This window comes from Poecilia mexicana, unplaced genomic scaffold, assembly GCF_051168715.1.
Source record: "Poecilia mexicana isolate PSO_F unplaced genomic scaffold, ASM5116871v1 scaffold_8, whole genome shotgun sequence".
Classification (NCBI taxonomy): Eukaryota; Metazoa; Chordata; class Actinopteri; order Cyprinodontiformes; family Poeciliidae; genus Poecilia; species Poecilia mexicana.
Window position 1 is genome coordinate 7,844,000 of NW_028263377.1, and position 270,197 is coordinate 8,114,196.

Consider the following 270,197-nt stretch of genomic DNA (forward strand, 5'->3'; position numbering starts at 1 on the left):
GATAAGAAAGACACCAGATTGTAGATATTAGCTTCTGTAGGAGTTCTAGGACGGTTTTCACTGTGTGTTAATGCATAATATGCATAATGTATCATCTAGACTCATACAAAAGATGCTAGGAGAGTTATCCACTGCAGCGAGGATATTTAAAGCTTATATTATATGAACAGAACCCCACTCAAAAATTTCAGAATCGTCCAATAAGAATTTTGACAAAAAGTCACTGATATAAAGTAAAGCAACCTAAAAAACCCAGAATTTTTACAAAGCTTTAACTGATTTTTTTTTTTACTAGGTTTTGCACTGCCTTACTTTTATGTGACAATAAGTTTAATTACTGTTACAAAAAACTTTTGCATGTTAGATTGTCAGAACAAGCTTTAAACATGAAATGATTGGTGGCGCACCACTTCCTTTGACAGTTTCCCATTTAAATGTCCATTGTAAATAAATGTGCATTTAATAACCACTAAATATAAGCATAATGGACATTTTAAAGTTTCAAAAATATCATTAACATAACTGCAATTTGGGGTGTAAACAACATGATGACAGCAGGAGAGTAATTTTTTTCATACAAGATATTAATTTTACATGAACCTTGTGACAAACATCCTGTGGTAAAGTTGGGAAACCAGTAAGACTATTTATTTTTGTGAGTGAGCAGGTTAACTATTGTTTAATATGTTAATGGATAGAGGATGTACAACAAATTGTGTGCATCAGAGGTCCAGATATGCATCCTGTCACTGCAGCAGGTACTTCCTTTAAAGGTGTCAGAAGGCCACCACATTTAAATCTGATGTTGGCGCAGGAAAGATGCCATTACCTTTCAAAAATACAAATTTAAAAGAAGGTTTCCAGTTGAATTTGGGGATGAAGATACCGTGAGAGTTATCTGCTCCAAATAAGACATTACCTCCTCGTAGCCTTTTCACATAAGCTACTTAAAAAATCCCGGAGTATCCCTTTAAGCCTCCGTCTTGATAGAGACTGTGAAAAGTGACTAATTCGTTTGAACATGCTGTCCAAATCCTGGATTTTTTTTTTTTGCCGTTATATTCAGTGGGACTCAAGGACAAAATCCTCAGGCGACACTTTGTTCTGACCCAGAGAACAACTGCTGACAAGTGAGGAAAGAAAACGTTACCTGGACAACCTCTTTGACCACACAACAGCCAGACATGGGGGCGCTTGATAACTCACACACACACACACACACACATCTACACACACACACACACACACACACACACACACACACACACACACACACACACTCACATTCACACAGTCTGTGGCACAGTGGTGGGTGGACGAAAAAAAAAAGAAAAAAAAGAGGGCCAACAAAAGCTCCAAACTCAAACCCTGGTTTGTATCTTAAGGTTTAAATATTAAATGTAGCTTGAAATGCGATTCATATTATAGTGTTTGGACTGGATGTTGCTGGATATAAAAATCTGCGACTAAAATATAAAGAACCTGGGATGCCATCCAGATTTGTGCCAGTTTTTAGCTTGATTGGCCCTGACCCGTGACTAGTGTAGAGGAAGCCAAAAAATAAAATCTTTATTCCAGTAAGTGAACACACCATTTCTAAAGAAGATGATGTGGTGGTAACAGCTCTGTGCAGTGTGAAAGGAACGCTGTTTACCTTTTGGTAATGCCTTTTGTCTAGTTAATGCTATCTTTACTAAGAGTTAATTGTCTTCTGTGAGGAATGAAATGCAGTTCACCTTTTGATGTCTTTTTTTTAGTAATGCTAACTTTCCTAAAAGCTAATTTGTCTTCTGTGTGGAGTGAAATGATGTTTAGCTTTTACTGATGCCTTTTTTAGTAATGCTAAATTTGCTAAAAGAGTTATTTTGTGTGGAATGAAATGCAGGTAAAGCTTGTTTTTATTAATGCTAACCTCGCTAATGCAGATAAATGTTTTTAAAGAAAACCTGAAACTAGCTAGAAGCCGTATCGGCTGGGAAGATTCTGATCAATGCATCTCTGCCTTTTACTAGAGCATTCTTAAGCCCGGATCAAGATGGATGCGAAGAACAGAAAGTTGACATGTTTTGTCATTTATGTTGTTATTTTTGCTTCTGAATTATATGAATAATTACAAACAGATTATTTTTACAGGAGAAAAGCAGCAGGGACACAATCACTTCTTATACGAAAGCTCTGTGATTACGCCTCTGTGTGTGTGCGTATGTGTGTGTGTAACTTGTTTGGTTCGGTCCCACCTCCACCTTCCAGCCATGACTTACAGGAAAAGTCCCGGGTGAGCAGAGTGATTTCCCTCCCCATTCAAAAATCCCCTTCATGCTTTGATTAGCAGATATTTTTTATCTAGATGTCGTCTATTGGAGCACATTTCTGATTTGAAATTAGATATTTGTTTTGCATTTTTCTTCATCCACAAAAGTTCCTTTGAAAGTTTTGCTGCTATGCATTACACAGGGCATGTATTACCTCTGAAACAAAGGAAAAATCAAAACCAGACATCTAATTTTCGCATTAACTAAGACAACAAAAGTACAAACATTTGTAAATAAATAATATTAATTTAAAAAAATAACAAAAAGCTCTTGCTTTGGTGCACAGACGGTTTCATGCCAGTTCTGCATTTTATACATCCACTCCTTAATAAGTTATGACTCCCAAAAATTCCTGGAACCTTTTTCGGACTAAATATGAAAGCTGACGTTGACCCGTCCTCACTGGCAGACAGCCCAAGTGTTTAGTGATGGTCGTGATTCTGATGTGATGGATGCAACGTAACACCAGCCCTTAGACAAATGACGCTGCCCTCCTCAATTACAAGACAGCATGAAGTGGCTCTCCATAATGAATTGATAAGATTACGAGGTTATAAATTCATTCTGGCTTGCTGCCAGAAATCTCTTCAATGCAAAGAGGAGGAAAGGATAAAAACTTGTAAATATTCAGCTGTTTTAAAAAAAACCTCATCGTAACAAGACCATTAACAGTTTGTGGGCGTCCCAGCTTTAATGCACATAAGTGCCCCGCTTGGTCAATTATTCTCTCTGAGGATAAGGTTTTATGAACTTACAATCCACTCCTTAATACCCCTTAGTATAGGATTCTGTGCAATAAACAAGACAAAGCATTGCCTTCTAAGCTGATGTTAGACTTTGTTCGAGCCTCTCCTTTCTTAAGGTAATTGCGGTAAGTGCTGGGTGCCTCAAAACATCTTCGTGGTGCTGAATGGTTTGCAAACTGGCAGAAAAAGCTGAATTGTGATTCGAGCAGGCCAAGTTTGCATGGTGGTACATGTAGTCGTACCGACACATGCACCGTTGCACGGAGAAGCAATGGGTAGATGGATGCTTTTACATTGCTTATCAGTTAAATGCATGTTAGCTTAGTATGCATGAAGAAAGTACCAAAAACCCATGAAAAGTCCTAATTGGCATTTAATACCTCAGTGGATTCATGTAGTCACTTAAGGAATACATCACCACTCTGGATATTGTATGTTTTGTTTTGTTTCTGTTAAGCAAAAAAAGACAATAATTAGATTAGGATACCATGTAAAGCCATCCACACCAAAGCAATGCAGGAATAACTGGTCCTTGTTTTTAAATCAGTAGATCACAGAGTATTAAGTTCACTGTCGTATAACAGCGGTAAAGTTCAAGCAGTTCAAATAGCAAGTGCAGTGACTGCAGAGCAGCTCATTTATGGCAAGACAGTTTGTGTATTAATCTGACATCTTTGAGAATGCGTGTCATTTTGCTTATTTGTGGTTTTCCGTAAAACAAGCCCGATGGGAGAAAGTGCCTAAGATTTTGAAGTCCGTTTACTTTTTGTTTTCACCTTTACAGGAGTTATTGTGTACAATCAATCAGACTTTCTCAATATGCAAAGCTTTCATTGCTGTATGTAGAAGCTCTCAGTTTCAAGGAAGGATTCTGTTTCTGTCTTTTTCTTTGAGTGTTGTTTTGTGTCAAAAGAAACACCAGGTTATAGCATGAACTTGAGTTCCCTTGATTTTGTACTGCTTTTCATAACCAAGAGCCAAAAGACAAAGGTTGATACCAAAATCAGGCATTTTTGCATTTGGATAAAAATTTTAACTTTCGTCTACTTTGAATTCGGTCGATCTCAACAGTCCAAAAGATTTTTTCAGCTGCTTTTTCTCAATCTTGCTGTCACGCTTGATCACATTTGTGCATCTAAATACATCAATAATTGTTACTGTGTGATGTTCTGTATTTATAAAGGTCCCGATTGTTAGTTTGGTTTGTTTGACAATTCGTTACCATTCCATTTTCTCTCAGCGTCCATCATACAGGTAAAAACTGAGCAATCTCTTTTGATTGCCTGCGCTTCGACATCGACAGCTGTAAAAGTAACAGGCTCTTCTTTGATGAGATTTTAGTTGCTTGGGGGGGTGAAGAGAGAGGGACTCGTCTTGCATGAATTGAATTCAACGAGATGGCCACTTTGATATTAAATATTGATCCCCATAGATTAACTATAATGTAGATATGCAGCCTGCGATCGCAGCAGCCACTCCTGGCAGAGCTTAGGCCGGAAAGCTGTGCGAGTCCTCCACAAGACGGGCCGAAGATGCTCCCAAAGGAAACGGTGCATTGTGTTGGGAAGAACACGCCGTGGCCAGGGCCCCAGACTCCCTCGGCTAATTTACTGGGCAGAGGCAGTCGCGATGTGAGCCATTTTGTCATCATTTTGTGAAACGCAGCAGCTGTTGGATGGGTACAGTTGCCCGCAGCTGTTTGATGATGATGTGGCTGGTTCTGCCACCGAGAGACAGACACATGGATGATGTACGATTAACTTGCTGGTTCTTACTGGGTCCATCATGCCAGGGGCTCCACGCCATAAGCGGACACAGCTCTGTCTGACTATAGGTTGACTTTGTTTGCTTGAGCATCTGCGGATGACGGAAACGATCCTGCAGCTACCGTCAGATGTTTGCTTTTGGGTATCGGGTATCTTACAGACACAAAGACACCGAGATACTCGAGACTGAAAAATGTGTTTTGACAACACTCGGAGAGATAAGAGGCAGGTCTCTGGAATCTCACTCTGGGACATATTTTTCTATTTACACCTCCTCTACTACGCAGAAGGGACGCTTAATCCTCTCCGTGATTTGTGGCTTCACTGCCAAAATCCCCTCACTCTGTTCTTCTTCTTCTTCTCCTCCTTTCTTGCATTTTTCCTCTCCTTTTTTCATCTCTTACAGGCCATCACTTCAGATGCTTTTATGTGGAGTCAGTCAGTTGAGAGGTAAGGTTTGGGACAGAAAAGAGCCCAGTGCATTGAAATCCCCCCAAACCTTCAGTAACAGTCCTGTAATCACTTTTAATGTGCTTTATTGTCATCTTTTTCACAGATTAGACCCACAATAATCTGTCCTCCTCCCTCCATCTCATTCCAAGCTGTTATTTTTGGCACCAGGATATTCTGCTTTTTTGGATTAGTAGGTGTGCAAGTGTTTTTTTTTCCCCCTCTCTCTCTCAGGCTAAGTGAGTTTATGTGTGTAACTGAACGATACAAAAAGACTACTTTATCTGCCACTATTTTCCAAGAAATATTTCCAGGTTGATTTTTGGACAGATTTGTTTCAAAGTAGAAGATAGTGTGACTCCAAACCCGGTATTTGCCGCATTACATGGAAGTCTGTATTGTAGAGGTGTAACTCGACCTTATGCCAGGAGATCTTGTGATGATACTGTCACAAAATCACCGTCAAAGTGAAGACTATGACTTTGTTCAGTCCTGGTTTTGTTGTACGTCGTCTTCGTAGTCAGAGGTCGGATTGTCTGACTTCCCAGAAAAACAACAACAGGAGGATTTAAGTTCAGAAATCCTCCCAGGAAAGTCAGATTTCATCCAACAAACCGGGGGTCAGTATGCAATATGATCCCTCTATACAATGCAGAGTACATTCCCGACTTGAGGTATAAAACTTAGCACAGCATCCCAATAGACCAGTGACACAAATGGTGAAATATCTATTGCTGAACATTTCCTGTGTGTTAGAATGCAAAAAATAGAGGAAAAAATTGACACTCATGTATTAACCTCATGCTGCACTATGCAGACCCTCTCTCTGCACTGATGAAGTTTCATCATGCTGAACGGCCAGAGATGCTCCATTCGACCTACTATGACTCTTTCTGGTTATTCAACAAATAATTTGACCGATTGGGTGCAGACTGTTTAATTTCCAGAGCATTAGGCATGGGAAAAAAATAAAACCATGAACAATTCAAAGATGTGACCAAAGCTGATGCTCAGAAACGCTTTTCATTTCCACACACTTAAACCCACATAGCCAACGGCAAGATCACAGCAGCTTTAAGTACACAAGTACACATTTTATCAATGAAGCAAAAAGCAAACTTCGCATATAGGAAATCCACATTATGTTTGCTTTGCCCTGTATTATTGTTTAAAAAAATGATAACTGCACAAATTCAAGAAAGCCCCGTGAATACATTAAACAGAAAAAAGGTTATGTAAATTAACCCGCGTTTAATCTTTTGTATACCCCTCTAATTCATATCAACCTTGGAAAACACACAAAAAGAGCTATCTCACTGTTACCACCCAGGGCCGAATACTGACTGATGACTTTCATTTTCAGCTATCGGCCATGTTGCTAATTTTACATATTTTTTAATTAACTCCCGAGTACTCTTGGAGAAGACTCACTCTGATTAGAAGCTGCGGAAGGGTTAAGGTTTTTACCCTTTTAGACGTCAGCACAGCTATTCCCCTGGTTTTTTAATACAAGCACCCACACGGCCACTTTTCGTCTGCAACCTTTTTTCGTGTAATTTTTTTTTTCTCCCTTGATCGTTACAATTTTCTTGCCTACCCAAAGCTGTCATGACTCTTTCACTCTCTCTCTCTCTCTCTTTCTTGCAGCCTTCCCCGGGCCGCTGTGTCAAGCGCTGCTCTGCTGGAGGATGATGATGAGACTCCCCACAGGGATAATGACATCTAAGAGTGTCTCTCCAACGGATGTCCCCCGGATTTAATGCCATCCAACGCTTAGCCCAAGAGAGATGTGCGCCCCCGAGACAGCGGCACAACACAGAGGCGCGCGCGGACAGCCGGTTCTGCCAGCTCGACAGGCAGCGGTTCGTTGAAATACACAAAGAGACAGTTAGTCAGACTGGCCGGCTAACCGGCAGACATCTGGCAGGAATAGAAGCAGACAGGAGCAAACACACTGACACAGGTGAACAACTGCATGAGGTGGGTGGCATCACAGTAAGACCAGTCTCCACAAAGCTAAGACAGCTTTTCTAATCCACCACTAGTATAGATATCTACTGCTGTGTATACAAAACTACCTTGATGAGGCTATACATCCTGTCAGCTAACTCACTCAGCCTATGATGTAAAAGATCTGTTAAAAATAGCTTTTTCTTAGAGGCAAACACCGCGTAGTCAGGGCATATAACTGCCTGAAGTGTAGTACAATGAAGATTTTAGATCATTTTAATTTTTTACGGTGGCAACTTGCATCGAGTCTGTGTTGCTCTGACAATTGATAGCATGAAATGCAATTACTGAAAAATAAATTAAACTTAACCCCGTCACTAAAAACCCATACGCATCATGCTCAGCCCTCAAGCAAAACGACTTGCTGGCATTATTTCAATGATCTCAGGAGAAACCGGTAACGAGGACGGGACAGCCGCTACCGCTGTCGTTTTGATCGAATCAGAGACACAGAATGATCACTTTAAAAAGGAGCGCTGCTTAAAATCATTCTTCTTTTGTCAGCCGTGGTTACCTCCAAAGAAACGTGCTGTCATCAGTACTTTCCATCAAAACGGGTAAAGATATTGCTGCTATTAATATTGCACCCGAATCCAATAGTTATTTAATCAGCAGGAACTTTAAGGACAGAGTTTCAGCTGAGGACCAGCCAGTGCCAGAACTACGCCCTAAAGAGGATTCAAATGGGGGATCGGCTTGCCCCCCAGTGCACAGACTGCTCCGAAATGGAGGCATACAGGTCAAGATTTTGATCAATGGAATGGTTTCAAGAAGGGCAGCACAGAGACACTTGGGTGATTTCACATCATTTGTGTTTAGTCCGCTTTGATCAAACTCTTGTTCGTTTAGGAAGGTGTTGATATTCAGTCGAACTCTGCTGAGGACCAAAACAACAAACTCTGGCCTGACTAAAAACCTCGGTCTCATTTAACTCTGGCACGGTTCAAATGCAAACTAAACTAAAATGGCTGTCACAGCCGGGAACAATGTGAAAATCATTCCTAGAACAGTTACTGGTGCACCAAATGCAAAGTGTTCACTTATCCATATTTATGGATGCAAATAAACCCAAACGGTGGCAGTAAATAAGGGGAGCATGTGTAAAAAAAAAAAAAAAAAAAAGATCTGATGCCAGCTCAGGTCGGGAGACCTCCAGAGCCTTTCTGTGCCTGTCGCCATGGCTACCCGGCGGACTCCATTTGCAGAGAAACAGTCGGCAGGGTGAATCGCTCCAGTACCTTCAATTAGCAACCCATTATCATTCATGAGTTTGTTTGTGCAAGGCTGTGAGATTGAATTCCTGTTAGCCCTTTTCTCCCTGCACACTCGCCCCGGCTGAAATGACGGCGGAGGACACAGCCGCGGATCCGGCTGCAGCTGCAGCGTTGAGTTCCAGCACAGAGCTCTCGGTTCATCCTCCTTTCTCCCTGCCACGGCGTCAGTTGTAACACGCAAGACATTCGATGTTCATAATTCATCAAAAAGGCTTTTTAAAGCTGCAGTATGTAACTTATGGAAAATATTTTTTTGCGTATTTGTTGGAGCTGTAACCATGTTGTGACAATATTGTATTAGAGACAAAAATTGAGCTCCTCTGCTTTCTTCAGTGCTAAACTAGAAACTTTTTTTTTTTACATATTGGGTAAAACTGTCACCAAACATCGATCTCCTCCTCCTCCCTGAACTACTATTGTCGTCTGAAGAACTGCACCGCTCCTGACCAAAACCAACCAATCAGAGCCAGAAGGCGGGCCTTAGTGCTGTCAATCACAATATCTTTTGGCATTTGATCTCTGGTACACTGCAGCTAGCATAGCCGGTTGTCAATACCAGGCTAGTTAGCATAGCCACCAATGATGTTAGATAAACAGTTTCTCCGAGTTGTTTCTCTGTCATTAGCATATTTAGCAGCGAGTACATGAGGATGATTGACAGATTGACAGTTTTACCCAATATGTAAAAAAAAAAAAAAAAAAAATCTCTATAATAGTTACACTGAGCAGCTTTAAGGAAGTTTTAACCCGTGAGAAGAGCTTTTGAGAGTAGCCATCTTACATATCAATTTGATCGCTATTTATTATTTTCCAACAATATACTGTTGCTATTATCATTGGCCCTCTGACAGTCAGAAGAGCAGCTCTTTCCGCCTGCTAAATCTGCACGAGAAGCAGAAAGGCGGCCGACATGTTGTGCACTTACTTCTCATCCTGCATTGCCAGAGGGCAGCAAAATCTCTATCGTTATGATCGCAATACTAACCGTTCTCTCTCTGATAGGACCAACAACAACAACATATTTCACTCTCGATGCAACACAATTAAAGCAGTGGCAATAAACGCAAGACAACGCTCTGGCCTCACAGCTGCCTCCGGTGCTGTTTTTGCCCTCGTGGCTGTTTCATGGGATATAATGGTGTTGACCCCAGTGGCGCCAGACCCTCCATATCAAGTTATTATATTTATGCAACAGCTAAGCTCCTGAACTATTTCACAACGCCGTCAGCCCCGAGTAGCTGCGCGTGGACAAGGGTTGCCGTGGACGTTCTCAATTTATTGTTGAAAATTGAGTTGCAAGCAACAAGAGAGAACCTGAGAAGGAGGCATGGGAGGAGGAGCAGACTAAACTGAGACAGAGAGAGAGGAAGAGGAAGGAGAGGAGGAGAAGAAGAAGTGAGCCCTGTATATTTTATTCAGTGGCAGCGGAGTACAATTCATAATCAGGCCAGACTGATTCACAGTTTTAATTAAAAAGTAGCCTTATAGTGCCGGTGGTAACATCTTGATTTATGTAGACCCAACTGCAGGCTTCCATCACCATCGAGAGTGAGTTCACTGGGGGAGAGGGTGGGCAGGGAGGTGCTAACGCTGAGGGAGGGGAGGCATCTCATTCCTCACAGCAAGGTGGTAGGCTCTGTGGGTGTCTCTGTGTGAGAGCGTCAGACCGGCTATGTGCAGGTCTGTCTGTGTATGAGCCTGACTGATACTACTGCAGTGGAATAATGAAATGGGTTTCCTCCGTTCATGCATTTCTTTGTCTAATGTAGATGTCATCAAGCAAATGTTTTTATATCACGCTAATCTGAGTTATCCTTGTCTAGTAAAATCTATCCGAGCCAACCTGGCACTATTAAAAGATGATAACTGTCTCCTTTAATTCTTGACTTGATTATTAGCCATATTTGTTGTTCATTTGCACACTGAGGCAGATTCTTTCTGTCTGGTAGAGTCAAGTAATCACTTATCGGCACCTGTCTGACTTCCAAAAGCAACACAAGTTAAAAATAGATAATAAATCAAGGCATTGGTGTCTGTCAGTCTGGAAAGCCTTTTTGAGGCTTTGGGATTAGTGGTGCACCAATTTGAAAATCTGGGCCAATGTTGATACCCGATATTAATAACCGATATGAATATCACTTTCCTAAAATTATGTCCCAAGAAATTTTTTGCCCAAGAAAAGAGATATTATTTTTTTGGTCAAAATCACTTGCAAAAAATGACCATTATTTTCGGAAGATGACACATATTTTTTTTTTTTTGTTTACTTTTTTTAATTTGGATGGCATCTTTGCTCCTTTTTTATTTGAAACAACTTGTTCCGTTTACTCAGCCATCTAATATTAAAATTCGCTCGAGGATGTGAAGCACTAAAGTGACAAAAGAGGCTAAAATGCCTTTTAACATCATTTTACCAGACTCCGGTTGTCAGGAAGGTATAAGGTTCCCCAGGGCCTGCTGCCCTTTATGTTTAGAGGTCTCTGTCCCAGCGCACCTGATTCAAATGATTGCATTACTGCCTCACTGTGCTGCTAAGTGCTGCAGAAGCCTGTTAATCGCCCATTTAAAGCACGTGTGTCAAACTCCAGTCCTTAAAGGGAAATGCCCTATTTGTTGGAGATTTGTCCCGACCCCAACACATCTGATTTAGATAATTGAATTACCTCCTAAACATTTCATCAGGTCGTGTTAAAGGCTCACCGAACCAGGTCAGGTGTGCTGAAGCAGGAGCACATCGAAAACATGTAAGGCATTAACTGGACAGCCCTACACTTCTGGTGTTATGTAAAACTCTATTTATAAAGCATTTTCTAGTTATATTCTCCAACCAAATTTAGTACAGACAGCCAAAGACGGTTTTTTACTTGTTATGATGCTAACCTATTTAGAAACTATACAAGATCAACTTAATCAAGCTTATTCTCTTGACTTCTGTCTGCTGCTCATTTCCACTTCAAAACAATGTGAAAATCTGGGTGAAAAGTGAAAACATTGTGTATAATGAGACTGACAAGCATTTGGGGAGAAAACAATACATAATCAAGGCTAATTTTTAAATTTTAAAAGCTAAATGTGTACAGCATCAATGGGCTAAAAAGTTTAGGTTAATCTTATTCTAAATAAAGATAAAGACTTCCCAATGTTAAGGAGCCATAAAAAGATATTTGTAGACATTCAGCATCTAGTCATAAAAAAGAACATTAATTGTGAACGGAGTCCTTGTTTGTAAACATGTTAGCTTGAGAGCTACAGTACAGCTAGCGATAGCTTCAAAATATAGTGACGTTACCATTATGTAATAATTTTTATTGTAGAAGGTGAATTCTTTATGTTTTAGCACAGACACAACTTAAGTCTCAGGTATCATCAGACATTATATAACAAGTTTGATAAAAACCAAGACACAAAGGGAGTTCATGTAATGAACGATGGAGGATGTGTCAGAGAGGTAAAGATGGCTTTTAAAAACTGGGAAAGTGAACGAGTGGGAGGACGAGAGCCGGCTGTGACAAATGAGGAGAATGCAGACTAATAAACAAAGACATGGACACAGAGGGAATAAAACACAAGATGATGAAACATCAACATAGCATTCTTAACCAAGACACGAAAAGCAGAACACAAGAAGTACCAGGAAACACCAAGGAAAGAGTTGGTGACAATAATCATCAAACAACCATCCACACACACACACACACACACACACACACACACACGCACACACACACACACACACACACACACACACACACACACACACAGAGGATTTCAGACGGACCAGTTTACCCGACAGTCATGTTTTTGCAGAAAGACGCCTGGTGGGGATTCAAACCCAAGACCTTCTTGCTGCAAAGCAACAGTGCTACCAACTGTGACCAATCAAAATGTAGAAAAAAACTTACAAAAAGTGAGAACCAAACAATACAAAGACCTGTGGATCATCACAGCAGCTGTTTCCATTCACCGTACAGAATAGCACACTTTGAAAATAAAACACAAATTTTGAGAAAAAAACAACAAAAACACCAGTTTTCAATAAAAGCTTTTAGTGCTAATATGAGGAGGTTTTTAGGCTGTATCGAAATTGGTTTCTTTTTCAAAAGTGCAAAGAAAGAACTTTATTCACATCACAAGAGTCAAATAAGCAACAACTGGACATTGCCATTGGTGCAAACCACGAAGAAAACAACAGGAAGTAGTTTGAGGATGATGGTGCCGCATGTTTTTTAATGACTTGTGTGATTTAATGGCGTTACTCAACGGAAACACTGCAATTGTTAATTTGTGTTTTTGTTCTACATTAAGATCGACACGGTTTTGTGCACATCTGTAATGGAAACGGAGTGAGTATCCACCGTGATTAAAGTTCCTTCAGCAAACACTCACACACTGCCAGCGAAAAGCCAAAGACAAAATTTACAGATGATTTTCTGTGGGTCGTGACCTTTACTCATCAAGATGGCTGCAGAGTTGAAGTGGAATTACTGGGGAGGTATGGAGTGCTCTGAATTTAAACAAAAAACAAAAAACAGATCCAGTTAATTAATAATTAGCATCTCCCAGTGCATTCTGAACACTTATTTTGATTAGCTTATGTTTGTAGAAATTGATGTTTATTGAAATATTCATAGCTTTTTACGATGCTTACACTACATTTCCAAGACTGGTTCAACTTTGGTCACCTTTTCATCTTATTTCTACACAAACATCCAGACTGACCAGCTTAAAGTTATTAATCTCCTGTCCCTCAGGTTTTTAACTTAATGAACAAAATAAGTTGGCTAAATGGATCGCATGAGAGGATGTAGTAGATAGACAGGTGGTGGTGGTGTAGAAAGAAGCTAGCGCCGCAAATTTAACCAGGGCTGATGAAATTTGCTTTGGTCTGACAGTAATGTTACGTTTATGTCAGGCCCTCCGTTTAAATCACTACTGAAACTGAATCCCTTGATATGGGCAGATTTTAATTAAAAGGCAGTGAGGAAAAAAGGAGAGATAAGTGCAGGAAAGAAGAGAGGAAGAGACGGGACATGAGAAGAAAAAAACGACAGAGAGCGGAGGAGTTCTGAAGTGAGATGGAAAGCAGGAGAGAAGACGAGAACGATGGGAAGAAAAGAACGGCGAGAGAGAGTGATTACATGAGCAAGATAAGTGGCAACGTGTTCTGCAGAGAAGAGAAAACAGAACATCTCTGTCTCTGCAATATTGTCCTTCCTCTGCACTTATTTTCAACGGCTTACAGGGCCTTCACAGTGTGCGCGCGTGTGTCTCTGCCTCTGCTCTTTCTCATCCTTGGTCACTCACACAGATTGATTTTATTTTTAAGGGCTAGTTCCATCACAATCATGACAGAAACCAAAGTGCGCACATGTTAAAACCGCTGAATCACATGCAAACGTGCGCCAGAGCGCACCCCGACCCTCCTCCCGCGACAAAATTCACGGCTCCATCACTGTGAATGATGCGCACACACACTGTGAAATAATCCATTTACGTCGCCTGAAGTTAGGTAATGAACACTGTCTATCAGCTTTAATCATTCAAGCATGTCCATAGCGTCTCCTCAGACGCACAAATGATCCATCACTGTGTCAAACAAAAAAAAAAAAAAGCAAAGCAGAAAAACTGCAGCACATCATCCAGTGCTTCATTATAAAAACACAAAATCCTTTGGTCTAGTTTCTAGTGCAACTATTTTAGTACACTTGAAATAAGACAAAACTAACTAGCAGATTCTTCAGCAATAACAGTAGCTTAAGGGTTTCATATCCTGTGGGATGCAGACATCTTACAAGATGCAGACAAGAGGGCCATCAACCACCTGCACTTCACATTGCTTGATGCACTTAAGAGGGGCTGGAGTAAAATATGGAGTTCATGAGACCTTATGCCAGCATTCAAACACAAACTGATACAGGAGTATAAACTTCAAAATGGCTGACTGTAAGGACAAAGACACACTTTGTGAGGTATGACTTATTTTTTATATACATACTGATGTGAGAGGATTTGCTTTTGTAAAATGTTGTTCTTTAAGAGTGGTTTAATATATATATTTAAAAAACATATTATTTACATTTAAACAGCTTAGATAACAAGACGTGAATTGTCTGTATCCTGGGGGTACGAAAGAGGAATAGTTACACTCAAATTTTCTTTTATTTTGAGTCATTAAATTTAAAATTTAATTTCCCTGTTAAAGGAGAGTTTTACCAATCCACTATCACTACATGCATGCTCATGAATGATTGGGTCGAATTGAATTTGTTTTGTTAACTAATTTGAGACATTCGTTAATTGCTGCTATATAAGTTGAATTGATACTGATTTGTGGTATTTCTTTTATTTATTATTTGAAAAGAAAAAAAGGGAAAACATACACAAACAAGGTAGATTCATTGCTTACGACATTTTAAAATGTGTTTCATAATTTATTTCAAACATACAAAGGTGTAATTTTTTATATCCCAAACCCTACATTTCAAAGTAAAGGTCCTATTTTTTTTTTTAAATCATAAAAATTTGTTATTTTAGCTTAGATACATCAGCAAATGCTAATGAAATAATTTTCAAATATATAAATATGTGTCTTCCCATTTAAGGGTTAAGGTAAATAATTCCTTAATATTGATTTTTTTAAAAGTACAAGCTATCAGTGAAATATGTTTTTCCTATATTATAAGTTAAAATGTCTTGTTTCAATGGCAGATTATTTCATTTATAACTAGTATTTTTAAATTAATATTAGGGAATTATTACATTAAAACAAGTTTGTGTGTGGTGCTAAAAAGTTACTTGCAATTTAGTTTTGTCTTATTTCAAGTTTACTAAAATATTTCCACTAGAAACTAGTCCAGAAATACTCTAAGATTTTGCCCATACACACTTCCTGTGAATAAATCTCAGACACTACAGAATAGTAACTTTCTGTACTTATATTTAATGAAGGAACTAAAAGAGATCTTGCATATGCCGACTCATTATTGCAAGACTTTAATTCGACAAGAGGGTATAATCCAAGTTTTTTTTGTTGTTGTTTCTAACTGGTTGTTAGTGCCGACTCTTTTACAAACAGATGACTTTCCAGATTGTTCTGCATCACACACCATCTGGTTTGTTGATTGTTTTCATGCAGTCAGAGGTGGCACAAATGGGTACCTCCTTTTGTTAATAGGGCATAATATTTCACAAGCTTGGCGCACAGAGAGAGAGAGAGAGAGAGAGAGAGAGAGAGAGAGAGAGAGAGAGAGAGAAGAGAGATTTGAGCAGTTATGCTTTGAATAATCTCTTTATATCATCCAGAGTGCTGGACCTTGTTTTAGGATCTTTTCTATTCAGCTCAATCAGCAAAATAATTTCAGGTCTAAAGGAAGAAGGCTGATGTTTTGTGAACCTTGTTGTTATAGTTGTGCTTATGTTTATGACGGTAGGAGTGAAAACTCTTACCTGGCATCATTCCCAAACAATAGTTTGGCACATACACAGCCTCCAAAAGTCTGAAATGTTCCTTTAATGGTTTTCCAACTCTGGATAAATATGGAAAGAATGAAAACTAAAATGTTAGAGTTTGCAGACCATCATTCTGTGATCTGAAGGATAAGGAAACGTTAATCTTATCCGGTCCTTTTGGGTTTGAAATATGTTACTTTTATTTTTTAAAAATGACATTTTATGACTGATAAAACAGTTGTTTTTACAAACAGAATTAAGGAATCAACGATACAAAACAGTGGTTGAAAGACTGAATAGTAACGTCCAACTTTTTCAAATCTAGTATCCACCTGAAAGATAAGCCAACTTGAAGAGTCACTTTCTGGTGTCTGTGTTTAGGGCACTTTGTGGCCTGTTGCACTAAAATCATGATTTTAGACTGGAGTACCTGGAGGGAACCCAGACATGCACAAGGAGACTTGCAAATACCATGCAGAAAAAGGTCATGGTGCAACATGGCAACAGTGCAAACAATTGCACAAACATGGGGCTTGTGTTCCTCCATGACTAAAATAAGTAAATAAAACCATATTAGTTGAATGTTACAAAAAATAACTGGCAGAAGAAGACACTTTGAAGCTAAAACTGTAAATTTGTGAAATGTTTACTTTAAAATGACTTTTAAGGTCAATTAGAAGTTTCTAGAAACTCAAAAGTAGAAACTGAATAACTCAATGTCTCAAGCCATATTTGTGTCACTGGTATCAAATTTTCACTGCACTGAAAGCGAAATTTATACTGAAGGTTTTAACACGTCTGTTCAAACGGTGACGCTCATCAGTAATATCTTCCAGTCGGGATGCTCTCTCTCGTCGCTTCATATTGCACACACTCTTGCTTTTTTCGAGGATTCGGAGCAATAGAGAAGGTGCCATCTCTTGTCACCCTGAGGGTTTCCTTGCATTATAAAGGACATCAGACTCCTGGGTGGCAGTTACAGATTATGTCAAAGGGTAGTTTTGTCATGACTGACAATGTTATTCCAGTGGGCCTGGACAGAAATATATTATCCAGGTGTCAGACCTGAATGTGCCCATACAGGCAGGAAAGATGCCGCTCCTTCTTTTCAGGCTACGTCTAAAGACACTATTAGAATATTGTATGCAGCTTCAGCATGTGATGTTCTTCACAACAAGTCTGCGTTGTTTGTACTTTGCACATTGGTGGTGTGTTGTAGTCAATGAAACGTGCGTTTGTTACCTCTTGAATTTGTGCTTTCATCTTCCTTTAGACGTATATTTTATTCCCACCGCATTGTGACCAAAACTGCATCACGTATTAGTGGTGCAGCCAAAAGCCTTAGAAAGATAAATAGGCGCATTATGCGAGAGCCCTGAAGCAGAAACAGCTTGAATCTTGAGATAAGCTGTCGGTTTTCACTATTAATATGAATGTCCCAGAGACCTATACCAGCCTGGGACAATTTGAAGCAGATAATCCAGCTCCAGCTTTTATCATAGATGAATTTAATAGAACATATAGATGACTCAGCGGCCCGGCGCATGCATCGAGCAACGTCTCTCCTGGATCGGCCAATGTGTGTGTGTGTGTGTTGTTTTTTTCTTTTTTTTATCTTTAGTTTCTACAGAAACACACACTCTCACACACACATTCTTAATAAGGTTGCCATCAAGGTCTGGCCGTGTGTGCATGTTCTAATTATCTCATCTTTTAAAGGTGGCACATTGTTGGACTGGGGTTTAATTTCACACCCGATCCACCTCTAGCCTTGCTTTTTATTTACACTCCACCTCCAGCAAAACATCTCACACTCACACACGTAAGTAGTACACCTACTCCCGGGACTCCACTCTCCTAAAGTAGCCTTGTACCCTCACCATCACCCCCAATGAGTCATACCGCTCACTATGTGCCGTCCCATACCGATGAGCTCACTGACAAGCTACCGTTCTGCATACCGCCTGTGTTAGAAAACAAGAGCACAGGAAAACTCACTTTCCAGCCAAAACACAAAGACTCCAATTAGACAGCGTCCTCTGCGAATCAGACAAACCGCAGTCAGATTGCATTAACGTCACATCAACTACCGATTAATCATTGTTCCAAGAAGAGCTGCGTTCAACTACCTGAGAGAATGAAGTCGCAACTAATTACAGCTCAGATCCGGGAGGGATGCAGCATCCAAGCTTAGCATTTAAAGTCACAAAACCAGTGGGTTATGCTAATGCTAGTGCTAGCAACATGAGACTGAATTTCTCTCAAACACTAAAACTCTGTGCTAAGGGTGGGCGATTTGGATTTAAAGGTTTATCACGATATTTTGTGGTACTATTGTGATAATGATAAAAGTGACAGTAAGAAATATTTGTCACTTCTTCTTTAGTTAACTTGAGGCGTGGCTGTGACTGCATAACACTGCAATCAGCTACACAAACACAGCTCTTTAAAAGCTTTATGATGCGCTACTTGAGGACACCAGTCACAAAGATTTGCACCAACAACTGGAATCTATGGTGACAATGACAAATCAAAATTTTAATTTATTGCAATGATACAATTAATGTCTGTACTACGTGATAATCAGATGTCTTAGACAAAATCTTTTGTCGAATGAATCTCTGGTTGTGAGCTTTACTCAGAGATCTAGAGTCAATTAGTGTTGCAGACGCTCTATTGTAGAGATTATACGAATAGAGACGACCAAAATCAAATATCAATCATTGAACTAGACGGATATCTCTACAAAAACCACCAACAAAGTAAATCATTTTAGACAAATCGTTTACTTTGAGTACAACATGAACAGGCAGGAACGGCCAAAACAGACAACAGTGAAGTACCAATTCAACACAGATTGGTCTAATCCTCTCTTTAGAGATTCAACCATTACTGCTACAAATTACACAAATAAATAAAGACATGAATCTTTAGCAAATGAAAGCACCTGTGTGCATATTTTCAGGGGGGAAAAAAGTATTTTTAAGACTTGAGTTTAAAAAAAAAAAAAGGAACAACTATTCTGAGAAAATAAATTAAGATGGCAAACTTTTGGCCAACATTATGTTTCTTTGTGATCTTTGGCAGAAAAAGCAGATAGAAACAAACTTCCGGTGCGGATGAAACTGCCGGTGGCGATTTTCCAACTGAGCAATCTTATACTTTTTTCAATAGTTGTGATACTCCACGCCGGCTCGCAGAAATCGATGTGAGATGCAAACAGGAACAATCGACTGAGCACACAGACCAAGTTAAATAGCTGCAGGAGCGCCGCATTGTGTTCAGGTGCATTTTGTTTAATCAGTCAGACTTTGACAAACCCATTATGTTTGTGTGCTTTAGAATAGCCCATGTGACATCTCCTCTCCTTCCTTTTGTCTATGAGCCCCCATTTTTTTTCCCCACCATTTTCCCGCTCCTCTCTCCTCTCCTCTCCCTGTAGCCCGTCTCCCACATATCACAGCTTCTGACAGTATGTGAATGGGGTCCCTCAGGGAGGTATTAGCTCCCTATTGGGAGTTCTTCTGCTACACTCCTAGCGGCCATTTTCTCCCTCCCCACTCTTTGACACAACATAATCAATAACTTTTAATACAGACTCCTGGCAATGCGCTGCTGCAGGAGGTTTTGGGCCAGGTTGAGGTTGAGAGACTGAAGTGGGGGCAGATCATGCTGTGGTGAGCCCACAGATACAGGGTGAACATTAGCCTTGACATTTCAGTCGAAGCGGAGCTGAGAGACGCCGCCTGACATTCGGCTCCGCTAACAGAAGAAAGCGCATTCAGCGACGGTTTAGGGTCACTGCCGCTGCCTCACCTTTTTATCTTTGCAGCTTCAGAGGCAGTCTGTTAAAGATTTAAGAGTGGCAAGAAGACAGATGATACACTGCCGTCTAGTCTCTTATAGCCAGGCAGGGGATGTAACTGACTTCTGTACAACACTGTAGCAGTGGGGGTCTTTTGTTCCTGCTATACAGTGAATTATAGTCTGGCACAGCTTATGTAACCGGGGTATAAAAGTGAAGCTGCGCCGGAGAAAAAAAAGAGATTTAAATAGAATTAATTAGTTGCAGCTTCTGTACAACAACGTAATCAGGCCTAATTGTCCAGTATTAATAACCCAGCAGGACACCAGAGTCACCGTTCCAGAATAGTACTGGATTCAAGGAGGCACCTTTGAGGAAATAATTCAGGATTTGTGAAAAGGGGGATCTAACACTGGTTTGTCCTGGAGGCAGAAGGCGATGGGTAGTTCGAGAAAAATGATAAACGATCCCTTTAAGCTCTGTTTAGAGCAATTTCTGAAGAAATCAAACCATGTCCGATTCGGACAAGAGAGTTTCCTGAAGAGCTTCAAGTCAGAGAGGCTGATATAGAAGTGTAGAAGAACTATTACAGATTTTACACTGCCTTTCCTTTCTAATTCTGAACAGAAAGATCTATATGTTACATTCTGATGGAGGTCGTTGGGGGTGCACCGCCTCCTACGTCTCACTCCTGTGTAAGTAAATAATCAACATATAAGTGCAACGGCGCACCAGTCACTGTGCTTGGCGCTGATTGGCCCCCAAGAGTGGAGACCTGGAAGACTGTAGATGGTTGTCCAGCTGTTTTACATGTTGGATGTTAGTTATGCAGTCGCGCTAAAACAATTTCCACTGTGTAGACTAATGCATATGAAGGAATACATTATGTTTGAACTATTAAAACAGGCAGTCATTAAGTTTTTTAGAGGTGTTTTTAGTGTTAAATCCCCTGACTAGCATTTTGAGCAAAGATCTTGGCTGAATAACTTGTAGCAAAAGAGGTCAAATAGTTCGTAAAGTAAGAATTTGGTAACTAGTGCTTACTCAAATTTTAATAAGTGAATGTTTTATATTTTTGCTTTTTTAGCAAACATGAAAACATGACATTTTTAGAAAGTTACACTTTTAAGTAAAATATTAACCGCTTATAAGGTTTTAACAGAATCTTGCCGTAAAAATAACAGCCTATCCCTGCAGAGCAAGAAACCCAGAACATTAGTTTAAGTGGCATTATCTAGACTACAGATTACAGCACACGTATGTAAAAGTGTGTTTGCTTTGCAATCATGCGTTGCCTCACCTCCACAGCAAAACAATCAACACTCTGCACCGATACTCCTCGAGGCGCAAGTACAAGTGTTTCCTGTCAATCACGGCTGCATAAAGATGCTGACCCCTTGCATTCGTGGGGCAAAAACAAATCGTTCACCTGCCTCTGCAGCCCAACCTCTGGGTGAGAACGGAAGACGGCAAGAGCTCAGAAAAAATGATGGAGCGCACTTAAAGTGAGGAGTTGGGAGAACGTGAACAAAAAAAAAAAGCAGAATCTTGCAACATCAGCACACACAGTCACACATATGAATAAAAGAAGGGAAATGTGAATAAAAACAAACACTGGGAAGAAAAAAAGACGCTTTCATTTCAGTTAATTGCAGCTTGTTCCAATCAAGCTTTACAAGACTGTCTCTTTAGTTTACTTGCATTTACAACAAAAACCTAAAACAAAAACAAAACTCGCTCCTTCGCATGTCGACACCGACGCCAAATCAGGCAGAGCAACAAAAAATGATCAGTTCTTTGCAGCTCAGTTCACATAATCAAGAACTCATTTAGGCACCAGATCTATCCAACAACTGGAGCACAAACATCGACAGCACCTGAAGCCTCCTACTCGCAGCGGCGTCTGAGCATGTGCCAGAAAACAACAGATGCCACCAAAGCAAATGTTGGAAGTGCAGCGCTGGGCTAATGATGGGATCTGCAGGCCGTTTTCCAGGTGACTTATGTCGCTGCGTCTCAGCCGGGGGGCGGGGGGATGAGCGAAGCCCCATCGATCCGGTGTTTTGCAACTCCATCGATCCTACCACACGGATCCTAGCAGTCATGTATATAGGTCAAGCCAAAGCATGTGGGTTCGAGTTTAATTAATGCTAACGAGCAATGGACTAAAATAAACAACCGACTGGGACCTCCTCCATCTTACTGGATGTCAAGATTGTTCTGTGAGGAAACGGAACATCGCAGACGCCCGACATGCTCGGTATGACTGGTGTTCATTAAACTGAGGCAGGCCTGAATGTTTTAGGAAAATAAGAACTGTTCAATTAATGAGATTTGCCCACACACTGCTGCAGGGGGGAAAAAAACAACTTTGGATTATTTGGAGGATATGCAGCAGAACAAACATATCAAAGGTCATCAAGTCAAAATGGTTCGATTGTTTACACGGCATCCAAAGAGACTGGAAATATGTATCCATATGTTTAGAAATAAATGCAAAACCGTGATGTGTGCCACAAATGTGACTTTCTTTCCTCCCTCTTAACTTGCTGATTATCCCCCCCCTCCCAGTGCTCTAATTAAAGACGAATCATTCCATTTAAAAAAGCTGAAAATATAAAAGAAAAGTCAAAACTGTTTTTTCTGTGACACCACAGTAGAGGAGAAACCGGAAGATGCTCATTTATCTCACTACTGCACCCTAATGCAGAAATGTGTCAGCAGAGAGAGAGAGAGAGAGAGAGAGAGAGAGAGAGAGAGAGGGCGTCCCTGGAAAACACAACAACAACATATCTTTCACACATCAAAGATCGCAGCCTGGGTATATTTCACCAGTTTATTATCTCTGACTGATGACATGGCTTCCCACAGGCTGAATAGGAGACTCGTGTTGAATGGATTTGACTGAAAAATGATTGAAAAGCCTCACTGCAGTTAATTAATGGCACTGGGCTGTGCTGATATAATGAGAGGGCCGGAATCCTATTAAGCTTAAGGTACACAAGGGTTGGAGATAAAAGCTCTTAGAGGGGAAAAAACTCATGAGCCATTATTATTCTAATATGTTCTCATTTATTTTAACCCGTCGTTTTTTTCTAGAAAAACTACCAGCTTCATGGACTTCAATAACACTTTTAATAATTAGAAGAAAATTAGTAGTCTGTAAGAGTAAATGTGACTGAATTAAAAAAAAAAAGGTTTTGTCGGCTCTAATGGCTTTTTGTCTGACCGGGCCGAGACTTGGACCTGTGACGGCCGCGTCAAAGGCTGCAATCACACTGTGGCCTGAAGTGACCCGATTATGATTTTTTATTTTTTTTGTCAAATTGGATTTTCTTGGCCTGGTCGTTCACACTTCCAAATAAATGCGACGCGTATTTGTTCTCTGGTGTGAACGGGCAAACGACTCAAAAGTGTCCTGCATGCGCAGTAGAGGGCGCAATAACGTCAGTGTGTGTGCTCAGCGTTCTGCCATCAGTCTCTGCTGAACAATGCAGTCGTTTATAACGACTCCATGAAATGGACATGTATCAGTTTTGTTAGTACTTTAATTTTTAAAGAGGTAATAAAACCCATGTGTTTCTGTACGAATTCAGATTCAGTTTGTCTAAAGTTACATTAGGAACAACATCTGTGTGTGCAACACACCAACTATCATTAGTATCATTTGTACTTGGCATACATTATACTAGTGTCATTATTACTGTTAATTCTAACCTTGCAGGAGTAACAAAGTAAAAATAAATAAATAAATCATCTGGATTCTGAAATGCAGAGTTGTACTTAAATTTTAAGTACCATTTTATTTTAACTATTTGAAAGAAACATCAGTTGATAAACACTAAATTTAACATCTTATATTTCCCCAGAGGCAGCAGTCATCAACAGCAAGAGATGAATCATTACAGAAATAGTTTTTCCACGTGTAGCAACATTCACTTTGCAATATTCAGTGTTATTTAAAATACATGTACGTTTGTCTGTCATGCCAGTTTGGTGGTCTGCTTAGCTCGCATATGCCTTGGGCCGGCCCTGGCAGTGACCTTAATTACTTTTTCATCATTGCAAAACAAAGATATGAACAAGACACGACATCTATATTTTAATGTTTTCTGACGTAAGGCAGTAGTAGGAAAAGCGTCGCGTCAGCAGCAGCAGCAGCTGAAGCCGCGGTGTGACTTTCAGCTGACGACGTAGCGGCCGACGCCGAGGCACTTCATTACAAAGCTGCTCCGCCGCTGGCCGAGGCAGCTACTTAAAGTAATGGGAGAAACTGTGTCCTGGCACTGCTCTCTCTCTCTCACACACTGCCTGCATACTTCATTACCCCCACCGCCACGAGTTCCTGCTCTTCCCACAATCGCTGGCTCCCATCTCTTACTAAAAAACAAAGAAAATTCATTTCTTCTTCCTGCACCTTTGAAACAAGACTCGTGCCTCTGTTAACGTCACCGCTGATTAATGGCGTGTGAGAGGAGAAGCAGGGACCCGGAGGGAGGGGGAAGAGGCTGGGTTAGAAAAGGTGCAGGGTGTTAGATAAGTAGTCGGCGAACAACTTACATGGAGAGTTTAACAAAGCTTCACGTTGGAGAAGAAGAGAGAAGAAAATGACGAAATGGCCTCTCATGAGAACTTGTTGCAAATGTGTTTGCCCTTTGTAATCCAACATCATGACAAATGTGCCTTCTTTTATCTTATCACACAAAACATGCAGTTGCCCCGTTTCATCCATGTTGTACACAACTTTTGACACAAACTTCAACATGTCTTACTGGGGTTTTATGTGGTTTAATTATGAAGCAAAACGCTTTGGTTGGTGGAAAACTAACATTACAACCAAACAAGGCGACATGGTTGCCATGGGAATGCTTTTCTTCAGCAGGGACAGGGAAGGTGAATCAAGATAAAGGGAGCCCTATAATGGAAGACAACATGTTGGAGGCTCCTAAAGAGCTCAGACTGAGGTTCACCGTCCAGCAACTCTTAACATGCAACCATAGCAACAATGGGATTACAGTCAAAATTCAGAACGAAAGCCAGTTAAGAATCTGTGGCGAGACTTAAAAACTGATGTTCACTTAGCTTAAAGTTACAGCATATAATTTTAATAAAGAATATGTTTTTCACGTATTTAGTAAAACAGTCACCATCTCGTGGTGTCCGACAGATAATCTGTGAAAAAATCGATCTCCTCCAAGTCCTCCTTGAGCTACTGTTACCATCTGAAGAAATACACTACTCCTGACCAAAACACAACCAATCAGAGCCAGGAGGTGGGTCTTAGCGCTGTCAATCAAACTCATGTACTCGCTGCTCAATGTGCTAAATGAGGAGAAACAGCTTAGCGTTACAGGACAACCTTTTATCCGCCGTCATCAGCGGCCATGCTAACTAGCCTGAGCAAAGGGGGAAAAGGGAAGAGCAGCGCCAAATGAGATTCTGATTGACAGCGCTAAGACCCGCCTCCTGGCTCTGATTGGAAGCTGCTAACTAGCATTGGGAGCACTGGAAGAAGGCAGAGGAGATGCTATAAAAATTACATAAAGCAGCTTTAAGGTATTTTGCAAAGAAAAACAGGCAGAAGTGTAGTTTCTAAAGGTGTAAAGCTAAAGATATAGTGAAAAATACAATGCAAGCCAAGTTTTTAAGATAGCAGTTTGGAAAAGAAATACATTCTCCCTCTGCTTCACAGTTTTGTACCCTTTTAAGTTGGTCTGCTACATAAAATCCAAATGTGACACATTGAAGTTTGCCATTCACATTTGTCAAAATGTGAAAAAGTTCAAGGGAAATGACGACTTTTGCAAGACAAAAGTCGTCACGAATATATCCATTATGAGTTAATGTCTCAATACATTCACACTTAGACCACGAAATCACATCCAACTAATCCTTTAATTGTCTGATCAATGACTGTAGAGCTATGGAAACGAGGCCGACAGTCGATCTGGCCTGGGGTCAGGCCAAACGTCCGCCGGCCGATGCGCACCATTGATCAAGGCGCGCCACTCTACAAACTAAGGATTAAACCATTTATCTGCAGGCTCTACCTTGAACCCTTATCCTGACCCTCAAGCAAACCTGGCATGAGACACAAAGCAAAAAAAAAAAAACAAAAAGCCTCTGAGGAGTTTCAGAACATCCATCACGGAGCTTAAAGGAAAGGCGCACAGGTTTCTGGGAAGCTGAAGACGCACAAACACACCACGCAGCAGAGATAAGATGGGTTGTTACAGCACATCCACGGGGACGAGAAAACGGTGGAAGGAGGCCCCATGCATCAATATTGTCTTACCTCGTGTTTTGCCAGCCAAAGTCTCATCCCAGCTTCTCAGAAGTAGCATGGTGATGCGGCCTGGGACTCCTCTCTCCCTTTCATAGCCTCAGACTGAGGGAGGCTGGGGGGGAAAAATCAACACGAACCAAAAGACAAGATGAGTATCAACCGGGAGCAGCTTCTGGATTTTTAAAAAAAACGTTCAGATTTATTGATTTTTGCTTAATAACGCTGACTGAATAAAGGCAACGCGGCGACTATTGTTAACAGAGTACGGGCTTTTTATTTTTGAAAAGTAATGACCATGGTTTATAAAGAAAACTCTTCTTTTTTATTCTGCTTTTTGTGTTTGCTTTAACCAGCTTTGCAATGTTTTCGTCGCCGGTATAAATGGGAGTTCAGATGAAGCAAATCAAGACGTTCACCAATCACTAGGTTCAAGAATGAGGCACAACTGCTTCGTTCTTCTATTCTCTCCCCCTCCCCCAAATTCAACCTTTTTTTATTTTATTTTTTGCGTTTTGACCGTAAACAAGGAACAAATCACAAAGAACTTACAGCCGTTTTAGGTAAAATCCTCAGACGGTCAAAGGAGCAAAGCATCAATGTTGAGGTAATTGCACTCCACTGGAGCGGCGTCACTTCTCTTCCTCGGAAAAAAGATGCTCGGAGAGTCTTGTTTTTCTTACGTCTGCCACTCTGTTATTGCAAAGGGAACAAGGAGGACAGAGGGTTAGGAGCAGGCCACGCTCATTTGAGACTCTAATAAGGCTGCGATGTGCTTTGGCATGGTGTGCAGTCTCCGATCGGCTCTCCTCAGGACGAATAAATCTGGTTAAATGGGTGGAGCGAGTTAAAGTGTACAACTGAGAAGTTAAATGTCCGAGTTAGTTGAACTGGGTTCCTGTGCAGCTTTGACCAGGTTTGAGTGTCGTGATTTTTCTAAAGCTGGATATGTGTGGGAAAATAAAATATGAGTATGGAAAAATATGAGCTTAATTGTATTCTTTTATTTCAGTATCTCCGAGTTTAATAACCTAGAGACTAATCTTTTTGTTGTTATATATATTTAGATCTTCATGGTTATTTATGTGCTTTTATCCAACTCACTGATTATTTCTGATTACAGCAAAACAAAAACATTAAAAAGGGAGTTTTGACTGTTTTGGGTTTTCTTTTGCCTCCAAGTACTTTATAGTGGCTGCAAGGTTCATGAACTGATACTAAAAGTGAAATTGAAATAGTTTCTCATTTTGTGACACAAATGTATCACTTGTCACAAATTGTAACTAAAAAAGATCTGTATTTCATCTAAGATAACTCTAACTTTTTTCTTTCTTTTTTTTTTTTTTTTAAATATTGCAGATTTCACCTTCTTAAAGTTTGACCTGAAAGTCAAAAGAAAAATCTGGAAGATAACCGTATGCTGTTTTATACTTTGTGGTGAAAAAAACAAAACACAAAATAAAGCCAAACTAAGAGAATGGTTTGTACTGAAATATTCATTATGTCATAAAAACTGATGACCAAAATAAAAAAAAAAATCATAAGTATGAAGTTTTGAACTGTAAATCTTGCAGGATCTCTGGTTTCAGAATCATTTTAAATTAGTATCTCCAAAAGGCGGTAAAAGTTAGCGGGAAAAGAAAACTAAAAGAAAGAAAGAATCTAATAAAGCCGATACACATCTCATATTTAACAAACAAAAGTACAAGAGCGTCTCAATCTTAGAGGCGTGTTTGAGCCATACTTTAGGTGAATAAATGATTAAGTGAAAAATGTTAATGAATAATGAACCAGTCTCTGCGGGGTAACAGATTGTTCTTTTCATATTTAATAGATTGATGGGCCTCACACACACAACACAGACGAAAACACACAGGATCGCAAACACGTCGCCTCACAACGAGCGCGGCTGTTCTAAAGCGTATTAAAGCAGAACGTTTTTCAGCGGCCACTTGAAGCTCAGAGGCATTTGTCGAACCTTTGTTCTTAGCTCGGTCCTAATCTTGTAAAGAGGCCTAACTGCATTTCTGTGCACTCTGTGTACATCATTTCTCATGGACAGCGTCTCTGTCGATGCGAGTCCTCTTAATCAGCTCAGATGAATTATTGAACAGCCTTTTTATATCAGATCATGACCCATATTCTGTTTTCTTGACGTGAATATACAGCCAATAAAATCCAGATGGACATTTCCTTCCCCCCCCCTCCCTCTTTTTGGAGTTGTCCCACACAGGTTAGCAGCTCTGTAACGGGTGAACGGGATTGAGACGCGAGCGGCCCCGTTTTACGAGCTTCAGACGGAGCTCTGCGGACTGATTTTCTCATTTAGAACAAGATGATGGATGGGGTCGTCTCGCAGCGCCGCACATAAAGTGAATCCGAGGTGTTGGGGGTTTGAAGCTCGCTCTCCGCCGACGGTTCTGCCGCGCACTGTCAGAAGCGGCGGTGAATTAGGATCCTGTGATCCCTCGATGGCACAGAGTGGAAGTCAGTGGAATACAAAACACCTAAGCGGAGGGGTTACCGCTGGCTCTGCCGAGGCGGGCGCCGCGCTCGGAGCCACAAACAGGAGTTGCTTTGTTGTCTCATTAAGCAGCAGAGAGGCAGAGTGAAAATCAGTAGGAAGAGGGGATAGGATTATGAATCTCCTTAGCCCCTGCTGTCTTCTCTCCATCCTGTTTATCAATGAAGACTGCAAACGCGGCGCCTTTAAAATCTCTCAAAGGGAGAGTTCGGGATTGTTCAAGGTTAAAGGTTGGAAGCAGTTCATATTTTGCCTGCAGACAGTAACTCTCTCGCATCTGCATTTTGCATAAATTCAGAGGAGTTTTTTTTTTTTTTTTTTTGCCCCAGATGCTGAGGCTAGCTTCTTTCTAGCCAACAGTTAGCTGGTCTAACTGAGGCCAAGACTAAAGTGGAGTTTTATCGCTGCAACAAACTCCAATTTCAACAACGTTGTTGCAGTCTTTGCAGATATAGTTTCAAAACCTTCAAACTTGGAACTGGACTGTTATTCACAGTTGAAAGGAAGCTAGGACATGGTGCGCCACCAATGACTTTCCCTGTGAAACACTAGTTCAAAACTGAACATGTTAAGCTTTTCTTGGCAAAAGAAAAGTAAAATATGCAGAGTAGAAATCAATACAGTAAGGTTTGCTTGAACTGCTTTGACCTTTTTAAGATAGAAGTTTGCTTTGATGTTGCTCTCTCAATGATCTGTTGGGTTTAGTTGTGAACTTTTTCAGGTTCACTCCTACTAAATCAAAATAGTCTAGATCAGCAAAAACTATACGACCCTTTCAGAAAGCACAGCTTTCCACACTTTGCTAGTACAGATTAAAGAAGTGTTTGCTTTAAAGTTAAATGTCAAGTCCAGATGACTCAAAAGTGCTTTTTGTTACATTCAGTCATCCATTGATGCACACATTTACACGCTGAAGCCACAAGCAAAACAGACTGACATGGGGTTTGAACCTGCTACAGGTACATTACAAGACACATAGTAAACCTTTATAGGAACTGACTGAATACGTGTTTTTAACAGGATGTTTTAACTTTATGCAGAATAAAGAATAAACCCCATACTGTGATCTACTGATAAAAAACAAAAACAAGCTTCAACAATTGGAAAAAAAATAAAAAAAGAACTGTTCATATACTTCTAATGGGGAACTTCCATGCAGATAATGAATGAAAGTTCAGGGGGAAAAACAACATGAAAAACATTTTCCATCTTTGTTTCTAAAATCTCCGGTAAGATCAACAGAATGTTTTGACAAACTTATTGAGACTCACTTTGGGCTACATCTGAACCTACAGGTGTTGACCCCCTCGTCTGGGAATAAAACTAATCAGTTTTATGCTAAATTAAGAGACTAGAAGAAAACTATATAAACGCTTCAAACCTTTTAGCAAAACCACACTAAAATAATTCCTATCATTTTCATCTAACAGATGTATCAGAGTGGCTTAGTTGTTGGAATACCATGGATTTATTGTTTAGACATTCATCCGTCATTTGAAATAAAGTCCAAACAATTACTGTAGTGTCAAATTAGCAGCTAGCATCTTTGTTTTCTATAAATCAAGACTAGTTTTTGACCTGGAAACTAAACCTTGTCCCTCTCAGATTAGCATTTAGCTGTTTGCTAGTCAACTATGGGCCAAATCTAAACATCTTATAAAAATCCAATCTCAAACTTCATAAGGGTTCATGCAAATGCAATTGGTTTACAGTTTTAGTTTTCATGACATTTGGATTCGATGGTTATGTACACCAGAAATGGAGGAAGGAGGTCGTGCATCATCAACGATCTTCCCTATGAAACATGCTTCGAGAAAGGACAGTGTTGTGCTTTTCAGCATCAGCGTAACAATTTGGTAGCAAAGTATTGTGGGGTAGAAATCTACAAAAAAGTATTTGCAATAATATCCGACTTGTTCCTTTTTAGATTGAAACTTTTAAAAGTGGTACAAGTCTGCTTAGTCTAAGTCCCTGTCAGAAATGGTGTTAGCTTAAGTGTCTGACAAGAACCAATCTGGATTTAAACAAAATAAAGATACTAATACTCGTAAAGACATTACTATCCCTTTGATCTGATCTGCGATTAGAAACAATTAGAAGATGTCTCGTCTTCAATTGTGAGGAACTGAAAATTCCTGGAAGTCCAGCTTAGTGGCAAACGATTTATTGTTGTAATACTCGTTAAATGTTATTCATTTGAAACTGGAGAAAACATTTACTCTCGACAGCGAGACATCAAGCTAAATGATGTAATTTGATACGTATGAGCGCGATTACAATTCACAGAGAAAACATGCTCCATCCATGGTGTCCAACTCTCTAAAGCTGTATTTATGTCAGCTTACTTCACACCATCGTTGTGCTCTATAGAACTGGTGGATCAGCTAAAGCAGGCATACGAAATGCCCGTTTCCAGCTAAGCTATAAATCTATAAAGTCCACATCAACATCCATTTTGACTCCACCATTGTCAAGACCGCACGACAAACATTACGCTTGACCATAAAAGACTACCACAGACGGTCTCTGTAGTCATTACGGCGGCGGGCCACGTGTCAGGACGCAGAGCTCGCGCCCGAGTCGTCCGCTTTGCAGCGTGGCAGCGGCGACGACAGCTCTGACAGACTACCTGAGCCTAAGTACCCATCTGCGGAAAGGCTACGGAGGGTCACATGTGTGCCAGGGAGCAGCTAGCAGAATGGCTAATAGACCCTGAGTTTATGAGAGCAGGTCCCAGGTGGGTTTACAGGTGACGCCACAACCTTGACTGAGCGGAAGCACTCGCACAAACGCACGCACACACACACAAACACACACTTGCGTTGTCAATCCAAATCACGCTGTCAGACAAATGATTGGGAAGTTAATCAGAGAAACAGGGTCAATCACCGCTGCACTTGTGATAGATGGATGGACAATGGGGTCTGTGTGCGTCTGCGACAGGAGAGAGGGAGATGAATGAAATGGGTTTTAATGTGTATTGTGTTGCAGAGAGTAGGAATTTGACTCTGAAGTAACATCATTATCACGTCCGTGCTGCTAAAGCAATTTGGGTTTTGTTGGAATAACGTCAGATAAGAAAAATTGCTCTCAGGAAGAGGAAGTGTGCTTTTTTTCCTTCATGTAGATTACTTTATTGATCTACAAACACAACATCTTCCCGCACCGAGTTGCAGTTTTTTTTCTCTCCTTCTTGTCCAGAACAAGTAGCTGCACAGAGCAAGGATTTGAGATGGAAATTATTTTGACGTTTGAAGTTAATTTTTTACATGGCCAGACACTCATTACTCTTTCATTTTGATTCTCATGAATTAAAAAAGGAGAACGAAAGGCTGAATTAGTGGAGGAAAAGTAATAAAGAAAGATGAGGAGGTGAAGTTTGAGAGCTATTAATGATGTCAATAATCCACCAGCATTTAGCACTTAGACTGTGACAGGTTTGTAGACACACACACACACACACACACACACACGCATGGATATGGAAAAACGTCGACTTGAAGACAAAATCAGCTCTTCACCATCCAAAAAGCAGCAACTGAATGTGTGGATCCAGATAAAACATACTCACCTACTCGATTCTAAACAATGAAATATGTTAAATGTGTTGAGTTTTTGTAGGATGGAGAACTTAAAACCAAGGTCAACCGACAAAGATGTTGCTTCAGTCTTTAATCCATAGTTGTGAAATCCACTTAAGATTTAAAAGCCGAGAGACAGATCAGCTTCGGTCCTTTGAAAATTGTACAAAAAAAAAAACTAAAAAGAGGAAAAAAAATAAAAATCAAATAGAATACATAAAAGTCCAGAATTTTATTTGTTTTACTTTTAAATATATATTTTTTTGGTCATTCAAAATCTAATCCAGGATTAAAGGGTAATTCCACAGAAAAAGAAAAAAAAAAACGTCTATATCCAAAGTCCCACTTTTCCGACGACTTCATTCAGTTTTAAATCTCCTTCAGAAACAGAATGGAAATATTAAAGAACGTTTAAAAAAAAAACTGAAAATGAGATGAGTTGTGTGATCTTCCTTCAATGTATGTGTATTTTTTGCCATTTGTGTGTATGCCTGTGTGCTTTTTGCTATGCCTTATTAGTCCAGATTGTTCTGTTGCCTTGCAGTCAAAAAGATTTTTAGCTCTGTTGTAATTAAAATAATAAAGTTTAATTTACAAAACAAAATTACAAAAATCTTTCTTCTTGATTCTTTTTCCACAGCGAAGAAAAATTAAACAAGAAATAAATCAATAAGTGGGATCAGCGTGTAAGAGATGTGAATGGATGTTAGCAAAGGAGGAGAAATGAGGAAAGTAGGTAAATGTGAAGCCAAAAAAAGTAAAAATAAAAACTCCTTCGGGAAGATTGTTTTTTTTTTGTTTGTTTTTTTTAAAGCCAATTATTTTCCTAGTCCATTCTTTTTAGGTGCTTGTGTGTGTCTGTCTGCAGGAATGGGAGTGAGTTCAGTTTGGGAAAGATACGAGACAGAAAGAGGGAGGAGGCAGAGGGGAGGAGAGAGGAAAAGAGGGCATCGAAAACGGAGCCAGAGGACTGTGCAAACACAGATGACGCCCCAGCAGAACAGGCTTTGAAGCGACTGAGTGAAACGGGCCCTTCCTGCTCGGTCTGACCTTCACCTGATCAAACGGGAGGGGGACCCTGTAAAACGCGACGCTTTTCAGCAGATGAAGAAGTTTGGTGTGAGTTTTCGTGTGTGTGCGCGTGTGAGAGAGACGGGAAAACAAAAAAGGAACAAACATGTAGACGTGATGAAGCCGCTTTAATGGATACAAGACACTTTTTAAAACGTGACAAAGCAGGCGAATGCTTCACGTCCGTGATGATGGCTGGAGAAGGTTCTTGCACGATGAGTCACTTTAAGGAGAGGGGTTAAAAAAAAGAAATGATGTCAGAAAACAAGGATGAAAGAAGGAAGAGTGACGTCAGGAGGGCAGGAATCAGCTGAGAGCGGGATGGGAGGAGAGCCATGGATCTGCTAAATGTATGTGTGTGTGTGTGTGTGTGTGTGTGTGTGTGTGTGTGTGTGTGTGTGTGTGTGTATCATTGTCAAGGTGTGCTACAAACACAAAACGCCTCGCACACACAGGAAGGAAACAAAGACAGACACTAAACACTAATCAGACCTACCTATGGTCAGAGTTAGGGATCAGCCAGATAAGATGCATAAGGGGGAAAAAAGAAGGGGGGAAATAGGTATAAAAGTGAAAAAGGCATAAATAGAAAAGACAACAAAAGCTAATTAAAATGACTCTATTAGAGCTGCTTAAAGGAAATAAATAAAACGACAGGTGGAGTCAAAAAAAAGAAAAAGTAGCCAAAGTTACGGGTGGAGGGGGAGGAGGATGAGGCAGGGAGGAAGGAAGGGAGGGAGGAAGGGAGCGTGGGCTGCACAGGGAGGGAAAGCAATGGAAAGGGAAGGAAGAATGGATGGAGGGGATAAAAGAGGATAAAGAGGGGGGAACAAAAATCCCCCTCCTCTGTCTCTTTCTCCTTTTCTCTGTCTTTCTGCTTCTCTCTCTCTCTCCCTCTCCCTCCTTGTCTGGCTCATAAATGGACGAAATTGTTGACCAGGTAAATGGCAAAATAGATGAGGAGGCAGAGGACCGAAAGAGCGAGCAAATGAAAAGGCAAAGCACCTCCCAGCAGCGCAATGAGGAAAAAAAAGAACAAAAAACGAAAGATAAAAGCAAATACTCCGGTGGCCTCCGTTGTCTCCAGTCTGAGAGTGGACGGGGGGGGATTGGCTGGTGCCAGTTGTTCCCCTTCCCCAGCTTGTCTTCCGCTTTCTTCTCTCTCTCTCTCCCCTGCCAAAAAGCACTTCCCATCCAGATGACGGAAAACCGGGCACAGATGTCCTCTTCGCTTTTTTTTTTTTTTCCTCTCAACTCTGCTCAGACGCCGCACGCCCCACGCGCAGGCGAGACATTGTTGCAGTGGCAATGGACGGCGTTACCAATATTGCTCGGTGTGAGAAAGAAAAAAAGAAAAAGGAAAAAAAAAAGAGGCATTGTTGGGGGGGAGAGGTTTGGGGAGGGGAAGTTGATGCTGCTGCTGCTAGTCAAGCACAGCCTACCTCATGAGGAAAGATACTGAGCTGGAATTGCTCTGTCTCTCCCCCCCCTCCTCTCCTCTCCTCGCTTGCCCATCCCTGCAAAAAAAAAAAAGATAGGAGGAAGGGAGGTGTGCCCACTCGCTGCATTAGTATTCATTGAAAGAGAGAGTGTGTGTGTGTGTGAGAGAGAGAGTGTGATATGGGGAAGGTAAAAGGGGGCCTTCCAATAAATGTCGAAGAACCAAACCAGTGTGAAACTAATGAGAGACTGGCTCCCCCTAGAGTCCATCATCAATACACAAGTTTTGGGAAAAAATTCATGTTCAAGAACGTTCATCAGTAGAAAAATTTAAAAGTGTTTTGTGCATTCGGATTGTTCGGTGCTGGCAGCATCATGCTGTGGTGAGAAATGAACGTCGATGTCTGACCAAGCTTGAAGGGAAAAGCTCAGATCTACATGGTGGGCCGTAAGTTTCCATATACAGGAGAATGTAAAATGTATATTTCTTTTATATTTCAGATACCAAAATGATGTGTTTGACAAAAGAGCAAAGAACTGAAATTATACTGAAGGCTGGATCAGGAAGCGGTCGTTAGTAAAAGCATGAGCCAATGACTAGTTACAGCTATTACTGCTAACTTTTTTATACGGTGGCTGATGACAAGTGTATTAGATCTATATTTCAGATTTTTTTTTTTACCATTATTAGAAAATCATGTATCATTTTCTTTCCACTCCAAAACTATTCACTACGTTCTGTTGGGCTATCAAGTAAAATCCTAATAAAATACATCTATATTTCACATGTAACATAATGTGAAAAAGAACAAGAAGTGTCAATACGTTTGCAAGGAACTGTATGATTGCCTGACGTCATGGTGACGTTCAAAACGATTTACTGCTCGGTGTAAAAAGAACTCATGTAATTAGTTTTCTCTCCCTCTACTTTTCGGGTTTCGACGCACTCCGTCTTGTTGAACTGGAAAGCATTAAAGGACTTCTGCTTCGTGTCTGCATGGCTGTGAAAACAAACTGTCTCGTTTGCATTTCGCCCTCAGCCAAACCCAGTGTTGCCATGCCGATAAATTCATCTCCATGCTGGTAATGGCTCTCAACAGACCGCTGTGCTTTGTTTTTCTTTCAGTTTCTGACTTTTTTTTTTAAGCAAATGATCATGTAACATGGCACACATCGGAAACCACAAGCCTGCCTGCATGCCTGTATCATTCTTATTTTCCAATTCGTTTTTGTAACTGCATGTTGCCATACTGTGGCTTTTAACTTTGGCCAAAATAACAACGTGCCAACTAATGTGTTTTTTTAATACAGATGTAACAAATGGAGGTTTTATCTGTTTTTAAATTTTATCATTGCATTGAATTTTCAGAAAAGAAGGATACTAAAAGTACCAGTGTCAGTGTTTTAGTTCTAATTTTCTTGTCATTGGATGCCTTTTGTTTCCTTTAAACAACATTTTACACAAATATGAACAACCCACATGAGAAAATGTATCCTCTTTTTGCATGTTTTTCTTTATTTCAACACCTAAAATTTCAGATAAAATGTTGGCTGTTTAAGGATGAGCATCATAGTAGATATCAAAAATTGCGATTTGTCTCATGTAACATCTATGGCTGCACAGCTAATTATGAGTAAAGCTATCAAAGAAACAAATTACTTGTTGCAGAAGCCAGAGTGCCGTTGTGTTCATTATATGTGAGATGCCGCCATCTTGTGGTTTGCAGACAGAATGGCAGCGCTGGGTTTGATTGGGAATGTCTGGCTGCCTTGAGCTGCTCGACTTCGGTACATCGTGGAGAGATGGCGATGGCGTCGCTGTCATCTCCTCTAAGAGTCTGTAGAGGAATATTGAAAGAGTTACGTACCATTCAAGGACCGAGTTACAAACAGTCGCTGGCTTATAACTATGTTATAGATCAGTTTCGCAAGAACAAGGTGAGTTTAGCCCCAGCTTAGCAAAATGCTAATATTAGCTAGGCTGCTACAAGCATCCTTCAGTCTTATAACATATGCCTAATATGTCGTATTAAGCATTTGCTAGTTGTCAAAACAGTAAATTATATGCTCTTGAATCGTTTACAAGCAAGGCTATAGAAGGAAAACAGAACCTGACACGCACAGGCGGTTGCCGTCAAGTAATAAAACATTTTAAAAAAGCAAGGTGAGTTGTTATGAAGGGCATGCTAACATTAGCCAACTGCAGTCCTCGAGCGCCACAGTCCTGTAACTTCTTCGATGTGTCCCTTGTCGTACGAACTTGAATTAAATGACCAAACTGCCTCGCTATCGAGGCAATATTAGCTATGTTAATTAGCTAATATTGGAGCCAGGTGTGTTGAAGCAGAGACGTGTAAAAGTTGCAGGACACTGGTCCTTGAGGACTGGAGTTTGAGACCACTAGCTACCCGTTGAATTAACTTTATTAATGACTGCCGTGCAACTTTATAGATAGGTTATTTGCTTGTTAATTCAGTTATAACAATTTGCTGTAGATAATGGAGAGAAAAATATAAAATACAAAATTTTGCTCAGGACATTTGATTTAATGTAAAACTTTAAGGACACCTTAATAGTAATAATAATGCATAATAAAGCAAGGTTTCCCCCAGAAAACTTGCTAAGCCCGTTGGTTAGGGCGCTCAGCAGTCATTCATCCAGTGACCTGCCGGGTTTTTTAGTTAAAAAATGTTTACAGTTGACAGGAAATTTGAACATGTCACTTGATAATTATGTGTTTGGAAGATCAATAACTGAACACCAACTATAAAGTCTTAAAAAATGCAAAAAAAAAAACTTAAATAAATGAGCAATGCTAATTCTTGTGGGGGTACAAGTAACGCCCGGTGGCCCACCAGGCTTATAATACACTGGGAGAAACCCTGAATAAAGGAATGTGTTTATCCGCAGTAAAAAGTAGATACCTCCTCAGTAGATACCTGTTTTTGTGCCGTTTAATGTTAAATAAAATGATGATTTGATAGTTTATTACAAAATAATAGCTTTAAGCTTGTAATTACATGTTTATCTCTGTTTTTACCGCTGCTCTATTTCACATGTGACTTTCAAAAATCACTCCACATTGTCCAGAATGCATCAGTGTGTGTGTGCTGTTTGCCATGTAGGCTTAGAGCTTGCATTATTAACGCTTGGGAGAACATGGCTCAGCAGGAATACTGAATGCATGTCTTGTCACTGAAGCAAAACAGCTTAAAGCAACTCTTCTAGTCACGTCAAACTGTGCACTGCTCTCTAGGCTCTACAGTGTACATTAAAGTGTCTAAATGGACCGTACTCTGTGCTATTGTGCTTACAGTGGTAGATGGATGTCAGAAAGTTCTTCATTGCTCTTCCCTTATTTGCCTGAAGTGTATTCGCTCAGTTATTCGTACACTTGAAGTTTTTGCATTTTCAGAACTTCATGAATACCAACTCGGGTCACAAGTCAGACCATTCTTATGGTTTCATCCCATGCGTCTTTCTTTAAAGTGATGGAAATTACTGTCATTTAATCGTTTTTCCTTATCGCAGGTTACAGGGGAAAGGTACTGCAGAGCCCAGCAGGAGGCGCACCACGCCTCGCTCACATACCTGTGTTTGCTGACGTCCACCAGGAACCACCTGGCCCTCCATAACCTCTACCATGGCAAGGGAGAGCGCAGCCCAGAAGAAGTGGCGGGCCTGGTGGGGCTCAGGCTGCCCACGCAGCCAGGAGGGAAAGGCTGGGAGAAGTAGGGACAGTGGAAAGTCAGCCGGCAGGAGAAAATCAGGAAACTCTCCTGGAATTACGTCTAAATGGACAGTGGATGGATCGGCTGCCTTTGTGTAATTTAAACTCCAGAGTTTGCTGGTTGTGGCATTGTGGACTGAGGGAACTTGTTCTTCATTCTCCTGAGCAACAGTTGTTTGAAACGAGGGGGAAAAAATGTGAATTGATGAAATAAAAAATAAAAGTCAGCTAAAATATAAAACTTGTTAAAACCTTTGTACTCAACAGCAGCACCTCAAAAACACTGAATATCCCATTATGTGGCATATGTCATTTAAAGTTAATCCTATAAACGGTGATTAATACTTGACTGTGTAAATAAAACTTTTGTTTTTTTGAAGTTGTGTGTTAATGTGTGCATGAACAAACAGGCTAAAATAAATGACCATCAATATTTAGCTAATTGTCCAATTTATTATTTGGCTTTCAATGTCAATATCTCAATGACAAAATTGAGTTTTAGGATATGACCTCAAACTTTTTTTTTGACAACAAAAATAAAAATATGCATATTTCATTCATTCAGAAAATGCAGTTTCTTATTTGTAGCCAATATGTCCCTTCAAAAGTATTTATCTAAAACTTCTTTTTGAACTATCTTGTACATGTAAACGTGTATCCATGCATTACGGAGAAAAATGTTTCTTAGGTTTCAGAAGACAGTTAAAAAAAACCGTCTTGGTAGTTATTTTGGACTTAAACGTAAAGAATTTTCTAAAAACTGATGGAAAACACTGAAAATGATGTGTAGAAGCTTGAGGTGGGAAAACTAGAATCCTCACCAGCTAGCTAAAACTGTTTTATTTGTATGTTAGTATTCCCTTACATGTAGCTTTATACTTGCTTCCAAGAAAAATAAAGGAGCAGATAATGAAATTACATTTAAAACAAGAAATGCTAAAATGGTAATTCAACACTAATAAATAGTGAATACCTAATAAAGTAATTGTTGACCTTCTAGAAAAACCTACAAAAACAGTTTGTGTTCATCTCTGCTTTTTGGAGAGTTGGCTCCAAACCCAAGTACAATGAAGCATGGTGGTGGCTGCATCATGCTTCTTTTTTCTAGCAGGGACAGGAAAGATTAGTGGAGCTGATTCAAAGATGGACAGTGAAGACACAGCCAGAGCTGTAATGGAAGGGTTTAGCTCAGAACATGTGTGTTGGAATGGTCCAGTCAAAGTCCAAAATTAGAAAAGGCATACCCAAAAAGATCTGCAGCTGTAAATAAATGTAAAGGCCTGAACTTATTTGATTTCTGTCACTGTAAACTGTATTTTATGTCAGGGCACTTTGTGATTAATTGCTCTGATGTTATTGAAAGAGTATATTTTAAAATCAAAATTGTATTTTTTTCCCCCAAGAAGCCCTCATTTGCAAATAGTTATAGCATGCAAAAATAAAAAAATATATAAATTTTTGCCACACACTTTTAGAGGCAGTGGCATGTTTTTACATGGGCCATATGGGCAGTTGTTCAGGGCGGCATAACAGATAGGGAGGCTGAGAATGAGACAATATAACGTAACATTTACAGTCTGTTTTTATGGATGTGCAGGAAGAGTTTCACCCCTGTGCCAACTCTAAGAATGCATAGTCTATATTGCTGAAACTCCAGAATCAACCAGGTTGCCATTCATGATGCAGGAAGTGCCTCTGTTCCCAGACCTGCTCTCTCAAAAATCATCCCTCCCCTCCCCAACCACCATCACATAATTCCACCCTTTTCCCCCTTTTTTTTTTTTTTTTTTTGCTCTTAGTGTGCAGCGGTGACTAACGTTGCCTTCAGTGTGAATTAAAATAGACTAACCCTGCAGCAAAGCAAGCTCACAGTGGCACAGGGGAGGGAGAGAGAGCAAGACGTGCGCTGCTCGTGTACAAACCCCAAACTTAACATGCGCAAACGCAGTCGGGCAAATCAAACGCACAAATGCGTAGTGACAAACAAACTGTAGTGTCAAAATTGATTTCGCGATTTGCGCGTCTGGTCCTGCCATCCTGGAACAGAAACCGGGTGACCAAAAGTGGCGCTGAGAGGTGAAAGTGGTGCGAGTAAAAAAAACAAAAAACAACGTTTTAATCAAGTCGGCGCAACTTTAACTATTCCGGGGAGAAAAAAATGAGTCACGTTAGGTGGTGGTGATGCGCGTCGAGCTTGGAGGAGGAGAGCGGGAGGCGGGGACAGCGCGGAGGCTGCTTCGGTTATTGGTTTGTCAGAAGGTGCGGACAGCTCAGCAGCAGCATCTTCATCCTCGAGAAGAAGAGGAGGGGCGGGGGGAAGGAAACAGCTGTTGAGGGAGTTCACAAAGACGAGGTGCTTAGTTGTTTTTGATTTGCAAACTGCAGATTGTCTCTCCGGGGAAGCAGGTTACTGGAGGAAGGGAGGGCAAAGGCGTTAACAGGAAGGGGAAAAAAAGCGCACGGAGCGACGAGAGTGGAAGTGACCAACGGAGCGATGTTTGGCATGATCAGAAATTCGCTCTTTGGGAATTCAGAGGAGACCGAGTACAAAGTGCTCAGCACCGAGACTAAGGTAAGCAGAGAGACATCTGTGCGCCTTCTGGACGACGGCTTAGGTTCCGTTTGATTTTTTTTGCGCAATTTTACGCAGAGATTTTCTGTTGCCCTGTACATTTCTCTCATCAAACTCCCAACTTCAGCATTAGACACATGCAGCGGAATTTATTTTTAAAACGCAAGCCTCTCACTCGCCCTGCAACCTTGGCAGTAAGGCTAATTGTCTGTGACCTGTGAGGATGCCCGCTGACCCACAGCGCGCGCAAAGAAGGGAACCCCGAGGGCCCGTGTGGCTCCACAAGGCAGCAGACACGAATTATGATGGAAAGGAGTGAGGGGGAGGGGTGGCTGCACATCATGGCAGCACCATGCTGGGTGAATCTGTTTTGTCAGGCTGCACAGGCTGGAGCTGGTTGGAGATAAATTCAGAGTGGAGAACGTGTTCGCCTGGCAGCAGGGGGAAATAATACAGCCAGAACCATGTGTTATGTTGGCGTAGTCAAAGTCCAGACCTAAATTCAATTGAGGATCTGGGAAAAAGGACATGCCTCGAGAGCATCCCAGTTTTAACTACAAACAAATGTACGTTTTTCTCATTTTTATTTTTTACAACTATTCATAATTTCCCTCGCATTTCACATTTGTGAACTAGTTTGCTTTGATCATTATGCATAACTGATTATTCTGGACGTCATTTTTAACACACTATCACTATCTATGTAAATGTATTCTCAACGCAGACTTTATATTCCACCTACTATATAAATAATCAGAATAAGAAACAAACAGCCGCTGTGAAGAAAAATATTCTTTTAAATGCTTGTTTCATGTTGCTGTGCAGGATGGAACAGCTGGCTTCAAGAGTCTTTCCTAAGTAGCCCGTCTTTTACATGACGTGCGCTTGGCCGTGTCAAAACAGATCTGTCTGTCAGTGAGTGTGTGTGTCAGTATGGGCCGCGTTCTCTCATGTGGAATGGAAATCCGCTTTTATCTCTGTCTCCCACTCAGAACTTGTCTTTTGTTTGCCAGATAAATGAACAAAGGGACTTTGGAAACTCAGCAACACATGGCACATGTGAGCATCCACAGTCCACAGAGGAGGAGGTTTGTTGGTGGTCCTCAAAAATAGACATAAACACAATGCCTGTTAAAAGTTTACATACACCCCTCATGGAGATGAGCGTCAGACGGAGAGCCGACTTTTCTTATCGCCGGAGTTTTATTTCATTGGTCTGACTTTGCTTTTTAAGCAAAGCACATCGTCTCTGAGTAGAGTTGAGGTCGGGTTCATTGTAGAAACTTAGTATCAGAAGGTTTTACTCATTTTAAAACCAGTACTGATGAGTGTTTTGGGATTATTGACACCTAATTGTGTCCGAGTTTAAATCATCTGACCCAAATTGTTCTCCTCAGATGAAAGGAAATTGGTTTGGATTTTCAGGAACAATCAAAACTCAAGCAAGCTGAGCTGGAAGACTGTGTCTGAAATCAATGCAACTCTAAACTGAACAAATTCAAAGTTGTAAAGGTTCAACTAATGTTTCTAAGAGGTACTGTGAACAGTTCATGGGCGTCAAAATCTCAACTTCTTACCTGGAACATTGTCACCTCTGCTCAGACATCAAACCAATGTTTTGGAGTGGCCCTAATCTCAGAACATTTTAGATTAGAGCTAGAAAAGTGGGGGTGAGACTCTTTTCTCTGGGAATGGGAACGGCCAAAATTCCACCAAACTACTGTAAACTCAAAACATTTGACCCAAGTCACAACCTGTGGCTTTGGAGAGAGTGAAAAAACACCTCTCACCAATATTCAGTCGGCAAACAAAAATAATCTAGTTTCTCCCAAACGATCCAAAAATGGCAAAGTTCTGGATTTACCGTCAGAAAAAAGGCGTTGAGAGAAAAACGCCTTTTTTGTACGCTCCTTGTCAAGATCTGGCTTCTGGTGCATAAAGCATCTGTCTGACACTTTTAATTAAAACCAACAGCTCCAGAGGAGATACCAGGTGGGGCACATTCACACGTTCACAGACTGAACAACAACAGCAACAGTGGGTGAAACTGAGCTCAAACCCTGCTAATGAGCACCGAGCACGAATTTAAAACCAAAACGGCAGAGTCATGGAGCTTTTCTTCTTCTTTTTTTTTATTTTGGTGTAAGCACTTTTTTTCTTTTTTTAGGCGGAGGCTAATTACAATGCACATGCTCACACAGACACAGAGCCTGCATGCACATGACAAATTAATTACACTGTTGCACAGAAGAGCACAACTTTTAACGTCGGCCCCAGTGACAACTTCTACAAAGCTAACTCTTTAATTGCAACGCAGGAGCATGTGGATCTGACACGAGATGCAGCGGAAGTGGAATTAAAACCTCTGGAGGAGCATTTGTTGAAGCGCTTTATTAAAAAATAAATAAATAAATAAAAAAGTGCATTTAGTACCTTGAGACTGGGAAAGAGGATTGAAAGTTACACATTTATTTTATGGGATGAAGATCCCATTATCTGAATGATACTTCTTAGCTTCGCAGGTTGCCCAAGGGGGAGGATAATAAACCCAAACGGCTCAAGCACGAGTGAAAAACATAAGAGATAATTTCTCCGTTTCATTTCGTGCTACAGGTGTCACGCTGCGAGCAACAATCATCTTCAGCAACCCGGCGGTTCATTTTCGAAGCGTTAGAGAAATTAAACCGCAATACGACGCAATTAAATTCCAAGCGACACACTGTGGAACGCTTCAAAAACGACGGCGTGCAGCAGGAGCCGCGCAGAGGAGCGACCACGCGCTCCACGCTGACCCCACACAGTGGCCTGCTTTTAAAGCAGATGTTCGTGCGTCTCCTTAATGCCGGCCGTGACCGCGGCTGCGCCGTTACGTAACAGCACACACATCTCTGGCCCAGAATTTCCCTGTGAGCTCACTGAACCCTGCAGAGCAGAACGAGACATTTAATCAGATCGGGGCGAATGCGGTTCACGTGGGTCTGCCCACCGAGGGTTTTGTGTGGCCTTTGCGAAGATTATTCACACTCCTTGGACTTTTGTGGTTTATTTGTCACCTCGAATTTCGAGGTATTTCATTGGGACTTCAGTCGAGAGTTGCTGTGAACTGGAAGGAAACAGATGCTTTCCCTCCATTTTTTGTTGAAACAAATAACTATGTATCTGAAAAGTGTGGAGTGCTTTTGTTTTTAGGCTCCCTAACAGCTTTATTTCTACAAATGCAATACTTTAGGTGTGTGTTTCTACCAGCTTCGCACTTCTTGACACTGACATATCAGTCAGATAGGACATCAAGTTTTACTGCAAATTCTCAATTAGATTTTGATACGGACTTTGACGAGGCTACTCTAAGGCGTAAATATGATCTGATCTAATCTATTCCAGTGTAGCTAAGAAAATAGTCCTGCTCATGTTTCATCCTCAGGACGGTGTGCTCATTATGATGTACGTTGGTGGTGTCCAAAGCGTGGCCCAGGGGCCATTTGTGGCTCTTCAAATTATTTTGTTTGACCCCTGACCACAAGTGAAAAATGATAATGATTTTGGCCAAAAAAAAACAAACAAAAAAAACAATTGATAACCAAAAAATTTGGAAATTGCCTGTTGTCCTTTTAATGAAGTAACAGTCTGAATCCCTTTCTATGTTTTGGATTTTTAATGATAAACAGATTTCACAAAAACTGTTTAGTGTTGAGCTGGTAAAACAAAAATTATGTAAGTTTTTGCATTTTTAATTCAATGAACTTTGTTGCTCCCCAGTAGTTTAAAATTGCCAATCATGGCCCCCATGACAAAATGTATTAGACACAACTGGTGTACACTGACACTTTTCTACCCAGGAAAATGTTTTACTTTTGGTCAAATCAGACCAGAGTTCCTTCCACCACACATTTGCTGTGACTCCTGTAGAGAAAAGTACAAACAGGACTTTTTTTTTTTAAGGCTTTCTTCTCACCACTTTTTCATAAATCCCAGACTTGGAGTAATACATGGCATACCAAGCTAAAATTCGTGACACAATCGTCTGTTTTTCAGAAGGGCACCACTTTGTTTGCTCCACAAACTACTAGCATTCTCTCGTTTCTCTTTGCTCCACAGAACGGAGTGGGCTTTGAGGTGAGACGGTACGATGCAGCAAAGTACGCTGCCGTCTACTCAGAAGGAAGGACCTATGAGCAAGTAATCGGGGAGCTGGTGCGGAAACTGCTGACATACATCGGTGGAAACAATGAGCAAGGTTAGAAAGAGAAACGCTTGAAACCAACCAAACCCCTCTTTGCATTAACAAGACATCAATGCATCTTGCTAAAATAAAGTCGTACATTTCAAATCTACATTTCATTTTCTAAGGTGAAGCCATGGGGATCGCGTTTCCCATCATCATCACGGTGTACCCACGGAACGATGGCGTTTTCTCTCGGCGTCTGGCGGTGGGCATCCGGATCCCCAACGCCTACCAACAAGACCCCCCAGCTCCCACCGACAGCACCATCAGGGTGGAGGAGCGACCCGGCATAACTGTATACGCGCTGTATGTGTCATTTGTGACAGTATATTTTATAATAGTGTTTTTTGGGGTTTTTTTTAAATCAAGTTGTTTGTAAAAGCTTGTAGAATTTGATTAAGAGAGCTCAGTCCAACACACAAGAGCTGATACATTTAGTCTATTATTATTATTATTATGGAAAGTGATCCAATGTTTTCTACTTTATTCACTTTTTATTTGAAGTCGACGCTATGAGTGCAGCCTTGTAGGATCATGGGTCACTGTAAAAGACAAAAAAACAAAAAATATTTGCACAAGTCACTCTTCCAAAATGCTTAAGGACCAAGTAAAGTCCTTGACTTCAAGCTAAAAGAGATGACATGAGCGGTTCAACTGAGGAAACGCACCAACACCCCAGAGACAAAGCTGTTCTGTACAGTGAACTGGACTGAAACACCTCCCAGCTCAAGTTCAGGACTGCGTACTGTAACGGCAACGAAGAAGCTGCAGTTCTCACACAGAGGCAACGCGAAATACCACACTTTTCATTCCCACTGCATGCGCTGCAACTGTTGAGACATTATAAATGACTACAGGTTGAAATCTACCCTCTCTGTTACGTTTCTGCAGGCAGTTTGGCGGCTTCGCCGGGGAGAGCGAGTATCGGGCCGAGGCCGCCCGCCTGACGCGCGCCCTGGGCGAGACCACGCCCTTTCAGCGCAAGCAGTACTTCTGCTGCAGCTACGACCCTCCGCTCAAGCCTTACGGACGTAGAAATGAAGTGTGGCTTCTACAGGAGGACCCGTGAAAGGCCACTCAGGCCCATCAAAGCTTAGTCCTCCAAAAAAGGAAAAAATTCAATCTTCACCTCTGTTAGTCCTACAGCTGTAAACAGAGAATGGGTTCAAAATAAAGCTGGAAGAAGCGAGATTTTCTGTTTCTACGCTTACAAAAAAACTGTATTTATCATAAGAATGACCAAAAGAAAGGAGAGAAAAAAATATTGGAAACAAAATTAGCTTCCACTAACATATATATAAATATATAGTTTGAGACTTGCACTTGAAGGTGATAAATCCCAACAGAGTTCCCATGTCTTTGAGTACTAACTTGCACATCTTTAAATAATCTGGTTTAGACAGCATAAATTTAAACCATTAAGTGGAATTAAACCTTTTGAATCAGAGGAATGGCAGCTGTGAGGAGACCTTTGGTTGTTTGTGCTACGATTACACAATACTTTGTTATATTTGTCTAAGAATATTCTGTGTTTTCAGGAGAGTTTTGTGTTTTAGTGCATGACATACAAGCTAATTTTTACTTCGTGAAACTCTACAAACTGTTTTGTGACCCATCTGTGCATGTAAGGGTTTTGTGGTCGGTATGAATTTCATTTTTAAGGCTCGAGAGTGTTTTATTGCATAAATAAAAACATTATTCAGTTATAGTCTGCATTTGCTGTTCTTGTGTTTTCATTTGTGCGACAGAAAGTCAGTCAAAATCTCTCATCATTGTTTGATTATTAAAAATAGGGAAACTTGTACTTAGGAGAGAGTGGCGAGAATAAATCCTGTCTACATTTTTGACATAAGCGTTTTGGGGAAGACAGCAGGTGCTGTCATAAAATAAGACAAATATTTAACTTTTAGGTAGGGGTGCAAGTCATATGGAGAGCCCATTTATTTATTTATTTTATTTTGGCTGAAATGGCTCTCCGTAAAGTCATAGAGTAATGAGTTAATCTAAAGTTGATTGATCTTATCGAACAGCTTACGACTAGTGCGGCCATTTTCTTTAAAAAACCCGAGTTTTCTCTTGTAGCAAGAAGGCTAACCGTCTTTGCATAACACGAAGGGGTACATTTTCACAATATGCTGAATAAAAAAAAAACACCATTAAATTTTAACATTATTTTGTGTCAGCTGTATTAAATACTTACCCAATAAAGCGTTTCCGACAATTTCTCTTTGCCGTTCTGGTAGGGCTTCGCCATGTTTAATCCTGCATCAACTGTCTCCGTTTAAACGGCGCCCTCTGCTGGATGGCGGCCAAACTACAACACTAGAAAAAGGCCTAAGCGAACTTTTAATAGTTAATCGATTTAAACTAATTTTAATCTAATACAGCATTAATCGGAAATTAATCATAAGTCAATTAATTGTTTAGATTCCTACTTTTAGGACTTTATGCAAAAAAAACATAACTCCATGATGGTGGCGCCATCATGCTGTGGGAATACTGGAAGAAAATATATTACAGGTTGCAAAAGACCTAATGGCTGCAGGTTCATACTTAAAATACAACACCAAAAAGAAAAGCAGAGGGTAACAAAAATGCAAGTATTCTGAAAGATGTTCAAAAACTCAAAATGTTTTAAAATTAAGATGGTGTAAGAATAAAAAACAAAAAACATTAAAACGTCAGCTTTAATAAATGATTCATTTATTAGATTTTAATTGGAACAAAATTCAGCAGAAAGAAAGAGAACTGCAAAAAGGTATTAAAATACAGACATTTGATTAAATTGGGTAAAGTATCTACTTACTACATCTGTGTGCAAATAATCCATCAAACAAACTGTAACTGTTGCACACTAAGGAAGATAATATAGCCTGCTGGCCCCATAACACTCTTAGCCTGCAACAAAAGCTTTGCATTCATAAGAATCAACAGCAGCAATCACTCATCAGCCTTGAACTAGGCCCTGTAGCCCTGCACTAGTGTAATTACTGGAGTTCTGGTGTTAGCTTGGATGTCAGACTGCACACACATATGAAATATTTAAGAATTCTCTTCAGCCCAAACATTGCACTGCTTTTTATCAACTTAAACCCTCTCAAAGAAACATGACATTATGAGAACAAGAGCTAAAAATTAAGCTATTTTATCTTATTTAAATGAATACAAAGGACACATTCATAATAGATTATGTTGTTGATATTTGCTATATATTAATACACACACAAGAAGAAAGAAAGAAAAACTGAATATTTGCTGTGATGCTGTAAAAAGAGTGTTTTTGGTGTGGAATTTTCTTCAGGAACCGCAATCAAATCAGCAGAAAATGTTTTGTTTGTATGTTTTATTTTACATTCTATAAAACAGCTGTTTTGGTGTTTGGGAATTATTAAGAAAATAACACATTTCCTATCTGAGAAAGTAAGTAAAAGTTAAGATGGTCGGTTTTATAATGACAGAATATCAAAGACACAGTTACGCTGTGGCTGAGAGATCACCAATTGTGCCAGTAGCCTTCAGTTTTTAATCAACCAAGCAGTTTTTCCATCAACTTCACTCGCATCTGAATCTAATTTGGGGAAGCAGTAGGAGTGCCGTCAAGGTGTTCAGTCTTTCTTCTTGTCGGGGGAGTTTGGGTAAGGTGCGTACGGTGGAGGCCGCTCCTGTGGTGGACATAACAAAACAAAACAAAAAAAAACACAGTTCAGTGGCGTCCCTGAAACAAAGACGGCTGACGACGTCCGTGCTGCTACGAAAGCTTACCGCAGGCATGTAGACGGCATGCGGATTGCTGGGATTATAATACGCGCTGCCTGCTGCTTCGGCCGCCTTCGAGTTACCTGTGCACGAAACAAGACGTGACAGAGACAAGGAGATTAATGCTGACAGTCGTGAACGCAGAACGCGCTCAGGGTGCAGACACTACAGCTCAAACCACTGTACGCGGGGAGCGCACGGTTAGTCACATGAATCTTAAATGACAGCTCTGGAAAATCCTCCAGACGGAATCAAGCCGCAGTCCCCAAGGAACAGGACGGGAAACATCCGACTGAACGTCCAGCCAAAGCGAAAGGACGCGTCACCCTGGAACAGTGGGTTCTTGCATATGAGCGCAGGAGGGGAGCGTTTGCTGAGAGCTCTGCATGTGAGGATTGTTTAACCTTTGTAATTATGATGTTCAACACATGAGACACTAGCAGCCCTTCTTTTTATTTATTTTTTTTTCCAAAATGATTCATCTTGAAAAAGACAGATGAGATCTGACAGGTGCAGTGGCACAGGCTTAAAACAGAGAGAGCTAGAGAGAGAGAGAGAGAGAGAGACCAACAAACCTGCAGGAGGTGGGGGGGCGGTCCAGTTCTGAGGGGGTGGAGCCCAGTTCTGAGGTGGCCCAGGGTAAGGAGGGGGCGGGGCCATGTAGTCAAATCCAGATGGGTACATTCCTAAGACAAGGTCAATGGAAGGAAAAAAAAAAAAAAAAGAAAAAGATGTGTACAATTGTGAGACCTAGATTATACAGCACACAAATATGACAAGACGTATCAATGGCTGCAACTAACAATTATTTAAATTAGCAATTAATCGATTGTTCTGACGATTAATCAATTTATCTCATTAAAAAATTGCTGATTTTTTTGCTTAAGCCCTTTTCATGCTGTAATAAAATACATTAAAATATGCAAATAAACAAATAATTCAAGTTTGCAGGAGTCTACTACATAGGAGCCCATTAAAATGCATAGAGGTTTGTTGTTGTAACCTCACAAAATGTGAAAAGGTTCAAATAGTGTGAATATCTTATCAAGCCACAACAGATCAGGTTGACATAAAAAAAGTCAGAAATATTGTTAAATTCAGTGGTAGGGACAGCCAACTGAAAAGTTAGCTTTGGCAACCCTAAAGCACCAACCATAAACCTCAGTTCCGCTAAAGCGCTATACCAATATGTTACGTAGCAGAAGCTAATGCTAAAGCACTAAATTTAACTACATTGATTCCAACCATGTCAAATTTGTTACAGGACATGTACCGGTATGCTTTGTGCTTCAATTTTATTGTTTTTTTAGAATGTCAAATTCTGTTGCTAGTTTTGCCCAATTTACCCCAGAAAGACTTCAGTTAAAAGATTTAAAACCGTTTACTGTGTAACAAAAGCTAACTGCGCTAAATGTTTGCAAAACAAAAAACTTCCCCCACCATGACCATGGTAACGGGAAGCGTGCCCACCACTTATATTACTACATTTTCGATAAAAAGCATTTAGAAACATCTTAACCCATTTTGTACAGTGTTTACACAATTCGAAAGCAAAAGAAAAAGTCATTTTGACTCAAAGCTGTACCTGCTGCTGCCGTTGGATAGGGGTAGCCCATATTGCCAGGAGCAGTGGGAGGGGGAGGACCCTGGTAGAATCCATTCTGCTGGGGAGGGGGCGGGTAAGGATAGCCGGTAGGCGCAGGTGGAGGCGGACCGTACCCATTCACCATTCCGGGTGAGGGGTAACCATAGGCAGGAGCCCCATTCTGGGCCGGACCAGCACGGGATGCTACAACACAAAAACAAACTAGGCTTTAAAGGTAAAGGAAACAGTGTGTGCTTTTTATTTATGAGCTTAATATCATCCAATATGGAATAAAACAACTAAAAAAAAATAACAAAAATGTGTATACAAACCATTTGTGGCCAATTTGAAAAGATGCTGCCCCACTTCAATGGCTCCTCCGCTGGGAAATGACATCTTGAAATGAGCCTGACCTTCCCAGCCGCCTGAATAAACAGTTTCGATTAGAGTAGCTCTTAATTACAATAATTACCCAATTTATCATTGGTTTCCAATCTGCTAAAAAGGACACTCACCACCAGGCTCAGCCGACACGGTGCCTTTGATGTAGTTGGCGCCAAACACAGGTTGCTCAATGCTGCAGCCTTTCATCAGATAGTAGGGGAACATGGCTGAGCCTAAGCAGTCCTTGTTGTTGCTGGACACGAACATCAGCTGAGAAGGTGAATACAAAGAAAAATTGTGTGAAAAACATGAGGATCACAGCAGCATCCTGAGCATGTTAACTGTGCAAAAGTGAGTTACCCTGTATGGAGTTAGATAAATGGTGCCTTTCTTGGTCCCTTTCAGCAGATCAGTCTTGCAAGAGACGTCGCTGAATGACAGCTCCACATTCTTACATTGTCTTAAGACACTGACAGGACAATGAAGAGATAAAAGGTTAAAAAAAATTGACCAAACAACAACAAAAACTGTCAAACACAGTGAATATCCTTACTATGAATCATTGGCGTTGTGGAAAACAATATGACATCTTTGCCATATATAATGTATTCTAGAATATTATTAGACTAAGCTAATCTCTAGAGATGCACCAGCTAATTAGCCAGAAATTAGCCTGAACTGGACTGTAATCACATCTTCCGACAAGATGTACATTGATGCAACTTTTTAGCATAACAGTTAGATAAAAGTCAGGGCTGTATACTTCAGTGCAGTTTCTTTTTTTTTTTTTTTTGTTTTAACACATTGAGATTATAAGTAAATAAGTGTCAATTTATATTCCTTTCAAAGAATGTGGAGTTTTGGTTTCATTATGGTAAAGTCTATGGTAGTCATTGGGTCAACTTCTCATTGCAGTTAAGTGCTTTGAGTAATTTTAAAGATAATGTAAATAAATATAAAAGGCCAAAGCTCTGTGACATTTTAGGTAACTTCGGTATTTTTCGATATTCGATATTTGCTGTTTGTAACCCGAGGTTGCATCAAATTGGTGCGTGATGAGATTATTGCTGTAACAAAGTGTCAACATGAGAAAAGCAGCCATTACTTCCTGTTATGACAGACTGGGCTAACGAAATGAGTTAGCCAAAAGCAAAACTAAATTTCACAAAAACGTAGGGGTAACAAAAAAAGAGACAGCATTACATTTTCGGTATATTGTTAAAAATGTAAAGGTTAAGTCAGAAATTCGGGGTGTTAAAAGAAAGCGCAACTGCTAAGCAGGCTAGCTTTGCTAATGTTATCCCGTGAGCTAGCTCCACCTAAAGAGATGTAAACAAGCTTCGTGACGACACGACAGCTGCTTACTTTATTACATAAACCCAGAAGAAACCCCATAAAACACGCACCTTTCTCCGTTATTGATCAAAACTCCGCCGTTTTGCGAATGGTTCCGATTTAGAGCCATGTTCAGGAGCCGTGTGAAACTTCTCCTGTTGCCTGTGGTCAATGCTAAAGCCTGGAATCGTCACAGAAGAACGTTCACGGATGACACAGCGCTTACGTCATCACACCATCTGGTAACTCGTGACCTGACTGGAAGTTTTCTTGCTTCTTCTTCTTCTTCTTTAATTATCCTTGAATAACAGATATGTTCTTCAAATATCTGTTGAACACTTTATGAGAAAATGATTCAAAAATAATATTAACTTTGTACAAAAACTACTGTGAATGAAAAAGTGAGTCCATAAACATGCTGAGTTTTTGAGGATGTTTAATTTTCCAACATCTGTGCGAGACTGTATACTAATTACAGTTTAATTTACCTGTACTGTACAGTTCAATATGGTTCAAAGTAGTTTTGTTAAATTGCTACAAATCAAAAAATGGATGCAACTCTAAGAAAATATATTGTTACTACTGTCATTAATAGTTTGGATGAAAAAGGTAATAAAATGTAAGTTCTACACTTCATTGTCATTCATTGTCCTGTGGTTAATTGTTGTCAGTTTCACTGAAATAATGACTTTATAAATATTGGCTAATGATCAAAAAAGGATGAAAGCTCAAAACGTCTCACCTCAAGGCTGAATTGGTAAAATATTTTAAAACCTCGAAAGAGTTAAGAAACCTGACAAACTATAAAGAATTTTATTGCAATTAAATGTTTTCTTTAAAAAGTACGACATTGTATGGAGCTGAATTGGGGCCATGAAGCTTGTTCAAAAAAGCTTTTTTGAAACTGAAAGACAGATTTTGAAATATCCATCCTTTGTGTCTTTGTTATCTTTTTGCTTTGTATTGTAAATGTTCTAATTTTCGTGCTAATTTTTATATCTTCATGTGCTATGTGCTAGATTTAGAATACCGTTGCTAATTTTGATTCAAATAAAAATTATTATTATTATTACTATTATTATTTTACTTTTCTTCATTTTCACAGACGTGTTAGTTTTCTGTTTTAACACTTAGTAGTTGGCAAGCCATTTTTTTTAACTAACAGGTTTGTGCGCCGTTTAAAACGTTCCGCGACACTCTCACTATATCATTTTTGGCCTCGGAACAGCATCTGCTATTTATTCAGTATATAATTTTACAGTTTTGATTATGAAAATAATTAATCGTGACGGGTCTTATCTTCATCAGATAAATGTCGGTAGAATGGAAACACGATGCTCTGTGCTCCTCTGATTGAGGAAGAAACAAGCTCTAGACTAATTAACGCTAATTACCACGAGTCACGTGACCTTCACTTATAGAGTCACACAAAGGTCTGGGAACCTTGGAGTCAAGAAAGAAAGACAAATAATAATACAAATTAAAAGGAGATGAATTACAACTGCATGAAAGCCAGACTGGTTTCTCTGGTTTTGATATTGATGGCGCAGGGCTGTTGCTGCGTCTCCAGCTTTCAGGGGAAGGAAAAGCGGGCGCAAAACGCACAGCTGGCTTTACCTGCCGTCACCTGCTCAGTCCGTGGGATTAAAGCGGTGTTTGGTCCGCTGGTCACGAATAAACTGCATGTCAGAGGTAAGATCACGGCTGTTACCCATTTCAAACATTTAGTTTAAAATACCTCAAAGTTATTTCTAATTAATCTCTTATCCACCCTCCTCCCCTTTGAAATAGTCCCTCATAATTGCGTTTACTTTGTTGTTGTTTAGACGTGTCAGGTACTCCAGTCCCTTTAGTTAATTCTAGGAGGTCCTGTGGAGTGAAGGTGGGTAAAGAGAAGAACCAGAACCTCTCGTTTTTCAGCAGATATGACAGCTGCTACGCAAGGATAGAGGTCATACTTTAATTTATTAGAAAAAAGAATGTAAAGAAAGTATAATCCAAAACCTCTGTGCATTGCATGTTTGACCGTTTTCCCCTCTGCAGGGCAACAAAGTGGTGATCCCACTGCTGGTCCAGTTGACAGGAGAGAACCAGTGGATCAGCGTAAACATCAGCTGTCCTCTGATCAAGAGAAGCAGTCAGAAAACCCAGCCGACGTTGTGTGGGTGACCTCTGACCTCAACATCAACAGGATCCAATGGATACTGTTAAATTCTTCCCACATGACTTTCTTCTTGTCGCACTCAAATCTGTTTAAGCGAACAATTTTCCCCGACAAACTGGACTGGTTGTACTTAGGAGTCACCCAGCTCTTTTCTTCCTCCCACTTTGAGTTAGTCTGTCACATAATTGGTATTGTATGTCAAGGAATTTTGAGTGTTTCAAAATGTGGAAAATCATAACATTGAATGCTTGGTTATTGTTATTAGCTTCTTCTCCAGCTTCCCTCGGTGAATGCAATGCTGATGAGTCCCTGCGTTTAAACTGTGGTCACCAAAGCATCACCAGCAGTGCCTGCCAAAAACTGGGATGCTGCTACGACGCCCAGTCTCCCGCCTGCTACTACAGACTTAATGGTAAAAGGAACATTTCACCTGTGAGAGATTGTAGCGCGTACAAAAGAGAAACAAACCCCCTTAATATTTTACCAAACTAATTCCTCGTGTTGCCTTTATTGTTTGTTTGTTTAGCATGCTCTCTGGACGGACACTTTGTGTTCACGGTCAAGGCTACGGACACCCATCCACCCATTGACCCCGGCAGCCTCGTGATCAAGGATCAGCCTCACTGTTTGCCTGCAATCTCAACTTCAGATACTGCCGTCTTCAAGATGGGAGTCATGGACTGCGGCGCGAAGATGAGGGTAACCCGTCACATCTCAACCTGGTTTCATTTCCAACGATGGAGAAGAAGGAAGTTCAAACCGTTTCTCCCGTCAGTCATAATGGACAACAGTCGCATGACATCCGCAAACTCCAATGTCTGTTAGAACGTCAATATGTTGACAAAAAGATGGATGGAGCTTAAATGCTGGATGGTCCTGGAAGAAAATCTGGTGGAGGCTCCAGGAAAAAAAATGAACTATGACCCTAAACATTTAGTCCAGATCTAACAAAACTGACGCTCAGATTCTCTCTATCCAGTTTGTCTAAAGCTATTCGACAACCCGACAGACCGGCTGCTACAACTGCAGCCAAATGTGCTTCTGTGGCATTGAATGCCAGACTTTTCCTATGCACCCTGTTCCTTCCTCTTTAAAATTTTGGCACTACTTATGTTGGTTTTAGTTTCAAATAGTTTCTCACTTTAAATGTCCAAACTGACATTTAAAGTGGAGGCTAAAGTATTTGCTTTTCCTTCTAGAAAGATGGCGATCTGGTGATATATGAGGTTGAAGTGGAGGAGCAGAACAAAAAAAGGAAAAGACATTCACCCTTCAGGTATTGCTCACCCTTTTCTTTTCTTCTGGTGGTATAAATGAGCTGATGAGATGTTGGAGTCGTTTTTTAAGTCTGCAGGTTGAGTGTGAATATGACGAATCAGACCTGATACATGCAAAAGACTTGAGGTCTTTGTACACCGTGACCAATCCACCGGCTGTAGTGGCACAGGGAGCCATGAGGGTGCAGATGAGATTAGCAACAGGTACCAGGATCTTCTCTGTTTCTTTTTCTTTTTTTTTTTTTGCGGCTTCAGCTGCTCAAAACCCATTCCTGACCTACTTTGGTTCCCTTCTAGATTCTTCCTTTACCACCTTTATCCCAGAAGACCGGCTTCCCCTAAAGCTTCCGCTGCGTCAGACGGTGAATGTGGAGATCTCCATCGTCCCACCGTCCCCTGACCCTACACTCTCGCTGCGTGTGCGAGACTGCTTTGCCTACCCCCTGTCTAAGCACTCTGTGTGGACCCTCCTCCACGATGGGTTAGTCGGGCCTACAATGCGTCAATCTGACAGTCATGCTGGAACGTCAAAGTGGAATGGTTAATGTTTTGTTTTTTTTCCTTTCCCCTGGACAGATGTCCTAACCCTCTAGACACCATGAGGAGCTCTGTCCCTGTGGACAACCAGGGGAAGACCACCACCTACTCTCAGGTCAGGCGCTTTGATGTGAAGACCTTTGCCTTCTTGGACCCTGATACTGGCAAACCAAGTGTGGAACAGGTACCCTTATCTAATTTTACATTTAGTTTTGGATATTTTTAAAACCTGCTTTAGCATGCTGTTACCCTTTATAAGACTTCATAAGACCTTTTTGATGCTGCCTTACATTAAATTTAATTCAATACAGGGGATTATTGGGAGGTTTTGCAATCAAACAGCAAATCCTGAAATTTCTGGGGTCTGTTTCTCACACTGCACATAGCTCTCTTAACCCCCACATGGGCTAGCTTAAAAGTTTTTGGGGTCTTTTTGATTGATCAAGCACAGAATGCGTTTGGCCTCATATGGCTTTTCAACAGAAATAAACTAACAATGATTGTCATCAAAGCTAACTCATAATGGATGCAAAAAAAGCCAGCTAGTTAGGTTACTGAGGGTATTTTAGCAGCTAGTTGTTGTTAGGCCTCAGCCACCAGAACACAGTGAAGATGTCTGTTTGCTACTCGAACATTTGAGAGAAAAGGCCAGCAAGCAAAACTACGAGATTAAATAGTCTTGTCACAACAAGATTTAAGATCTGTAATTGGTATATTTAAGGCCAACTCTGTTGTATGAATTTAAGGCCTTAATTTTAGAGGCATGAATTTGAGGCTTGTTGTGCGGACACCATATTTTGATGATATAACTATGGCTGCTAGCCCAGACTAGCGGTCTGTGGCTGCAATAAGTGAGTCTTAGTCATGTTGGTTGAAAACCGTCAATTTCTTTTAGAAATGTTAAAAATACTAAAGTGTAAATAACATTTTTAAGAGTATAAATGAGGTGCATTGCTGCTGAACAAGCATAATTTAATTCCCTCTAAATATAAATACACTTTTAAAGAATATTTAGAGAGAGATAATGCTACTGAAATAAGCTTATGCTACATGTCTAATGAATGCGGCTCTTTTTAGATGTACTTCTACTGTTGGGTGGAAATCTGCACAGAAGACGAGGACTGTGCCCAGAGTTGTACCATCATCTGTAAGTATGACTTTCATATATATTTTTCTTCTGTATTATTTTTTTTTTCTTTAACTATGTTGTACCTCCGCAGCATCGGATGCGGAGCGACAGAGGAGGCAGACCGCTCCTGCATCCCGTCAGGTCCAGCTCGTATCCGTAGGCCCACTTCAACTGGTCCACGAAAACGCCGACCTGGATGACCTCCAGTGTGGAAAACTGAGCAAGGGTAAATATTTCAGATAAAGCGCTCGGCACGTCGTTGATGATTACATCATAATGCAGCTTTTCTCCTCCTTCCCCAGCGTTCAGAGTGATGGTGTACGTTCTGTCTGGCGTTGGTGCCGCCCTGCTGCTGATCCTGCTGTTTGCTCTTTGGTCAAACATCCAAAGATGTGGCTGCAAGCAGAGGGCCGGCACATGAGATCACTTTAAATAAGCCGAATACGTTGATCTGCATTATTATTTGCAATGAGTTTGTTTTTTTTGTCGCTACTCTCTAAGTTTAAGTTTCACTTCTAAATCGTGCTTTTGAGGATTTAGAGGAAGAGGAAATTAATTTCTGTAGCTCTTCTAAAAAATAAAGTGCATTTCCATTCTTGCTTTGTACACAATTTCAGCCTTGGGGCTTCTATTTTATTTTTTTTTTTTTCCAATTATGAAAATCTTAATAAAATTACAGTTATGAGATTTTACATGGTTTCTAGTTTGTGAGAGACTCCATGACACAGTGGCTTTAAGATCTCAAAGGCATCTGACACAAAGAACCTTAACTGTGTCCATCGTTGTACAAAACCGGTTATCAACTGGATAAATCAATCTGGGTGGAGATAAAGAATCATTTGCAATTAAGCAGGACATAACTGAAATGTTAAGATAACAGCTCTTATCAGAATAGAAAAACGGTGTATATAGTGTAGCTGATTTAGATTTATGCAAAGATGACTTGGCTCTACATCCATTACCCAACCACAGCCGAGCAAATTGCATCACTGCAGTCTCCTGCTAATGTGCGTTTCCTTGACAACAAGATTGATTTGTTTAGAAATGGGACATCTATGTAAAAAAATATACTTATTGGAGTTGATAAAAGCAAGTCAAAGTTAAGATCAGAACTCCAGCAGAATGTCAGACATGGTGAGGAGCCTCTGGAAATAATATAAAAGCAGGATTCATAAAATGAACACGATTGATCCTAAAGATACATTGTTTTGACTATCATATTAAACTCTATCATTTTCCTTTTTCTATACTGTGTAAAAGTGTATTAAGAGCTCAGATTGCAGCTCTGAGGAGGAGTTGCGCCTCAAAGGCGGAGCAGGCATATGGTTGCCACGGGAGATTCAAGGATCGAGCATTATAACAAGCTTTACTGTTTCTTCAACTTGTTGCGTTAAATCCTTCATTTAAAAAAAAAATCCCCAAAAGTCTCGCTTACTGACAGTTTGATAGCCATGAAAATACAAACGGGTTTATTAAATGAAATTCCAAGGATATGGTTCAACTAAGAACAGAAAAGCAGAGAAGTGAGTCAAAAGCGTGCGGTTTGCTTCAGTACGGCTTGAACTTCCTCTGCGCTCTCATCAGAGCGATTCGCTGTTTATCCTCCTCAAACTTCCTCCTCAGCTCAGCGATATCTGGGAACGGATCAAAGGGAGAAACGGTTCAACAACTCCTCCACCTCCAACGTGCTCCCTTAGTTCAGCGCCATTAAAGTACGACGGACTCACGTTCTTTCTGCGTGTTCTTGTGCTGCCAGGTGTAGAAGTTCATCAGCTCCTTCCTCCTCTTCTTCCTCGCCTCCCGCTGCAGCGTCCTCTGGTTGGCGGCCTCGCTGTGGGGGCGGGCCTTGGCGCCCTTGTGACCTCTCGTGACCTTCACCCAGCCCTCCTCGTCCTCCTGCTGCTTCTCGGCCTCCTGCCTCTGCCGCTCCGCCTCCTGCGGCAAAAACGAAGCGTCAGGTTTTAAGTCGCTCGGACGTCGATGGGACGAGCCGTGCTGCTTTTACCTCTTCTTGCCGCTTGTCGTAGTCCTGCATGAACGAGTCGACCATCTGCTGCAGTTTGTCGGGGTGGATGATGGACTTTGTGTACTGCTGGATCCATTCTGTCATGGGGGGAAGAGGCACCGATCAACACGCGTGTCACATGTACCAGAAATGCATCCCCACGTTTCACCAAGGCAACAGTGAGCTCTTCTTGATGGGCAGTGTTAGATTTTTTTTCCCCCTCTCATATATCAATTTGCAATTCTTCAATGTAGTTTTGGTTTGTTGTGTTGCCTTTGTGGCTGCTGCGTGATAAAAATGACCATTTGTTCTCAATTTACCTGGTTAAATAAAGGATAACTGGAAAAAAATATGAACAAATTTTTAGAACAAAACGAATATATAAATGAGGAAAGCCTAATTTAAAAGCCTGTTGTGGATATTACAGAAAAACTCCTAAAATGACGATTTCTTGTTGCATTCCCAGTCAAAAACATTTCCGTTTTGGTTTTCCCATCACATAAAATCTGTTGCAACTATTCAGTGTGTTTGTGATGTAAAACGTGAAGGAAAGCTCACTCTGTACTCCAGTTTTCACTGGTTTCTGCTCTGTGCTGACCACCAAGGGTTCATCATGCGGATGGGATTTAGCTGCTGCTACGCTGGAGGAGCTTTCAAACACAATGTAGCCGACTTTGAACCCCTGGAAGACATGAATGGAGACACAATGAACTCGGCTGCTCTTAATATCAGGAGCTGAAGAGATGGAAAAAACACACACAGACTGACCTGTTTGGCTGCTGGTCTGAAGATCTTGGACAGTTTAGGTCCAGACTCCTGAGAGGAACCCGGGACATCCCTCAGCTCTACTGAAGCAACAACGCCAAACTGGGAGAATAAGTCTTTGATGACACTCTGAAGAACAAAACAAAACAAAAAAAAAAAGGGGGTGGGGGGGGCGGAGAGGAAAATGTTAGCCTTTCTGGTGATATATAAAACACTAGGCCTGTTTTTGTTCCAGACTGAATGCCTCACCCGTGAGCAGTATGGAGGGATGTTGAGCACAAATAAAGTCCGATCCAGCGGTCTGTAGGAAGTCTTCTCTGCTCGGACTTTGTGCTCCTTCACGTACAGAGAATGTCGCGCTGCGCTGTCGGGGCTAAACTGTAAGGGCAGAACTGCAGAGAGACCAAAACATCAGCATCCGGAAGCACGAACTGCCGTCCAACTGGTCCGTAAACACTGACTCAAAAAACAAGACACGGATTGGTTAAAGAATACATCTAAATACTGTCCTCCTGGAGTCGATAAATGTGAATAAATTAACGATATATACCCGCAAATCCTTCAGGAATAACGCACGCCTGTTTTGTAGCATGTTTCTTCTTAGACGGCGCCATGTTGTGTGACCTTTCAACCGGAAGTGCATCAACATTTCGGGTTTAACTGTTTAGTATTATTTTATTATTATTATTATTGTTAAATATATGAGGTGTTTGTGAAGATACAGTCAAACATTAACGGCGATATTTTGTGGCATTAAGCCTCTCATAAGGTGAACATTAACAAATGTTACGCCACTTGAAATCCTGTTTATTTTCTTTAAATAGTGAAACATTCCTAGAGAAAATGTATTCAGTGAGTTGAGTACACGAGTTCTGCCTTTATTCGTATTACCCGAGCCAGATTTAGACAGACGCTTCTTTGTTACCATTAACATTTTTCCTTCATCTCTGCTGCTTTCTCACTAAAGCTCGGTATGCTAACTCAGAAACCACGGTACCTGCTTTTAAAAACTATTTACTTCTAATGTGCATTATAGTACATTCAGTCAGAACATGATTGCACTTTTATTTTTCTGTTTTATGGTATTCTGATGTATGACGTACCACACGGCGTCCTTCTAGGAATTCTTGTTTTTCCCTGACCTGCGTCTTCGAGGTCACTTTTCAAACTCAAGGACTGATCAGTGTGAAAAGTTGTTCAATATAATTTCATTCTAAGAAGCCCTTATTGAATACTGAAAAAGCTATTTATTGATATTTTACCAATTTAATGGCACAACCGGCCCTTTAAAAACATTAAGATTTTTGATACTGTCCAAAATGAAAACGAGTTTGATTCATGTATGTTTGAGTGCGACATAAAAATGTTGAACGACACAAGAACATTTGTGACTTCTGGTTAAAGATGTAAAGACATTAAAAATCATAAGTGTACAATATTATAATATTACTACTCAATTGTTTTTAGATGATTTTCATGCGTTTTTTGTGATCAAATCAACAGGAAAAAAAAACAAAGAAGTTACCCTTCAGACTAGATCTACAAAGCTAAATATTTAATGGCAACATTTCACAAACGGATCCGACAATCCCAACTGACAGAGCAACCTAAAAGTAGTTTACAGTCGTTTGATAAACAGAGTGTAACGTGTACTACCACAAATTATGTTTAATTCGGCTCCAAAACCTAAACAAGCATGACCAAAAACTCGTTACAAACAGCACTGAATTCCACACAAACTGGAAATCCAATGGAAACATGGTACTGGTTACTTCCTGCTTCTGTGTTACATGTAGCAATTATTTTTTTTACAAGCAGAACTGTTAGATGGATTCAATAGGTCCCAAGATGGGGAGGAGGGAGGGATTGCTAAAGAAACCAGAAGTATCCTGTAATGATAGATCCCACTGTGATGGACACCCTAATAACTAAACACAGTATGTGTGCGTTTCTTTAAATGGTGTTGATTCTTTAGAACAACTTCGGTTATCGATTATTCTCTTTTGGAGGCTGCAGGTTACTGCAGAGTAAAAAAAACAACAACAAATAATTGATTTCATAAAAGAACGCAGCCCACACTCCCTCTTTATGCCAACTCAGAATAACAAAGCTTCTTCATCTGGTCCAGGTAACATCTGATGCACAAAACCAAAAACAGAAGAAGATGTTGATCATCCGTTTTGTCCTCCCCTTGTTCCGAGTACTCAGTGAAATGAAATGTGTAAAAACCAGTTTCATCAGAGACTGCGGACGGCCTGTGTGTTGATGCTTCTTCTATATCTTGATGCGGAAGGCGGTGGTCTGTGAGCTGGGGGCCTCGGTGGTGGAGGTGGACTGCGCAGTGGACTTGAAAAGAGCTTTGAGGATGGTCTGGGGGTCCACTTCGGCCGTGGGCTGAGAGGAGGAGCGCTGGCCGCTGGGACGGGACAGAGAGGGAGGCAGGCCGTCTTTCTTTGTGCTGCTGCCAGCGCCCGGGGTGTCACTGAGTCTCCTGTAGGACAAAAATAAAAATACAACAGACCGTCTCTTTGTCTTCGTCCACCTGCACAACTACTTACATCGACTTATTTAATTCAAGAGAAAACTTAGGAACTTGTTCATGAATTTTGTAATACACAACGGTTTCCAAATTTTAAATTTGAATGGTGTGGCCTCCCTTTTGATTTCACTCCATTTACTCTGATACCCTGAAATAAAATTGAATAGCTGTGTTAAGAAGCCCCTAATTGGTTGAGCAAATAATCTCTATGAAGGCCTCAAATGTAAAAATGAATCAATGAGTCACATTATAAATTAAAACCAGCTCAATAATGATTTATTGTTTTTCTGTTTTCTCTCCTACCAACAACTGATAAGAAAAGTCTTCAGTCTGGTCCATTACTTTAACTAGCCCCTTTGTGGTTTACAGAGACTTCATCATTTATTTTATTTGTTGCCATTTTTATTTATTTGGGTATTTAAAATGCCTTCCAGTTCTGGTGTTAAATGTTCATTAGAATTTAAAGTTTATTGATCTTTGAAATAGTGTTCATGCATTATTATGCCATTATATTACTTGAAAATGGTCTCAAAACAACATCATTTGTTGCAATAACTTCTGGGACAATTTATCGTCCAGCAAAGTTTGTAGGTGTGACAGGCCTAAAGGTTCTGCATTACTTTAAGAGGACCTCAAATAAAAATGTTACCTTCAGGTAAAATGGACCTCATGAAAACATTAAGTTATTAACTGAGTGCAGAGGAAGATGAGTTCTAGTAAAGTGGATGACTCACAGCAGGATGGGCTGATCGGAGGTGATGACGGTTCCCTGGATGTGAAGGTTGCACTTCATGGGTTGGCCTGGCAGAAACAGAAATACTCAACCAAATAACCCGGCTGCAGTAGCTCTGGAACCAACGGGTTTCAGAACCGTTTCCATTACACTCACCGTCCAAGCAGCGAGTGTTGTACTTCCTGTATGCGCTGACGGCGTCCTCTTTACGGACAAACACCACCTCGGCTACGCCCACCTTCACCAGGCGCGCTCGCTTCAAAGCGCCGCACACGCAGAACAGTTCCTTTTTGGACAAACAAGCAGCAGAGCCACGCTCCGATTTAGACACCGAGCATGTTGAAGGAAGACAAATGGAAGAGAGTGGAGTGAAAAACAGAGGGATGGACTCACCATTATGTCCTCCTCGCTGACCCGTGGGTGAAGGTTGCTCACCGTTATTTTAGTCCCCTCCAACGGGCTGAAGGCAGGCTAAAAAGACAGAAAAAACAAACTGTTTACAACTTACATGCTTCTTAAATTTACCGCATTACAGTCATGCGGTTTTGCGACCTTTACATAGAATCGTAGAGAGAGAGAAAGAGATTTATCAAACTACAAATTGAATTAAGAATCACAGCACCGTCCTTCCTCCGTCTGTTGCTGTAGTTAAGGAACTACAATATGTAAGCAGGATGTCCATTAAACACTGGACTGCAAAGGTTTGTGAATAAAAAATGAATAAAATTCTAGTAAGATTCAAATCTGCATGTGCAGCACTCAAGGAAAGATTTCACTGTAACAAGATATTTAATCCATCAAGATAATTCAATAACATTTGAAATGTCTGTCTGGCAACATAAATGTCTTGGGGGTTTTTCTTCCTCATCCATGGATATTAAAAGAATAAGTTATATGGCCCGCTTCTTCGGGAGATGTAAAATGAAAGCCGCCTCTGTTACCATGGTAATCTAGCTAGACTTGCAGGGATCCACTTTCTGATAGAGGAAACTGATTTTTCACTCAAAGTTGTGGCCAACTCACCAAAAAAAAAAGCCTCAAATTTTTCAAAATGCACATGATACAATTTTCTTTTAATGTTTGTTACAACCTAGTCATTATACATGTATTTTTCTCCCCCACAGGAAACTTAAATCAGACACCAAATTGGTAAAGTGAAGACAAGCCAGAGGAGGACGAAGGACGAAGAGGGCAGTCGTGTGGGCGCCAGCTGCGGTCGGTACCTGTGGAGGAGTTGGTGCTGCAGTGCTGGTCTCCGTCGCGCTCTGCTGCAGAGTCCTGGACACGGGCTGCAACGCCGCAGCAGAGGAACGAGCAGCCGCCGTGCTGGTGTTGGGCTGGGTGGGGGCCACGGGGACTGGGGGCCGCGGGGCCGTGTAGGCATCGTTTTTAACCACCTTAGTGATCGGGGCCGTCATGGAGAACATGGACCCTGCGGGGCCAGTCTGTGTGAAGTTGTTTTTAGGATTATTATTTCTGTGGGAACCACAATAACTAAACGCTTAAGGAACTGTAAGACCGTCTCACCCGGGACTGCAGCATGTTGTTGGCGGTCGTTATCTTTATCTGTTTGCTGGCGATGCTGTCGAGGGTACTTGGGGCAGGCTGAGAGAAAACAGATTTATTCATTAAGCAGCACATTTTGCAGCCGTAACCAATGCTGAAGATAAATAACATCTTGTATTGTTGAAAATGAAAACAGATGTACCTGCGTCATCGCACGGATTCCACCTAAGGTCCCAGCTGGACGTTGCTGAAAAGCGAGTCGGTAATCGTTAAAAGAGCTTGATCGTGTACTTTTAAGACTCATCAAAACAAGGAAAAAAAAAAAAAACGTTTTGCACCCTCACCTGGATGGTCTTGGTTATTTTTAGAGGCGGCTCCGCAGCTGTTTGCGTCTGTGTTCCTCCGATGCTCCTCTTCAGGCTCAGCCTGTCGCGGGCGTCCATTACTCGGACGCTATTGCTCAGCTGCGGTGTCGCGCCGACTCGGGGAATCAGTCCTTGTATGGTAGTGGTGAACTGCCTGGCGTTTGCGCTGGCAAGGTTGTTGCCGGTTTGGATCTGGATCTGTGGTACGGTGGTCTTGCCTTGCAGCTGTTGCGCGATCGCTGCCTTTAGTGTGGTCTGCGCAGGGGAGCCGAACTGACTCTGCACCTGCTTGCGTGAGTTGATCATCTGCCGGGCGTCCTGCACGCCTCCTGCCGCTGCCGCCCCTCCCCTGCCGCGGATTTTGAACCGAGCGTCTTTCTGCACCAGCTTCTCTCTGGCGTCCTTCACTTGGAAACCTGGGCAGAGATAGAAATCTTAAATCTTCAGCTGTTCACCTCGTTGTTTAGACTTGGAGGCACGATAACCCCTTACCGGCTACTCCTCCTCCTACTCCTGCTCCTCCTCCTCCTCCCAGGCGTTGCCTTGCATCGTTCAGCCCGATTTTTTGCCTGGCGTCAAAATTTTTTCCATCTCCCGACCCAAGCCGTCCGAACACCGGCCTAGTGGACACAAACATTATGTAAATCTAACAAAAAAAACTATCAGCCGGTCAGAAAAACAGAGACGCGTTGACTGACAAAGGGATGATTGGGACAATTTAATAATCAAAAATAAAGAAAAGAAAAATAAACCATGTGGAATCATTGGAACTGACATCATCAACTCACTGATCAGCAATCAGTGAGTTTGCCGATCAGTGAGTTGACATATTTTCCTGTTTTTTGCAGTCTTGACTTTACAGATTATAAAAAACTGACAAGACGACAAATAAATGAAACGTCTGGATCAACAAGTAAAGCTCACTTAGGTTCATAAGTTGTGATTTTATTCACATGGTCAATCGCATAAAGAATAAAATCTGGAAAAGAAAATATTGCTCTACACCAATCGCTAATCCAGACTGGGAAAAATTATTTTAATTCAATGTTTTTTTTCAGACCTCATGGTGCAACTAAAGTTTTAGATTTTCTTATCAAAATTGGTCATTTTAATTTTATTGCTCTTGTCCAACTAGATGCTCTGTACTTTTTGTTAGAGGGAGCCTGAATGTTGAATGTATGTATATTTCTAAAACTGCAAAAATAAAAAGTAAAAAAAAATAAATAAAAATTGTCTTTTTGAAATATAGTGTAATTTTACTTTACCTTCTAAAACAGCGCTAGAAATGTACATTGACTGACTGTCCTCTGCAATGTTTGGATGCAATTTAAGTTTGTTTAAATTAACAGTGTACAGTGGTTACATTTTAGAAAGTGATTAATGTTGATATAGCTCATATACAAACAGAGCAGAGCCTGTAGGAACCACATTTCTTCAAGAAGTGGTAGAATAATCACAATTCGACGTAAAGAATAAATATTAGCAGAGGTATCCGAAAGAAGATAAAAGCAAAACATAAATTAAATGTGACGCAATAATGCGCTAGTGGGCTTTTATAGCAGCCGCCAATAGATTTAGGTGTTACACGTTGGATTACGTCGTGTTTTGTCAAAATTAAACGCTTCATTTCTGAAGGCCTCCTGCTAGTGGTTGCTACTTAGCTTAGCTTTTAGCATACCGTAGCTGCCACACAACAGCTAGCGAACTGCAGCTTTATTTAAACTGTATTCTTTCACATTTGCACCAAAAAGCTTCACAAGTCCTTCATTAATAGAATTTAAAATTCAACTGCATTGTACGTACCGTTTAGGTGGAGGTTTTTGGTTAATACCGCGCCGCCGTATAACTTCATCCAACGAGACGTCTGCCATTTTCTCATACACTATTACCTCTGAGCGTGCGCGTCACAGAAGCTTTTGGCAATCATTATGGACACCGCTTTAGACCAAAAAGGACGAAAATGAGTCTCTGTGGACTGAAAAAAATATTTAGACTTGGCAGTTTTATTCCTTTTCCCATCATGGGCTTTAACATTAAAAATACCGTACCTTTAATTGTTAAAATTGACCGTTTTACTATTTTATAATCTGTTATTAGTTACTCTCGACGAAATCCAAAAGAATTCGGATTACCCACAAGGCTTTGCGCCCCTTTTTTGATAAATATATACGTTTTTTAGGCAGATAAACTGTTTTATGTTTATCAGAGTACATTGTTTTTAAATAATATAACTTCGTCTATTGTAAGATATTCGTGTAAATATAACTGCTCTCCAGTCGGTCGCCTTCATTCCGCACCCTGACTGAGAACGCCATGGCAAGATGTCTAGTGCTGCTAATCGACATTCCATTGGTTATGCCTTAAACTGATGAGTAAGGAAAATAACGATGCGGGGTGACGCCCGTATCCTCGTTCAAAATACGAGAGGAATTTTTGAAAGGGCATAGGTCTGCCTGTTTAGGTGACTCGCCTACTTTGCGAGATGCCTTGCGGGACTAGGACCTTCCCCGACCCCAATTCATGTGAAAAATAAAATGTTGAAAATGAAATCTTACAGATTTTATGGATATATTAATCATGGCAACTCTGACAGCTCATTTTGCTAGAAAGACAAAATCGCTAAGTCCCATAATACAGCTGGGCATCAGGACCCAGAAGCCAGATCAGCAGCTGTCAGCTGTTGTTACACATTTCAAATAAACTATTTATACTACTTAAAGTTTGATAACAGAATTTAGTTTTCTCATTTCAAAGGGGGAAAATAACACATAAAGGCTACAGAACAATATGACTGTATTTTTTTTACATGGATTTTGTAATAACTACAAAAGGATTTAAATTTTTTACTTATATAATTTGAATGGAAAAACCCCACAAATTATTCAAGCAGTCTGTCTTACTTTTCCCTGGGTTGTTTGCAGGACAAAACGCGCCGCACCAGCCTCAGGGGAAAAACCCCAACTCCCAGAATGCATTTGGGCATAGCTGGTTGGTTCCAGCGCTTGTTTGACGTCCTCGTTGCTCTGCGTCGGTGTCGAGAGAACCAACGATGGCTGCAGCTCTGTCCCGTGCCCTCAAACTGCCTGGTGAGATGTGCGACAGTTATTCCTCCTTATTTCATAGACTGACAGAAAAAGAGAGAGAAAGCGACAGGTTGCTAATGGTAACACTATAAACTGTTTGGTGTATTCTCCTGTAATTATAGGCACGACGAATGTTTGGTCCATTCACTGGTTTTGTAAAGCGTAAACTGGTCTGTATCTTCACATTTTTGTGACTAATGACGATGCTACATATGGCGGAAACCAGTTTATTTTTCAGTCCTACATTTAGCTAACAGCCCGCTTATTTTTACCCGGTGAAAAGAAAAACCTGCTGCTACGTGCAGAAATAGGACATAAGGCAGCGGATGAAGAAAATGATATTTTACAAACGGTGTGCTACCAAAAAATATATTTAATTATATATGTGTGTGTGTGTATATATACATTTTAATATATCTCTAATTGACATTCGTTCAATATAATTTTATTGTTGTTTTTATTATTATTGAGCTATGGCTCTATGGTTAAGATAGTTTCAGACTACGTTTAGCTTCATCATCATCATCATCATCATCATCATAAATAAAGTATTTAAATTCTAATATAGACACGTGAAAAATAAGCAAATATGCAAATAATGCTAAAAATGAATAGAATTTGCTTGATGACATTGGTGACAGACTAGCTGGAGGCAAATTTCTGCAGACTGGAAAAAAACAGAGTTTCTACACTCGAAGGTACTATGCTTCTCCACTACCAGGAAGGAAAATTATTCATATAATTCTTCTAAATTTTTTTGTAACGAATAAAAATTCATATTCAGTCTTCCTTTGCTTTCCTAAATAAAAGCCAGCTCCAGAAGCCGCCTAGTAAGTAAACAATTGAATTTGTGTTTAACTTAATCTCAGTATGAATTTCTTTGTTTGTTGGAGAACAAACAAAGAAACCTCATCATGAAGGCCAAGCAACAACACAGACAGGAGGTTGTGGAAACATTTAAGGCAAGAGTTGATTATAAAAAAATCAATAACTTTGATCCATTCTCAATTATACAAAAAAGTGAAATGTATGACCGCTGTCCTACTAAGAACATCTGCTAGCATTATATGAGTTGCCGTGGTAACCCTGAAGAGCATACTTCCTTGGTTTTATGAGTACTCTGTGTTGTCATAGCAACAAATCCAGTTTTGTTCTTGTTTCTGCAGGGAAGAAGGGCTCGGAGCTCGGGGAGTACGACCCTCTCACCCAGGCAGACAGCGACGACGAGAGCGAAGAGGATGACCTCGTGCTCAACTACCCCAGAAACGGCCTGGGCAGGGACGGCTGCCTGGCCCCGGGCTCCTCCAAGACGCGCAACGGGAGGTCGGGAAGGCTCATCGGCGCCACCGACAGGGCGCAAGACGACGACGAGGAGGAAGAAGAAGACGACGACGACGACCAGTGGACGGCCCAAGTTACCGGCAAGCCCAGAAGGAGCCGGGGCAACCTGAAGGGCGGCCAGTACTGGAGCCGCGGGGAGCTGGGGGACGGGGAGGACCGAGGAGGAGGAGCCGGGCCGTCTGGGGCCGCCGGGCTGGGCTCTCACAGCTCTGAGGCAGAGGAGAAGAGAAGGAGAGCGAAAAACACGATCCGGAGCGCGTTTTTCCTGGTGCCTCTCGTCTGTGCCATGTTGATCGTGCTGCTGTGTGCGTTCCTGGTTCCCTGCCAGAAGGCAGAGCTGGAGAAGAAGCTGCAGTGGGAACGAGCGCTGGGAGACGCAGGAGGTAAAGATGACCCAGAAATCTGCAGTTTACAGTCAAACATACACAAACGCTTATTAGCAGGTCGGCAAATCAGGGCGAAATAAACACCTAAAGTAGCACTTAAGCCTTACTGAGGAGTCCTGCTGTCTAGACAGCCATGTCTCCTTTTTATATTTAGTCGCTTGGGATTATACAGTATGGTTTGTTTTTAACTGCATCCCGACACAATGCTTCACATAAAATAAAACCAGCTTCAACTAAAGCAGGAGGAGGCTAACATTTGTCTTTGGTTATTGTTCAGGCGTCACTCCGCCCGCGCTGGCTTTATGGGACGTTGACGGTGATTCGGTGGAGGACGTGCTTCTGGGTGTTACTGAATGGACCAATGGCACGCATGCGACGCAAAGGAGCAAAGGTAAGCTCTGTGACAAGGATGTTTCGGGTTTATTTTTATTTTTTTCCCCCCTCTAAAAGGATTGTATTGTTCCAGTCTACAGCGCGGTGGCCGTCTGCGCCGTCAGCGGCCGGGTGCTGTGGAGGGAAGTCCTGAACGAGCCGGTCATGTACCTCCAGTGCGGTCTGCAGCTGAACACGCAGCGGTCGCCTGTTTGCCTCATTATCGGAAAGTCCAACCTCATGGCGGTCAACGGCGCCACAGGTTAGCATCGCCTTCATGAAGCACCAACAAATCGCCTAAGAAAACAAAAGTTATTTTTGTATTTCATCATTTTCTGAATCCCACAAAGTATAAAGTTTAACTTGGTTTTCAGGGTTTGGTGGGCACCCTTCTCCTAATCTTGCTAATGCGCTAACAGTGCAGCTACTTTTTTAGCTTAGCGCTTTAGTGTTTTTGCTGACTTTGAAAACGTCTAGCGGACTTATCATCCCCTAAATGATATTTTCCATATAAAATCTAAAGCGGTAATTTTACTCGGCTGCTTTGTAAAACCTTCAGTTTAATAAACTTCGACATCTGTGTTGAAGTTTTGGTTTTGAACTTAAGACTTCTTCAACTAGTTAGATGTTTATATTTGTGCTTTTATTTTGAAATCATTTTCTCTCCTCACGTTTTTCTGTCCTCCCCACATAACTTTATTAAAATTTTAAAAAGCGCATTCGAGAGCAAGATATAAATACATATACCATATCTAAGGGAATTATAGAATATGTTAATTACAATTGACGTTATTAATTTTATGCTTGGTGGTCGTAATCTTTCAAGGAAGATATAATTTGACTTTAGCATTTAAACTCTGTAGACAATTGAAGATAAGAAAATCTAGAAATTATTATTTAATTACTGAGGACTATAATATAATAAATATTAGATATTTGTTATTAAATAAATAGAAATAGTGCTTGAGCTCCTAATAATATGTGATCAAAGATGTTTTATTTTTCTCTCTTTAGGGAGGAAGTTGTGGTCGGTCGCCCTTAGAAACATTGAATCCCAGGCTGTGTTGCTTCCTGACCTCCAGGGCGACTCCGTCCCAGATCTGCTTCTAGCTACTCTACCCGCTGATGAGGTGAAAACATGCCAACCGTTTGACTTTTTCACATTCAGCGTTCATTTAATTTAAAAATGAGCGTAACCGTCAAAGATTTTTCCTATTTCTTCCTGTTCCCAGATTCTTATATCTCATATCACTAAGCGAAGCTGGATCCTGAGGGTTTTGTTTCGATTTATTCCTGTATTAACGTGCATTTTTTTAATATTCATTTTCAGACTCTGGATTTATCGCTGACTCTGATCTCCGGACAGACGGGAAAGAAAATTGGACATCCCGTCCCCTTCAACCTCAGAGGTCAAGGAAAGCTCATCGGTCCGTTGCTGCATGAGACGCAGCATGGAGCGTACTACATCCTGTTTGGACTGGGTGAGGCAGAGCGAGGCCGGACTCACAACCACAGCTAAACCCACCGAAACTGACTGAGTTCCACTTTCATAATGTATGATTCATCGTGTCTCCAGGTAACGTCCAGGCCATCTCTCTGCAAGATATCTACGTTCGCGCGTTGGACAAAATGCCCGAAACCCGTTTTGTTTTGAGGAAGGATTTGCGCTGGGAGAACATGAAGAACGCCTCTTCCTCCTCCTTTATCTCCATTTACAGGTACGACCTTCAGTTATTGCTTCTCCTGGAAAAAACAAGGAAGAACTCATAAGGTTTTAAGATAAACTGTCCTAAAAGAGAGAAAAATGGGAAAATCCAGCTCTGATTTGAGAGCATTTACATATAGAGGAAAAATATATATTTGAGAAACATACAGGAGTCATGTATTTACAACGGCGTATTATGAAAAAAGAAAAAGGAGTAAAACACAAATTTTGAGATTAATCTTAGATTTCCTAGGGGGGAAAATTGGGAAATTTCTAAGTTTCAAAAGTCTAAATTTCCAAGTTTTTTCTAGAAAATCTCTGAGATTAACCTTAAAATTTTAGTTTATTTCTTCTTAACTTGTTCCTTTGTTTTCTACCTACAATGGCCTTAATACACCAATATCCATATTCAAGACAAAGAAAGAGTGATCTCACTTTTTGCTGTGTCCTTTTTCTTTTCTTTTTTTAGTGGCTCAGAGCGTGTGGAGTTCCTGCTCCCCCTAGTGGCCGGTTTTGGGAACAACCGCAACAGTCTGGACGCAGTCTCCAGCCTGAACTGGACCAGAAGCGACTGGGTGTTGTTCTACGGGGCCAGGACGCTGTCCGTGCTCAGACAGCGCGACTTACACAAGCAGTGGACTTTCAGCAACGCTTCGATCCACAGGTCGCACACCTCTGAGTGTCTGAGCAGCAAAAAACGATGAAACATTTCAGCTTCTGTCAATACAAATTATTCTGAAGTTATTCAATCTTACAGGTTGACGTTACATTTTTTTTTTCTCCCCACAGCGAGCCAGCTTTGGGTCACTTCAACAGCGACGGAGTCCTGGACCTTTTTGTTCAGCATTCAGCAAACGGCATCATGACAGTAATTATCTGCTTATCTGACTCTTTGGTGATGTCAGACGTTTTCTTCTTTGTGTAAAACACGCTTCGACTCAATCTCACGGTTTTCCCGCCCTGCTCCTCGTCCACCAGGCGCTGATCGTCAGCGGGGCGAGCGGGACGCCCCTCTGGAAGGCTGAGTTTGTGTGCCCTCGTCTGGTTTTGGAAGCGTCCGCCATATCGACCTCGACCGGCCAATCGGTCTTCCTGTTCTGGGCCAGCGAGCCAATCAGAGCACAGAGGAACGTTCCCAGGATGACGGTGAGTCTCTACGGCTGAGGCTGATCGTCTACTGGAGGAATAATAACCACGGTGTGTTTGTGTGTGTGTGACTTGTGGCGATCTGTGTCCAGATGGCGCCAGGCGTGGCCGCAGCGGAGCCGCTCATCAGGAAGCTCTTCCTGCTGCATCCTGCACATCCTGCAGCGCTGCTGCAGCTCAGCAGCACCACGGACACAGCAGTCACATCTGCAGGTGAAACAAACCGAGGCACTTCACCATTTCACTTCGTTTTAGGCCGATGTTTTAAAATGAAATCGTTTACAGATTTGTAGAAGTATCCATGCTCCATTTGAAATCTTCCACGTTTTGTCATATTACAGCCCAAAGAGGCTTTTTTTGTCCTCAGTCTAACTAAATAAAACTAAGGGCTGCAAATATTACATAAACTTTTCAAAAATATATATTTTACGTATTTTGATAAATGTCTACTGCAGGAAATTTATTTTTTTAAAGAATACATATTTTGCTCCTATTTTTATGTTTAAAAATAAAGAAAAACTTTTTTTAAAAAGTTTCATGTTCTTAAACATAGTTTCCATCCTAATAAAAATAGATTCTGATGTAGAAATTTGTTTTTATATCCATTTCTGAAACTGTTTTATCATTTTTAGTCAAAGATTTTAAGGACCATTAAAAACCACCTGTGGCCCCCCGGAGCCACAGGTTGCAGACCCCTGCAGTCATAAACTTCAATATATTTTATTGGGATTTTATGTGACAGACCAACACAAAGTAGAACATAATTGTGAAATGGATGTTTATTTTAAAAAAAAGTCTTAAAAGTGTGGCATGCTTATGTTTTCAGCTGCATTTGCTTTGATTCCTTTAAAATCCATATCAAGTTAAATAATTATTAAGTCAAGTCTGTTTGTATATACAAAATGCTGTGTGCTTATAAAATTAATGTTGCACATCACAGTAAACACACCAACCTCCACTGGAATACATGGTGGTGGCTGCATCATGCTGTGGGGAAACTTAAACCCGTTAAAAGGCTGTGAGATACTTGAGACAACAAACCTAATTAAACAACCAGAGCTGAACATTTGGTGTATTTAAACCACATTTGTTTGAATACAAGTTAGAACAGTCAAGTCAAAGTTCAGGTCTGAGGAAAATCGACAAGTCTTGGAAAAAAAAAAAAAAAAAGAAGCCTTCAGTCCAATTTAACTGAGCTTTGCTCCACAATTCACACTCATGTCTATTTTTTTTTTTTGGTTGAGAACATGAAATCAGTCAAAACTGTTTAGTAGGCAAAAAATGGATTGAAAATGTTTCCAGTGTGTAACACCAATCTCCCTCTCTGCCAGTGAGCTACCTGGAGTATCTGAAAGACGCCACCTACATCACCGTGTCCTCCCGGCCCACGACCGGCTCGGAGACCAGCGCTCAGGTAGTGGAGAGCACCAGCCTCAAAGCCGCCATCAAGACGGGACAAATCGTCCAGCTGGGCGAAAACCAGGAAACCGAGGCGGCCGGGAAAGTCACCGCGCATGAGGTGAACGCGTTTTTCAGGCGCCTCTCCTTCAAACCTCAGGTAACTTTGCTGTAATAATATATATATATATATATATATATATATATATATATATATATATATATATATATATATATATTTTTTTTTTTTAAAACATATTTTCATCTATAAACTGACACAGAGTGACAACTGAATGCTTTTTTTGTGTAGTGATGAAGCTTTGCATCGTGTGGAGCCACAAAGCCTGAACGTCATGAGTCGTCAGCACTACTTCTGCACTAAAGGGTCACAATGCATTGAAAGCCGTTTACATTCTGTTAGCTCCAATAAGAACTTCTACGTTACTGTGAATTATTTTTTTCTGTGTAAAATGTTTCTTTATGATGATTTATTTTGTTCTTATTGCAGAGGTCGTGCTAGACTTTATTGTTCCCAGTCATTTTGACTGACAGCATGTTCTATTTTTAAACATCAAATTATAGTAGTATTAACTTCGGCTATTTAGCCGCATCTTTATGCGGTTTAGTTAATATTCACCTAGTTGAACCGTGAATCCAGATCCCATCACACATGAACGTATCTAAACTTTTTCTCCTTGACAAAAACCACTGACTGTGGCCCCAATAACTTATAATAAATTAAATTAAATGACTCCACTTAAATTACCAGCACTTCACCTGCTGGTCTTAAAGCACAGCCTCACAAATTCCTCCTGGTTTGCATCTACAGAGAAATCTGCGCTGGATCTGTCCGATTCAAACCGATCAATTGAACTTCTTTTTTTTTAACCCTGTGCAGTCCGGGCGTGCGCTTTTACGAGGATTTTTTTGTGTGGCTTCACTTCCCCGAAACCGACAGATGTTACGTCTGCCGTGCTCCTCCTGATTGTCGTTCTCCTTCTGGTTGCAGGAGGGTAACGTCTTCCAGCTCCATTTGTTAAAACCGCAGATTGAGTTAAGTTTAATTCTTCGCAGCAGCAGAGCTGCGTCCGCATTGGTTGTGCAGCCCTGCGCACGTTACCATCTAATTAACTTCTGCACCTTTATTTATTTCCTCAAGATAAACTGCCGGCTCCTCTGTTTACACTATAAATGGATTAACACAGCGGTGCATTCTCTTTAGTTTTCTCTGTTCTGTACTGGAGACTGGAATTAAAAACCATTTCAACCAAAGGTTTTGAATGCGCTTCTGAACCAGACGCTCCAAAGCCTCCTGTCCATAACTCTTCAACACGCCGTCAGCTCCCAGTCAGAAAGACGCATTTAGTTCAGAGTTCATGAGATGATATTCAGAAAAGATTTTTGTCATTGATTGATTTTAGTTCTCTCTGCAATGTAGTCTGTGTGTAAAGTCTATAATGTCTGCCTATGTGCACCAGTCAAGGGTGTCAATTATAACCTGTCAAAATGACCGACGGGCTTCAAATTTTCCTGTCGTTTAAAAAAAATAACCAGTTTAATACGGAAAATATTCCGTTAACGCGACTTCTGTCTTATTGTCTGAATTAACTTATTTTCCTCTTAGTGTTCATTTAACTGAAGCAGAACAATTTTTTTCTGTAGTTAAAACTTGATTTTTTTTTGCTGCTAGAATATTAGAATGCATTGACATTCTGTATATAGAGATCTTCCATATTTACTGTTCATGTCTACCAATAACTTGTTGTCATGCAGCTTCTATCATTTGCCTTCTCCCCAACACCAAGTTATACTAGCGGAAGTCTGTAAATATTTATTAATGCATATCATCTATTTTCTTTGATCTGTTTTCTACGGATTGTACAATTGAGCGATGTTTTATTACATGCAGGAATAAGCTGGGGGTTTACACAACACAACTCATGAACTAAATCCTACCTGTACGCACAGTTAAGCTACTTGTTTGTAGCAAAATGGAGGATGCATTTGCCCTGTCGTATGGAAGGCCAAAGGGGACAAAAATGCCTGACATTCCAGGTGACTGATGAAATACTTGTTGTATAGGTGTTGATGTTTGTTATTAGCAACAAACATCAAATTCTGTATGCTTGGAAATGGCACACTGAATAAAAGTGGTACTGAAATTTAGTTTTGGTTAATTTTGAGAAATTGTTTTTCAGACAGACATGGACTTCTGCTTATGAATATGGGAAAATCATAGGAAAAGAAACTGAATAATATCTGCAGACTACAAGTATAACAAAAAGCTGTTAGCAGCTGAAAGAGACTTGGGGAAGGAAGCCAAGTTTGTTACAAAGTTGTTTTTGTTTAAACTGCTATTAGTTTTTGTGAATATTTAAGAGAGATTTTGTGGGTTGTTTTTTTTTAGATTTATTGGGGTGGGAAGTTGCTGAATGTCAGATGTAAAACCCAGAACTGGGTAGTATTAAAAAGTTGCTCTCAAATAGGAGTACTGATATCTTACATGAATGAAGTTGAAAGAAAATGTGATCAAATTAATTATGAAGGAAGAGTAAAAAGTATTATGGGAAACGACGACTCAATTAGGCGAGGCAGATTCTGAAGACAGAAAATAACACAAGAACAAGGAAGCTTGGGTCCATCAAAGTCTCTTTTTACCATAAAGTGTTTGGTTGTTTAACCAAAAATTGGACTCCAGTAATATTAGCGTCTCTTCCTCACATAAAAGTGAAATTTACGTGCAGTAAAACTATTCTTAAAAGGTGCTACGTTTACGGCTCACTAAACACATTTTGTTAAACAGAAGGGTGCATGCAGTTCTTATCGACGCCAGATGGCGGTGTTGCAAAGCGAAATCTGCAGAGCGGCTTTTCCAGCCCGTCTTTTCCGCATTGCTGCCGCATCACCTGTCAAAACGCGGTGAACATGGCCTCGGCTGTCCTCGGTCGCCTGCTCAGGCTTTCATCCGTCAGAAACGGCCCCCTCTCACCGCCGAGCCCCTCCACCGTGCCGGGGCGGATCGTGACGCCGAGCCGGACGGCCGTGTGCACGTCGAGCGGCGCCCTTCTGCCCAAACCCAAGAAGGTGAGAGCAGCGTTTGTGGTTGAGAACATGGCGTGCCGTAAAAGAAAGAAGCCCGGTTATGAAATTAACGCAGCAGGAAAAGAGAGAGTCAACTGTGAATCCTTGAAGGGAGAAATGAGTCTGTAATGAGGTCTGTCTCACAGCTGCCATTTAAACTAATGAGAGTGTTTTTATGGTGGGGTCGTGTGGCAGACCCCCTTCGGCCTTATCCGGATCGCTCTGGTAGTGGTTCCCTTCTTGTATGTGGGAACTCAGATCAGCAAGAGCTTTGCGGCGCTGCTGGAGGAGCACGACATATTCGTCCCGGAGGACGACGACGACGATGACTGAGGGCTGATCAGGTAACCATGGATTCCTCTCTGCCCATGTTCAGTCCGATGTTATGTTTTCCTCTGTGAAGATCCTAAGTTAACCTCTTTCGTCTCATTTTCTCTGCAGATGATTGATGTTTTTATCGCTACCGAGTGTCAGTGATCACCAACGTAGAGAAATGCCTTCCTGGAGGTCCTGTTGCCGTGACCCTCAATCACCTCCGCCTGCACTCGTTTCAGGGATTTTGCTCCTATTTGACGTACACGAGACTGCCGCTACATTTTCCTATCGTACTGTATTTGCATGCACTACAAGAGTCTTAATAAAAAGAGAAATCTAGCAAAACTCAATTGGTTTTAGTGCCTAGAGATATTGTAGTGTCCAGACTGTTTAGCGCAAAAGTAAGGTCTAATCATTCTTGGGATATTGCTGATGCCACTCTTCAGTAATGTCCATTACTGACGTGTTCAAAATTAATTTGTTAGTAAGACCGTGTTTGCAGCTAGATCATAAAACCTACTGAGATTAATAGATTCTTTATGAATGCCAGCTGTTGTACTTCACCTCCAAAGTCCTTTGAGAGTTGATGAAAAATGGAATCAAACATTTTAACTCCAGGTAGTTCCACTGGTTTTCTAATTAACGTACTGACCTTTTCAATAAAACTATTTCTGTTGACGGTTTGGATCCACTAAAGTTCCAGAAGCACATCCAAGGTCCTGAGTCGGGTCTTACTTGGAATCGTCTCCATATTTATTTCCTCTAGATTAGAAATTTAGGCCTGCCCAAGATGAACTCAAAGAATGTACACCAGGAACGAAGCCTCTGCTCCAAAACCAACAGGTTTTCAATTGAATATTAAAAATGGTCATATCAAATACTTTTACCTTTCTCAATAATCAATGGCCCTTAGATCAGGCCAACTCTTGTTTGTCTTCGACTTGCTAAGGGACACCTATCCAAGTATCATGAATTAGAGGTGCACCGATTGCAGTTTTCTGGCCCTTTACCGATCTTTAAAAAGCTAATTTTGCCTGACACCAATATTTCACAGATTTTCAAACCTTTAGGAAGGTGGGAGAGATCGGTTTCTCCTGCAAGTATCACACAAAATTAAGGAAATGGGGCCAATTTATTAGTGCACCCCTAGTACGCACGGATTTGATCAAAGAGCAAAACAACACTCGCGTTTTAATTTAACTGGATCTTATATGACTCTCATCAAGACCGAAACAAAACAGGTGGAGACATGTGAGAGTTATAGTGTGTATTTACAATAAAGGGGGACATCTTTCATATTGGAAACGAGCAAAGACGGGTCAGAGGTCAGCTACACAGTTCAAGGGTTGTGCCCTTTGTAGAATTTGGACAGGAAGTCTGCCGCTCGAGGCTCTTCGGACTCGTGGAAATAACGCATCACGTGGGTCTTCTGCTTCCAGACCTGGATGGTTTCTTGCAGTTCCATTTTACCCTGCCGTGCGAATAAGAGACGCATCAATGGGACGAACATCTACTCTGACTCAAATGTCATCAATATCAAGTCAAGACTGCATTCTAGCAGCATGTTAGGTTGGGTGAAGTGTCACGTTTTTACCTTGATGACCAGCATGTCGATCACGCGGAGGTCGGTGACGTGTTTGTTTTTGTCAAACATCTCCCGCACTTTGTCTCTGCCCTGGCGAGTCGTGATGTCCAGCTGGAACATTGCCACTGCAGACACACAGAGTCAGCTTTACTAAAAGGGAATGACCACTACGATAACTGCAATAAGTAGAAACGTCAGGATAGTGTTGTAACCAACAAAGTTTAGAATCAAAGTCATCCCTAATACTGGATATAACGACATAAAAGTCTCTCTGAAGTAACTCAAGCTGACCGTTTTGGGTCCACATCCAGCCTTAAAGGGGCAAAGTCATGAAAAATTGACCTTCTTGAGATTTACATCATGTTATAATATAACACCCTCATCAAAAAACACACCTGGAGTGTTGCTTTGATTCTTTCATGTATGTTTGAGAAATTATTTAATCTCTCTTGGCAACCATTCAGCTGTGCGAAACGCCTGGTTGGACCTAGCTCCGCCTTCGAGGCCAAGCTACAGAGTTTCCGTGGTTCCCCCAATCAGCTCCTTCAGACTAGCCAGCAGCAATTAGCAAACACCTGGTGAAACTGTGCATCTGCTGAGCTCATTATACGAGCTACTTCTCAGTGAAAGTCTGGTAAAAAGTTTGTTAAAGGATAAAGGAGTGATGTGATGACTTCCTGAAGGCAGAGGCCCAATTTCAAGGCATTAAAATGGAAGTCAATTTCTTAAAGTCATATTTGATATATATATAGCATTTTTATAAACAGCTGAAGGTAACAGTTATTTAATTATGCTATAAAATGGCACCATGTGCCTGGAGAATACATAATACTGCCCCTTTAAGTTTTGTTATAGGCTCCAACATGTTTTCTGCTGACAAAAAAAATCTCCACAGCATGATGCTGCCACCATGTCTCCCCATTGGGATGGTGTGCAAAAGGTGACGGCAAGTATGTTCTGGTCTCAACATAGCACTTTTTTTTGTGCAAATTTCCACTTGGCATTACTGTTCTACTTTTTATTGATTTATCAGTATAATATACTTGCAAGTAGCGGCATGCAGCTCTTGTTTATTTATTTTTTTAAAAGCGATTACTGCCAACATGTCTCCAAAGCTTTAGAAAACACCGCGTTCTAAAATGCTGGCGTTCTGGTTTAGGTCCAGTTAACCTCGACAATAATCTAAAGCTCCACAGAGACACGACCTTGACGCTACCGCAGCTGCTTCAACACCCGGCTTCCAGCCTCCACGGCCGGACCCACGTACCTGTATTAGGCACCTCACGGTACCAGGCCCGGTACAGTTCCCGAACTCTGCGCTTCGCCTCGTCCAAGTCCCGACTAAGAATGGGTTTCACCACTTTGGCAGCACCAGCTGCTGTTCGGGCCGCAGCCGTGGACGCCATGACTGTTGCTGATGTTGAAGGCGTTTCCGCTCTCATAGGTTGAAGAAAAGAGCGCAGCTGCCCTCTAGTGGTCAGACAGACTCAATACAAGACACGGCTTGTTGACTGCTGAGATGAATTGGAAGACTTTCATTGGAAAACAGCAAACGAATAAAAGTAATTTTAGTTATGAAACTCTCCAACACTGTCTAAATTTGTAATTTATTAAAACAAATGATTAGATACTCAAAAGGTTCACGGAAAAACATTTATTCCCTGTATAATTTGTTACAACAGGGGATTATTAACGGAAAATGGTAATGCATCATAGGAAGTACTGAAAGACTTTTATTCAATATCGTAAAAAAAAGTTAATTGAATGTCAGATTAGCTTTGGCTATAGTTTTACTGTTATAAAACAATACCAATGTTAATGCTGATATATTATGTATTCCTACTTTCATGAGATTAAAGTAGAGATGTTTGACAATAATACACAGTCTGATATTTGACAAAAACCAAGCACATGCTGAGTGCAAAGACATGGAGGTGGAGAGGTGATGGTTAGGACTAATTTGCAGCCCGGCAAAATCCTCTACCGACCTTTTCTAAAAGCAACTGGAAGCCCATCTCTCCAACAGAGAGATGGGCTTGCTTTTCTCAAACAAATGTAAAATCTACCATGTAAAAGTTGACAAAGGAAACCAGGGAGTTGTGATGGCCTAGTCAAAGTCTGAACTTTTAAGGTCAGTTGAAATTCTGTGGTAGGACTTAAAGACAGAGAAAACTGGACAGAAAATACAAAAAAAAAAAAACAAGGTATTGCAATGATTTGTGGTTCATAGAGTGAACTTTAACAGTTTTGCCATTTTTTATTTTGTTCAATAAATAATGACAGTGGAATTTGTTACATTTGTTCACTTACTTGGAGAAGCAACAGCACAGCATGATGCTGAAGTCTGTGTGTTTTAGGGTCATGTTTTATTTAGGCTCAGAGTGAAGAAGGCTGAACGCAACAACACAAACACTTTAGATTTTTATTTGCAAAAATACTGAAAAAAAAAGTATAATTTTTCTTTCACTTCACAATTTTGCAGTACTTTTTGTGCTAGTCCATACCATAAAATCCCAAGGAAATAAAAGAAAGTTGGAAAAGGGTGAACACTTTTGGAAGGCACTGTAGGCATTGATCCACTTTTTTTTTTAAATTGCAACATTTTTATGGATTTCTAAGGAAGCAACTTTATTGATTGCAAAAATGAGCATAACTTACAAAAAAAAAAAAAAACCTGGAGGCTTTAAATAAGAACATGCTTTCAAAAAGTAGGTAGTTGCTCTTTTCACAAAAGTTCTTTTCAATAAGAAAAGCATATATATATATATTTATTTTTAAAAAATGGCTCATTTATGCAACACCTGCTATTTGTTGCTGTGGTGGCACATAGCAGAAAATGCTCACGATAAACAGAAAAGTTTGGGCTTTCTCCTCCATGGCTGATAAATATTATGTGGAAATTGCAGATTACAGTCAACTTTGTGTAAATAAGCCTGAGTTTCCCCTCAATCACATCAAATTCTCCCATTTAGTCTGCAAGAATTAGAAATTGTATTTTTTTTCCCCATATCAGAATCTCAATGCGTTTTCCAGAAACTCGCTTTTACAAACAAAAGAGGAATGAAAATAAAAGCAAATATGAAAAAGCTCTCGTTTCTTGAGAAAATGTTCCACCTTCGCAAAAACAGGGGGGAGAAAAAAAAAAAAAAAGTAAGTCTGAGCTCTGCTTTCAAAATTAAGACGGTACAAACCATCTACAGAGGCCGATGAAATAAAAAAAAAAAAAAAAAAAAAAAAAAAAAAAACTCACATATTCCAGTTCCAAGACCAAATGCACATCGATACAAGCTAGGACTTTCCAGAGCAAAACCAAAAGTGAAAAGTGCACTTTTAATTTTTAATTTTGTTTTTTGAAGTACAAATTAAGGCCCAGTGTAATGAAGCCGACAAAATGACTCGTTGGCAAATCGGCTTGAAAGACGCGTTCGAGTTCCGACGCACGGCCGTAAAAGTTCTGCACGGGCATTTCCTGTGGATCCAGCCGCCCTGCAGGCTGAAAAACTACAGTCCGGGAACAAAGAAAGGTTGAAATAATAATAATTAAAAAAAAAAAAAAAAAAGACTCTAAAGAGTTCCGTCCTTTGCCTGGATCGCGGTCCGACTCCAGTCCGGCGGCTAGTCAGTGGTCCAGGCTGTTGCCCAGCTTCTGCCCCTCCTGCAGGGCGGCCATGGCCAGCCTCAGGTGCTCCTTCAGGCTCTGAATCTCGCGCTCTGTGCGGCCTCTCATCCCGTTCAGCTCTCCGTGCACCTCTGCATACCGCTCACAGGCCAGCTGCTTTTCCTGCACAATGAGCAGAGGAGAGGGAAGGAGGAAAAAATAAAGGCGTCATCTTCAGAGCGGCCTCAGGCTGCGACAGCCAAGCATTACATCCACAAAGAGAAAGCAGAGCCGTGCTTTTTAAATTACAGGGTTCCTCTGAGCGGTTTGATGTCTGCATCAAGTTTAACACTGTAGAGTTTCAGAGGTAAATCAAGTGACGGTACCATGTTTAGAAACTGAAGCTCATTCCTGAGGCAGCTGATCTCCTTGTGTAGATACTCGATCTCGTTATCTTTCATCCTGAGGAGAACCTGGAAGACAGAGGGGAGTGCGTTTTATTTTTCCACAAACAAAAACAGACAACAGTTCTGTTTACATAAATAAATTAACATAACATAAATTAACCAGGATGAGTGTTTTTAATTTGGGGCTTTTTATTCATCTGAAACCTTTTTTATGGACTGAAATGGTTGCATAACTATTAAAACCTGGATGTTCATACTTAAAGCACTTTTCTTTCTAAACCGCTTGGAACATGTAGTTGTAGGACTGGGCGATTAATTGATTTTATTGACTAATCAAATTTTTGAAAATGTAATTTTAGGAAAATCTGGATTTTTTTTCCTCCCCACCACTATGCACTCCTTACGTTTCCACGGATCAGAGTGATGTCAGCACGCCCAGGGCGGCCATCTTGTTTGACGAGCGCGTTTTTATAGCTTCTGTTAATTTGGACTTTGAATTCAGGTCAACTTTATGATGAAATATTAAGGCCAGGGGAAGATTAGTTATTCTTTTCTTTACTAAAATACAGTCATAATATTACAAGAATACACTCGTAACAATACAGGAATGAAATAATATGAATACAGTCTTAATATTACCAGAATAAAGTCTTGATATTAGGAGAATGAAGAAGTAATTTATGAAAACTCCAAGGTTTTTCTTACCAAAACAAATATTTTTGCAATTTTAAGATGTTGAGTAAAAATTGCGTCTTTATTTCATAAAATAACAAAAAGTAAAATGTACTTTTTTGTCATTTGTAATTAATTTTTTAGAAAAGAAAGTGAGGGGAAAACTAGATTCAGCTTTTTTAAGCTCCATCACCCAGCTGTAGCTAATGGTATCAAATTTTCCTCTGTCTTGAACAAACTGATAAAAAAAAAAAAATTATTTGGGAGGAAAGAAGCGAAGCTCAATCCACCACAGATGCTGGAGAGTAAAACAGAACCGACTTGGACCGGTCCGGAAAGATGTTTCAAAAATAATTTTAAAAAGCCACTCAGAAAAGCCCCGTGTGACGTTCACCCACAAAACACAAAGCAGATGCAGCTGGGTGTTGGTGTGAAGGCTTGCACATTTTCACGCCTTCAGACCACATGAAGGGTTTGACTGGCAGTGGGTGGAGGATGTACACAGAAAGCAGCTCCGCTATCGTCCACTTTCAGTTTCCAAAACAACAGTACCTCCAGTTCGCAGGACGTCTTGTCTTTGTCGTCCTCTGAGCCTCGATCCGTGAGGGCGGATCGCGTTCGGCTCATTTCGTCGGTCAGACGGCTCTTTAGCTCCTGGAGAACCAAACACGTGGTCAGGTTTTCAACACAAACACCCGACTTTCTGTTTGTGTTGTTTAGGAACAGAACTGCAGCATGTGGTGTTAAAAACGCATTCAGAAGCATCAGGGATTCAGATTAAAATTGGGTTTTAATATAATGTTATGCGAGAGATCAACATAAAGTGGTCCATAGCTGTGAACAGGAAGAAAATGATACACGGTTTTCTATTTTATAACAAATAAAAATCAGAATAATGTGAATATGAAAGAATTTGTACTCTTAATTGGGCAAAAATATTAAATATTTAATTTCTATGATATTATTGTTAAAAATATCAGTTACAATTAATCTTCACTTGTCCTCCCCTCTCTCTGCGTTAGCTTTAGCTTCCCAAACCGCTAAGTGCTGGTCGAGTCCATCCAGCATCAAAACTTGTTCCATGAAATATAATATTCCATCAAATACTTTATTCAACCAGTTTGCACAAAGAAAACCACATACAATATAAAAGATTAAACAGTTCTGCTGCCACAATTAAATTTAAGACTTATTTTATCCCAACTTACATTTTTCAATAAATTTAAGATTTAATTTAAAGGACTGAATTTTAGATACGTGAATTTAAGACTTTAAGAATCTGAAGGACATCCTCAAAGTAGACTGAATGAAACAAACGGTTTGAAAGCCATGTACCATTGCTTCAACTTCACAGTTCTGCACCAAGTTGTGCTGGACTACTCCATAAAAAACAGATTTGTTCAGAGAGTACGATCATTATTGCATCACGTTGCTCCGTGCTACAAGTTTTCCTCCTCGTGTTTCAGTTTTTCACAAGCTGCTAACTCACCACGTTCTCCTTCCTCAGCTGCTCCACGTCTCTCTCTCTGCGACTGACTTCCCTTTCTCTCTCGGCGTTTCTCTGCTCCGCTTTGTTCAGCTCCAGACACTTCTGAGAGTAGCGCTCCGACAGGCCGGCCAGCTCTCTCTGCAAAGCCAGTGTCTCAGCCCTCCAGGGGCGAGTAAGAGAAATAAAAAAAAAATGAAATGTGAGAATGTAAAGCTACTCATCTATTATACACATGATCCTCCTCATCAAATAAGACGTTATGTTTAAGTATGAACCTAAATCCTGCTTTCTGAGGCTCCACTAAAACCATCAATGAGTAGAAAGCAGCAACACTCTGTCCCTCAAGCATTTCCTGTAGTAAACATAAAGCTTCTTTGCATCTTGCAACCAACAACCTCAAAAAGAGGAAGAGCACGCACAGGCTGAAAATGGCCAGCAGTTAAAGCAGATTAGCCGTAAAAATGGAGAAACCGCGACTGAACGGCCTTCATGAAGACGGCTAAGAGAAACTCATCCATGACCAAATTCTTCTACATTCCTCTGGAGCCCTGCAGCGTCCAGCGGCGACTTCACTAATGGATTTCTTTCAACGAGGACGGAATGTCGCGCTCGCCACAAATTCAGCCTCCGAGCACGACCACCAAAAACTGAAACCGAGTGTTTTGTCAGGAGTGAATGTACATTTATGATCTAGTTCTGCACAAATGTGACGCAACACAAGCAGATTATAGCGGGAAGAAAGAGGGTGTTAATGTTCAACTGGCAGGACTTAATTCAAGTGTCTTACTGTTGTTGTGTCTGCAGAGAGTGAGAGTCCAGCTTCCCGCTGCTCAGCCTCCTGACCTTCTCCACCTCTCTCTCCAGCTCCTCTTTGTGCTTCTTCTTCAATGCCTCCATCACTGAAACACAAATACAGACTTAGCATTCGCTAGTTCACTTTTGTTATGAACTAGAGCAGCACTGACCACATCTGTCACCATGACCACCAACGGTTTGAGTCTTGTTGGTGAGCATGTTTTTTTTGAAAAAGAAATGTTGCATATTTTCCGATATTATAAGACATTTTACTCAGATTTTAACCCTCTTTCTGCTGCAGATGTCATTTCAGCCAGCAAAATGTCTCATGTCCAGTGCCTTGACAAAATATTTATGCCTCTTGAGCTTGAGGGATGCATGTAAAAGTTGGAAACATAGCAGCACAGTACAAATAAATGTAAAATGTGTTGCTTAAAATTTGCAGTAGATTTTTCTTTGAAATCTACTGCAAACAAGTGCCTGGAAAGGTCAGCGAGTTGGGATCTTTGAAAAGGACAAATATCAGCTGATCACTCAGCAAGCAAGAAATGAAAATTCATGTAAACTTATAGAAATCTTAATATGCCTCGTCCTGCCAGAGGAACTAAATTAAAACAACTTGTTGAGTCTCCAGACGCCTTAGGAGAACTGATCCAGTCGCTTTTGGTAGCGTTTGTGTTTTGACTTCGGTTGAATGAACAAATAAAATATCAAAATGTTAGATCTCAAGTTAGGCTGCACTGCAGCAAAATACTTTTTCAAAGAAATTTTTATGCTTACCATTATTAAAATGTACAACATACTGAAGTTATCAGTTGCTAAAAGAACAAACTCACAAAAACAAAAGGTTTCAGCAAATATTTTTGAACAGAATCTGTGACTAACGATTGGTTTAGTAATTGATCATTTGGATGATTAATGGGATTGAAGCATGAAAACGTTCTGCAGATTTTTCATGTGGCCACTTAAGTATTTTTTACACAATGTTAGGAATATGTTAAAAGGTACAAATAAGCAAATGTTTAATTTCCATTTTAAATAGGATTTTTTTTGCCTAAAGTGCAATAACATTACAGTCCTTTAGGGTATGTTTGATTAGTTATAGATTCATTACCGATTAATAAATAGTTATTAGTTCAATTCGAGATTTTGGCTTTTTACAGTTTGAACAAAGTGAAGCTAAGAGACATGCCACTTAAGGAGTTAAGTGGAAAACATTTTCCACATTAAATGCAAAATATATACATTTTTGTACAGCTTTGACTTAATTACTGCTCTGAATGTGTTGTTCTTTTGGGAAATGGCAGTTTGAGTCTATTCTCTAGCTGACAATTCATCGATTACTAAATTAGTTGGCAATTATTTCAATAATCGCAATTAATCATTTCTGCCCTATAGGATTGTGTTAAATGTTACAATCTCTACCCGACTGTGATGACCAGTTGATCGCTGTGATTTAAATATCTAAATAAACCTTTAAAACAGTCGGAGGCCAGAGTGAACATGGCAGCGTTCTCTGTGAAACGTCCTGACCGACCGAGCGAGCAACTGACCTCGCGCCGTGTCCTGAGTCTCCTCCAGCAGCAGCCGCTCCTTCTCCATCTCCAGCTCCCTCATCTGGCGGTCATGCTGCCTCTGCAGCTCCTCCAGTGCGTGTCTGTGAGCGCGCTCCATGGCCGCCAGGCTGCGGCTGCACGGCGCCTCAGGGCCGCAGTCGCTGCGCACGCTTCCTCCCCTCCCCCCTTCTCGTCCCCCCTGTTGTAGTTTCTCCAGCTGTTGCCTCAGTGACGCCACCTGAGAGGGGGATGAAAACGGAGGTAAAGCCAGCTGATTTGACACCAGATGGATGCAATGAAAATATATATATTCACGCCAAGAAGCAGATCACAGCACGCCAAAACGGAGCAGACTGGCTTTTCAGAAGCATCTTCCACATCAATTCATTAATTATTTAAGGTGGAAAATACTCCTGAAAGTAACACACAAGTCAGAAAGTAGTGCAAAGCATAAAACGGTTGAAAAAGAATCACTTTACTTCATCGGCGCAGATGAAGGGTTAATTTGCTTTTCAATATCTTTGCAAATTACAGAATCATCTCCACACACTACCTCCCTCTGCAGCGCCTCGTTGGCCGGCTGGCTAGACGTCCGCGATCCCATCGACGACAAGGAGCTCATGTCCTTCAGCGGCATTCGCTCCAACTCGGACCACTTCCTCTCAATCTCGTCGTCCAGGTGGGGCTTCTGGTTCGATCCCACCCCCGAGCCCTTTCGCGACAGAACGGCTTCCCATTGGCTGCTCGTGCTCCTCTCCTCCTGCCACTGGCTGTGCTCTCGGCCCTGCCCCTCCCCTGCTTCCCGCTGACTGGATGGGAGAGGGGCGGAGGAGGAGGCGGGAACAGGAGACAGTTCTACATAGTCGAACCTTCGCTCGGCGGGATGGGCCGAGCTCGGGGTCTCCGACTGGGAGTCGGCGTGGCGCGACAAGGGGCGGCGAGAAGATGGCGGGAGGCGTTTATGGGAGTTCTCCTTGTCGCTGTTGTCGGGTAATCTAATAAAAAACAAGTGACAGAACTAAGGTGAGTCTTTCATGTGTCAAACTCCAGGCCCAGGGGCCAAATCTGGTCCATTGTAGCTTTTTATGTGGCCCTCTAGACTCCAAATTACATCAATGAGTCCTTCCAGTGTTTCACAATTATGAAAAAAAAAAAAAAAAAAAAAAAAAAAAAAAAAAAAAAAAAAAAATCACAAAATCAGCAGATCCCCACGTTTTTACAGCAATTTTTTTTTAATCAAAATTGGCCAAAAACGTTGAGTTTAAGTGACTGCTGCCTCAGCCGTACTGGATGTCAAGTTACAGTCTGTGATACGATACGGCGATTAATAAAACTTCACCTTTAACATCATACATTAGCTCAAATATCGTAAGAATTTCTTACAAATATTTCTAAATTAGAACAAAATCTGTCACAAAATCCTGGTTGGACTGATCAGTGTGAAAACTTTATCAATATTATTTGATTTTAAGAAACACTGAATGCTGAAACAACCAGCTATTTGTTGATATTTTATGGATTTTATCAAAACTTTGACACAACCGGCCCTTTAAGAACATTGAGATTTATTTATTTGGCCCAAAATAAAAATTAGTTCGACACCTCTGACTTATAGAATCAACTTTTGCTGCTGTTACAGCTGCAAGTCTTCTTGGTTATAACATTTCTGTCTAAACGTTTTTGAAAATAACTCAGTCTGACAGGATAGAGAGGATCTGGAGGTTAATTGTGGTGTTTGACTCATTTCCAGTTGGATTTAGGCCCATCATGAATATGTACGTTTAAATTTGTTTGGCGTTTACTAAGTTTTTATCCATCTTTAACAAGTTTCATGACTGCTCTCTATTTACATCCATTTCACATTTAAATGCTGCATCACCTCACAACTGAACAAAACTTCAAACAACTTTTTCTTAAAGCCAGCTCTCCTCTTGCCCATATTCCCCAACAGATACTGGTCAATTCGGCCATGTTGCCCGTTCATACCCTGATTTTATCTCTTCTTACTTACTGCATCCTTTTGAACCATTACAAATGACCACAAACCAAACTTAAAACAAATGAGATGTTGTATTCACCAGATCTGCTGGAACTTACTGCGTGAGGTCAGGAGAGCTGCTGGGTCGGATAGATTTCTTTAAAACCTCGATCCAGTTCCGCCTGATCCCAGCCGTCATGGCCGACAGAGTGAAAACAGCCTCCCGAGTCTGCAGCACGACAGGGACGAGAAATTAAAAAGATGCGGATGAGATGGAGATGACGAGCAGGACGAGAGGTGAAACGTAGAAAGATGTGGTTTAAAGTTGATGAGGTCAGTTTGAAGAGGAAGAAGAAGAAAACAGAAGCATGCCGTCTTAAAGAGCGTTTGACCACCGACAGACTTTTACCTGAATCTGAAAGCCGTAGTTCTTCTCCACGTTGAACTCTGACACCTTCAGGCAAGATTTCAGGTCAATTTCTCCATCCAGGTCGTCTTTCTGCGCAGGGAAACAAGTCGTTTTGTCAAACCAAAACCACATTTATTTGCCAACTGCTAACATTTTCGACTGAGAACAAGAGAACATGCCTCCTCTGCAGTCGAGTCTCGGTAATATTTCAGCCCAGCGTCTGTCAAAACAAACCAATGCTTCTTCCACTAAAGACAGAAAAAGTAAACCAAGTTAAAGCAAGAAAAGAAAAAAAATAAATAAATAAAAGTGGCACTAGGAGGAATATCTCACCTCTCCGCAGTCGTCCAGTTTTGACATCCATCCCTTTTTGAAGTTTAAGAGGTCGGGCTGCAAACAGGAGGGCGGAGTGTCAGTTTCGTTACCCTTCGTTTGAACGCAGCAGTTTACAGGAAGGAAACGCAGACGTCTTTGTGTGTCAGCGCCATTCATGTGATCAGCCACGCATTAAAAAAAGCAAGTCAGAGTAGATCTCAACAAGGAGACAAAAAGGGAATGGAAGAAAGAGAGAGGATGACACAAAGAACAACACAAGCCCGTGTCAAAGGACGGTGCATGCTCAATGCGTCCACACCTCCGCGGGTTTACGCCGTTATTGTAGTAAAACATAATAGCGTGTCACGCTGCAGACGTATGCAGCCACAAAGGATGCCAGCTAGTTTCCAGGAGAGGGGATCACCTTTTAAACGAAAATAGTCCTTGTCTAACTTTCCTCTTAGCACTTGACATGGTGGTAAAACCAGTGTGCGCCGCAATCAGGCCAGACAGCCTCATGCTGCTGCTGCTGCGCACACACTGCTCTGCTCGAGTGGTTGCACGTCAGCGTGTTGTTTACTAAACACACTGCTGCTCCGCTGCAGCACACCGCCGCTGCAGCAGCAGCCGGCGCTTTTGCTTTCCACCCCCAGAAGCGCAGGAAGAGTGAAACGTGTGCAGGAGGCCTCAGAGCCGCGATGGTCCCAGATTAAGATTAGGCAACATCCATTCATCCCGCTCCTTATCGCTCTCCAACATTCCTCAGTTCAAATCTCCTCCGATTACTCACGTCTTTCTGCAGAACTTGCACTCCCAGCCGTCTACTTGCCTCGTCATACTCAGACTCATTTTTAGTCACTTTATTCTCCTGTTAGAAGCTTTTATTTGATTTGTTTGGCCTCCTGCTGTTACCCACTGCGCATCGCAAAGGTATTCAAACCTTAAAATTTTAAGTACTTTAACTTCAGTGTATCTTATTTGGTAGGCCAAGACAAAGAAGTGCACTTGAAATCCAGCGTAACATTTAAAAGTCATCAAGTTAAACTCTGCTGAGACTAAAACTACATTTACTGAACAACAGAAACTATTAGTGCAGAAAAACTAACAATGCACATGAACAGACAATCCCCACAATTAAACGGCACAGTTCAAATGATACAATCAACCTAAGAATCTGTGGTCAGACACTCTGCAAGATAACTTTAAGGTCAGGTATGATTAAAAAAAGAACTTTAGATGTGTAAAGCTAACAAAAAAACATATCCGGAAAGACTGTCTTGGTTCTACAAAGTACTGAAAAGAGGAATCTCAGACCAGACCTCTTCCACCATGAAGTCAAGTATTTAGTCAACTGGTTTAAAGGGATCAGAGAAAGAGGATCTGGGTACAAATTTATGCTTTACATTCTTAGAATTTTACTGGCAAGCCTGAGCAATAAATCAATTAATCACCAGATAAATTAAAACAAACTCAGTAATTTCCATTTCCATGATTTATCGTTTCTCTTTCTTCCAAACAGTGGATGACAAAAGCCTTCAGTCTGGCACAGTGGTCCCCAAACTTGTTCCTGTGAGGGCCAAATAACTTTTCCTTTCTCTGGTGGGGGGGTTCGTTTCTCGATTGACTTTTACCCAGAAAGCACATGGGCAAAACCCATGAGTGAAACGGTCACTGGGACTGACCAGTATATATTCCATTGAGGGAATGTAACTTTAACATATTAATTTCTCATATGTTAACATAAAGGCTCGTTTTGAAGTATTAGTTGCTACTTGCAGGCATCGCTTCGAAGAACTCGACCTGGAATGCGGCGTTCATAACAGTCACGTGTGTTCATCTGCTCTACCGCTAGCAAACAACCGTACTGATTAAATAACATAAAAGTCAAGCAGTTCCCTAAAAGTCCAACAGATGGCAGCAATGCGCCCCACAATTTACAGGACACACTTCCTGCTAAAGAGCCCCCTGGTGGTTGAAGAAAAATCCACATATAAACCGGAAAATACAATAAATGAAAAAAAAAATTTTAACGCTCTCTGGTATTGTTCAGGGGGCCGGACCAAATGTGGAGGCGGGCCGTAGTTTGGGGACCCCTGGTCTGGCACATTGGTCTCAGTTTTGTTTACAGAGAATTCATAATTCATTTTCTTTGACATTTCTGTAGTTCTATTTATTTTGGATATTTAAAACTATTTTCGAGTTCAAACGTTAAATGTTCACTAGACCTTTGAAAGTGCGTTCCTGCATTATTGCGCCATTACGACGCGAAAAATAGTCTCAAAACAACCGTAATATCATTTACTACAATAACTTTTGGGACAATAAATGTATCATCCGGCTAGATTGGTCATCACAGGTTCATTTACTGGTAAAAAAAAAAAAAAATACAGTTCACCATTATGTTTGTGTTGGTTTAATCAAATACAATGTTTTCCTCATCATCATATGCCTTGGTGATATTTGTGAACTTTTTAGACTGAGTGAGCCACAATGGCAGCAAAACAGCTGCAGGGCAAAAACCGCTCAAGGAAACCTGAGCTACACAAGCAAAAATGTTTTTGTGCACGTTCTCTCTCTCTCTCAGCAATAAAATGAAACTACAAACAGGTGCAACTCATGACGCGTCAACGTTCATCATAAATTTATTTCACGACTAGTCTGTACTTGCCTACATGCCGGGTCAGGAAGCAGATGGGGGTTATTCCTAAAATATGCTTCCTCCTCCAATGCTTCCAGTGGTCATGTGTGTGCAGGAGGAAAACGGGTCGGAAAAATAACTCCAGCTTACAGAGACGTCATGCACTCTTCCTGACCCCTCTATCCTGTCACTATAAAGGAGTATTGTCTCGGCCGCTTTGTCCTGAAGGCTCGGCTAAATAGGTTACCTCTGAGCACAATGAGAACAGGAGGATCCAAATGAACGCTCATTGTGATGACAGTTCCTGGATTACTGCGGGTCAGAGAGCCAATACTTCTTGATTACCTTTTTTTTATAAAAAAAAAAAAAGGGGGGGCTTATCGGGTTTCCACAACTGAGCGGAAAACATATTGGTACTAGAGAAACAACAGCTCATCATAACAATCACTCTGGATTTCACTAAATTGTTATGTTGGTCTGTTTTTACAAGATTCCTGTCATGTTTTACTTCCAGGTCAATTTGCCCCTTTTCTTAATCCACAACCAAGCAAGTCTGTCGCTTATTAATGTAATTTAATTGTATATTATTTTCTAAAAAGTTAATTATTCCTGGTGTTTGTTTTTTTTGTTCATCAACTTTGGATATTTAAAATGTCTTCCAGTTCCAGTGTTAAATATTCATAAGAGTTTAAAGTTTATTGATCTTTATGATGTGTTTTTGCATTATTATGTCATTCTATTACTTGGAAAAAGGTCTCAAAAACAACATTATTATTATTTATCGCAATAACTTCAGGGGCAATTTATCGCTCAGCAAAATGTGTTATTGTGACAGGCCTATTGCCGCCTGTTCAGGGTGGCTGATGATGAGTGTGATGTTTTACTGTCAAATTTTTATATTTTCTGCTACTTGTCAAAGTTGGGAACACATTTCATGAACTGTGTTAATGTTTGCCAGGAAGTCAAGAAGTATTAGTGGATTTCTTTTAAGAGATTTACTAAGAAATCATCTTTTCATTAACCAAAGTCAAAAGTTTCACATGGAAGTAGCTACTCTAATAAGATTTAAAAGTTAGCTTTCTCGGTTTTAAAGGTGCAAGACGGTTGTTAAAAGGAAACTATTTTCTACAGAGGCGTGCTACAAGAGAAGATCACAGCTGGTAACAGGAAGCTAGAGTATGACAGTAAATTTACTCTATTTTATCTTTTTGAAGGGATTATGAAATGTTAGGCTTTTCAAAATCTCACGGTTAAGACAAGGACTGCTAACTACAGTGAGTACAGATGGAGATCGATGTTAGTAATCCTAGCTACAATCATGATAATCGATGACTAAATGACTATTTTCCAAACGAATATAAAGCTGAACGAAGGTGGGACTTATTTCAAATCACAAAAATGTTATTCTCTTGTCTCTACAAGACCGAAAGGAGTATGTTCACAAACAGATATATTCATGCTTATGAACATTTCATAAAAAACGCAAACTGTCAGAAGTGGAAATAAACTGTTATGTACTGCATTTCAACATGTAGCCGCCATGTTGGATTTTGTGTTCAGGGCTGCAGAGGAACATCTGGGAATATACGTTTCTGTTTAACATTCAGATTTGAGTCACTCCTTTAAAATGGTTTTAATGTATATTAATACTAATTAGCTTACCGAAAAATATTTGATTTCAAAGATGCTGTTAGCTTATCAAATATATGCTCTTGATTGATTTGACCTACAAGTCTGTTGAGAATCTTACTGACATATCTAGCATAAACGATCAGCGGCAGACGGCTTCATTTCGTACACAAAAATGTTGGGTTCGTAACGCTCAAAGCTACAAAGGTACGAAACGGAGAAGGGACGAAGTCCCCACCACCCACTCCTAAAGGCCAGAGGAAAACACGGAGCATGTGTCACAGCTGGTGGTGAATGCTGTCAGACTGTACGTGCTGACGGCTAATAAAACGTCCCGCTACTGTAAACAAATGGTGGGTAAATAAAGGAAAGAGAAACAAAAGTATTTAGCCCCCGCCACTCAAACTGAGCCGTAAGAAAATAAAAACCCACTTCGATAAACTTTGAACACACCCCTCTACGTTAATCCAATGATTACCAGAAAAAGCAGCTAGCTACAAGAAGCTAAAAGAGCACTAACGTTTTATAAAAGTTAGCTAAACACGGCTAACTGCACAGCAAACGTTTGTTTCATTTATATTAATTCAGGAAGGAAAGATAGACAGGAAAACACAAACTGCTTTAAGCATAGACTTGTTTTAGGAGGGTACAACTTACCGTCATGATAACAGGATCCAGAAAGTAAAAAGAAAAAAGAAAAAAAAGACGGAAATGTGTTTAATCCTCACGATAAAAACTTTCTCGTCTCAGCTAAGCCTCTCGTGCAGAAAGCACCTTACTGTCTCACGCACGTTACGCAAATTCAGATAAAACCCCGCCATTCATCCACATTTTTTACTCCAGCCAAAGTGCCGTAATCTTCCCACGACGATACTGGCCGCGGTCTGAGAGAAAGGGGCGAATTTGTCCCGCTAAATGTGGATTAAATGCTCCAATTCAGAAGGAACCATGTCTAAAGTTTCTGATACGCGGGGGAGAGATCCTGCCTTCAGCTCAATGCGTCGTTACTCGCTGCTCTCTGTCTCTGCCCTGTCTGCCACTTCCTGGGCGGATCCGCAATGCTCGTTTAAGAAAACACGCAGACCTCAGTGTTGTATCTGTGAGAAATGGATTTAGAGGGACCCTCATGAGAGGGGGAGGAGAATTTGAGAGGGCACCAAGTCTTATAATAATGTTTTAATCCAGATGAAGTCTACTAATAAAAACCCTCATCACTGCAAGAAAATGTGTTCAACTAGCAGTCTTCACAACAGCAATACATCTTCCTGACAAGGACAATCGGTAATCATCTCTTTTCACACGCACATAACAGACCAAGCCACAGTTTCCCGATAGCCTAAGCTTGGAATTGAAGTAGCACTCCCCCCCCTCCAAAATCCACCCTCTGTAGCTACTGGTTTCATTTCAGGAATTTCAACACATGCCCCAGCAGACCACAACTGACAAAACTCAGTCTTATGAAATGACTGTAGGGTGTAGGTAAGGCCTATAGACACACAACAAACAGCTGCTAAACAGGAGCATAACATGAATGTATATACGAATTAAAGTAGCAAGTAAATCTAAAAATAAATACAGATATGCAAGACTGTGAGTGAATATTGCAGAAGGATGATGTGTACTTAAACAACCCAGAAGGCAAAATAATGTCCTAGATTATTTCATGCATAACAACAATTAGTGACAGACAAAGAAAAAAAAACACTTAACTGTTTGTATGCTTCAACAGAGGTGACTCACAGACATTAACTTTCAACATGCGGGCCGTAGCACCTACCTGCATTTCTTCCGATCTGTGATGATTACTTTTCCACGAACAGCCCTCATCTGCCGTGGGACTGCCTGATCTCTGGATAAGAGCGGCTTGTAGTTACAAAAATAATCAATGTCTGACCAAACAAACACAGAAAGTCATCACACAGCTCTACGTTCTCAGGCATATGGGGTTAAGCATTAACACACTTTGGGGGGTGTGAACGAGGGGGCGGGAGGGTGGAAATAACAATGCTCAAGTTCAGTTGCACTGCTGTGGATTATGTTGAGCAAAAGGAAGGACGCATTACACCGTGGGGTTCAAAACCTTATTCCAAAACCAGTGGCATCCACTGTTCTCCTGCTGGACTGAGGCTCACTAAAGTATTCATACGTCCTATTACAGATTGGACATGTTGTGCTATGAATTCCTCCAGTGACCAGCCACAGACACTGGCTACAGCATATATATTTTTTAAAGCAACTTACTGTGACATTACTGCCTGCATTCAAATGCAACCAGTAAAGTTTTTTTTACTTTGAAAGTGTCAGTGCTGCCACCATGTGCCTACACTGGGATTAAGAAACAAGAGACTCCAGTTTAAATGTACATTCCTTTGTACAACACACAGAAACAAAGAACATCAGGTGTTCACCTATTGTCCCCACTCACTCTGCCTGCAGCTAATACCGAGTCAGTAACGTTCAGCTAGATGTGTACACTCTTCGGAGTCATCTGGTTCGTCTGTTTAACTTATGACTAGCCTGCACAAGAGGTATGTAGCTGAGGGTTTGCTAACATGAAAGTTTGAGTTGTAGCAGTGCAACCAATGAGTCTGGAGCCTTCCTGATCGGTAGCTTAAAACTTTGAAATGTTTGCAGCAACAACTCCATTATTGTGATTACAGTAATGGTCTGGCCTTTATTCGATTTTGAGTTATGCGGTGTTGACTGTAACACTAGTCCAAAGTCTTTTGAATTCTCTAGCAAGTTTTCTTCCAGCATTGCTCTTTATTTAGGTCCATTCAGCTTATCATTAACTCTAACCAGCTTTTACTGTGGCTGCCGAAGAAACGCATTCCCACAGCATGATTTGTCACTGAGGGGTTGGTGTGTTCAGGGTGATGCGCAGGGTTAGTTTTCAACACCACACATATTTGCATGCGTCCCCTTCATGGCAGGCAGTAACCCTTCTCACTACCTTTCTGTAAAAGGCAAACTCTTCCGATTTGGGATATTGTTTTATGACATAAAAACACCAATGGATTGTTTCTAGGTTACAAAAGGGGGCTGAATACAAATGTACAAAACACTTTAGAGATTTCAACATGTAAAACTTTTGAATTGCATCTAATTTTCCTTCTAGATTGGATCAATGCGCTTTAAGTTGGTTATGCCATAAAATCCCAATAAAATACATTTCAGTTTGTGTTTGTAACATGACCCATGTTAATATGTACAAGGGATATGGATACTTTTGTAAGGTACTGTAACAAACTAGTCTTTTCATCCCTTAATATAACTCACATCGCCCACAAGCAGCCTACCTGCAGTGATGTGGTGGAATGAGCTCGAGATAGATATCCACTGCCCCCATAGTGCCAGTCTTTATCCATATCGCCAGGATCGTCCCACTCTATGGAGGGATGCCTGCTCAGGGAGTGGCTGAAATGGCACAAGCACATAAGATATGAAAGGTGGAGTGAAAGTAAAGCTAGCTGCAGTTTGGCTCAGAAATGTGGTGACCTTATGCCCTACAAGAATTAAACACAAACCGTTTATCTTTCATCTCTGTGTGTAGTGTGAGCCTGACCTGGCTGGTTTAAACAGTTCCTGTCTTCGGACAGGCTGATGACTCTGTGGCCGTCCCATGTGGCCCGGCCCCTCCTTCTGATGGATCATTTTGACCTTTGGCAGGTCAGCCATCGCAGCGTACTCCTCCCTGTTCCGTCCTGTTGATCCCACAGAGATCCGGCCTGACTCAGAAGACTCCATGGAGCTTTGCGAGGAGGTGTGTGTCTGAATGTGCATCTGCGGTAGAGGAGAGGGACTCCGTGCACAGCGAGAGGACCTCTTGTCATGAGGAGGGGGATGGTGATCGTCATGGCCATGTCTACCAGCCCTAGATCTCATGCTGCCAGAGGTTCTGGATGTTTCCAAAGTAACGTAGGCAGCTCTGTTACTTGTGGTTTGTCTAGATGGTGAGGCAGATCGAGATACAGAGGAGCTGCGGATTGAATGTGTAGATCCACGCCACGAGTTTGATGAAGAACGGGAGTCATATTTTGTTTCATTATTCGTGTTTTTGCTCTTAAATGAAACACTGGAGTCTCCTTTGGTGGCACTTCTGAGGATCATGTAGCCTGGGGGGTCAATATTGCCTTTTCTTGAAGGAGAGGGGGAGCGGCTGGTGTGCAGATTCTTGCTGTTAAATGAGCTGCCAGTTTGCATATTTCCAGATGAGTGATAATCAGAAGCATCATAGCTTCCCCTCAAAGCCAAAGAACTGTTGGCATCACGGCTTCTGACAGAGGTGGTAAACTCCGTTTTATGTCGTTGAGACTGAGAAGGAGCATCAAAGTTTTGCCTTGAAGGTGAGGAGTTACGATTTTTATGAAGATGGCCATTTAATGAGCCATCACTGTGTCCCCTTCCTTGAGCAAAGGTTTCATGAGCTCTCCTCGAAGGAGATGAAGAGCGGCTGCCTAAGCACCGACTACCGCTTGTCTCAGTCTTTCGAAGTATGGACTGTCTTGGTCTGTCAGAATCATGTCTAGACAAAGTTACAGTGGAGACTTCACACTCTTGACCATCCAGTTCATTTCTAGTCGTTAGGTTGCGCAGCTGAGCCTGTCCTTCTATCCCATAGCCTTCTCTTACTGGGGAGCCACAGCGACCATGGTGGTGACGATCATTGAGAGATGTAATGGATTCAGATTTACGAAGGAAGGACTGGTTTGGTGAGGTAAAATGTTTCCTCTGTGGCATAGAAGTAACTGGGGAACTACTACGTTGATGGTGGCTACGGTCATTTAGGGATGTGATTGATTCAGATTTACGCAAGGACTGGTTTGAGTAGTTGAAATTTCTCCCTGGTTGCAATGTAGATACTGGAGAGCCACTGCGTCTCCTGTGACTATGCTCTTTCAGGGATGTGATTGATTCAGATTTATGAAGGAGGGACTGGCTTGAGGAGTTGAAATTTCTCCTTGGCGGTGGGGAAGATGCTGGAGAGCCATTATTATTATGGCGACTACGCTCATTTAAGGATGTGATTGACTCAGATTTTCGTAGGGACTGGTTTGAAGAGTTGAAATCTCTCCTTGGCGGTGGGGAAGATACTGGAGAACCATTGTGTCGAAGGTGACTACGATCATTTAGGGATGTGATTGATTCAGATTTTCGGAGAGACTGGCTTGAGGAGTTGAAGTTTCTCCTAGGTGGCGAGGATGCACGACTCTCCTGAAAACGATCATAAGTTCTAGATGGGGAGAAAGTATGATGTGTTGAACTAGTGTTTACGTCGGTGCTGCGAGACATTTGGACCGAAGAATTATATTCCCTCCTCGAAGGTGATGAGCTCCTTTTGTCACTACCTAGTCCTGCTGAAGAACTATTTGCTTCCGTCTTCTTTAAGGCACTCCGAAAATCAGAAACAGTACTGGACTGGGACTTGAGAGAAGAAGCAAATGATTTGAAGTTTCTTGGTAGAGTTCCCGACTCAAAACGTCGAGCATGGACGCCTTGTAAGGAGCTTCGCGATCCTTGCATTGGTGCTTGAGTCCGACCACCACTATCAAAAGTTGTTCTGCTGAGAATGCTGCTGGACTCACTGTGTCTTAACTGCAAGTTTTCACGTGAGGGGGATGAAGAGCGAGATTGAAGAACTGAGCCTTGCCTTGAGGAATCATATCGCCCTGACTGTTGATAGGAAGAGACGTTACTCAGAGGATTTGTTCGACTTAAACCCTTTCGACCGGTTGAGGCCAGGGACTCCGCAATCTTAAAAGGAGTAGGACTGGGAGATCGAGGCCCAACTTGTGCTTCAACTTCAACGGCAACCTCATAAGGGTCCGGGGGAGGAATTTCCACAGTAAGGTCCTCATTGAACACTTCTGGTATCGGCCTTTCTGAGGCAACACCAAGATTGGGATTTCTGAAGGGGATGGTGTCTTTTGGCTCAATGTTTCTGTGACTAAAGATGGGATGTCCTCTTTCAAAATGGCGGAAAGGTGTGGGTGGGCTTTTTTCAGTAAAACGGGCACCAGCTGACCTCCCAAGGGAGTAGTAGCCACTTTCACGCTTCTCTCGGTCTTCTTTTAATCCTGGAAGAAACACAAAAATTGGTGATGACTTGCATTTTGAGAGGACTAGAAATTATAAGAAAGACAAGAATGGTAAAGTTCTACCAAAGTGCAGGCACCAGCATTTTCCAGACATAAACCTACAACCGCATGGCCAATTTATTATGAACAGTTTTACTTTCCAAACTGCTCCATATTTTTGTGGCTGTTGGCCCACATATCAATAGTGGCTGTTTTACAGAGATCTGGTGGTTGTAGAGCAAGGCCACACAATATTAAGAAAACATGCAGTGCAGCGATATGAATGACTTGCAACCCATGAGTAATCTACTTTAGGTGTATAGCAAACACAGACTTCAGATCATGAGCGTCCAGCTTATGAAAGAATAGAAGGTTTTATTGAAAATGTTGCTTTCAGACAAGGTCTGTTTTCACACTGAAACAACTTAGTAGTAGTTTCTTGATGACTTCACCATCATACCACTTCTTTACCTTTTACTACTGTGGAGGCCGCTGGAGAAAAGGAACTCATTTGAGAATGGGTACACTCAGGGGTGAAAGTAGTTTTAAATTTTGGGGGGGGTACTATGACAAAAGTATATATAATTGCTTCTTTGTCTGTTTTGGAGTTTCTGTGATGAATAATTTTTTAGCGAAGCGATAAAAGCTGGTAGCTCTTGAATTGCTACAAAGTAAAGCTGTATTTCCCTCAGCCCACTGGCTGCAATGTTGACACCTTGAGAAGCCATGAGACCTAAATACTGAACATCATGGCATGGAGTGCATCCCAGTTTTCCATGTCTGGCATATAACCATTCATTTTAGCTTTTAAACTGGTTATATTGATCCTGTGTCCAGACAGAGGGATAATCAGTCGCCCAGCATCATGACCTGTTTGTTCTGAAGATCCTCCAGCTTCCACTTCATCTTCCTAACATGGCGCCTCCTCACCCTGACTCTCATACTGATAGGAGGAACCATAGAGCTCTGTTAGGTTAAAGCTCATCTTCTGAAGTTGGTATATTTTTCCTCCAACAGGTTCCAGAGGAATCACCTCAAACCAGATGTTGGACTGGATTTTATTTCAATGTTATTTGTGAATGTTAGAGCTTCATTTTCAACAGTTTAGTTACAAAGGTTGAAAAAGGTTGTAATTTTTGGAGAAAGTCTCATTAACTGATCAATCCACTAAATAAGAGGCAAAAAATGAGTTTGATAGAGGAAAAGCCTCACTCTGAGCTCAAAGCAAGATGCCCAAACTATATATATTTTTTAAATTAGACAATTTAATTTCACATAATTATCGCGGTAGTCTCACGCATTTGTTTGTAAAATACTTAATGAAACATATTTACCGTGTTTGATGTTTGTTGTGAATGACGTGTAATCACAGACGAATGAGATCATTAGTCCTAGTTTGTCGGTTTATTGAACGTTCAGAAACTACAGCGGCTGTAAAGCGACACAGCAAAAGTAAAACAACCTGAACAGGTGATCATCTCTAAACCACTCACCTTTTTACTCTCCGTCTCTCTGTCGTTTAAGCACACCCGTTGCCATGGCAACCTCCTGCGCTCCGCAAGCCGACCAGAGATTACGTTAAAAACATAACATTTAGTCCGTTACAATATTAAGTTTGTAGACTTGATATTTATTTTGCGATCATTAATAAGCGCTCCCTGAACACAGAGGTGGTTGATTAGTTAATTTTAAACTCCTGCTCTGCTAGTTATTTAGGTAATGGAAGCGAAACGCACAGAATTGCGCAACACCTTGTTGAAACAATAATTACTGAGATTATTTTTGTTCGGTCATTAATTTGAACACTTTTTTTTTTTTTTTTTTGTTCTTTAATAAAGTTCTGAACGTTTTGATAAGCCAGTCAGAGGAGGACGAGCTGGTCTCAGCGTCCTGGCGGCGTTCAGTTTGTCACCTAATGCCGAGATCAAAACCTTCCACGATCCACGTGTTGCACCGCTTTTCTAGCAAAGCACGAACAGTTCAGAAACAATATGAAAGGGGGGGGGGAAGCTATTTATTAACTGATTAAGTCGTGTTTTAGATTGTTCTTGAAAACCTAATCAGTCACGGCTGATTAGTTTCACTCACGGCTGCACAGTGAACCCATTGATTCTTACAGCAGACAGTCGCTCCCCTCTCTTGCAGGTACTGCGTACCCCCGCTAAATCTTTTAGGGGAACGCAGTACCCGACCATACCCCCCTACTTTCACCCCTGGTTACACTACGATCATAAAGGGGTAGACACCATCTTGGACCACTCTGCCTTCTCCTCTGCCATTAACAAGGTATACGTGTTGCCTTCACCATGCTAGGTGACTGAATATATTGAGTTGCTGTTATGCGATTGGCTGGATTCCATACATTCAACAGGTCCACATGATAAAGTTGCCGCTGAGTGGTATTGTATTGTATTACTGATAATTACTCCCTGACACCTCAGCTGGTGACTCCAAATGGGGATGCCAAGAAAAAGACACCTCTGGTTGTAACTGGATATAGATTAAGAAGTGCAGTTAAGTCATAGGTGTACTAAGGACTCAGTGTGCTGCTTCACATAATATCCACAACTACATTACATCAAAGATCAGGTGATCCTTTTCTCCGACATTCACTCGTACATAACACACAGCTCTTTCTCATGAAATCATTTGCTAAAGAATTATGTCAGCAGTTTTGGAAGCACCTGAGCCTCGACTAAAGCTGCCACCACCTTGCGTTTCTTCCATCCAGGCCTGCCGAGGGTTGGGCCGATGAGGTGGAGGGTCCAGACGGGTCATCCTGAGTTTGGTGGGGTGACTTCGGATCGGCAAGTACTCCTCGTCGGTACTAACAGAGCAAGTGAACTCTTCACTCTGGTCACAAGAGCTGTTTGAAAGATTGACATATGTAGACGTGGGATGGTGAGACTTCAACGTCAACACAACCAAGACACACCAGAAAAGTTGCAATGTAATGTTTGAATGTAGAATCAGTGTTTTATTACATATGACTAGCTGCTAAACCCAACTTGGTAGAACACTTAAATTACACATATAGCCCTTAAAATTAGCATTTCTAACTCATCCAAATGTCCCGGTTGTAAAGGTTTCTCACCTGTCTGTGGTGTCGTCGTCCTCACAAATGTAGAGCTTGCAGTCGGAGCTCAGGATGCACAGAGAGGTCTCCTCATTACACGCCTGGCCTCCATTGACATCACAGCAGCTGCTCACCACTGAAACAGTGTCGGAGTCCTCCTGTTTGGAAGAAATGGACCAATCAAAGTCAAAACACAACCTAGCTCCCAGTCAAAGACATTGATCTTTGAGGCTGGGTCTTCAAGCAAAGGGTAAATAATTAAAAAAAATAATCCTCAGATGAAGATGATGGATGTAAAAGTACAGATGAGTTCAAAGTTAACAGCTCCACATATTTCTGACTGACTCCATCTCCTAGAATGTGATAGAGATTCTCCTCCCAGTCAGACGCTCACATGTTCACGCCGCTGTCTGATCAGGGTTACACTCTGAAACTTGATCCGACTCGTGGCTTTCCTCATTAATTTTTCAACATCCTATGTTTTTTTACACTAAAACCGGTTCCTTTAACTGCCTTTTGCTAAAAAGGATTAAAAAAATAGACCCATTCATCACATTTGTCAGACAGTGTCGTCTTTTAGGAAACTACCATTAAAACTGAGAAGCTGGCACTATTTAAAAACAATGATATCCTGATTTAATGAAACACAGCCACATATGTCATTTTTGTTGTGAATGCCAGCAGAAGCAGCAAACAGGCAGTTTTACAGCTTCAGTCCGGCTCATCCTGCTTGCTGCACGTTGCGCCTCTTTCTAAGAGGCTACAGTTTCCCTGGAGGCTAGTAAGTGATCCAACTTCATTCATTTATAATAAGAGCAGCAGCTGCTGCTGCCTTCCTCCACATTAACTCTGCTATAATGAGTCAAATTTTTCTTAATTTACTAAAAGGCAACACATTGCTACACGATCCTATAATCCATTTTCATATTTGTCATAGTGTTTTGTCACACTCTCAGTTAACAAAACATCCCTTTTAGCACAACAAAAAAAAAAGAAAAATATTTTGCTTTGTTTTAGATCTTATACATTTTAAAACTTAATCAATTATGTTGTTTTTCATCTAGCCACACTTTTACCCATCTGCCACCGTGACCTCTGACCTGAAAAGAGCCTCCCCTGCCAGGCTTTCCTCCAATCCAAACTAATCCCATCAGTCAGCGCCTGTTGTACTCTGGTTTTACACAAAGCATCTCTTCTCCAGGTTACCCAGAGTCCTTTCCTACCTTGTTGCTGCTGCTGCTGGTGTCTCTTTCCTCTGTCTGGGAAGAGATTGGCGTCAGCAGCGCTGCCCTGCTCAACCTGATCCCACCTCCAAGTCCAGAACTTTTCCCAGTTGCATCCCCATCCTCAGGCAGGGGTTTCTGTTGAGGCTCGAGCTCGGTTCTTTCCCCTGCGCTCGCGTGCAGGTGCCTCTGGCGCAGGCATTCGTGGCAGCGGGAGGGGTCAAAGATATTGGGTTGGAACTTGGGGCATGTGGGCTCATCGCTGGAGTGGGACATGCCGAGTCCGGAGGGCAGGGGTGAGGGGGGGGCTGCTCTATGGCTGCGTTCCAGGCGTTCTCAAAAATAAAATATGGTCCAATTAAAAACAAAAAAAGTGGAAAAATCTATAAAAGAGAAACAGAAATCATCTGGTGCATTCCATCAGTTATTTTCAATACATATCTTCTTACAGGACTGTAACTACTTTATAGTAGTGGCTGAGCAAAGAGCAAAAGCTCAGAATAATAATAAAAAATAAATAAAAAGAATGATTAATTTAATTGTTCATCCACAACATAAGGCTAGACTTATAAATTTTGAGAGAGCATTCAGTCTGAGGACTCCCAGTTACTGCAAGACACTACATTTAAATTAAGATTAATTTACAAACTAAAGCCTCTAAGCCAGTGTTTCTCAACCTGGTCCTCACTGACCCCCCCTGTCCTGCATGTTTTAAGTATTTCCCTTCTGCCACACACCTGAATTGTATCTCTGGGTGATTAACAGGCTTCTGCAGTACTTGATGGTCATGCAATAATTTGAATCAGCTGTTCTGGAAAAGAGGCACATCTAAAACGTGCAGAGCAGTGGGGGCAGCGAGGACCAGGGTTGAGAAACACTGATCTAAGGTGACAAAAAATTTAAATGAATGAATGAAAATTAACTTTATTTAAAAAGTCGACAACGTACAACTCAAATATGCCACAATTTGACGAGCTGTACCAGATTACAGGAAAAGCTAATTTGCATCTGCAGTTCCCTTGACAAGTTACAAAAATTGATAGAGAAAATATAACAATAGAAGTTGCTTTCTAATCACAATACACAAACGGTGACACACAGTCATGCAGTTAATGTCTTACATACCTGAGCAGTTTTTTTTAAAAACAAATTAAAATTTTAGGTTGCTAGAAATGTTTCCTCCAACGAAGAAGACACGAAAAAAAAATGTAATTACCAGAGCAGAGGGGCTCCTGCTGTTTGAATTTGAGGATAAAATGCTCCTCGGACCCCCGCCGGGAACAGCGGGGCTAGCTAACATCGGATCCACCCGATTGGCTGCTCTGACGGAGGCTGACACTGGAGCATCCATGGTGGATCTCGCTTATCGCACCGCTGACCCCGAAGCGCCCACGAGCCCAGAACCAACATGGTACCAGTGGGCCCCCGCCGGTTCCCCGCACTGGGGCGTTCAGCTGTATTAAATATCATGGGCTTTAGAAAGCGAAATGACACGCGCGTGGGCGAGTGACAGCTGGCACGCGCCCGGCTCGGGTTAACGTAAATAAGTAAACACAAGTGAGTTAGGGGGCGTTTAACGTACATTACAGAGCCAGGCTGAGCAGTAAATGTCGCTCTAAACATGGCGGCATTTTAGACTACGCTCACATACAAAAAGGTATTAGTGAGCTTGAAGGAAATACACGACCGAGGCTCCGTTTCCTGACGCACCGCAGAGGATGTTGACTACAGCATCGGGTTTCCTAATTAAACAATAGTGCAGAGGAACCAAATCCCAAGCGGAACAAACCGACTTTATTTTACATGTGACCCCAAACTTTAAGCATATACAGTAAGATTTGTGAATTACATAAAAAAACAAACTCATAACTGTTGAAAAATATACAAGATATTTCCAGAGGCAAATACTGTAAGAATTCAAAATGGAGAATTCAGCTGAACATCTGCTTAAAACACAGACTCTCAAGCTGATTCTGACATAAAATGTCCTCTTTTTTTGTCCCATACACAACATTTAGTCTAGATGGTCTGTCTTCTTCCCTGTCTGTCTCCGCCTCTGTTTCTTGCTGGTCCTCCCTCCTCTGTGTACACCCTCCGTGACACCGGGTCTCTTGTCTGGCCGACGTCCTCGTCTGTCTCGGCCTTCCTGCTTCCCTTTCCTCCTCCGCTTGCTGGTGCACGAGCTGAGCGCCGTCGTGAGGGAGCGGATCCTGCAGCGCAAAAAAATGAGAGAGGGGCAGCAGATATGACGTTAGAAGATTACATAATGAGTGTGTTATTATAGGGAGCAAAAAAAAAAAAATACAGAAAAATTGTCTGAGCAAGTGTAGCTAATGTGTCACAAATGACAACACTATAAAGGCAGAAGTATGAAGCAATTCAAAGGGGATATTATGCATAATTACCACTTGAAATCTACTCATTAGGCTATAAAACTGGTATTTATTCTATATATTCCTTAAGCTTGAAACCAAATAGAAGTAACAAAACTATGATTAAAAGTACATAATTTTATTTTCACAACTGCCAGCTTTTCTGGTAATTTTTTTTAGTAAATACTAAAAGATGGTTACGTTTTTCACTACAAAAACAAAAAAATAAGAAAAAAAAAATATATATATATATATATAGTTTTATTTGTATTAAATTACAAAAGTGCAACAACAAAAGCTATTTACTTTTTCATAAACAATGGGGACATTTTATTTTTACTTTTCATTTTTCTAATTGCTGAACATCTCGTTGCATTTTGATAATTATCTTTGGTGATGATCTCCAAGCCTCCTCTAGATTCAAAACAATAACATGTTTTAAAAATGTTTAAGTTAAAACTAAATCTGGTAAATGTGTAAATAATTCGAACCATCGTCCTACCAATTTTGACCAGCTTCAATAAGCTCAACTTACTTTTTGTTCATGATCAAGTCCCTTGGTTTTTTTGGCATTGCAAGTCTTTTCTCTTCTTCCTCCTTGTTGTCTTCCTTCTTGTTGTCGTCCTCTTTCTCTTCATCAGCCTTCAAATCACAAACAAATACATGTCAGAGTCCCAACGATAAGCACAAGAAATCGTGTCATACATAGAATAGTAGTAAACATTTACATCACTTGTCGCAGGTCTGAACAGGTGAGCTCCCGAGAGGTCCAGGTCACTGATGGTTGTCACGGTAACAGTGTGGTTCGGGTGGTCGTACTGAACAGACTCCGTGGTGCTGATCACCGCATCTTCAAGCTCGTCCTCTGCATCCGCTGCAGGAGAAGACGCAGACAAGAAGAAAAATCACGTGACTGAAACGAACAAAAAATATTACACGGTACATTATACTTCCATTAAAACTCACCGAGAGCTTCTTCCCTCTCCTTCAACATCTTCATATATTCCTTATGACGCTGAGAGAAAACAATAAGAGCTGAAAAGCTGCAACCCAATGCTTTTTCTGTTTTTTTCTTCTTTAATTACACTTACTTCTTCTCTAACTCTGCTTTGCTCCTCCTTTATTTTCTTTTTAATTTCTTCCACCGCTGCTTTTCTCCTTTCAATTTTTCGCTTGTGGAATCCAGTCAGATAGTCCCTGATAGAGAACAGAGAGAACAAAAACAGAAAATAAAGCTGGTTAGTATTCAAACTTGCTAAAGTTAGCCGGTTTAATAGTGTCAGCTTGTGGGTTTAAACGTCACTACTGTACGTGGTATTCACCCACATGTACATTATTCCCTTTAATTTTATCAAAACGTTCCCGATGATAGAGTTAATATGAACAAAAACAAGAATATTCTAGCTATCATGCTAAGCTAACATGTTAGCCAGCTGGCTAACAAATCCAACATTTTCAGGGGGTGGCGTAATATTTACTTACTGTCTGTCCTTGTCGTCAAACATCACGACGCATTTGTTTTCTCTTTTCTTTGAGCCAGGCTTAAACTTAGCCTTTTTCGACGCAGTGTTGTTGTGTTTTGGGTTTTTCATGTTGTACACGTGAGTTTACGGAGTTTCACGGTTCCGTCACTAAAATATGTCCGGTAAGGAACACGCGCATGTAAGTCTGTGTTCCGCTAAGTCACGACACGTCATCAAACAACGAAAAATTTAATTTCTGTAATAAGTATAGATTAATGGTTGTCAAACTTTTCGCCACATATACCGTCATACTAATAAGAAATGTAAAATAGTTCTACAAAAATACTATTTGACCTTTGTGAAACTATTTGAGCTAAATTCAAGCTATAATACTCTACTGGAAACATGTTCTAGCTTATGATTGATTAGTGATTTTTGTTGTTGAAATTTCATATTTGATAAGCAAAACCAATCGTCTGGTTAACATGCCACCTAAACAGTTACACGCCTCACATATTTAGCCAAAAAATGCACTGATATAACCCAACAACAGGATATGTGCAAACACCTCATACCAACTGTTTGGCATGTTGGTGGAGGTGTGATGACGATGAGGGTTTATTTTGGAGTCTAAGCATCTCACAGTGATAAACTGTGGCTTGTATTTTAAACAGCTGAAGCCTGGCTCATACTGGGTCAGGAAATTAAACTGTCCAAGATGGGTTTGGTCCACATTAATAATCTGAAAGAGAGAGAGAAATAAAATATTGAACTTTACACAGCGAGCCCTGCTGAACATCTGCCAACACCCACCACAGTGTCAAACCGAGTGGCAATGTTTCCTCTCTTTAGCGCATTGCAAAGAGCTTTTCATAACCATTTATGTTTTTCTCCATTACATCCTCAAAGCTCAATGCTTTGTAGTGTTTTTTATGTTACTGGTCAACAGGAAATAGCAAAAGTGGAAGGAAAATGGTGCGTGGATCACAGAGAAAAGATCTTTAACGTGTGTTTCATAGATCTCCATTTAGGCAACAAAATAAATAAAAAAACACACTGACTGTACAACCTTCTGCTGTTTTATTAGAAAACAATAAAATGAAACAAAAATTGTTCAAACAATAAAACATCTTGAGGGGTGGGGGGGGGGAGTAACAATTACATCAATAGAAAACTCTCGATACCAGCTGAACCATTGCCTTTTGTTCAATTCATTTAGCAGGCAGGGCAGCTAAATATACACAAAAATATTTTCAGTACTAATTAAACATTAACTTGTTTTCAATGGAGGGAGAATTTCCTATCCTTATTCTTGCACATCTTAAAGAAAAAAAAAAAACATCTGCGTGAAAGAAGTAACCCTTTCATGACTAAACAAGGGGCTACATTTGTATAAAAACAATAGAAATATCTTGATATTACAGTTTCTGGCCCTCTATGCTGCTTTAGCACATACAAAAACAATAACAACCGACCGGCCAAAAGCTTTTATCTCACACAACCATTAAATAAGATACCCAGAGCGAAGAAACGACAACAAAAAGTGCCGCGTCACGTCGATAATTACAAGTAAAAAGCTAATTGAACAAAAAAAAACTTAAAAAGATACAACTTGTCGATGATTTTTTTTGTTTTGTTTTTTTTTCTTAATGGATGCAACATAAGAAAATATTTGCTTTGTACAGAACATAAATGCTGTTTTGCTCGAGGGCTTTCAGATGGTCCTCATTTCCAGGGAACCGCCGCGCTGCAGCGACGCGATTCCCCGGAAGGCTCAGACGGTCGACCTCGCCTCACCGACGCGTCAATGCGCATCGTCTCAAGCAAAGGACGTCGTCTTTTTAATCTACTGCTATGTACAACTTATATACAACTACTATATCGAATGCAACAATCTGCTTAATTGTGTTTTACTAAAACCGGAATTTGTTTTCTCGACATCTGCAGACGTCACAGAATCCCACGAGCCGAGTTCAAGCAGGTCTGCAGAGTTGAGTAAAAGAGTCGAATTTGAGCCCAACTCGTGTGCTTCATTTTCCTATATGTTGCTGCATGGAACAGTGCTGCCACTGCACGGTGTTTGAGGTAGATTAAGACGACACAACACTCGGCGCCGCTCGGTTAAAACGAGCCGGTCTCCTCCGCTCTCTGGGGAGCTTGCAAATTAAAAAGGAGGCAGCGATTTAACTGCTCATCACCGCGTGCCGATAATAACTGAAAGACTTTCATCTCCTAAAACTGATCTGCACTGCATCGGCGTGTGATGCGTTGTCCTGTTTCTCTGGACCTGGATTGTTTCCTCTGGATCCATTTGTGGGCTCGTTTGCGGATGAAGAAGCTAAATTCTGATGTAGCTCCTGATTGGTTCGATGGTTTAAAAAGGAGGCTGCCAGTACCACTACTGTCCAGACGGTGGAGCCGTAGCACTGTAACAATAAATGAGAAAATGTGTAGGGATCATACATTTCACCCATTACGTCATCAGCCGTTTTCCCTATTCCGTGTTTTTTTTGTTAGTTTCTTTTTTTGTTCAGCATGAAAACAAAAGTTTCAGCAGCGTTTCTTTCTTTTTGTCTTCAGGAAGCAGCGATGGTGGTTCCCCCGCTGAGGCGCAGCAGGATCTGCTGGCAGTCCTGCACCGACCGACGGTCGCCCACCCGCTCCAGCGTCCGCTTGGCCTCGGCCAGCAGGCGGGCCCGGTGACCCGGCGGGGTCAGCAAGGGCATGGGCAGGTGGCGGCAGGCCAGGAGGATGGCGTGAGCTCGCTCCCGCTCCCCGACGACGCACTCGCCATCTGACGGCAGCACGAAGGCAGGGAGGAGAAAAAAGAAATAATCAGTTTGGCTTTAGGTTTATACAGGACTCGGTTTCATCGTTACTGGTCAAATATTACTGCAGTAAAAGTTAAAAAATTTTTTAAAAATAGCTTTGTCAATTATTGATAAAGTACTGGAGTTTGCGCTTTCAAAAATACTTCGGTATAAACGTGAAGTTTTTTAACAATGGCGTCGAGTTGGGAGTAGTTTGGAAACCAATTAGACAAGTCATGAATAATAATAATAATAATAATAATGCATTAGTTTAATATATTTCTGGGTGCCAAAATATACTTCACAGTCTACGACAGCATACTGTTGATAGAAAAAAAAAGTAAATTTTGCAGAAAATTGCAGATTGATCTCAGAAATTTTCTGTAAAAAAAAACAAAGTAGGAAATTTCTGAGCTCAAAAAGTTGAAAATATGAAAGAAATTTTGAGGTCAATCTGAAATTTTCTAGAAAAACATTAGAAATTTCTGAGTTTCAAAAGCTGAAAAATTTTGCAAATTTACTCCTCTTTTTTTCCTTTCTACAATGTCGCTAACACACCATCATACATCACTACTCTTGTAGTCAACGTGTGTGTGTGTGTGTGTGTGTGTGTGTGTGTGTGTGTGTGCGTGCGCGTGTGCGTACCAGCCGAGTACGAGCCGTTGGTCCTTCGCCGCAGGTTGTGCTCCAGCAGCTGGTGCGTCCTGGTGGGACTGGCTCCAGCTATCAGCCGCACCGTGGTCTCATGAAGGAAAACCTGGGCAGAACAACCCGAAAAAAAGAAAAATTATAGTTAGTTTTACTTCACTGAAGACCTAAAAGCAACAAACTGCTTTAAATCCTGTGTTACCCAGGGAGTAGCGTGCACATGGAGGTGGATCTAGCAGTGTGTGTGTGTGTGTGTGTGTGTGTGTGTGTGTGCACCTTGTGTTGTGCCTGTCTGTAGCACTGTGTGAGCCTCCTGAGCGCACTCAGGTCCCTCTGGAAACCGGCCAGCTGGGATCCGGGGGCCGGACCCGGCTCTCCGTTGCTGCTGCCTCCTCGCTGCCATAAACTGGTCCGTAACGTCAGCAGCAGATCACAAACGAGAAGCTCCACCCCCTTAAATAAAACCACAAACATCCACATCAGGAAAAAACATATATATAAAGAAGTTTGATTGAAATTTGGGGAGGGGGAAAAAAAGAAAAAAAAAAAAAAAGAAGAGAAAACCCCATCACCAAAAGCTCCTGCACCCAAACCCCCGGCATGCGCGGCAGAAATCAAGCAGCCATTGTGTTGCTGATTGTCAGCGTTGGGGCGGCGTGGCGCGGATCGGAGAGGCCTCTGTACTGCACTGCAGAGGCATTGCACTCAGACTGAGGATCATGCAATGCAACTACAATGCACCACAGCCACCTCCTTCCACCCACCCACACACACACACACACACACACACACACAAAGCCCCAGGCCAGCCTGTCCTCTCCACCACCCAGCATGCAGTGCGTTTGTGTCATAATAACCAGAAACAAAAATCAAGCGGAAACCCGGTTGAGTGGCAGCTTAAATCTGAAAGCGTGGAGAGCTTCCGACGGGTCTCGTCCGCCGCACCTTGCTGAGCCAGTTCCCGGACGGGCCGGGCGGCACCGAGATGCTGGAGCGCAGGTAGCTGCTGGAGCGGTCGCAGTGAGACAGGCAGGCCGCCACGCCGTCCCCCTTCAGAGGAGACAGGCTCGTCTGGACCACCTTGCAGAGCAGCAGCACAGCTTTGGGCAGCGGGTGGCTGGAACGGGAGAGGAGACCGACACGTTAGGAGGATTCACCGGAGCGCGAGAAATGACCGCGAGGAACGGGAATATTGTTTGGAGACAATTTTCAATGGCTGAATAAACTTTCCAAAGAGCATTTAAGGCTGGAGCTGGAAGGCACCTTAAATATCCAGAATAATCAAACAACACAACGAAACAATAAAATGACAAAATTTGGGGCTGCAACTAACGATTATTTCAGTTATTCTGACGATGAATCTGATAAAATTGACACATCCTGCTGGTTTCTAATACTCACTCAAGAATGAGCAGAGCTCTTGGCATCCGCTCCGCTTCTGCCAACAGGGACCTCACTGCGACATCATCGCCCTGCAGCCAATGAACAGCTGCCTTCAGCACCAGAGCCCACCAGCGGCTCACCGGGTCGCCCACTGGCCACGAGGAAACCAACGGGGGAACATTAAAGGAAGCACACGGGAAACACGGTCATGTTCCTGCTGCATCGTCCAAGTAAATATTCATTGTGGTTCTTTGTAAGGAGTTTCTTTGGATGTCACTCAAACCTGGAATGGCGGTGTGAGTGGGAGGAGTCGTGAAGGGGGTGGGGGGGGGAGGAGAGTCCTCTGTGCAGCTGTTCAGCAACTCCAGGAACTCCAGGGCATTGGAGAATTCACTGGGGAAAAAAAAATGAGATGACGCAATTATACAAAACAAATAAATCACATGATTATCGCCCGAACCCCGCTGGCGGGGAGTCGTCAGCTCTCTCTTTCTCACCCCAAGTTGTTCTTGCAGCCGCCTGCGTCGGCGTCGCTCTGCGGCTGGATGAGGGTGTGAACGGCTCTTTCCAGGAGCTTCCTGCAGAAGCAGCGGTGCAGCTGGGCGACGGGGTCGGCTGCAAAACCAAATGAAACCAAAGCAGAAACGGGTGAGTAGAGAAGCATGACGTCAAAGAGGCGGAAAGAACGAGGAGCGAAGGAACAAACCTGGGTCTCTTTGAGAAGTAAAAACTTCATCGCTGCTGTCCGACTTCACCGACCAATCACAGCTCAGGAAGAACTGCCGGCCGAGCGGCGTGAAGAGCCAGCGCAGGCAGTCGGGGATCTGCTTGGTCTCCGACTGGTTGGCCACGCTTTCTGCGCAACCCAGGAGGTATCCCTGGGAGACGGGTGACAGAACGATGTTCCTGTCTGATGGTTTGGTTTTTTTGGATCAGCAATAGAAGACAGAAGAAGAGGAGACGCACCGGCAGGAACGTGAGACGGTGTCCCAGGACGCAGCGCAGGGCCGTCGCTGCAGTGACGTAGATCTGAGCGAACTGAGCCGGCGCCATCTTGCCCTGGGCGCTCTCGCTGAGGTTGACGGCGCTCAGAGACAGAGACAAAGCCCACAGGCTGCTGCGCTGAGGCAGCTTCCCTGCAGAGACGAGAGGAAAAACAAACACTTATCCCCTCTGGACGCTGCTGACCACGGTCTCCACAGGCTTCACTAACTCAAATTTAAGACTTTTTTTTTCATAGTCTTATGATGACTGAAATTTAAGACCTGCAGCATGACAAAAATGTACAAAAGAATATCACATATTTCATAAAGTAGTGTCAAACTCTTTTTTTGCCAAGAACGCACAGGTTGGCAACAGATTGTAATGGAAAATATTTGTTAGTTTAACCACTCAGCCGCTAAACAAGACTCTTAGCTCTGCTAATGCTAAACCGCTAAACACAGAAAAAAAATTAGCAGAAGCTAAAGCTAACAATTAAGACAACTGTCTCACATCCAGAGTCACAGAACACAAGGAAGATGCCTTTTCACATCAACATGCTGCACTAGAACATTGTCTGACCAACATTTTACCAATGACGGACACAAAAAAAGCTAGCTAGCTAACAAGGGTTTATTAACAGATAGTTAGGAAGCTAAAGATAAACTGCTAAGCATGTAACCAAATTAGCAGAAGTGCTAAGGATGTTAAAAGAACGAGCCGAAGCTGAAGTAAACCCCTAAGCATGTAAAAATTAGCAGAAGCTAATGCTAACCATTAAGACAACCATCTCTCAGTCTGAGTAAATAGTCTTGAAACTACAAAATTCAAGACTTGTGATTGACGTATTTAAGGCCAACTAAAATTTTTGTACTGAATAAATTTAAGACATTTTAAGGCCTTCATTTCAGATACGTGAACCTAAGACTTTTTAAGGACGCCCCGTTGACAGTAGGGCATGAACTCTTATCGGCCGAATCCGATTCTGCGCTTCACTTTGTTCCCTGACCTGTGAGCTGCAGCTGGCTCAGCTGGTGATAAACCAACGCTGCGTCTCTCGCGCTCGTCCTCGCCTCTTCTCCCTCGTGCTTCCCCCCGACCTGGTGGACCAGCCAGCCGAAAGGCACCGGGCGATGCAGACAGTAGCGGATCAAATTCCAGGACAGGGAGCAGAGCAGGTCCAGACCGCTGGAGGGCAGAGCTCTCGTCAAGACGGAGAGGCACGTCTCCAAGCTGGCCATCGCCGCCGTGTAGTCTCCCTGCAACGGAGAACGAGCGGAGAAAGGAGACGCTCAGTGTTGAGCGCAGGGGAAAAGTGGAGGGCGTCATGACTCAGACATGAAACAGCGTTTGAACAAAATGCTAAAAATAAAACAAGACGTGGAGGAGGGACGCCAAGTCGAGACATTAAAACAGAAACAAGCGACAGAACGAGCACAAGCAGTAGGTGGAATAAATTAACCCGACTTTTCTACATGTTTTCACAATACAAACGCAAATATTTATTTTTGGGACAGGCAAACACAAAGCAGCGCATAATTGTGAAAAGCAGAGGCTTCACATTGCTTCATGGTTTTTTTTTTTTTTTTAGATTGAAGCATATTGATGAGGGTGTGAACGGCTCATCAATGTCGGTGTTAAAGTCCACACCTAAATCCAAAAACAAATCTTTGGCATAACTTGAAAACTGATCTCCACAGATATTAGTCCAAACCCGATGAACTTGAGCCATTGTGCAAAGAAGAATGTGCAAACACCACGACTGCAGCCAAAAGACCTGCAGCTGCTATTGCAGGAAAATAAATATTGACCCAATGGAGCCGAATAAAAACTAAAGCTGCACAACAATCACAGAAACGTTGAGAATCACATGAACCCCAATAAAAACACATTGAAGTTTTGTTAACAAGTGAAAAAGATCAAGAGATGTGAATACTGCTGCTTTGTTTTTATTCTTAAAGGGGCAGAATTATGTATTTTCCAGACACTTAGTGCCACTTTATAGCACATTCAACTAACTATGTTGACTTCAGTTGTTATAAAAAGACTGTATTTCAGATATGACTTTTAAAGAAAATTGACTTTGTAATTTAACGCATTGAAATTGGGCCTCTGTCTCCTGCTCTTTCTGAAGCTCCGCCTTCAGGAGGTAACCACAGCATGGCTCTTCTATCAAACCTTTAACAACGTTTTAGCAGAGTTGCAACATTATAACATGATGTAAAGCTAAAAAAAAGTAGATTTTACATAAGATCGCTCCTTTAAAAACTCATTTCTACTCCCTGCTCTACTCACCCGGTTGAGATGCAGGTCTGCTTGCTTGCGGTGCCTCCAGAAGGACACCGATTTGGGCGAGTGAAGGGGTGTGACAGGCTCCCACAGGTACAACACCCTGACGCAGCCCCACAGCGCCCCCACCCCACTCAGGACCCACACAATCACCCACGGCAGCAGGCAGCGCAGCCAAGAAGCTGCAGAACAAGAAGATTTCATGAAGAAGTCATTTTAGCTGATGACACAAACTCTCGACGCACGCGGGAGCGACTGCTGCTCACCGAAGTCCTGCGTGTGAGTTGGGAACCAGACGAGCGTCCTGGTGGGGACGTGGGCTGCCGCCAGGCCGCGGCTGCCCGGGTCCTCTGAGCCCAGCAATGAAGGGAGTGGGTTTAGAGACAGGCAGAAGAAGGTCAGCGCGCACAGCAGCAGCCGAGAACGGTCCATCACTCCCACCGTGGAGGGAGAGTCCGGCTCGCTCTTCACCTGGGAGACGCAACAAAAAGGAAAAAAACAAAACTCTGAATGAAACCGGTGCTGATAACATCTAAACATTTCATTAATCCTGACCCCGCATGCTTTACCTGATGGTGATCCAGTAAGGGGCTGCCCGGCTCAGAGTCGACACAGTACGGAGAGAACTGGTGCGGGGAGCCGGAGCCAGAATCCGAGGCCGGAGGAGACATCATCACTCCCTCCTGTTTGAGGTCGACGTCTTCGGACAGGATCACAGGCTCTGGGGCACAAAGCATCGATCCTCAAGATGCTGTGAACCTTAAACTATGCAGGCTAATAAAGGACTGAGCTGGTAAAAGTGTCTTTGGTAGAACATGTTGCAAGTTGGACATTTTGAGACTTTTGGAAATGTCTGAGTAAAACTGACAGAAGACACTCAGGCGAAGCTGTTTTCGATAAGCAATGCTAACTTTTCTAAGGATGCTAATCGCTAACATGTTAGCACCTGGAGGCGTAAACTCCTCGTCATGTTCTCTTTGTTTTAAGCGAGTAAAATTACTGCTTCCCCTCACACACAGTGTAACATCATCTTCGCTCCTAATAAAATTAAACAAAAGCCACTCGAGGCACAAAGACAAGTGAAAATATTTTGAACAATGTTATTTGTGGTTCTTAAAAATAAATCTGAACTGGATAAAAACAGCATTTTTTTATTGAACTGAGATATGCCGCCAGTCTCTCGTTGGTGCTTCATTTGAATAGGAGTGTTGAAACAGGAAATCGTCTGAAATGGACGGGAAAGCGACTCACGACGACTTCAACACCACTAGTCCAAATGTCAACAAAACGTGGCTTAATACGTGGTTCAGAGAGGGTCTGACCAGCTGCTGGACAGGAAAGATTGTGTGATGCCAAAGGCCTACGTGCTTCCTCACTTAACTACATACAAGCTCACTGATTGTGACTCGGTATGGATTTGTTTATGATGTGTCATTTTTTTGCATCTTTTGCTTAGTTTGACTTTTGGATGGGCCGAGGTCTTTTTATTTCGTCTCTGTTCCTCCTGTAAAGTCCTGTGAATTTACCGTACCAATAAGAAGGTCCGGATGCTGCGACTGACATCACATAATCCTCCCTGTCAAGCAGACGGTCAGACACACTCAGAAACATAAACTGAGCCTCACTGTTCTTCTGGTTGGCCAACTTGAGGGAGAGGTTCTCCTGTCGTAGTTTGTGGTTGACCTGCTGCAGGTACTTTATGTAGTCAATAGCTTTCCTCAGCACGCCCGACTTGTGCATCTGTTGGGGGAAAAAGGCAAAGTAAGTTTGTATGCGTGTGTTGAACCGAAGCGTGTTTGTATTTTATGATCCCACCTTGGCATCGTTGCCCATCACCAGGTCTCTGAGCTCCACGATCTTATCGTTGATGGAGGATCTGTATCTCTTCTCGATGATGTTGTGGGTCGTCCTCCTCTCGCCCTCCTTCACCACGACTCCTTGCCCCACCGCTCCTGTCGACATCGGGCTCTGGTCCATACTTGTCCTGGCGGCGGTAGCGCAGGGGGCGGAGCCTGGCTGGAGCTGCTTGATGGGCAGCTTGTCTCCTCCTCCCATCATGACTGGAACTGTGGTCAGAATGTTGCTGCCCATCAGGGTCTGGGAACAGAAATCAGACGTGATGCAGGAGCGATCGTCACCGACTGGAGAGAATGTGGGAAGATTTCTGGTCGCTCTGCATACCGGGACTTGTAGCGCCGTATTCTGGATGGGCGTGGTCAGAGTGGTGATTCCTGCAGGGCTCTGCATGGTGGACAGAACCTGAGTCCCGTCTGGTTTGAGCGTTGTGAGGACCAGCGAGTCCGTCTTAAGAATCTGAGGCTGCTGGACCAGAACCTAAGAGGAGGAGAAGAAGATTTAACATGCAGGGTTTCTACATCGATATCATGAACAGAGGAGGACAGGAAAAAGAAAAAATGTGAAAGAGTAAAAAAAGAAGGACAAAAGGAAAAAATTTAAAAATCTAAAAGTAAAAAAGGACAAGAAGAAAAATATGAAGGAGAAAGTAAAAAGGATAAAATTAAAGTAAGGGGAAAAAAAGAACAAGAAAGTGAAAAATTGAAAAAAGAGAAAAAGGGAAGGAAGAAAGAATGGAAAAAGAAAATGGGAAAAAATGAAAAAAGCAAAAAAAGGACAAAGAATAAAAAATTAGGTAAAAGAAAGCAAAAGATGGAAAAAAGAAAAGAAAAAAAGAAAAAGGAAATCAAAATCAAATCAAGTTTTATTTGTGTAGCACAATTTAGAAACAAGGCGATTCAAACTGCTATATATCATAAAAACACAAAAATACAAAGTCTTAGAACACACAAATAAATGGGAAAAAAGATGGAAAAAAAGGAGGAAAAGAAGAGAAAATAGTAAGAAAGAAAGAAAATATAGGTGAAAAATGGAAGAAAGAATAAAAGGCAAAAAAACGATGAATAAAAGACTTGTGAATAATGTCTGGAAAATATCAAATTTTTTTCACAAAAAACAGCTAAACAGATGTTGTGTGAGGTCTCACTGACCGGTACTTGTTGCACCTGCTGCTGCATGGTGTGGACTGCAGTGGGCGCTGCGGAGAGAGTCTGGATGGTCTGACCTGTTGGGGTCAGAACACGCTGATGCTGAATGGTGACTGGCTGCAGCTGTGGTGATGTCATGATGCTCTGCATTTGCGGCTGGAGGACTGGAGGAAAAACAAAGACGCTTTTCAAAATAGGGAGAGAGAGAGAGAGAAAGAGAGAGAGAGAGAGAGAGAGAGAGAGAGAAAAAAACAAACAGTGTGCTCACCTTGGAAACTGGGAGCGGGACTCTGATGGCAGATGACTGGGTTCTGGATGAAGCGAGACTGGCCCCCGCTGGAGGCGATCATCACGGTCTGGGTTGCCTGCGTCTGGATGGGGAGTGGCGTCTGGGTGTGGGTCTGAACCAAAGTCTGGACCGGGAAGTTCTGGGTCTGGAGCGGAAGCCCCTGGGTGTGCATCTACAGTCACAAAAAAATGTTTTAACAATGTTTTCAAGCTGGAGAACTAATAAGAGGTGGACATTTAAATACCTGGATGGCCGCCTGGGCCGTCTGCTGAGGCTGAGGCTGGATGGGCTGGACCAGCTGGGGCCGCGGTTGAAGCAGCGGCGGGCTGCGGGTCAGCTGCTGCTGCTGCACCGGCGGGGTGGCGGTGGGGGTCGGGGTCTGTGCTGGGGTCAGCGGGGGCGTGAGGGGTACAGTCTGAGGAGACAGCGTCTGGGATGAGACGAGGCTCATGGTGGAGGTCTGGTAAGCTGCGGCGCTTGGGGTCTGGGGAGTGGGCGGGGCCTGGACGGCCGGCTGCTGGGGGGCGGCGACGACAGAGACCCCCGTGGATATTTGGTCCTCAAACATGTCCTGGAAGTCGCCCACCTGGTTGCTGACGAACTGCAGCATCTCTGTGGGGAAACAAATGAGGGAATGTTCCAGATTTTAAAGAAGAATAAAAATCCACCACAGTTGAATTTTAAATGCATCGGTGTTTTATAAGCCTGGCGGGCCACCAGGCTTTATTTGTGCCCCCACCAGTCTAAGCATTGGTTATTTATTTAAGTATTTTTGAAACGTTTGCATTTTTTAAAACTTTATCGTTAATGTTCACATATTAATCTTCCAATCTCTCAGTAACACATAATTATCAAGTGTTATTTTCTAATTTCCTGTCAACTTTAAAAAAAATTTTTTTAACTCAAAAACACGACGGGCCACCAAATTAATGACTGCCCTAGCACCCAAACAGCAGGATTAGCAAGTTTTCTGGGTGAAACCATGTGTATAAATGGATGTCATGAACATAATAAAATATCTTATTAAGATCTCCAATTTCTGCAGGAAGATAAGAGTCAGCAGTGACCTTGAATCTGCACCTTTCTGCAAGCGGTGCTACTGTTCAGCTCATAAATTGATACGAAAGTAGCCTTCAAACAATCAGCCTTGAAAAACGCTGCTAATCTAGATGGCCCTTATAGAAGGCAGATAGACACCATTGTGTAACTATAATATATGAACACATGCCAGAAATAATCCATATACCTGATCGTATGCAACACTACATCTACCTCGTTTGTTCAATGGGATAAAAACATTGTACAGTAAAAAATCAAGTTTTATTTATTTATGCAAAATCACCTCTAGGCTATCATTATAAGCCTGGCGGGCCACCAGACTACTCGAGCCCCCGCCAGGCTGAGCATTGTTTACTGTCTTTACGCTAACAACTTCAGCAAATAAAATGACAAGTCAAAAAAACGTAGAGAATTCAAGAAGAAAACAAGAAAATCAATCAAATGTACGTGATAAATTATAATGACCTCAATAGCTCCCATTTTGATGATTAACATTTTTTTGAAGGTTGATTTTGTTTAGAGAGTTTGTAAACCATTTAATTTATGGTTTTGGTTGTGCGTTTAAATTGGGACATTTAAAATGTCTTCCACCTCCAGTCTTACATGTTCTCTGCATGATTAAAATTCACCGGTCTTTCAGAGCACAAACTTGCATTATTGTGCCATCATCACTATATTACTTGAAAATGGCTTCAAAAGAACAATGTTATCGTGTATCGCAATAATGTCTGGGACAATTCATTTCTCTGATAAAATCACTTATCGTGACAGGCATTATTGTGAACATCTTGAACTCCCTTTACAGGTAAATATCTGGAGTTTTCTCCCAGCCTTAAAGGAGCTGGATTAGATGCGCCGTTGTTGCCTTTATGGACCTGCAGCTTTCCGCAGGTCATGTGAAGACTCCCTGACTGAAGGCTGATGGGTAGGATGTCAGGGTCACCAGCAGCCGCTAACCTTGAACTCAGTCCAGCAGACAGAGAGCCAATCTCCGGACTGTTATTACTTTACAATCAGCTGGGTCCTTTGTTCTGTTGGTTTTTTTTTTTTTTTTTTTAGTTTCACACATTTATAACCTAGATTTGTGAGATCAACTCAGATTCTGTAAAACCTCTAGATGTTCTCCTTGTTTTATTTGTACAGCTGATTTGATTATAACTGAGAAACTGATCTAGAAAACAAGCACAGGTTATGAAACATGTAAACTTGGCTAAAAATAACTTTCAATGCTCTCGAGTGTCAGTGAAGCAGCAGACATCCTGTCTCACCCCAAACCTTCAACTCTGCTGTGCATCTGCAGCTGAAAGGGATCAAATTAAACCACTGACATCTGTGTGTCAGCTATTGTGCTGCTACACACTTGCAAATGTATGATTTAAGGTCATAAGGTGAATTCAGAGGACACAGTTTGCTTGTGATTATGTTAATGTTAGATTTGAAAAATTACAAAATGAAGGACAAATAATGCAAATACAGAGATTTAATCCTTAAAAATGTTTCTGCATGCAGAAAAACAAACTTTCCCAACATGGTTGGAGCTAAACTCTCCGGGTTCTGTAGCATTTTATTGATTTTTGGAATCTGTAAAACAGTCAGGCACGCTGCTCGGAGAGAGGATTTACTGCTACACCGACGATGATTAATATCGATATTGATTAACAGTGACGAACAGATATTTTTCTCGCTCTTCAAGTCAAAACAGATTTAGCTTCTCGGTCATTAAGATCTGGACCGGATGTGAGCATAAGGGCAGTAAATGTCCATCCAGATGGCCTGGTGTAAGTTTTGGCATTCAGAATCTGAACACGCTGCACCAAATGTTGCATCCATTATTTACCCCCTTCTGTTTCCATGGCATCTATCAGGGTGAAAACAGATCCCTATGGAGGAAATGGTAGTCAAAATAAGAGCAGCATCATCAAGCTCATTTGCTGACATCACTTTAGCTCCACCCCCTTAAAACAGGAAGTGACTTGTTTTGATGGTGGACATCCTCCTCCTTTTTAAAGCCATTGTTGATGAGACAAAGCAAGTTGATGCTGAATCAGATTTTGAACAATGACCATGTTGCCATAGTGACACTGATCATTAAATATGTAAGAATGTTTCCTATGACTTTTTTTTTAATTGCTATTCATAAACCTAAGGAGAAATAGAAGCAGCTGCTAAAGAGTCTAACAAGTATAGCAACCTGGTTAAGCTCGTAGCTTAGCTTAGCAGGGCTATCTGCTCTGGTAGCCTTTTTTGAGTCTGCAGTTACAGATTAATCATTAATTAAAGTAGTTGATGCTTATTTCAATAATCGATTCATCAAAATAAATCCGATTAATTGTTTCAGCCCTATTCTTAACAACAAAATGCATTTTTCTTGCAAGTAAAGGAAAACTGTAGTGGCCTTCTTTCAGCCAGCTGTGTGTTAGCTTGAGCTCCATGAACAACAAATAAAGTACATTCAAGATGAGATCAGGTGATATTTTTTTTAGATTGAGCTTTATCTAAAGGATTGAAATGTTGAAGGAGGGCACTATTGCTTAACTTTTCCATTTACTTCATTATTTTTCAGCACAAATCATTTATAGAAGCAAGTAAAGACACACCCTGCTGCAGCTCAGTGGATTACTTCAAAAGGAATAGGCGTAATCAAAAAGCAAACAGCATCACTGAATGGAGATTAGAACAGACAGAAGGTGACAAACAGGGAAGACTGCAGATTATAGACGCAACTCAAAGGAGTTCACAAATTAAAATAAGCCAACACCACAGAAACATATTCGCTAGCTTCTACCTCAGACGTCATACTGTACGTAAGGTTACTCTGTAGTCATGCTGGTCCACGTTCTAGACCCCAACGATTCGGTTGAGCTGACAATAACAAAGGACGCTCTCCAAATTCTTTGGAAGTAGTAGTTAGAAATCTTTTCCTGTTATTCCTAAAACCAAGTCAAGAGTTAGTCCAAATGAACAGGCCTCAGCGTTTCAATCTGTTGGGTCAGGTGAGGAAAGTGTGAAGCTGCGGTTTGCCAGTCAGTCCCGTCATCCTTCGTTTCTCTTTCACGCCATCAACACATTCCTCTCTTTTGACATCAGCATTTAGAGGGAAGTCAGAACTCGGCCCCGGATTGCTTGTCTGCTCATTCTGTCACGAGGTTCACCTCGGAAAGACGAGGAATGTATTTTTACGGCCACTGATGACATTACGAAAAATCCATTTCTCTTCACCCACACGACATACTTAATTTTGGATAGGACAGAATTAAAAGAAAGATCTTTAAAGGCACAGATTTACTTTATTTGAAAGAACTCAAAGTCTCCTTGAGCATGTTTGCATCATGTTTCTCTAGTCAAGACTGAAATAAATATGATTAGATTTGAACTCCCTTCCGGTATTATTTTTGTCACATTTCTATAGCATAACAAGAATGTTATTAATACCAATCCAGCTCTGCATACTGTTTGTTGAAGCATTCGAGGAAAAAAATCTAAACAAAACTTCCAAATTTTACAAAACTAAAACTGCCATTGCTAGTGTAGAAATAGGCGACTCCCAATAACGCCAGACAAGGACCTGCCCATCCTAATGGGAAAATCTATTGACGCTGCACCGACCAGCACTCCACCATTTGCTCAGACCTTTTCCTCTTTGCCAAATTTGCTCAGTGGGTCCAAGCTTGGAGGGTTCAGCGCTTGATCGGTTATCACTGCAGAACGAGCTTGGCAAAGGGAAGAGGGGCAAAAATAAAGGGATGCAGAGTTGCAGAAAACAGGAAAGAAACAACAAGCCAGAACATTTCATAAGGCATTGTTATGCCTTATGAACAATGCCTTTTTAAAATATTGTAAAAATATTTTTAAAATCTTATTTTTAAAAGCTATTACATTAATCTCATGTTTCCCCCAGATTTTTTTTGCTTACATTAAAACATAAAAAAATAATACAATAAACCCAGATATGTGTTGATCTTTGTATTCACATCTAGAGAGAAGAAAACTGACAGCAGTGTATAAACATCTTCAAGATAGTGAATAATTACAGGAAGTACAAAAATGCAGACAATATTTTCTCTAATAATAATAATTAAAAATATATATATTTGTGAAAATTATTATTATTATTAACTCCAACTTTAGTATTAAATAGCTAATGCTTCTGACAGTAAAGAATGGTTGTCATGTATCAGACTGGTGGGTCTTCAGGATGTTTACAGCGGGCAGACTTTATGGAAAAGGGCCAATGTTTAGTAAACAACCCTGAACAGTGTTGACAGCGGTAGGTCTACTCACCATCAATGTCTCCCAAAGTGAATTCGTCCCCTAATTCCGCTAAAGTCGAGTCCATGGTCTCCATGGGAGAGATGAACTCTCCAGGATCCATCCTGTCTGTCAGCGGCTCACCTCTCCGGCTGTCACCGGAGGGTCGGAGGAGAGAACAAACAAGAGATCGGTGGGCTCCACCTGGGCGCTTCACAACGCCCTCCGCGGTCTTATCTAATCTGACGACGCGTCCTTTATCAATAAAAACCTCTAAACGGCACTGAAGCCCGACGGCAGGCAGTCTTTACCGCCTACAAACTCGTCAACTGCAAATTATTTCCAAGGCGACGCCATCTTGTTTTACGCTAATTACGTCATTCACAAACACACTCTGTGGCCCAGAGCGAGGCCTGATTGGCTAGGCATCAGCCGTTCTTGTCATGAGACCAGCCGCCCTCGGCCAATGAGCGGCTCGCATTCACTGTGGTCTGATAGTACGTCAACCATCAGAAGCTTGTGTGTCATTTGAATAAACCGCGCCCCCTGTCTTCTTATTATAAAGAAACCCAGCGCATGAGTCAAATCCACCACCCTGGAAATATTGACGGGGAGTAAATAAACATCTAGCTTGGTTCAACTAATCTGAGGATTTTATTAGTACTCCACATCCTGTTTACAAATTAACTATCTATATAAAGTCAGTAAAAAAAATCATGATACAAACCTGTGTGAGTGCCAGCATAGAGCCCTCGTGTATTTAACTCCCCTTGAAATGGAGATTGCAACAATTAAATCCAAAAATTGCTGTAAAAAATTAATTTGACACTGAAACGAAGTCTCAGCTTCCAGCAGAACAGTAACCAAAAACATCCCGCCAAAGTTACAATGAAAGTGGTTTAGATGCGAGCATTTTAAAGTGTCGAAATGGCCCTGTTAAATCCAGACTAAATCCAATTGGCAACCTGTAGTAACTGATGTTAAGAAGTGCTCTTCACCCAAACTGAAAGAGCAAAGATATAAAACAAAATTCGGTCTGAATGTGCAAAGCTGGTTGAAAAGTTGATGTGGTAGCAGTAAAGAAATGCACGTTATGCTTTTCAGATTTTTATTTTAAAAAGACTTTTGAACTCCATGCATCATTTTCCTTTGCCACATAAAACTGTACACAAAGCAGAAAAAGAAAATTATTGACGCACTCAAAATCATTTACTGAATTTTAAAATAATAAAAATACTTACAGTTTTATACTATTAGTATGACAGGAACTCTCAACCAGAAACAAGCACAAGAAAGTTGAATAAAAAGATTATTATTGAAATTATCTAACCAAACAAGAACACAATCAACACACACAATATGAAAACTAACATCTGTGGTATTTGAAAATGAACACTTTATTACAACAGTGAAATGAGTACCAGTTGAAATCAGCTTCTTCTCACACATGAACATCCACTGCTTTCTAGAAGTAAAAACTATTCAAATGCTTATGAAAATTCAGTGCTTCTGTTTCATTTCAAGCCACACACTACTGAAAACATCAGTAAATAAGATTACTTTTTTTTTCTTCCAGCACTGTCAAAGGTAGAAATGCACCAACTCAATTTGTGACTTTTTTAAAAAAATTTTTTTTAAAATAAAGCCACTGTACTCAAGCGCTTTTGGTTTCAGTATAAATCCCACTCCTCGGTGTGTAAGTTGTTTCAGACTAAAGAAAAATTAAAGTTAAATATTTTCAGCATTAGTAACATGTTCAAAATTCTGTCAAAAAAAAGGTTTAAGTAAAAATTGTACTTTTTACAACACGTCTTACAGGAGAGCAGGCCATTACCTGCAAATCAAATTTTCTTTTTTTTTAGGTTTAAATTTCCCTGTATTATCAACAATGCTGGATTTAGCAATGGTGGAAGCCTTTTGGATACCTCAGAGTTAAGAAAAGTATGTATTCTATTTTTATTGCTAGCAGCGCTATTTGCTAATATAGGTTGCGAAAGCTGGTTTATTCCACCAACTGTGTAATTATTTCATCATATACAACAGCAGGTGTGATGTCACCTTTACTACTACTAATAAAAATAATGTAACTGTGTTTGGTTCCAATGGAAGGAGCAGAGGCACAGCTTTTTAACATCTGATTAAGATAAATGGTGTGTAAAACAGGGAAGTGGATTTCAGGACCGCAGTCGAGATTTTCTGTTTTCCTTTTTTTATCTTTACAATGAAATGTTGGATTTTTTCATCCGTATGAAATATAAGGCTACACTATATCCCACTGCATCACAATGGCCAGTCACATGAAGATGATCTAATTTACAAGCATTGCACTCTAGATTAAGCCCCAGTTTATTTGTTCCAGTAGACTTCATACGACTTTCTCTCTGAATAACTGGCCTCTTCAGTGCTGGTACCAGATCTCACTTTCTCCTTCACCACCTTCACTACCAAACCACCAGCCAGAGCAATACCTGCTGCCGCTTTCCCGATCTCAGCCACTGCGTTTAAGATCCGAGTAGTTGCTGCCACAGTAACCCAGTGGCCCGACGCAGGGCCCACTACCTCACACACGGCTGTGGAGCACTGAAGAGCTCCTGCAGCTGAGCCTCCTGCAGAGGCCACCGCCGTTTCTGCTCCGCCGAGGGCCGCCACTCCCTCCACAGCTGCACCCAAAACGGCTCCAGCTCCCATGGCACACCCCACTCCAGCTGCCACTCCCACAGCAGAGGCTCCCATCACGCTCACCTGGCCCAGGGCGTCTAAAACGCCCTCCTGGGAACTCGTGGCCTCGCCGCCAGCGACAATTCCCACTGAGCCGCCCAAGACCCCTCCTGTCGCCGCCCCAAGAGCCACTGCTGTTTTTCCAGAGGCAGCCGCCACTATGGCCCCAACCGCTTTCCCAACACTGGTACCTCCAGCTACAGACATCCCTGCCAACTGTCCCGCGGCAAAACCAACGGAGTTCCCTACGAGAGAGGCCCCCGCTGCTGCCGCCAGAGGTGCAGCTGCGCCAAACATGGCCCCCACTGCCATGCCTGTCGCCCCGGCAGCCACCAGGATCTTCACCCTGTCCAGCACTTTAGCAGACAGAGCGGCTTCCCTCCTCAGGCGGCTCAAGGATGAATGGATAGCCTGTCTCCTCCTGCCCACCCTGCCCACTCCCTGATGCCTGCCTCTGACCCGGTCTCTGAGGAGTCGGAAGGGGTTGTTCCTGCTTTCCTCCGTCCATCTCTCAACACTAAAATCCTTATCACCTCCATCTGACTCCAACTCAGACTTCCTTCGTTTTGCGACTTTGCTACTGTTCGATCCCTGCGATTCCTCTTCCCCCTCTGCTTGCCCTCGCTCCCTCAACATCCTGTTCTGCTCCTCTGTGATGGCAGCCTCTGTCTCTAGAAACACTGCATTGGTATAAAACCCTCCGTTGTTCTGCTTCACCATTTCATCCACCTTCCTCACCAGCTCTCTAACCTGTTCCGAGTTATTTGGCTCTCTGTTGTTGAGTACATGGTATCTACCCCCACACCTCTCAATCAAAGCTTTAAGTCCATCAGGTGCCGTCTCTCGGAGGTACTTTTCGATCCCAACCCCGTCCAGATCGTCCCCCCTAGTAAACAGAACTACAGTGTGGTTGGAGACTGCGTCGGCTCCAAATATGTCACCCAACTGGCACACCGCCTGGTTCTCATCGTCTGTGTAGCGTCCGACTGGGACCACGAGGAGGAACGCGTGAGGACCGGGAGCTGACAGAGACACACATTTGGCTATCTCTGCGTGGGTCTGCTCCACACTCTGGTGAGTGTCACCAAACCCTGGCATATCAACCACCGTTATCTTCCTCTTCCTCCTCTGCAGGACAGCGCTGCCTTCCTGGTCTGCGTCCTCTTCTTCTGCCATTGAAGCAACGCCCAGCTCGCAGAACTGGGTGATGGAGCTGGCACTGGCCTGCGACAGGAACTGCCTGCGGCCCAGGATAGTGTTTCCAGACGCACTTTTTCCGGACCCGGTCTTTCCTACAAGGACTAGTCGGAGCTCTTCTCCCCAGGTACCTTCAACGTCCTCCTCCATTTCACCAGTCTCTCTGTTGTCGTTGTCAGGTGGGAATACTGTAACAGGAAGGGTAATTTCACTACATTACTATTGATTAACATTACTCATTTAACAACAACTGCTTTAGGTAGAATTTGGACAGCAATGAAGAATACATCTCCATCTCTCAACCTTAAAGATTTTAGCTGGTGATGAGAATTAGCCTATTTTCAGTTTGATTAGCCTCAACCGGTTAACGGAAACTCAAAAAGCCTTTGTTTTTTTGATCACTGAACATACAAGACACTAAGTCATGATAACAACCACACTCTTCAGTGTGAAGACTGTTACTGAATGAACACTGTACTGATATGCAAAAACATGTCTGTGGTTCATTCTGGCTGCAAGGCAGTGAGAGAGAGCAAGACTTCAGCAGATAACAGTAAGAATGAACATATTACAGCAGTGTTGTTGCTCTGTTTATACTCTATGTATATTCTGGAAAAATATGTAAAATCACACATATAACATCCAAAGACTATCACACATTTGGTACCTGAAACTATACTTTATCTAAAATTAAAACATACCTAAAAAGAGAAAAAAATCAAGTTGGTGATTAACATTAGTCCAGCAGCTTGAGAACCTAAACATTAATAAAAAAATTAATAACCCTATAACTACAGAGCAATAGCTCCCATTGAACAGTTGACAGATGTTAAGAGCTGTAAAATTACAAACAGTTAAAAAGCACAACATTATAATAGTAAAAAACGTGTATAAAATATGAAACCCTGAATATAATCAAATATATCTAAAATACAGAGCTGAACTAAATACAAACCAGAGAGCAAGAGAAAAAGCTGTTACTGGTTGCTATGGTAACCACCAACTGTTCAGAGCAACATAACATAACCAACACAGCAAATATAAGTTATTTTCAGGAGAAAATATTTTTTTGACTAACCAAATTGAATTTAAAGTATAAATAAACAAATTTTAACAAGTTTCACATCTATAATGTTAAATTAACACCCTGTTATACATGCCGGCCACTTAAACCACTGAAGACGGTTTAAAATGTTTTCAAAGTTGCTTTGCATTGAGTGTTTTCTCACGTAGTGGGGTGATGGTGCCATTGATCCAAATACAAATAATTAATGACTGGTCACAGCTTAAAGGCTGGAAATAAATATCTTAATTGCTGATTTTATTTCCCCTCAGATGATGGTTTTTAAAATAATCTATTAATTGGCTATGAATGGCATCAGCAGAGTAAAAGCTTTATAAAAACATAAGATGGAAAGTCAGCACACTGTTGAAAAGCTGAGTCAGGTCACATTTATTACTTACTACCTTTTCTTTAATAACTTATTACTTCATATTGTCATTTTGATTAGGTAGACCCATTTAGTGTATCTATTGTTTTTTGTCAGATTGTGATGAGCTTTAAGATTTGATCATCAGTAACAAAAACATGAATTTAATAATCTTATAGTCGTAATAGCGTTGGTAGTAAATCTTATACTTATGTCTGTCAGGCATAAGATCCAACCTCAACTGACAGATTTATTGTTAATTTTTCTTTAATTTTTGCATTCTGAATCAAGAAATGTAGTTTCTTGATAATAAACCAATGATTAAATTAATATTACATTTTTTTTGCATATTTTAATTATTAAAATTAATCATAATAATTTAATCATTACTATTAAATTAATAACATTAATTTAAGCGTTGGTTTACTAGTGTTTTGTTTTGGAGAGCAGCTAATCCAGGAACTTCATTTTACTTGGTGCTGTAAAACCAAGTAACAGCACCAAACAGCATCTTACTGGAGATAGCCTTCCCTATCTCCAGTAAGACTGGAGATAGGGAAGGCTGTAGGTTAGTGCTAAGATGGCATCCACTGTCCTTATTAATGCATACTATTGCATGCAATGTTTTTACTCTTAAAATAGGCAGTTATAAATCCTTTTTACTGAGTGAAGGGTGTCTGAAAATATCTTACACTATAGAAACAAGCTGGTTTACTAAATTAGCCTTGATTTATTGCTCTAGTTAAGTAACATTCAATGCTGGAAGGATTTCTCTGGTATCCGTGCAACTTTTTCAGGCGCAAAGTTTGCTTCCAACTCGGGCCGGGCCTGGATTAAATTTAGAAGTTTCTAACCTGATTAAGACGTAGCAATACCGGCCCTGGATTTGTAAACATGTTCATCTCGCTACGATGTCGATGGCCTGGTAAACATGGCGAAAATCAGCTTCTACTTCAGTTTTAGCAGTGTTGTTTGTAAACAGTGACATGTTCCTGGCGCTTCAGGAACTTTCTGCACAGAAATGCAGAGAAGCGTCATGTAAAACCTTCAGCGCAGATTTAGCTAACACAATAATAAAAAAAGCACAACGTCACGAATCAGAAAGCATTAATCACGTTTAACCGAAAGAGGAATAATTTATCACCGGATCAGATTATCTGCGTGCTACTGTTAGCATGTTGCTAACACAGAAGGCTATCATCTTACCTCGCTCCATGTTACAGCGGAAACATTTCCCAGGCTAACAGCAGTGTTATTTCCTCCTGTAGTTTATTATTTGGCTTCAGACCTTTAAGGGAATCCTGTCAGAGGTCAGCCCGAGTCTGAAACACCAACATTTGGACTTTGTTCGCTTCAGAAAGCCGTTAGCTGTCTGCCCTCTGTTGGCTGATTTCTGAAATCTGACACAATACAAGCCCGTCGACTTCTCCATCAGAACATATCAGAATCACTTTATTTCATATGTCTTAACAAAATGGCTTGTTGGTCTTGCAGCAATGATATCGTTTCTCTGAATATACATATAACTTTTTATAACAGTCGCTCTACTACTTTAAAAATTACACCAATCTTCAGTTTCATAGATATAAAGCATTAAATTATGGACAACTCTCAGGTAAGATAACAAGAAACATGTTGAACAGAGACAAGGTGAAGACCCACAATTTATATTCTGATGAAACAGAAAGAAAGAAATGTTAATAATCTTTCAACCACAAACAAATGCAAGGTAAAAAAAAAAGAATGCAAATGGAGGCAATCCCCTTCAAAATAATAAAAACATCATAAAGGTTTTTTTTCCCCCAGGCAAACAAAATAAGAGCCGTCCCCACAACTTTAAGCAGCAATTACAGGGAGATTTTTCATTTTTTACAAAAAACAACCCCCAAAAAACAAACAAAAAAAAACGTACCCCTCAAAATGACAAAGTAGTTGAGCTCATCTCTCACTACAAAACAGGCCAAGGTTAAACAAGGTCAAATTTATAAATGTTTAAATAATGACACATATTTAAAGCATATGGGATTTTACACACATTAGATTTGGACCAGACAATACATTAGGGGTTTGTAAAGTTCTGAAGTAAACTTTTTAAATGAATAATATGCCAAAGTTCAGTTACCGTATAACCCAATACAGCGCAGGAAACTGGAAAATCTGTTGGCTCCCCTGGTAAAGACGTGTATATTGCTTTAAATGTATATTTTTCAACGCAGCAGTGTGGTCCAGCACTAAGAAAATGTTGCTAAATTGTATTATTTAGTTTGTAATTCTTTAACAAAATCAGTAGAGGACAAATATTGATGCTTGTAGCGATCTCTTTAAAACAAGAACGCAAAAAGAATTTCTTATACTTTGATTTTTTTTAAATTGATCAATTTCAATTAACTGTTTTCAATTGTTTGGGAGTAAACAAGAAAAAGCCTTTTTAGGTTCTAACATCACAAGTGTAAGCACGCTCGGACTTTAACTGGAAACTGAGTTTGGGATTTTCAGCGACAAACACTCAAAGGAGGTTTAAGCATGAATTAGGGTTTTTCCAAAAGATGCATTTCCACATCTTTACCAGGCGTGCCAATAAATCCGTCCGCCTCTGTAGGTTTGACTTTCCGTTGTTTTCCTAGAATCCTCCCGGAGTACAAAGTTAGATTCTCCAATTAGACATCGGCGCCGATGTCGAGCCTCGATCAGAACCTGACTAACCTCTGAAAAAACGCGTTATCGTGTCGCAGCGACGGCTCCTCCGTTCTTTCCGTCGGAGCGCCTTCACTTCTGTATGGTACAATGGACGGCAGCTGTTGTTCCCTTCACCGTCGTCGCAGTCTGCATGTCGGGCCACTCCATGTGGACCCCTGTGTTCGCTCCTCCAGATCCTGTTCTCTGGCTCCTCGCCACCGCCGAGGGGTGACGCTATAGCTCGGAGCGAGAGCGGGAGATGCGGGGGCCTTTCCGGATTTCTTTCCTCTTCTCCTCCTTCCTCCTCCTCTTCTCCTCCTCCCTCAGGATCTTCTGGAAAGCTTCGGCCGTGTGAAGAACCTGGAGCGGACGAGACGGGGGGTCCGTGTTGGTGTGAAAGGTGTTTTATTTTTAAGAAATGTTGCGCAAAGACAGATCGTCACAGGAGGATCGAGTCAGACTGATTTCATCCATGTAATGAAGTTACAATTTTAATGGCTTCAAAAACAATTTTCACAAGAATTCAATGCAACAAAAAAAAAAAAAGAACACAAATTGTTCCAATTAGGAAAAAAAGAAGAAACTAACAGTCAAAGTTTTGAAAATTAAATATTTTTTATATACATTTCTTTACTCCTACTGACAATGTTTTCATGAAAATCTCTCTGGTGCAGCGCTAGCTTAATGCTAGCGTGATTACTCTGTTTTTGATTTGACTTTTTGATAATTTGGCTCTTTTTTTTTCCTTCCTTAAACTCAACATAAAATGTTTTAGTAAGTGCTTCAAATGACTGAATGAAGCAGTTCATTCAGTCCCGCTTCCAATCTGAACATCATCAAAAAGTTACAAAAAGTTGCAGAATTTTTAGGGTCAACCAAGATTCATCATCTGAATAAAATGATCTGGGAGGCCAAAAATACAGATAAAAAATAATTTTAAAAATAAATAAGCACACCCCTACAAACAAACATTGTTGTAATAAAAAGGAAAGACATATTTATATTGACAATAGATGTTAGTTTATCACAGAATCGGGAGCAAACCAAAAAAAAGATGAATGTAGGGCAAAATATCTGCATCATACTCACGTCGTCTCTCTCTGTGCGGTATGGATTTATAAAATCTGGGGATTTCTCCGTGATTCCCAGCTCCTGTGACATCTGAGAGATGAACAGAAAAGACGCGGTGATGCAGGAGAATCGGGAGATGAAACACTTCTTCCTTTGAAGAGACTAAATGTGGGATTACTGTTGCGCCACTGCGGCGTTGAACTCGTACTTTTAGGGAGCAAAGTGCCACTTTGACCGAATTAATCTACTCTGTAATCCTCTCGGTAGATTATTAAAATTGCTGGGTAATCCTCAAAGAGTTGACTTAATTAACATAAAAACAGAGGGGCACCGTTTCATCAGCGGCGCTCGACTCTGCTTCAAAGCCCAGTCTTATGCACATCATGGAAACAAATCAAAAGTTAATCCCGTTTTTTATTTTTTTTTAGCGACAAAAAGGTGCGCTTCATTTCAAAATGTCCCCCCGGAAACATCTAACAAGTAAACTAGATTGCATTTAAAATGAAAGCGAAGCAAAAACAAGGACAAGTTTCCAGAAAGTTAGCAGATTCTGACAAGAGTCCTACTGACAGATACAGTCTGTGACAGAAGGGGCCGTGTGTGTGTGTGTGTGTGTGTGTGTGTGTGTGTGTGTGTGTGTGTGTGGTCTTACGAGTGTGAGGACATGCTGGTGGGCTCCTCCTGTGAAAACTCCGGTCTGGTTGCAGAAATTCAGCCCCCAGCGCAGCAGCCCTCCCCAGTCGGCGTTGCGGTCGTAGTAGTGGTGGACGATGCGTGGGAAGCGCAGCGCCACGTCGCCGAAAAACGCCGTGTTCTCCACCACATGGGAGTAAGCTGTGAGAGGAAGAAACCGAGGTTTCTACACGCGCATCATGAAAGAAAACACGCTGACACAACGTGGGATGTTAAGCCGCAGCATAAAAACGTAGGCAGAAGGCAGAAGTAGTTTGTTTTTTTTCTTTGGCGAGAAAAAAAAAGAAAAAAAAAAAGGCAAGTCAGACCTTCTTTGATCTTATCATCCAGAGGGAAGGGGTCATCGGGCTGCATGTTAGCCGCCACTAGGATTTGTCTGGAGTCCTCCAACACCTTCAGATTAAAGAGAAGAGCTTAAGATCAGAGTCAACTCAGACACTCTGCAGTTTTATCAACATTACACAACCTTCAGCGTACTGCATTGGGATTTTACGTGACAATTCAACACAAGGTAGAGTACAACCGTTGAGGGGAATGAAAAGAGAATCATTTTCAAGACATTCCGGTAGTTAAAATCTGAAAAGTGCGGCGCACCTAATGGATAACTGCTAATCGTGCAGTCCAAGCAAAACAACATGTCCAAAACATGCAGCAATGAAGGCGAATGCTGCGATAAGCGTATGATTTATTTTAAATAACGGCAATAACAATTAACTCTGTCACCACAACACCTCAAATACATGGTAAAAAGAAAGTGGTGGAAGCATCATGCTTTTGTGTAGCAGTGAATGGGAAGCCTATCAGAGTCGGTGAGAGAAAGGGTTCATCATCCAGCTGGAGAACAACCCTGAACCTAGTCAGAGCTGCAGCTTTTAAGTTGTTAGAAAGGCCCAGTCAAAGTTCAGACCTAAATTCAATTGGGATGGATTGAAAATCCTTGAACAGAGATGCTCTCTATTCAATCCCACTGAGATCGAGATGTTTTGTAATAAAAAGAATGGGCAACAATTTATTGGTAAAAAAAAAAAGACCTACGGATCATATTTGCTAAAATAGGTGGTTGTACAAAAGGAGCTAAAGACAGACTTATCAGAGTTTTAAACAATATAAAACTGGAGTCTCCTATAATTTCCACGTCACAGATGCTCTGCACACACAGTGCCGCTTTGATCTAATGCTAATTCTCCCCCATCTGTATTTCTACGTGATACTTTCTATCCACTGACTGGCATCAGCGAAGCACTCCATCACGCCAACATGGAGTGGTGTGAAAGTGCTGACAATGTTTTTCCTGCCACCGAAGGTTGCCTGCGCCTGGTGTCCTTGTGCGGATGCATAGATAACTGTCTGCTGGGAGGAGGAGGAGGAGGAGGAGGAAGTAGACTTGTAAATCAAAGCTCCCGGAGTGAAATCGAGCTGCAAGGACTCTGGACTACCATTCAAATGAAAACATTGTGTGGAAAGTGTTTGTATTATCCAAACAAAAAAAACAAAAAAAACAAAAACAAAACAAGAACGCATGACATCTGAACTCTGAACATCTGACACGGGAGGAAAACACAAGACGTCCCACCTTGAAAAGCCCCTTGAGCATGATGTCTATGATCTTGTACTGCTGGTTGATGTCGTTCAGCTCCACGAGGTTCTTCAGGGCGTTCAGCTGATCTTTCCTCTTCGTCTCAAACAGCCGCTTGTCTGACAGGAGGAGGTCAGGGAGAATCAGAAGCAGCACGGATCCCCCTCACCTGCCCTGCACACCGATCAGAAGGATACAGATCTCCAAGTTGGAGTCGTGTCGCGGTCTCTGCGTGTCGGGGTCTGCCGAGCCGAGGGCGACAGCGACGGCCAGGGCCAGGATCACGGCGCTCACGCTCCACATGGTCACCAGGGGGCAGCAGAGGCACTCCTGCGGAAGAGAAAGAGCTGTTGAACAACACAGCCACACAGCCACGATCCTCAAGAGGCTGCATCTCTCACTTCAGAGGTCGTTTCGGTACTTTTAGCACGCAGGCCTCACCTGACGTCACATGACCAGCGAATCCAGTTCAAACCACAGGACAGGAATCTGCCTGAGCCGCGTCCTTGGATGTTTTTCCTCTGTAACTGAAATGACTTTTCTCGCTCCTTCGTCTAAAGTAGCAACTTTAAAACTCTCCGTTACCAGAGGCAGCCGGGAAAAAGACTCAGTCTGGCTTCAGTCTCACTTTTCTTACACACTGAGGTGTACTACACTCGTCATTATTTACCAAACACAGATCAAGCTAAAATAGAAAAGCAATGTGTGGAAAAACTATGGAACTGCCATCTGTACGACGTTGTTTTGTTAATTGTATGAGGAAATTAATTAAAGCGTTGACTGCTGGTTTGATGTTCTCACGTTTATCTCCAGACAACTTTGATATGGAGTTAATTAATCATCACCCCTCCACCACTGTGCTTGGAAACTTTGTTTTTCATGAAACATTGAACATCTCTACTTTGGCTTCATCTCTCCTCTGCTTATAACTAATTCAGTTGCAAAAAGAAATTGCGCTGCCGTATTCTTTTGAGAGAAAAAAAGGCTTTTGTCCTGGTAAATTATCCAAACAAGCAGCGTTTTTTGAGTTTTCTGGCTGATCACCAATCTTTGAAAAGCCTGACCTGCCGATTCTGATTTTGGAGCATACCTGTTGTTTTTATCTGAAAAGAAGCTAAAGCTAAATTCGCTACGTTGGTGACGGTGGGGTAAGAATTGTTAACCACGCATATAAAGATGTGGGCGGGTTTGCCTCACAGTAGAGCAAAAAGAAACAGCGGCTGATTTTCAGACCTTTATGGAGGTTGGTGGATAAGATTGTTTTTTTTTATCCAAGCTTTGGTCAAAAATGAGGAACATTGGACAAATGTTCAGCCTTATTCTTTTTTCAGACTGAAAACTGAAAAGTTCTCAAGGCCTTTGCATCTCCAGGGTCTTTTGCAGTGTCTCTGAGCTCTGCAGTCTGAACAGGGTGTGAATGTGCTGGAAAATCCACTGCCGGGAGGCTGGCGACCGCCTAAAATGTTTCCCACTGGTGAATGACTGTTGTTGCTGTAGCATGAAGGACTTTGGGTTGGTTAGAAATGGCCTTGTGACTCTTGCCAGATTGAAAATTGTTTCCTTAAATTACTTGCTGATGTCTTTTAGTATTTCCACCTGTTCCAGAACAGCAAGAGCTTCTTACAGAGGTGGCAACAAATCTGTGATGACCAAAAGAAAAAGTGCGTCAATAAACTTTCCCTTCTAAATCCAGTGAAAACAAACAGGACGCAATTCATTTTTCACACAACGTTCCTCGGTTTTGTTTAAAAATTGATGACTATCTGGAATCTGCTGTGGATTTTTTAATATACATGTGATTAGATTTAGGTTGATGACATGGAAAAGCATTAGAATGGAAATATTAAGCTTTTTTGTTCTTTTTAAACTAGAACTAAAACTAAAAGAACGGACATCAACTCTGTTGTCTCGGTAGGTAAAACATTAACAGGCTACCACAACCCATCGGTCATTCATTTCATCATCTCTCATGTTCTGGACCCTCCAAACATTGGTTTACATGCTGGGAACGCCACTGAAATGAAAGATGATCTGATATCTCATTCCTTTTCCCAAAGGAGTCGGCCGTCTCCCTGGCTCCTCTGATACTTATAAAACATGCAATGGAGAGACACACAGGGGATATCTGGTCAATATGGAGCAGCAGAGGGTAGCCGGCGTTCGTAAACGGGGCCCCTTATGCTCCTTTTAAGACGCATCTGATGTCTGGCACTCGCTTAATCCCCAGAGGAACTTTTACAATCCCTGCACCGGACTCCTCCTCGGCTCAAGCCCCACTGACAACACGGGGTCTATATAACACTTTCATTGGTCTGCAACTCCTATTTTCCTTTCCTCCTCTGGAGCTTTTGAAAAACATATGAAAGTGACAGATAAAAACGAGGAGGAGCGCTAAAAATAGAAACTAATAAATGGAAACCTCCCGAAGCCCATTTTTAGATACCATTAGCAGAAAACTGGAGGAGGACTGAACAATGCTTGATGAAAAACTACAGGATGTAATTCACATAACGCATGCATAATTTAGCAAGGGCTCCATCTCCGAGGACGGAGGGAGGGCTCGGAAAGGTTGAGCGGACGGGAGGCGGGCCGGGACATGAGAGGTAAAGACGGGGGCTCCTCCGGGAAAACAACAGCTTTCCTGGTGAATATTTCATCCTCCTCTAAGACACGGAGAGCAGAGCAAGAGCAACACGGATCAGTGGAAGAAGATAATGAGCAAGTGGGACTTGATTTCTGCTCTAACTGAGTTAATCTCTACAAGCTCGGGTGCCTGTTCTCCAATCTGAAGCACGAGGAAGTAAGCAAATGTCTCGGGGTGTGAATGTTAATTCAGACTTTGCCATTCCCCTTGAGTCTCACTCGAGTCCTATGAGGAAAAAGTCACACTTTCCGTCTTCGGAGAGCTGATAACACAGACAAACAGTAATCATTTCCTCCCCTAAAGCTGCCTTCTGTTAAACAGGAGGCTCCTGACACATCCTGACAGCTGCTTGGCAGCTGCTCAAACGCTCCAACTCTGAAGAAGGTCTGGAGATTTCATTTCTAGAGATGAGTGTGAGAATTTCATCTTTTAGCAGCCGTTTCTGCGTTCCGCGGAAATCTCTGCGGTCATTCGAGTGTCTCATCCGAAGATGAAAGAGCAGGAGAAGGTTTTATTTCGCAGTCAGCAGAAACAAGAGTTCCCGAAGAAAGCTGAGTGAAGACAATTGCTCATTTAGGGACTATTATTTGGACAGCCTCCAAGCTTTTTGAGAAAAGCTCCTCTAAATGACCTAAAGTGCTGAGAGGAGGCTTCAATATTTCAGCTCGACAGCAGAGGACGGCGCCCTCCGACCAAAACCAGCATGGTTACTGGCAGTCAGGAAATCCTGCATGATTCCTGCACACCGTCAATTATTAACTTCCAAACATTTTACTAAAATTTCAGACCATTAAAAATAAAAATGTTTAATGTCATATGTTGCATTATTTTATAGTGATAGGGTTTAGTATGAGGATAAAAAAACAAAACACATTGTATACAAAACATCAGGGTTTTATAAGCCTGGCGGGCCACCAGGCTTTACTTGTTCCCCACCAGGCTTAGCATTGCTTATTTAAGTTTTTTTTTTAAGACTTTATAGTTGGTGTTCAGATATTAATCTCCCAATATTTAAATAGCACATAGTTATCAATTGATATTTTCAAATTTCCTGACAACTTTAAATATTTTTAACTCAAAACACGGTGGGCTGCTGGATGAATGACTGTCTCAGCGCCCCAACCACCAGGCTTAGCAAGTTTTCTGTGGAAAACCTTGAAACATATTTCACCTCCTAACCTACAGCCTCTCATAAGAGATCCAACTTTGTAAGAATTTGCGGATTGGTTGGTTTTCAATCAAGAATTTTAAACTCTAAGAATAAGCATTTTATTTTTATGACATTTTTGAGATACTTTTTTTTATCCCATTACATTGAGATCAGGATCTCTTAAGTTTGATCAATTTCATTATCTTAAGATCACAAACCGTTTGTTGTGTTAACAGTTCAATTAGGTCATTTTCTCAAAGCGAGGTCTTTAGCTTTATATTCATTACATTTTTATCATATTACCTCAATTTAACCAATATCTTGGTTCCAAATATAATTTTACTATTGTATTAGTTTGATACAAAAATGTGAGATTTCTTTTTGTTACCATAATGGTTTCATTCTCATGGTGATTATTTCTCATTATTTCAAGATAACATGAAGACAGTTATATAATGATAATATTTTCACTAGGTCATAATCTATCAAATGTCATATTTGCAATATCTCATGTTTACCGTTTTTTACTGAGACAAGAGTTAAAGATAACTTTGCTGTGGCATAAATCGGATGAATTGATTTTCCAAAAATACAATCTCTCTTTGCTTATTTCTAAATCTTATCATGTTGTGATTAAAGTTTCATGTCATTTTCTTAAGGCAGCAAGGACTCAAGGTCATTTAGTCATAATTAATTTCAATATTTCATCTTGATTTAGAGTAATATATTGAACCATTTGATGCAAATGTAGTGGTAACAGTTTGGTTCATTCATTATCGTGAGATAATGAACTAATGAACTATATTTGGTTCATTATATCACTGAACTATATGGAGAACATGGTTGATTAAAGATCTCCAGTTAATTTTCTAATAATGAAGGTTTGATTAGGTTATTAGAAAAAAATACAGCAGGAAGTAAAGGATCATATGTTTATAAACTCTATAATATTTCAAAAATTTCTCTATTACACTTTGAGAAGTGTTTGGAAAAACAAACTTTTTGTAATTTTCCATTTTATATCAAAACCAGACTTTGAAAACATAAAAACAAGTTTCATTCTTCTTCACATACTTTGAATTTGTGCAGAAATCCTGGTAATGTGCATCCAACGGCTCCCAGCCTATCAGTGCGAGAACAAAGTGCTGAGACTAAGTAGTGTAAGCAGGACATTAACACCAGATCAATCATTTCTAATGTGGCACGGGCCGCACAGAAACCGAGTATAAACGCAGCCATTAGCTGTTAGCAGGAAACTCTAATTACACAGGATGATAGATTTCCTGATGACTTGGATGTTGTAAAACTATCGGTGGGGGTTATTGGATCTACCCAGACCAATATCACAAAGGTTGTGACACATCACACACTGTGCCTCTTGAAAATGATGATTGGTTTCTACACCTCTCGCTCCATAAATGTGTCCTGCGTGATTCGCATTTCATTCTTCAGGGTTTAAAACAGAAGCAAACTGTACAGCATGGCGGATGTTCGCTGGGTCCAATCCAGGTTGTCTAACACATTCCTGTATGGAGTCCAGGATTCGATGGGTTTTCCTGATGTTCAAGCATCCAGGTGGGCTTGTTTCAGATTTGCTCTGAAGTTGGCAAGGTGTCCCGGCGATGTGGAGGCCTAAAGATGGCAGAGAGCTCGCCAAAGTCATGTAAGCCCACATAAATCTCCTTCCCTGGCTGCAGATTTCCTTCTCTGCCAAACAACAGCCTCCTGGGGCTGAGAGACTCAAGTTTGGGTTTCGTGTGTGGGAGACTCAAGAGTCCTGCTTTGTCAATTAGGCATAACCAGCCTGCAAAAATGCGCTTCTACTCTGCGGAAACAACGCATGCAACAATATCCAACACACGGCTACGCTCTGATGCACTCTGCCACATCACCGGAGACTGGGGGGGAACGCTCCAGCATCTATCTCATGAGGCACGCTGACCCTTGAGGTGAATGGAGAAGCAAGACGCACATCAGACAGACAGCTGGATGTGCAGCAGGAGGAGATGCTGCTGCTCCCCCTCAGGCTGCACGCCTGCTGAGGGAGGCATAAGGTTCAAGGACTGACACTTCATCTTTTTCTCTCTCTCTCCATCACAGCCAAGACGCCTCATCTCTTGTCATCAATCATGCAAATCCACGGACATGCGTAATGATGATGTCTGAATAAACAGTGTCACGCGGACCATTAATTAGATTGCTTAATTGATTACACGGTCCCCCTTTCTGACCCAACTATAGGGGCAAATATTCATTAGTTTCGATCTTAACAAAAATACAACAACAACAAAAAACCCCTGCGATTACAGGGATACATATTCAAACAAGACTTTATGAAGGATTTAAGCGGCTTTTCGAAGCAACATTATCTAAGCAGACGAAGAAGGGATCAGGCTCCGGACGTTACAGCCACGCAGCCCGAGGTCCACTCACCGTGTTGTAGCGAGGCACAGCCAGCGCCGAGGAAAGGCAGCGATTAGCGGGCAGCGTTTTGCTCCACGGCAGCGCAGTTTAATCTCTTCAGATCCCCCGCACAAAGCGTCAAAAAGGAGTCCGGGGAGCCGCCGCGGAAGACGGGACATGCGGTTCGCCCGACTCGATCCTCAGGTGACAGGAGCGGAGGCGGTTCATTTACATGCGGCTCTCGACGCTCCACTCCACCAGCGCCACGATCGCACCGGCTGGCTTGACTTGGACGAATGACAGCGGCCGGGCTGGCGGGCGGGCGCTGAACGCGGAGGAGGAGGAGGAGGCGGTTTCCACACGGCGGGTTTACACAGACGCACCGATAGAGACTCGTACTTTCCTTATGCCATGTTGATGTCTCAATTAGTCAAGTAAATAAAAATAAAAGTAAAATAAAATAAAAGATACAAAAATAAGAGGTAAATATTTAAAGACGGGACCAACAAAAAAAAAATCCAGAGATAGTTAAAGTAAATATAAAACCGGTTTGGGAAAACTGTAGCACAACAGGGTTGGGTTCTGGCTGTTACACGTAGAAAGTATTGCCGCGTTGCTAAAGTAGGCGAACTTTGTTCTGCTTTATCATATTACAGTTCGCTAAATTTTTCAGGGATTTTAAATTATTATTTTTTTCGACATGTAAAAATCTGAAAAGTGCGGTGTGTACTTCTATTCGGTTTTCTTAAATATTTATTTAAAAAAACCTGTTCCAATGAACTTATTAAATTCAGATGTTTTGTGAATGCATCTTGTTAGAGAACATTAGAGAACAAATATACAGGTCAGGAATAATCTATATTCTTCACACTAAATCCCAAAGTGATCCAAATCTGATTTTTTTTTTCTTTTGCCCTTATGCCCTAATCTTATCTGATCTTTTCATGACGATCTCAACAAAACAAATCAGATTTTGACAAATGCGACCCAGGGCACTTAAACATGTGGTCCTAAATCTTACATGCATCGGATCTTTTCAAACATGGCCAGGTTGCATTGATTCGACCTGTACGCCATTGATACTGTCAAACGTCACTGTTCTTTGTACTGGTATGTGGAAGAGGGAGGAAAAACAACAATAGTAGCGATGATAATGAGGCTTAAATTTTTATTGCGCTAGCCCAGATTGGACAACAACTTAAAAATCGCAAGATATGCTTCATCATAAGTATCCATGTTTACTTTCGTAAACACGGAGCAGCCTTTTGGTTGATAAATGAAGTGACAACTTAAGTTTGTTCATCCAGTCCCATCAAGTGGACGATAAATCTACAACAGGCAGAATAATTGTAAGGACTTGGGATGAGATTTTGGTGTGTGAATCTTTAAAGTGAGTAAATAAAAAAAATATGTTGTGAGGCCAGCACACACTTTCTGAATATGATCTTAATCGCAGCCTTAGTCTTTATTATGCAACAGCTGGATCAAAGGCAAAGCAGACGGTTGTTACATAAATGTGCTTGTTTTAATTTTTAACTGTTTATGTTACTAGGGGCAACATTTTATTTATACTTGCTTAAAGATTAAAAAAAACAAAAAAACAAAAACAAAAACACTTTTCCACTGAGCCAGGCTTCAGGCGGTTTCAGAGTTGATTTCACCTGCGTTAGTAAACAGCATAAAGCAGGCGCAGTGCGTCAAGGGGGCAAAGCTAGAATATTGGTACCCTGAACGCATCGTTCTAAAGGTGAGAAACCTTTAGAACGATGGTTTCTCACCATCGTTCTAATGGTGATGTGGGGAATCATGATTCCCCACATCATGATGTGATGTGGGGAATCACATCATGATTCCCCACATCATGGGGAATCATGATGTGTGATTCCCACATCATGATTCCCCATCATGATGTGGGAATGCTGCTCTTCAGCAGGAATGGGGAAATTGGTAAGAGTCGATGAGGAGATGGACGGAGCTGATTAGAAGTCGGAAAAGCCTTCGGACTGGGAAAGAGTTTCAGTTTTCAGCTCAAAGTTCAGACCCAAATCCAATTGAGAAGAAAGATTTGAAAAGTCTATTTTCACAAATAAATCTCAATCAAAGAATATGGAGTTTCATTTTGCTTACAAAGAAGCAGAGGCAGATATCATTTTAGTCTCTAGATGTGTGAAGTTGGTAGAGACATGTCCCAAAAACGTGCAGATGTAATCCCATCAAAAAGGCAACCACCACATGTTGCCACCAGGGGGCTGAATCTGAACAAACGCTTCTTAGAGGAAAAAAAGAAAACTGTGAATCAGTTTCCCTCTGTTTCACATAAAATCCCAATAAAATACATAGAAGGTTACAGTTGTAACTAAGGATGGGATTATTATTTTATTGCTTATCATTATTAAAGAAAAAGAATATAATAGAAACTGTGGTTTATTGTTATAAACTAGTGTTTGCAAAACTTTATTACTTTTGCTAAACTTTTAATGCCACATTATTTTTGATAAATGTTTTGCTCCGTATTATGCTTCCCTAGATGCGACACAAAATGTGTAAAAGTTTGAGGAATTAATACTTTTGCATTCATTAATTTTAGTGCATAACAGTAAAAGTTTCTCAATACCTCCGTGAGGCACTGAAGATGTAAAGTTTAAAAACAATAAAGACTTTTTGCAGTCAGTCCTAAACGGTGGTTTATTTGTCTTCTAAAAACACCCAAACAACAATCCACCAACAGTAAACACAACAAATGTTGCAGAAAAATGTCACCAAGGACGTTTTTGTTCTACAATGACATTTCTTGCTCTCTCAGGAGCGACGCCAACATCTGCTCCTTTTTGGCAGCGAAGGCCTTCCTCTCTGCACAATCAATGTCAGATCGTTTTTTTTTTTTTCTTTTCTCCCTTCAACAAAAACCTTCATCGTAATCTGCTGAGCGGCTGTTAGAAAAACGAGGTACGGTGAGGAACACAGATAGAAAAAAGAAAGAAAGAGATTTAGAAATGAAAAAAACAACAAAAACCACAGAAAATCAGGGTGTTTTCAGAGAGAACTCAGACATACAGAGGGACACGTCTCCGACGTTTCTGACAGGACGAGTTAAGGGTCAATAAAGCCAAGGGTGAAGACCTGGATGTGAATAATTTAGCAGCAAACACTTTAAACAAGAAACAACTTTCTCCAAAACGAACCCACAATTACTTACTTAAGTAGATATTCTGTCACAGATCATAGAGTTCAACTTATTGTGAATCATTTGCTTTCTTTTATCGCAGGTCAGATTTCTGTAGCACAGCAGCAAAAAGAATCATGAGATTAAAATCCATATTAGAAAGTCTGTAGAGATGCAGCTAAAAAAAGTTCAATATTTCTTGTCCCTCATTTCAGGAAGTGAAACTCATATTACAGGCTTATCGCACAAAGTCAAATATTTCCAGCCTTCATTTTTTTATTTGTAAATTTAGATAATTACAGCCTACAGATACTCAAAAGCCAAAATTCAATGTCTCAGAAAATTGTGGAAAAGTAAAAAAACTACTCCTCAAAAGCTGCTGTCCTTCAGATTTTAGATGAATTTCTCTTCCAACACCTGAATGGCTGTTACCAGACGTTTCAAATCTGTATAATACGAGTTTTACTTTCTGAAAATATTGATGTTTTTCATGACATTCTCATTTTTTGAGCTGTAGCTGTCTCAGAATAATAGTCAAAAAAAATAAATAAATAAACATCCTACCTGTGATTGTATGTGTTAGAAAAAGTGCTGGACGACATGATTATGATCAAAAATTCAACAAACATTAAAGAAACTTCTAGAAAAATCAACTAAATGGAAATGTTTAGACATAAACTGCAGTATAACTGGTATTTATGCTTTTAATTCAACTCAAAAAATACTTTATTGATCCCAAAGGGAAATGAAATGTTGTAACTCATATTTTACAGAAATAATCAGGGTCTCGTCTAGGAGTTTTGCAGGTTGTGTGTAAGGAAGCGTTTACCACCTACTGGATTATCTGACTGTGTTTGATGTGAACGAGTTCGATTCACTTCAGGCTATGGATACAAAACGCTGGACACGCTGCAGCTCTCAGCAGATGTCTGTGGTCCGAGCGACTCCAGCAGTTTTCTGACTCTCAGCTTGTGATCCTCCGCAGGAAGTGGAACGCTGCTCTGGACCTAAAAGAACGATAAGATCTTAAGTTTGGAGCCAAGTGAGACCAGCGACTTTAAGAGATCCTCTTTAACTCGGAGGAAAGTTGAACTGAGCTCAGAGGGGGACAACGACACAGCCGGAGCTACGATGGTCAGAGCATGGTAATGTGCTAGAATGGCCCAGTCAAAGTTCACTTGAAAATTGATTCATATTTTTGTACTTCAAAATGACCACATATTCTTTTCTTTCACTATTGTCCACTACTTGGTGTCGGTTTGTTGCTGTAGCCTGACATGATGTGGAAATGTTTGTCTTCAAATCAGACAAAATTGGTGTCAAATGTTTGTGCATCAACATTTTTGTTTGTGCCGCTATAATTTTAAAGATATTAAGAAATGTTTCCAGAGGTCATGAAAGGTCAACCAGCCTTTCATGACTGGTTGACCCCCACCTTCTTCAAATCAGATACAATTGGTGTCAATCAACTCGACTACATTTGTGCAGCAAATTTTTTTGTTTGTGCTGCTTTGGCTTTGAAGATATTAATGAAAGTTTAAAGTCAAAAAGTCGACCAGCTCCACACTTTTACAAAATCAAAATTACCTTTAAACATTTAGTAATACTTTCAAAGCCAAAGCAGCACAAACAATTTTTTTGCAGCACAAACCGGCACAAAAGTAGTCGAGTTGATTGACACCAAATTATTAGATGTGAAGAACGTAGGGGGCGCTGGTTGACCTTTCATGACCTGTAGAAGCATTTCTTAATGTCTTTAAAATGATAGCGCCACAAACAGAAAAATTTGCAGCACAAACATTTGACACAAATTTTGTCTGATTTGAGGAAAGTGATGGGCCAACTTCTCTCAGGTTTTCTACCTCCCAACATGGAGCTGATTTAACAAACTGCTTTGTTAAATCAGCTCCATTGTGTTTTTGTACTAGTTGGTGAAATCAGAACTGAGGCTTTTGAACATCACTTAGAATAACAGACCGCCTTCCCATAGCGTCTGCTCTCATTAAATATTGAACCTTTCATAAAACAAAAACTGATTACATAAAAATCACTGAAACACTCCTTATATAACGGCTCTTTTTGTCCGACTCTAAAAGACGGTGATTAGATGAAAAACGATTTTTTAAAACACGTTCTGGGTTTTTAATCTGGTCAGATGTTCAAAAGCAAGGAAGAAAAAGAAAGGAAGGTTAAAGCTGCATCATGTCATTTTGAATGTGAAACAGATGGAGGAAGAAAAAGCAAGGAGGTGAAAAAAATCACCAAATGTATCCAACAAATGAGACAAATAGAGACTTGAGTGAAAATCTTTCAAGTGCCATCACTTTGATGAAGCCAAAGACGAGGCGTTTGACCAGTCAAAGTGGCCCATTAGTTATACAGAAACACACACCGACTACGAGGTCCTGTAGTCTTCCAGTGAAGACTGGTAAACAACGCAGAGTTAAACTGGTAAATGTCCTGCAAGCACGCAGACACACAGGTGACTGATATGCCATCATTTGGTTCCACATCCATCATTAGTGAACACGTTGTACCGTGAAGCTTAATGTGCATCAGTTTTAACTAATGGAGACGGGAGCGGAAAACATAAAACAAGCTGTGAGGGAAGAATCTGATCAATCCGAGCTTTTGGAAACACACACATTTATTTAAAGGAACAGTACGCAAAGGCGCAGACAGACTGACGCATTTGCATGCAGTCACATAGTTCAGGATTCACTGGGGCACTGGGAGTTGCTCCAGTGAATGTGCCATCATGCCGTCATTCTGTCACTCTTGTACTCGGAGCTCTTTACTGAATACCAAATGCAGTTCTGGTCATTTCTGATTCAGACTCAATCTATTCGACCTGACGCCGCTGTAAAGCTGACGAGGATGACAACGAGGATGCTGTTTAGGTGGCACGTTTTTAGCGAGGATGATCTGAGTGACGTTCGTGTCAGAACTGGGATCACAACAGAGCAGAGAAACTCTAATAACAGAGGAAAATGACACAGTTAAAATGTTTGTGTCTACCAAAAATGAGAGATTCTCTGATACGATGCTAATATCTGTATCGGTACCGATAGTGAAAAAAATTCAGTTTAATTCCATGCTCTGTGCTCTCAGCGAAGTCAGGCTTTATTGTTTATTTTACATTATATCTAGATATCCTAATTGCTCTTTCTGAACCGTTTAAAAGAAGGGTTGTTGCAGTTTATTTTTTACATGTTTGACCAAGTTAGTCAACCTGTTGTCTGAGTTTCTTTATTATTTATTTGACATTGGCTGTTATACTCCTATCTGAACTGACTGAACAAATCAAAGTTGTGTTGTTTTTACATGTTTGACCAAACTTATGAAGCTAATGGTGCAGAGTTATCATATACATTTGTACAACCAACCAGCACATTTATGTCTGTATTATTATTTTTTTTTAAAAGAAACGTTTTAAGTCATTCCAGCTCTATTTTTCTATTTCGGAGCTCATAAATCTACATCAGTATCATAAGTTGAAAAAGTGGATTGGTGCATCCCTAATTTATTTACATTTATCCAGATTGAAATCATAAAGCGTGAGGCATTTATGTCAACTAAAGATGCACTGAAAAAATTAGCTAGTGACCAGAATAATGTACTTCTTGTGCATCTTCTTTTGCTTGCAGTGAACTGTGCACAAAGACCCAAACAAAGCCTCTGACTGATTTCATACAGGAAGAAAAAGAAAAATGTAATTTATTCCTTTGCAAATGTGCTCATTTTCCAGTTTAATGGCACACATCTCTATGGCAATACGGATGCCTGCTGTGGACATAAACCGCATCATTATTTTTAATAAATGTAATCATACTTCAGAAGACTCTTTTCAACATCATTTGGTTTTTTGACATGTTTGTATCATTATTGACAGAGTTATTCCAAAAAGCTGATTGCCTGCGACACGCTGCTCAGGTAATTACCGCCCCATTGTGATAACTCAGTTTTGCAATTAGATTGCACGAACATTAACCCGGAATCACTGCCCTCAGATTAGTTTTGATCTTTCCATAAATCTGCACTCATAAATTATACGTGAAACACCCCGAGGCAATAAATTGCATATTTCTGCTGGCCGACGACGTGTTGCTGCTTCGAGGGGATCCTGAAGCATCCTGTCAGAATCCTCACAATGTTTGTGCACACGGCTCACCTGTGCAAGAAGCGACCTTAGCGCCCGTGCCGCCTCGTGGTTGAGCTCCTTTATCCCACTCCTCTCCACAGTATCAATCACATGGAGCAGGTCCGGCTCCCACAGGACCGCTGTGCTGCCGTACTGCAACAACTGCAAACAAGGCACACAATCAGAAAACCCCTCAGAAAAATAGAAATGCACAACTCTTCCGTAGGAACAGCGAGAGAGTGAGGGATTGAAACACACAGACAATCATATGTTAGTTAATATTTCAGTGAATGTACATTAGGGTGGGATTTAAAAGTAGTGGTTATCTTGTCTTGCAAATATTACAATAGAAAGTGGATTAAATGAGGCTCTTGTTCCTTTTGCTACAGCACAAAGTCCTTTGAAACTGGTCATGGTTCCATGCAGCAGACTGAATGTGACACTAATTAACACCATAAGGATTAAAGGACCTAAACAATCCTGGTAGCTGCCATTTTTGCACCGTGTTGCAAACTATTTATTCAAGATGGTAACCATAAAAACGGTGAGTTATCTTAGCTACTAAGCCTGTTGGGTCCGAAAGCATGTGTTACACCAAGCAGTAAAAATAGCCTTTTCTTTTGTTGCATAAGCCATTTTGAGTCTATTCTGTAAGATTAGCTAATATCACTCATGTTAACTGGAATGACAAATATGGACTTCTTCTTTTGCACTTTGATCACTCCTCAGTTCATGATTTTAGAAGGAACACGCTAAATGTCACGGTCAGACGGTGTCAAAGTGGGGAACTGTCCCATCAGACCGTCAGTTCCCAAAACCACACCCAAAAAAAACCTTGTAAAAGTGGGACAGTGCACAGACTAAAAAAAACTTCTGGGGTCCAAATGATCCCGTCTCTTACGTCCACGGAAGGGATACGCATGCTATTTCAAGAAAGTACTTGAAAATGTTATTTGTACTTTAAATATGCTAAAAACATGTCATGGCAAAAATAAGGCTTAAAAAAAATCTGCAACACTGGCCGCAGCTTTTTGAAAAATGTGCTGCAAAATCAGTAATTTTAGGCCGCTACAATCACCAAAAGACTTTGCAGCGTCCTGATGAGACTGCAAAGCAAACAATTAAGGTGACACTTTATTTGACCAAGTCAATTAAATCAGGACAGAAATCCCAGATGCATTGGTTTGTTTCAGGACTAGAGATATCTAGTAGTTCCAGCTATTCCTTCCCAGCAATATCAGAATGAAACATTCAAGTCTTTTTCTGCAGTTTTCTTGTATTAACCTACATAACAATATTCACCCTTTGCCCTGGTTATGTAAACACGTTTATATTACGATACACATTAAATTTTCATGCTCAGAGAAGCGTTTGTGGGAAATAACTTACAAGTGTGATGAGTCTGAGAAGAGCGGGGTGCAGAAGGCATTTCTCTCCCGAGCTGAAATTGCAGTAGAGGAGGAACTGAGACCAAGGCTGACACACTGCCTGCTTGGCTAATTAAAACAAGAGACAAACCAAAAGAAAAGAAGACGAAAATGAAAATTCACAGTCCAAACACAGAAAACTAAAAGCCTAAAACATCAAAGATTGTAAAACGTGGTTTGTGCTGCAGTGTTAACAGAAATAATATATATATATATATATATATATATATATATATATATATATATATATATATTGATTTGGATAGTAGAACTTGAGGGCTGCATGACATGAGTTCAATGCAATGACTTATTAATGAACTATTTCAGCTGTTTTGTACCTAAATCAGGATTCTTTCTTTTAAGGAAGCCCAGGAGGGAGTTCAGACAGTTGACCGACGTTCTCAGCAGCAACTCGTGTTTCTGAGAAGGAAAACATCCACACGACCGTTAGAGAAACCAACAATACAGAACTGGAGAGCTGAAATTATGACTTTTCTCCTGAGAAAACGCATGTGAAATATCAGCAGCTCATGTTTACAAAAAACGCTCGAGAACAAGCGACTTCACGTTGTTACATTGTTCGATGTGTTTTTTGGGGATTTTATGTGATTGATGGTTCGATATCGAGGCAACTGTGAAGTGGAAAGAAAATGATGCAAATTATCAAAACATCTGAGATAATCTGTGAATTCTTTCAGTTTTTCTGTGTCCATACTTTAAAGAACAAGCCTTTGTTACAAATCTTTTGTGCTAAGACGTAAAGACGTTTCTTTCCTAAACCTCAGTCAAATGGGTTGGAGAGCATCTATGAACATTGAATTTCAATGTCTAATTTCAAGGTGTGGACTTTGACTGTGCCATTCCATCACATGAATATCCATTTATCTAAGCCGCTTCTTTTTCTGGTTAATCAATTAAAATCCAGATGAAATATACTGAAGTTTGTGCCTGAATTGTGATACACTACTAAAAAAAAAGGTACAAGCTATTTCTAACTATTACAAGCTATTCAATGTGGAAACAAATAGACTCAAAAATCTTTAAGGAACCCAACAAAAATATTTTTGTTTCCACAGTTCTTTAAGGAGACGACAGAGGTGAGGAATGGCCGCGCTCAGCACCACTTCTTAATCACAGGACCGGTCTGGACTGATGAAAGGATCCTTCTACACAAAAGGAAACGCATAAGGGAGTCGGGAGCGCTCCGTCACTATGCTCGTATGTCATCTTGACAACAGTAAGAAAGTGAGGCGACAGTGACAAATTGCAAGCTGCGACGGCCTGATGCGTCTTCAGCAGTTACATTTGTCATTAGATTGCTGTGATAAGCTGTCTGGCGGATGCAGAAAGGTGAGAGTTGTTCAATCTCTCCGGTATAAAAACTCAATCGGCAGATTTTTAACAAATAGCTCAGACGGCCTTGTGTGTTTAAACAGTCGTATCCTGGAAAACACAAATGTTTACTGAACAAAACAGTAGAGAGGATTTTATTTTATCCTTCAAGCAGGAAAAGCAGGGTACGCTCTTGCAAATTTTGAAAAAATACAATCATTTTGTTGAAGAAATAATAATAATGTGAGCTCACTTGGGAGAAAATAAAGCAACAGATGCAGAGGGAGAAACAAAAAACGCAGACACATGCCCGCAGATGGACAGAGATGCATTCAGACACAGAAAGGACAACAAGATGACACGGGTGACAGTGACTGAGCAAGGTTTTAATAATGCATGCTTCTCCCACAGTACAGAAGCTGACAGGGAGCGCTGCATGGTGTCCAAAATTACAGAAGTAGGCCAGGAAGATGTATAAAACAACAGTGGAGTTATAACCTAAGCTACAGGCAGAGAGGGAGAGAGGCAGGAGTCAACGGGACGGGCAGAAGGAGGCGAGAGAATCGCTGAAGGGACTGGAGCAAATCCTTCAGCCAGATGAGGATGCAAACATGAACGGAGGGAGAAGAGAGGAGCTGTGGCGCTTCCCTTCTGCAGCTGAACCAAAGAACCAAGAGTAGAGAGAGCAAAATAGCAGAGGAGTGGTTTGGGAACTGTTACTCATATCAGCTGCAGAGCAGCAGACCACAGAGCACTGAACCATCGCGCTAACGCTTTTATTTATTTTTTTACACAAAGGGGAGATAAGGAGCCAAAGGTTGGTGCGCTGCAGCACAGACACAGTATTACAAGACACATACAGGCCTTGCAATAGTATTTGTAGTGCTTAAAAATCTAAAAACTGTGATGTGCATTTATAGCTTCTATTGTCTTTGCATTTCTAGAGAGACACACAGTCTTCTCTTCAAAACAGCCGTGCAGTTTCTGTGAACAAATCTCATCACCAATTCAGAAATAAGAAATAATTTAAACTTCTGCTCATCTTTTTAAAAACATAAGCAGGGTTTCCCACAGAAAGCTTGCCAAGCCTGGCGGTAGGAGCGTAAGGCTGTCATCCTGTGGCCCACCATGTTTTTGAGTTAAATGTTTTTATTTTTAAGTTGACAGGAAATTTGAAAATATGACTACGTAATTATGTTTTATTGGAAGATATTCTTAGCAATACCTAAACTCCAACTGTAAAGTCTTAAAAATGGCAAACACAAAAACACTTGTTTCAGTCGTTTCATTAGTGTCCAAAATTTATTGATTCTTTATCCATGACTTATGGCTTCATTTGCTGAAGTTCTCAGCATGTAGACCAGTAAAGATCGGCAGGAACTGGTGCTTAGAAAGAAAACCTACAACAATTAAACAAACAACTCTTAGCCTGGTGGGGTTAGTTAGTTAGCTGTTTGTTTGGTGGTAACCTGTGGAATTAGATAATTAGATATTTTTTTGAACATAAACTTTAGTATATAAACCACAACATGCCAGACTGTAATAACTGTAATAACAATTTGTGGGGTTCTCCAAGGCTGTGTGTTTATCCCATTTTTATTTATTTTTTCATTTTATGATCTGTTCAATTGGTTGAATATATATAAATCTTTTAACATCATATCATCTCCTGTCTCTTTGATTTAAGCTGCACTGCTACTTAAAAAAAACGTGAAATCTTCAAACTAAATTGCTTGAATGGAAAAATGAATTACAAACTTGTTACAAAATAACTCCTTTGAGCTGAACCTTTAAAAAAAAACTTGAAAAATAATCTTTTTCCAACCAATCAACGTCTCTTAAAACAACTTGTTCAAAACGGTTTGGATTTTAGAAACATTTCTAAACAATGGAGACGGTTATTGATGCTTATATTTCCTCTTGTCTAAACTACAGTAACACATTTATCACATGGAGCAAATTCAACGGGTCCTAAACTATTAACAGGATCATTATTGGCACCATTTCATTTGCCCTTCGTCTTTTTATTAATGTTTTAATTTAATCATGTTTTCTGTGAAGCACTTCAAGATCCTAATCTATGAAAGGTGCAAAATAAATAAACTTAGAATGTGCTCAAACGTTGATATGCAAAGTGACACTTTCAATTTCAATGACCAACTTTCACTGTTTGATATTCATGCAGCCCAGGCTGACTCTGCATTGCAATGAAGATATATTGTACAGCTCTGTACTAGGAAACCGCAGGTCATATTTAGTGTCGGCATGAACAATTTGCATATAGAATTTGAATTACAGCATAATAATAACAGCATTCAAGTACTCTTTTTGTGACTGTGATATTGCCGACATGAATATAGCAGAACGTGATTCCACATGTGGTGCAGCACCTGCATAAGAAGACCGCTGAGAGTGATTAGGAGGCACTGGGCTCCCGTCGAGCCAAGGGGGTACAGCGCTCCATCTTCAGGCGCCAGAGGCCGGGGCCCGACTAGTCCGGGCCCGGTGCTCAGACACACCACTGGTGACGCCAGGTCAGCGTCAAGCAAAGCCTGCAGCATCCGAAGGTAGCTGACTAGAGAGGAAAATGAGAAAGTGGTAAGATAAAAAATAAAAAAGGTGCATTTCAGTAAATTATTTCAGCAGTTTAATTTAGAAAGTGAGACTCATACATTGTTAATAGATTAATGGATATGGCTTACAGCGGATGAAAAGTATCTATGTACTGTTCAGTGTTTGCACTTGGCTGGGGCTCCTTTTGCATGAATTACTGCATCTATTCTAATACAGTCTCTGTTTTAGAAGTGGCTAAACATGTTTGGAGGCCACATTCTGGATGAATGTCTGTGTGACGACTCATGAAGTTCTGACTTGAGCCGCTGTCCACACCTTATGAACCTCCTCGATAATCGTATTGTTTATCATTTATTGTGAAAACCATCTAATGATAGAAATTTTGATTAATTGCTGCAAGATTAAATTTCACCTAATGATGTTACATTAAAAAAAAAAAAAACTGACAGAATTGTCAGAAATGTTATTTTTACCATTTCCTTTACTGTTTTTTCCAGAAGATCTGATGAATAAACTGGTGAGCAAAGACAAGACGGACATGGAAAGAAAACAGCAAACACAAGATGTAAAAGCTCAGAGTGGTACATGACTGACTGGATGATTGGAAAAACCTAACAGCAGCAGAAACTGAGGCAGAGTGGAAACAAGTAAAGGCAAACCAGAGCAATTTTTGAACCGATACGTGTCAGAGAGCTCAGGCAACGAGTTGAACATGTCTGAGTGCAGAGAGAGAGAGAGAGAGAGAGAGAGAGAGAGAGAGAGAGAAGGTCTAAGGAACAATAACCAAGCCCAAAAAGCCCAAAAACTGCGACTAAAAGAGAAGAATCCAAACTAAAAGGGGCCAAGCATCTGAAACACACTGACGCCATGAACACCCAGATCTAATCGCCCTGAGGAACGAGCCCTAATTAGTGCGCACAAAAGAGGAAACTAAGACAGAGATGAAAAAAAAGCAGTGCTGGAACGGCAAACATTGGGGAGCTAAAAACTGAGACAGTGAGATGGAGAGGAGGAAGCGGAGAGGGAGGGAAAGAGAGATCGGTGCGCAGAAGGAGGGAGCCAATAAATCACAGTGACCCTGACAGGCTACTTATTCAGCTGACAGACAGAGACACAGGAGCAGCAGGGATGATCCGTCTACGAGCGCCACAGTGGTTTGTGGGACATTTAATATGATGAGTGAGCGTGAAACCCAAGCATGGGGTTAGGAGACTCCACTAAAGATGAAGCTCTGACAGGAAGTTTGCAGAACTTTATGCAAACTGGAGGTAAGAGAGTCGGATTAGCATCCTGTGATTCACGCAGCATGTAAAAATGTTTCATACTCTGGGAGAACTTGTGTTAACCAGACTGCGTGGGAAAACACTAAAGTGTGTGTCATTAGCTGTGTCTCCATTAGAGATGTGCGCAAAACATTCCTGACATTCTGCGAATGTTGGAAAAAAAAAAACTACAATATTTTCATTTATAAAGAGATGAAATTAAAATCACATGGGAATAAGCTTGTTCATGTGAAAAGCTCTAAAAAAAACCAGCATGATGCTTCTGTATGCAAACTGGTGTGATGAGGGAAAAAACAAGTGTCCGTTGCACCAATTTTGATGCAGATGGAAAAAGTACATCATCGTAGCATATTTTGTTTTTTTATTAAATCGAAAAACATGATTTTTTTCAAAATTGGCTCGTCTTGATTTAGTGAATTTATTTCCGTAATTCTGGTGAGTGGCAGGTTGCAGACATGAACAGAGACAAAAAACAAAACCACGAGTCAATCAAAAATGAATCAATTCTCCAAAAAAAAAAAAAAAAAAAAATCACACTTAGATAAACCTTTTCTTTCCTGAAAGAACTAGTCTTAAAACATTAAAAACATTGTCGTTACCCAGCAAGAGATTGTCTGTGTTTCGTTTTTGGCAAAACAGTCGGTGCACGGCTGTGTCCAGACTCCAAATGATGCTCTTATGAACCTTACAAAAGAGATAAACATGAGAGAGAGGAAAGAGGAAAAAAAATGTAAGTGCGAGGCAATCAGAGTTAAGGATTAAGGTTAAAATCGTTGTATTCAAGAATGTATTACACCTCCATTGTGAGCAGAATAAAGCAGAGCAGATTTGCACTGTGATACATATCAAATGAATGCAATTGTTCCCTATTCCACAGCCACAGTCGGCTCTTTTAGTCACGTTTGCCGAGTGTTGTGTGTCTCGCCCTTGACTGTTTCTGTTTTTGTGTGAAGTTCAGCCCTGGAGTTGTGATAAGAGCTGAGACAAGCGGCGGTGTGTACCTGAGTGGAGTGAACGCGCTGCAAGGTAATGAGGGAGGAGAGGAGAAGATGGCTGCAGCACAGCAGAGCCAAAGGAGCACAGGAGGGCGGAGGGGGGGACGGAGTGGAGGAGGAAGAGACGACTGTCTGCAGCTGGTCCATCAGCCCACGGTTGGAGAGCAACACGGAGACCGCTGCAAAGAAGACCATTCATGGGATTTGTCATTTTATGCTTTGCAGTTGCACACAGAGGTCATGTTAACTGAATATTTTTCAGTTTGTGGCCTTTTGCACCGATGGAAAAGGAAAAACATCACAAATCATTCTTTAATTTTCCCCAAAGTAGAGCAATTGGGATTTTGCGGTAAGACATTTAATCCGCAAGAACGTGAATAACAACCAACAAGCCACCAGTTTGGCCGCCTGGGCACCAGAGTTATAAGTGGAGACTTTAGTGCAATCTTTTGATTTCATCGCTCGCTTGACAAATTCTATGGCACCAATTTCACACAATCCAGACCAGCAGGGCCTCTTTCTGAAAGCGAATCTAAAAGCATAATCACGGCTCCTTCATATCTTTCCAAGCTCAAACGTAGTTCTCGATCATTTTTAGCCATTTTTGACAGAGTAAACACAAAACTTCACTTTCGATTTACTGCAGATATTCCTACAGTGTAACCTCGGCCTAATTTCAATCTACAAGACAGCATTAAGATTTCAATCTACCAACTGTGGGAAAAGGTGATGAATTTTCTTCGGCTCCAGGCGATACAGTGATCATTTCTGATCTCAGCCACACATGGCTGTGAGGGGAGAGTTATGTAATGCAAAAATAAAAAATAAGAAATACAGCTCTGAGTACAGTGAAGAATCATTTTTTTGTCTATCAGCAGATTGATTTTTTTTTCACCTGCTGTATAAAATGTGACCATTCCAAGATGAGAAAAGAAAAACCTGGAATGAAATTAATGCAAGTCTGAAAGGAAAGTTGTGCCTTTGAAGGCTGATCTTGACAACCTTTGTTACATTTTATCCGATTGGCTGATTCTAACATGAAACCAATCATATCTAAATCAGCAAAGGTCTAAAAATCACCCACTGTTTCCATCGGTTCACGTCTGCATGCATGTAGTCAACCAGAGTCACCCCACTGCTGTCATTGTGTTGAGATCAATGATTCAAGGTGTAGTATGAACTGTCCTGGTGTGTTGTTGAAGTGGACCCAAATGCAGCAGGCAACAGATGAAGTATAGTTGAGAATATTTAGTAAAACAAAAACCAGAAACCAAGTTACAAAAAGGAACGTCCAGGGAAGCACAAAAAATAAAAATAAAAATCAGAGACGAGGAGATCACAGAGGACCATGAGGAGAGGTGAAGTAAAGAAAGAAACGAGGTGAACAGGCAAGTAGTGACCGACAAAGAGGAGCTTAAATACAGGTAATGTTGTGAGCTTGACAAAAGACCTGGACTGATGAGCTAATTAATTGCAGGTGTGAGCAGCAGGAGCAGGAGCCAGGCTGAGGAGGGGGAAAGAGAAAGTGACACAGGAGAGCGAGGGAGAGAATACAAGGAAATAGGGGTTAATTTTAACACTAAAGAATAATTAGACTAAAGAAACATGATAAACTAGAATAACTAGAAACAAGGAACATAACTAGAATCACTAAGGAAGAACAGGAGTGGAAAACAGGACAAGCTAAACAGAAAAACCTAAGGGACACCATTAAAGACAAAAATCCAAAACCAAACTCAAACCAACCCAGATCCCAACGATAAAACCTGATATTGCACCAGTCCAGCTCAGAATCGGCAGGTCAGACTTTTTAAAGATTATGATTGGCCAAAAAAACTGCAATCTGCTAACCACTACTACATAGATCTCAATAATAGGACAAATTTTGAAAAACTAAAATGCTTAAATGGTTTAAAAACATAACAGTAGCAATTTGTACAATTACTGCTAAAAGAAAACACACTGATTGATGTAATAATAGTATTGTTTTCTGTAGGGACGCACGATATGCAATTTTTGATATCCGATATGCTGATATACTAAAACTCAGTTGGCCAATAACTGATACCAATACCGATATTTATCCAGAGATTGTAAAATGGACTGCTGGTGAGGTTTTTACCTGCTCTCTCACTTTTCCTTTTGGCCACCATGAACTCATCGCAACGCTCAGAATGGTGATTCTAGAGGTGGTTAATTAGGTTTGAAGTGTTGGAGGACATTGTTGTTGCTCCTCCTCGCATCAGGGATGCTGGGCGGCCATTGCAAACAGCAGTTCTGCTGTCAGCTTCCGACTCTTTAAAAAAACTTCCACACTGCTGACACTGAGGCGCGCGTGACGCCATGACGTTGTGCTGCAGGCCTCATTGTCACTGGTTTGTCATATAAAAACAACACCATTTATACTGGTTATTTTGACGGAATGGCTGATATTAGATTAAACTTTACATCTAACATCGGTCGATACTGATAATATTGTGCATCCCTAGTTATCTGAACTATTTTCTCATTGTTATTTTGATGCCACTTTACAGTGAACCATTTTATAGTCCTGTTCTTTATAAAATTGTAGAAGGCTAGTTGAGCTAAGAGTAATTTCAAATAATTTCAAAATAGTTTTACGTTAACGGAGAGAGAGAGCAGTTTCTCTAAAATAAAACAAGTTACTCCTGCTGTTTTTCTGGGATCTCATCAATAGGACTTTGAATCCTTGGAAAGTTATGATGGCAGCTGTTTTTACATCACCTAAGCTTATCAAAAATGATGCTGTAATCATATAAATCATGGCCCAGCAGTAAAGTGGTCATTGTACGGGTTAGCCTCGTCCTGGCAGAAGATTTCCATTTCACATACAGGAACCTGGTAGGATCCCTGCACCATCGGCTCAAACACTCACTGGCCTCAGGCTGAAACGACTGAACTCACCACACATGAAGAAGCAGCAGCAGAGAGAGAAAACAGACTGGCTGCAGCAGCAGAAGCACCAATACAGAAAAATACTACTGGCGTAATAAGACTTTCCCTCCCATCTGGATCCCTGCTCTCTTGCTACCAAGCGCCACCTTATTAACCACAATGCAGCTCATTGCTGACCTCTGCTGAGCTTTTTCTCCTCCATGGGGTCATGAGCAGGGAAATTCAACTTGTGTAACCAATCATATCAGATGGTGTGTGTGTAATTTTGTTCACATATTTGTTTTGTCTTTGATTTCAGGGAAGACATATTTTATTTGGGTTGTTTGGATTCCTGTTGCAAACAAAGTTAAACTGCAAATCAAATGAAAACAAAAAAGTATTCAGAGCTGAGGCGCTAATTACTTTTTGTCTGACTGAGTTTTGGCAAATTGCTAACAAAATGTCTTTGTTCCATAATCATCATGCAGCGATTGATGATTATCCAAAAAGCTTGTTTTGACTAATTTGATGTTTATTTCTGCTGGACCATTTTTGTCAGAAAGGGTTAGGATTTATAATATTCAGCATTAAAAAAAACAAAAACAACCCAAATTTTTATTTTTGTTGAATTATGCATGAGCCGCTTCAAATTGTGGTATGTAAATTTTCAGTTTATCTGTTTTTGGGAGATATGCCACATTTTTATTTATTCATTTTAATTTAAACAGGAGCTTTTTTCAGTTCCTGTGAAATGCTGGAAATTAATCAACATGATTCTGTGTGAGCAAGTAAATTTGTTCTCGCTGTTCAAGACAAGCAGAGGCAGGCAGGTTTTGGTGCAATTTTATCAACATCACTGGATAGCTAGCAAAAAATAAAAAAATAAAAAAGTCAGTATCAGAGTTAGGGAAAAAAACATTTTCACCATTTAGTCTTTCGTAACATTTGTGTCTAATGCAGGCATGTAATGCAGTAAGAATTTATCAATCATATGGCAACAAATTTGATAAATTAAATAATAAATTAAACATTTCTGTATATTTTGTCATTTTGTTATTGATCCAGATAACAGTTCTTGTTATCTGGAAGCTATAGTCATCAAAATTACAAGAAATAACGTATTTAATGTTTAATGATTCTATATAATAAATGAGATCTGAAATAAGTGAAGACAAATTTTGAAATTTTTCCCATTTTTTGAGGTGTAATAATGAAATGATGAAACCCTATCGCAGAGGAATTACTACGTACTATGTATTCATGGTCTACACATGTAATATATTCAGTAGGGCTGTTGTAAACGAATATTTTAGTAATCGAGTAATCTATCGATTATTCTTACGATTAATCGAGTAATCGGATAAAAAAAATTATAAAATGAAATATTGGTAAATCTGGCTTAAAACTGGTGTTGCTATCAGATATCAATATCAGTCCAATTTTTCATATTTGAGCATCCCTAACAGTTGCTTTTTTGTAGTTTAGAAAACTAACCTGTAACAATAATAGCTCACTTTCTAAGTTAACCAGAAGAAAAGTTATAGAAAAATCTGAAATTATATTGAATTTAATAACAAAGAGGCAGGCTCACAAATATGCTTATAAAAATGTCTACAATCCAGCTTTTAGTTTATGTATTCATCTTCAGTGAGTTTAATAGATTAATTAAACTCACCTTGCCACCTAACCTGTCACGCTTTGGGTTTGAAAATACGGGAAATGCCGCCTGGAGTGGGAGGAGAGGGCGAATGAACGAACATGGGGTGGAGGGGAGGAAATAGACCAGCGGACTGACGAACCGTTAGACCGGGGGACGAACACGGGGGGAAGCAATACGGGATATTTACGACACCTTCACTGGTCACACTCAGAAACTCATCTACCAGCCATGTACGATGCGCTCCGCCACCCGTTTCTTCAGACCGGGATATGAAATTTATTGTGCGGTTCGTCGGTAAAGCTACATTTACACGGTAAGCATCAGCTACTCAGCCGCCCGCCCTGTTCAGGCTATCCGCTCACCTCAGCGCTCTTCCCGCCGTTCGCTTTCAACCAGCAGCCCCGGAGGAGAAATGCTGCCGTACTCCAGGCATCCCCCAGTCATTTTAAGGATGCTTATTGGTTCCCCAAAAACGATAAAAAGTCGGGCATTATCATCAATCCATAAAATCTCCACGGGCCAATCTTGAAGATTGGACTTTATGCCGCTGAGACTTAGCTTTTGTCAACAACTCAGAGGCGGAAGTGAGAGCTCCGCGCAACGCAAATTAAGTCCCGGCCGGAACACGGTGCGCTAACTAATAAAACATAAATTAACGAAGCTTCGAGGCAGGTAAATTTTCCTCGAGGAATTTTAGTAATCGAGGTACTCGAATCATTCGAGGAATCGTTTCAGCCCTAATATTCAGTGACATTTCTTTAATTCAGCATGAAAAGTTTCATAAAGTAAAAAGGTGGAAATGTGTTCTGGGTTTTAAACCATAACTGGGTTTTACTATCAAACAGCAGAAACTGGCCAGAAGCAACTTTTTTGTTGCTTAGAAGAGAAAAAATATTGAATTTTATTTTTCCTGCAGCTCGTTATCTGTGGTCTTTGTTTGCTGCAAGCCCAAAACAGAAAAACAGCGAGACTTTTTACTTATTTTTCCATTTATCACAGGTCAACGCTTCAATTGCAACATTTACTAACATTGCTATCACTTTTATATCCCGTAACAACCCATTGAATCAGCTAAGAAGATTAAAATGAATGTCAGCGCAACAATCCTTCCACGTTTAAGGACAGAAAGTCTTTTTTTCCCCACATTCCCATCGTGGATTCATGACACTGTGAATCCCCAACCAGTTTAATGCCATAATTTATCTACTCTAGTTTTTTTCTCTTGCTGCCATTTCGTGTTTGGAGCTCTAATTACTAACCTTGTTAGACGCCACCAGTACCGAATGTGAATGTTTGTAATTCCTTCCTCAGTCTTAACATTTTGATCAGGAGTAAAAAAAACAAAAAACAGGCAGCGCTTATAAACGATGCGACGTCAAGAGAAACAGGAACAGAAATAAATGGGAGCTCAGTCAAACAGGCAGAGCTAAAAGGCGCCTCACCTCGGTCACTGCTGTGTGCCGGGGACAGACGCAGGCAGCACTGCAAGAAGTTGAAGGCAGGCAGCAGGCTCTCTGTGTCGGTAGGCTTCAGCATCCCAGCTACGCTACTCACTGACACACACACACACACACACCAACAATGCCTGAGTAGGTGAAATTACTCAAAATTAATTAAGTTCTTTTAGGTTGAGTAACTTCATGAGTGTGTTAATCCTCTGTAACAAAATCTACAATTTTAAAAGTAACCATGTTTGTTACACAAAAACAACAATCATCAATAAAACAATGAAACACACCGTGTGTAACATGGTTTCTGGCAAAGAGGGCCGTGTCGGCACCAGTGTTTAAAAACCGACTTCACCCCTTTGGTCACATTTTGTCGTGTGACAACCACAAACTTTTTTCTGCACGTACTTTTGCCCCGATGGTTTTCTCCAGACAATGAGTCGATCTCGAGAAAACAAACATTTGCTTTCTTGAGGTTATGAGATGATTCGAGTGAGTTAAACTCACCGATCATCCACCTCGAGAAAACCGTCGGGGAAATTAACTCGCTCACGAATTAATTGAAACCGACGAAACGAGTTGAACAAGAATTATACGCAGAGAACGTAACTTTAAATTTTGCATTCAGACGGAGATGCGTTTGTACTCAAAGTGGGGTTCTCACAGTACTGAAAATTAACATCGACGTGATAATTGTCAACGTTTTTGTAACCGTGGCAACCTTCTTTGAAAGCAAAGGTCTTATTCCAGCAAAGTACAGAAAAATCCAACCAATTCCATAAAATCCTAATAAATTACTATAAAAATTGTGATTATGACACAGCAAAATGTGAGAAAGTAAAAGAAGAACATTATAAGCTTTACTTGTTGATGTACTATACACTTATGCTTCCATAATCTATAGGAATAAACTAGTTTAGCATCTCTTCTGCTGCATCTCTGACAACGTTCATCTGAAACCCAACATGTTTTGCTGTGCTTTCGTGAAGCAGGGAGTTAGACGACGCAGACAGGCCACGCAAACGTGACAGAGGGAGTGATTAACGCTACATTTCCATCTCACCGTGGTAGAGCAGCTTGAAACACACTCCCTCCATGTTACTGTAGATGGAGGGTGAAGGCGGGTCGCTGGCCTGCGTCAGACAGAGCAGCTTCAGCACCACGGGGAGCGAGCTGGCCGCTTGACAAAGACGGGGAGAAAACACAAAGCATGAAAATATCAAGAGATCGGTGTGCTGTGTGAGAAAGACAAGAGACCGGCGAAGCCTAAACACTTCCACTTCTCATCTGGAATTAGCATAAACTCATTATTTAGCCCAAGAAAAGGACGTTCTCAGAGCATTTGTCAAAGCCAAAAAACACAGAGTGTGGCTTTAAACTAGCATAGTTCAGTCTGGAGAAAACTCCTACATTCACGTCTGGATCTAATCATGTTTTGGTTTGCAGCCAAAGTGCTGGGAAGAATCAAAGTAAATACTTTACATCCCAATCCAGGGAGGAAGAAGGAATCGAAGCAATGAGAAAACGAAGCGGTTGCACAGAATAGACCAGCAGTCGTGTATTGCCCGAGTGCATTGCACTAAAATATCTCCCCTGGAGGTGCTGCCACACGGGAGCTAATATAGAGCGTGTATGAATGCAAATTACATTGAACTGTACTTGAACGTGTGCAAAGATAGCCATCTTTAATTCCCTGCAGACGCTAAACGAGCAGAGAGCAGTCGGAGGCGAACTGCGGCAACAGTTGCTGAAGCCCCGGCTGTTTCTGCCCTTCATCTGCTCTCATTAACCTGGTCAAACAGACGCCGCAGTGGAGCCGTCTCAGGGCGCTGCACGTATCTGTTAAACTTCCACACATGGAAATAAATTATCTTTTTTTTTTTGCTTGCATATTCATTAGCGTTTTGTAAGCGCCTCCTATGTGATCATTTCTTGCTTGAATTTCTAATTTACGCCTCGTTGAGATTCAAACCGCATCTCGTTATTTTGTTGTTCGCAACCCAACTCGAGAAGATTCCTGCTCCAGCGACGCAGAGACGAGTTGTGGAGGCTCACTGAAAATGTCAAGGAGGTGTGCGCTTAATTAGAATTACCTTCGCTTGCCTCCACGAAGTTTGTTTTCTGTTTTTGGAGATCAATAATTCACAGAGAAAACAAACGGCCTCCGTCGGTAACGCGATGAAAACACGGTGGAGTCGACTCGTGTTAAACAGATCCGACCCGTAACCCGGTGTGAACCGCTGTGGTTTACCCAACGACGAGGTTATGCTGTTTAAACAGCGAATCTGAAGCTATTTTCCCCAAATAAACAATGTGCACAAAAATAAATAAAAATCTCTGGCCTGAAGGCAAACCAATACTAAAATTGAAGAAGCTAAATCAATATGGCAGTTCTATCTAGGTAAACAAGTGTGTTGCATCACACTGGCTTTGCTGTCAAAGGGGAATCGGTGCTACATAAATGAAATTGATGATCATCTGGTCCGACGTTAGTCAAGAAAGACTTCAGGAAAATGATTTAACGAATTTATTCATGTTTTCAGAAGAGACTTCTGCATTTTCCCCCCTTCTAACAGCAGAGGCTCGAATAAATCCGAAACAATTTAAATGTTGACTTTACACAATCTGGCCTTTTGGGCTTCTTTTTCCCCACAGCATTATTATTAATACTAAAAATATCAACGAGTGCCTCTGAGGAGCTCAATAACCTTCTTTCCATATTTACATACACTGTAAAGACACAATGTTTGTTATTTTACCGTGACATTAAATCAGATTAAACTTGAGATGACTGAGATGACGGCAGCAGGTTTCATAAGTGCAAATAAGATTTATGATTCTAAGTTTTCATTAACTTTCAATATGTTACAAACTCTATTTAAAAACAGCCATAAACACCTGCTATTTTATATTTTAGTAAAGATTTGGACTTAAAACCTTGAATTAATCTTAACTCGGTGTATATCTATTTTTAAATGTTTTCTAATGACCTATTTAAGAGAGAATACAGCATAAAAATACCTGAAAACACCTTAAGAAACATTGTATCCCATCTTAAAGCATAATTAGCCAGTATTTGTAAAGAAAACTGTAGCCAGGAAAAATTATCCCATAAACATAACTCAACGCAGCTTCTTCTTTTGAGACTTTCCTTTTAGATTTGAAAATAATTAAACTAAGTGCTTTCCATTAAGCTTTGCAAAAACACGCTGTGCCAAACTAACCTATTAAACCTTTGAGATTACTTTACAGCTCTGCTGCTGCCTCGGCAGCGCTCGGTTGTAAGTTGTCGTGTGTGTCGGTGTGTGTGTGTGTGCGTGTTTTTCTCTCCAGCAGCCGCCACTCTACTTTTCATTACACGACTGGCACAATGCTTAAAAACTGGAGTCCTAAAGTCGGTGATCAAGAGTCGATGTTTTAGTTTTTCCTCTGATTCAATCCAGTGATGGTTCGTTAGTGTTACTCTGCAGATTTGAAGTTGGACCATTTGAGTCAGCTGTGTCGGTTTTTATTGTCATTTCTGACCTCACAGACACCTTCCCAGTTTTTATTCACGCCTCCCTTATAAATATTTCAGAAAGTTTTCTAACCTGTGTGTCTTTGGTGTCACGTTTCTCTATGGCAACCCAAATGCTCTCACACCCACCTTTGTTTTCTGTCTTAAATGTGATGCTTTCCTACAAAGGTTGTGTTTTGTTGACCACATAATTGTGCAAATTCAATTGAATTACAAAAACAAATTTGCTTAATGGAAACATGGCAACTGGTGTTTATCGATAAAAAAAAGTTATGGCGTTGGGTGAAGTGCTTTTTGTAGCTGTGTGGAGATTAGTTTATTTTGTAAAACTGCAATAGAGACACTTTTATTGCATCGCACAAGTCACTTGATCAACGACTGGATGTTGCTACTGGAGGAAACGACAAAGAAGACGACAGGAAGTGGTAGGAGGAAGATGGTGCAGCATGTTTTTTTAATCGCTTCTCGGGTGAACAACGTATTTACGTGTGATTTTAAATATTGTTTGTTATCGGCCCACTTTTATTGATGGGACCAATAAATATACATGGGAAAAGAATGAACACTAATTTTAGTGCCATCATTTATATTTCTAGATAAAACTGCAGTATGATTACTCAGGTTTACTGCAGTGTGACAAAAGTCAATTCTAATCCTAATAGTTATGATGGTTTAATATGTCAAAAAATGAAGCGTATTCACAAAATTTACACTCCCCAATCAACCATTTTCATTACTGCACATTTCTTTAAATAAATGTTATAGAGACACGAGGTAGAGTGTTAAGAACGAGATGTTTGAAACAAAAACAAACAATTCATACAACTAACTAAAGAAATCAAACTAAATAAATAGATGTTAGCTTTTTGTGTCTTGAAAATCAAGAATGAAACATTTTCAGAACTTATTCTACATGAAAACGTCACATTATGCTCACATCGACTGGAAAACCAACAATCTGGCTGCATCAGTGCACAAACACTTAACCTAATAATTTGCTGTGTGTTATGCATGCTGCATAATCAGAGCACAGAGAAAAAAAAAAAAAAACAATCATTCAAGTCGATATTTAATACGACATTCTCGCTTATGATGAGTGGATTTAAACCTCTCCCTGAAGCAATGAGTGAAATCCTTTAGTGTTCGTTGAGTGGTGGAGCATTGAATACGTTTTATCTACAGCAATAAATATCCCCTGTAGGAAGAAACCCACTAATTAAACCTGACAGTGTGAGTATTATGCGCGTCAGTCCAGTCCGGAGCCGTTTATCTGATGCATATATGGAGATGAATTGCAGCCTGTCTGAGTAAAGATGAAATTATCTTGCAGACTTGAATCAGTGGTGAAATTTAACCAACATGTGTCCGTTCTAAAAGAAACATAGAAAGAATGAATCTATGACTGAGGTGGATAAATTTAGAATGAACTAATCTATTGGTTTTATCGGTGCCCTACAAGCAAGGACGACCTTATTTCTGCAGGGATAATTCACTTTCATTTCACTGCTTTGTTTTATAGATTTAATTCGACATATTTTACAATATTCTGTTCAATACGTTGAAGCCAGTGAATGGTCTTTTATTGTGATGTGTGTTTCTATTTCTGTAATGGCTGTGTAAATCTTTACACCCATGACTTTGGATTACGTTTTGTACCTGCTGCAGCGTGACCTTGTCCCGGCCCATTAGCCACGTTGTCCACACTGATCCGCTGCAAGGCCTGCAGCAGGGCTGGCCTAAGACTTGTGCACAAATCTGTGGCGAACTCTCTTTGTCCAAGCAGAAGAACCTTTAGCACGTGCAGGACATGTTCTGCAACAGGAGCCTGTCCACCGACAACCATGTCCTGGATAAACACAGGCAAAACAAGCTAAAGCTACAAAAAGCTTCTATAAAGCAAAGAAATTACAATAGTATCTACAGAAAACAGGATCGATTTTTAAATGCTAATTTTAAGGTTTACAAATTTCTAAACTGTAGCAATAATTTATTAATCTTACCAAAAGGGTCAGCATCACGTTTGGGTGTTTCTCCATAAGAGCCAGCAGCTCTGAGGTTTCCCAGTCTGGCTCCTGATTCTGATTCTGCTGCTGTGTTTGGCTTTCTGTGTTTACATCACTCTGCTGCAAGCAGGAGTAAAAATCAAAAAAGGGCTTTTCATTATCCTGATCACAAGATCTGGAAAGAAATTAAAGTAAACTATTAAGGTTATTTTATTATTAATTACAATATAGAGTATGGCTGAAACGATTAATTGGATTAATCAGTTATTTGAAATAATCGTCAACTAATTTTGTAATCGATTAATCGTTGACTGAAGTATACATACAAAAAAAAAACAACGCTCTCAGACTAGTAATTAAGCCAAAACTGTAGAAAAAATAAGTCACATTGTCGATTTAAGATGAAAATAAAACCTCTGTCTGTAAATATGTTCAACCCAAAACTCATAAAGTGGTAGTTTTAGCTTCGCCCGCTACAAATTCTGCAAAAACAAACAAAAACCGGATAATCAGCAGATCAGATCTACGACATTCTGAGCATAAAGGGATCAGCTTTTAATACACTGCTCAAAAAAATAAAGGGAACACTCAAATAACACATCCTAGATCTGAATGAATGAAATATTCTCATTGAATACTTTGTTCTGTACAAAGTTGAATGTGCTGACAACAAAATCACACAAAAATCATCAATGGAAATCAAATTTATTAACCAATGGAGGCCTGGATTTGGAGCCACACACAAAATTAAAGTGAAATGTTCCCTTTATTTTTTTGAGCAGTATATATTGATGTAATTTTTTAGCTGCATATGCATCCTTTGTTGCAAATAATCAAGTGTACACTTAGAATGTTAAAATGTTTTTTTTCTTATTTAAAAAATGAATTAATTTAATTGTAAAATGTAAGATGTAAAATGTCCACCTGGATATTTTTGCTTATTTTAATTTTACGCTTTTCTTTAAATGTCCCGTGAGTAAATATATATTTGCCAATTTATCCATAACAACTAGAGCTTTCAATATCTAGCATGTTATTCTCACAATTTACCATAAATTAAAAGAGCGCCCCTCAGATTAATTTCACTGCGTGGTACGGCAGGGGGTGAAATTACCGTAATAACCAGATATCGGCTGGAAAGCGCAACGTCTCCGCTTTCAGAAACCGTTTTTGGCGAAACCTGTGGCGGAACCACGGTACTGCTTATTTGGTTGGACCGCCGGCGCTACGTTTAGAACTTAAAGGTTTAAAGACTTAAATTAAAAATCTGCAGAATGTACAGATTTAAAAAAAAAAATCTGATTAATCGATTAATTGCTGACTAAAACAATCGTTAGCTACAGCCGTAATACCGTGTCCTGCCTTGCTCCGGTCTGCGATTTCTTGGCCAACCAGAGCTCCAAGACCAGGGCGCCGTACTTCTGCGCCAGCTCTGGATAGCGCCAGATGAAGTGGAGCAGCGCCAGGTGGTGGCTGTAGAGGGAGGCGAAGCTCTGGCAGGACGACAGCGCTTTGCTAACGTAGTTCAAATGAGCCTAAAACAGACGGGCAAAAAGAAGCACGATGAAAGCAAAGGGCTTTCTTCGAGATAAATATACAAAGCAGGGAGATTGCTTTTAAACTGAGCTGAGTCAGAAAAGCCTAATTTAATGTCTTCCCTGTTGATATGATATAATCTAATCTTTCAGAAAATATTTACCTCAGAGCACTTTCAGAAAAGCTGTTTAATGCTCTTCGAAATAAAGCAGCACGCATTTCCAGATAATGTTATTTGTTCTGCTTAGCATTAGATAAAATATATTAAAGATTAAGAAGGGTGCCGGATCAAGGAGAGCACGAGGAGATTTTTGTGCATAAAGATGGATAACGCCTGTTAATCTTGGATTATGAGCAACCCGTTGACTTCCACTTTAATGATTTTTACATTAGATCTCGGCGAGAGATGGAGCTTCTGCTGATCTTTGCCTCTGTGTGCAGGAAATCCATCAGTCTGGGTACCGTCGTACTGATAAAACCCGGACACAATAAAACAGCGCTGGCTGCCATTAAAGCTTTCACGAAGAAAGCAGAGTGATTAAATATTTTCCTTAGAATGTGAGAGCTGAGTCAGTGAACAGAAAAAAAGAAAAAAAAAAAGAGTCTATTTATAGCTCAGACCATTTGACTTGGCTTGAAAATGCAATTGTTGGGGTGGAATAATGGCTTAGTAGATAAAAATGCTGGAAATAATTATTTTAGCTTCTATAGTGCCTTAAAGAGAGCGCTTTATGGAAATCTTTACTACTTTGGTTGATAACACACGTTTAAACGTGTGAATCAATTCAAATTGACAGCTCTATCGTTCTACGTCTGAATGAACCGTTCATCTTCTCTGGGGAAAAGTCAATTACTCTCAAATTCACAACAGAAGAAATCCAGCCTCTTCAGTAGATTTGCATTTACAGTGCCTTTAAAAGGTATTTACACCCCTGGACGTTTTATTATCAGATGCTACGATTTTTCTTTTTGTGTTTGGTAAAACCACAAGTTGGTGGTCAGAGGAGCCGTCAGCGTCTTTTCAGGCGTTGCAGTGACAAGTCTCTTGTACTTGGGAGTGAAGCATATAGAAACAGAAATTGTAGTTGGTGATTTTAGAGGAGAGTTTTGGATTCAATTCGAATGACAAACTTAAATTTTCATTAACTGAGCAATACTGTGAGAGCTCTGGTACATGCAAATAAGCTCATTAGTGCCGTTTACAAACTGCCGCGTTGTTGGAGAAGTGTTTCCATTTCAGTTTTGCGAAATACGCAAATTTAAATATACGAAAAACAACCTCATCCTGGTGCAAAAACCTTTTATCGAAAAATATACCTTTTTTTTAATTGATTGTGTTTCGGGGCGCAGTAGTAGCAAATTTATTTTTTTGTGATTCCAATTTGCGCAATTTTATCGTCACTGGAAACGAAGCTAGTGAGATATTTTAGATCCTCTGCACCCCGACTTCAGCTCAAACACACAAATAAATTAATGTAGCAAAAAAAAAATATTACCAGAACGGCTGAACTGGGTTTAATGCTGTACTGCTGATGGAAGGTGAGGATTGGAGATAAACACTCAACGCTCAACTCTAGAAATCCTTTCCAGGGTGGGCAAATTTATGAAACCAACTTATTGCACATTTTAATATAAAAAAATAAATACATGCAACGTTTTCATCTGAACGCATTACATGTATAAACATTTTTTAAATAATTCAGCAAAATCTAAATATTTTTTCACATCTAAGGACCCGGACATTTTGAGTCGTGTACAATCGAGAGCCTGCAGCCTCGTTTCCTGAGCTAAAACTTCAGCATTGAGGCCATTATTAAAAAGGGAGCAGCAAAGCCAAACTGTGAAGTTGATGAAGTTGTGCATTGCAGCAGACAAAGATCAACGCTGTGTCCTTCTCTGTTTGGAGAGCTGATCAGAGTTACCCCGTCGAGACTAGGGCTCCTGTCTTGGGTCACTGCCAGCAAGTAGAGGGCAGAGCGGAGGACAGAGCGGGGAAGGACGCAGTCGCCCTGCTCCTGCACCGACTGCAGCAACACCACCACGCTGGAGAACACGGCCTGGTCCGGGAGCAGCCTGGGTCACACAAACAAACACAGCAATGCCACAACCTACCGACTCACAGGGTCGCAAACACAGCCTCTGTTTGGACTTTTATGAGATTACAGACACACAGGTGTGTGAAGAAGTTACAAAAGTACTTCTCTACTGGTTTCTACAAGACAGAAATACACAAAAACGAGAAGGACTTTTGTAGGAAGGTTTCAGACACTCTAAGCAGAGACAGAATCAACTCTCAGCCTCCAAATAAAATGTAGATCTCCGACTTGTAAATCTTGGTGAGATCACAAAAAAAGGCAAGGAGAGACTTTTATTGCCCTACCCTGGAGGTAAAGCTACAGAAAGACAGATACAACTTTTAAAAGGACAAACAAGCATTTCTGAGGGCCATAAAACATCTACTTGAGAAACACAGTGAGTGTGCTGGAGCAGTCTGGCGGAAATATAAACCTGAACAGACACGTCAAGACAGACGGTTTTATTTCTCACCCTGCACCTTTAAACGCCACCTTGAGAATGTCAACCATGCAAATAATGTTTTAGAGAGAGTTCCCTGTAATACAGCAACACTGAATTACAGTTGAAGCGAGGCTGATAAACAACATTTACACTTTTTACACTGCCTTGCAGACATGTGTACAGTCTGTACCTTTTCAAAAATGTTGCCACATTAAGACAAATACTGCAAAGAAACCAACATGAAGAAGAGTTTGAATGTAGCTGCATTTCCATATGTAGCTGCAATGCATTTCATGCAAAACTGATTCATTGCTAATGCAATTTGTGGTGTTTCTGTTAAATAAGAAACACAATTAAAATCATATGTGATTAAGTTTGTTCACGTGATAAGACATGCCGTGCCTCGGTAATCCAACTACTTCCTGTTGTCTTCTTCGTGGCTTGGCAACATCCAGTTGTTGATCATGTGACTTGTGTGATGCGAAAAAATAATTTCCTCTGCACTTTTGTGAAATAAACCAATTTTGATTTTTCAAAAAAACAAACAAAAAAAAGAAAACACCTCATCCTAGGGAAAGAACCTTTTATCAAAAAAGGAGTTTTTTCTAAATCGGCTTTTCTCCATGAAGCAAATTTATCTTTGAAATCTCAAACTGTGCAGATATAGGGTCATCGGAAACATAGCTTGTGAGGAAAATTAAAGTTTCTTGGTTTTTTCTTTAATAATTAAAACGTGTGAGATGTTCAGTGTCCCGTTGTACTCACCTCTCCTTTACTCTGGTACCTCAAAATAAAATCCAGCACAAACAATTGCCTTAAAAATAAATTGATCTAAACTGTAAATAGAGTCAATCAGGGCATAATTTAACTCCAGTTTAAAAGCAGCTGCTCTATGAAGCTCTTTGCTAGTGAACGTCAGTCAAGAACATGGAAACTTCCTAAAAAGCATTTGTGGAGATAAATACTAAAGGCCCAGTTATAATCTCTGGGGCACATTCAGCAACATTAAAGTCTCTGCAACTTTAAGGTTCTGGCAATAAACTACAGCAAAGATGAATGGTTTTTTCCACTGGCAGGGAGTAGAACAAAGTTTGGTGACACTGTACTTTTCCAATTGATTCCTGCAGCACAGTTAATATAATTCTCCTCAGAGAAACTCGGCAGCCAGTAAATGACTTTCCTGATCAAAGACTCCTTTTGTAGCAGTGCAGCAGCAGTGCATGTAGCTATAGGCGGCCGGTCTGAACTTCCATTGCTTTTCTTATTAAACTACTCTGCACAAGAGACTGGATAACAAAGGCCGGTTCTCACTGTATGCTGAAATAATTATTTGTTCGTGACATTTAAATAAAACACCACAAGGCGTTCTGCGCTGCAGATTGTGTGTGGATTACGTTCTGGTATGGCAACCGACTCGCAGAAACAGTTTGCAACATGTGGTAAGAACGGCTAAAGGAGCGCCAACGCCGTCTCACTCTTCTCCTTGGAGACCATTTTCAAGGAGAGAAAAGCTTTCTGATGCAAGAAAAAAAGGTTTTCTATTGAAAATAAAAATTAAAAAAAACCTCTCCCACCATGTGAAAGAAGATATTGCTCAATAGATTCAAGAACAATGTGTAATAGCTTCAGTTTACAGGAAAACTTAATATGTTTCTTTTATTCTGCACTCAGCAAGGACAGGGAAGAAGAAAACGCTCCTAAAAAACAAAACAAAATGCTATTACACATCCCCAAAGTGTTCCCAAAACACGATTAAAGCCATAAATTATTTAGTTTTTTTTTTCTTTACAGTTTCATTGCTTGAAGGTATTTGCTGTAGTCAATACCATGAGTAATTTTACCTGTCTCCTTGCTTCAGAGCCAGGTAGAGCATCATCACCAGGCAGTACTGGACGGCCCTCGGTTCTTGATACTCACACAGCAGAGACGGCCAGTCTGACAGGTGGCAGCGCAGAGCAGGAAGGCTGCACTGCAGAAGAGTTTCCACCTCATCAAAGTCTGGGGATGAGGAACAAAACACCAACAAAGGATGTTTAGACATCAATTCTTATGACCAAAAAAAAATATATATGGGTGTAAATAGAGAGCAGCAGAAACACCCATTTACTGCAGATTCACTGCAGCTTATTGCCACTGCTAAAGTCCTGGGTAGGAAAACCTGTGAGGTTGTGCTGATTTGTCACTTTTCCAACATTTTCTGGCAAAACCATAAATAAGGTCAATATCTGTCTCTTCAGAGAACAATGCTGTCATGGACGTGTGAAATCGATATCTGTAGCAGCAAACATTAGGTGCTTTAATAAAGGTAACGCACGGCGGAAAGATGAAGATTTAAACATTTTAGAGCGTTTTAAATTCTTTTAAACACTTTCACCCAGTGTTTGTCGTCAGATGTTGCTGTGGCAACACCCATCTATTGATGATCAAAATGGATTTCTGCAAGATTTGTTACGTTCAATTTAAGATAATTAAGATTTAGATCTTAAACTGATTAAAAAAACATAAGACTTCAACTTCCGGGTAATAACATGATCTGACATGTGATTCCATAACCTTTTGTTAGGCTTCAGACAAACGTCTTCAGTAGTTGACGAGTGAACGCATGTTGGAATACTGACAGAAATGTTTGGAGTTTAATCCCTTAAACTATGAAAAAACGGTTTTGGAACCAAAATTTCACAAAGTTTCACATTTTTCAACAAGCAGCAGAAGTCAGGTGGCATAAATGTGATCACATTTTAACCAATACTTTACCAAAACCACCTTTGATTTCTCTTCAGTGTTCAGTCTTCTTTCGTAGGAGTCTATAAGCGTCTTACATCTTAACAATATTAATCTTGAAGTTCTTCGACTCAAATTATGAGGATAATCTGAGCTGAAGCTGACTAATGATTTTCTGTCAGATTTAGTTTTAAACTCTGGCTACGTCATCCCAAAACATTAATTTTCTTCTGGTGATGCCAGTTTTGACAAGCGCTCTGACTCACAGTGATGATGAACATAAAAATCCCTCTTCATCTCCAGTAAGTGCTGATGAATTCAGCAAAATTGGAAAAAAAATAAATTCAATTATATTATATTATACTCTTCCTCTTCTTCTGAAGAGGAAGAGTAAAAATAAAGGCAAACATGAATGAATGGATTCTAAAACAAAGGCAAGGAGGGAAATAAAACATCTGAATCAAGGAGACTGAAGATGGTGCAGATAGCAGTGATAAAAGTGGCAAGGCAGAAAATGGAGCAAACAAAACTCCAGCTCACACTGCTTACACACACACACACACACACACACACACACACACACACACGCACACACGTGTGTGTGTAACCTGCTTACTGATACACATCTTACATCTTGCTGCCTGGAAGACATATTTTACTGAACAGTGTAACGTGTCCCCTGGGGACAGCTGCAGACACTGAGATGCTTTTATACATTTCACTTTTTATTTAGCAGCAACATGGAAAGTGTGAGAGGAGAAACAGCGATGACTTTGATTCTGTTCTGATTTTCATTCTTGTTGTTTGGACTTGTGCTGTACAAAAGTATACTGATATTTCTCCTGCATGGATGTCTCGGAGCATGCTCACACATTCAATATAAATGTGACCTTTTGAACTTTATCTAAGAGCGTCGACAGTCGGTTTGCGTTGGGTGTTTTTTTTTGGGGGGTTGTGCTGCTTTTAACACACTTTCACTTCTTGTGTTGCGTCATGTACAGTGCCTTGCAAAAGTATGAAGACCCTTTAAGCTTCTCCACATTTTGTCACAGAAGGAAATGGATGCATTGTTTTCAAAACAGAAAATAAACAACACTCTGAAAAGTGTGGCATGTATTCGGCTTTAATGTTCCAGGGCCTGCTGTCTCAGTAAGTAATGCGTCATTTAATCGCATGATGAATTAAAACAAGCTCAATTTCCATTTGCATGATTTGTTGTTTTTCTCTTTATACCAAAAAAACAGATGACCAAAGATACTTCAGTCTGGGGCTTTGGTCTTTTTTGAAGGACAATTTTCTTTACAGAGACTTTGCAATTCATTTTATTTGTTTAGTTTATTTAGTTTGGATATTTAAAATGTCTTCCAGTTCCAGTGTTAAATGTTCATTAGAATTAAAGTTCATTCATCTTTGAGAGTGCGTTCTTGCATCATTATGCCATTATATTACTTGAAAATGGTCTGAAAACAACAATGTTATTGTTTATCGCTATAACTTCTGGGACAATTTATCGTCCAGTAAAAGTTGTTATTGTGACGGGCATAACCAGTATTCCTCCAAAATTGGGTTTGGCTGTTTAATCTCAGTATTTCTTTAGCTTGTCCATATATTCTGGAGTAAACTTTAATATAAAAAAAAAAAACAGCTTTTTTTTCAGCAGTGGAGTCTTGCGCAGTGAGCTTGCATGGAGGTAATTGCATTTGAGTGCATCATTTATTATGTCCCTGACAATTCCACGTCTTTCTGAAGCGCCATTAGCATCTCTTCATGAAACTGCCTATGGAAAAAGAGTGTCTTCAGTCAGAGGCTTCTTCAAAGTTGTTGTAGTACAGACTGCTACAGGAGGTCTTTCCTGCTCTTTAATTAGACGAGATTTAATTTCCCTCTGAGATCAATAAAGTATGTTTCAATCTGAATGTCAGAGCTCTTTGGTTCTTGGATAATGATTTTCATTATTGTGCCTCTCTGCTCTTTCCGCCACTAACTTCCCAAAATTCCTGCTCCAAACTCAACACCACCAAAATTATTCGCAGCTGTATAGCAGTTAAAGACGGTTCTACAAACCACTGAACCGGTGGAAGTAAAATGCACACCACACTTTTACATTTTATTTGTAAGAAGAAAGAAAAATCCTGTTCCTTCCACCTCAAAGTTAGGCGCCATTTTTGCTTTGGTCTACCACAGAAAATCTCAATAAAACACATTTAAATTTGCGGCTGCAGGCTGGCACACCATGGCAAAGTTCAAGGGGTGTGAATATTTTTTGCAAGGCGCTGCACACCACCAGCAACCACATAAGTTTACGGTCAGCAGCATCTACATTTACTTCACACTTTTCTTATATATATATAAAACTCTCCAACAAGCTGTAACTCTAGGCAACACAAAGTAAAATCACATTATTGTCAGTAGTTCCTAATTGACTTTGTGCACTGTGGTGCGACCGTGTATGCAAGCTGTGTGTACCGTGACTGGAGCCACAGGGAGGGTCTGACTGGAAGAGGAGACACATGCTGAGTTTCTGCAGAAAACCACAGCAAGCTGCGTTCAGATTTGGGTTCCTGCAACAATTCACAGATGGGAGAAACGTTGACAAAACTCAGAATATAACCATGAGTGCAGAAGATCACAGCAGAAAACAGCAGCAGAAACATCGTCTCCTCTTAGGGAAGCTAAGGAATACATGTGCACCCGGTGAAAGGCTGGTTTATGGACGACTGAACTGTGAGACACAGGACAGGATGTGCTTTCACACAGTCCTGTTCAACATGAAAGACACACCGAGTGCAGTTCACTTTCATTACAGCTCAGAGAGGGGGGCGGGGGGGTCTGAAGCCTTCTTCAACCACAACCGCCGTTGCACACAGCAGCACAAACGTGCAGCCTTGGACACGTTCAAATAGCAGTCAATTTGCTTACTTATTAGACAGATAATGTTGAAACTGCAGGTGTAACACGTTTCTGAAAAAGCCATTTCAGAATCCGTAGTCGTGTTTCAGAGTTGTTTTTATTGCAATTGTGTCACCGAGTTCTGACCGAAGACACAGAACATGAACACCTCCACGTCTAAACGGCGTCGTTTTGTTGACTGCTGTTTATGAGCGTCCCCCCGTCTCTGTATAGTCTGCGGGTGTACCTGTTTCCTGAACAGAGGAGGGCTTTATGCTCCACCGCCAGCCGATAGAAACCAGAAGACACTGGAGGGGTGAGAAGGTGAGGAGGAGAGCAATTATCTGACAATGAGACAACAGTAATTATTCCAGGGACTCCAGGATGTCTTCTAGGACGATCCACAGCTTGTGTCTTTAACTTTTAACTTCCTGTGAGACAGAATGTCTTCTACTTTGTTGTGTTTCACTTGCAAGCAAGAAAACAAGCTCGTCCACTAACGCTTGTTTTTAAAGTGGGATTTGAATAGTTCCTTACACCAATAAACTATCGTGAGAGCTGTTGAGTTTCAGTCAATTGTAACTTGTTCAGCTTTTTATGAAGTACTTCATCATAAATACCTTACAGGAATGTTTCAGTTTTATTTTCTGAAAATCCTTCGGACGAGGTTGTTTGCTTCCTGCAAGTGAAATACTGCGGCCAGCGTACGGCATGCCGGAAATAAGAAAATGTCAATGGAAGAAGCAATAATGAACCAAATTTGACATGTAATGAAATGTAATTTGAGACCTTGTGTGATAAATCTGGGCTTATTTAAGATTTCCTGATACCTAAGATTGGGATGATTAAATTTGATTCTTTTGAAAGCCCTGAAGGCTCTGGGTAAAACTGCTCTGGGTCTCATAATTGAAGTGCGTCTTTATATTTCATCCTCTAGATGTGTGAAATTGATAGAGACATACCCAACAGACTCGCAATATCAAAATGAAAAAACCCTTCAGAAAGACGGTAAAATTAAAAAGGACCAAACTGAATGAAACTTGTAAAGAAAAGCATCTAAAAACACGATGAAGGTGGAACATGAAGAGAGACATCTGTTGAACTAGTAATGCGCAGAATAAATCCAACTAGGTTTATAGTACAAATATAGCATTCATACTTTACATGTGAAGCTCTATTTTGAAGTTGAAGGCATTTTGAAGGATCAGAGTGAAACGTGGCCACAGCAGTCCACTAAAAAGGCTGCAGGGTGGTGAAAACGTGCTCTGCTAAGGGTTTTTTTCTTCTTCCGTTTTATGGAAATGTTCTACATCAATCCTGCAGAACACAGTTTGGTTCTTCTCTGCATTGTTTTAGTCACAGCTGCCTTTCTGATGAGATGCCGACTTCTCTTTAACAACTGAGGCTGATTGTATTCATGGACTCTGACATGAACCTCCAGAGCCACATTAACCACAATACCTTAAAGATCTGTTATTGCTGTACCAACCGTCTAGACCCCTCAGATCTTCTGGTTCTGCTCTGCATCCCCAGAACCAGAACCAAAAGAGGAGAAGCAGCATTCAGTTTCTATGCACCACAGATTTGGAACAAACTTCCAGAAAACTGTAAAACAGCTGAAACACTGGGTGCCTTTAAATCTCAACTTAAAACCCACCTGTTTAGAGTTGCTTATGGCTAAATTAGGGTTAGAGTGTGGGATTTGATGTCTTCGATGTTTTTATCTTTACTTTTTATCTATTTATTAATTTCTCTTTCTCACTGTCTACGTTTTAATGATGTAAAACCCCCCAGAAAATGTCCCAGTTAAACGACGTTTAACTAAAGTCCTACGGGGTTTAGAGTCCCAGTTGACGGCGTTTCAACTAACACGATAACAGAAATGTAAGTCGATTTTAAAATTGCTAAAGTCCGAGAGGTTGGAGTCCTTGTCAAACGGTGTTTTTGACCAAATTCCCAGAGGGTTCGAGACCTAGTTAAACGATGTTTAACTGAAGTCCTAAAAGGGGCGCAGTTTTAATGTTTTTCAGTTTTTTAATCTTTTTTTTTTCCCCCCCTTTCTCTTTCTCACTGTTTATTCAATGTCACATGCTGTTTCTATTTTAATTATGTAAAGCACTTTGAAATGCCTTGCTGCTGAAATGTGCTATACAAATAAAATTTGATTGATTGACGGCTTAGTTTGAATTTCTTTTTAGTTTTTGATGAAAGCAGGTCAGCTTTCATGACCTGCTTTGGCAGCAGAAACCAATAAATTGGTTTCTGCTGCCATTTACACAGGCACAAAAATACATGTTAATATTAGAAGTTAATATTAGATTGCATAACAATTAAGGTTAAACTTAAACATGTTGCGTCTGCTTCCATATGCATGATTTAAACTTATGTTTAAAGCTCTGAAACATGAAAATCAGTTTAATTTAAAAATATATCACTGTCAGACAGTAAGTGGTCACCACAATACATAGAAAATTATATTAATTCAATACTTTGATATGAACACTGAAAAGCCACTTTATTAATTGTTCAGTTGTTTATCAAAAATAGCAAAGCAGCCAATCACATCGCAGCAACTCAATTCGTTCAGCCATCCAGACACGGCGACGACGACATGATGGAGTTCACATGATGCACTGTGTGATAAAATGCAAAACATTTTAAAGTGGGTTCGTAACCATGACAATACGTTACAATTGCCTCCACAGTGAGCTGATCTCCATCCAATGCAGAACCTTATTGAAGAAAGAACGGGATATTTGTGCCCAAAAAGGTCTGTGACGGTTTGTGGCGTTTCTAACCCCTCGTTGAATTTATGTAGCAAAGAATTACAGCAGGTCTGGAACCTAAAGGGTTAACATGGTAATAGCAAAGTGAACCTAATAAAGTGGCCGGTGTTTGTGAATTTAATTGAAATGCTTTTTTATCAGAGAGGAGCTTTCAGTTGGAAGAAGCAAAACTTTCAAGATGAATAAATGTACAAACTAAAAGAAACCGAGTTACCAAGTCATCACATTGTTCAGAACTCAGAAATTAAAGTAAATCTGGTTACAAATAGTAATAAGTAGGTAAATTCTGTTTTGCACTTGACTAAGATGTTGGGTTAGAGTTTACATCAGACAGCCTTAAAAAAGTACAAGAAGTATTCACCTATTTTATGTTATGTATTTTTATTTAATTATTATTTTTGCAGAAATTAGTTTTCACCTTCAAACTAAAGGGGTTTTTGTTGTAATTTCTTTTATCAAAAAGGCCAAACTGAGTTGATCATGATTTGTTTGTAAAAGCAATAAAAAGGATAAAACATCTAAGGCGGTGAATATTTTTAAATTAGCACTATATAAATCATATCACATATCAAAGGTCAGCATTGCTTTAACGTCCTTCACATTACAGAGTGGATTTTTACTAACTTTTCATAAAGTTAAAACTACCTCACAGCTACATCTGGAAATCCACTACATCTTACACTAACTACACAGAGTTATAAAGCTCACCCAGTTTTTTTGCAAACTGTGGCATTAAAGACGGAAGGAGGACAAACTGTGAACAAAGGATGTAGTAGAGCGACTCCAGGATCTGGGCGCTAGGCGGACCGTCACATGTTCTCTGTGGGTGAAACACACAAAAAAGGTTCAAAGAACAGAATAGTTACAACACAAACATCGATAAACATGCACCATGTTCCATGTTTGATTAATAAGACTGAGATCTAGGAATGGACCAATTAGGCTGCTGCTGGTCAGCATGGATTTGCCATGACCTTTAACATTTTTACCTGCTGTTTCCATTTCTGATTCATTTTTATAAGAACTATAAAATATAAATGGAAGACAGAGCAACACATTCCTTTGATCAGGTTTTCATTTTCAAACCAACAATAAGGAACTGTTTGTAATCATCTTCCTAACCTTTATAGTCTTTTCATTCAACTAAAAACAAAAAGGGCAGCATTTAGACAGAAAGTAATGAGAGTAGGTCTGTCATAATAACAGATTAATAAATTGTCCAAGAAGTTATTGCGATAAACGATTCTTATTTTGAGACCATTTTAAAGTAATATAAAGGTAAAGGCATTACAATGCAAGTTCACCGTCTCAAAAATCAGCAAACTTTAAATTCTAATGAATGTTTAACGCAGGAACTGGAAAACATTTTGAATATCAAAATAAATAAACAAAACAACAGAAACGACTAATAAAATGAATTATGGAGTCTCCATAAACAAAACAGTCCTTCAACAAACAAAAAAAAAAAGAAGGTTTTAGTTTAAATATAAGCAGAATATACTTTATTGTCTCTTAGAGGAAACTGATGCACCAGAGTGAAGACTTATGTCATCCAGTTTTTGGTAGGAAGAGAAAAACGATAAATCATGCAAATGGAAATCATTGAGCTCGCTTTAATTCATCATGCAATTAGGTGATTTATTGTTTATTGTGACAGGCCTAGATGAGAGTTTTTAAGTGATGATGCATGGATGAACTGGGGAAAACCAGCTGATTATCAAATCCAAACACAGGAAACATCTCCTGCAGACAAACTGCTGCATCTGAAATGAGGTTGTAGTGTTACAATTTCTGTACACATTTCCAAATCTATAATATTGCGTACATTTCTTTTTTTGTTTTTGTACAAATTGTCACATAGTTTGGGTGTGAGATGAATGGTTCCATCATTCAGATATCAGCTCTGTAATCGTGTTTCGGGCCTTACGAGCACAGCTGGTATCCACACGGAGTCGCAGCAGCGCAGCAGACACTGACAGACGGACTCCAGCGAATCCTGAGCGCCGCTGTGTTTATAAGGGGCCGTGAACGGGTTCTTCATCAGAGCCGGCTCTGACGCACACTCCTCCGCGAGCCTGCAATGTAAACAGGACTTTTGTTCAAACGCAGACACAAAGCAGAGAATGAGACTCAAATGATGCGCAGAAAAATACCAGAGTATTATGTTTTTCTTTCCAATTTTACTTAAAAAAAAAGAAAAGTGACCTTTACGCAAAGAACTGTTTGATCGAGTTCAATTTAAAATCTAATAACACGTTTCACTCGTTATTTCTAAATTAGGAACATTCATTAGAGAGTTTTATTTGAACAAACTGCTGCCTGTTTGTTGAATCACTGGCGGAGGTCTGCGCTAATTATTCTATCGAGTTCATTGAGCAGTTTGTTACCTGCAGGCTGCCTGGAAACAGATCAGAGCCTGGAGCAGAAATCCTTTGGACCGAAACGTCTGGCTGCTGGAATCTGAACTTCGTTTGTTTCCCTGTAACATAAAACAGAGCTGGGTGAAGACAAAAACAACAGAGACACTGCTAAACTCAAAAAGAAAGAGCTTTAAACAACATTAATAATAGTTATTGTGTCTAACCGTATTGCTTATAAGCAAGGCGTGTTGATATTCTGTGTTATTTACTTCTGTATTAGTGAAAAAGAAAAACTTTTTTAACAGAGTTCTGACTGAAAATCAGTTCATCAGGTGTGAGTTTTTCCATTTCCTAACCTGAAACAATCGTTCTTCAGGGTTACAGAAAATGTTGATGCTTCAGAGGTCAAAGGGCAAACTGGTTCAAGGTTGAGAGAAATGCAGCAGTAGCTCAAATATCCACTAATTACAACCAGAGAACGAGGAGGAGTACAGTTTAATGAACAAGCTTTGGGGCATGTAAATGCCTAGTAGTTGGTAAAAATTATATTTTTATACGCTTTTTCCTTTTACTGGCAAGTTAAAAAGATTCATAAACCTTGTAGAGGCAAACACAGACGACTGGCCAACCAAAAACACCTGTTGTTGCATTTTTAAATGTGAATATAATGGATGCAGTTTTATTTGATCAAGTATCTTTTTTAAAAGAAAACAAAAACATGGCTTGACAATCTGGCACGTTTCTTTTTTGTTTTATTTTTAATCCGTTTTGGTAATTAGTTGTAGTTGGCTAATCTCTGTTGTTGAGTCAGTTACTACTATCGTTATTTTTGCTTTAACATCGTTTTGTGTTGCAACGCTTTGCATTTATGTTGATAGAAGAACAGGGATAAAAATACACCAAGTAAGGAATTATTTAGCAGACTCTTTTAAAAGACTTATTTATTAAATTATTTTACACAATTATATATTCTTTCACATCTGTTGCCATTAGCGCGCTCGCAGAGAGACTCAGAACACACTGAGTTACCGAATTAATCATTACAGCACCTACAGCCACCTTGACTGCTTGAGAAACATAATGATGTAGAGATTTATGAGCAGAACAGACAGGAACCTTAGTTTGAACTGGCTTGTAAGTTTACTTCCCTCTGAATTAAGTTATTTCGTCATGTCAATGTCAAAGAGTCAATAATGAGTCGGATAATAACAAAACAGATCAACAGTTTGTGCAGTTGTCATGCAAAGATTGGCTTTTCTTTTTTAATTTTACATCTGCAGGTAAAACAAAGTGTGACTTGCCATGCTGCGTCGAAGAGAAGGGGAAGTCAGAATCAGCTCAGGGAACCTGCTGCTGATGGCCTCCACCAGCTCCTCCAGCTGTTGGTACTGGACTGGTCTGGACTGATGGTTGAGCCTAAAGAAGACAGAGACGTTCCTTCGATTAAGGAAGCACCTTCTGATACACTGAGAAGATGGACTGCAAAGAAAAAGCCAGATATAAACTAATGAAGAGCCTTTTCACCGCGGATTAGCTATGATTTATGTGGGCTGCAATGTGGACACAAGTCCTTGGCAGATTATAGAAAACTGACAACGCTACAATTTACTGTCCGTTTCCTGTTTTGCTGTAAAACTCGAGTAGATTTGATCTTAAGCTCACAAACTGATTTTTTTTTGTCTGAAATGTTTTTTGTTACACCAGATGTAACAGGATACACAAAATATGGTTCCAAGCAGAATATTTTTCTGAGGTCTTGGCGGATCAAAAAGATTTCACCTTGGCAAAAGTGAGAAAGAATTACAAAAAAAGAATTACATTTTACTTTTAATGTAGTTTTGGATGTGCTGTAAAATGATTCCAGTCAGATAAAATCTCAAAATGTGAAGTTTCTGAAGGCTGATTCTTTAGTGAAATGTTTGCATGTGTCATAAGTCAAATTAAAAAATAAATAAAAACATGCGCAGGTCTTAGCAGAACACGCATATTCATACCCTGCAAATGCAACTTAATCAGGTGCAGCATATTTTACTTCATCTCCCTCTGAACTTGTCAAAAAGAGACAAATTACAGCGCTCTCCACTATTACTGGGCGAGATACAAGGAAAAGCCTTAAAATAAATTATTACTGAGAGTCTGCGTCCCCAAGATGCCACGTTTTGTTGCAGGTCTCTAAAGGTGAGCTTTGGAGATATTTAATTTTCTTACCACGCTACTTATTTTGAGTGCAGGCAAAATAAACTTTGGTCTTTCCTCCTTCCGCCTTGTTTGTCCCAGTTTCTATTGTTGGGCCTCAGCTCTGACTGTGGGGAGACGCTAATTTGCAGCACTTTTATCAGTTGGCTTTGAAGACTTTTTAAGGACACCGATTTAAAGTCAGGACTTTCATTATTCCTGCATATCTTTACCATAAGCAAGTTAGAACTAACTAAAAATATATCACACGCTCTAAAAAAAAACCAAGACAGAAAAGAAAGAAAAACAATAAACATAACATATTTCAAGGGTAGATGTAGCGATATGAACCTCCTTGACAAAATGCATCTCATTTCTACGCATGTCTGCATGTTGGGTGTTTGTACCTAAACAAAGCGGTTGCAGCTTTGACGGCCTGCGCGGCAACCAGCAGGCAGGAGGAGGAGACGCCGGCTTTCACCGCCTCTGACACCGCCACGAACCCTGAAGCGCTGGGGAACAGATGTACGCCTGGTGGCTGTCTGTTCACACACGAACACACAACAAGCCCGTCGGTACAGCTTGTGGTGCTCAATACGTTCAGGATATCAACATAATAAAAGAGTACATTTTGGTTGGTGTGTTTTTTTTGTTTTGGACATAATCTTTCATTACGGTCTATTTAAAGAAAAGGGAGGACGTATTTGTCCAGGGTTTCTGCAGGTATTACCAACTCAAATTTAAGGCTTTTTAAGACCTTTTAAGACCATTATAAATAACATTTAATATATATTACATGACTAAAGAATACTGCATATCTTATAATGTAGTAGTGCTAAGCTTTTTTGCACAGAATGGACATGAGATAGTGGAAAAGACGAAGATAAATTTGCACTTTTCCATGATAGACACAAAAAATGCCAGCTATGTAGCTAGCTAGGGGTTATTAGGGTTTATTAGCAGCTAGCTAGCGGTAGCCTCAACCGCCTCGAGTTACAGAACACAATTAATATATCTACACATGACTTAAACATTTCCTTTCCAGAAAAATTATGTGAGAAAAAATAAACTACACAGAATATATGAGATTAAAAAGTCCTGCTGCGTCAAAATTTAAGACCTGTGATGAACATATTTAAGGCCAACTTACTGTTTTTAAATGAATTTAAGACATTTCAATGCCTTCATTTTAGATACGTGAACTTAAGACTCTATGAGACATTTTAAGGGGGCAGCATTATGTAAAATACTTTTTGAGCTAATCGGAGTTGCAGTTTTTCAATATGATGACTTCCTAAGTCTGGACTTTCAGAAAGAGCAGGAGCTTTTAAAGAGACAGAAGCCCAATTTCAATTTATGAAGTCAGATTTCTCTCAAGTCACATTTGAAATATATATAGCCTTTTTCTAACAACTGAAAGTAACGTAATGGACTACTCTATAAAACGGCACCATGTGCCTGGAAAACACATGACAGTGTTGCTCAAAGGTTTGCTGTGTGGACATCAGCTGCGTTCCTCTACGTCACTGCGCACTGTGTTTTCTTTCCTCCAGGCTAAGCAGAGTACACATAATAAATAAATGGCATTGACCTCTTAGCATTACAAATATCACCAAAGTTTGTCTACCCGTAACATCTGTGGACTGTTGCCACAATAAGTGTCGCATAGAACATCCTAAATAACACAGGCATGCTCGATGTCATGTGTACAAACATGGCACAAAATTTCCCATCGAGCTGTTAAACTCTCAAAATCCTACACAAACAAAACTCCAAACTCTGCTAAAAACCACACACACACCCTCATCCACCCACATACACACTTGTTTTGGCTTGCTCAGCAGTTCAGCGCTTAAACGTAGCTCTTAAAGGACAAATTTCACTCTTGGATTATTAAATCTTTTATCTCCTCTATCATTACCATGTGACCAGTGGCATTCCATTAAAATTATGTCAACCTTGCAAAAATAGGACAGTGTTTTATTAGCCAGTGATATATTTTCATCATGTGGACACCAGACAGTTCATTTAAATCCAATTAAACTCAACAGCGCCGTACTTAACATGTTTTACAAGAAGTCACTTCACTGTGCCTGCTGGTGCAGCTGGAGTTACGGCTTACGGCCACTTTTTGGGCAAGTAATCCAAGAGTAATTCGCATACTGTCAAAAGTGAAAAATATAATTAAGTCTGTAATAAATCACTCAAAACATAACACTATGCAAAGACATAAGAACACCGTAAAGTAATTAAATGTAAATAAATGGGTATTTTTATTAACCAGGCCAATTAACATAAAGGACAAGACAGTTTTTATGCAAATGTTAACAAAAGGTGGAAATTAGAACTTGCCCATTGGCAAAATATGGGTAAATTTCATCAACCCAGAAGCAATTTCAACAATTGCTTCAATGTGAGGACAGCAGCACTCCTGAGCTGTGAGAAACTACATAATCAGTAGCAGAAGAGATGATTAGTAATATGGTTTTCCTGGCAACTGGGGCATTTTGGGGGGGAATATGGCCGACCTAACTGGACGCTGCCAATCAACCCTGAGCCAAGCGATGCCAACTCTGTGGATGCAATTATCTGGATATCAGCTCAGCTCATCAAGCTCAAATTGTATGAAGCTGAAGAGTCCGATGTTAAGATGCAATATGAAGCAAGAGCTGGTTTTCCGAATGAAACAGCAGCTACTGACTGCACACACGGTACAGGATAAACCTGTTTGTGTCAACAGGAAGCTTTTTCCGTCAATAAATGCACAAACTGTAAGTGATGCGTAAATACAACAAAACATTTTTGGAAAGTCGGTCAGGTATTCCCTCAAGAGAATTTATTCAGCTGAAATGGTGTTTATAAATGTCATTTTCTGAGTTTAAACACAATATTTGCACATGAAGTACTGGGTGTGCTGATTATGCTTTAATACAATCAGTCATTTTAACCAAATATTGTTTTGTACTAATATTTAAAGCTATAAGTTCATTTGAATGGATAGAAATTAAATCTCACACCAAATTTGCCTTTTACTTTTTTGATTTAGTCTCCAAGTCGCTGCTTTTATTGTGAGGTGATTGAAAAGTTTCTCTTTTGTGTATTTACTGCCAAAGAAATTAAATAGTTTTTATACTGTTTTTAGTATGTTTTTGACCTACCTTGAATTCATTCAGGCAATAAAAAGACACCTAATTAAACTGATAAAATATTGTTACGTCACAAAACATACTGATTTAACTGCAGTTAAACACATCAATAACTTTTTAAATTGCATTTTTGGCAACCAGAATCCAAAATTCATCTCACAATTTTGTAAAGACGCACCTTTCAAGTATTTCGGTGAGGAGCAGAAAACCTTGTTTTGGTGCTTCCAGATTGCTCAGCTGCAAAGCCTCCTTAAGACTGCGCACCAGGGACTCGATGCCTGGCACCCAAACACAAACCAAACATACAATGGGAGAGAAAAACAAACAACAAACAGCAGCGTCTTGCTCAAGTGTTCTGACATCGTACATGTTATACACCGTCGGCTACAATAACTTCTTACATTAAAATATGTGACAAGGCCTTAAATAATAGCAGAAATTATGCACCCAGAAAGCGACCCTCATTTTAATTCGTTTTACACAGCGCCAATGAGCCGTGTTTCTAATTTACTGCTACATGGACGCTGCAGTAATGAGCTCATTTTCTTACTGATCTAGCAACAGAATCCAATATCAAGAAGTGTACAGGCAGATATTACGCATGCAGGCATGTTTTTTCATGAATAGCCTTGACAATTTGTTTGAAAAGGGTCACAAGAAGAAAAGAAACAGCATGAGTATGTCCGCTAGCCTGGTTACTGCCTTCCTACGCTCGATTCTCATCTCCCTTCAAAGCTCAGTTTGAGATTTCTCCCATTCACTCTGATTCTCTCCGGTAGAATTTCTACTGGACCAATCAGCGAACAGGAGAAGTTGTTATAGATGACCTTAATTTTCTGCACCGTTATAAAATTCTAGTCTGTCTGTAGTTTTAGCAATGCCAGCAGAGGAAATGAACAAAGCCTTTCAGTCCAAGTTCACCGCACTTCCAAATACTGAATTAACATCAGCAGCCAAAAAAAAAAAAAAAAAAAATCATAACCTAATTTTGAATGTAATGAATTTTATGGCCCGCCTGCAGCTTGTGTTTGCCAATGTTTGGACTCCACTGGACTAGATCTAATATAATCATTGAATTTGCACTTTCATACAATTTAGGATTCATGAAAATGGATAAATGAACAAATGGATGGATGCTGGTCACTGCTGCTAAGAAATCCAGTGCTTGTATGAAATCTGGAGGAAGGAAACAGCTGCAGGTCTTGGCAGCTCATTTCCCATCAATCCCACTTTACAGAACGTTACATCAAAATTTTCAAAACAGCAACAATAACTTGAAGTGTTGTACACAAGAGAGGGGTGCTTGTGTTAAAAAAAAAAAAAAACTCTCCTGGATGAAAACACTTTATTTGTCAGAATAAACAGACAAGCCTCTGAATTAAAACTAGCATTTAACATGAATTAATTTAAACTAACTTTTTGTCAATCAAAAAAAACTTGCACAGCGACTCTGTTCTGCATGAGCTTCTAATGGCCAGTGATCAATCATCAGTTATTTTTAGATATGCAAACAGTGATTAAATACAAAACTGAAAACTGGTTTCCGATCCGTTTAAACACTCTCTCTCCCCCGACAGACAGACGAACAATAATCAGAAGTGAAGCTAAAATATGAAAAAGCCATGTCATCTCGTTTTAATGAGGTCATGAATCAGTGCAATGAAAAGGGATCAAATTTCAAAGCTGGCTGAGCTTCACTTCTGTGGGAGAAAAAAGTTTTCATAGCAAATATGCACACAGTTGAAACCAGAACTTTGCATATGTGGAATAAAAAGACACATCCACCTTTTTTCTTACAGTTTTAAGTTAAATCAAACCAAACATCTTTTGTTTTAAGCCATTTAAAATCACCAAAATTATTTCTATTTGCTAAATTCCACAATGAGAAAAGTTTGGTTTTGAAAAGTTTTGAGGGGGAAAAAAAGTAGATGTATTTTTTTTTATTCTGTGTATGTAAACTTCTGGTAACCGTTCTGAGTCTGAGGTCTCACCGTATACGGAGTGGCACTGGGAGAAGAAAAGCGGCTCCTCGGTCAGCAACACCAAACAGCTGTAGATGGACCACAGCAGCATCTCACTGCTGCTGCTGGCCAGACGGTCAAAGAGGAAACCTGAGAGAGACGGAGGCACGATAAACGACATGTACAGTCACTCTGCGACTCTGGAAAACTGTTCACTTAACTGAGTTCATAAAGATATTTTCCAGCAATGTTTGTATGTAAGGTATACAAAAAAAAATAAAAAATTGCAATCTTAACCAGCCTGTACGATTCAGTGGGAGAGGAAATATTTAGCTAAACTTAACTGGAAAAGTAAAAGAAAAGCAGGAAAAAATTGTGAGACAAATCAAAAAGCATACAGCTATGTAAAAAAAAAAAGTAACATGACAAATGACATTTCTTTTGAGGAATAAATTAGAAGCCCCCTACATTTTATTTCAATCTAAAATGGCTAAAAGCTCATACAGATGCATGTGACAGGAAAAGCCTTACTCAGCGCTTTCACGGAGATCTCCTACAGGTTTAACGCTGACATTTCGTTCTGTTTGCTCTTACCAGCTGAGGTGACTGTGAACACCATATGGAGATCAAAAGAGCTGCCTGAGGCCTTCAGAAAGGAAAACCTAGCAACCTAAGAGTCTGGTTTAAATTTTAATATAATTCCCACTGTATGGAAAACAGTTTATAAGAGAAGGACATTCAAAACTAATGCAAACTTGCACAGGTCGAGTCATCCAATCAAGTTTGTCCCAAAAGCAGCCCATCAGACTCTGAAAATATTCTTAAATGTCATCAATAGCAAGCATTTGGTAGCTTTTTTTCATAAATAAAACAAGGTTTATCAACCTTAAATTATATTTTACTCATTTTTAATAAAATAAATACAAGATCAGTGTGAACTTTTCGCAAAAAGGACTGAATATCTGAAACATCCGAACGGCTGATCTCATGTCTAGTGTGTGATACCTGGTAAATCGGCCTTGATGCAGAGAGCGCAGTACTGACTGGGAGAATGAACCAAAATGGCAGCAATGCACTTCGCACTGGTCACTTGCAGCGACTCATCACCGCTCAGCAGCAACTGAAAAGTAAAATGTTTTCATTGGGATCCGTCAGATATGAACCTTAAAGCATCACCAGAGTAAAACTTTGCTCTGCATCAATTACATCTCAGCTGATTTCCATTCCAAAAACAAGGACCATAAACTATAAATATGTTTTTTTTACATGTACAGTTTGAGTTACTGTAGATTAAATAAATCAACATTAAACCAGATTCAGTGTTTTCAGGTCAACTGTAAAAATAAAACATGTCCAGCTAACATGTCCAGAGTATTACATACTCTGCATATTCCATTAATTAAAAAAATAAGTTCTTAAGTAATAAGTATTTAAAAAGATCAACTGACTGAAAACTTTATTACTTATAATTAGAGTGAAAATTACTCAGATCACCTAGAAAGTTTACATGAAAAAATGTTATATCCTTCAGCAAACGGAATAAACTCTTATTTTTACATATTTATCCTGGAGAACCGTCTGGAGAATACTGAAAGCAAACTCCATTTATATACTTTGTAAAGCTGCACAGACGCCCCGAGTCTCCTGGTAGTTTGAAAACGAATCAACAACTTCGCATAGCTGCAGAAAACATTCACTTCTGATGAATCAGCTTTTCATCTTGTAACTTTTGGTGATTTTTAGATTCATAAATGCTGAAATCAAGGTTCCCAAACAGCAGCTCACAAGCTGATTTGAAGGGGGGGAGGTGGTGTCATGCAGGGTTCATCCCATCAGTTTAACACAGTTAATTATCTGACCACAGCTGACGTAGGCGTGGACGAATTAAATCGCAGTATATTTAGCAGGATTACTTGTGTTGTTACGGGAATATTAATTTGACACAAAACATACAAAACATACAAAACAACGGTGATTGAAAGATACCGGCTGACGTCATGAGCTGTGAGCGACCACTGAGAACATCCACCCAAATATAATCTGCACATTGATTTCCCAGACATGAAGCACAAATATTTGTGTAGGCTAAAGCCCAAACTGAACCCCTGTTCAAAGGAGCGTTAATCCGGGATTAGAGCTTGTTGTTACAATGATGGTCAGTGTTAGAGTTCGGGTCTTGGGAGTGGAAGCAGGATGTTTGGACAGAGACCTTTTTCAACAGGAGAGGCAGTAGGCTGTGGTCAGTAGGCTGTTGCTCTTGGTCCTGGATGAGGGACGGGCTGTTGGTGAGGACGTCCTCATCCGCGTCGCACATGAGCGGGCCGCCGGAGCTGCTCATCAGAACCGACACGGCTTCTTCGTACTTGACCAGCTGCCAGAGCAGGCCTGACAGACGAGGGATACAACGGACTCTGATGACTTGCTTCGAAAGTATAAGAAACGATCACTCAAAACAGATCCCAATGTCCGTAAACTGTGATAATCTATTAAATCTACACATCAATTCAAGTTGAAAACAGGCCATGTTAGACATTACATAAATCAAAGCATCTAAGTTGGACTGATGACGAACACATTCCTCTGAAGCTAAAGAGTTAGCATTAACACTCAAAACTAGAGGGATGCTCGTATACGCTGAAGAAAAATTATTGCATTATCTGCTGTGACCAGAGCCATAAATAGAGTTTTCATCTAAAGTTCAATTCCTGAGTTTTCTATAAAACAAACAGGTGCATTGATTTTGATACAAGAATTGACTTCACTTTGTTTTGTTTTTTTTGTCTTATGGAAACAAAACTTGAGTGCACTTACACTAGAATATGCATTTCCATGTGGCTTGATTGTCAGATAAATAAGAGCGTTTGAAAATAACATTAAAGCAGGTACTAAACCTACTTTTCATTAAGCTCACATTTCTGTTCATTTTTTATTGATCTGATGTATATTAAATGCCATGTTTCATTAGGCACAAGAGGGAAATCATGACTAAGAGAAATAGAGGCTTGAAAACATCAGTCTGTGTATAATAAATCTATACGTTTCACTGAGTGAACCGAGTTGCTGAAGTAACTTCAATGACACTCTAATTTATTGAATATAAGCGTATGCCTGGTTAAATATCCATTAGCAAGTTAGACCTTGACTTGAAGCTTTTTGTTGCCACCCAGAATGTCTTTTTGTCTGGATATTTGATGGAGTTAATTAAACTGGATGATTTGCTTGCCATTAAATGGCTTTTAAGCAAAGCAATTTGTAATTGGATTGAAATTGTTGAATTTATGAAGTTCATTCCAGAGGCTTGATGTTTGTCTGCTGTTAAACGTTCCTCCCCCTACCTAACATTTCTATCATAGCAACTAAATTGCTCATCTTAAGTCTTGTCCAATCTTACAGCTTTATTTCTCAGAAAGGGTTTAGCTTGTCCATATGAAGGACCCAGGTTTCAGTGGAGTTTGAAGATGTCGATTTGCTTATCATGATCTTGTGTTTTCTGTGCTCTCCTCTTTCTCTCTTCCTGGCTCCTGTTCCTGCTTTTCTAGTTCTCTAGAAGAGCCGGGCTCCTCCTGCTGTGTTTTAACTCACCTCTGTCTAATCATCTCATCAAGACCGCAGCAGGTCTCCCCTGGCGCCTGATTGTTGGCCTTTGTTGCGATAATCAAGCCGTCGTTGTGTAATGTCCTCAGATAATCCAGATTGCTTACCTAAGGTCTCACTGGGTCCTGGAACAAACTTTTCTGGGTCTTACCTTGAGCCTCCGAAGATTAAAATCCTGATCCTTCAGCAGGCGTTAGGCCAGATTTACAATACCTACCCACAAACCATTGCACTTTGTCACTGACTAATCACTGGAAAACTCACCTGCACATACTCTCAGTCAATTTTCTTGGAGATCGGTGCTTGAATAGACAACAATAGTAATGTAGTGAAATCAAGTTCCCAGTAGGGTTATGTGTTGAAGGTTTTCTTTTAAATTTAAGGGTCAAAGGGCAATAACAAGGTTAAAACTTCAAAAAATAAGTACCCAAACAGACATTGAAACTCGTTTTGGAATGGAAAAAGAAGACAAACATCAGTTTCTTCAATGAAATCCCTAAAGCTACACGTTTACCCTATAAAAGTTTGCTAAATACGCTTAAAACCCTGACCCATCCCAACATACAAACCGATTTAAATGACTCTCCCAAGTCCTTTAAGCTTAGAAGGTTGTTGAAGGTGATAAAAAAACAGATAATTCAAAATAACCTCAAGCTTGTGCATTCAATTATTGTTTCTGAATATTATTAAAACCATTTAAGGAATAATCATCAGCATTCTACCCTAAAAGTAATGCCCAAGATGTGTGAACGTAAACTTCAGGGAACAACTAAAGTGTGTTCAAGAAGTGTGAATATTTTCTCACCTGCACAGTTTTTAATGAGCTGCGCTGAGCTAGCGTTGCTAAACGTCTGCAGCAGCAGGGTGCATAATCTGTCCCTAGTGGCAATGGGCAGGTACTGCGCCCCGGCGTCTCCAGACATCTGCATCAGCTGCAGCCAAACATGCACTACTGAAGTCTTCAGCGCTTCGTCTGGGTATGCCAAAGCAGAGCACAGGTGATCCAGTAGGGGACCTGGTGAACAGCGAAAAAATTTTGTTAAAAGTAATTGACAAAAGAGTAAAGCAAGTCAAATCTTGTGGTTGTATTTCCAAGCTTTCTCAATCTATAGAACAACCTGCATTTGGTCAGCTAGAAAAACCAGCTTCTACACTTTGTCTTTTAGTTCTAATTTCATCACATATATTGTTATTGCTAATTGCATTATCTATGTTACAACTTTTTTCAGATCACCTGTCCTGATGAAAGTCTACAACACCACACTACAGAGTCGTGCATTAGATTTGCATTTGTTGCGTTACAAATGTAACGAACACGTTACATAACATTTTACATTATACAACGAGCCTTCTGAAGAGTGGTTCACAGATATAAATCGGAAAACTGAGTGAAACGCTTGAACATATTATGTTTCAAAGTAGATTAGCTTGATGATATTTATGCTGTCCCACAGTTAACATGCAAGCCATCTACAACCCCTGGCAAAAAGTATGGAATCACCAGTGTTGGATGAGCAGTCATTCAGACATTTCATGCTGTAAAACAAACTCGGATCAAAAACATGACACAATATTAAGGTCGTTCCAAAGTGCAACTTGTTGGCTTTCAGGAACACTCAAAGAAATGAAGAGAAAACATTGTGGAAGTCAGTGAATGATACTTTTATTGACCAAACACAGGGAAATAAATATGGAATCACTCAATTCTGAGGAAAAAAGTATGGAATCATGAAAAACACATAAACAAAAGACCATTCAAAATACATCACTAGTATTTAGTTGCACCATCTTTGGCTTTTATAACAGCTTTTAGTCTCTGAGGCATGGACTTGATGAGGGACAAACAGTATTTGGTGCCTACTCTCTTTGATAGCAGTTGCCAGATCAGCTTTGCAGGTTGGAGCCTTCTTGTGGAACATTTTTTTCAATCTCCACCACAGGTTTTCTATTGGGTTGAGATCTGGACTATTTGCAGGCCATGACATCGACTGAATGTGTCTTTCTTCAAGGAATGCCTTCACTGTTTTTGCCCTATGGCACGATGCATTGTCATCTTGGAAAATTATTTCATCATCTGTTCAATTGAAGGGATGAGAAAACTGTCCAAAATGTCAATGTAAACTTGTGCATTGATAGAAGAATTAACCACAGTCATCTCCCCAGTGCCTTTGCCTGACATGCAGCCCCATATCATCAAGGACTGTGGAAATTTGGTTGTTTTCTTCAGGCAGGCCTCTTCATAAATCTCACTGGAACGGCACCAAACAAAAGTTCCAGCATCATCACCTTGTCCAATGCAGATTCTTGACTCATCACTGAAGACAACTTTCATCCAGTCATCCACAGTCCATGATTGCCTCTCCTTAGCCCATCGGAATCTTGTTCTTTTATGGTTAGGTGTCAATGCTGGTTTTCATTTAGCTTTCCTGTATTGAAATCCCACCTCCTTTAGGCGATTTCTTACGGTTCGGTCACATACATTGACTCCAGCTTCCTCCCATTTATGCTTCATCTGTTTAGTTGTACTTTTTTGGTTTTCAAGACAAATGACCTTTAGTTGTTTGTCTTGACGCTTTAATGTCTTTCTTGGTCTACCAGTACGCTTGGCTTTAACAACCATTCCATGCTGTTTGTGTTTGGACCATATCTTGGATACAGCTGACTGTGAACAGCCCACATCTTTAGCAACCATGCGTGAAGGGTTACCTTCTTCAAGAAGTTTCACAATCCTCTCTTTTGTTTCAAGGGACATTTCTCTTGTTGGAGTCATGGTTCTCGCCACTCCACTTCGTCCAGCAGCCCTCCAAGGTGTCATGACTGCAGGTGTTTTGAACTGCACACTAACGGGCACATCTAATCTGGGGCAGATGTCCATTTAGGGAAAGGAAATAGACTGGGTGTGTCCTTTTTTCTACCTCCAATTTGAGTGATTCCATACTTTTTTCCTCAGAATTGAGTGATTCCATATTTATTTCCCTGTGTTTGGTCAATAAAAGTATCATTCACTGACTTCCACAATGTTTTCTCTTCATTTCTTTGAGTGTTCCTGAAAGCCAACAAGTTGCACTTTGGAATGACCTTAATATTGTATCATGTTTTTGATCCGAGTTTGTTTTACAGCATGAAATGTCTGAATGACTGCTCATCCAACACTGGTGATTCCATACTTTTTGCCAGGGGTTGTACTTTAGTGCTCCTTCCTTTGGCTATCTGCAGAAATCTCTTAGGAGATTAGGGATAGTGCTGACAGAGCATGTGGCTGTGACTGCGTGCACTGCCTCTCTGACAACATTTACAGCAAAAACTCAAGACTGAGGATGCACCAGCCACAAAGCTGAGCTTCCAAGTTACTCTTTTCTCAACCATTTGTTGTGTGTAGGCCTTAATACTGAGTATTGGACATTATGTAAGACTCCAGTATGATGGAAGAGCTAATAATAGTACTACAAAAAGGCAAGGATCAAATAAAACTTCTCATAAAGAACTGAAAAAGCAGACGGGATAGAGAGAGAGGGTGGAACAGGTATAAGGCCCCCCATCTCTACCAGACTGGGAGTCGTTTTGGATCACAACTTCCAGGTATGCTGGCTGCCAGAAAAGGCAGATTTCAGATTCCCAGAAAGAACAAGCAAAGGCAGAGGACAGAGACATCATCCATGCAGTGCAGAGAGAGGTGGAAGACATCAACACAGACTCCGCAAGTAGCAAAACAAGAAAGAAAGAGATGACAAGAACCGAAGAGCGGAGCTGAAAGCCAGCTGCTCTGTCAAGAAGATCAAAATCCAAGTGAGCCTGGAGAGGACATGTTTGATTAAACTAAGAAATATGAGGCAGCAAAGATGAGAGCCAGGCATTAAGGCATTAAGAGGGAGAGGGAGAAGGCAGAGCGGGTGAAACCTTCAGAAAGAGGACGGTTTTACACTGCTGTTCAAAAAGCACACTCCACAACAAATAAACACAGCTGTCGGCACAACATGAAAGGATAAACAAATGACTTTATTTTGCCTTTGTCAACAGAGGAAGCAAAGGTTCATTTCCATGCTTTGCTGCCAAGCTGTGATGCTGCGTGCTCTGAAATATCACTCCATTACCCCAGCGAGCCACTTTCAAAGGTGTCGCTTTGTTGTTGTGTACAAATCACCGCAGAATATTTAATTGGACCCTTCTCTGACTCTCCACGAGGCTTTTGAACTCTCAACTTCTAGTGTAAATACCAGCAATTCCCAAGCTGGAAGGCTTGCTCTTTTAGAGTGCGCCTTAATGATCTTAGCATAGGGGAGGGGGGCTGATGACACAAGCAAAACTACAAAGTAAACTCACATTACCCCTCTGAATAAGCTGCATCAGACAGAGCTGCTAAGCGAATATTTATAGAGCAAAGGAAAGGATTTAAGTGTATGTAGATTAGAAGTTTTGCATTGTTGCAGTGTTTTATGTCAATGTAAAAATGTTATTGTTGAGGTTATTCGGTTTTCAATCCATCCAGAAAGTAGAAAAAAAAAGTATTTGGTTGATAAGTTTAAGGGGAAAATGAGAGAAATTCTCATTTAGATAGAAATGTACTCATTTCTACTGGACATTTGATATTTGTGGTTTTGTGTTCTTCACTGATGTTACTGTCATATCTGGAGTATTTCATCCACAAGCCTGTGAAATTTGAGTCTTTGATCATCCATAACTAAGAAAAAAAAGCTAATCTTGATTTTCTGTTCTCTTATCTCATTTTCCCTTCATCTTTTTACAGCTTTAATCAGTTTTTTATTGATCTTTATTAATCTCCATTCAATTATGTGCACTTCAATAGTCCCTTTAGCTTATTTTCAGGAATAGAGATTTATTGAAGACATCCTTAAGGAGGGCTGGCTTTTAATGCGTCACCTGGAATAACAAGAGACTGTAGGAAAGGATAGATGTACCCTCTATATTTGTGTGCGTGTATTAATATATATCCCGAAATCAATTATTCTTTCTGTAGGATCTCTGTTTATTTTTCCTCAATCTCAAACGATTCCACCAACTGCACAGAAAGGAAACGACATGAGAGCCAGAAGACAGAGTTAATTTTTCAGCCTGGGAGGCAGACTATGCGTCTGAAAAAGGATGAAATCTGCTGGGAGCGCCGGGCTTCTGTTGTCATTGCTTCGCTGCTGTCGTTAGTCCAAACAGGCCCACAGAGACTTGCTGAGTGATGGGCCGCAGACAGATACACACAGTCAATAATGGCAGCCCACATCTTACCTCAGCAACTTAGCAAAGCATTCCTACCTGTGTCTGCTTAGGAATACAGACAGAAGGTGGTCACAAAACGGAAAGCATAATGGCTCTAATGCCAGTGTTTTGGAATAGGTCTTGCTTTTTGTTCGTGAGTGTAAAGACGAGCAGTCGGCCATGACGAAATGCTGCACAACATCCACAGACCTGAACCCGGCTGACAATGCCCCCTGACAGAGCGAACAACTGATCCATTAGCAGACAGATGTTGTGTAAGTGGTTGAATCAGAGGTTTAATCACTGTTATGTCAGGGAAGGTTGACCAGGTGCAATACTTTCTGTCTTTCTCTCAGTACTGTACCGTATTATCTTCTAGATCTAAATCTACCAATGTATTGAGCAGGAAAACTATTAGATGAGTAAAATGTAGCTTTTTTTCCACATTTTGGCAGCACAATGTTACCGATTACCTTGATAACATTTCCAAGGGTCAGTAATACAGTAGTCACAGACGAGCGGCTATAATTTAGACTTTAAAGTTTCTCCGGGAAGACTTTTCGAATATGTCTGTATTGTACGCAGGAGGAGATGAGTGGTTGATATCTTGTGGCTGCTTAGCAACCAGTGGAAATTAAAATAACTTTTAGCTGGTTGTGTCAGAATCCAGGGATGTTTTGGTTCCTGTGTTTGCTTTTTCATGTTCTTGTCCTTTTGTAATCAGCCTTAATTTCCCTCTTTACTTTTTATGTTTTGTTAGTTGTTTATTCATTTAGGTTTAATCTGTTGTGTTTAATTATTCTTTATGCCTTTTCAATTTATGTCCTAGCTTCTCTCTCCCTCAGTCTGCCTTCTACTCTCTCCTCACAGCTGCACCCTCTCCTGGTATTTAACATTTTTCTCCTTCACTCCTTGCTGGATTCTTCAGTCTGGCTTTTGGTTTCCTGTTTCTATGTCCCACTGATCTTTGCCCTGCATTTTCTTGCCTGCTGGCTTCACTCTGAGTGAATAACATCTGCCTGTAATAACACTTTTGCATCATTTAAACACAATTAATATAATATTGATAACCACAGCAGATTTGTACACAGTAATTATAATACTAAATGTGCATATCATCACACTCCAAACAGCTGCAAAGGTCAGTTTATAAGGTCATTAAAGCAAGAAATGACTTACTTGTGTGTATCTTTTGTGGTGTTGAGTAAACCTTGAGTCATCAAATCCGCTGCTACAAGCCTAACAGAACTGCGTTATCATTGTTTGTGGATACTCCACACATCCCTGATTGGAGAAATTTCTCTTTGCCACAACAGGAGGTCAGTGGCCAAAATCAAGTGCGAGGCACAGAGTTGGATCAATTTAGCTTTCGACTTTCATTTAGTTTTTGTTTTGAAAAAAATGGGGCTAATTATAATTTAGCACTAGAAAAAAAAATACTTTGTCTTGAGGACATTTCCTACTTTTGGTAAATAAACACATCTGACCAATTCATAACTTCATCTAATTTCTAGTTTGAACCAGATAGAGAAAATGAAGATAGACCAATATTATTTAAATTATAAGAGTAATATAAATTAAGACCAAGATGCTTTTTTTATCTCCTGAGATTATTTAGAGCCAGACAATATATTGAGGCGTCACAGCAACTTCAAAGTGTGCAATATTGCAACTGGAGACCTCGGGATCAATATTGGGTAGGCAAGTATTATGCATTTACATTATACTATATTTGACCAGTTTTTTTACACCTGATTCACAGCAGTGGTCAGGATGCTGAAGGGGAGCGGAGGGGTCATCATGATGATAAAACAGATAAAGAAGAGACAGATGGGCTTCAAGTATCAGAATATTCTGCTGTAATTATGTAAATTGTTTTCATTAAACCACATGATTCCTAACAGTAAATGGTAACGAATGTGGAACCAGCAGCATTATTCGGTTTTCCTGAAGCATAAATATTAGAATATTTCTCATTACTTCACTCATGATATCATCAACAAACACAGAATGTCTTCTTTGATGTATCCCGTCTGTTTTCAACTAAAGTAATGTATCTAAGAAGGATTTCATGGATAAGTAAAGGAAAAATGGTAAAACATTAAAACATAAAAACAGTGGAGTAGTATTTCAATCAGCACAACATGCACATGCATTTTTAAAGACAAAGTAATTCTAATGGGGAAAAAAATCATCAGCCTACTGCAGGAAACATTTGTCCAAAAGATTAAAGTTTGACTGCTGGCATGGAAATACAAACAAACAAGCCAACAACGGTTGAATATTAAACAAACAAATATAGAGCTGCTATTGGTCTGCTGAGCATCACTCACGATGCAGAACGGGAGCTTGTGTTGTGGCAATGCCTACCTGTTTCATCCACGCTACACAAAAACTACTTTATCTAGTAGCTTTTATAGAGTAGCTTATATAGTAAAAGCTAGTTCTACTTAGCCTTTACATAAAGCTAAATACATTAGCTATGATTAGGTATTTCTTTAACTTACTCCACAATCTAGTATCTTATTGCCAAACAGCAACGTTAACAGCAAATTGTTTTTTTTAGTAATAGTAATTACACTTCTGTCATTCACTATATTGATTCTGGAGTCTAATTAAAGCCAATTTCTCATCTGTAAGCCTCTGCCTTTTGTAAAATAGCCAACCTAACTGAGCTGCAGGGTCTCACCGTACTGAGTAATAAAGCTGTGAGCCACGTTGGGCACCGTCTTCACAAGGTTCCCCAGGAAGCTGAACGTCGGCAGGAGACGCTTCCCACTGAGCTGGCCGCTCAGCTACATAAAACAATAAAAAGAAAAAACACAACATCAAATTTATAGTTATTTTAAGCTGGCCTTCAACAATCTCTTTATGCTAAAGCACTAATGCGGCTGGATAAAACACATCTGCAAAAGCAAAGAGAGGAAAGTTCATCCAGAAAGTGACACAAGCAGTTTGGGGGACAATTAACAGTTTCACGTATGATCAGATTGGTTTGGATAGATATTTCCTGAAAAAAAAAAAAATTATCAGTGAATTGTATTTATGTTGGTTATTTTTCTCTGATATCAAATTTTCATTAAGCCTCTACATTTACTTAATGAGCTGAGCATTTTTTCTATTCCCTCAACACTAACCTAATGTTTAAATATATTCCATTTAAACATTTGTTTTATTGAAAGTGCTATTAAATTACTTCTAATCTTCACACAACAGTGGCAGGACATCACATCAAGGGTAGATAAGATAGAAACGAGATAATTGTCTAATTCCTAGTCCAAGCAGGGAGTTCTTTGCGTGAAACACTTTTCTAATAAGATGTATTCTCCTAAGATTTATGGGAGCTGTCAGTGCTGCCAGGTGTTAAACCTTCCTGTCGTCAGCAGCACGGACAACTTAACTCCGTCAGCTGATTGCACAATGATGCTGCTCAACTCTCCTCAACCCTCGGGTGACGCAACGAAGACAAGAACTCTGCTTCCTAAGCAGGCCGGCTGTGGATGCAACGTCGGTTCCAGAAGTGTTGTGTAAAACTTTAGGCCGCGCGTTCCTGTCCCTGCATATTTTACACTCACTGTATAAGCAGCAGCGCATTGTGGGAAGAATATAAATGTGTTTGGCTTACCTGTTTGTGGACCTCATCCAGAACAAAGTGAAATGGCAGCTCATTGTGAAACTCAAGGAGCAGCTGAACCAGCACTGATTCTCACACACACACACACACACACACACACACACACACACACACACACACACACACACACCAGAGAAATTCATTCAATAAACAGCAGTGAAGAGACTGTTACACATTTTAACACATTTCCAGACATCAGCAGGATGTTGGATCTGCTTGGAGCATTTCATTAACAATACATGTAATGTTACAGTCATGGCTGCATCTTTAGTTAAATGAATTTTAAAAATGTCAGAGGAAAGAGGGAATGAACATCAAGTCATTACGGTTTTACTAGCTTTTATAATAAAGCGCTCCCCGAGGCATTCTGGGACAGCAGCCATGAAATTATTCATGCATTAGTTCTTACAGAAACATTTTCATACTGCAAAAATCTGTCGGTTTAATGTTATATCTTCATCGAAAGACAAAAAGTATTACAGGTATGGAGATGTGTAAACACTGCTGTCAAGATGAATAACTAAATTTAAAGAAAAAAAAAGTACTTCAACTCTCTAGAAAGTTAAAACAAACAAATATCTACTTTTAACAAATGTCTAAAAGTAGAGGCAGGTCACCTTATTTACAGGCGGTGACCCTGCGTGGTTGAACATAAAGTCTGTCTTTATGTTTATGGGAGTTTAGCTGTGGGTACAACATGTATGTCCACATGCAATATTGATATTGTATTTGTATGCGAGTACATGTGGAGAAACACAAACACATTAACCAAAGCATACACAGGAAACCCTTCACCTTGGTCAACCTTTTCCACCGTGACCGGGTCCTCCTGAGTCTGAAGCATACCTGGGAAACAGGAAGGGCATGAAAATATAACCAGAGCTCCACAGGTATTAAAAAGAGAATCAGAATAATTTGCCATCATTGTAATCTTGTGCGCAATGAAGCATTCTTGCTTTTAACCTTCATTAGCAATTTATAGTTTATATAACAAATTTCCGAGTCCTTATCTTATTTTTAACAAAATGTAGCACATTATAGCCGTTCAATTATGATTAATAATTTTTTTATTATTTTGATGTTAATATTTCTCAGTGATTTTAGCTTCGCCACACTTTACTGTAGTCTAAGTGGGGGTAGTGTATCAATGCTCTTACAGGCAGTTCAAATCTAATAAATCATGTAGCATGTTTGGATTGTGTGAGGCAAGAGATCATGCAGGCATGAGAAAAACTCCACAAATCAACTCTAAAACTCAAACCAGTGACAGAGTTACTTTTTAGAGCAGGACTTCTGACATTAGTGTGTGATTTTTACATTATTACCGTTATAAGTTCAGTAAAAATCTCACACCTTGAATTCATGATGAAACCATTATTTTTTTTAGGATTGGTGTCAAGCTCTGCAGCAAATCTCTGCTCTAGTTTTAAGTGCGTTGCCACCTTTAGCAGGTTTTCTTCTGGGATTGTCGTCTATTTAGCTTCATCCTTTTCCCCAACAACTCAAAACAGTCTCCATGTCCATGCTGGAAAAAAAGAAAACTGACCCCACAGCATGATTCTGCCACCACTGCGTTTCACCATGGAGATGGTGTGTTGAAGGAGGGGGATGTGCCGTGTTATTTTCTATCACCTTTACTATTTTCCATGTAGGCCAAAATGTTTCCTGTTATCTTACCAGGGCACCTTCTTCTTCATGTTTTCTTCACAGATGGATTTCCGAGAATTTAAAGAAAGCCCGATAATAATAAATAAAACTAATATTATTTTATAACCATGTCTTGCTTTACACTTCTGCACAACTTTATGTCTGACATGTTCACTAATTTTTCCCCAAGAAAGGGACAAAGGTTTCAAAAAACAACTGTATTCATAATGACATTTCCCAGGTAGGCTATATTTAAGAAGTAGAATAACAACCTTTCAAAATGTATGCGTTTTAACATACATTTCCTTCACTTTCACAGATGCGTACTTCTCAATCACAAAAAACCCCATAAAAACCAATTGAGAAGTGTGGGCTGAAGTGTGATGAAAATGTTCAAGAGGCATAAACACTTTTGCAAGGCACTGTATTGTTCTGCAGCTTAAAAATACTCAATATAAAAAAGCACCAAAGGTGAATAAACAGCTTGTCCTTCAGAGAGATGACAAATATATTTTTTTATCTACATGGTGCTGTTTTTTTTTTAATCCTGCTGCGTCTCATTTCTGCTACACTTATGTAGAATGCTTAAATTTCCCACTTGTGAGACAAATAAACTGGGTTATATCATCGTATCTCCTTTTAAAAACATAAATTCTAAGTTTCCTGAACAATCTTTCTTGACCCTCTAATGTGCTGATGCATATGTTCCTCACCTAATAATGTGGTAATAAAATGCAGAGTGACTCTGTGGTCCTGTCGAAACAGTTCCCTCAAAGCCCCCGCAGAGCTCTTCAGGAAGCCACTTATACTCGACAAGGCAAAACATTTCCTCACCGACTGCAACAAACACGTACAGTGCATTAAATAGACAGCTATGGCGGAGTCAATGCTCAGTGTGTCAATGGAAATGCAACTTGGCATCTCAAAAAATTTAATACAAAATCATAATATCGCTAATGTCAGTTTCGGTCGTTGGAGAGACGTCGCCATTGACATGAACAGCGTGATACTTACGGGCATTTCTTCGGTCTCCATCATTTCAATAGCACAGGCCACACAGAACAGCAGCCCGCCGCCCTCAGCAGACCGCAGGCGGACGCTCCACTTTGGGTCATGTCTGAAGTGAACCTGCTCATAAACAATATCCGTGCTCGCCATTGTTGTTGTTACACCTACCAACTTACATGTTAAAAGAAGGGGCAGGTCGACGAAACAAACAGGAGACTAGTTTGTTGTCTCCTCCGCAGACTATAACGTTAACACCAAGTAACATAAGTGTTAATTATGCCTCTCAAACACAAAATTACCCCCGCTCACTTTTCTTTGCACTCAGTTTTATTGACAAATCGTTACAAACGACCAACACCTGTCAAACTGGTGAATGACGTAGCAATTAATTAGCTAGCTTAAACTAACTCGCCTCTCGCGTGCTAGCTTAAACTGTCATCACAATCGCGGGAAAATTAAAACTTTATTGACAGTAGGAGACAATGACACAGACGCTGCCAAAAGACAGAGGACCGTTTGTTTATTTCTTTATCTGACAGTAACTCATGACAGTAGACCTGTCATGTTTTCGGTCAATTAGGATCATAACCTTTATTTTCGTTCTTTAAATACCAGAATAACAAGTAAAGTATCTTTTTTTATCTCTAAATTCAGAAGAGTGTACACAAATATTACTGCATAATGGACCTTTAATTACAGTATTCACACATAAAAGGGGCAGAGAGAGAAAGACATAAGACGTGAAGCAAAGGACCTGAGATCTAGGCTAATAACCTCCATGTACTGGATGCTGTTGGTATGCCAGTTGGCAGCCAATACCTCATGTATTTTAATGCACACAACCAGGACATTTGAAAGATGTTTCTGAGCAAGGCAGCCTACACACCTGATTCATTTACTCTTTTTCTGTCAGGAGGAATGGGCCAAAATTCCACAAACTATTGTGAGAAGCTTGTGAATGGATATTCAATTTTTTTGTTCTAAGTTATAAACGGTGTAAAAGGCATTTCTACAAAGTGCTGCGAAAATATACAGTTCCGAATGAGAAGAAAGTCTTTAAATATATTAAAAATCTCACTTGTTAACCTGGCATTTAGCAAATAGGTTTAGGTGAACAGATATGACCTAAAACAGGAAATGTTTATTCTGATTCAGTGTCAGATAGCGAGAAAATATAGGTTATATTCACTGAATGCAAGAATCTGTTTTTAGCTGTAAAAAAAAAAAGTGATTTGCTAATTTATTTTTATCTTCTCGTTTCATGTTATGTGGTGGAAAAAATATTATTTTGAGTAACAATAGCAAGTCGGAAACATCAAATAAAAAAACGGTAAGCTGGGAAAAAATGACAGTGTATTTTTTTGAGTTTCCATTTAACTCTGTTTTTAATGTACTGCATTTGTTATTGCTCACAGGAAATGAGTTGGTGTTTCAAAGCATACGGCAATTGTTAAAAGAAGAAACGTTTAAGACCACCGTTCTGTCATACAACTTCCACTGGTGGATCCAAAAAGGCATTTTGTATTTAACAAGTTGCAAATAATATTTTCATCAAAACCTACAAAAGAATTTGTATGAACTTAGGTGGACAAGAGCAAACCACAGACAAATGCTTGTGACTAATCATGCTGTTCTGCTAAGTTGGAACTTGAATCTTCAGGATGATGTTAAACCCAACTTGATCATCTTCCAGTTCAACTTTCCAAACTCTATGAGATTTGTTAATGCTTATGTTCACTCATCAGTCTAACTGTAGCAATACGAGTTGTTAGCATGGCATGTTTCCTTAGCTTGCACATTCAAGTACTCTAGCAACATGTCTGCTAAATGAAATCGTAAAATGATGTGTCTGTGAAAGATCGAGATAATCTGAAGTGCAAATACTTTTCACAGCACCTATCACAATTTACAAGGTAGCCATATTGGACATTACGGTCAGGAATAATGGTAAACCTCAGAATTTTCCACTTTGAATTCCAACTTCTACAAACTTTTTTGAATTGAACATTTTTCCATTGAACGCTAATCATTTTTCATGACATCGCATGATAAGAAATGCCCAGGCCCTGTGGTACTACTGCTTTAAAATGTCTACCACAGTGGTAGCAATGAAAAAACAAGCAGTAAAGTGGGTCTTTATTCAATAAAGGTTAAGGAACTCTTGTATAGATAGCTTCCACTCCTTTTCTTGTAGCAACGATTTGAAGGATGCTTTTAGTTTTGACAATCTGTTGCGATTTCTTACACCCTATTTAAACCTATGAACGTTAACTATTGTACAACATAGTGTCATAAATCGTTAAGTAATCCAACATAACGCTTAAAAACACAGTGGAGAATATAATTTACCCAAATACAATGGAAACAAATTGCGTGCCCCGTCTTGTTTGCAACAGTTGTCCACAGTGTAACAGATGACGTCAGCCGGGAGAAGCCACGGATTACGTTGTTTGCAGATGATATTGTGATCTACATTGAGAGTAAGGGGCATGTGGAGGAAAGCCTGGAGTGGAGAATGAAAGCAAGACAGATTAATTTGGTTTGAATGAGAGGAAGACAGGTGGAATAAAGAAGCTATAAGGTGGATGAATTCATGTACCAGCAGTCAGAAATCCAAAACAATTAGCTTTGGACAAGTAAGGTGAAAAAGAAAGTGCATCAAATAAAGTTAGAGTGGTTGGATGAATTTTGAGAAAAGCGGGAAAGAGAAGGTTTCGAAGTTGGTGGGGAGCCATGCTATGATATATTGCTTGGCTTAAAGATGGTGGTTGTAAAAAAAAATGTATAAGGCAGAACTTGGCAGGTAAGTCTTTTTAAGCAGCATGCTAGCATTGAACACTCATTACTCCATAAAAAGAATAAATTGACTTGAGGACCAAGGAGGTAAAATACAAGCAGTGATTTGATATCATAATCAGACAACCTGGCAATGCTTAAGAGGCCTGCTGGTCCTATTTGGCTGCTTTCACACAGGAAGCAACAGGAGCTGTACTTGCCGCTGAGCCAGAGCCAAAACCAGGAGAGAGGAGTGCCGAGCAGGCAGCACGAAGGTTGCAAAGATATTGCATAAGTTGTTTGCCAATAGTATCTTCTCTCACCACATGGGAGAGACCCTGTTACCAGAGTGAATGAATTATTAGGGAAGATAATTGTATCAGCTAACAGGAGTTTTTGAAACCAAATGCAACACATCTCACATATCCTCAAAGGAGGACTGTATGAGGCAAAGGTAAACATGTGCCATAACTTGTCATTTTCTCCTCTGGTCAATAATGCTTCTTTTTTTTTAATAAACCAAATAGCTATTAATTTTATGCGTAGAAGGGTTTGGACAATAGATATCGTTGTAATGCTAATTTTCATGCTTAAAGTGTATTAAATTCTACTTACATTATATATTTTGAGGATTACTGAAGATTTTCAGATGTTTTGTTTTAAAACAGTTTCCTTTTTAAAAGTTCAGTCGATGGTTTTCACTTGATTTCGCCCTGCATGCATTCTGACATGATACATCGTCTCCTTAATGAAGCAGCATACATACTGGTTGTCAGCAGGACAACTCAGAGGTCTGAGAAGGTCTAAAATCTGGTTATCTCTGCAGCATTCCAGGAATGTGAAGTTTATTTTTCTTCAACCCACGCTGTCTCCTCTATCCAACAGTCCGGTCAGCTGTGCAAGTAAGACCTGGAAAAGCCAGTTTAGTTTTCATCAGCATCACCCGTTTGTCTGCCTGCAACTTTCTCGACTCCTTGTTTTTTCTTTTTCTCGCATTGTTGAGAGAAAGCCTAAAGAAACTGTTCTATTATCCTCCCCTGGAGAACCCAATTGAACCTGGCAAGCAACATCTTTCTTTTATCTGCTGTTATAGTGAGATGTAACCTGGGACAGGATCCAGACGGCTCCAGAGTCCAAATATCCAAGTTTGTTTGACAGAGCCCTGTTATCTCCTCTCCGTCCTCAGAGTAACGACAGGCTGAGACTCCTTCGGACAGAGAGAGAGAGAGAGGGGAAGATGGAAGGCTAGATTTGTATCTTTTCAGCTACCCAAGAGCCAGGGATGCAGGAAGCAAGTAATGTTTTCATTTCAACAGAGAGAAAATAGGGGGGGAAATTCTGTGTTGCCATCCTGTTATACAACGGGAAACAACACATGTGAAAAAGGGAACTTTAAATCCTTTTATCCCTCTTTTTTTTCCCCCTGAGATAAGAAGGTCAAATGAAGAGGTCTTTGCTTCCAGGATTTTATAAAAGTCTGATACAGTCTGGATGACATTTAAAATGTAAAATATATTAGAAATGTATTCTTAACATATTAAAAAAATGTATCTACACTTCGATTTTATCTGAAGCTCATAGTGATTTTCTCAGTTTTTGGATGACATCTTTGATTTAAAAAAACAGAAAACCACTGAGACATTAACTCGACAGGCTGATCTTTTTAAATGTGTGATATTAATTTTCCTCTGGGAAGAAAACAAACTCAAGACTTGATTTTCAATTATTTTGTACATGTTGCGCGCACATTGGCCATTTGGCTTAATTTATGCATTACAAAAAGAACAAACAGCACCTTTTGCATATTTTTGCTCTAACTTTTAAGGTAAATGAGGACAGGCAAAAAAAAAAAAAAAAAAAAAAAAAACCCATAGCACTATCTTCAAATTCTGACATCATCACTGATTTTTTTTATTTTATTTTTATTTATTTATTTATTTTTGCCATCTGTTATTAAATATCGGCCATTGAGTTTCAGGTAATGAGGTGTGAGGGATTTTTTTTTCTTTTTGTTTTTTTTTTTTGCATTACCCATGAAGGCCACCGTTTGGTCATCGCCATGACAACAGAATCCTCTCAGCAGCAAAGCGGCAAACTGCTGATAGGTGTGTGGGGGCGAGAATGAGCTACGACCAGTCCTGTCCATCCCCCCCTCCGTAAGCAGACTGCTCAGCACGTCAGCGTGGGGAAACACGTAGCCCAGTGTGTGTGTGTGCGTGTGTGTGTCAGCGTAGCAAATGAGCGCACACACAAATGGTCTAGCAGGAAGCTCATTCCTAATTGTTTTTCAGTCTGTTAAATTCAGCAAATGTGATGTGCTCCAGTAAACATATTGGAGGCAAAAAAAAAAACGTGTGCCGTGTTGGGACTCAAATTAAATTAGGAGGTCAAAGAAGTCCATGACTGAGAGGAGTATTAAACTCCTGACAAGAAGTTGGAGAGTAATTGGTTTTAAAGCCTCCATTTTAGCGAGGACCAGAGCCATACGAGTCGGGCCAGCTATTGACCCTGGAAGGAGACAATCAGCCAGCAAGGACGAGGCAGCGTGAGCTATGTCTGTCAACTTCACTTGTCAACATTCGGGGAGGTCATCAGAGAAAAGAAAGAAAAAAAAAAGAATCTCACTTCTTTTGAAGGACTTAAAATGGAAACAGTTTCCACGTCATTCATTAACCTTTGTCTCCAGAAACACTTGTTTTCAACCGCTTCCTTTGAGCCCCCAGACGCCCACACGTGTCTGAGTCTATAGTGTGAAACAGTCAGAAAGTAGCTATGCTTTTTTCTTTTTGTTTTGCTGATGTTATTCCACCACCTATGCAGAAGACAGATGTAGGGTCCCAGTGAAAAATCCTAAAATAGCTCCTGTACCGTTTCCCAGTAAATACGGTCATGTCACATATTTATTGAGCTCAGGCTGAAATAGCATGTGGTTTCCTGACAGTCACCGTAAGAGTCATTAAAGAAACTACAAGAACGTTCTCGAAACCCTTGACACATAAAAATCTTAAAGTGTGTCATGTATTTTTTATTTTTTTTTATTCAGACCATTTTGTTCACCCAAATTCAAATGCACTCAAATAAAATTAAACAACTTGCCTTCAGAAATCATGTAACCGGTACATATGGTAAACCTGTGTGTGATTTGGCCTCAATGAAAACGCAGCTGTTCTGCCTCAGGCGGTTAGCGCTGAACATTAGTAAACAAAGAACACCAAGAATCAGACAGTTCAGGGATAATGTTTCTCACAATTATGTGTTTGGTGAGAAACTAACATCCTATATTAAACTGAAAAGAGCATCCCCAAGGTAAAACTTAGTGGTGGTGTCAGCATCATGCTGCGGGGATCCATTTCTTCATCTGGAATAGAGAACAGGGGTCAGTAACCTTGACAACCCTAAAAGGACCAGCTAAACAAAATCTGCTTATTTCCACACAAGCAACTTTACTCTAATTTGTTAAAACCTTCTAGAAGAAATTTGTTTTAAAGAACTGTTTTTATTTCCAGGTTTAACACATTCTCTTAAGTGGGACTTTCAATATTTTTTTAAATAGAAAATGACATCAACATGAGCGCATAGTTCGCAACCAACTCACACAAACAAACAAAAAAGACTGTTTCTTACACTATAAGTGCCATTCTTTGTATAATTTTTGGCATATGTTGGATGAAAATGCCTTGTAAAAACTGCAAAAAATGGCATTTTTAAAGTTATATTTTGCACGGCTCAACTTTTTTTTTTACAATTATTATTATTATTCTTTTGTTAAACCATTTGGTCTTCACCAATGTAAAGTAATGTCTTACAATGGTCCAGTCAACGTCCATAAGTATAGTTGAGAATCTCTGGCAAGCTAAATGAAATTAAAATATTGCTCACAGATGTTATCCTTCCGACTAACTTTACAGGTTCAAGGCATAACACTACTCCATTTGGACTTTTCACGGTTTCTCTTCTGGGACTTCAGACGCACCGTGAGAACACGCAGGCTGCCTTCTTGTGTCGTTACAGTTTTTTGGTCTATAAATAAAAGGGATTCAGACATGCCGCCCACCCCCACGCTCATATGGGGGCCGCTGCACAATCAACACAGAATCGCAACAGAAGCCGCATCAACTTACCAAGTATTAAAAAAGTAACGCTCGGGACTCCGTCGCGGTGCTACAAAATCAAATAACAAGAGACTAAGATGAGTATTTGTTTTGGGCAAAACTGTTAAGGTATATGTCTCGAGGAAGTGGGCGGGAACGAGGAAAAACGTGCGCGCGTGGGTGGGTGTCGCGTAATATTCAGTCTCACACTCCGGGTAACGGTCAGGTGCGCCTCTCAGTCCGCGGGGCAAATTCACGGAAATGATGGATTTTATCCGGTCAGCCGGCGGACGTTTCTGAACAAACAACGAAAACTATGTCGTAGCGTCGCTGCGGCGTCGGACGGAAGACAAAGCGAAGTGGAGAAATTCGCTTACGGTAAGAGACGCATTTGAAGTGTTGAACAGGATATTATGCGAGGGTGAAGCTCCTTCACAGGCAGACTCTTCTGACCTTAATGGCTCAAGAGTTTCGTGAAAGTTTCTAAAACAGAGTTAGGATTTCATTCTTGGCTCAAGGAGTACCCAGTGTTGGACATTGCACCACAATATATAATGTGTCTGTTCGAAAAGTAATTTATTCAAGTAAACATTGATTAAAAGTCATTTTTAATCAACGAGTTATCCATTTACATGGTCCTGGAAGAAAATTAAGAACTCTTGTAAATGTGTATGATTTAAAAAAGAAATCTAAAAGCTTTAAAAAAGTAATCCGTATGAAAGTCCAAAACCTTTTGTGTTTGAGTGGCTCATTATTACCCAATCGTGAACAAGTGGGTTAAATTACACTTTTGTCCTTTTCATTAACAACCATCATTCCAAGATATTTTGTCAGGTTTTAATGTGGTATCCATGGCAACTTCTAATAATGAAGCACAACGTTCGCAAGGAAGCAGCTGCAACGCAAAGAAATCAATTCCTTTCTGAGAAAACTATTACGGCATAGATGTGGTCTGCTGAAGATGACCTACAAACCAGAGGCCTGATCTAAAGAAAAAAAAAAAAAAAAAAAATCCCCTGGTTTTCAGTTTAAAGTGAAATACAGAGAAGGTTCCAGTAGCTAATCAGAGTCTCATTTCATGCCAGAAATTGTAGTAATATTATGTATTATGATGTTAACTAGAGCATTTCACTCTCGATCATGGAACAATGAATTAAGGACTTAACTGTGTCCTAAAGTAAAACAAAAACATGGCATTTACCTGTGAGATGAAGCTAATTGACACGATTTCCCAGTGTTTGTTTGACAAATATCTTCCATCTTGGTTTTCTCAGTAGTGACAAGTGATTCTAAGCAGGAATAGTTGAAAAAGTCAATAGAGGTCCATGATGGTGTTGGATTTATTTTTTATTTTTTGTCAAAAGCAGCGTCAAGTGACCAATTCATGCAAAATATGATGTTTTGAATATTGTTGCATGCAGAGTAGTCGACTAAAATTCACGCTGACCTTTGACCCTTTGGTACCAACGCATTACCTTTTTTTTATCCCCTTCTAAATCTATTTTGTACCTGTAAACAAACCATTTCTTTCTGAGTTTTTAGTTGATGAGTTATGGAATACGTGGACATTAAAAGTAATGAGACTATAAAAATTTTATCAACATTTAACTGGATTGAGATCCACATTTGGTCCCATTGATTCTATAAAATAAGACAGATTACGACCCCTGACAGCAGAGCTGTACGATACACTGCAAAAACACAAAATCTAGTTAGTTTCTTGTGCAAATATCTTCATACGCTTGAAATAAAATAACTTTCAAGTCACTTTTCAACAAAATATAGGAGCTTGTTTTAAGTCAATCGCTTCCTACTATTGATGAAAACATAATTCTGTTTTGTTGACAGATTATTTCACTTATAAAATGGGAGAAATATCTGCCAGTGAATCAAGTCATTATCGGCTCCACTATTTTGGCTTCAGGAAATTAAGACCTGATAAGATGTGAAAACCTTTAATTTAATAACCTGCAGATCATTGTGTCTTAAACTGACATTTTAACAGGAACGTACTTTAAATGTCTACATTTATTGTTTCGGCTGTTCTTTCTTGAATGGCTGCCTCCCACATGCCAGCTTCTTCTTTTATGTTCAGTGACAAAAAAAACACAATATTTGACTCACAAGAGTCAAATGTTGATGAAATTTAAACAATATTTTAGGTAAAGTTACGAATCTTAATTTCTTTTTTTTTGTTTGTTTTCGCACAGATTTCACAAACTCAAACTGCACAAGAATCACTGTAGAATAAATAATTTCATGTTTGACTGCTGCATGTGTTTTTCATTACTGCGTCAGTCTAATGTAGTCTTTGAAAATGCCAATTTGTGTGATTACTGAAATCAAACAGTCTGTATCACTTTACATGTTGGCCATGTTTCCTTGACTGTGCACAACACAGTTGATGCTCAGACCCTACTGACTGGAAATCACAATAAGTAACCGTAAACTTGATTAAACCACACACTATATTTATTTATAGATTTTTCTAGCACTTATACCACCCTTAACACCCTGAGTCGGTGGGTTTACCACTCTGTAGATTGGTGTTAGTGTGTTTTGTTTCGTTTTGTTTTTTCCTCCACCGTTTTGTGTCCTTTTTTGGCCTCTGAGACAGACATGCCACTGATTCTGAAAGCTCACTTTCAGGCCTCTGCAAGTCAATTACATCCCGACGCTTTGACATTGTTCAAAACTAGCCTGTGGTTTATTCAGACCGTCGACTGCGCAGCATCACTTCCTGTGGGACGCGAAACCTTATTCGTCACGTTTCCACGCGTCGCTGAACTCGAGTGCCACTGCATTTCGCAGTCTGACAAACTGGAAAGGCTGCCCGCGAACACACAGCGCGCTCTCTCAGGTCTGCGTCAGAGAGCCGTGAGAGGTTAAAGAAGAAGAAGAAAAAAAACAACAACAAACAAACATCCCCTCAAGTTGAGAGGTTGACAAGAAAAAAAAACCCCCACAGTGATTCAGTGGTGTATTTCTCTTCGCAGGTCAGTGTTTCACGCCAACCTGCTCTCGTTTTCTCTAAAAGTGCAGCTTCCAGTTTCTAAGAGCCCTACTTTGTCTTGTTTTATCTGGGAGACAAACACTAAACACGAGCTTATCTCCTCTCACAAACATCTCATCAGCACTTTTGGTGAGTCCCGCAGGACACAATAAACAAACAGAGGAAGAGTCTTCCAGTAACACCAGATGACGCCCTCACGCTCCTGCGTCCGGACATGTTGACAGTCCGTGCGCCGTGCAAGAATCACATAGCGGGTTAACGGGCCTGACGACGATGATGTGGCGTCATTCTGGCTAAATTAGAGCGCACCACGGGAGTATTTGATTCCTCCCAAGGACGGTTCCCCACTTAGTGCATAAAGACTCGGTTCATCAGGGAGATGAGACATGGCGACGGGGACAAGATCCACTTATTCACGTCTGACATCCCGTGAATGTCTCGCCGTCAGAGAGACGCTCGTTCCAGTCAGCGTGCTTTTGAAACGGAGTCGAGGCGACACGAAAATGATTCCAAACTGGAGAGAGGATGAAAGGAGGAACGGCGTCACAAAAGGAGACTGAAAAAGAGAGGGGCTGGGGAGGTGGAGGTGGGAAAACGGCACCAGAACTCGATGATGATAATAACATGGTTTGCAGACTCGAGCTGTCATTAACGTCTCACATTTTGTCACTTCGCCACGTAAAATCAGAAACAGAAGATGGTATGCGATAGTTAACACGCTGCATTAAAGAAGTTTTGCAAATGAAATTAAAAAAAAAAATTCCAGGTGGAAATTTAATAAAAGCTGAAGTTCAGTCAGATTTATGACACATTAAATTGTTACAATAAATCTCTGAAGGATCTTGATTTAATAGGAGTTTTGGCAGCATTTCATTTTCCCTTTGGGATGAATAAAGTATTATTGAATTGAACTGACTTTGAAGAAAAGCAATCAGTGAATGATAAATTTCAAGAATTTTGTTCTGGACTTTGACTAGGCCATTATAACACATTGAATCTAAACCATTTCATTGTTGCTTTAGCTGTCTCAAGTCTTTATTTAGCCTCATCCATCTTCACCTCCATTTTAACCGGCTTCCCTCACTCAGCATGATGCTGCCACCACTAAGTTTCACTGTAGAGGTTTTTTTTCTTTTTGCGAATAGATTAAAAAGAAGAGTTGTGTTCTCTATTAAGGATTGCAAGGACACCGCCTGCAAAAGAGATTTTAAATTTAACTGAGTCTTTTCTGGTTAGATAAAATGTAAAAGAAAACTTCTTCTGAAGCCTTCAGAGAACTTGAGACAGATAAAAACACACAGAGGTTGATTGCTAATTAGACTCTGAAGGCATTTAGTTAAATCTGGGGATCAGAGTAAAGGGGAGTGAATACCAAAACCTCTTTGAAATGTTCCTTCTTCCACTTGGATTTGATTTGTCTCATCAATTCCTTGAGGTTTGCGGCTGCACCGTGACAAAACATGGACAAGTTTAAGAAAGTTTTTGCGCAGCACCATTTGCTGAGACGTTTGGGATATAAAAGAGATTTAAATTCATAGCAACAAGAGGGAATTAGCGTTTATGGGAGTTTGCAAATCTTTGCTAATTAAAACAATGAGCCTGTTGCTTTGTTTTGAGAGAAAGATTTCCTCCAGAGCAGGGAAAAAACAAACAAGAAAAGCCCTGTCACGTAACAGCGGGTAAGAGGAGAACAAGCGACAGAACAAGGAAGAGAGGCTGAATCCTTCAAGCTATTCTCATCTGCTTTGAACAGGCATTACTCGCGCCCATTTATCCCGCTTGGATAACAGCTCTCAGCCGATACTCGGCACTCAAGTTAGCAGAAAATTGTCTTCATTGAGAAGGGAATCAGTTGGCCTCACTGAGTGTTCTGTTTTATTTTCTTCTCTTTGTGTTTCCCATCTTTTTCCACTCCTGCGTTTCACCATTTTCCTCGCTTTTTTTGTTTTGTTTTTGTCATTCTTCCCCCGTTGCTCTTCTCAGAGTTCCTAATCCTCCTCGCAATTTCCCAACAATTCCCGTCTTTATTTTCCTACATTTTCGACAACTAAGCTCCTTTTCTTCCGCTTGTATCTTTTCCTGCGCCCTTCCTCCCTCCCCGGCTCCTCTTATCTCTCTCTCCTCTGTCATGTCCGTATCCATGAGGAACCCACCTCAACGCCGGCGCTCCCTGGGTCCCGTCTCACCCAAGCGAATCTACAGGAACCTCTCTGTCAGACTCAGGGGAGGAGAGTCGTCTGTCGCCGCCGAGGTGGATGCACCCAAACACACCAGCAGGCCTGCAGAAGCTGTAAGATGCTAGCACTCTCTTCTACCCCACCACACCATATTTAGGATCGGCAAAGAGCTGAAACTGTTTTGCACCTTATTATAGGAAAACATGCTGCTTTTTACATAACTATGGAGAGCATATAAGCAAATCAACACTAAATCTAATGATTGGTTCTGCTGGATTTGGTGACATGCATGTTTATCTCCTTTAATCTCCTGTGGCAACCATTCAGCTGGAAACCTCAGGTGGATCTAGCTCCACCTCCAAGGACAAAGCTCCTCCTTGAAGCTGCAGCTTCCAAGCTTCTGCCTCACAGAGCAGCTCTCCCCCGCCCCACTCGGCTCCTTCAGACTAGCCAGCAGCAATTAGTAAACACCTAATGGAACCGTTCACCAGCTGAGCTCATCACAGGAGCTACTTCTCAGTGTAACGCTGCTAAAAACGTTGTTAAAGGGTTAATAAAGTAGCCGTGTCGTGGTGACTTCCTGGAGGCGGAGTTTCGGAAAGGGTCAGAGTTTTTAAAGAGTCAGAAGCCCAGTCAGAAGTATTAAATTACAAAGTCAGTGTTCTTGTAAGTCATATTTGATGTAGCATTTTTGTAACAAATTAGAGCAACATTCTAACCTGATTGTGCTATAGAATGGTACTACATGCCTCACAACACTGCCCCTTTAATAAATGAACTCCTCACCAGACTGTGTGAGGAGGAGGATGAGGAAGAGGAGGAGTGTTATTGAGCCAGGATTATGCTGGAACCGTGTTAATGAGTCTTTCCACCCCTACACCTCAAATTAAAACGACACTGTGAACCTCTCACTGCAACACTATAATTAAGGTGCTTTCAGGTGGAATAGCTGATTGGAGATTTATTTTGAAGCACAAAGCTAATCCTGCTGTCGCTCATATCACACGAGACAAACAGCGGCTGCACTTTGACTAAGCCGACTGCGTGCAGAGGAGCTCGCAGGAGGCGTTGTGGTTTCGACCAGTTATATGGTGAAGAGCTGTGACTGCGTCTGCTGCACCGGTGTCTTTCGGCTGCATTGTGGATTGTGTTTCAGTTTGTTTTTGGTAAGCCGTTGCTTAGGAACATGCAGTCGGTGTATTCCCTGCATGAGCACAAAATCTTACTAAGCGGTTTTGGTCTAAGTTTCTAGTGCAAATATTCTGAAATAAGACAAGTATCGGCAAGATATAGGAGATTTTATTTAAATAAATGGTTAATATTCATGAAAAAGTACTAGTTTAAAGTGGAATAATCTGCCAGTGGAACAAGACATTTTAGCGTGTATATAGGAAGCTTCTATACTGTGCTGAAAAGTTACTTTTAAGTTTTGACTTATTTCAAATCTACTAAGATGTTTGAGGTTGAAACTCGACCAAAAGAATCCTCCGTAAGATTTTGTGTTTTTGTTATCTCTCTAAACAGAGAGAGAGAGAGAAATATTCCTGAACAAATCACCACCACTTTTTCTTTCATCCACAGCTCAAGCCTTTATTCAGTAATAACTCAAATTCCCCGGCTTTCTTAAACTCATACGCCAGCCTCATGAGATAGTCGTCCTTGGCCGCTTTGATTTATGGATCTTGTGGGTTTTTTTTTCCTCTTTCTTTGCAACTCCCCTCCCTCCACCTCACCAAATAAATCTCCTTCGACATCTGAACCCTCTTTCTCGTTCTCTTTTTCACACGCCTTCTTCCGTGGTGCACCCTTCTTCCCTCTGCCCCTTTAGTACAAGACCCTGTGGGAGGCGGTGGAAAACGAGGACACTTTGGCTGTGCAGAGCCTCTTGTCCAAAGATCATGCCAGCTGCGGAGGAGGAGGGTCGAGCTTGTGGGAGCGAGGGGAGAAGAAGGAGAAGGACTGGGAGAGAGATAAAGAAAAAGGGGTGAACCGACTGAGCGAGCAGGGGTTGGTTCCTCTGGATGTGGCGGCGCTTACCCACAACTCCCCTCTTCTTCACGTGCTGACGAAGGCAGGCGCCAGGCATAACCCTATTTGTAAGTTTTACCCTTTAACTGATCAAAACGAGCACGATAAACATTTTTCACCCTAATAAATGACACGCATAATCTGGATTAACGCCTGCTTTACTCCTCAGTATGCCGGCCGGCAGACTGGGGGCTCAAGCTGGACGCCCTGGTGGATCTGGCGAGCAGACGGATGGAGGAGAGGAAGTCAGAGCTGGCCAGGAAGACAGGCGCAGGCCCCCAGGCGCAGGCAGAGGTCCAGAGACAGAGCCGCCTCTGGAGGCTGCGGCTGCAGCTGTACTGCCGGATGAGAGAGAACTTCCAGAAGACGGGTCAGTGCCGTCGTGGTTCTTCATCAGCTGTGAAGTTCTCCCAACCCCTTGAACCTTTTCACATTTTTGTTATGTTACAACACGACAGACCTCGGTGTGTTTTTATATGATTTTTTTTTTTAGGAGATGGACAAACATCAGTTTCCATTCACCATATAATTGTGCAATTTGACATTTCGAAAATAAATTTTGCACAGCAATTTCTAAAAACAACTCTTGTTTTTCAATAAAACATTGTGGTGTTGGGATGAGGTTGCCGCTGGCGCAAACCACAAAGAAGAAGATGACAGGAAGTAGCTGGAAGATGATGCCGTGTTTTTTTTTTTTAAAGGCTTATCGTGTGCACAAGTTTTAACTTGTGATTTTAGTTGCGTTTCTCATTTAAAGGAAACGCAGCGATTGCAAAAATTCTTCAAGTTATCTTCAAGATGACAGCAGTTTTCATCTGTATAGTGCCAAAAGACATCAGTGTGAAAACATGTTCAATATTTATTTTAGGAAGTGGTTATGGAATGCACAGACAGCTGTTTATTAATATTTTAACAGTTTGATAATTGATTTTATTAATATATTCTGGCACTGCCGGCCCTTTGAGAATATTCATAATTTTGATATGGCCCAAAATTTAGTTTTGCATATGCAAAACTAAATGAAGCAGGGGCATTCCTTTCTACGGAATGCCCTTGCTGCGCCCGAGTCCCTCCCCGGCGTTCCTGCTGCACGACACCATGCCAGGGAACGTTGCTGATGCTCGTGTTTTATTGAACAGGAGAACGAAACGCCACGCTTAGTTTGCAGACGAAGACGTCTAACAACAAACAATGTGCTAAGAAAGAGGCTGGAAAATCTAAACCAGCTGTAATCTGCACAATGTGCATTACAAAGCTTGAAACTTGAAAAATGATTCGATATGATTTACTGAGAATCTTTAGTTTTTTTTTGTGAACACCGAGTCGATTAAGGAAGGGTGCATTTTTCTTTTGTTTATATTCAGTCCCTTATTTTTAATACATTAATGTGAATAAAGAAAGGAAGGAAGATGTCTCCAAAACAGCCATCAATGCCCTCCCTCTGAACAGTGGAGAAGCTGGGATATAAATTGTGCACCGCTGCATTAGTTCTGCATGGCTCGTCTTTAAAGGGGATGCATGCAAAGTTTTTTAAAATGCATCGTATAAAATCTCCCGCCAGATATTTTAACGAGGCTTGAAATCTTTGTATTGTCTTTTTTTTACTTCGGTTCTAATCTACAAAGCCCTCCACGACTGCCGACTATGCCGCTGAGATCAATTAGTCAGCCCACTATCTTGCTTAAGTTTGAATTTTTTTTTCTTTTTCCTTTCCTTCAGCTCTTTTGTCTCCCTTTTTAATCTCATCTAAACTTCCAAGCGAGTCCCTCGTCATCGGCCTGTCCAGACTCTCATTGCCATGCGCCTGCTCTCCCTCCACCGGCTCCGCGGATCAAATGAAACCTTGATGCTGGCGGATTTATGCACAAGGAGTCTGCAAAGAGAAGTTCCTCAAGGCCGCTGCGCTTCTTGCTTCTCACACAAACCCCATTTATGTCTTAATTCTGTTTCCCCTTCAGAGGCGCGACTGGTAGCGGGGGTTGTTATGTTATTATGTCTATTTATTACCGGCTCTAGTGCTTTTTAGTTAGAACTCGTTTCGTTTCTCTTTTAAGGATCTTCAGATCTCTTTATTACCGCCACTCGTGAGGAGAACAGGGCCTCAGGTCTTATTTCTGTGCGCGGTGAAACTAAGCGTACTCTCACTGCAAATCTCCGGGCGGACGAGAACGCCGGCTGAATGTTTAAAATCTAAAATATACATGAAATGTGGCCCAAGGTGCTTGACATAGTGGGAATCCATTCAATTCCAGGTCGCCGCTGAGTGTGAGCGAAATATAAATCTCTTTGTCTCGACTCGGCGGGGAGAGAGCGGCGGCTACATTCGATCACAAAGCAGAAAGTCTGAGCCGCTGCTAACAGGTGAGACGACGACAAACGGCTCCCGCCGCGTTTCAGAACCGCAGGGGGCCTCAGAGGAAGATTTGTTTTTGTTTTAGTTGGAGGTAATGATGTGAAATCATCCATTTAAATTTGAGACGGATTTATGCGGCAGAGCATTAGGGCCATACTGAGAAAAATAAAATAAAATAGAATAAATTCAAAGAATAAAGTCGGAATAGAATAATTCTGACTTTATTCTCGTATTATTTCAACTTTATTATCTTAATTTTATTACATTATTGTGTTTATTGTATGGCCATAATACTCCATCATGGATTTAACTATCCAGGGCCGGATTGAGACACATAAGGGCCCCTGGGCTGGAGAATTCGTTGCCCTTCCAACCCCTGCAAAGTAAAAATCTTTTACTCTTGAAAATTACAGAAGATTTATATTAATAGGTAGCTGTGCAATTCAATCTACACGTCTGTAGATGAACTGATGGATGGTTGGCTTAAAACATATGGCAGGTGGCTCCCTGTTGCTCCCAAAAATATGATGATTTCTGCTTGACTGTGGATTCAGTTAATAAAACTCCAGCAATGTGTTGCTAAAACACCACCTGCGAAACGAGCCCTTGACTTTCACATGAATACACAACGGGGCGCACCGGTTCCCGTCTCTAGTCTTGTTTTTGGACCATAAAGCCGGAGCATGGGAAGGACACGCAGACTCGGTTGTCCTAGCTGTGTTTTATGTTTTCCATGCTTGTTGTTTGACCTTGTGTAATCTTGTCCCACCCAGAGCTCCCAGGCCCCCCCAGTCACGTGTCCTTACTGGTAACCAGCAATTCCTCTCTGTGCGTGGTGATCAAGGAGCCGGACGGTAGCAGCATGGGGCTCATCACCCGCTACAAAGGTAGGTGGTGATAACTCTGGGAGTTTATCAAAGCAAATTCAGTTGTTTTAACTCAAAATGTTCATAAACACTAGGGATGCACCGATTTATCGACCAGCTGATTTATCGGTGCCGATTTCCTTAATTTTGGGAGATCGGTGATCGGCCGATTTTTACATGTGAAGCCGATCTTATCCACCGATGTCATCAACCTTGGCAAAGGTCTAAAAATCAACCACTGTGCTTTTCTTTTCTCGTGTGAGAGGTTTGACTGACAAGCCGGCCGACCAGGTCATGTCTGCGCATCTACAGTTAACAATAGTCACCCTACTGTTGAAAAGTCAGCAACTTTCTTGATATGTTGAGCAACATTTCAGACAAAATAATGGTATCGGCCAAAATTGGTATCGGTAAGTTAGGCTTTTTGAAAAAATGGTGATCGGCAATCATCCAGAAAACTGCAATCGGTGCAGCCCTGATAAACAAACAGCACATTCTCCCATAGTTATAACTTATTTAACAAAACAAAGCATAAACAGAGAAGCTGTGTGGGAAATATATACTTTATTAGTATTAATTATTTAGTGTTTGGATAATAACAACTTCTAAAATGTCTGCTGTTCACAAACGATCCAACTGGTTCGTGGATTTGGTTCCGTTTTATTAGCAGAATCTGGCCGCAACTTTTTTTATCTTAAATGCTCTCGATGTAAAACTTTGGACACATTCATGGTGAACTCGAAGACCGCAGGTGATGAGTCTCCAAAACTGGCCCATATCTTCACCACTCCACCACCATGCCCTGAGCTGATGTGCTGATTCACAACACCTACATCTTTACTCCTGTCCCCTGGTTTGTTCTGATGAAAATCCAGGTTGTGCTGCCATATCCTTCAGAGAGAAGAAGTGTTCTCCTTCAGTCTCTCCAAAAAAAAGAAAAAAAGAAGTTATTTTTACAACTGTGATGTCTTGAACTTTTAACATTTAAGATGCTAACGGAGGCTCTCGTATTTCCCCTGGGTGTTTCGCAGCTTCTCTAAGCATTCTGTGTCCGACCTTGAGGTGAATTTGCTGGCGATGTGAAGTCCTGGGAAACTTGCCAGCTGTCTTAAATGTTTTTTCCACTCTTGAATAAAAGGTTTTTCACTGAGGAAAAATGGACTTCAAATTGTTCGGGAACAGCCTCACAACTTTCTATCGGGAATTGCTTTTCTCACGGCTACTTCTTGATGTCTCTCCGCCTCAGCAGCGTGTTAACACATTGCTCCATAATAGTAAACTGCCAGAGGCGGTCGTCGTGACAACAGGCAGTTCATCCATTTTAAATCCGCTGTCAGCAGTATTTTGGTGCACTGTGGTAGACTCTGTGACCTCAAGGACACGAGCCCACATCCTCACCCTGCCACCGCTGTGCTTGACAACTGGCATGACGTGTGTGAACGGATATGTTGTACACGGCTTTTGTAATTATGCTGCAATGCTTGGTCAGGGTCAGTCGTGGCCTTTTATTGTATTGTTTATCAATCATTGTGATAAGTTTCTTATCATAAGAGTTTAGATGTATCGTTGTCATGATAAATTCCAATTGATGACGTTTAAAACCCCTCAGACTCGTCCTTGTTGTCGATATTTAAAGCTTTATTGTTTTCCCCACCATTCGTTCACCGAAAGCATCAATAAACACCAATAAGTTTAAAAACACAGATACCGTGTGCAGCAGTTTAATGGGACAAATCAAAGCATGGGAATGTTTTTCCAGAGTGTTTGTGAGGATGTAATCACGGTTCGCTTCTGGTGTGAATACCAACTACAGGAAATGTGCATCTTTTTGGACCTCACGAGCCACCGTTGCTGGGCGTCATGGTAAAAATGAGCCCTTCAGTGTCGCTGATGCTACCACTGCATGTAGTTGTGGCGACAAAGTCGTACCTTATCGTCCGTTTTCTGCATGTTGAGGGTCAAAACATGCAGATTAAACTTTGCTACCCTACATTCTACTGAAATTTTGTAGAAAAAAAAAACCTTTAATATTTTATCATAAACTTTAAGATTTAAAATATTGACTGGGGTGAATGTGCTTAGATTTTTCAACTCCTGGGAAGATTGGCAACATTCTTGAATGTTTTCTGCTTGTAGTTCAAACACGTTGGAAGTGATCAGTGATCACTGATTTGATTCACAGCATGTGACTGCTGCTTTTCCTCCTAAATTCTTGTTCACAACAAGGGCGGGCTTAGTGCCTTCCTCCTTTTTATTAACATCAATAATGATATTGTGAAATCTGTTTATAACCCAGGTTTGTTTTAAATCATTTTAGACCACAGCGGATGTGTTGCGTCTCGTCTTTCCACCTCTATTGGATACAGACAGATGTTTGCGAGAGGGACAGTAAATTATTTGGAACGTGACAGAAAAGAAACAAAAAGGCGTTTCATGGAGTCTTATATATCAGTTCAATAAAATCAGAATCCCACACATTGCCAAGCTGGTGTGGAGGAACAAAACCTTTTTTTTATTTGTGCTTCTAGAGTAGGCGTTACTTTATATCCTCCTGCCAAGAGTAGATTAAGCCCATGTTCTTTGAACTGTAAATACTCAGATCCTTTGTTCTCGCTTATTGGAGCTCTGAGCAAAGCCAGGGAGAATTTTGTCAGTGAGACTGTTTCTTTATTTCTTTTTCTTTTCTTTTTTCCCTCCACAGTGGAGTGGAGCACTTCGCCCAGCTTCAAACGCGTCCTCGGTACGGCCCAGGTCACAGAAACGAGGAACCCCTCCTATATCATCAACGGACTGACGGCAGTGAGTTGAGCAGCACACACACACACACACACGCACACACACACACACACACACACACCGTACTGATAAAAATATGCAGCGACTCTAGAGTCTATGGGTTATATTTCTGCTCATTGAACCTGGTTTTCCCCACTCGATGAGATGAACTGATAACAAAGAGAGCTTTCTCACTCCTGTGTCCTTAAGGTTAACGCTCAGTGATAACTTGGCACTCTGCTGCTTCTCCCAAACGCAGGGAACGCACTACTACGTGAGAGCGAGCGCCTACAACGTGAAGGGATGGGGCCCGCCTCAGAGCTCGGCTCCGGTCAGCGCCGCCCCCTCCAGTGAGTACGCCGCGCTGCGGGATGACGGACCGCCATCGCCACTGTCCTCGGAGTGGAGTTTTTAAAAAACGTTCAAGATTTAGCTGACTTCCAGCTCCTTGTGAAGCAAGCGAAGGTTGGCAGATGGCGTGAATTATTAAAACACAGAGAATCAGGGATGTTGCTGTGAATCGATGTCGCCCTGCAGCTCGAGTTCGAATTGGCCTCGTAATCTTTCCCTCCCCTCTCTCCAACCTTCTTGCTCTCTTTACTCACTTTTTCTTTCCAATTTACGCCTCCAGTAACACTTTTTTTCTCTCTCAAATTGAGTTGAAAAGTTAAAGTGTTTAACAGCTCCGAGCTTTTCATTAGATAAGTTTCATTCACATCCAACTTACAGTGGAAGTTCAGAATAAAAAAAAAAAACAGCGTAGAAACTTTCAGAGCATTCAGGTGTTTTCTCATGCAAGCACTAACGCTCCCTTATCTTTGAGAGAAAAGCAGCACTCAGGACTTGGCAGCAAATTAATTCTTGCCTTTTGAATGATTTTGTTTTTCTCCCTCCATCTGCATGAAAGAAATGATTAGTTTTTTTTTTTCCCCCCATGCAGGCTGGAGAGAGTGTGTTGGTGTGAAGATGCCGCTCAGGAACCACGAGGGCTTTGTGAGGAAACTGCTGGAAGATGCCAAAGAATCCCAGTATACAGGATATTATATAGGTAACAATTCAGTCATGCAAATTGTTAAAACTGGCAAAAATACATATCTGGTAGACTGCCAGGCTTTGCAAAAGTTTTCATACCCCTTTAATTTTCACATTTTTTCATGTTTGAACCACGAACATTATTGTGTTTTATGTGACAGACCATCACAGAGTGGAAAAAAGATGCTCTAATGGCCTGCATGCAAAGCATCGTGTGGTGGAAAACTAACACTGCACGTTGGCCTAAAACGCACCATTCCCACAGGAATGCACGTTGGTGGCAGCATCATCCTGTGGGGAGGCTTTTCTTCTGTAGGGGGAGAGAGAAGCAGGTCTGAGTGGATATGGAGAATAACTTTGTCAAAAAGTAATAAAGAACCAACTAATGTTTTTAAAAATAGATCTTCCTCAGGTTTGAGGAACTTTTCAGTTTTTTGATGGAATAATTACAGTAAATTTTCACAATAAAATGACTCTAAGAAAATGTTTTAGATAGTTTTTTTGTGTGTGTTTTTAGGTTGGGAACGATGTATGATGTCAGAATCAGGTTCGGCTTTAAAGAGCAAAAACAAAAGTTTTGACTTTGATTTCAAGCAATTTATATGAATAAATTTAGGAAAATAAAAAAAAAAAAAAGTATTTTTTTTAACACAAATGTCAACATCCCACTCTGGGAAATGTATCCACCCACTTCCTTGCAAAATTGTTGTTTTTCCTCATTTTAAAATATGAAAACAGAAATAAAATTATGGCTATTTAAATGTGAGAACACTTTTTCTTTAACAGATATTTATCAAAAATGATAACATTTGCGGCTCTAAACAATTTCTGTTTTGCCGGACCGAGGGCAATAATGTCTGTTTGGGTTATAAAGGCTGCAGCCCTCTGTTGTAGGCAATGACACCGGCTTGTTGCCATGGAGCACACGCACATAACGACGTTAGTAATGAACTGTTGCTGCCCGTCCTCCAGCCAAGGGTCAACAACATTGGCTCCGATCCATTTAACCTGGTTATTTCCTATTTAACAACCAACACTGGCTGCGTCGACTTCCTGACTCGTCCTTTTTAAACCCGTCGCGTTTAGCGCGACACATCTCAGAAATAACTCAGCGGCTCCATAATCGCCACCTGGCTAAACATCACTTTCCCTCCTCTTGTTATTTTCGACAGACAGCTCGAAGTCGGCGAGTCCCAGCAAGCGCCTGTTGATGTCTCGGGGCATCAAGCAGCTTTTCCACTCTGCCACCAAGTTTGTTCGTCTCCTGCAAAGGTTTGCCCCGTCCGTCCGTTTCCCCCAGAAAACTTTGTAAGCCCGGGGCGCTGGGGCAGTCATTCATCCAGCCGGCCACCATGTTTTTGAATAAAAAAAAATGTTTAAAATTGACAAGAAATTTGAAATTATCCCTGGAACATTAATACCTAAACACCAACTATAAAGTTGTAAAAAAAAGGCAATAATTTAAAAAAATTAAATAAATAAACGCTAAGCCTGGTGGGGACACAAGTAAGGCCTGGTGGCCCGCCAGGCTTATATTACACTGTGGGAAACCCTGTCACAGTAAGGCTTCTGTAGCTCACAAATGATCTGAAACAACCAGAAAGCCACACAAGTCAACATTCATTTCACTCTCTATGTGAAATTACTTTAATTTATTTCCCTTTCCATGTGAGTGACATGTGAAAGTCTTAACAAGGGTCCTCTACGTTACCAGGGGTGTGTACTTGGCCACTGTTTTCTACCACAAGGACAACATCCTGGTGGCCGCTGAGGATCAGATCCCACTGGTGGAGATCCAGTGCTGCTCCACCTCCATCACCCAAGACTTCCTGTGGTTCGCCAAGGTGAGCAAACACAAGCAAAAGACTGGATTCATAACAGGCTCACAACATATGAACATAAATATTTATGTTCACGCCCATGACGACCGTAGGAAACTGTACATGCCATTTTTTTCCCAACTCAAATGCCTAAAACACCTGCATGTCCCTCCATTCTCTCTTGCAGCTGTCCTGCGCGTGGCAGCAGGTGCCCTGGCTTCAGCAGGGCCTGTCGTCTGCTCACTCCTCGCCCTCCTCCCTCCTTCAGAACCGGCACAACATCTTAAAAGCCGTTTCCCAGCTGCAGGTAGGAAGTTAAGCCTCTTATTCTCCAGATAAGCGCCGTCACGTTGGTTTAATTGCAATTTTAATTACCTCCTTTACATCTCCTCCTTCTCCCCCCTTTTCTCTCCTTGTCGTCTTTTTGCCGAGCTCGTCCAATCTACGCAAGCATCCGAGGCTGTGTTTTAACACTCACTAATCTTTAACGTCCTCAGTTTTACCTTTTGCTCTTGTGTCTGCTGTCAGTCTTCTCTAGGAACAATGGATTTGGGTCAGGTGTACTACGAGCCGCTGAAAGACAGGCAGGGCAATCTGCTAATAGTGACGTTGAGGGAGTTCCCAAATCCTCCATCAAGGTGAGACGGAGTCTTTTCACCCAGCCTGTAGGAAACGTGTTCCAAACTGAAGGCACAGGGGCCAAATCCAGCCCGCTCTAAGTTTTCATGTGGCCCTCTAGACTCTTCAAGGACACAAGAGTCTAACTGAGTGCTTAAATGTGATCTTATCAGTCAAATCAAACCAGTTTTGTTATCTCTATACTGCTACTTTTATATTGATGTGAAAAGATGTTAAATATTATAAAATTTCAAGAAGTACTCATCGAATGCAGAGATGAGTTTTTATTGTTTTTTGTAGCAGTTTATTGTGTAGTTTTATCACTACTTTCTTCCACAACCAGCACTTTGAAGACATTTGTGATCTAGATATGGCCCAAAATGAAAAAAATGTTTGACCCTGCAGTGCAGCACATTTGTTGAATGCAAGATATTTGACTCTGATTTTATTCTCGCTCTGCTTGTCGTTCCTGGAAGAAAAATGACAGAGTTTTGCTGAAACATCAAAGTTTTGCTCTGTTTCTGTACGTCAGCCCTCCTGACCCCCCATTCCACTGGATTCCTCTGGACCGGCTGGAGCGGAACCGCAGCAGAACCCCTCTGCTGCCCGAGCCCACTGCCATGGATACGCTCTTTGAGCAACTGAAGGTGAGTTTACGTTTGGCCAAAACGGAGACGAACGGTGTTTAAATTTACTGGAAACCAAATGTGTCCTGCTCCGCCAGGACAAGCTGTCCTTCCACAGGCACAGCATCCAGTGGGCCCAGCCCGGCCTGTTCGTGGGCATCCTGAAACTGTGCAGCTCGGTGGACCAGATCAGGGTCCTGGTGCCGCAGCGGCTGCCAAACCTCCTCTGCCACACGCGGGTCCGACACAATCCACACGTGACCAGGTAACGCCGAGGGACGTGCCGTTAAAGTTCACAGACACAAACAATACTCAGAAGTTATTTAATCACTCTTTTCTTCTTCTTCTTCTCTTTGTCACCGGGCCACAGAGAGGAGTGGACCTGGCTCCAGAGCCATGTTTACACTGCACACAGCGGCAGCGCTCAGAGCCCGCCGAGCGGCGAGGACGAGAGCAGCGGAGTGGAGGAGTTTGTCAGGTCTCTGAGAGCCGCAGTCACACTTCTCCTGACGAAGCTCAACATCCCCCTCTACAGGGTAAAACTGGAACAAAACCTTCATCTAAAAATGACTTTCCTAAAGCCTTGCACTGCCATGGGCAGCATTCATTTCTAGTAAACATGCTGAGATTAGCCAGGTTGATGTATGTATGCGTGCTGATGGGGTTTTATGTGATGGACAAAATGGCCGATACGGTACAAAACCAACTTTTGTTTCAGCAGCTTGTGACGTGTCCTGCCAGCTTCACATGCTGAGAAATTTACTTTATTTTTATTTTTTTTATTTCTCATTACAAAACAGATCAAGTGGGATTGCACAGAGCGCATCTGTAAACATGCGTAGTAATAATATATATTTTTAACCCAGGATTCAATATGTTTCTTATCTAACTTGACGAATGAGGCACATTCCTCATCTTTGCCTATGCAACCGTGGTTCTCGCAGGCCTACCAGTATGGCGTGTACACGCGGGAGCTGCTGCAGTTCGGTGGGAAGGTCTCCATGCTCCTGCTCCTGCCTCCCAGTGAGGACTTCAGCTCCAGTTACTGGCCTCTGGTGGGAACCAAAGAGCCCGGCCTCACCCTGCCTCTGCAGATCTTTGAACTGGGTGAGAGGGAAAACACATGTGGCTTGGATCTGTTTTGAATGAGGTAGAGCAGACTGGGTGAATCGCTTCTTGATTAAAGCTTCGTTATGTAACTTTTATTTTTTTTAACATGTTTTTTTACATATTTGTTAATATTGTCAATTCTTTGTGGAGGTACAGTATGTGACAGAAACAAACTGACAACAAATGAAGCTCCTCAGCTTTCCCCCCAATACCTCTATTAGTATCGGCAGAAATGCAGAAGTTCCCATCAAAAACAACCTATCGGAGCCAGGAGGCGGTTTTTAGTGCTGTCAATCAACCCAAATGTACTCGCTGCTCAATGTGCTAAAGGTGCAGAAACAACTTAACGTTCCAGGAAAACTATTTGTCACCCATCATCTGTGGCCATGCTAACTAGCCGTAGCATTCATGGCATGATTGACAGCGCAAAGACCCTCCTCCTGGCTCTGATTGGTTGTTTCTGACTGAGTTGTGTATTTCTGCAGATGGCTGTAAAACCACAGGGAGAATACAGAGAAGCTTGATTTTTTTATTTATTTTTTTTGCAAAATACCTGACTCATGTTAAACAGAGTGTAAAAAAATAACCTCACTTTAAAGTGCGACTTCTATGGACCTATGAAAGAAATCTTGCAAGAAAAGCGTTGCGTCCTCTCCATAAGAAAGCTGTGTGTTGTTGTATTTGATAAAATATAAGGCATTCGTTTTATAGAAATGCCACTTTAAGATCAGTTTGTGCCATATCCAAAAGAACTAAAGAGCAGAAATTAAAAATAATTGCAGTAAACAACAACAAAAAAAGCCAAATTCCTGTGGGAAAGAATCTGATTATTCAAGCTTTCAGGTCAATTTAATATCAGCTCTTCTGTTTGCTCTGTGAACTCGTCATCATCCAGTTCACTTCTGGACCTACGAGCGGGACTTCCTGACTCAGTACTGCCAGGCCTGGGTGAGGCTGGAGCTGGACACTCACCTGGCCCAGCAGGCCCTGCGTGAAGCGCTTGACACCAAGGAGGTGCAGGAAGCCCGGGAGCGCCTCAATAACATCACTGACCTTTCTCGTGTAAGAGCATAAAAAAACAACCTTTTTATATTTCTAGCTGGATAAAAGCTGAAATTGATTACTGATGAGCATTTACCGAAGGAAACCGACTCCCTGGATGTCGGCCAGCAGTAAAATGGATTGGACTATTTTTCCCACAGCGTTTGGAGATGGCATGGAGGGACGCCCGTTGGATAATGGACTGTCTGCAGTGTGTCCGCTCCAAGCAGTGGGTGGGGGCGGTGCCTTTGGGCCTGGTGATGGGGGGGGACCCACCGCCCTGTCCTGACGGCGAAGAAGAGGAAGACAGCTTGACTGCAAGGTTGAAGTGGCCCAGCCGGATCCAAACACAAAGATCTTTAGCAGGTAATGGCGGCGCCATGCGTGGTTAGCGTGCCTCATTTAATCTTTTTAGCACAGTTTTTAGGATTAAAGATTGAAAATGTTGCACAAGAGTTTGATCACAGTAAAATATTCTGCACTAACGGTCATATTCAAACGTCTTTGTCCCTTACTTCTCTTTTTAATCAGATGTTGCTCTTTGTGGGGTTTGCTAAGAAGATAAAAGAAAATGTTAGCATGACTAGATTATGAACTGGGTTCCACCTGAGATCATCTAACATCTGAAACGTTTCCTCACACCTTAGCTCTGTAATCAGAACTTTTTATAAGAAACTTTTAAAAGTTTATCGCAAAAGAGACCAACACAAAGTTTCTACCAGCTTTACACATATGAAGAGTCAATTTTTGACCTGTTTTTCTTTTAAAGTAGCTTGAAGTCAAGAGTGTCTGTTGATAGTTTCACCATAAAATCCCAACATAACACATTTAAGCTACAGGTTGTAAACAGGACAGAATGCGAGAAAGCAGTGTAAGATGAAAACCTTCTCATATTTTACCTCTTCAAAAGTCTTCATTGTCGAAATTGCCTCCTTTTTTTTTTTTTTTTTTTTTTTTTCTTTGAGGCAAACGATTGAATCCTGGGTGAATGTCCAGAAAGTCGTCCTCACTCCCAACTCCTTTCTGATTCTCTCTTCACTTTTCAGGAGGTTCCTCCGGTGTCCCCATACCGGTTACCACCGAGGTCCACGTTCCAGAAAGAGTCCCGCTTGTCCGGGAGAACGCTGCGCTCAGGCTGATGGAGGGCATCGTGAAGGGAGGGTACCCAGTTGACATCAGCTCTCAGTCAACGGCGGACCTGTCCGGCGTCGGCCTGCCGGAGGACGGATACACCAGCGCTTTAATGGACAACGGACTTAGCTCTGCCGCTGTGGCTCAGCTGGAGGCCACAGTGTTGGACACCATAGACTTCAACCCCAGCATCACGGACGTCATCCGGCCGATGGAGATGGCGGAGCTGGTGGACATCTTGCCGACGCTGAATCTTATTGAGGAGGACAACCCCTGCGCTCCATCCACGCCGTCTGTAATGGACATCCTGGAGAACTTTGGACTTGGGATTGGGGAGGAAAACGCCCACTTTGACTTGGAGATTGACGACAGGAGGGCGTCGAAGGCGAACACTGAGAGCGAGGGTGTTGTGCTGAACGGAGAGGGCGTCGCGCCTTCTTGTGCCACTACAGATGGTTCAGAGAGAGACGCGCCACTTTCAGGGCGCGACTCGCCTCGGGACGACGGACAGACGAGGGAGGCTCCAAGTAAGGGAGCATCACTTCCTGTGAGAAACCTGGTGGAGTGGGACAGACCGTCCACCAGTTCATCCTGATGTCAAACTCTGTCAGCTTCAAGTTGCAATCACACTCCAGCACTCCACGAAGAAGTGAAAAACCCAATTTATTCTTTTTTCGATCACTGTATTTATTCATAGTAGATAAAAACTTGAGTTAGGGCTGGATGATGTTGCGGTTGGATGATATGGGTGTCTCATCTCAGTCGATATCGATAATTACTGATTGTTTTTTGTTTTAAATATCTGAAATATTCCCAAACTGGTGACATGTCCTTTCCTTTTTTAGCCAGTTTTCATTCGACGCCATTTTTAAACTTTTAAGCAGTTATGAGGCACAGTGGCGAAACCTGAAACTGCTTCTGCGCCAGTTACTCAACAGGTTGTTGCTAGGCAACCAAAGAGCGAGTGAGTTGCTAGGTAACGAATGAGTGTGTGAGTGAATCAGTTGATGCCACCGACCTTGCTTAGCCGGCTGTGAGAGGTTGAGCTACTAAAGCCTTTCCTCTGCCTACATCTCCCAGAATGCTGTGCGGTTCTGGATTGGAGTTCAGTGAAATTATTGAACATTCTATGAGACATTACATCTGTAGATACTGATCATGTCTCTGTATCTATCTATATTGTTGTTGATTGATTGTCCAGCCCTAACTTGAGTATATCTTGTAATATTTTAGTCTCTGTGACATATTGCACCCAGTTTGATGAGTATAAACAGAAAGCTGGACTTGTTTTTGCACATTTCTCAAACTTTCGTTTTGCATTTTTCTAGCATGTGAACTTGTGCTCATAAGTTTCCATTCTGAATATGAAAAAAACAAAAGAAAAAACAACCATGTGTTGCTTAGTGGTTGACAAAGTTATTTGGTCATTTTGCTCTTTTTAAATCATTAGGACAACAGAAACTAACCAAGTGACCCTGATAAAAAGTTTACATATTTCATGCCATGTGTTGCGCCCTCATGGAACCAGCAGCACCAGTTCTGGCTTTTGCTTCGGTTTCTGCCCTCACGCTGTTTTGTTGCAGTGGTGCAGTGCCTTTTCTTCTGGTGACTCAACCCTGCAGCCTTTTTTTTTTTTTTTTTTTTTTACATCAGACAGTTATTTGGGTTTTGTGTTGTTGATTTTTTTTTTTTTGGCATGTCAAATAACTTGTCGGTCTGCCTGACCTTGGATTACTTTCAACTAAATGCCTCATTTTTTACTTTTCATGTCCCTTTTCTGTTTTATACAGTTCAGTTACCTTCTAACACACATCCTTTGTTAATAGAACTTTCTCTGTGGTTATGAATCTAGAAAAACCAGTGTGTTATTGGGTGAAACCATGAGTGTCGGAAAAGGTTTTTGTATTATCATGTATATTTTGTCAGTGTATGTAAACCTATGAGCACAACTTCGGTTCTCTAGAGCTAAATGTCAAATGTACAAAAAGTAATAATAATAAGCTACAGTATCAGTCATGACTTGAATATTCCTTGCTCACTACAGGACATAGCTCTGTTGCTTGTCTGAGCTGTGTTCAATTCAGTCAAATAAAAGCATTTCCTTTGGATTTTATATGTAAGGTTTTGGCATTTCAGGTTTGCAGTGTTACTTTTGTTTTTCTGGTATTTTAATGATCATTTATATTCAATAGGAGGGTCATATTCACCAAACAAAACAATGTGTCCGACTCCGAGGGGATGTTTCATACTACACAGATTCCAAATGAAAGCATAATAAAAGATATGAGCATCTCCAGTAATTTGAAGTTGACCTAGTGTGGAAGAGAAAAGCTGGTGTGTGAGGAAAAGCGACTCCAACTAGATATAGTTGGGGTTATTTGTCTTATTTTATCTTATATGACCAATATCCTGTGAGTAATCTTTGTCAAGTGAGGATTTGGGACCACCGACATGGTCAGTGTCCTTTCTCGACGGTTCCCGGGGAATTCCGACGGTGGGTGTTCAGTGCCTTCTAGTGGCCATAAAAGTGAGCTACAGACCGTCTACAATTTTTACAAAAACTGTATTAAATATCGTGTTGCTTTTTTCGTCGGTTTAATAGACTTTTAATTATTATAGCATTTCCACCATCGGTAAGTATTTCGTGCATGCAATAACTGTCTTTGAGTTCAAATTGTGCGTCAGTGTGGAGATCCGCTCCCCGTTCTGCGCTCTGACGCCAGATGAAAATTTAACCTTTTTTTTTTTTTTTTTTTTTCTTTTTACATCCAGGAGGACGTCCGAGTCACAGCAAGAAAACAGGCAACCTGTCGTTTTTCCTTCACCATCCGCTCAGGAATACTAATCACAGTCAAGGTTTTGCATCGCATTTTTCTGACAGGATGTCATCTGGAAATGCTGCGTCACACGAAGGTAAGTGTCCTCCGTTCTGCACCAGGGCAGCCGCAGCATCTCGCTGTGTCCTAGTGTGGTTCAGACAGGCATCTTACAGTTGGATCTATTCACGGAACATAAAATACACATTTTAAATCCTTAACAATTTCAAACTTGATCCCCCCCCTCCCCACACACACACCCTCCTCCATATGTATTCATAAAAACGGAAAAAATATATATATTGCTGCTTAAGTAATGTGGTATAAATGTTAAAATATATTTTTCAGCATTGCTTCATGAAATTTATTAAATAAGCTTAACATGCTCTCCAGGTGAGCTTCCCCAACTTCAACATCAGCCCTTCCTGTTCAGAGATACATTCCTAATCATTATGCATCATTCCATATTGGACTAAGATGTTGGCTTCAGGACTCTACTTGTAGGTCTTTCAGTCAGCTGGTTTGATTTAGTTTTTGTTTTTTTGTTTTTTACACCTATTTCCAACAAATGTAACCTCAAAACACTATCGACATTACAGCTTATACACAGAAATAAATTGTCAGTTTTTTCCCCCCACCCAGAAGCACTGATACAGGAGAACTTTCTACACAAGCCTTTTAAATTACAAAGACACCAACTGTAATTTCCATATGTAATTTTTTTTAAAACTTTTGCTTTTATTCAATTTGGTTTTGGGGCCCTCTTGTTTTGCTAATGTGGAGTGGTTGCAATAAACAGATTATTAAATTATTTAAAAACCTGCCAAACTTACTGCATCTCTGACTTTGATGTTTACATTATATTCTATAGGCACATAGAATATGGCATGCATTTATTGGCGCCGATTTCCTCAACTTTGGGGCATTGGTGATCGACTGATACATGTGAGGTCAATATCCACCGATCTTCTCAACCTTAGGAAAGGTTTATAAATCAGCCTCTGTCCTCTTCTGCTCTGTAGTGAGAGGTTTGACTGACTGACCGGCCCTCCAGGTCAGGTCTGCACGTTTACAGTTAACAATATTCACCCCACTGTTGCCAACTCAGTGGCTTTCTTGCTACATTTAGCGACATTTCAGACAAAAAAAACTGGAATAGGCCAAAATCAAAATCGGCAGGTCAGGCTTTTTAAAAATCGGTAACCAGGAATCGGCCAGAAAACTGCAGTCATAACTTATAAATTGATGTAAAAATAAAGTTTGTTTTAGATATATAAATAATCATGCTCAGCAGCAAACTAATATATATCGCCAACTACAGATACAGCAGCTCATTTGATTTATTAATGCAGCAGCCATGTAGCCTGATGTAAAATCATATTGCTAGACAATGCCAAACATTGAAAAGTTGTAATTATAATGACCAAACTCACCATTTTGAAGCCAAAGAACCCTCATAAATACACAAAACCAACCACGAGAATCAACTAATTTAAAGTTAAAACTTAGTTTCACTCAAATACAAACATTGTAGCATAAATGTTCGGCCGTTGAACTGGACCATTCCAGGTCCCCATCAAGTTTCTATTTGCAGCTCCACAAATCTTTCTGATAAACATTACGTTACCAGGAAAAAACATGTTTTTATCTTGTCTTTATTCTATCCTCTCTCCCTGAAGGATAAGTTCCTTCTTTTGCGACATTGTTTTGCTTGCTTATCTTCCACCAGAGCTTTGGATGCTCTCTGCACAGCAGCTAATATCACCGTGCAGAGCAGAACCTACCGCTGCTGCATAGAACAGCTATGTAGATCAGGGGACCCTATGCAAGAAAGCATCAACAAACTGTGTGTGTTTCTTTCTTTTTCAGGCAGTCAGCCCTCTCTCGAATCAAAGACCGAACCTTTGAGGATTGTACTGCTGGGCAGGACTGGGACGGGCAGAAGCTCCTCAGGAAACACCATCCTGGGTAGACCGGCCTTCTGGGTTGAGCTGTCCCCCTCTTCTGTCACCGCAAGGTGCAGGAGACAGACCGGGACAGCAGGCGGTCAGAGTGTCTCGGTAATCGACACCCCAGGGTTCTTCCATACAGACCTGTCCCCGCAGGAAGTCATGGCCGAGGTGGGCCAGAGCGTTAGCTTGTACTCCCCAGGACCCCACGTGTTTTTGGTGACCCTGCAGCTAGGGAGGTACACCCAGGAGGAGAGAGAGACCTTGGAGTGGATCAAGGCGATGTTTGGGGCTGAGATATCCAGATTCGCCATGGTCCTGTTCACCTGGGGGGACCAGCTCCGAGGCAAATCGGTCGAGTCCTTCCTGGACGAGAGTCCGGAGCTGTCCGGGTTTGTCAGCAGCTGCCATGGGGGGTATCACGTCTTTGACAACAGCAGGCAAGAAGGGACGTCGGAGTGCCCAGAGCAAGTCTTAACCCTTCTTAAAAAGATTGACGAGATTGTTTCAAACAACCGAGGCAGCTGCTACAGCAACGTGACATTCAAGGAGGCTGAGAGTACAATTAGGGAGGCGTGGGAGAGGATACTGGAGGAGAGAGGACCCAAACTTCAGGCATCTCTCAAGGAGACTGAAGGAAAGGAGAACCCAGAAGACTTGGAGAGAGCGAGAAGAGAGGAAGAGGAGGCCAAGAAGAGAGCCGAGAGGCTGTTCTGGTGCGAGCTGCTGACTGCACTGGGCAGAGGAGCAGCAGAGGGGGCAGGTATCGTGGGAAAGGACAAGAGCAAACCAGTGAAGAAGGCGAAGGTGGTGGAGAAAGCGATGGGTCTGGCGGTGTCGCCGCTCTCCATCAGGTCCGCTGCGAAAGTGCTGGAAGGAGCGGTGAAAGAAGGCGGCAAGGTACTGCAGAAACACAAAAAAACCCTGCTGCACTGACGGACTCGCCGACGACATGCTGGTTTGAGTCTCTGAATCAAGATGGACAACCTTTATTGTCACAAAGACGTGATGTGTTGAAAGGAAGACTCACAACAGCGTTCTGTTGATCACATCAGACACTTTCAGTCTCTACACGTCTTAAGAGCACTTTAAGACCGGGAAGTAGTGTGAATGTTTCTGAAAACAAAACATGACCAGATCTTTGAGCTAAGAGAATTCCTCATGTAATAAAAGCAAAAAGTGGATTTCTGATTTCATTGACTAACTTTTGAAATTACAATAGAAATGAGAAAGTTTAAAGTAAAACACTGCAGCTTCTTTGGCTTTTCATAACACAATATGATGTTAAGTCCTTTTTTTTTTACCCCCCCCAACAACAACAAAAAAGAACAATTACACAAGACAAGGTAAACAAGAAATCCATAACCGTAACAAACTTGGCAATAGAAAATACAGTAAGTTATTCAGGGAGTGCCTATGAATACAATCTGTGAGAAAACAAAACATTGGGGTTTTCACATGTTGGACGTTTGGTGACGTTTAGTTTAGGAACCTCTCACGATTAAAGCTACGGTCTACCTGAGTGCTCAAAACACCGGCTGAAACAACCTACAAGTTTGTTTTCATGCGTTCGACATTCAAAACCGTTAGTACAAAAAAAACCAGGCTGGTTATTTCAAAGAGCTCCAGAGTCGAAAGCAGTTTCTGAAAAAGGAAATGTTGGGACAAAAAAAAAAAAAAAAAAAAGCAATCTCCTCGCTGTAATCCGCAGAGAACCGCGGCGCTCACCGGCAATGAGTGTCTCGGGTCCTATTTGCGTCTCAGGAAAAAGCAGAATGACACATCCGCGCCGCATTGTCGCGCACGCACTTATACGATTACGCACAAACACAGACTTAAAGTACCAGTCAAACAAAACAAAACAAAATAATCTATTTAATTTTGGTCTACAAATATAAGACCTTTAGTCCCTTTTGCTAAAGTACAGCTACAGGGAAAGGCGAAAGGATTCTGCTGTGGCAGGCACTGACGTGAAACCTAAACCGGCATCGGCAGGCTCATCTTCCCTCTTCCTCGGAGAACTGCAAAAAGATACAAGAAACTGTGAGAACGCACTCTTTTTTTTTTCTTCGGGAGATAGGCGATTAAACTCGGTGTGCGGATTTCCTCACCCCTCGTGACGTAAAGGTAAAAGAAGTCGCAGTAGAAGATGGTCTGAACGACTCCGGACACGATGGCGATCTGGTCGTAGAAGCCCTCGGTGTGGTAGCGCCACACCCAGTTGGCGATGTACAAGGCCCTGTAGAGGCCGAGGAAGAACAGGTAGTGGGTGGTGATGGACTCCGCCTCGCCCGTCTTGGTGATCATGAAGAGCTGGGGCATTATGGCGACGGACTCCAGGAAGATGGAGAAGGTCCACAAGATCTGGAGGAAGGATCGAGGAGAGGGACACGTGTCCGTTTCTACCTTCATCACATAAAAAAAAAGCGAAAGAGTTTCCAGGATCTGTGGACTCGTATTCGTTTACCTCTAGTGGAGTGAAGGCGTAGTTCTCCAGGAAGGACAGGCCGATCACCGGGATCAGCAAGAACTCCACTCTGAACGTGTCGTTCTCTGAATCGTACGAGTTCCTGAAGCGCATGTAGATCAAATACACCGTAGCGTAGGACAGAGCCAGAAACACCACCTGAGAACAGAGTCAAACACTGATTAAAGACACGACCTTCAACTTATCACTTGCTGGCTTTGCACAAAGCTGCCTGCTTTGCATCACTGCTACGGAAACGAGCTGCTCAACTCATTGAACTGCTAACTATGTGGTAGCTGATCATTCAAGTTCCATCCATTTCAACTCTGTGTGTCGATCGTTTATTAAGCCAGTTCCCTAATTGTGGGAAATTGGCCAATTCTTACATGAGAAACCGATCTTATCCATTGATCTTATCTACCTCCACAAAGGTCTGAAAATCAGCCACTGTCTCCTTTCGCTCTGCCGTGAGAGTGAAAGGAGACAGTAACAATAGTCACCCCACTGTTGCCAACTCAGTCGCTACATTTAACAACCATTTAAACCAAAATAAAATCAATATCTGCCAAAAATCGGAATCAGAGAACTGCAATCATAGTAATGACATTTTCTGAAGCACTAAATGTTGGGCTTTAATCAGCCGTTTGACGTTTTAGACGTATCGACATGTTGATGGAGACGTGTGTGTGTGTGTGTGTGTGTGTGTGTGTGTGTGTTTGTGGGGACGATTTTCCTGACATATACTATGTTGTGGGGACCAATTGCTCCTTGTGGGGACCGGAGCCTGGTCCCCACAAGGGGAAACCCTATTTTTGGGTCAGGGATCAGAGTTAGGGCTAAGGTATGAATTGAGTTTTGGTTAGGGTTAGGTATGTGATGGTTAGGGTTAGGAAAAGGGTAAAGGTAAGGTTTAGGCTGTAGAAATGAATGGAAGTCAATGGAAAGTCCCCACAAAGATAGCAACACAAACATGCAGTGTGTGTGTGTGTGTGTGTGTGGGACATAACTCTTGTAACACATATGGACTTTGCTTCACAGTCCCCTCAAGGCTGCTGCCATCCCCATTTCTTATGCACACTTCAGTCACTCTTTTTTTCCATCCACTTAGCTTCACATGCTTGGATACAACAACTCCATAAACAGCCAGTTTCTTTAGCAAAGACCTCTTTAGTCTCATTATGTTGAAAGTCTGCTGGACTGTACTCTTCCTTGCGACGTGAAGACCTTAACGTTTTATTTTCCGTTTTTTTCCTCATTGGTCTAATGCAGGTTTTTGTTAAATGAACACAAATAAATACTTGAAGATCCTCACAGTGCGTGTAATGTATCATGTTACTCTAATTTATGAAAATGAACTTGTAAATGTAGTCGTGTACAAAGGGGAAGTTACAAAAGGCTCATCTAATGGAGAACAACACTTTTCCCCCCCACACGCACTTTAACTTTTCTTGTGAGATAATTAATCAGCTGTGAGTTCTCCAACGTACCTTCATGACTGTGTTGTAGGCTGAGATGTAGACTGTGAACAGGTCAAGGTACCTGGTGGTAAAAACAAGTGCGAAGAGCACCTGAGACTTCCCAGAGATGCCTGCGAGACAGAGAAGGCTTGATTATGAGCAGCAGTGGATAATAGCACCTTCATGCTAATTATTAGCATTGACAGTCGATGTAATTGAGTTTAATGATAACCCCAGTGTGATAAAGTAGGCGGAGCACTGTGGTTTGTTGACACTGCCACGTAGCCTTTACACACATACAAGTAACTGTAACCATAACTGTGCAAACTGCAACCATGATTTTAGTATTTTTAATAACTACAGAAGGCTTTATGGTGAGTATGCAAACCATAAGGAAATGAAGCATTTACACTGCAAACACACACATACAGTGACGCCGTGCAGTCATACAGCAGGAAATCAGTTACTTCTGAGGTAGCTCACCAGCACAAGATTTGGACCTCCATATCTTCATCAGCAGGATGAGAATAGCCACCAAATGGGACACGTCACCTGCCAGCCGAAAGATGTTCATGCTGTTGCCCCTAGAGTCCTCACAGGCCTTCAAACTCCCACAACACTGACTTCTGAGTTGTTGACCCACAAAGGGAAAATAAGCTCGGAGCAGATTAAGAGAGGAAAAAACAAGCTAGCAGCTTCGCAGTTGACGTTAGACGGCTCTGTTAACCGCTTGTCTGAAATATGAGTATGTAAACAGGTAAAAAATGTCCGCAATTTCCAGAACAGACTCCTGGCATGAGAGAGCAATGATGTTTCCAGAGGCAAGCTGAGAAGAGGAGGTGACGTGGCTGCCAAGCTAGCCCGATTAGAATCTGACAGTTACGTCGTTTTCTGTTTGCGCTTTCAAAGTAAAAGTGTTTACTCTTCGGTTCAGATTTAACCCACGTAAAATAGCGAAGAAAACGTCTCATACACGAGATTCACTCAAAGAGACAAAAATATAATCTGCTGTTTGTGGACATTTTAAGCTAAATTCTATGTGTGTTTTGTGCAATGAAATTGTAAGCTTTTATTTTGAAAGCTTATCATTTTATACGGATTTCCTGTGTTGTTTTTACTGTGTGGAACTTGACAATCTAGAAGAAACGGCATTTTAACCTGTAAATCCTTAATTAAGCGGCAGGTGGCGAGAAGCTACCAGGAAAATACAAGACAAAAACATCTCTTATTCAGTAAATTAGAATATACGTCTCGTCCGTCAGATTAAAAGTACATTTTTGAAAATAAACTTTTAGCAGGCAGTTTTTTTTCTGATGTATACTAATTTTAAATGTCATATTTTCATAATTAACAGAAATAAAGATTTTCAAACATCCAATTGTGTGTAACTACGTGTTTCACTTAGTAATAAAGTTCCGGAAATGAACGGACTTTTCAAGAATATTCAAATTTATTGAATGGGTCTGTCCATCCATAAACAAATTTCTAAAATACTTTTTATATATATTTTTGGGGACATTTTTAACAGCAATTATTTTAAAAAATTATTTTTCAACAGGTTTTGTTCTGGCATCACTTACTCATCACTTGTATAGCACCTAATGGTTGCTATGGTGACTTGGTTACCCCCCCCTTCCCCCCACACACATTTATATGTATAGAAATCCCAGACAGAGCTGACCCATGTGAAAGCTGTCATAATAACCGTGAGCTGAGCAAAAGGTTATTGGAACTAATCTGACACCCAGGCCTGATTAGAAGCTATTTATACATACACACAGCATGGTGAGGATGCCTGACTGGTTGTGTTTCCTCACATGATGGAATGCGGGCACGACGGTTCGTCATATTTACGTTTTTGCAGAAAAAGATCCAGTTAGTTAGCTTAGTGCAGGTTAAACATTTAGGCTGTGACACTTCCCCCATCAAGGGCAAACACAAAGTTCAGATTAGGAAAAAAAAAAAATCACTTTGTAGAGCCATTTCACTACAATTACATCTGTCAATCTATAATATGTTTGTCAGTTTTTTATATCTAGAGTCTGAAAATGAAATGTATTGTATGCTTAGGGAAAACAACAACAAATGAGCAGCAATGAATCTTCTATTTCATTATCTGATACTGTGGAGAGATTACATTTAGACAGCCGAGTTTGGTGACTTAGTTGTTTTAGAAAGAAAATTGCTGTGATGATGGTTAAACTGTTACTTTAAGAGATTTTCTCTTCCTGGAATCAAAGTGTGAAATCCCTCCCTCTTTTTCTTGTTTTCAAACTCACCTCAAAGCTGGGTTGTACCTGTGTCAGCTGAGGGTGAAATCTGATTGGCTGCAGCCTCTCGGCATCAACCTGTGATTCGTAGGTCAGAGAACAAACCTGTTTCTGTTTTCAAGGAGTGAAACTCGCACAGTCGCTGTAACCGAGAGGAGAAATGGAGCAGCATCAACTGGACCAAGAGACCTTTTCCTGCTCCGTCTGTCTGGATCTACTGAAGGATCCGGTGACTACTTCCTGTGGACACAGCTACTGCATGAACTGTATTAAAAACTTCTGGGACAACGGCGAGGAGAAAAGCTACAACTGCCCACAGTGCAAGGTGACCTTCACCCAAAGGCCTGTTATAAAGGAGAACACCATGCTAGCAGCTTTGGTGGAGCAGCTGAAGAAGACTGGACTCCAAGCTGATCCCTGCGATGCTGGACCTGAAGATGTGGCCTGTGATTTCTGCACTCCGCAGAGATGAGGAAAAATCCAGCAGATGATCCAGAGCAGGGAGGAAGATGTGAAGCTGCTTCAGCGGGAGGTGGAGGCCGTCAATCACTCCGCTGATAAAACAGTGGAGGACAGCGAGAAGATCTTCACCCAGCTGATCCGTCTCCTCCAGAAGAGCTCTGATGTGAAGCAGCAGATCAGATCCCAGCAGGAAACCGAAGTGAGTCGACTCAAAGACTTTCAGGAGAAGCTGGAGCAGGAGATCACCGAGCTGAGGAGGAAAGACGCTGAGCTGGAGCAGCTCTCACACACAGAGGATCCCAACCAGTTTCTCCTCAACTACCCCTCACTGCCAGCACTCAGTGAGTCGACACGCTCATCCAGCATCAACATCTGTCCTCTGGGACACTTTGAGGACGTGACAGAGGCTGTGTCAGAGCTCAGAGACAAACTACAGGACGTCCTGAGAGACTCATGGACAAACATCTCACCGACGGTCACTCAGGTGGATGGTCTACTGCAGTGCTTCTCAATTCCAGTCCTCACGCCCCCCTGCTCTGCATGTTTTAGATGTGCCTCTACTCCAGAACAGCTGATTCAAATGATTGCATGACCTTCAAGTACTGCAGAGGCCTGTTAATCACCAAAATATTGAATCCAGGTGTGTGGCAGAAGGGAAACATCTAAAACATGCAGGGCAGGGGGGCGTGAGGACCGGAATTGAGAAACACTGGTCTACTGTCAGAACCACAACCAGAACCAAAGAGCCGAACTGGGTTCTTGAAATATTCACATGAAATCACACTGGATCCAAACACAGCAAACACACAGCTGAGACTATCAGAGGGGAACAGGAAGGCGACGGTGACGACTCGGCACCAGTCGTATTCTAGTCACCCAGACAGATTCACTTACTGGTGGCAGGTCCTGAGTAGGGAGAGTCTGACTGGATGCTGTTACTGGGAGGTGGAGTGGGGAGAGAGAGTGTTTGTAGCAGTCGCATACAAGAATATCAGTAAAGCAGGAAGAAGGAATGACAGTAAATTTGGAGGTAATGACAAATCCTGGGCTTCAAATTGCTGCAGGTCTAGTTTTGAGCACGACAACATCCCGACCTTCATCTGAGGTCCGATATCCTCCAGAGTCGGAGTGTACCTGGATCACACAGCAGGTCTTCTGTCCTTCTACAGCGTCTCTCAAACCATGACTCTCATCCACAGAGTCCGGACCACATTCACTCAGCCGCTGCACGCTGGACTTTTTGTTTGGCACACCGGAGACTCTGCAGAGTTCTATAAACTCACATAGATTATTTTCAGGTATTTCTGATTGTTGATCACAGTTTTGTGCTCTGGTGCCTCTGATCTGCTGCTCTGTTCATATTTTGCATGTTTTCGTACTTCTGTTTGGATTTCTACTGCCTATAAAATCATTGAATCAATCAGCAACCTGCGAGTGTTAAATGCTGTTCACTTTGCGTCTCAATGTCACCGTGAATGTTCAGTGAATGTTTATGGACAACACTCGCCTGATTTAAAAAAAAAATAAATTTATTCTACTCAACATGTATGCATAAAAGAGACATTATGAGTGAAACTGTCATTAGAAAAATGTTAATATTTGAAAAATATTAACATTATTATATTTGCCAGTAGGTAAGACTGATGCTCAGACAGGGAGGAAGCTCCTGATCGTCTCCTTTCCTCTCCGTCTCCTCCTCCCATCATGTCCTGCAAAGGACTGATTGACGCAGCACTTTCAGTCTGTTCTGAGTTCACACAGCACAGTAGAGTAGACAGGATTACAATCAGTGGAGGAGGAAAAGCAGGACAGACAGTAAAGGATTAAAAAGACAACCACAGCTGGGATGAAATAAGAGATATGCAACAAACGTGAAACTAAATGAGGAAAAAATAAACTGGAGGAATAAAGGAAAATTACGGAAAAAAAAAGGAAGAACATGGGAGCATCGGCGTAAAAAGTGAACGCGGGGTTCACTCCTGAAGAAGGAGGATCAAACACATCCAAGCAATACAACAACGTCTGAACTGCAGGGTGAGTAGAGATTTTGATCAATTCACAGCGTTTTTTTTTTTGTTTTTTGATAACCAGAAGATGTGCACATGAGGGAAGATGTCATTTACTTTAGTTGTGTGCATTTCAGCAAATTGTTCACATTTTATGAGCTCAAACGGAAGCCGACAACGTTAGTGTGCCTGGTTTTTGTTCAGAGTCAAGCCGGTGCCTCTGCCACCTTCAGAAAAGAAAAAGAGGGAAAATTATTCAGTCTTATTATTAAATAAAAATGAAAAAAAAGAAGAAAGAAATCAATGTTATTATTATGGGATTAAATGTGGTCGAATTTAGAAATGTTTATCAAGCAGAAGTGTTCAAAATTACATAAATGAGAAGTTTTTAATGCAAAGCTTTAATGGTCTAAAATACAAAAAATGAACTTAGTTGAGTTGATTGAATCTACATCTTTATTTCACTGTTCCCAAAAAACAGGGATTAAAAACTCAAGAGGAGGAAAGTTTGTTGTCCGAAAAGGAAAGAAAAAAAAACAAAAACAAACTAAAACTAAACAGGTGTTGTTCTTTCCTAAGTAAGTTTTTCTGTCCTGGAAAAATGTCTGTGTATTTATGGTAATTTTCAAGACAACCTATTTGTACAATTCTGATCATACAATTAAGGTGTCTGAGCTGCTGCTGGCCACTGTGCCAAATAAAACAGGAAACATGACACTAATAATGTGCCAATCTTTCTGAGTTCGACTAAATGTAATAAAATCAATCTTAGCAACACAAACGCAAAGGTAATTTTCTATTTAAAGCCACTCAGGAAACCTTTGTTCTATAACTTGTCACTGAATGTGTCAGGTAATAATTCAAACCTTTTCCAAGACAGTGACTTCAATTCCTCCTTTTAATGACCTGCATAAAGACTACTTTGCATAATTGCTTCTCTAAATGCCATTTGGCAGCAAAGCCCCCATCAGGCCATAAAACTCTGCTGTCCACATTGTGCGAGTCATGCTTTTTTCTTTCTTTCTTTTTTTTTTTTTCTTTTGACAGCAGACTTCCACTTCTGCCACCAAGTACTTTTGTGTTTTTGAGAAACCAAAACAGGATATTTAGTTGAAAAACCTCTGCACTGGTGAGAAGTTCTCCATCTTTAAGGTCTTTAAGGAATTCATTTTTGTGTGTGTGTGCAAATTTTTCTTTACAAAAGTTCAGATTGAACAAATAATGTTTATTGACATCAACTTTTTAAGCCTTGTCCCAGATTTTTGATTGGACCGAGGCCTGGACTTTGATTGAGCCACTTAAGCACATGACTAAAAATGTCAACCTATAGAAGCTGGTAGAATGATTCCTTAAAGGCTTGCGTCTGTAAACGCAGCAAAAGATGGTTCTAGAAAGGGTTCATTCAAATTTATGCGTGTTAGAAAAATTCAAACGATCCTTCGATCCTTTTCTTCTCATTACAACATTGTGTATCATTTTGTGTGTTGGCTTGTCACAACAAATCCTGATTTAAAAATATATATATATTGAAATCTGAGACGCTAAAATAAAAACATGTGAAATGCGTGTTTAAGGACTGTGTTTTTTGGGGGGAGTTTTCTAGCTTAATTTGCATCTAAATGCAAAACTGATCTGAACTTCATGGAGGAATGTTAAATGTTACACATGTCCAGATACATTACCCCATCAACATTTAGCAAACCACAAAGAGACGTCCCCCAGAGCGAGGCACTGTGACGAGATAATCCTGTCTTCACTTTGTTGCTGCAGAAGAGAAGGTCAAAGGAGTTCACAGAGTCCTGATATATTTTACATGATTGGATCAAAATGAAATCTAAATCCAGATTTTAGTTCACTGATTGAATAACTCCGGCAAGCCTGCAAGGAGAAGCGGGGATGGATGGATGGATGGATGGATGGATGGATGGACGGACGGACGGACGGACGGACGGACGGACGGACGGATGGATGATTGAAATATAGACTAGTCAAAATCAAACCCAACATGTTCAGTTCATGAAACCTAACATTCTACAGAAATACAAATGACAAGAAGTCATGATTTGGAGTTTCACAGTTATGTAAAATGTAGTAATTTAAGATATTTCGTCCCGTATCTTTAAGCAGAAAGTTAAAATTCACATGATTGCAACTAGCAATCATGTGACTGCTAGTTGCAGTCACATAGCAATTCCTACACAATTCCACTTGATTCTCATCTCCATCTAGGTTTTCTCCCATTGAAGTGGATTCCTATAGTAGAATTTCAACCGGGCCAATCAGAAAACAGAAGGAGAAGTTGTGAACGATGACGGTGTTTTTCTGTGCTGTTTTAGTATTACAGTTTGCCGAAGGTTTAGCAGTGGCAGTGGAGGAAGTAATCGAAGCCGTTCAGTCCGCATTGGCCATTCTTTCAAATATTGATAACAATAATTTTGTTGGGCTTGGGCCTTTTATTCACACAGTGGAGGATATTTGTTTACATCTTAAGCTTCATAGAGTCAAGCTGGAAATACATACGTCACGGACAAATGTTAGCAATTGAGTAAAGTTTCAAACTTCAACAGAGGAAGCAAAGGTTTCCCAATAACCAACCGTCCAGACCCTCTGTAGAAAGCAAAGTGTAGAACAAGGGGCTGGTTTTTTACCAAACTACATTGCAGCTACTCTGATTCTGGATTTCATTCATATTTTGCTTTTGTTTAGGTTCCTAAACTCTTTGGTGGCTCTTCAGATGCACCTCATCAGCCATGGAGACCTAAAGTCTGGGGGCACAGCGCGGTCTGTCGTCCCACCGTGGCCCATTCACAGCAATGACAGGTGCCATGGGAAGTAGGTCCAACAGGTGCGTAGCCTCCATCCGGGTAGAAACGACCTCCACCTTTAGGCTTTATTTGACTGCCTGTATGTTGTTTTTAGTTGTCATACTGCAGCTGTGGTTGTCTCACATCGTACTGTGAGAATATAGAGGGCTTGTTAATATGGCTTGGCTGGGTGAGTCAGCCCCAGCTCAGGGGTATTTACAGCAAGAGGATCTTCAGAAAGGCCAAGGCCACCCTAAATTGTCCTGCATGTAGGCAGGCAGAGATCTACAACAGTTACTCAGGTGAAACGGATTCACCATGTTAACACAGAAAGTTCAGCATAACCGGGTCTAAAATGTTCTGTACTCACGAGGTTCTGATTGCTTACGTCTTCTGTCTCTGAGTTTTGTATGGGGGAGCCAACCGAGGATTCGCTAATGGAGTATTTCCCCAACCACATCGACTATGTGTCAGTGGGTAAATGGATGATCAGCTGGGAGTTTTGCCATTTACCTACACATGGAAGTGACATAAACACACGTCACTCTCGAAATAGGTTGTCAGACTGACACTGATTCAAATCTAATCCCGTAATCTGATGACAGCAATCCGTCTCAGATCGCTAAACTGAACTCACCTTCCCAGCAGGTAATCCTCCCGGAGAGACAGGTTACTTTGGATGAGCCACTCTGTGGAACAGTAATTTAGCAAATTTGAGTGGATTGTGTCTGAGAGATTTGACTGAGTTACATGCGATGTGTTTCCATGAATGTTGCTGTGAGATTCTCTATGTTTCCTAAAATGTAATCGGGGATCCCAAAGACAAGTGTTTGCCTTGATCTTTAGTTCTTTGTGGTATCTGGTGCACAGATTATTTTGTGCTGACTGTAATGTCAGTACATTGTCCTATAAAGACATTTTGTACTTGTACTTTTAAAGAAGTGCCACCGCTCTTTTGTAGGATTTTTCTCAGTTACAAAGCAGAAATACTTTTGAACCAAAAATATCTTCATAATGTTCTTTCAACTCTTTCATGATATTATTCTGTTTTCAACAAACGTAAGGATAAGTGTAATGTGTTTATGCATTAATCTGTAGCACACGATGTGGATGAAATATTTGCACACCCTCACCATGGGAATGGATGTCCTACTAGTTTTGAGTTTTTAATGATAAATTTGGGCCATTCGTTTTCAAGTGTGTGACTTATTTAAGAGCATATGTTTAATAAAAAAAAACATAATAAATTCAAACTCCTGCTTTTTTATTCTTTCAAATGGTTTCTTGACCTCAACAAAAGAAAGACTCAAACGAATCCTCAAAGGCCCCAAAAGAAAGTGACATTCATGCAGATGCTTGAGTCTACTTTTATTTTGTAATCGTTCCTCAATAGAACATTATTATTATTATTATTATTATTATTATATTTTACCTATACATATAAAATATTTAATGTTAATGTTAATGTTTGACAGGTACAGCATTGTGTCAGACATCATACCAGAGGAGGAGCTGCAGAAGATTTCCAGCCTTGCGCTCTACAACGGTCACGGTTCTGCCAACGTGAAGGAGCAGAGTAACGCGGAAAGAGAGGAAGGCAGAAGGAGGCCCGGAGCCTCCACTGTGGTGCCCGGCTCCAGCGGACAAAGAGGCATGAGCAACTACAACGGGAAGGTCCTGACGAGGGGCTCCAGCCAAGTCCGGAGCCGTTTTGTGAAGAAGAATGGCCAATGCAACGTGGTGTTCACTAACATGGAAGACAGGAGTCAGCGCTACCTCGCCGACATCTTCACCACCTGCGTGGACATCCACTGGAGATACCTACTGCTTATATTCTGCACCAGCTTTCTGATCTCATGGCTGATCTTTGGTATAATCTTTTACAGTGTCGCCCTTGCACATGGGGACTTTGATGAACCCACTAATCAGAAATCTAATGTGCTGGTGACAGGAATGTATGGAGCCTCCTCTGGGCATGCAGTCGGTGGGCAGACACAAAGGATGCCCTGCATACTGCACGTTCAGGGCTTTGTTGGGGCGCTCCTCTTCTCCATGGAGACTCAGACTACTATTGGTTATGGCTGGCGCTGTGTTACAGAGGAGTGTCCTCTGGCTGTGTTGACAGTGGTTATACAGTCCATTGTTGGTTGCATCATTGACTCCTTCATGATTGGCACCATCATGGCGAAGATGGCACGGCCAAAGAAGAGGAACCAGACCCTGATGTTCTCCAAAAACGCCGTCATTGCTCTTCGTGATGGCAAACTGTGCCTGATGTGGCGGGTAGGCAACCTGCGGAGGAGCCACATCGTGGAAGCTCATGTCCGTGCGCAGCTCATACGATCGTATGTCACAGCTGAGGGCGAGTTCATCCCTTTGGAACAGATGGACCTCAATGTGGGCTACGATGAAGGCACGGACAGGCTGTTTTTAGTGTCTCCACTGGTCATAGTCCATGAGATAGACAAGGATAGCCCCTTGTACACTCTGAGCCGAGCTGATCTGGAAGCAGACGACTTTGAGATCGTTGTGATCTTGGAGGGGATGGTGGAGGCCACAGCCATGACCACGCAGTTCCGTAGTTCTTACCTTGCAAGAGAAATCTTCTGGGGTCACAGGTTTGAGCCAGTGATCTACGAGGACCGGGACCGCTACAAGGTAGACTACGCGCGATTCCACAATACCTACGAAGTCACGTCAACGCCCCATCTCAGCGCAAAAGAGCTCGATGAAGCGGCAAGCCGAGCGTCCTCCACTGCATCTCCAGCATCGGCACATAGGTCTACGCAAGACTTGATCTCGCGGTCTCTGACCGCCTTCTGCTACGAGAACGAGGTCGCACTGAGCTGTGCGGAGGAGGAAGAGGAAGACATATTTGACTCCACACAGATGGTAGGGAAGGACAGGGCAGAGGAGAGGAGGACTTCTGTTGATTTTCAAAGCATGTTTCACGACACAGCAACCATAACCTCAGGCAGTCACAATGTGATGTGTGTTCTGGACATGGACAATAACCAGATGGAGTTCGACATCCTACAGACTGCGATTCCTCTTGATCCAGTCAGCTATAAGAGTGAACAAGAGGCCTAAAGAGCGGGAGCTTGGGTTGTTTGTCCAGAAAGTTGGATGTGTGTTCAGTTTGCATCAAAAAGAACAAAAGCTGAAGCTCATTTTGCCTTTCCAGTGCTTTCTTTCTTTCTCTCTCTCTCTCTTTTTTTTAATTGTTGTTGTCTTTTCACTTATTGTGTTAAAATTTCAGCAATATAGTTTTGCCAAGACTGCAATGCTTGGAGGGCCATAGTGATCAAGGAGACTGATTCAGCATGTGGACAAAATATCTCTGAAGAACATTTGGCTTTATTTAACTGTGAGTTCATCACCAAATGAAAGCACAAGCATGTTAAGACCAAGAATTTAAAGTATACTTTAGAATGTGTGTATATTTCAAAATTACCTTTGTATAAAATACTTTATTTGAAATGTAACTATAAGATTTTAGAAGAAAGCAACTGATTTAGTTAAAAATTCTCTGCATTGTACTGAAAAGCTTACAATTTCAGGGGGCAGTTCTGAGTACATCCCTGAAGCAACTTAGCCATTTAAGGGCATTCTCTAAGTGTAGCAGATGGGTTTATTTGCATTTCTGAAATCAACAGTTCAGGTTGTTCTGCAGTGGAGTTGTGTGGAATAATTACAACCAGTCACAATTTAACCTGGCGCAGCAGTCAGAGTGATCTGAGGAGCTCAGATATTCTCATGTGAGAGTCAAGCTAACAGCGACTTAGATACTAGCCAGCTGAAGCAATGCTGCATTAAAATGACACACCAGCTCAGAAGGATATAATACTTAGATATTCTTCAGTTTTGTTTTTAAAACTTTCTTGCAAATTTAAACACTGATGATCCATTTAGCCTCACATCTGCCAACCCAGACCTCAACATCCAATATGGCTGCCATGCGTTTCTCACAAAGCAATTGTTGCAGTAGTAAAAAGTCAATTTGCTCTATTTTCTCTCTTGCAATTTGTTCTCAGTAAGTCACTTTCCATTCGTAGAGCTGTACATATTCTGCTGTTGAGTGCTTTGCTGCGGTGTTTGTCATTGCTTGCTAATTGCTAATAGTAGTTAGCTTCAGGTAGGAATTATTATTATATTTACCTTGTAAAGCATTAAAAATATCTTTGTAATATTTTGTATGTGCACAAACTATTGCTGTTTATGCCTGATCCTACAAACTCCTGATTGCTGTCTAGTCAGGGAAGCTAATGACTACTGCTAGCTACTCCACGGTGCCCCACACAGAAACAACAAAACAAACTTCACATCTAACACAGCTTTTTTATTGCCTGTTTTGAATTTTCGCAAAAGACCCTGCATTTCAAATGTTCAGTGGTTAAATTGACTTTTATGTGACATAAAATGTGATTCTTTGAAGACGGAAACAGATTGATTTGCTACAATTGAAAATAATCAAAGTAGGAGGATTTTTTTGGTTGATTATTTGCTTGGTTGCATATATAGTTCTGCTTTTCCAGCTTTGTTTCTAGTGAAGGTGCGATGAGGGAAGTGGCTTTAAGTTGTATCTGTACTGTTGCTGTTTGCCAAATGTCTGGAGTTTGGAGGGGAAAGGCGGAGGAGTGCCTCTGATTTCGTGTGCGGGTAATGTGGAGAACAGGGCAGTTTAAGTGTACTTGGTGTCTGTGACGGCAGGCGGGGTGAAAGGTCGCCGCGAGGCCCGAACAGGAAACAAAAGGGATGAAGGCTGCTGGTACAGTCATCGGACATGCTCAGCATGTCGCTGGATTTGCACAGACAGGATTAATTCAAGAGTAACTGAATGTCATGGGAAGTGCTTCAGTCTGAGTTGGTGCAATGACTCTATAATAGATGATATTACAGGATGACAACTCTTCTTAAAGGGACAGGATGACGAGAGGTTTGGATGCTAGAATGTGATCTTACTCTGATTTTAGGGACTTTGTGTATAAAGGATTGTTTGTTAAGGATTAGAAGCCATTCATACACATATAAGTAACACCAAAGCAAGAAAGCTGGTTTGCTTTTGAAAATGTAAATAAGAACAAAAATGAAATCATTAAAAGAAAGTTGGAAAAGAAAAACAAAACATGAAAGAAGTTAAGTTTGACATTTTAATTATTTCAGGATGTCTTTACAAGCAGCTCATTAAACTACAAAAATATTTGAAATTGAGTTTTCCCTTTTGTACAGAAGCCTGTAAAGGCCAGCAGTTACATGGGGGTAAAAAAATTAGGATATCCTACATGAAAGAAGTGTTGGAATAATGTTCTATGAGCAGATGAGTGTGAAATGTACTATTTGAACACAAGCAGAGGACGTTAACCAAATGTAGAAACTTCACACCAACTGTGAAGCACGGAGGTGGAAGAGTCATGGTTAGGGGGTTGTTTGCAGCGGCAGGATCGGGTCATGCAGAATCCACCAGGACATCCACCGTGCAACAGGAACATCTGTGAAAACACGAATGGGAAAACAGAAGCGTGGCATAAAAATAACCAAAAATGAACCTTAACCAAAAGAGTCAAGGCAATAGAAAGTCAAAACCCAGACACTGAGATTATTAAAATGCTGTGGACTAAGTAGCTTGTCATTGTAGCTACAAGAAGACAGGGTGTCCTAACTTTTTCTTTCTCTAGAAAATATAATTTGTTGACATCTCTTCACTTTTGCAGGTAAATTCCCTTGAATTTATGCTGATTTGTAAACAATGTCCTGAAAAGGTACTATACCCCAAAACTGCGTGAAATCACTGTAGTAGTCCTAAGATTCAAATTACTTTCACTTTCCATGTGAGATTTTTTTATGCTTTAAAGGCAAAAATGTTGTTTTAAATTATCAAGTTTTTGTTCACACGCGCAGCAAGCAAATGTAGCATCGCCGTTTTACAAGAGACAGACTGTAAATTGTAATATCAAAGAACTGATTTTAATCCTTTTCAAAAGTTTAACCACATTTTTTTCTTTTCTTTATAGCAATTATATGTCCTTGTATTGATTGAAGGAAAGTATCATCACCCAAATCTGAGTAAAATATCTTAATAGAATATATTTTTTATAAGATAGCTGAAGTTTAAACGTAAAAATCCAAGAAAAAACTTTAAGCAGAAGCAGAAACTTTTATCCTTAAATTGAAATAGGCACACTGCCAGTCAAAAGGTTTTTTTTTTCTTTTTTATAAATGACAGATCAAAGTTTATCCGTCTGTATGCCTGTATTTATTTTATCATCCATATTTTTTTTGCATTGTTACATTCTTGATTGACTGGACAAGCAAGTTAGCAGAAGAAGAAGAAACAGGTTTAATTTTTTTCCCCCACCGCTTGTGTCGCCCTTATGGTGGCGCCCTGAGTGGTGAGCCATATCTCATAAATCAGAGCCACTTCTGATGATATTCATAACTTGATTTTGTGTTTAACTTTGTGCTTCCGTAAGATGAACTCAGTCTAGAAAAAGACAAAAATATATGCTGTTTTGAGCTGTATTACTTGTCATGTGCACAATGGAAATGCATATGTGGATAAAACATATATAGATATATTTTTTATCTACTTTGCTACCAGGTTCTTCCTGAACCGTTATACACGCAGATTTTTTCGCTATTCCTGTTATTTAATTTTCAGTCTCTTCTTGCAGAGAACATGGAGCATAACTGAAAGAAACGTATTTTATTAATTTATTTTAGGAACACCTGAAATACAGAGTACTTTACTTTTCCTTGTTCACCTTTGACGTTGTCAATAAATGTCTATGTCATCCTATCGCTTCGTTCTTTTTACAGTAAGTTTGGCTGAGATCTTTATGCTATATCCAACTCCAGCCACTAGATGTCCCTGTGGTCGTTTTAACACTCAAAAAAAAAAGATGAACAGAAACTCAAAACGGGTTGGAGAAAAAATACTATGAAGCATTAAGAACTGGGTTTTTACACACTTTTCATTTCAAAAGTATTGCAGACTAAACTTTCAACAGCTCCCCTTCCTTTGCATTGACCGCACAATAAAACACTAAAGTTCATTTAGACAACAGTTTCTAATCTAAAAAGAAAATAAGAGACTGGAAGGAGAAATGAAGCAATGAAGGAAAGAAGACGGGGAAGGCATTATAAGGACGGTAACATAGATGAGGTGAAAACTATGTATAATTCTGCTTCCACTTCAAAACACAGAGAAACTCAAACCCTTTAAACCACTGAGGGCGACACTGTGGGACATTTTCATTGGACTAAAGAAATCTGCTTTGTTCCTGATTTCTGAACAGTATAATTTTTTTTACCCCATTAAAGACAAGTTTGTACTCATGTATAGTTGGAACTGAGATTTTCTCTTGATGGATATAGCATCAAGAGAATATATAGTTACTGACATTTATAACTAATTCAGCTCTTGGGTAAAAATACAGAATTACATGTTTTTTCCCCTCCTCTGCATTTATTTTACCCTCATTTACTCTTAGTCTGTTTCTACCGGTCAGACCACTGATCTCCCTAACTCCGCAAACATAAACAGAAATGTTTTCTGTCTATGTTCAGACAGTGCTCTCTGCTGGAAACACGTAAAATTACAGTTTAGACTTTATTTGCGTTCTATAAAATTAATTCTGATTCATTTAACAGAATTAAATTAATTAGAATTGCTCAGATTTTGAGGAAACTTGAGAATAATTTCTTCACAATAACCAATTCTGACAATGTGGAAAAATGTTTTTGACATTTTAGCAAATTCACTAAAAAATAGAGAACAAAAAAAAAATCACATCTATGTAGGTACTGAGACTTAAAGGAGAAGTATTTGTTTAGCCTTTTTTTTTTTTTTTTTTTTAGCTTTTCCGTGTTATAATGTTATCCCCTCATCTAAAACATTCCTGAAGTGTTGCTTTGATGCTTTCATGCGTGTTTGAGAAATCCCTGAATCTCCATGGCAACCATTCAGGTAGCTCCTGTGGTGATCTTAGCACCACCCCCACTCTGCTCCCTTCAGACTAGCCAGAAGCAATTAGCAACCGCCTGGAGGAACTGCGCATCTGCTGAGCTCATTATACAAGCTTCTTCTCAGCTGGTAAAAAAATGTTAAAGGGTTAATAATAGAGGAGCCATGTTGTGGTGACTTCCTGAAGGCGGAGTTTCAGAAAGAGCAGGAGTTTTAAAGAGACAGAGGCCCAATTTCAAGATGTTAAATTACGAAATCAAATTTCTTTTAAGTCATATTTGGTATATATAGCGATATGTAGTATTTTTATAACAACTGAAGGTCACATAATTACTTAAATGTGCTACATAAAATGGCACTATGCCTAGAAAATACATAATACTGCCCCTTTAAAATTTTCGCATAATGTGTTGTCATGCCGACATGGATTCCAACACACACCCTCCTTAACATTTTCACTATAAGATTATGTTCCTGTAATAAAATACAATCCTTACCACAAGAAATAACGTCTCTTGGCTCTGAAAGCTCAACCTATGAATCTTTTGACGAAGAAAGTTTTGCTCTGAGCTGTCATGAAGGTCCAGTCCTCATCTTTCTTTAACTAAGCGTTCTGTATCTTTTGTCAGTCAGTCTCAGGATGTATCCCATCAAAACTGTTAGTCCTATTTAGTCTATAAACTCCAAAACAACCAGAGAAGGATTTTCTTATTCTGGTGGACGAACATGAGGATAGAGGGGCCAGCAGCTCAGCAGCCTCGGGCCTCGAGGCTATCCGCTTTTCATTAGTGAGTCAGTGAGTGAGTGAAGGAGTGTGATCGGCGGAAGGGTAAAATACGAGAGGCCGATCTGGACCACGTCGGCTATTAGGGTGATTTGGGGGCTCCTGCTGACTCCTATTGTGCATTGTCTCCAACGTGAGCAACGGGAGCCCGACAATGAGCCTTTGTGTGAGATGTTTAACTGCCTGCTAGCATGCTAATTATGGGATGTGCGTGTTTCTGTCTGTGCCAGTGAGAATCCATCAAGTCCTGGTATTTTCCATCCCTCTCTGGAATTTACACTCCTTCAATTCACCTTTCTCCTCTCCATCTTTCCCCGGAGGCGCTGATGCCCCACTGCTTTCTCTGTAACTGGCTGACCTCTTCGGTAGCTGCTTCCTGTTCTCACCACTTTTTCCCCACTATTCATACCGCAGTGGATAGTGTTTTTTGAACAGCATGATAGTCAAAAGCTAAATAACTCTTGAACAACTCACAATGATTTCTCTTGTGTTTTTACCCACTGCTGGCTCTTGAAGCATTTTGTAATTTTATATCTTCTTGAAAAGTACTATTTTTCTTTACTCAAAACTTGCTATAATAGCCATTTCCACACCAACACCCTCATATTCGTTATTTTCTAAACCAAATGGCAATCACATTGCTATTAACAATGTACTATTACTAGGGTTTAGACATTCATGTAAGAATCTGTTGGCACAAACAATAAAATAAATCTTCTTTCTATTACTGTTTTGGGCATTGTTGCAGATGCCAGAGAAGCGTCCCCTTTGCTACTTTGGTCAGTGACAAGGAGAACAGGCACAAGGGGAAGGAAAAGCAGAGCACACACACAATATTTATTTGACATGAAAGCATCATGTGGCATTATTTCATTGTCCACATTGGCTTCACATCACTCTGGAGTACACACAAGCTTAATTTGACATGATTAGACAGTGATTTAAAAAGACAAAATGACCAGTCTGAGTCCATGAAGGAAGCATCTGGATGCGACTCCAATGTTTGCCAGAAAGATACCTCGAGTTTGTGTCAGCGATTGAGTTGCATCACCCACATCGTTGCTTCCCGTAATTATTGTCTTGATACAATGATCTATTTCATGCTGGCCAAATAAAATACATTTCTTTAAAATTAAGGTGGTCTTTTGAATGGCTTCAATCAGCTAAATACGTGGTAATTTTTGGGGGGGGGTTTCTTACCCCCACTGCCGTTTCTGTTTCAGACATGTCTCTGCAGATTAAAAGAATTGATTGAGGCTTTAAAAAGCCTAACCAGGACATCTTAAATCAGCCAATAAATTAATTTGCTTGTTTTTTTTGTTTTTTTTAAAGCCTGACTCGTTACCCTCACAGTGTATAACTGTTCTTCCTAAGAAGAGCGCCTTGTTTCCAGCTCAGTACCTTCAAGTCAAGGCGGTTCCACACAATTCTGCATTTCTGGTCATATAGACCGTACGTCTGCATACGTTAGCTAAGCATGTGTTTGGGAACAAGTGAACATCAATATCCACACGGATGTGCAAATAGGCGCAGCTGTGGGTCCTGAGTTTGAACCCTGGCTCACATGGGCAGAACGAGGGAGGGCCGCAGGGTGAGAAGGCGAGAGGAGACTGATGCTGGTGCAACTTGCCATCTTCTTCTTGCCTTTCATCTTCGGCTCCCAGCGTCAAACAACGGCCCCCTTTGATTCAGGCCAACTTTACCACCAGCCACCCCCGAACCCTGCAGGCCTCCGAACGTTCACGCTGCTTAACTCGATGTTCCGAGAAAAACTCATGATTGGAAAATTACTTCTTTTTCTAAAATTTTCCTCCTTGTAGATAAATTCTCGAAGAAAATGTCACCGTATCTTCCTGCTCTGCCAAGCTCAGGTTTTTTTGTCAGATACATCAAAACAATTTTTTGCCCCCGTCAAATCAAAAGGAAGTAAAGCTGAGGTCAACTTTCTCTGCTCTAAAGCTCGTAGTGATACTAAAAGATTTTTAAAACAACAACAAAAAATACAGACACAAAAAAGTCAGTATGATGGAGCTTTGAGAACTATTTTTATGTGAAAGAGAAAATGAAAGTCCGTGATGGTTGTCGGTTAAATGTTCAGGCTTGGATCACTGAGCCCAGTTTCTTACATGCATTGAAGCCCAATTGGGTGATGTACAAACACCAACCAAGCAAGGTCATTTGAACTCTTCTTCATATATGTTCAGATTATCAAAACATGCTAATCTGTTCTAATTGTTTATTTTTTATCTAACACTGGAGGAAAAAGTGGTTTTATTCTAGGTAAACAAAAAAATGCGTATTGTTTGACTCATTAAATTCAAGATATCAATTAAATGTGTTTTTGTAACTAAGGAAAAAGATCCTTGTAAAAGATTAAGCAGTCTCTAGCAGCAAATCCTCTGACCTCGAAAATACAAAAATACATAAATTGGAATTCTGAAAATAAATGTACTTAATGGAAAAATGTGAATTTCTAAAAAAATTAAAAAATTAAAAAACAAGATTTTGTGCTGTGATGAGGTGGTTTTTCAGCTTTATCAAAAATAAATATACTTCACAAATATATTAGTATATTTTCCAGACCAACTTACTTTGTAGCTGCCACCTGTGGGAGCCACTTGAAGCATCCAGCATGCTGAGGTGAGGGAATATTCCATGCAGACATAGTCTGAATGTTGCATAAAGTTAAATCTCACGTGTCATTCCTGTGATATTTGAGTAGCACCTCTGTAAATACAGTACCAGTGGAACCTACGAGCAGTACGTTCAAAAGGCTAGAGGTCAAACTAACTTTGCTACATAAGGATCTGTAAAAAGGTGAAGCTTACGTTTTACTTACTTAAAACAAACTGTCTTCATAGACCTTTGAAACACAAGGTAGATCTGCAATTAAATGAAAGATAAGAAGTTAGTTTATGGATTCGTTCTCTATATTTAACCCATGTTTAAAAAAACTTCCAAAACACAACAATGCTTGACAGAGACAGAATTATTTTCTTTTCACTAAAAACAAAGTGGCTGCTTGGCCCGTTCTCATGTAAATGACAAAGTTTTATACCGCAGTGCAGATTGGAAACTTACTTTAATGTTAAACATTTCTGAGATTAAACTAACAGAAAGGCTTTGAGAGGTTCATGGTCATTTTGAGGAGCTACGTTTTGTTGTGTAAATCTTGTACTTTTCTAGTCAGTGTTGCTGTATTCAGACTTAAGTGCAATAATTACCCAGCAGCACTAAATTTGCACCGGTATTAAGGCAGTTCTAATCCCGATGTTCTACTGTCATGAGATGATGTTTTTTATTTATTTGTATCTTGTGTGTATCTTGAAAAGATATAGCTGTAGTGAAAAACATCTCAACTACCCAAATTTTCTTTGGTATATTAAGACTGTCAACGCACCATGAGCAGGACAACAAATTACTGTCTTACTATTAACACTTTAGATTTTCCATGTTTTGTTACATCACAGTCACAAATTTTAACATATCTTATTGGGATTTTATTTGAAAAATCAACATAAACTATAACATTTGTAAAGGGTAAGTAGTCCATGGTTTTACAATTATTTCAGAAAACACACTGTGGAGTGTGTTTTATTCAGTCCATTGATTCAAAACTTTGCACAGCCCCTTGTCACTGCAGTCAACTTCAAGTCAACTACAGTATTTTACCATCAGCTTTGCAGTAGAAGCAGTAGATACATTTATGGCCATGCTTCTTGTAAAAGTATGTCAAACTCAGTCAGATTAAATGAACATTCTCTGCAAACGGCAATTTTATAGTCTTGCCACAGACTGTCAAATGAATTTTAAATCATTTTATAGCACTATAAAATGCTGACACCAACTGTATTACAGTCAGTTGTTGTAAAAATGCTACAAAATATGACTTTGTATATTTAAAGCCTTAAACTTAGGCCTCTGTCTCTTTAAACACTTGTGCTCTTTCTGAAACTCCGCCTTCAAGAGGGAGTTTAAGCTCTGAGGAGGAGCTACGCCTTGAAGGCGGAGCTAGGTCCAACCAGACGTTTTGTACAGCTCAACGGTTGCCATGGAGATTAAAACAATGCATGACAGAATAAAAGCAACACTGTAGGTATGTTTTTCATGAGGGAATAACAGTACAGCATGATGTAAAGCTAAAAAATAAAAGTAGATTTTACATAACACTGCCCCTTTAAAAAGAGGATACAAACCTTTTCAGATTTCTATTTAAAAGAAAGTGTTGAAATCTATTCATCTTTTTTTTCTCCACTTACAATTATCCACTAGATTGTGTTGGCTTAGTTCGTAACATTGCAATGAAATACAATGATGTTTGCATTTCAGTGCTAACAAACTGCAAAAACGTTTGCAAAACTGTCTAATTGAACAAAATTTAAATTCCCGACAAAAACAAAAAAAAAAGAGTACATCTCAACATTAACGATAATGCCAACACAGCGACTAGATGCGTCCTAAAAGCACGTTGTTCTGTTCAGCTACCAGCAAAGTGACCAAACTAAATGACTGTTTTATTGAGCATTTCGTTTTGTGTCCACGGGGGTGGAATACCATTAAAACCGAATATTTTTAGAGGAGCACATCATCACTGTGTGATGAGCTCCAAAACAGCAACCAGCGAGACATGAGACAGAAGCCGTCCAACAAAGGACACCTTTGTTCCCAAAGTCGAATTCTTCAACATCGCTTTCTACATTTTCCTTCAAATGACTCAATCGTCATGGCCCTCGCCTCTCATTCCGCTAAATTATCATTCTTCGACCACATCCTCCTCGTCCCACGGAGATGCGAGCTGTTTGGGAGGTTTTCGCTGCGCATCTCTGAGACACGACAAGTACAATAAGCAAACAAATGTATTAATTTCCCCTCAATGGCACACGGAGCAATTCGGTGATAAAAAATAAGTTGCTGCTTTTATTCCAAGGGAGAAAAGGGACACAAGGAACCATTGAGGTTTCTCTTTCGTCCTCCGCCCCCAGTGGGTTTCTGGCCTCTTGTTACAGATGCAGCTGCAGCCGAGCAGCAGCACACAACTTTATGGTTTGCCAATTAATGCAAAAGGACTTAATGTTGGTCGGGGTGTCACGGGGATGCCCAGAGCATCTGTGGTTGAAGCAGTCTCAATCTACAATGGTACACAAAGCAATTACTGTGGACCTGTTTAACATGTATCTGTGGGATTATGCAACAAAGTAAGGGCGTATTCCTCAGATTTATGTGTTTTTATAAAACAATTAAGTCTAACATCACTTCTTCTCTAAATAATATCTGTACTTGTTACTTGTTGAGCTTTCACAACTGCATATCATTTCAGAAGAGCAATGTGGGCAGAGCTAGAAAAAGAACACTAGTTTAAAAATATCTACAAAAAAACACTTGAATGCTAATTGGACTGCTTACATGGCATTTGAAATTATGCTAAAAATCTGCAACGGATCACACACCTTACACATTTTTTAGTCCAGTTCCAGTCTGACTACAAAGCATGGAGGGGAAAGTATGGTGATGTGGGGTTGGGTGATTTTGGGTGGCAGAAATATCAGACCCTTTCATTGCGATACCCCTAAATAAAGCTGAGGGCAAAGAATTCCCCTCACACAAGTCAGCTACTCGGTAAATCTGTGTAGTTATGTGTGTGTACTGTGGTCCAGTAAGAAGATATCAATCGTTAAGATATCAAACCACCAAGTCATCTCCCAGCTGGACAGGGTGGCATCAATCAGCAGAGCAGTAAGTAGGGTCATGGTTACTCTGGAGGAGCTGTGTAGCCCCAATCCTCAGAATCTGTTGCTAGAATGGCTATCAGCTGCACTCCACTAATCTGGTTGCTGTGGAACAACATTGTTGGGGTAAAGCCAAAAAAAAAATTGCATTTCACCACAGCAAATCTGGGTGAGCCAGCAATCAAGAGGACGAAGTTAATCTGATCAGATGATGAAAAAATTGTGACGCTTTAGCATCTAATTCCAGGTGTAGCTGTGGAGAAGATCTGGATTTGCAAACTATTGACTCTGGAGTGCTGATTACAAATACGCACCACATGTTTCTGCTTTCTGTGTTTTTTTAATATTTCGAAAACCATGTAGGTTTTTCCTTTCAATTGCAAAATTATGCGACATACATATGATTGGTCTATTCACTAAAGTCTAAAAATGTCAATCTGTGGTTGAAACATGATAAAGTATGAAGACAGGGTCCTTTAGTCTTGATTTGTTGCGACAAAATAACAACTGGCAGTCAAAAAGAGATGAAAACTAACAGCAATGCACTGAATCATTAATGCAACACAAACAATAAGGTGTTAAACTGAAAATTTAATTGCCGAGCAATAACTGAGCACAAAGACATGTTGGTTACGGCCAAGCGGTAACGAGTCGTGCTCGTGGATTACCAGCAGGGATCAGCTTAGCGAAACTCTACTTGGTCTCTCGTTCTCATCTGGGACGCTCACCCCAAGTGACCCCTCCGCCCCAAACCCACATTAACCCCCATATATCAATTTCCTCTAGATGTTCCCCCTCACACAACAAGAGGTAACTGGACTCTTTCCCTCGGTTGGAGAGTGCGTACATGAAACAGAACAACACAATGGGCTATTCATTAAAGCAGCGAAACACAAAGACACACACGAACACACACACATTCACACTCTGCTCATACCCACAGACATTTACAAATTAATTTAAAAATAGAAAACAGCCTCCTTCCTGTAGTACATTCTTGAATATAAACACTATTTTATTTTTATCTATCAGTAAAATCAGTAAAATAAAAGCCTGTTGTAATTCTGTTCTCACCATGTTCTTCCTTCAGGGTTGGAAAATGAACAGGGATTGATCAGTATCTTGTTAATATCTCCTTTTTTTGCCAGAGGAAGTCAAGCTAGAGTTACAGCAACAGAAGCCAGTCTTGATTACATTAGTAACGACTTAATAACTGTTGGGTTAATAGCGCACCAGATCCACCAGGGTTGGCTGATCCACTTCAGTGGAGGCATTTAGAGACACACCTGCTTTGTCCCACACAGCTGCATGAAAGAGAAGAAGACAACACAGACAGGTAGAGTGAGACCCACTCTGATGTAAACAACTTTAAAAAATAAAAAAAAAAATAAAAAAAATCTATCTATCTCTCTATCTATCTATCTATCTATCTATCTATCTATCTATCTATCTATCTATATATATATATATATATATATATATATATATATATATATATATATATATATATATATATATATATATATATATATATATATATATATATATATACATAGATTTAGATTTATTGAATAAAATTGGTGCAACAATTTAAATATATTTAATTTGGGCAAATTTCAATCACTACTTCAGATCAGAAATGACGTCAGTTTAACTGTTTAAAAGGCAAAGAAATTGCTGAAATGCAAAGCAATTGCTAAAGTTTACTTAATAAATGAATGCAGTTGAATTCAAAATTAAGTATTAAGACTAAAGTTTGTTCTTCATGTTAAAAAGCAACAAGTGTTGATTTGTGACGAGGACATAAAACAGCTTTGAACTTCTTAAAGTTATTCCAAAGAGATGTATTTATTTTTCCCTGACAGCAAAAGCTGTCAGGCAATGAGCTTTTAAACTCCATCAGGAAACAAACTTGTAGTTTGTTAGCAAGCTTGACATTAACAATAGCGCTGTAGCAAAGCTAGTTAGGCACAAAATGCTACTGAATTAGTGATGCGTATTTGTGAAATGTGTGCTGTTTACATGTTCTAAAGCTATTCTATGTTAACAGTTTACCCTGATGTCTAAGATGTGGCCTTCATTTGTGTTAGCGCTTTGCTAACACGGGTTGTGGAGATTAGGTTATTGAAAAGGAAATACAAATTTCAAATCTATTCTAACAAGCTTTTCAACAAAAAACTAGCACAGGGATCAGTGGATCTATTCTAAGAAGATAGTATTCTTCTTAGAATACTATGTAATGTTGGTGTCAACATTACATCTTGACACCAAAGTCAAGATGTAATGTTTATTAGCAATGACTCCCTCAGGACTAAGAAGCATAGCTTTTCAGACTTTAGCGGTAGCGCTATCACTAAATTTTTAAAGCTGAATACGAATGGAAGTTCTTGTCCCAAAACAGAAATGCTCAGCCACAAGGCAAATATTTGTTCTTTGTATTTAGTTTATTTTTTCATTTACTTTTACAATCCATAAAAAGACATGCTTTACCACCAAAATAACTTTGGTTGACTAAATCCTTATCCTCAAATAAATTATATTCAAAATATAAAGATAGGATTTATTTCCTAAAGCAATTCCTTAACCACTAGCTAACACGAAGCACTACATGTGGCGCCTCATGTTAGCTAGAGGTTAATGTTGAAAGAACTGAACCATTATTAATAATTATGTTTACAACTGATTCTGCTTGAGAAAACATGTAAGTGTTTTAATAGCGAATATTCACAACCTCCCGAAATCCCTTTTTACAGTGTACAGAAACTGCAGGGACGTCATCAGGTACGACTTTTCATGAAATGAGTTAAGATTGTATTTGTTTATTTATTTAGACTAAATTTATTTGAAAAGAAAAATGAAAATATGATGAAAGGGATCCCTGGAATGGGTGCGCCTTCGTGTTAATAACTAATAAAGAACTGACAATGACTGTTCCTTTGGGCCGGCCCACAACATCTACAGGTCACATGGTCACACAGGATGACCTTCCAGGAAACAGATTACTGGTCTACTGGTTCAGTCTGCAAATCTGCATCATATTTTTGTTTAAAAAAAAAAACTTTCAGGCAAAACAGAGTGCATCTTACAAAGCTCACCCCTTAAATAAATCTCTTATTGACAAGAAAGAAGAAAAAATCTCCAAATGTTTCCATGGAGATTTCTTCATAAGCTGAAAAAAAGTATAGCACTTTCATTTTTATATTTTTCTAACTTAAAAATCATTCTAAGAATTTAAACAAAACTTATGGCCTATGTTCCTAACAAATATAATTTGTGAGAGTTTTGTTTTCAGTGCTGTTCAAATATGTTTTTCTTTTTTAAAGGAAGGAATTTTCATGAATGAGAAATAGGTTTTGATAGTATTGTTTTATTTTATTTAGAATTGAGATAACTGACGTGGATGCCATTACAGTATGTAATGACAATACATTTTTTAGTTGTTTTATATGCTATTTATTACAAGAAGTTAAGTGTTTCGATATTAAAAATGTTAAAAAAAAATATCCATACTGGTTTCTTGTGTTTCTTTATAGAGTCATACTAAAATGTGACAAATGCAAAATTGAAATTATTTTTTTCAAAGCGCTAGGAAAGATGGCAATTTCCACACAACCGCTTCAATCTGCTCCAGTAGCTAATAAAAAGAGTATTATTCTTCTATTCATCTACAAAATATCAGTTTGTTTACGCCTATGTGTGTCGCACTTAATTTTTTTTGCTCTTCTCAGTCATCACCTCTCAAACACGCACCCAAAGGACTCACAGCAAATCGAGGCCGAGCTGCTCATCCTCAGTTCCGTCGTGGATCAAACTCCCAGAGCGGCGCTCCGACGGCCCCCCGGTTCACAGCACCGCGAGGCGGACTGTCCCAGCGCAGCTCCCCGGACCAAGCCGCCGTCCTCCCGGAGGGTCTGTCTCTCCGTGTCAGGGTTGAGTGGCAATGCAAGGCAAAACACAAGCGTTTTTTACTATTTCCATTCCCCTTTTTTTCTCCCATTGCATTACACAAAACTTCTTTTTGTTCATGTTTTCCTCTTTTAACATCGGGAAGGGGGCGCTCGTTTTTGATCACATGATTAGAATTCACCTGAGATGGAAACAAAGAAAAGGAGGGGAGCGAGGAGGAATAAAAGAGGCACAGGATCATCATTGTTAGGGCGTCTCTTATCAGAGTCAACATTCATTGCTAATGAAAAACGTGGTGAATTTTGGATTGGGGGCCGGTGTGTGTGTGTCGCATGGCAGAGATACAAGGGGTCATTGTAGCGGGGAACAGCGCTTGTGTTTGTGTCGGAGCGACCCATGATGTCCCCTCTAGTCTCTCCTTTCTGTTTATATACAAGTGATGCTTGATTTCAACGAGCGTTCATGTCTCAGTTTGTAAAAAGGTCCTGATCCAATTAGAAAACACGACGAGCCTGCATAAAGCGTAATGCGCCATGGACATAGACATTCTGTATACTGTAATAAATAAATAAAAGGTCAAGCCCAGTCAGAATCTTCAGCAGTGAAATGCATTTCAGATTGTGTTGAATAAAAAGCAACTCTGTTAGCTACGCCAGCTAATGCTACGCCGCTAACATTTCCGCATCTTAAAGGTGGAATTCCCATTTAGTTGTAAAAAAGGGGCAAATTAATTAAGTTTGAACAAAACTACCAAAGAAATAAAAAGATTTAAAACTCAAAAATATGTATTTGCCAGGTAAGCTATAAATGATATTTGAAA

The 270,197-nt window shown here is 40.6% G+C and overlaps 19 protein-coding genes, 1 non-coding gene and 2 pseudogenes across 25 annotated transcripts; 11 read left to right on the forward strand and 11 right to left on the reverse strand.

Moving 5' to 3' along the window:
• The first annotated feature begins 36,272 nt into the window (after positions 1–36,272).
• Positions 36,273–38,878, forward strand: fmc1 (formation of mitochondrial complex V assembly factor 1). The gene is made up of 2 exons (XM_014983134.2): positions 36,273–36,649; positions 38,243–38,878. The coding sequence occupies exons 1-2, from the start codon at positions 36,515–36,517 to the stop codon at positions 38,444–38,446; spliced, it is 339 nt and encodes a 112-aa protein (XP_014838620.1). The 5' UTR covers positions 36,273–36,514; the 3' UTR covers positions 38,447–38,878.
• A 733-nt stretch (positions 38,879–39,611) lies between these two features.
• On the forward strand, positions 39,612–46,948 carry LOC106915502 (heme-binding protein 1). Its single transcript, XM_014983133.2, has 4 exons — positions 39,612–41,013; positions 45,109–45,247; positions 45,361–45,541; positions 46,127–46,948. Exons 1-4 carry the CDS (start codon positions 40,936–40,938, stop codon positions 46,302–46,304), a joined length of 576 nt encoding a protein of 191 aa, XP_014838619.2. The 5' UTR covers positions 39,612–40,935; the 3' UTR covers positions 46,305–46,948.
• Positions 46,949–47,916: 968 nt separating this feature from the next.
• On the reverse strand, positions 47,917–52,527 carry wbp2nl (WBP2 N-terminal like). Its single transcript, XM_014983132.2, has 8 exons — positions 52,367–52,527; positions 51,321–51,429; positions 51,092–51,230; positions 50,909–51,001; positions 50,577–50,780; positions 49,567–49,677; positions 48,998–49,074; positions 47,917–48,897 (listed from the first exon to the last, which is right to left on the reverse strand). The coding sequence occupies exons 1-8, from the start codon at positions 52,423–52,425 to the stop codon at positions 48,841–48,843; spliced, it is 849 nt and encodes a 282-aa protein (XP_014838618.1). The 5' UTR covers positions 52,426–52,527; the 3' UTR covers positions 47,917–48,840.
• A 995-nt stretch (positions 52,528–53,522) lies between these two features.
• On the forward strand, positions 53,523–58,013 carry LOC106915497 (zona pellucida sperm-binding protein 4-like). Of its 3 annotated transcripts, none has more exons than XM_014983126.2 (12): positions 53,523–53,987; positions 54,122–54,177; positions 54,339–54,456; positions 54,725–54,871; positions 54,986–55,158; positions 55,659–55,735; positions 55,807–55,940; positions 56,034–56,217; positions 56,313–56,457; positions 57,351–57,420; positions 57,494–57,628; positions 57,705–58,013. In XM_014983126.2, exons 1-12 carry the CDS (start codon positions 53,786–53,788, stop codon positions 57,821–57,823), a joined length of 1,560 nt encoding a protein of 519 aa, XP_014838612.2. In that variant the 5' UTR covers positions 53,523–53,785; the 3' UTR covers positions 57,824–58,013. The 3 variants fall into 3 exon arrangements, with proteins under 3 accessions (XP_014838612.2, XP_014838611.2, XP_014838610.2); XM_014983125.2 differs by having other exon boundaries at positions 53,524–53,987; positions 54,122–54,246; positions 54,737–54,871; XM_014983124.2 differs by having other exon boundaries at positions 53,527–53,987; positions 54,122–54,246.
• Positions 58,014–58,854: 841 nt separating this feature from the next.
• rrp7a (ribosomal RNA processing 7 homolog A) lies at positions 58,855–60,825 on the reverse strand. Its single transcript, XM_014983131.2, has 7 exons — positions 60,723–60,825; positions 60,422–60,564; positions 60,176–60,301; positions 59,966–60,089; positions 59,408–59,505; positions 59,130–59,337; positions 58,855–59,036 (listed from the first exon to the last, which is right to left on the reverse strand). The coding sequence occupies exons 1-7, from the start codon at positions 60,784–60,786 to the stop codon at positions 58,951–58,953; spliced, it is 849 nt and encodes a 282-aa protein (XP_014838617.2). The 5' UTR covers positions 60,787–60,825; the 3' UTR covers positions 58,855–58,950.
• An 887-nt stretch (positions 60,826–61,712) lies between these two features.
• poldip3 (polymerase (DNA-directed), delta interacting protein 3) lies at positions 61,713–67,226 on the reverse strand. Its single transcript, XM_014983129.2, has 10 exons — positions 67,119–67,226; positions 65,808–65,935; positions 65,295–65,731; positions 65,153–65,197; positions 64,972–65,049; positions 64,668–64,889; positions 63,838–63,915; positions 63,601–63,730; positions 63,446–63,512; positions 61,713–62,663 (listed from the first exon to the last, which is right to left on the reverse strand). The coding sequence occupies exons 1-10, from the start codon at positions 67,184–67,186 to the stop codon at positions 62,447–62,449; spliced, it is 1,470 nt and encodes a 489-aa protein (XP_014838615.2). The 5' UTR covers positions 67,187–67,226; the 3' UTR covers positions 61,713–62,446.
• Positions 67,227–67,670: 444 nt separating this feature from the next.
• On the forward strand, positions 67,671–67,824 carry LOC148157950 (U12 minor spliceosomal RNA). Its single transcript, XR_015764122.1, has one exon. It is a non-coding gene; the product is annotated as a U12 minor spliceosomal RNA (small nuclear RNA).
• A 523-nt stretch (positions 67,825–68,347) lies between these two features.
• On the forward strand, positions 68,348–76,908 carry fam234b (family with sequence similarity 234 member B). Its single transcript, XM_014983121.2, has 13 exons — positions 68,348–68,401; positions 69,565–70,122; positions 70,403–70,516; positions 70,592–70,759; positions 71,512–71,627; positions 71,828–71,978; positions 72,074–72,215; positions 72,672–72,866; positions 72,992–73,070; positions 73,181–73,348; positions 73,441–73,561; positions 74,680–74,906; positions 75,057–76,908. The coding sequence occupies exons 1-13, from the start codon at positions 68,365–68,367 to the stop codon at positions 75,057–75,059; spliced, it is 2,079 nt and encodes a 692-aa protein (XP_014838607.2). The 5' UTR covers positions 68,348–68,364; the 3' UTR covers positions 75,060–76,908.
• Positions 76,909–77,632: 724 nt separating this feature from the next.
• smdt1a (single-pass membrane protein with aspartate-rich tail 1a) lies at positions 77,633–78,492 on the forward strand. The gene is made up of 3 exons (XM_014983123.2): positions 77,633–77,830; positions 78,023–78,171; positions 78,269–78,492. The coding sequence occupies exons 1-2, from the start codon at positions 77,672–77,674 to the stop codon at positions 78,158–78,160; spliced, it is 297 nt and encodes a 98-aa protein (XP_014838609.2). The 5' UTR covers positions 77,633–77,671; the 3' UTR covers positions 78,161–78,171; positions 78,269–78,492.
• Positions 78,493–79,394: 902 nt separating this feature from the next.
• On the reverse strand, positions 79,395–81,162 carry ndufa6 (NADH:ubiquinone oxidoreductase subunit A6). Its single transcript, XM_014983122.2, has 3 exons — positions 80,995–81,162; positions 79,737–79,852; positions 79,395–79,613 (listed from the first exon to the last, which is right to left on the reverse strand). The coding sequence occupies exons 1-3, from the start codon at positions 81,131–81,133 to the stop codon at positions 79,482–79,484; spliced, it is 387 nt and encodes a 128-aa protein (XP_014838608.2). The 5' UTR covers positions 81,134–81,162; the 3' UTR covers positions 79,395–79,481.
• A 973-nt stretch (positions 81,163–82,135) lies between these two features.
• triobpb (TRIO and F-actin binding protein b) lies at positions 82,136–106,400 on the reverse strand. Of its 2 annotated transcripts, XM_014983116.2 has the most exons (17): positions 105,590–106,400; positions 104,385–104,524; positions 103,975–104,156; positions 98,779–101,290; positions 98,513–98,630; positions 96,991–97,062; positions 90,965–91,021; positions 90,811–90,879; positions 90,632–90,721; positions 90,342–90,451; positions 88,798–89,239; positions 88,242–88,482; positions 86,681–86,792; positions 85,894–86,053; positions 84,957–85,058; positions 83,712–83,798; positions 82,136–83,508 (listed from the first exon to the last, which is right to left on the reverse strand). In XM_014983116.2, the coding sequence occupies exons 1-17, from the start codon at positions 105,863–105,865 to the stop codon at positions 83,347–83,349; spliced, it is 4,932 nt and encodes a 1,643-aa protein (XP_014838602.2). In that variant the 5' UTR covers positions 105,866–106,400; the 3' UTR covers positions 82,136–83,346. The 2 variants fall into 2 exon arrangements, with proteins under 2 accessions (XP_014838602.2, XP_014838606.2); XM_014983120.2 differs by lacking the exons at positions 96,991–97,062; positions 98,513–98,630; positions 98,779–101,290; ... (1 more) ...; positions 104,385–104,524; positions 105,590–106,400 and adding an exon at positions 95,871–96,320.
• Positions 106,401–107,361: 961 nt separating this feature from the next.
• On the reverse strand, positions 107,362–109,629 carry nol12 (nucleolar protein 12). The gene is made up of 6 exons (XM_014983115.2): positions 109,444–109,629; positions 109,053–109,158; positions 108,928–108,976; positions 108,690–108,835; positions 108,497–108,603; positions 107,362–107,799 (listed from the first exon to the last, which is right to left on the reverse strand). The coding sequence occupies exons 1-6, from the start codon at positions 109,551–109,553 to the stop codon at positions 107,604–107,606; spliced, it is 714 nt and encodes a 237-aa protein (XP_014838601.2). The 5' UTR covers positions 109,554–109,629; the 3' UTR covers positions 107,362–107,603.
• Positions 109,630–110,481: 852 nt separating this feature from the next.
• On the reverse strand, positions 110,482–126,563 carry srebf2 (sterol regulatory element binding transcription factor 2). The gene is made up of 20 exons (XM_014983113.2): positions 126,167–126,563; positions 121,071–121,438; positions 120,806–120,998; positions 120,541–120,701; positions 119,717–119,869; positions 119,351–119,632; positions 119,161–119,275; positions 118,105–118,256; positions 117,802–118,006; positions 117,542–117,717; positions 116,256–116,505; positions 115,232–115,401; positions 114,972–115,143; positions 114,763–114,880; positions 114,549–114,658; positions 114,284–114,416; positions 113,828–113,999; positions 113,159–113,335; positions 112,880–112,991; positions 110,482–112,218 (listed from the first exon to the last, which is right to left on the reverse strand). Exons 1-20 carry the CDS (start codon positions 126,255–126,257, stop codon positions 112,001–112,003), a joined length of 3,528 nt encoding a protein of 1,175 aa, XP_014838599.2. The 5' UTR covers positions 126,258–126,563; the 3' UTR covers positions 110,482–112,000.
• A 661-nt stretch (positions 126,564–127,224) lies between these two features.
• Positions 127,225–132,864, reverse strand: LOC106915488 (uncharacterized). The gene is made up of 2 exons (XM_014983110.2): positions 132,685–132,864; positions 127,225–130,236 (listed from the first exon to the last, which is right to left on the reverse strand). The coding sequence occupies exons 1-2, from the start codon at positions 132,692–132,694 to the stop codon at positions 128,480–128,482; spliced, it is 1,767 nt and encodes a 588-aa protein (XP_014838596.2). The 5' UTR covers positions 132,695–132,864; the 3' UTR covers positions 127,225–128,479.
• A 38-nt stretch (positions 132,865–132,902) lies between these two features.
• Positions 132,903–144,371, reverse strand: ccdc134 (coiled-coil domain containing 134). Its single transcript, XM_014983112.2, has 7 exons — positions 143,722–144,371; positions 137,692–137,824; positions 137,492–137,613; positions 136,227–136,311; positions 135,878–136,059; positions 135,244–135,315; positions 132,903–134,514 (listed from the first exon to the last, which is right to left on the reverse strand). The coding sequence occupies exons 2-7, from the start codon at positions 137,795–137,797 to the stop codon at positions 134,389–134,391; spliced, it is 693 nt and encodes a 230-aa protein (XP_014838598.1). The 5' UTR covers positions 137,798–137,824; positions 143,722–144,371; the 3' UTR covers positions 132,903–134,388.
• A 1,978-nt stretch (positions 144,372–146,349) lies between these two features.
• On the reverse strand, positions 146,350–207,731 carry mei1 (meiotic double-stranded break formation protein 1). 3 transcript variants are annotated; one of them, XM_014983107.2, is made up of 32 exons: positions 207,318–207,731; positions 207,017–207,140; positions 205,452–205,502; positions 204,648–204,721; positions 203,712–203,817; positions 196,620–196,829; positions 194,430–194,605; positions 193,226–193,340; positions 192,251–192,370; positions 190,438–190,537; positions 187,521–187,655; positions 186,240–186,354; positions 184,966–185,057; positions 184,506–184,653; positions 183,287–183,398; positions 180,040–180,100; positions 179,370–179,464; positions 176,024–176,180; positions 173,588–173,738; positions 171,482–171,664; positions 170,127–170,249; positions 169,783–169,972; positions 165,673–165,789; positions 164,604–164,714; positions 158,613–158,785; positions 158,211–158,295; positions 156,145–156,329; positions 152,761–152,842; positions 152,385–152,491; positions 151,026–151,157; positions 147,749–147,861; positions 146,350–146,768 (listed from the first exon to the last, which is right to left on the reverse strand). In XM_014983107.2, exons 1-32 carry the CDS (start codon positions 207,459–207,461, stop codon positions 146,714–146,716), a joined length of 3,942 nt encoding a protein of 1,313 aa, XP_014838593.2. In that variant the 5' UTR covers positions 207,462–207,731; the 3' UTR covers positions 146,350–146,713. The 3 variants fall into 3 exon arrangements, with proteins under 3 accessions (XP_014838593.2, XP_014838594.2, XP_087864280.1); XM_014983108.2 differs by lacking the exon at positions 187,521–187,655; XM_088008154.1 differs by lacking the exons at positions 164,604–164,714; positions 165,673–165,789.
• A 6,604-nt stretch (positions 207,732–214,335) lies between these two features.
• Positions 214,336–236,880, forward strand: LOC106915486 (ankyrin repeat and fibronectin type-III domain-containing protein 1). Its single transcript, XM_014983104.2, has 19 exons — positions 214,336–214,555; positions 219,174–219,480; positions 221,196–221,463; positions 221,565–221,765; positions 224,522–224,635; positions 227,316–227,413; positions 227,649–227,739; positions 228,330–228,437; positions 229,594–229,693; positions 230,136–230,265; positions 230,429–230,548; positions 230,770–230,879; positions 231,392–231,506; positions 231,584–231,750; positions 231,856–232,021; positions 232,430–232,592; positions 233,491–233,657; positions 233,798–234,002; positions 234,683–236,880. Exons 2-19 carry the CDS (start codon positions 219,319–219,321, stop codon positions 235,360–235,362), a joined length of 3,165 nt encoding a protein of 1,054 aa, XP_014838590.2. The 5' UTR covers positions 214,336–214,555; positions 219,174–219,318; the 3' UTR covers positions 235,363–236,880.
• Positions 236,881–239,285: 2,405 nt separating this feature from the next.
• Positions 239,286–240,468, forward strand: LOC106915483 (GTPase IMAP family member 7). Its single transcript, XM_014983101.2, has one exon. The coding sequence runs from the start codon at positions 239,407–239,409 to the stop codon at positions 240,466–240,468; it is 1,062 nt and encodes a 353-aa protein (XP_014838587.2). The 5' UTR covers positions 239,286–239,406.
• Positions 240,469–240,505: 37 nt separating this feature from the next.
• Positions 240,506–244,310, reverse strand: kdelr3 (KDEL endoplasmic reticulum protein retention receptor 3). Its single transcript, XM_014983103.2, has 5 exons — positions 243,940–244,310; positions 243,487–243,587; positions 242,000–242,158; positions 241,644–241,896; positions 240,506–241,553 (listed from the first exon to the last, which is right to left on the reverse strand). The coding sequence occupies exons 1-5, from the start codon at positions 244,028–244,030 to the stop codon at positions 241,510–241,512; spliced, it is 648 nt and encodes a 215-aa protein (XP_014838589.1). The 5' UTR covers positions 244,031–244,310; the 3' UTR covers positions 240,506–241,509.
• An 830-nt stretch (positions 244,311–245,140) lies between these two features.
• Positions 245,141–247,615, forward strand: LOC106915471 (E3 ubiquitin-protein ligase TRIM38-like; annotated as a pseudogene).
• Positions 246,879–247,615, forward strand: LOC148157951 (tripartite motif-containing protein 16-like protein; annotated as a pseudogene).
• Positions 247,616–248,085: 470 nt separating this feature from the next.
• kcnj4 (potassium inwardly rectifying channel subfamily J member 4) lies at positions 248,086–257,794 on the forward strand. The gene is made up of 3 exons (XM_014983097.2): positions 248,086–248,222; positions 250,901–251,039; positions 252,474–257,794. The coding sequence occupies exons 2-3, from the start codon at positions 251,008–251,010 to the stop codon at positions 254,086–254,088; spliced, it is 1,647 nt and encodes a 548-aa protein (XP_014838583.2). The 5' UTR covers positions 248,086–248,222; positions 250,901–251,007; the 3' UTR covers positions 254,089–257,794.
• Positions 257,795–270,197: the final 12,403 nt, after the last annotated feature.

Bases quoted from the DNA above. Each gene is read 5' to 3' on its own strand.
- fmc1 (XM_014983134.2), top strand. From the start codon at position 36,515: ATGGCGATGGCGTCGCTGTCATCTCCTCTAAGAGTCTGTAGAGGAATA. The intron at 36,650-38,242 runs GTGAGTTTAGCC...TCCTTATCGCAG, and splicing joins ATCAGTTTCGCAAGAACAAG to GTTACAGGGGAAAGGTACTG.
- LOC106915502 (XM_014983133.2), top strand. From the start codon at position 40,936: ATGTTTGGCATGATCAGAAATTCGCTCTTTGGGAATTCAGAGGAGACC. The intron at 41,014-45,108 runs GTAAGCAGAGAG...TTTGCTCCACAG, and splicing joins TGCTCAGCACCGAGACTAAG to AACGGAGTGGGCTTTGAGGT. The intron at 45,248-45,360 runs GTTAGAAAGAGA...TCATTTTCTAAG, and splicing joins CGGTGGAAACAATGAGCAAG to GTGAAGCCATGGGGATCGCG.
- wbp2nl (XM_014983132.2), bottom strand. From the start codon at position 52,425: ATGGCTCTAAATCGGAACCATTCGCAAAACGGCGGAGTTTTGATCAAT. The intron at 51,231-51,320 runs GTAACTCACTTT...TCACCTTCTCAG, and splicing joins TTTATCTAACTCCATACAGG to CTGATGTTCGTGTCCAGCAA. The intron at 49,678-50,576 runs GTACAGCTTTGA...ACCTTGTCTTAG, and splicing joins CTATCCAACGGCAGCAGCAG to GAATGTACCCATCTGGATTT.
- LOC106915497 (XM_014983124.2), top strand. From the start codon at position 53,786: ATGAATTACAACTGCATGAAAGCCAGACTGGTTTCTCTGGTTTTGATA. The intron at 55,941-56,033 runs GTACCAGGATCT...GTTCCCTTCTAG, and splicing joins GCAGATGAGATTAGCAACAG to ATTCTTCCTTTACCACCTTT. The intron at 57,421-57,493 runs GTAAGTATGACT...GTACCTCCGCAG, and splicing joins CCAGAGTTGTACCATCATCT to CATCGGATGCGGAGCGACAG.
- rrp7a (XM_014983131.2), bottom strand. From the start codon at position 60,786: ATGGCGCCGTCTAAGAAGAAACATGCTACAAAACAGGCGTGCGTTATT. The intron at 60,565-60,722 runs GTATATATCGTT...GTCTCTCTGCAG, and splicing joins TATTCCTGAAGGATTTGCGG to TTCTGCCCTTACAGTTTAGC. The intron at 60,090-60,175 runs GTCAGTCTGTGT...CATGTCTTCCAG, and splicing joins TCAGACCAGCAGCCAAACAG to GGGTTCAAAGTCGGCTACAT.
- poldip3 (XM_014983129.2), bottom strand. From the start codon at position 67,186: ATGGCAGACGTCTCGTTGGATGAAGTTATACGGCGGCGCGGTATTAAC. The intron at 64,890-64,971 runs GTGAGACGGTCT...AACTTCACACAG, and splicing joins ACAACATGCTGCAGTCCCGG to ACTGGCCCCGCAGGGTCCAT. The intron at 63,731-63,837 runs GTGAGTCCATCC...TTGTCCAAAAAG, and splicing joins TCAGCGAGGAGGACATAATG to GAACTGTTCTGCGTGTGCGG.
- fam234b (XM_014983121.2), top strand. From the start codon at position 68,365: ATGGCTGCAGCTCTGTCCCGTGCCCTCAAACTGCCTG. The intron at 70,517-70,591 runs GTAAGCTCTGTG...GTATTGTTCCAG, and splicing joins TGCGACGCAAAGGAGCAAAG to TCTACAGCGCGGTGGCCGTC. The intron at 73,562-74,679 runs GTGAAACAAACC...CCTCTCTGCCAG, and splicing joins CACAGCAGTCACATCTGCAG to TGAGCTACCTGGAGTATCTG.
- smdt1a (XM_014983123.2), top strand. From the start codon at position 77,672: ATGGCCTCGGCTGTCCTCGGTCGCCTGCTCAGGCTTTCATCCGTCAGA. The intron at 77,831-78,022 runs GTGAGAGCAGCG...GTCGTGTGGCAG, and splicing joins TTCTGCCCAAACCCAAGAAG to ACCCCCTTCGGCCTTATCCG.
- ndufa6 (XM_014983122.2), bottom strand. From the start codon at position 81,133: ATGGCGTCCACGGCTGCGGCCCGAACAGCAGCTGGTGCTGCCAAAGTG. The intron at 79,853-80,994 runs GTACGTGGGTCC...GTGTGTCTGCAG, and splicing joins CCGTGAGGTGCCTAATACAG to TGGCAATGTTCCAGCTGGAC. The intron at 79,614-79,736 runs GTAAAAACGTGA...TTCGCACGGCAG, and splicing joins TCGACATGCTGGTCATCAAG to GGTAAAATGGAACTGCAAGA.
- triobpb (XM_014983116.2), bottom strand. From the start codon at position 105,865: ATGTCCCACTCCAGCGATGAGCCCACATGCCCCAAGTTCCAACCCAAT. The intron at 104,157-104,384 runs GTGAGAAACCTT...TCTTTCAAACAG, and splicing joins GACGACGACACCACAGACAG to CTCTTGTGACCAGAGTGAAG. The intron at 101,291-103,974 runs GTGCTTCCAAAA...TGTTTCTTCCAG, and splicing joins CAGCTTTAGTCGAGGCTCAG to GATTAAAAGAAGACCGAGAG.
- nol12 (XM_014983115.2), bottom strand. From the start codon at position 109,553: ATGAAAAACCCAAAACACAACAACACTGCGTCGAAAAAGGCTAAGTTT. The intron at 108,977-109,052 runs GTAAGTGTAATT...GTTTTCTCTCAG, and splicing joins AAAGCAGAGTTAGAGAAGAA to CGTCATAAGGAATATATGAA. The intron at 107,800-108,496 runs GTAAGTTGAGCT...TTTGCGCTGCAG, and splicing joins GACTTGATCATGAACAAAAA to GATCCGCTCCCTCACGACGG.
- srebf2 (XM_014983113.2), bottom strand. From the start codon at position 126,257: ATGGATCCTGGAGAGTTCATCTCTCCCATGGAGACCATGGACTCGACT. The intron at 120,999-121,070 runs GTATTTAAATGT...TTGTGACTGTAG, and splicing joins CGGCCCAGGCGGCCATCCAG to ATGCACACCCAGGGGCTTCC. The intron at 117,718-117,801 runs GTGAGCAGCAGT...CTTGTTCTGCAG, and splicing joins AACTCACACGCAGGACTTCG to CTTCTTGGCTGCGCTGCCTG.
- ccdc134 (XM_014983112.2), bottom strand. From the start codon at position 137,797: ATGTGGAGCGTGAGCGCCGTGATCCTGGCCCTGGCCGTCGCTGTCGCC. The intron at 137,614-137,691 runs GTATCCTTCTGA...TCCTCCTGTCAG, and splicing joins CGACTCCAACTTGGAGATCT to ACAAGCGGCTGTTTGAGACG. The intron at 136,312-137,491 runs GTGGGACGTCTT...TTTAATCTGAAG, and splicing joins TGCTCAAGGGGCTTTTCAAG to GTGTTGGAGGACTCCAGACA.
- mei1 (XM_014983107.2), bottom strand. From the start codon at position 207,461: ATGGCGAGCACGGATATTGTTTATGAGCAGGTTCACTTCAGACATGAC. The intron at 187,656-190,437 runs GTGCGTCTTTAC...GTGTGTGAACAG, and splicing joins CTCACCGAAATACTTGAAAG to ACAGCCACCAGGCGTACATC. The intron at 179,465-180,039 runs GTACACCCGCAG...GAATTGTTGCAG, and splicing joins CTCCTCTGTTCAGGAAACAG to GAACCCAAATCTGAACGCAG.
- LOC106915486 (XM_014983104.2), top strand. From the start codon at position 219,319: ATGTCCGTATCCATGAGGAACCCACCTCAACGCCGGCGCTCCCTGGGT. The intron at 228,438-229,593 runs GTAACAATTCAG...TATTTTCGACAG, and splicing joins GTATACAGGATATTATATAG to ACAGCTCGAAGTCGGCGAGT. The intron at 230,880-231,391 runs GTGAGACGGAGT...TCTGTACGTCAG, and splicing joins TTCCCAAATCCTCCATCAAG to CCCTCCTGACCCCCCATTCC.
- LOC106915483 (XM_014983101.2), top strand. From the start codon at position 239,407: ATGCAAGAAAGCATCAACAAACTGTGTGTGTTTCTTTCTTTTTCAGGC.
- kdelr3 (XM_014983103.2), bottom strand. From the start codon at position 244,030: ATGAACATCTTTCGGCTGGCAGGTGACGTGTCCCATTTGGTGGCTATT. The intron at 241,897-241,999 runs GTAAACGAATAC...TCCTTCCTCCAG, and splicing joins ACGCCTTCACTCCACTAGAG to ATCTTGTGGACCTTCTCCAT. The intron at 241,554-241,643 runs GTGAGGAAATCC...ATCTTTTTGCAG, and splicing joins TTACCTTTACGTCACGAGGG to TTCTCCGAGGAAGAGGGAAG.
- kcnj4 (XM_014983097.2), top strand. From the start codon at position 251,008: ATGACAGGTGCCATGGGAAGTAGGTCCAACAG. The intron at 251,040-252,473 runs GTGCGTAGCCTC...AATGTTTGACAG, and splicing joins ATGGGAAGTAGGTCCAACAG to GTACAGCATTGTGTCAGACA.